The sequence below is a fragment of the Empidonax traillii genome, unplaced genomic scaffold (genome assembly GCF_003031625.1).
Source record: "Empidonax traillii isolate 1590-97213 ecotype Southwest subspecies unplaced genomic scaffold, ASM303162v1 scaffold52:size1600334, whole genome shotgun sequence".
NCBI classification, from domain to species: Eukaryota; Metazoa; Chordata; class Aves; order Passeriformes; family Tyrannidae; genus Empidonax; species Empidonax traillii.
In genome coordinates, this window is record NW_020955245.1 from 369,312 (window position 1) to 647,009 (window position 277,698).

Here is a 277,698-nt window from a genome sequence, read left to right on the forward strand (position 1 = left end):
TCCAAATGCACCTCCAAGAGGATTTGCAAATGTACACGGGAGAGGGGGAGAGACAAGACATGCCAACAGGTCTTGAACTGATAAGGAAGGATTAAGAGAACAGGAGCTAATTGATCCAGCTTGCAGCCCATAGAGAAAGGTAAGGTAAATGTTAATATGACTAAAAGCCAATTGATTTAGTTTGCATTATAACCAGACTCATTTAAATGGAGGTATTTCAAATGCAGAGCCGAATCCACGGTTTGCTGGGATGCCTGTGCACCTCCCTGAGGGCGAACAGCTTTAATTAAAGCCCAGCACAGTTCCAGGGCATCAGCTCCCCTCGCTGAGGTTTCCCTGCCGAGGTTTCCCTGCCGGCAGCGCAGCCACGCGTGCACCCCCTCAGAAATGTGCTACAGACCTTGTCCAAATATTTAACAGCAAATTTCTCTGGAAAGCCGGCTGGCTGGGGAGGGCAGGGCTGCTCTGAGCATCTGGAGAGACATGGATGGGACTTGTGGTGCTGAGTGGGTTGGAGATGTCTCAAGAAAGAGCATCCCAAGGGTGGCTGGGAGCATCCCCAGCGTGGCCAGGCATCGGTGCAAGCACCAGCAGCTTGCTAGAGCATGGGTACTTTCATCAAAATGGCTTTTTCTGCGTTTCTGTTTTCCTCTCCAAAAAAAGAGAACACCCTCCCCACCTTTTACCCTTCCCTGCTTTGCAGAAGTCCCATCTCACAGGACTTGGGTGAGCTGGGGAAGGAGAAGAGCCAAGGCAGAGCCCCAGCCTTTCCCCACCACCCTGAGCCCAGCTCACCCAGGTCCCTCCTTGTCTTCTTTCCCCCCTCCCCATTACTTTTGTCAATTCAGCTGCACTCAAAATCCCCTCGGATGCTTGCTCTAGGAAAAAGCAATGCAGAGCCATTGCCAAGGATTTCACACATAGCAACCATTGAGGCAGCGAGTGTTGTGGCAACTGGATCAACACCCCGAGCATGCAACAGCCTTTCTATCCTGGAAAGCTTTTTCCCCCCTTTTCTTCTCCCTGGCTTTCAGGCAGATGTTAGTGTTTAGTCACTTTTAAGTATTTTTCACCGCTCTCCGTCCCCGTGTCCAATGAGTCACCCCGTGCATGCGCAGGGCCCTGGTTCAGGGATAACATGTCATCCCAAGATGCTTTGGCTCACACTTGACCCAGACCAAGCTCCTCCAGGGGGAAGCAGGGACCCCCATCCCCACAGAGGCCGGGGGATCCCGGGCTGCCCAGCCCCGTACCTTGGGGTCCATGCGGAGGAAGTTGTGCGGTCCCCGACTGCTCAGCGTCGAGCGCTTAAACGTCCTGCTGTGGTGAAAGTGGTAGTAGTTTTCCAAGCTTCCAATCTGAAAAACAAAAAAAACAAAAAAAAAAAAACAAAAAACAGAGTTGTTTGGGTTTGTTTTGTGGTTTTTTTTAAAGTGTGTTTTCCCCCCATTTTGGTACTGGCAGCGTCCCTCTGTGCAGCCGTGCCCTGCACCCCAAATCGTTCACTCACACAGAGCTCCCGGGGTTCAGGGCAGCATTCAGGATGCTGGCACAAACCCCGGTGCTACCGTGCCCTGCACCCCAAGTCCCTCACTCTCACACAGAGCCCCTGGGGTGCAGGGGGCATTCAGGATGCTGGCACGAACCCCGGGGCCACCGCTGTGGCAAACAGCGTTGGTGGTCGGACGCTGCACCGGCACAACAGAGCCCGGAAAACATTTTTATGAATTTTCACCCATTAAATGCATCTTTGCAAACTGCCTTTCATCAGCTCCCAAGCAGAAATAATGAGCTAAAAATGAGCTCAGCAGCTGTGGCGGAGCCAGGGGAGCTGTGCCTCATCCTCCTGCCTTCCCCACCCGAGACACTCCACTCCGGCTTCGCCCCGGCTTCGCCCCGGCAGCAGGAACAGCCCATAAGGAGAGGTGATGGGATCCCTGATAGCCCTGGGATGCTCCTGGGAAGTGTGGGATGTAAATGTGCTCAGTCTGGAGTCAGGGACAGCAGCAGTTGAAGGAAAACACAGTGCCAGCCACACCACCCTGCCAAGCCCCGGGGTGGCTGTGCTGCCTCGGGCCCTCTCATCCTGGCATCTGGAGACACCACAACTGCTCTTTTTTCATCCCAACAGCACGGATAAAGTCCCGGGGCTATGCAATGAGTGGAGGGATCTCAGCCAGGCACCGCATGTGAAACATCCCGTGGGGATTCACAGCCAGAGGGATGGGAATGACCCAAAAGCTTCATTTACTGGTATGCGGCTCCCAGATCACACAATTTGGGTACGATTTGGGACACTGCTATAAATTCCCTTTTGCCTGAGGTTGGTTTTCTTTTTTTTTTCTTCCAAAAATAAGAAAAAAGTGCCCAAAACTCGCACAAAAAAATCTCAAACCACATCCCATGTCAGGAGCTGGATGCTGGGATCCAGTGACATTCCTTGTGTCTGGCTGGCAGGACCAGGAAGAGCCATGCTACAAAAACACATCTGTGACCCAGAAGCTGAGGTGACATCTTTAAGGCCATGTGTGACCCAGGGGCCAGGGTGACATTCCTGAGGCCAGACCAGGACTGGCTGCAACAGGGCAGGGGGGGGAGCAAACAGGTTTATCCGGATCAGACACTAAAGCAGATGACAACTACTTACATCTTTATCACACTTGATACCTTGGGATGTGCCAGTGCCTCTTACAGGCAATAAATATTTAATTAGTCTTGCTCTGCCTTTTATGCCAGATTGTCATTTCACCAACTTTACTGCTGTTAGTGTGATTTTTGTAATTTATTTCCACTCGAGTTCATTTAAACCCTCGCTGTTCCCTCTTCCCCCTTCCTCCTGTATTCTTTGCATTACAGCATAGCTGGGCACTTTCTTTAACATCCACATAAAGCAGCTGCTCATCACAATCTGCTTTCACCTTTTAAAACCCATTCATCAAACCCACTCACACTTAGGAAAGGGAAGGAGAGTGCTTCAGTCTCTCCATGTTTTGAGGAAACCTTGAGCAAGGCCACCTTGCCTGGAAATGAGGGCACAGGGCTCTCCAGAGAATCCTGGAATGGCTTGGGATGGAAGACACCTGAAAGATCACCTCCTTCCAACCCCCTGCCATGGGCAGGGACACCTTCCATTAGCCCAGATTGTTCCAAGCCCCGTCCAACCTGGCCTTGGACACTTCCAGGGATGGGGCAGCTTCTCTGGGCAACCTGTGCCAGGGCCTCCCCATGCCCAGAGTAACCAATTCCTTTCTAAGTGAAAGATTTCTTCCTTCCTTTTTGCAAATAAACACAAAATTACTATGTGATGCAAATCAGCAAGAGGACAGGGAGGGCAGTGACCCCATCACAGGCTCTGGGGATACATGGACAGAGCAGCAGGAAGAACGCCCTGTGCCTCAGGTTCTTTAACCTCCTGGGATTTACAGAGGGGAAAAAATAAGAAAAACCTTCTCATGCTGGGTCTAACTTGAAAGACTGAGCAAGAGGTTGGCCCTGGTGGCCTCCAGAGGCCCCGTTCCACCCAAGGTATTCTAAGGAGAAGAATTTATAAATGCCTTTTTTTTTAATGGAAAAGTATTTGTTCTCCTCATGGTGAGTCAGCTCAGTGAGGGCTCTGCAATGCAAGCCCTTCAGCAGTTCTTCCAAACCATCCCATCTTTGTGAAGTGCAGCTGCACTGGTGTCTTCCAGGAGGATGTTTTCAGTTGGGAAGGCTTCGAGCACTCCCCTCCTGGGGACACCACCCATTCCCATCACGGACAAGGGCTGAACTTCAGGAATTCTCAGATGGTCACGGATGTATTCAGCCCATAAAGATCAAGCCTAGAGCTGCAAGTTCCAGCATCTCCCAGACAACAGGAATCCAGGAAAGCTCCAAATCCAGCCCAGAATGAATCCCGTCCACCTCCTGCACCAAAGGTGAGACTGCTGAAGATGTGCCAGCCCTCCTAAAACTTAGCATTGGAGGCCACACGGGGAAAAATCTGCATAAACCCTGCACCCAGGATGGGAACAGGCTCTTACCCTCCCCGGGCAGCGGCTGCCCAGGGCCCTGGCCCCGCTCAGCCCTCGCAGCGCCCTCGGCCAGGCCTGTCCCGGCTCGCCCGGCACAGCCGCCAACAAAGCCCGACGGGGAGGAGTGAGCAGCGTTAGTTTGGGGCTGCAAGAGCTGCTTCTTTTGTTGGGTTGTTTGCTTCACTTAAATAGAAGTTGACGCAAGTGATCCCCCAAGGGAAATGTCACTCTATCATGACCCAGAAGGGTTTGGAGTGTCTCGGTTCGTGGTTTGGGCACAGGAACAGCTCAAACCTGTGTGTGCCAACCCCAGTGATGCCTTTCCCAGGCAGTACCACGTCAGGAGTGCCCAGAACTGCATCTCAGAGGAAAAAAGGTCACCAGCCATCATCACAGGGCTGAGCCTCCTTGCACCCAGCTGGGTCTTCCAGAGACCATCATCTCTCCTCCTCCCCCACCACACTGGACTCCACCCAAACATCTCCCCAGGGCAGGGTGATACACCCTTGGCAGAGTTTTCCTGCAGGTTTTGTGCAGGATCAGGCCCCCCAGGAGGGTGCATCTCACTGGGGACTGTGCCATCCCCAGCAGCTCCACAAGCAGATGATGCAGCAGGAGAAGCTGGGGACACCCAGGCCCCCACAGCACAAACCCCAAGCACGTCACACACAAGTGTATGAGTGCAGGGGAAGTGGCTCTTCCAGGTTTGGCCCTGGACAAGATTCAGTGGGGAAAGCCAAAGGGGCTTGGGAAGCCAGAGGGCTGAAGGCAGGGCGTTGAGAGCAGCTGGGGAAGCCCCAGCTGTGCACGAGCTCCCAGTATCCACGGGAAAGGCGGGAGCCAGGAACACCCTGATGCAAGCACAGAAATATTTCCCCTGCTCTCCAGCCTGCACGGGGCTGCCCCGGGAAAGGGCTCAGAGGGGAGGGATGGATGCTCCAGTGGAGACACATTGTGCCCGTAGGCCAAATGCCTCCAGCGTCACAAGGATGAGCTCAGAAAACCAGGATGCTGGGGAAGGAGGGAGAGGGGCAGATGCTCCGGCAGGGAAGGGACACAGCAAAACCCCAAACCAGGAGCTGACGTTAGGCTGATGCAAATCGGGAGAGTGGGAAGTTCAATCAAGATATTCTCTGGCTGAAGAGAGATAAACACTGAAAAGCCCTTTGGGTTGCACAACCATCTTTGCCCAGCCCTGTGACAGAAGCGTTTGAATAATACAAGAGATTTTCTCCTTGGTGGGACTAGAGCCGACTGAAGCAGGTAGGAGAGCGAGAGTGGGACGTGAGGGGTTATCCCCCCACGGGAGGTCACGGACACGAGGGCAGGAGACAATGTCCCCAATCCAGCCTCCCCCCAAAAAAAGATTGTTTACGCAGCACCCTGCGACTTTAATTATGGTTAAAAGCAGGGTTGCAATACAAAGCAAGGTTATAATTTGCAGTCCAGGAGACACCTTGGGCAGGAGGACAACCTGAAGTGCCACTCAGCCAAAAAAGCACCATGGCAATAAACTCCGGAGGAAACTCCGAGGACACCAGCCCGCATCTGGGATTGCAGAGGATGAAGAAATAGAGAAGAAAACGAGCTGCTGTGCTGAAAGTCGCCTTTAAGCCACCCGTGTGCTGAGTGGACTTGAAAGCAAAAGTTCTCCGTGTTCCCAAGATCTCAGATAAACCCAGGCCAGAGAGTCCAAAGTTTGTTAAACCCACAAATGCAACTTGCCGGGGGTGGGAGGAACTTGTGCAACCCCCCCCGCCGGCGGTGCCGGGCGAGGGCACCCCGAGAAGGGGCACCCACCCGGGGCGGGAGAGCGGGGTCAGGGCTGCCCTCGGCCAAAGCGTCTCCGCATCGTCCTCATCCTCATCCCCACCGTTCCGGGGGTCTCCCGGGGCTTATCTCCCGGTCCCGGGACCCCCGGCACCGCCTTGGTCCCAGGAGACCAGGCAGCTCGGAGGGACCCTCAGCAGCTCGGAGATCCCAGGATCCGTCTCCCGACATCACCCCGGTCCCGGGAGCGCCAACAGCTCCGCGGGACCCCCCGCCGCCTCTCCGCTCCCGGGACCCTCGGCAGCTTCCCGGTGCCGAGACCCACAGTGCGAGACCGCGGGCAGCTCTCCGGCACCGAGAGCCCCAGCAGCTCCCTGCTCCTTCTGCCGCAGGCTCCCGGTCCCGGAACCCCCGGCAGTTTCCCGGGACGCCGCCTCCTCTCCGGTGCCGAGACCCCCGGTAGCTTCCCGGAACCCCCGGCTCCCCTCCGGTCCCGGGACTCCCAGCGCCTTCCCGGTCCCGGGACTGGCGGTGTGAGATCCCGGGCAGCTCCCTGCTCCCAGGCTCCCCGCAAACCCCTGGCAGCTCGCCGATCTCTCCCGCCGGCACCCAGCGCGACCCCCCCACCCCGCATCCCGCTGCCGGTGCCCCCGCATCTGCCCGCTGCCCGGAGCCCCCCGGTGTCCCCCGCCGCCCCTTACCTGCCCCAGGCTGATGTACCCGTAGGCGGCAGCGAGGCGGGCGGCCTCGGCGGGGCCCCCCCGCACCCGCACGGCCCAGTGGTTGGTGTAGACGGTGCGGGCGGGCTCGGCGGCGGCCCCGCGCCCGGGCAGCGCCAGCGGCAGCGCCAGGGCCAGCAGGCAGAGGCGGGCGGGCGGCGGGGCGGCCGCGCTCCCCGCGCCGGGGCCGGCGGCGGGCATGGTGCGGGGCCGGGCCGGGCTGGGCGGAGCGGGGCGCTGCGCCTTTTAACCGGCCCCGCAGCCCGCGGGGGCGGGGGGATGCTCGGGGGGGGGGCGGGGGGGGCCCGGGAGAGCGGGCGGACGGGGCGGCCCCCGGCACGGCCCCCCCCGCGCCCCCCCCGCCCGCCGCCGGGCAGTCCCGCTGCGTGCCCGGCGCTGCTCCCCGGAAACCCCCCCTGCGCACCTCTGCAGCCCCCCTGCCCGCCTCCGGGAGCGCCCCGGACCTCTCCTGGCATGGCCCCACGTCCCCCCGCTGCGTATCTCCGGACAACACCCTGTAACGCTCTGCATCCCCCCTGTGCGTATCCCGGTGCTGCTCCCCGGACAGCCTGCTGCGTTCCCCTCGCATGTCGCGGTGCTGCTCCCCAGAACCCCCCCTGGCTCCCCCTGCATGTCCCCGAACAACCCCTTGTATGCCCTGCGTCCTCCCTGCTCGCCCCGGTGCTGTTCTCCGGACAGCCTGCTGCATCCCTCCGCCTCTGCCCGCATCCCTCTGATTGCCCCAACTCTGCCCTTCGGGTTTCCCCCTGCACCCCACTTCATCGTCCTTGGTGCCCCAACTTCCCCCAGGCATCTCCCCTGCATCCCCCTGGGCACCCACCCTGCATCACTCTAATCAGCCCCCCATGCATCCTCCCAGCTCTATTCTCCAGGTACTGCCTGCACCCCCTAGAGACACTCCCGGCATTCCCTCTCAGCCATCCCATCATGCATCCCCTGACTCCACTCCCCAGGTAGCCCCCTGCATCCCCTGGGTAGCCATCCTGACCCCCCACTTTCCCCCTTGCCTCCCTGCAACCCACTGGCACTGCCCTCCCCAGCATGCTGTCTGCATCTCCCCCACCCCCATCCCTTGGCATCCCCACAGCATCTCCCCCACCCCCATTACCCCATCCCCCTGGCACCCTCCTACACCCCCAGGCGACCCCCAGCCAGCTCCTCATGGGCTCAGGAAAAAGGCCAGGAGGGGCAGCCTGGTGGGGAGGATTTGGGGGCAGGAATCTGGGGGCAAGCCTGGCCAAGGTGGGCCTGAGGGGCACATCTGGAAGCCATGGACATGGGCAGAAGACCTGGAGTGCTGACTCTGCCTCCCAAGGAGGCCATTCCGGGAACAGCAGAGACCTCGTGGGGATTTAGAAAATGGGCTTTGTTTGGAGAAGGTGGCGGCTCATACAAAGGCCGGGCTCGGGAGCGGGTGGATGATGCTCTGCTCCACAAAGCAGAGCCTGGCAGCAAAGTGACAACTGCCCAAAATGAAGGGATGTTTCACTGGCATTACATCAGAGCTTCACTCTCATCACACCAGAGCTGCACCTGAATCAAGCCAGAGCTGGGGGACACGGGCTGGGTGAAGGGGGGGCACTGAGCACATCCTATGTCCCAACGCTGGAGCTGGAGGGGAAAATCATAGTCTTGTTGATGTGGGTTTGTAGCAGCCCTGACACTGGGCAGGTGAGGTGGTGGCAGCCTGAGGGAATAGGGAATTGCTCCCAGCTCAGCGGTGAGATTAATCCAAGGGAAATTTATAGGGAGCCTGTTCTGCATCAGACAGGGTCAAAATCCTGCAGCAGCTCCACGCTGGGTTGGATTGGGGCCTGTTTGCAGGCAGCAAGTCCATGGAGAGAGGCAGATGGAGGTGAGCCCCTGTGCCACGGGCAGGCATGTCATGGGAAATTAAAAAAAAGCAGGAAATGGGGATTTGGAGGGCTTCTGTGTGCAAACAGAGTGTGTTGTGCTTGCACTAAGGATGGGACAATTTGCTGCCCCAGGAAAAGGGGAGTCTGGGGACTCTGTGCCTGCCATAAGCTGTTGTCGGAAATCACTGTATCAGTGATGGCACATGGGGACACTGGAGCCTCCAGGGCTCATCATCCCTCATGCCCTTGCAGGGCTGCCCCGTGTGCTACCTGGACAGAGGCGATGGGCTGTGCGTGCCCATTCCTTCTGATTACGAGGTGAAGGATGGTTTCCATTAGTACCAGCACATTGCAAATCCAATCCTCACTTGCCATCTGGTTTATGGGCTTTTCCTCAAGTTTTCCATTGATTAAGGTGTGTGAGATGGATGAGCAGGGCTGGCGGGTGCCGGGTGTGCTACGTGTGCAATGCACATGCAGAGAGATGCAGCGGGGCAGAGCCACTGGAGAGGTGAGAGCAGATGAAAGAAATTCCTTTGGTTTCACAACATCCACCTAGTTCTGCTGGGTAAGATCTGTGGGGGACCCCCTGCTGTCAGCAGGGGGTGCAAAGGAGGGTCGAAGTATCTCCACAGGGAGCAGAGAAGGAGGGATGGGCTCTGGGGGCAGCAGGGAGGATTTAGCATCTGATGGTGGGAAAAGCTTTCTGAAGCAAAAGGAGTGAGGATGGGAAAGGAGTTGCCTTGAGGAGATTCAAAACCTCATCACCTCTGCGTTAGGTGGTGAAAAATGGGCAAATCCCAGGAGAATCAGGCTGAATCCATGCCCAGGAGCACTCCCCATCCCACTACAATGTCCCCACTGAAAACAAAACCCATCCACATCCTGCATCCCAAACCTTCCACCCCAAGGCCATTGACCACAACTCCCAATGTATCAGCCCAGGAAATAGTTACTGGTACCACTAAAATCTTGTGCCCCGTTGTGGGCCTGGCAGTGCCCAGCTCAGCCTGCAACAGCAAGTGAGGGGGCTGAGAGCCTTGCCCAAGCACCGATTGCCACAGTTTTGGTGCTCTCCAGTCCCTGCATGGCTCCTGCCCCCTCTCCCACTGACATAATTTTGAAATTCAGAGTGGCAACTTTCCCAGGTGAACCCACGGGATTTTTACCAGGGGTGTCAGGAAAAACAGACTTTGGCCCCACATGCTTTGCAATGGATGTAGACTAAGGCAGAGGCTCCGGTTTAACTCTTCCTGGGATTATTTGAAAACCTGGAGAATTACAGTGAGACACCAACGATGCAATAAATTTTGCGAGCCTGGAGGTTAAACAGAAGCTGCTGCAAAGGCAGAACGGGAAGAGGCACTGCTGAACCAGTAACGTTTAAATTCTCCTGAATAAAATTCATAATAATCCTGGCAGTTTTATATCTGCCCATGAATTACAGTTAAAATCCCACCACGTCCCACTCACGCTCGTTGCTCCGTACGGCAATAAGATTATAGCTGAGAGCTGGACGGGCAGGGAAGAACGTCATTTAAATGCAGTTCCTTTGAAAACCGAGCCCTTCTTTTTAAGGCAGGTTCAGAAAAGGAAAGTACAAATAAGGCTCCCAAAAGGCGCTATTTTTTCCAGGGGTGGGATGGCAGGGCTGGCGCTGCCCGGGGCAGCGGGACTGCCACCCTGTCCCTGCCTGTGGAGGAGGGACGGGGCAGTGGGAGCTGCGTCTCCGCCTGCTCCAGCGCAAGGAGTTAAGCAAACAAAAGCCATTTTGCAAACACACACGGTCCAGAGGCAACCCCGGGATGCCGGGACAGGGCGGCCACTTGGCTCGGGGACATCGAGCAGCCGGACCCCCAGCGTGGCTGGCGGGAGCTGCCCGGTGAAACCCCGCAGCCACAGAAGATGGGGTTTTATCCTGTGCGTGCTGAGAGCCTGTCGACATGGAGATTACAGCAAAAATCAGGTTAAACCCCATTTATCTGGCCCAAGCGGAGCCCGTGTGCGTGTCCCAGGGACGTGCAGAGGCGTGAGCGGGGCCATCACCCTGCTGATGGCTGCGAATGTGTCCCGGTGCGCCTGGAGAGCCCGGCAAACCCCGGCCCTGCGGCTGCGAGAGGTGGGCAATCCAGGGCATGCGGTAATTAAACCAGCACACCTGGAAACAGCTCTTTCTGTAGCTCCCAGGCTTAACCAAATGAGCGAAATTTGCGCTGGCATAATTAAAGCAGTGTGGTTCGGGATCTTGCCTGCACTGGGGAGTTACTGCCGCTTGACTCTTCGCTCCCTGGTGACAGCCCCCGTGGAAGAATCCTCCAGCTCCAAGCCCTTCACGGCTCCAGCGCTTACTTCTTGCCGTCAGGGTGCCCATTAACACCAGCCCATTAACACCAGTTCATTAACACCAGCTTTCAAACCTGTCTAGCAGCACAATGGCTCCAACATCCTCCCGTAGCTCCTTTTGGCACACTGCGATGGCGAAGCACGGGGCTCTGGACCGCTGTCCCCGCTCCCCTCCAGGGAATTGTAAATCTGAAGGAGAAATCAGTATTTTTCCATTTATATTCACTCATCTCAAACAATACTTCCCCCCCACCTCCTTGTCCTTTTAGGTGTTAAAATAACCCCAGACTCACTAGTGGCCAGATGGTTTTGGGGGGTATTAATGGTAAAATCCTGCACACGAGCGAGCTGATGGTGAAACTTGCCAGTGGAAAATAAGATTTGGAGCTGTCATGAAGCATCATCCCCACAGCTGATGTGTCACACAGCACACGGGCCCTGGCAAAGCCACCGCTGTCACCACACAGCCGCCACCAGCTTTGTGGCTGGGAAACCCCTGCCTGGGTGAATTCCCAGGAGATTTGTGCCTACTGGAAAAATCCTATCCCTGCCTTTTTCCTTTCTGTCTGGAACTTGGATTAAACTGCTTTCAAACTGAAGAGGTGACATCAAATATGATGGGGAGGAAGGAGGGGATGCGGCGGAGGAAGGTCAGGGAGGTGGAGATGAGCGACAACTCTGTGCTGGTGCCCAGCCCTGGTCACAACACCCCAGGCACAGAGAAATTAATCTCCAAGCGCTTGAAACACCCATTTTATAAATCTCTGATCCCTGGCAGCTCTCAGTGAGAAATGGGGAGTATTACAGGAAAAAAAAAAAAGGGCTCCTGCCAGGCTGGAAGATCTCAGAACCACAGGGATGACCAAGAAGGATGTGACAATGGTTTCCTACCATCCAGCACCTCTTCCAAGCACTGGGGGCAGCAGCCAGAGGGATTTAAATTGGGGATTAGAGAGGCTGGCCGGCTGTGATGATACACTCGGGGTACAGGAAGCGGAGCATCCCCAGCTCCCAGAGGTTTTAGCTGCAATTAGACCAACATCTGTCCAGCCACGGTCAGGGCTTGCGCAGTCACTGCCCTGCTCCAGGCTGGGCTGGAGATTTCCCGCAGGCTCCTCCTGCTCTGCTTTCCTGCAATTTCACAGATATCTGGATTTTTATTTTTTTTTTTTTTCCATCTGACGCGTTCTTCCTCTCTGAAAGATTAAATCTTGATTGCCAGGTACTGATGTAGCAGGCAAGTAGATTTCCCTGCCTAGTCCAAATGTCATCCCGGTAAAAATGCTAGTAATAAAAAATAAAAGAGAAAGGCCCTGCTATGCACTCAGGCCTGTAAAAATATCCAAAAGATAGATCTGGAATTTTAGAGACAATTGAAGCTCAGTGGCTGAAGGGCGCTCTGGGGACTGCCAGGCCCAGCACAGACATTCACAGGATGGGAAAATCAATAAGTTAAAATAATTGCCTGTGTGATTGGTCTTGAATTAAAAGGGAACAAACCCAGACCTTCTCACCCATCTCAAATAGTGTTTGAGTTTGTTATTATTTTGGAAATTAGGGCAAGGAAGGAAATGCCCAGGTGAGGTGTGGTGGGATCCAGCTCCTGCTGCATCCCTATGGAGCTGCACTTGAGCTGTCCTGGCTCCCACCCCCTGTATTTTGGAATACTTGGGGTGCAAAAGGGCTTACCCTCAAGGAGAGGGTGCTGGGACAGGGACGGCGCCCCCAGGATGTGTCCTGGTGGCACCCACCCAACATGACATGTTCACATGTGGTGTAGGAATCCTTCCTTCTCCTCTCCTGGTTGCTGCCACCGTCCCATTTCATCCAAGAGCACCATACCAGGGAAAAGCATTGGAGCCAAGAGGGAGCTGGTAATGAACTGTGGCCAACCCAACCCCACCCCTGGAATAGCAGGTCTTGGAAAAGCCGGTTACGCCGGTGCCGCGTGGGGGGTGTGTTGTCACCATGCAGGGGGAAGCTATTTCGGGTCCCCCCAGAGGAAGCACAGCCATTGCTGTTGGAATGGTGATTCCAGGGCTGGACTTGGGATCAAAAACTGGACTTCAGGAAGAGCTGGCAGTCACCAGACAGGGACAATCACATTCTGCTTGCTGTGGTGGCTTTGTCAGATCAAACTCAACTCTTCTATTTCACAGATTTCACGTCCCCAGGTCGGGTGACGTTCCCAAAGATCCAGCTGTGACTGGCACAGGATGAGCCCCCCCACTGCATTTTCACTTCCCAGCAAACCCTGTTGCACCAGAGCAAGCACTGGGAGCAGAAACACAGGGAGAGAGACGAGTCTGGGGGTGGAGAGATGCAAAGATCAAACCAGCAGTGATTTCAAAATAAAATCCAACAGCCCAGAGAAAACACGGCGTGCCCTTGCCGAGGCTATCATTTATGCCAATTAAAAAAAAAAAAAAAATTGGCATGGCACGAAGGAGAGCTGCGTGGTATTTCCTGAAAAGGGTGTGGGGAGCATCCTTGGAAAGCCTGCCCTGCACAATGTACTTGCTGTTTCCAGAAAAATAAAGTTTGCTGTGACCCACCTGTCCCTGAAAAGCAGCTATTTAGGGCTGGAACATGGTCAGCTCGGAGTCAGTGGCCGGGTCTGTCCTGACTGCAGAGTAGCTGGCACCTTCAGCAGGCTCTGGGGTTTGGCATTTACCTGCAGTTCTTTAATTGCTGCAAAATGCCTTGGAAAAAAATGCAGGAGAGCTCTCCAAGCACCAAGCGCTCCTGACTAAAGGTCTTTCCCCCACAGCTTTTGGCTGGTGGCCATTAACCCCCTTGCCAGCCCCCAGAGCCGTGCCTGGCAGTGCCAGGACAGGACAGGAGGGGTTTTCTCCTTTGTCACCTTTAGGTTTTGGGAACACTTTGTCCCAGCTGGGAATCTGGGGGGTTCAGAGCCTGGTAAGCAGCAGCTCTGCCAGAGAGACAACTGTGGGAGTGATGGGTGGGATCACCCTGTTGGGAAAGGACAGGAGAGATCCCCTTGGGAAGGGACAACTTTTGGCAGAGAAGGGAGTGTCCTGTGGGTTAGTGTCCCCACATCCCCCAACAAGCCAGGACTCACTCCCCATCCCAGTGGCAGTGCGTGCTTGGGGCTCACCAAGGGCGTTCCTGGAGGTTTCAGCAGCGTAGCAAGACCTGCCAAAGCCTAATCACCAAGCAAGCTCACCTTTGGCATGGAATTTCAACGGGGGAGAGTGGAAAACAAACACAAACCCACAGTTTGGGTGGGTTTTCTTTTGCCTGAGCCCTGCTCAGAAGCTGCAGGCAGGAGGCATTTGGGCAACCAGACAGGATCCAGGGTTTTCTGGGCGGCTGCGATGCTGAAGAGAAGCAGCTCCACCTAGGGCAGGCTCTGCTCGAGCAGGGCCGACCTCGACACCGGTTCAACCATCAGCCATCATCTGTGCCAGGGAATGGCAGCATCTGCTTCAGCCTGCAGCCAGGCTGCAAGCCAACACCAAGGTCCCAAGTCTTGGGGTCAGTTTGGGGCTTAAGAATTCAAAGTTTCCCCTTGTCACGTTGAAAAAACCTCCACCTCCAATGTTTACTTTCTTTCCTCGTGAGGATAGAAGATGGGGGGTAAAAAAAAGTCTGTTTTCACCAAATTGCCCTTTGCATCCAGCAGAAGCACCCCAAGACCCGTGGGCGGGGGGGAAATACTGCAAGGAGCAAAACTCCACAGCAATAAAACCCCATCCCGTATGGAAAAAGACCCTTAAAAAGAAAATCAAAGGCAAAGCAGAGTTTTGTGGAGCCCTGGATGTGTCTGTACTAGCCCCACAAAAATCAGCTGTTGGGGAATATCGGCTTCCCTGCAGGAGACAGCGGGAGAGATGCTAACCTGGTCTCGTTTTGAAAGCTGCTTAGTAGTCCTCATCAAGCATAATTATACTTCAAAGCCAAATGAGATGTCCAATCGAATTCTGAACACACGTTAATGTTTTTAAATGTGAAAAAACCCAACCAAAACCCATTTATTGAATCCCAGCCAGGCTCCAAATGTTAAAATAGATGCTGCTAATGGCCCTGGGAAGGAGGGGGCTGCAGCTTCGTTGCAGCTTTGCCAATTAAATGGTTATTACTGACCAATTAGGCAGAAATCAACCCGGTTTTCAGTGATATCTGATTAAGCGGATCCTGCAGATCAGCCTTGATTGGTAACCAGGGGAAAGAAACACCTCCCCACCAGCCCCCCCCCAGGATACTTGGACCAGGCAGGGTTTGTGTCCACCCTGCCCATGAAAAATCCCCTTTTCTTCCAGCACTACCCCTCTCCTGGGGGAAACATCTCAAGGACCCGCCCAGGCGCGGCAAAAACCTTTCAGAGCCGGGAAGGAAATGGGAAGGAAATGAGGGAAAAGGGGAAAATTAACCACACACAGAGGGTGGCTTCTCCCCCTGCAGATTGCAGGTTGCTGCTGCCCGGCACATGCTGGGCCATGCCCATTCACAGGCTTCTCCAAATATTATCCCAATATTTTCTTTCAGTTCCCAGATAAATGGGCCTCTTCAGCAGGCTTTAAGCCTGCTCTGTTCCAACATTTCCTTTAAAGCAGCAGAGGAAATGTCTGAGTTATGCCGAGCTGCTGAATCCTGCTTTCAGGGCTGAGCTTCAAGGGGTTTTCCAAGGCAAAATAGGGGCAGTGTTGGGCTTTTCCCTTGTTTCATCGGGAAATATGAAGGAGGCCACATCGCCCCTTAATCTTCCTTTCTTCCTGCCTCCTCTCCCACCCTGCAGTCCATCTTTCCCGTGCTTTTCTGTGGTCTTCACAAATTTCTGAGCATGTTCCCAGCTTTCCATAGCACCCTGTGGGCAAGTGGGAGCATCCCCCTGGAAGAGCATCCCCCCCACCTCTGAGTACCCCTGAGCCAGGGGAAACTCCAGGACACCCTGATATCTCCCATGGGGCTGGAACATCAAGGCCCCAGCATCCAAGGGAGCTGAGGAAAGTGCCTGTGCAACTGCCTGGGGGTGGTAGAGCCAGACAAAAGATAGGAAAGCACAAAAAGAAGAGCAAAAATTATGGAAAATTTCAGTGCAAAGAGCCATTTCCTCCTGAGGACCGAATACAACAACATGTAGAGGCTCCATCCAACCAAAATTATACTGGGTGGAGGATGCTGCAATCCCAGCGAGGCTGCTGTGGTTGAGCAGGAGATGCCTCTGGATGCCCTAGATGGCTTGGACAGCCCAAGGGAGGTGAGGTTTGGGCAGTGCCTGGCAAAACAGCCCTTGGCTACAGGGATGGGGCAGGTATGAAGCTGGAGAGCCACAGAGAGAAGGAAAATTAAAAGACATCACGGCTCCAGGAGTCCCTGATGGGTTGGAGAGGGGCAAGGGAAGTTTTGGTACAGGAGGGCATTGCTGAAGGCTTTTACTGGCCTCACATTCACCCCTGGACATTACCAGCTGGGTGCAAAGACAGGGGGTTCATGCAGACTCATCCTTGGGAAATGCCACTGATAAGGACACCAAACCTGTGATGTGCAGGAGCATCCCCAGAGCAATGCCCGAGGGAGTCCAGCCTCGGTGATGGGATCCATGCCTGGCACCAGTGACAGGGGTTGGGACATGGCCCTGCTCCTTGTCCCCTTGCCCCGGGCTCCCGGAGCTGGAAAGGGTAACATCCCCTTTTCCAAAGCTGGGGCGTGGAGAGATAAAAAGCCCCAGAGTCCGTGGTGGCTTCTGCCTTTACCCATCCTCCGGAGCAGCGCAGAGGATGCATCAGCGCGTTTCCTCCCCCTCTTCCCTTACCCCGGAGCATCCCTCGGGCCCGGGGGAGGAAAATTCCCCGCGAGGCCGTGCCACGGGTGTCTGGGTGCAGCCGAGAGCGTGGGGGATGTGTCACGGCCCCCCGAGCCCGGGGAGCTCCATCTCATCCCTGCCTTCGCCCCGAGCCGCGGCCGGTGCGCCGGGCCGGCACTAGGTGGGGATGGCACCACGCGGGGAGGAGGAAGGGCAGGAGGAAGAGCAGCGGCTGCTGCCGGAGCTGCCCGGGGAGCAGCGGGGGCTCGGAGTGCTGGGGAAAGACAGGATGAGGCTGAAGGGAAAGGCTGAAGGGAGGAATGGGGAAGGGATGCTGGGGACTGAGCGGTGGGGATGATGGAGGCGGTGTGTCAGAGATGCGGGCAGTGGCACGGCAGGGATGCTGCAGGCAGCAAGTGACCCACTAGCACATCAGGCTGTTGAGATGGGCGCTATAGCAAAGGCTGTGGCTGTCAGAAAGTCTGAGCCCCTCTCAGACTCACAATGGTTATTAATTACATATTGCAGTTTTAGAAAGGAAATATTTCCCATGTGTTCTTCTCCGTCTGACCTTATCCTGGGTCCCACAGCTTATTTCATCCATGAGTCTGTGCTGGATCACCACTAAGGTGGGACACTGGCACAGCTGTGACCTGGGCAGCTGGTCACCAAATCTTGGCCTCACTGGGAAGGCTGGGAGGCGGCCACAGTGCTGGGAGAGGGGTGCAAAGTGCTCATGGTCCCAGTACCACTTCACCGCTGGGTTAAAGAGGGATGAACCCATGGCAGGAGGAAAAACCATCACGGGGGAGTGTTTTACAGTCCCTGCTTCACCAGGGAGTGTGAAACTGCTGCTCAGACATGAGCAATGGCTCCAGAACCTGTTGGACACAAGAGGCCAACACGATAAGCCCTGCATGTGAAAGGGTTTACTTGCTGTAAATTCTCCAGAATTCACTTGATCCAATCCTACCTCCTGAGTCACCACCAAATCCAGGGCATGGCCATAAATCTCACTTCCCCCTCCCTGCTCACTCCAAGGCTCAGCTCGTGCCTGCAGCTGCTGTACAAGGCACTTCAGGAAAAGCATCACCCTGAAACCCTGATCCAGGAGACAGGATTTTCCCGGCCTCCTCATGCAGGGACCCAAACACTGGCAGCAGGGACCAAGGATGCTCTTGTTCATGGGCATACACAGGGGACCCCAAAGGTGAGAAACAACTGCTGATATTCCTTTTCCCACACAATTTTGGGGAGCTGGTCTCACCAGCTTGCTTGGTGCACAGACCGCAGCCATGGTCAGGTTTTTCCTTCATTTCTGCTTCATGTCTACCCCCAAAAAATCGACAAACCAGACGAAATCTTGCAGCTTGTGTGTCAAAATCCATGTTCACAACATAAACATTGGCTCAGAATCAGCCGCTGAGGTCTGTGCCCTCAAACCAGGGCACAAAGGAAGGCAGCATCACTGTGACAGGAGCATAAATCAGATTATTGATTTAAATGTGACTACTGATTTAACCCCTCCTGTTACTTCCCTGTGCTCCCCATGTGCTCATCCAAATGACAGAGAACATCATTTTAGCCAAACCCCTTGACCACTCCTTGTGCAAATCATCAGCTCCCCTGCCAGCCTCAGAGGTGGCACTGGGCATAACCAGGAGAAGGATTTGTCCCCAGGAATAAGGCAGGGATGTCAGAATGGACATGGTCATGGTGGGCCCTGGGAGCAAGAGCACACAAAACAGTATCACATTACCTGGTGTCATCAGTACCTCGGGTGCCAGATAACACTTTTCTCATGGTTTTCTTCCTACCATAGTAAAAATAAGGTTCTGAGGGTATTATCACACACACATATATATATATATAATATAGATATATATATATCTCCCAGCAGCTCTAGAAGGACCCCAGTGCTGCATTTCTCAGAGGAAAGCTTGTGGCTGCAATGCACCCAGAGATGTTGCCTTACCTCAACCTCATCCAGAAAAGCCCCTCCAGCACTTCCAGGGCTGCAGCCTCACCTTCTTGAAGTGGCATGCACTGAGCAGAGGTGTCTGGGGGAGCTCCCCAGCCTGGACAGAGTAGGGGAGGCAGTGGGAGGTCAGCACTGTGGTGCAGGAAGCGATCCCCCCAAGCTCGGCCCGGCTTGAAAGCCCAGCAAGCACTAACACTAACAAACAGTCAGTGTGTTTATATCCCACCTTCCTGCCAGAGAGCAGGGGTTATTTTTGGCATATTTTGTCATTGTTGGAAACGTCAGTGAAGGGCAGGAACAGCATAGAGCTGTTGGGAAAGCCCAGAGGCAACTGCCCCAGGCACAGAGTGATGAGATGAGGGATGTGGGAAGCTGCTCTGAGCCATTTACACAGGGATTGGGCTTTGCCCACAGTATGTGGGACAGCTCCCTGGCTTCAAAAGACCTGGGGATTAAAAGCAGAATGGGCAATCCAAGCCACCTCCTATTCCAGCCCCACACTGCTCCCACTCACCCCATGCAGCAGTGGAGCAGGACAGTTATCCTGAGCTCTCCCCCACCAGGTTCTTCACCTCTTCCCACTTGTTCCACCCTTGCACGGACTGTGGACATCACCTGGACACCAGCAGAGATGTTCTGGCATCACTGGGCACCTCTTCCAGCCTGCACCCACTGCCTTTTGGCAGGTCTGGCTGCTTACACTGAGTTAAAACAGAAAGGAAGAAGAGAGAACAAAATAGCATCGCTCACAGCCCACTTGCCTTCGTGCCACAAGGCTTGGCCACATTCCTTCAACTCACTGATGATTTTAAGATCACTTAAATCACTCACCTCCCCCATTTTCCCCCAGCAAATGACCTCTTTATCCACACTTTTGGATCTGCTTTGTCCCTCCTGTGAGCACCAGATGTCCTCTGCAGGACTGCTTTTCCTTACAAAACCAGCAAGATCAGCACGGAGAGCACTCGAATTCCTGCAGGCACTTGCAGGCTGATGGCTGTGGTAGATAGCTGGGTCTTCTCTTTCAAATGTGTAACTAAACCAGGGAGCACAAGTGGCTGGAAAGCCCGGGTTTGATTTGGGCAGAACCTTGGACTGGTATCAGCCAGGAGGAGAACAGGTAAAACCAGGACTTTGGCAGGTCAGGAGCTACTGGCCAAACCCCAAACCAGGCAGGCTAACTCCTATTGCCCCACTGCAGTAGAGATTGTGGCTGGAAACACCCTCCTTTCAGATGGTTTGTCCATAAAACACAACATTTAAATCCAGAAAGCAGACAGGTAGGTGGGGAGAGCCTTTCTTTCGTGCTAGCTCCATATCTGTGGTCTCCCATCTCCTTCAGCCTCTGCAGCTGTTAATTCTCTGTGCATCACCCAAGGATGTGGCCACCTTCACAGTTCTTGTCTAGCACATGTAGTTTAGAGGACTGTGCTCCACCTAAGAAATGGTTTATCCCCACAAACACACTGCAGCTGAGAGGAGAAGGTGCCATGGGCTCTACCTGGCATAAAGAGCCTGAATTCAGCCTTGAGCATCCATTCAGACTCAGCACTTTCTCTGGGTCTCTTTATTTTAGCCCCTACCAAATAGGTGAAATTAAGAGCATCTGCATTAATTTGCCGTGCATGTGAAGGGGTTGAGGATTTCTCCTCCAGCCCTGTGGCCACCGTGAGTCCAGCACTGGCTTCCAGCCTCACCAGCATGTCCATCTCCTCCTCCCCAAAGTTGAGCAGACAACAGGGCAATTTCCATAATGAGTCTCTGTCCTTCCAGCCCTGCTGAAAGCAATTAACGAAGGCAGACACTAATGAACTTGGCTTCACAGCACCCTGGAGATGGGTTATTGCCATTTGAGGCGCAGGAAAACCAAGGCGAGGGCAGGTGGAGTGGCTGACCCTGGTCACGAGGTACCTCGAGTTGGATGCAGGAGCCAGAGCTCCCTGCCTGGAGCAGGGAAAGGGTGGCAGGTAGACTCGAGGGCAACCACAGCTTTCTCATGTGGTGTCTGTGGCTGGAGAGACTGGTTTGCCCACGTTTGGGACGGCAGGAGGGCCTCCCCACCCATCCCGGTCCCGTCTCAGCCCTGAGTGGCTTTGGGGAAGCTGTGTCTCTGCAGCCAGAGCTCCTGACACCCGGCACCCCCATCCTCCTCTGCATCCTGCTCCCCAAGTTTTGCCAGACCCCAAATGCTGACAGTGAGGTATGGAACAGGAGGACTTATGGGTCCTCTTGCATAGAAACTTCCTCAGTTTGTGACTCACCAGCCCACCCTCCCTGGTGTCACTCGTGACTCTGTTCCACTTTGCTGCGGCAGCATTCCACCATCTCTTATCAGTGAAGAAGATAACAGGGCAGCCCGACCCAGCTGCAGACAGATGCCCAAAGCCTCTCCCTGCAGAATTTTTGGACCAACCTCCATGTTCTTCTGCACTGAGTATCCTCTTACAGACGACAGGTCCCCCTGCAGCAGCTGCTCCTGCGTTCCTGCTGGTGGGATCACAGTGGTCTCTGATCTCTCCAGGTCTGCCTGCAAGTGTGAGGATAGCTGATAAATCACAGGGATGTGGCCTCTGCATCACATGCTCTTACAGCACACATGTCCTCACATGCACGCTGATGGCACGCTAAAAATATTCTCCACTTTTTGACCGATTAAAATTTTCCAGGAGAGTTGGAACCACAGCCCACACCCTATCTGTGCAGCCAGAGGTTTCCCCTCACCTCCCCTAGCCCTGCCAGGAAAACAGAGATTACTGAACGACATTTCTGGTACTTTGGGTCTTTTTTTGGTTATTTTAAAAGCCTGGCTAAATTATTACCTTTTTTTTCAGTTGCTCATTTTGTGATGTCTGGCACCACCCTGGAGCCAAACTCGGCACTGTGACACCCTGCCTTGCTCTTACACTCCCACTGAGAAGGCTGTAGGTGAGCTGGGATCTTCCCACCCCCACTCAAACCCCCATTTTGATGGCTTGGAAAATCAAACGAAGAAAACATGTTTTTAAACCAGGTCTCAGGCAGCAGAGAGCTAACCCTGGCTCGGTGACAGCTCTGAACGATGATGGCCAGCCATGATTTTCTTGTCACATCTTTCAGAGGTGCCCACTGTGCTGGGTAAAGCAGGAATCCGAAGGATGCTCACAATCCTCCTGGCCACTGGCCAGGCCCCTCAGTGCCATCACTGACGTTCATGGCAGCATTTCCTTTGCCCGGTTTGGCTCTTGACCATGGAGGAGAAGCAGGGGAGGCCACAGAAGGTGTTTACACAACAAGAGGACGTCTTGGCGAGACCAGAGCCTTTGCCAAACCTGGAGCTAAGCTGATAGGAAGGAGATGTCATCAGTGTGCTTTTGCTAATTATCACTAATAATTATTTGTGTGTAGTTTCTCTTAGGAGCTCCAGTTCTGGCTCTGCCCCTGCTGCTCCTGCAGCCCTGTGCATGTAAAGCAAAGTGGGGGGTCCTGCCCCCAAATCCTGCAGGTGAGAGGAGAGGGAGGGTGAGTACAGCGTGTGGACAATGCCTCGACCACGGTGGTCGGCATGATGGATTCCCCCTCTTGATGTTCTCTCCCCACTCACACCAGTGACAGCCAGTTAGACCCTGTCTGTCCTCTGTTTGCTTTTCTGAGTGTGTTTGGTGCCTCAGCCTCTTGTCAAAACCCAGCACAGCTATTAGCTGCTCCCTCCCATGTGGGATGTCTTTCTGCTGACATGGCAATCATTTTCCTGTCAACGCGCCTTGATAGCACCAGGATTTCTCATTTCGAGTCCTGGTGTGTCCCAGGGTGATTCCTGGCTCCTCCATTAACCCCTGACCCTGCAGGATGGGGGTAGCCAGCCCTGATGGATGCTCTGGTATCCCTCCCACCTCTGGTTAGCAGAAGCTGCCTCCTGTTTTTCCTGCCATACTTATGCAGAAGAGGGTTTAACCTGGAGGTAGAGGGTGTCAGACTTTTCTTTTCCTTTCCCTCTTATTTTCTCTGCTGAGAACAATGGAGGCAAGGTTTGCAGAGGGAGGTAATGTCTTTTTTTAGACTGACTGAAATAATTAGAAGAAAAACCAGGCAGGCTGTTGGGTACATGAGCCCTCCAGCAGGCCTGAAATAGCTGCAGAAGTCTGCAAAGCTGAATACCAGTGAAGAACAATAGCTCTGAGCATGACTAGTTGTGTTAACCAGTTCTGCCACTGAAGACCATTCCCTATCTGTTTTCCTTGAATGAACGGAATGGCATCACCCCTCTGCCAAAATCCACTGTCCAGGGAGCACCCCATGGCCAGGAGCCATCCCTGTGGCTGAGGGAGCCACATGGCTACAGGGACCTGAGTCCTGGGCATTGCTCCACACCAGCTTTGTGGAGCATCTCTTGCCTCTCTGCATCCTGTTCCTTGTCCTGCTGCTCCTGGGACCTGACCTGACCTTGGCCCCAGGGACACTGTCCCACCCTGGACCCTGTCTGACCCCCAGGACCCTGCCTGACCCTGAGGAGTCTCTGATTTCAGGGGTGCTGTCCTGCTACAGAGGTCTGGCCCGATTTCTGGGGATCCTATCTGATCTCAGGAGACCCTATATGATCCCTGGGAACCATTTCAGACCTCACCGACCCTGCCTGACCTTTGGGACCTGCTTTCTGGGACTGCCCTACAAAGGGGCTCTCGTCTGATCCCTGGGGACCCTGCCTGACCCCAGGGACCTTATCTGACCCCAGGGACCCTGATGGACCCTGGGTATCCTATTGGACCCTGGGGACCCTGATGGACACCAGGGACCCTGCCTGATCCTGGGGACCTCCCAGTTTCAGGGACCCTTTGATTTCAGATTCACTGTCCTACCACGGGGGTCTGGCCTGATGCCTGGTGACCCTATGTGACCCTGGGGACCTCTCCCACCCCAGCTCCATGTCCCGCCCCGGGTATCCTGTTATGCTCGGGTATCCTGTCCTATCCCACAGTCCATGTCCCCCCTCACTGTCCATGTCCCACCCCGCAGCCGCCGTCTGAGCGCAGGGACCTCGTTCATCCCCCTTCCTCGGGCACAGTCCCAGCCTGTCCCGGGGGCTCCCAGCCCCACGCCCGCGGCGGGGGGGGGGGCCGGGGCCGGGCCAGGCGGGGGGGCCGGGCCAGGCGGCGGCGGCGGGGCCGGGGCCGGCGGCGGGGGCATCCCCGCCTCCTCGCTGGCAGCGCCGGAGCCGCCGGAAACCCGGCGGTGCTGCTGCTGCTGCCGCGGCTCCGGCTCCCCGAGAAGTTGTTGCGGAGGCGAGAGCGGCGGGGCCCGGCCCGGCACCCCCCGGCATGACCGTCCGCCCGGAGCCCAGAGGGGCAGCGGGGCGGCGGCCGAGCCCCTGAGCGGGCGGCGAGGAGCCATGGAGCAAGTGAGTCCGGCCGGGAGTGGGACGGGCGGGGAGTGTCCCCGGGACTGGGCTGGGGGACCCCGGGGCCGTTCGGGCATGGGGGACCCCCGGGGCGGGCGGGAGAAGCGCCCGCCGGGGCGGAGGGACCGCTCCGGCCACTTCGGAATGATTTTGGGTGTCCGCTGGCGCTGGGACATCCCGGCCCCGCTCCGCCCGGGGGACAGCGATAGAGACCGCGGGGAAGGGGGGTCCCCATGCCCAGCAGCCCCCGGAGCGGCTCGGACAGAGCCTCGGCAGCGCATCCCCGCAGCCCTCGGGATGTTGGACCGGGCCGGCCGGGGAGGGGCTGCCGGGCTCGGCCGGCTCTGGTTCCACGCGTGCTCGGGCCGTCCCGTGTGACTGCCGCTGGGGTGTTGTCCTGCCCTGCTGGAGCCGGGCCTGGGTCAGACAGCCGGCTTGGACATGTCCACGCACCTCCAGCCTTCCCCACTTCTGTTCTCCTCCTCTCTGTTTGGGACGGGGTTAACTCGGAGAAGGGCAGCGGTGCTTCTCCTGCACACGTAGTTTTTCACGTCCATGGGATGACGCCCCAATAATCCATCCCTGTATGGATTGATTAAGATGCCACAAATTTGTAAGCCAGTTAAACAGGTCGTTTTCTCCCCTCGTCTGGCCACGCAATTATTCCTGCTTCCTTTCCCTGAGTGAGGATTTGCTGCTCGTGCACAAAGCTCGCTCACTGCCTGCCTGAGGACTTCAGGCTCTGGCACATGCGATCCCGGTAGCTGTGGGTTGTCTCTCCCCCCTCACACGCCCTTAACTTCGGCTCCAGACATTCTGTGGCAAGAATGAAAGCTCTTTTAAAACAGCAGGGAGACGGCAAAGCAGCCCAGGTTGGTAGTGGCTGAGAGCTGTTATTATCCGCTGGCATCCATGAAATTAATCCACAGCAGAGAAACTGCTTCCAGCTGGTGGCCACCGGCCAAAGGGGCTTCACACCCACCCCAGCATCGACCGAGGGTCTCACCGGCCGCTCTGCGTTAGCGATCCGTGGATCCTCCGGGGAGCAGTTGCGGAAGGGGGTGTCAGATGCAGTTCCCCAAGTTCCACGTGGATCTGAGCAGTTCATTTCTAGTGAGACAGTTTTGCTCCTCCGAGAAGTGGAAGCGCTAACAGCCAGGTTTGGAAGATAAAATGGAAAGGGAGGAAAAGAGTTGGAGGTGTGGGGACGCGGGTTGTCTCCTGGGGGATGTTCATTTGCTCCTTGCTAGAGAGGAGTGTGCGATAAGCGAGCTGCTTGCTTTAGTGAAGTTGCTGTAGACTGGCCATTACTTACTCTACTCTAAAAGTGCCACCACGGTTCAACTCTTGGGTTTGTTTTTTTTTTTCTGTTGGAAGACATGAAGGGTATGTGGGTTTGTGGGCCTGTAAAATACAGGGCAGGGAGGGGAGAAAGAACTGCCTGATTGTTAAATAAAAAGCCATCCTGTCCCCCTGATTTGGGATCTCTGCTGAGCTGTGAAATGTGAGGCTAAACCAAAACTAGAAGAATGGAACTTGTGTTTCACTTCTAATGCCACTGTGATATAAGATGCAAAAATGGCTTGGTTATGGATTGGTTTTGGGAGCGATGCCTTTGGCGTGATCCAACATCAGGATAACTCAGTTCTTCCTTCATTTACCCTGGCTTGCTTGGCTGATGTCAGTGGGGTTCTTCTCATGGATTAACCGCAGCGTCAGGAATGAATCCAGGCCAAGACCATCCCAGGAAGGATATGTTACTGTTTCTTGCAGAACACTCACTTATAACTGAGTTAACAACAGCGACTGATGTCTTTGTGCCATGCTCCTGTTTTAGTTGTGGAATTGCAAGCAGAGAGGGTAGGATGGACACAATGCCCTGCTCCTGGTGGAGCCAACTTCCCCTTGCTGATTCAGGATAGGGGTGGCATAAAAATAATCTGCAAAAAATGTCAGGCAACCATCTCCAGGACTCTTCTTGCTTTCACGGGAACAAATAGCCAAGTTGCATCCACGATTTTTTTACATCCTTAAGCTGCAGGTGAGGGATTACAGCACCTGCCCCCCCCTCTGGGGATGTGCTGGGTGTGTGAAGGGAAAGCTGCTGACCCAGAGCCTGGCAGTGCAGGATCACACCCCTTACTTCTGCCTGATCGTGGGGACTGGAGGAGGCAGCTCGGGCTCTGGTGACTCCTGTGCAGTGACAGGGGCAGAGCCCTTCACTTCTCAGCAGATGCCCTGTCACTGCAGTTTTTCTGCCATGTGAGGAAAAAGAACAGCAAAAATTTATCTGCCAACGAAGAAAAGCCTTGAAGAGTAAAAGCATTTTGGTGATTGTTGGTCCGGACTCACACAAATAAACTCTTCATACAGCCACATCCATTCAAAACTGCTACACGGGAGGTTAAAGTCCATGCCCGATTATCTAAAAATGACATCAAAAGGGTGCTTGATCAGGAAACCAGCAGGTCTATATTTGTGCAGGAATTGATGTTTGCTGAAGTCGCAGATCTCAACTGAATACAACTTCCTGGCAACCTAAAAAGTCAAGTTAAAAAAAAAAAAAACAAACCCACGCCACACAGTCCCCCCTCGTTTCCCGGAAAACTTTTTGGTGCTCAGTCATCCTGTATCGTGGCCGTTTCAGACACGGCTCTGTACGACTGAAATAACTTCTGCAAAAGGCAGAACAAGGATGTTACAGGTCTTGGCCTGATTTTCTTTTTAGGTGAAACAGGGTTTATTTGAGTTTCTTGCTCCCAGTCTACCACCTGAGCCTACCTGCAAAGCCCAGCCTCTTCCTGACCTTAGCAGGGATCAGAAGAAAATGCGGGTGCGTGGCGTATTTAAGCTGGTTTTCCTCTTTTTGTGGGTGCGATCTCCCTCTTTGGAATAACAGCTCACCCTGATGGCAGCTGCTGTCCAAGGGCGTGTTCACTGGGAGTCTGGTGCAGGGAAACAGATTCATCAGCAAGGCTCTCCTCCTTATTTTTGGAGCTCATCCATCTGTACTCTCTCTGTCCTGGCCATGGGGGTGTGCAGCTTCAACTCCTTTCCATGCACGTGGGATTTCCTCCTGTTATGAAACATGATGTCTGAGCTCCAGCCAGTCCAGCTTGTGCAGCGAGGGCCATTTTGGCATGTCTGGGGCTCTCCTTTGTCGCTCATCCACTTTTTGTGTGCCGGCTTTCTGCAGCAGGATTGCTGCTATTAGACATGAAGACATGGAGGAAACCGAGTCTGGGGGACAGTGGGGTTTCTGGGAGGGGGCTGGAGGATTTGGGCTTGGCCTCTCCTGACAAGTCACAAGGTTGGCAAGGTGTTTGTGTAAAGGGATTTGGCTCAGTGAGGGATTCCCCTCACCTTGCTCCAGGGAAAGAGGCTTATTGAGAGGTCCATGGGATGTTGGGAGAAGCAGGAGGCTCCAAGGGAGGGGATATGGGGATCCTGCCTCTGCAAAGGCTCTTCCAGCACACTGGAGAGGAGGAAAGTCTCATCTTCAACTAGTCTGGTGGTGAAGGCATCAGCTAATAAACCCAACTGCACCTGCTCCCTGTCTTAGGTTTCCCGTCTCTGTTTGATGAGAATAGTGACATTGGATTTTTCTGATGGTTTCTTCAATGCAGGGAAGTTCTGCATCCCCTGCTTTTCACCAGGCCTGCAGAGCCAGCAGCATCCCAGTGCAGGACACTGGAGCTCTCCGTGCTGCTGCAGGCAGGAGAGAGCAGGCTGTGACAAACAGCAAGGAGCTAAAGGGAGGACAAAAAAAACACCCCCACTCTTGGTGCTGCCTTCTCTGCCAGTCCTTCCCACGCAGGAGCCTGCAGGGAACATTTTAGTGCAGACGGGATGAAGTCCTGGCCCTCGTGGGATTTGGCCAGGGGAGTTGTTTTGGGCACGATGACCAAATGTAGACCCAGAGGAGAGGCTCGCAGAAGTGGCCTTGAGCTAAAATATGAGTGTTGCTACTGATGCCAGCAGGATCCATGCTGCTGGCATTCATCAGAGAGCTGGAGCAGCAGAGAGGAGAGGAGGGTGCTAATTTTCAAGGTGCACTTGGTGCACAAGTTAGCAGTGAGTACCTGCACAGAGGAGGTAGTCCAGGGTGGACTTGTACTTGCTGCCATCCCAACAGTGTCCCCAGGGGTGACCGGGGTCTGTGCCCACTCCCCAGTCCTGTGGGAGCTGGTTGAGTTTTCCTCTGGAAGATGCCAGTCTCTTCCCTTGTGATGTGGTAGGGAGGGATCATGTTTGGTGGGTGCTGAGATCTTCTCTGGGAAGGCTTTTTCATCATGGAAAGTGCTCTGAATATAATTCCTTCTCCCTTTCCTCCTTGCAGGATACAAAGGAGGAGGTGTCAGAGAAACCAAAGTCTGCTCCAACTGCAGAGAAATATGGCTGGATTAAGAAAAGCAGTGGGGGTCTCCTGGGATTGTGGAAGGATCGTTACATCCAGCTACGGAAAACACAGCTCGTGGTCTACGAGGACGAGGTATGATTCCAGCTAACAGCCTTCAGTGAGGGGCAGGATCAGGCCCTTGGGGACACATGTATGTCCCTTTGTTTTTCACTCTTCCCTGCAGCCCATTCCTTTCAAAAGACCTTCTCCAGTTTACTCCAGGAAGGGTAAACGCTGTAAAGAAGAGGCAGCAGCTGTGTTTTTGAGTATATTATATATCATAAATATTTTAGCCAGTAAATATTTTGACAGTGCCATTGCCAAATAAGAAAAAAAAAGAGGGGGGCAGGACATCCTGTGAGAAGGTGAATGGAGTAAAGCTTCGGGCGGAAGCAGGATATGTGCAATGTGGTTTTGGCTCTTGAAGGATAAAAGTGGATTGTAGCAGGCTGACTTCCCACCTGCTGCTTGAGGGGATGGCAGGCAACCCTGCAGCTGTTTGGCACCCCTCAAGCCGCTCAGATTGTTGCTAACCAGACTCTTCAGGGTTTCCTTTAGCCACTGATGGATGCAGGGTGAGCTTTTTGTGTTTGTTGTCCTCTTTAAGCAGGGACGCAGTCTGGATTTGGCTCATCTTTTCCCTTTACTTGAGCCAGTTCTGAGCGAAGGACCCCTGGGAGCCTTGTCCTGGACTTCCCCAGATAAACTGCATGCCTTGAGTTCATGGCTGCGATTAGAGCTGTTTCCAGACAAATGAGAAACAAGAGCCAAGTGAAATCTGTGCTGCGTTTTCAGGCAAGAAGAATGAGAAGTGCAGGGCTGGTCCTGCTGGGTTGCAGAGGTGGCTCTTTTTCTGAGCCAGGCCCTCGGTTCCTGGGCTGGAAGCAGCTTCTGCAAGAGCAGATTTTGCCCCAAAAATCAGAAATTCCAGTGCAGAGCACAGGCTTCAACCGAGAGAGGTTGGAGGTGAGGGGTGGATAAGTCTGAGCCCTGCTGGTATGTGGTGGCTTGAGGTCTGTGTGTGCAGCAGGATGGGGGAGCGTGGTCTGCACGAGGACCACGTGCCTGTGCGGTGTCTGACCCAAGGGGGTCTGGGTCACGTGTGGGCATCAGGATGATATAAAAGCAAAATCATGTAGTGCATCATATGCAGCGTGTCGAGGGAAGAAGAATGGGGAAATGTCTCAGCAGCTGCACTGCTGCGATGATTTCAGGAACAACGGGACCAACAGCGAGTTCGGTTCTCTTTTTTTAAAAACATACCATTGCCTAATAAAGAAGATTTTGTTATAAACAGATTAGGTGAAAGGGTATTACCTCCTCCCTTTCGCTGAACCCTCCTGCTCTTCCCAAATCCCAAGGCTTTCCGCAGGCATTTGTTCTCAGCTGTGAAATGTCACGGAGAGCACAAGAATAATGACAGGAGAAGTCGATGTCAGGTGATGAGCAGCTCAGAAGGCAGGAAAAGCAGAGGGGGGGTTCTCATACACAGGGAGATGCAGCCTGGTCCTGCAAACTGTTGATTCTCTGCAGACCATTTCCCAGGGCTCTGGACACTTGTTGACTCCAGGAACTTGCAGATTCAAAATCTATGAACGTGACGTAGGTTTTTTCGAAAAGGCCATGCCTTTAAAAACAAGATACATGGGGGCTCTCATTACCACAAGGGAAAAGGAGGCTTTTAAAGTAAGATTAATTTTCACAGACAATCACAAGAAGGAAAAATCCCAATCATTTAAAGGTTTATTTTATTATCTCAACAAGGAAAATGGCATTTGTAGCAACCAGGCATAATGTTTTCTGGTAGCCTGCGGATTGTGGTAACATCCTGTAATAAATTGCATCTGTAAGCTACAGTAGCTGCAAGGTCCCATTATTGTAAATAAGGGATCATGTTAATATCTATAGGCTATTAAACTGGCTTACAGTGAAGTCAGATGTCTTGGGAGAGGAAATTGCAGCAAAATTATCTGGTAGCACAATAGGATAGCATGTGATTGTGCAGACTTACTACAGGGGAACCAGAGGAAATGGCAATTTTCTGCACTCAGGAGGGGTCTTGTTGCCACAGAATTGAGACAGTTCATGTTTATTACTGTATTTATCTTCCTTTATCGTGAGTCAGGCAGGTTTGGTTGTCTCCATCTTACAATTGGGGAACTAAGCTTTTGAGATGGGAAGGGCCAGTGTGTAAGGAGAGCCTGCGATGCAGCGTGCTGTGGTGGGTTGTATTTCTGGAGCTCAAGGTGCCATTCCACCCCCGCCCCCGAATCTTCTCCAAATACCTGCTTTGTGTGACCCTGGAGAAGGACACAGCATCCCAGACCATCCTCAGGCTGAAACATTTTAAAACGTGGTTGTTCGGTGCTTCCTCGATTGGAGCCCTGGAAGAAGAGAGGAGATAAAACCTCAGGCAACAGAAATACAGGGATATTTCCACATGAATCCTAAAGTAGACCTAGATGGGCTAAATGGGAGGGAGGTCAGCTTCCATGTGGGCAGGCAGGTTTAGAGGCTGAGTATTTCAGCTGCTCTGAGCCCATCAGATTTCCAGGAACTGTTCATGCCTCGGACTCGCTGTGCTTTTATCAGCCCCTCCCGTGTCCAGCCCTTCACCAAGAGGTGCTGATGTTGCCTTTAGCAGTTGTTGGCTGTGCAGGCCGCCCAGTTGGTGCAGTTGCATGAGACTGGCTGCACTTGGAGCTGAGGTTTAGGTGCAAAACAAGAGCAGAGGGGACGGGCAGCACAAGATACAGGCAGGAATGTTGTACCGTGTCACCGGAAAGCACAGTCTGAGCAGCACACAAATACTGTATTTATCATCATCAACAGCAATCTCCTGGAATGAGCTCCTGACCTGCCCTGGGAGCGTGTTCCCCATGTTGCATCTGTTAGTTAGGCTTTGGGTTTGGTTTAAAGCAGTGCCACCTCCTGAAGGCAAATGGCCAGTGGTTATTGTGTTCCCTGGAGCAGATGGGGTGAAAGTCATCCCGCCCGGCTTCGGGTTTCTTTCAGCGGGTGGGAAATGAAGGGAAATGGATTTCTTGTTATCTGCTGTGCCTCCATCTACAGCACCCTACATCTGTACCCTCACCTAAATGAAGACTCATTTAAGCAAGACATTTGTATAATAATTACATATCCAAATCTCAGGAAAGGAGGCACTGATGCAAATACTGGGATCCTGAGAAACTGCTGTGCAGGTCCACACAGAACCAAGCAGGTTATTTTCTAATAGGATTTCATGTCTTCTTGTCTCTACATATTCTTGCCAGAATAAAAAAAACTCCAGAGAGCATCTGAAGACCAGGCAATGCTATGCAGAGAGACTAAACAGATCAATATCATCACTCCATGGATTAGAAAGCATCAGTCTTGGGTTTGAAATTTTTCCCCAAACAGTACAGCTAGTGCTTGGAGTTGTTTTCTTACTAGTTTAGAGGGGTTTTTTAAGTGTATTATTTGACAGGAAAAAATCCTACTAGACAAAGTCTTTTAGAGGTCAAAGGGTCCTCTTGGCATTCAACAGTCAGGCAGTTGCTGTCTGTATTTTGCCCCTGGTAAAGTGATAGCAAGGTATACCCAAAAGTGATTTATTAAAACACTTTGAGAGCCTCAGGTAGAGAAATAAATTATTATTTCAGATCTAGACATTTTACACTGAATGGAGGGTCCCAGCTCGTGAGTGTGTGTCAGTGAGGAGGTCTTTGCTGAGAATTATGCCTTCACACAAATAAAATTTCAGGGAGTCTTTTTCCGCCCTTTTTATCAACTTTTCATTAAGGAGCTTTGCCAAGTGTGATTCTTTGGTTAAGCACATGCATTAATATGTCCAGGTGTTCAGTAGTTTTCTTCTTAAGGGCCAAGTCAACAGACACAGACATGTTTAAGTCACAGGATCTGCTCCATGAATAGCTAATGGAATAGTCTTTCTGCATTAAATCAGGAATGTAGGGGTTCCTGTACCAGGACTGAGCTTGTCCAGAACCTGTGTCTGACACCTGTGTGTTGGGGCAGGGCTCTGGAAGTGACCTTGTCTCTGGGTGATGCTGAGTGTCCTGCACATCCCAGGAGGTTGAAGGGACCCAGAGACCTGTGACAGGGTTGGGTATTTCATTCTTCATTCTTCACCTTAGTGGTGCAGGACACACATAAAGGATCTCTTTGTGACCCAGGTAGGCTCACAGAGAGGGGGTGGCTGCTTGCCAAGGGTAAAACAGAGACAAAAGCCCCATTCTGGTGCTCCCTGAACTCAGATGCTTTGCCTTTGCCTCAGACATGGAGTTTTTATATTTCTCTGTCTGCTTTCTTCCCCACCCTCCCTGAAGAGGATAATTCACTGGAGAAGTTCAGGTCCCTGAGAGGAAGGAGCCATTGCTTGCACACTCAAGCCAGTGTCCCTGGGAGAGAGGGTCCTGCATGTCCCCGTCCTCTCTGCCCTTGTTCCCTGGCCAGGCCACAGTCCCCAAGGCCTCCCCAGGGCGGAGAGGGGCAGCTGGAAGGCAAGAGGCAATTTCACAGTGAAACCACAGCTCTCCACCCTGCCAAGTCCTCCTTGTTCCCCAGCTCGGTGCTCCACAGTCCTAAGGAAGCGGAGGACGGCTCGCACGGGATCCGAGGAAAAGTTCCCGCCCAAGAGGCAGGAAGGATGGGGTGGACAAGGAGGGTGACAGGGAGCCACTGGGCTCTGCTGGGGACAGAGCTGCTCTTGAGAGCAGGGAGGGTGGGCAGGAGCCGTGGTGCTGGTCTCCGGTCGGAGCGCTGCCAAGCCCTCCACATCCTGAGCCCAGCGAAGGAGCTGGAGCTGCACCGGCCGCGCGGCAGGGCTGGAACGTGGGCGGTCATCCACCCAAGGCCAGGATGAGATCACCCATCCCCGAGGCATGTATTCCTGACCTCACCCTCCTCTGTCATTTGTGGGCCGCTGAGGGGTTATTATTTCCATCCCCGTCCTTTTGCAGTGACATTGCGATACCAGGATTGCAGCAGGAGCCTTCGAAGGGCTCGGTAGCGTCAGCAGGATTTTATCGGCCGGGTTTTAGGTTTGGGCAGGATTAATCTCCTCCTCCTAGTATGCATTTTCCCAGTTCACATTCACCTACTCAGTGTTAAATGACATAAACAGTAATGTCATTAAAATAATAAACCTAAATTAGATCCAGACGTCCCTCGGTGGCTCAGACCTTGCTCTGTGTATCGGCATCGGCTCTGCCGGGCCCCCATCCCCAGGTAGGAGGGTTAAGAAAACTGAAACACAGCCTGGGCTCTGCACAGCAACTTAAATGTCAAGTGGCAAAGGGAGGAAATTCCCCGCAGCCCACTTCCCTCTGAACTCTCCATTCCCTGCCTCCAGCCACGCAGCAGCTTCCTGGCTGCGACATGTTTCCTCATCCCACACCCCCTCTCCGCTATGGGAATTGCTAAATACAAACTCATACGGGCACAAGGAGCTGCCTTGGGAGCGGAGGCTGAGCTGGGGCTGGTTATGGCCAGCGGTTTTAATTCGGGATGATAGTGGAGAGGCTCATGGGCTACGCTGACTGTAGCACTTCCTCAGTAAGAGCTGCTCTGAGATTCTCACTGCTCATTTGTGCTTAGCTAAAGGGCGCTCTGGTCTCTGCTGGGCTACTGAGACATGAAGAATATTCTCTGCCCAGCGTTACACTGCGATTCCTATTAGGGCTGGTGCTCCGCAGCTGAACTGAGCCACGCACCACGTGTGGAATCTTAGTTATGTTACTGGGAAAAATGAGCCAAGATCGTGGCCGGCAGTCATCAGTGGAGATACTCCAGAGATAAATATTCCCTGCTGAGACAGTGGCCCAGACAGTTCTGCTGCCTGGATGGGACCGTATTTCCAATCCTAAGCGTTTTGACAGCTCGGAGTGTGGCTGTGAGAGGACTCTGTCTGTCACACGTGGCTCCCACTGACCTCTTCGACGTGAGGAGCAGCCACCCCAGCTGAGCCTGGCATCAGGGCTCCCCTCTTATCCCTGCTCTGCCTCGGGCTTCCTGGGGGGCTGCTTGGACCATCGGGATGCTTGTGTCATCTTCCCTGTGAGGAAGCAGGATCACGTCTCCTGCTTTCATTGTTGAGAGGAAGTAGTGTCACTTCTGGCTGCAGATCCCTGGATGAGGCCAATAGCTATGGCAGGAGCTGGTGTTACTCTCCATAACCTGTTATTTGCTCAGCCACTGTGGACCACTAAGACTGTGGCTTAAAGACCAGGGTGTTTTCTTAGTGAGGTGCCAGCCCGATTTATGGGGCTTGCTGTCTGCATGCGGGTTATTTTTAAGGCAGAAGAGCTTTTAGACAGATGCAAGATGGTAAATGATTGATCTCAGTGCCTCCTATTCATAATACTGTTTCATTCCCTCTCTGCAGGATGAACAGAAGTGCATAGAAACAGTGGAACTGGAGAGTTATGACAAGTGCCAGGAGCTGCGTGCGCTACTAAAAAGGAAAAACCGTTTCATTCTAATCCGCTCCCCGGGTAAGAAGGTAGGATTGCCTTTCTCATCACCCTCCAGCCTGCTAACTCCGAAATGAGCTCCCAGGCAGCTGTGCCCAGAGCAGATGAAAGGCTCTGAGGTTTAGGTCCTGGGCAGCTGGGAGTGTGTAAGGAGGAACAACACTGACATGCAGACTTTCTTCCTGTCATGGGGAAAGGGGTCTCGCCGTGGCTCAACTTTTTCCTCTTGGTATTTTTCCTGCCTTGTCACTTTCTTTCTTCCAGTACTCCCTGTGCAGTGGAGAATGACCATTCCCTGTGGTTCTCCCATGTGCTCTGGGTGAGGATGTGTTGCTGTCCCAGCTGTAGGTGCTGCAGTTTTGCCCAGTTTCCAGTGAAATCAATAATCCCAATTCATGTAGTGAGACAGTTCCTGCATTTGGAACTGTTGATCTGAGAAACTCCAGTGCAAAGTTACTTGCAGCCAAACAGTTCGTAGGAGAGAAGATTTATTTTGCAGAATTTTTGAAACTCCACCTCTGTAGCTTCCTGCACAGCATCTGGTTACATCCAGAACCTAAAACCAAGGCTGGTGTTGCAAAGAGACTGTACATCCACGTGAGCACTGGCTCATGCAAGGACACCCTGCCTTACTTCCTATCCAGGTTCATCATCACTACACATCTTTGGAAGTTCTCCTTAGCTCCTACTTACGTGCTATCCCTTTCAGCATTGTTGTGGGCTTCATTGTTGCTTTGGGACATCACACTCTGACTTATTTCTAATTTCACTGTGATTTTATTAGCCTAAGATTCTCACTAAGTCTCCCCCAGCAAATCCGAGAGGTTGTGAGGGACAAAGCACATTCATTTCCATAAGAACATGAGCAGGCAAAAATACCAACTTGCTGCATTCCCCCATCTCCATTTTGTTTAAATAAATGGAGATTGTTTAGTCCTTAGTTGTCATTGTTGCTTATTCTTTCACTCCAGTCACTTAGTGTTTATTCACATAATAAGACCCCAGCTGAGTTCAGGGCATCATTGTGCTCAACTTCATTCAAAACAACAAAACAAGGACTGTCCTGCCCCAAAACACTCCCATGGACCAGGGTGGGGGTGGAGAGAGAAGGTGAACGATGTTTGTTTTGCAAGTAGCCACAGTCTGGATCAGGGAGAGAAGTGATGTTAATCACCATGCACCAAAGTGATGGGGGGTTGGAAATCCACACCCTGGGCTGGGGAGCTCCAGTGCAGAACCAGAGCCCAGAGCACATTAAGGAAAAATTCTTCCCTGTGAGGGTGATGAGGCCCTGGCACAGGTTGCCCAGAGAAGCTGTGGCTGCCCCATCCCTGGAGGTGTCCAAGGCCAGGTTGGACAGGGCAGGTGGAAGGTATCCTTACCTACGGAAGAAGGGCTGGAACTGGATGCCTTCCAGGTCCCTTCCAACCCAAATCATTCTAGGATTCTGTAATTCCAAGTGCACACCTATTCTTAGGGAGCCCAATAAACCCCTGTGTGTTCAGAGATGGGCATCATGGTAGGAATTAGTATTATCTGCAAGTATGTTACTGAGACAGAAGTGTGTAATAGCTGCATATGTCTCTGTACTGCTCCAACACAGGGTGTGAGACTGTTCCTAAACCTTTGATTTCTTACTATGGGAAAAATATGCCCAAATTGTGCCCAAAAGGGTAACTTCATCCCTTTGGCATGCTGGCAAGTTTACAGCTCCCCTGGTTTTCGTGCCACTGATTCAATGGAGACCTAGATAGAGGCTACTTTTTATAAGGCTCTTTCGGTGAAAGGAAGGGCTTTTATAAATGAAAAGTTCCCTGTTTGTAGCTCCCCTCCCACCCTCCTTTTGGCTGGGAATCTGGTGAGGGTGTTGACACACAACATACTTTGGCAGATGTTAGCACAGGCTTCAATTAGGAGGCCAACGTACACAACTGTCCTTCTTCTGTTTTGAAATCGCAGCTGTGGCGATATATATCAGCTAAACATTTTCCATTTGGGAGGCTTGCTGCCATCCACAGTTTAAAATCACCCCGAGAGCCAGCCTGCCAAGCCCTGACACATCTTGCTAGGGTTAGGTTTGTTTTTTTATTTTGCTCCCTCTCCTCAGTCTAATGCTGAGGAATGTAGAAATCCAGTTTTTGGGACTTAGGAACAAGCTAGGAAAGGCCATTTCTGTTTCAGTGCACAATAGGAGTTTCCTTCTTGAATACAGGGAGCCCACTTTAAATCTTGGGTGGGATATTCTTGAAGAGCAGAGATGAATGTCAGTTAAAACAACTCAGCAGCTCAAGTTTCACCCAAATAAATAAACTGTCCTGCTAAACACTGGCCTCTGATGGATGTACCCCAGATTCTGCCTGCCCTGTTCACAAGGAGGACATTTTTGTCAAGCTGTGACAACATGAGCATGTCAAATGCCTGCACTGGTATGGAACTGAAAGAAAGCACTGCCCCCTGAGCTTTGATTCTTCAGGGAGGGGAGCTGGCAGTGTGCAAAAACCCTGTTCTGCTTAGAAATCTCAAATGCCATTAGATGAAAACTGTTGGATGCAGAGAGCTGGCCTTCTAAGAAAGGGCACCAACCTTGGCCTGAGGACTTTAGAAATGATCATGCAAAAAGCAGTGTGAGTGATGCTTGTTGTAAACTGCCTGGAGACTTCATAAGAGATAGGCACAAGTCTGGCATTCAGTGGATCTGGAAGCCTTCAGCTTCAGGGAAGTCTTAACATGGGGAAGAGGGTGATAGTAAGGGAGAGTCCACCAGCAAGCCCTGCAGCTCCTCCCTAGCGTGGCCAGGCACCTGCAGTCAGGGGTGCAAACTTCCATCCCTTGCTTTTTCCCTTTGTCAGGTACCTGGAACTGCCTTCAGCAGGGGCCCAGCCTGGAAGCTGCAGTAGGATGCAGAGAGGCATGGAGGAGTCTGCTCCTGGGGTCTGCCAGTCTGGCAGAGACGCTGTGTTATTCCCAGGGATGAGGTAGCTCTTGGTTCAGCTGCAGAAAACCACCAGAATACTCTGACAATCATCTCACAGAATCATGGAATGGTTTGGGTTGGAAGGGACCTTAAAGATCACTTAGTTCCAACTCCCCTGCCACAGACAGGGAGTCCCTTGGCTTCCACTTTTCCCTCCATGATCTAACCAGATGACTTCATGCAGAAGGAGGCAGGAAATGACCTCGCATTTGGGAGAGAGTCTCTGCTGCACTCTTGGTGGTTTAAGTCATTACTGACCCAGCTCTGGTCAGCTTCTGATGGAGGTGACCACCCCGGAGCAAAAGTCAGCAGTCAGCATCCCCACAGCAGTTCACAAGCAGTTCACGGTCCAGCTTAGCCCAGCTTTGCACTGAAACAGGTGAGGAGCAAGCACAGGTTTCTGTCACCCACCTCTGCTGCAGATCAGCAGAATTGCTCAGCAAAGAGCAAGTGCTGGTAAAGGTCTTAAACTGCAGCTACACAGTTCTCCAGAGCTCGCCTGTTAAATCATTCAGTGCAAGTACAACAGCCTGACCCCGGGAACACTTCTCTTTCCTGGAAAGCAGGCTCAGCACAGCCATCAGACTGTCAGTGCTCGAGGAGACTGATGTCTCGGGGAAGACAAGGAGCAGTCAGGGAGCCTGTGCCCGCTGCCGTCACGGACGGTGATCTGTGTGGGAGCTCTTGTTTCATGACATCTCGGCAGTGATTCAGCAGGAGCTGACTGGCCGTGCTGTGCTCTGAGTAACTGACAGTAAATTGCGTAGCCTGTATTCAGGGCTTACAATGGTCACTAGGTTTGGCCAGGACAGCTTTTCCTGGCACCCCAGCCTGTTGTTTATGGCATGACTCAGTCTCAGCTGGCTTAGCAAGAAGGAGTGTAAATGTGTTACCCTGCCTGCTGCCCTCTTATATTGGTGTCCCTGACTTAAATTCCTGCTGGAGAACAGACCCTGCTTACCGCTTTGTGGGAAATATTCATCTTCAGGTGCATCCTCTGATATTTGTAAATATTCAAAAGAGAAAAGTACAGACAAGATAAATTCGTTTATTCCTTGTTTGTAAAGAACTTGTGGGGTCTCAGAGTACTGCACAGAGCCCCAGTTACAGGCAGGACTGAGAGCAGCTCCCCCAGCTCCTTCCTGCCTTGTCTCACTATCCATTGGATTTGCATTTGATGGCAAAGGGTTGCATGCCAGAGGGACATCTCAGCTTCTCATTAACGAAGAGCCACCCCCTCCCGAGGTCCTCTCTGCCCTGCCACAGAGTTGCTGACACCAGCGCTTAGTCACAGTCTGGGAGGCTTTATTTGGAACGAGGCACAGAAAGTGGCACTGGAAGAGGAAGCTTGAAGAGAGGCAGGAATCCTTCCCTTGAACAACATGTACGGAGATTTGTAAACCCCGGTGCAGGCTGCCAGGTCTTTGCCAGGCAGTGCAGCAGCTCAGCTGCTCACAAGTAGAGCTTTCTCATAAGCTTTTATAATCACAAAGCTTTGGGGCAAAATCGTTTCCAAACAAAAAAAGTTTTTAAGCACACGCAAATCCAGGCCAGCTCAGACTAAAACAAAATCTGGCCGTCGCTCCATTTTGGAGCCTTGCCTTCCCTTAAGTTCCCTGGTTAGAGTGGCCCTTCTGCACCCCAGACAAAGGGCTCTTTTTCCAGGGGGCTGTGGGTCAGGCCCTGTCCTCTCCTCTGAACTCTCAGGAAGGGATGTGATCCTGTTACCTTCTGTGCAAACTGATCAAATAAATAATCTTTCCTCAAATTGCTCCTTAACTCCCTGCTTGTTGTGGTGGTGAGGGTCTGCCACTTCGTGGCTGTGCAGATGTAAATCCACGGCATTGACAGGAGGAATAAATACATGAGGAAGAACAGTTGGTTTCCAACAGCAGGAGTGGGTGTAAGGAGATCAGGCTTTAGTTCTGCAGAATTTCTGATGGTCCCTTCAGAAGTTGCTGAGACCCAGAACAGTTGGTGCTTTGTTGTGCCATGAACAGGGAGCTGCTAAGAGCCTTCGACTGTCAGTCACCATTAGCTTTGCCCCCCTCATTTAATATAGTCCCTGTTTTATATAGACACTGCCATGACTGCAGAATGTGGGGCCTCACTGACAAAAAGGCTGAGACTACAACTGCTGTAGAAGGCAGTGGGAAGGTTAAGAATATCTGCTGGATGTTAAATACCTGTAAAAAACCTGTTCCAAACAAGACCCCTCGAGTTCGTTTTGAATGAGCCTCTCTGTATCTCACTTCCACATCTGTAAGAGGTGGATAATTTCAGTTGCCCTGAAAAGGAGCTTGTGAAGCCCTCAGATATTTTAGTGATAAGCAGGAAAGGAAAAAGACTGACAGGGGAATCAGTAATCCTGTTCTCAGGGCAGGGCCGGAGCAGAGTGCAATCAATAAGACATATTGACCCATGAGGATAAAACACCCAATGGGATAACTCAGGAAGAAGTGCCATCCTGTTGTTAGGGAGGAACACACACAGAGCAGGCTGACAATCCCTGCAGCCCCAGGAACACTGGGAGTGTCTCATTTTTAAGGGCTTGATTTTGCAACGCTGCTGATGTTCTTTAGTCCAGGATTATTCCTGTGTGCCTGTGCAGTGTGGATTAGGGTACCACATGGAGCTGTTTGCATTCCAGCTGGTCTGCCATGGAGCCACCTGTAATGTGAAGATGATATTTCCCTCACCTGAAGTGTACTCTGGGGCAAAGCTGTACAATGCTGCTGAGGTGCTCAGAGAAAACAGCAGTGAAGTAAATAACACCCTACCTATTGTCCCTGCTGTGGTCAAGAAGAGATTGTAAGCACTGAGCAAAGCCATGGGGCTGCCCTGGAGGAAAGGAAGGGAAGAGCTGGCTGGCTGGAGGACAGGCCATGCCATCATCCATCCTCCCTCCTTATTTGTGACCCATGCTTGTTGCCAGCTCCCTCTTGTATGGCCAGCTCTTCCCTTCTCCCCAGGACAGCTCTTCAGCGCCCAGAGAGCTCATTTCTGTAGCGTTCACTGCTGGATTTCATTTGCAAACAGAAAAAGATACAGTGAATTTTGTCACTTACGTCCCCCTGGTGCCTCATGGTGTCCGTGCTCAGCTGAGCCAGGGTTGGTGCAGCCAAGGGCAGTGCCCTGGATTCCTGTATCATTTCTGTTCTGCAGAGCCACAGGAACAGGGAAGCAGTCAGAGCCCACTGCATGTAACCTTTCTTTCTGTTCCTTGCAGCCTGGGGGAAGTGGGAGATAAAGTATTTTATTCCATCTGAACCAGCCCGGGATGACTTGGACTTTCAGTCTGACTCTGGGCACAGTGTAACCATTTGCTGCACCACTCGCTGCTGCTCTAAGAGCTATTCCCGGTGTTTTGCAGAAGGAAGAAATTTACTTTCTTACTACTTTAGTTACTAGTTACCTAAATAAAACTACAGCAACAGGCTGTTCAGCATAACAAAATCCTGTTCATGGGAGCTATGCCAAAGCACAAAGGAATCTGTAGTTTAAACACAGGCTGGAACTGGGAGTTATTAGAAACTGAAGTGATTCAGAGCTACCTCTGGTCCTGACAAGGAACGCTCAGGCAAAAATTATCTCTCTGCTCTTGCAGGTTCATGATATCAAATTTCAAGCTCCAACTTTGGAAGAAAAGGAATCATGGATAAAAGCTCTTAATGAGGGGATCAACAGAGGCAAAAACAAAATATTTGATGAGGTAAGAGAAATAGTTTTCAAACTCCTGTGTTTCTGTGTCAGTTCTCATGCACAGCTCCTTTAGCTAAAAGCAGAACTTGCCTGAATCTTCTTTCTCCCTGTCCTTCCTGCATTCTAGCCATGGTCCAAGGGAAGAGAAAGACAGTGTGCAAAGCAAGGCAAGTTCCTTCCCTTCAGGCTGGGAGCTTTAAGCCTCTTCACTTCCCAGCTCAAGGAGGCAGAACATGTGAAGAGCCATCTGTACTCTCCTATACTTTGCTGCCTTTCCCTCTGTCCTGACAGGGTTAGATGCAGGGAGGCAGGAGCAGCTGGATGAGTAGATGGTGTGTCAGAGGGAGGGACTGTGCTGCTACGAGCTGGCATCAAGAGGCCCATGGGACACAAGAGCTCACTAAAGTTGGTGGGAGGTAGTTTGGTGGCTTCAGTGGGGCTCTGGATCAGAGAATTCATGGGGAGTTTTCCCTCTCCCAATGGAAGCAGCTGGTGCAGAGAAGCAGCTGCAGGGCTGAGTTGTGTAGAGCTGGGATGCAGCCTGGAGAGACACATCTTCCCAGTGCTGCCATGATCCTCAGCACCAAGCAGCCTGCAAATGGAGGTATTTGGTTAGGACACAGCCCAGTCTTCAAGACTGGAAAAATCTGAAGTGACTCAGTCCCCCAGCTATTCCGCCTGCAGTCTAGAGACAAGTCTGGTGGAAAGTTACTCCATGGCCCCAGCCAAACCTGCCTGTCTCTCAGCTGGCCTCAGCACACCTGCACTCCTTAATTCTCCTCCCATCCTTCTGCACAGAGGGAAGGATGAAGATTGCACATCCTAGAGCCTGTTCAACCTTGCCCTGCTCCCTGTTAGCTTGTGAATCAGCCCTGAGCTAAACCAGAGGGGCAGCATCTCTTCTGCAGTTGTTTCAGCAACTGAAAGGAAGTGCACAAAAACCAAAACCACGGGAATGACACAAGAATAAAACGAGCAGGGTAAGGAGGGGCGAAGCAATCAGCAGCATCTGTTTAGCAAGGGAAACCAAAGCAATGAGTAAAAGTTTTGAGAAAAGAGTTAAGTGCTGTACATACAGTGCTGGAGGTGTGAACTCTGAGAGCTTGGGCTTTGCTTTTGTTCAGCAGAGGGTAAAAGCAGGTGGGTACAGGTGGCAGTGAACTTTGCACTCCCCTCAGCAGCACAGCAAGGTGGGATCTCAGGTCCCCTCCCTGCCCAGTGACCTGGGGTTATCCTCCTTACAGAGGGAGCCAACCTCTAATAATCATTCATTCCAGTAAGGATCAAACCTCAGATTTAAAGTGTTTCCACACAGGCCAGGCACAGGCTAGTGGGTCAAGCCCTCAGATGGCTTGGATTAGCAGTTCTGCACCAAAAGAGCTGTAAAACCACTCATCAATATCAGCCAGAGGTTGGGAACCATTTTTCCCTTTAAATTCCTATTTCACCCTTGCCACCTTTCCTATTGTACAAACGTGTGGTGCCAAGAACATGCAGACGTTTCACCATCTCCAGTCACTGCAGTCCCTCTGCATAGACTGAATTCCAGCCCTCGGGCCATCACAGGGTGGGTGGGTAGTCACAGAGAAATACCTGTCAGGGCACTGGGACGTCCCTCCCTACACGTGTGAGGCAGTGGATTTCTCATCTGATTCCAGATGAGAAAGGAAATAAGTTCGTTAATTCAGCTGGAGTTGCAATTAATCCAGGTCACTGCTCACACCTTCTCCTCAGCATCCTGCAGTCATTAGAGCTGTGGAAGGGAAGGGCTGTAACAAAGCGCTGCTGATACAGTTCACCGTCAGGTCATGGTTATTAATGAGCTTTCACCTCTAAGATGGCAACAGCAGTTTTGGTGCTGTGCTCTGCCACATGCAGGACCCACTCCAAGCACGGGGTGCAGCGAGGACAACAAAGCTCCTTGTGTCCTTCCTTCCCTGCCCCTTAGGTGGAGGAGAGCTTAGCCATGCAAACCTCTGAGACCTTGGATATCCATCATGTACATGCAGGGCTTTGCAGGCAGGCTGTAACTGAGCTCTGAGGCAGAGGCTGGTGGTGAAATATTCACCCCCATCCCTTCACGTGTGACAGTAAGTATAGACATGTCTTGAGAAATTAATGACCCTCTTGTTTTTTTTCTTTCCCTGGTAAAGGTGAAAGTAGACGAGAGCCTTTCCTTGGACCACGTAACTCGGGACAGGGTGAAGGTGTCCCACGGGCGCAGACCACCCACAAGAAGTCACCTGAAGGAGGTAAGTGCAGCCTCCTGGAGTGAGCCATCCCACCAGCTGGGATCACCAAGAGCTGCTTCTTCCACTGAGGTAGAAAACCCCAGGGAAAACCCCAGGTAGAGCCCAGAGAAAGGTGATGAGGGAAACAACTTCCTCTGGGAAAGATTGTGCCAGCAGCCCTCTAACGAAGCTCCAGGTTCCCATAGATCTGTAACTGCTGCGACAAGTTACCATATATTTAGCTTTCCATAACTCATAAGCTGCTTCACCATCTGCTGAGAGCCATTATAGTTTCATTTTCATCAGAAGAGACTGGAGCTCCTATATTTATTTTCTGAGACGTGATGGTTTCGTAGCCACAGTGGTCTAAAGGTAGAAGAACTGCACAGTCTGTGGGGAGACGTTGTATTTTTATTAAGCTAACTGGAGAAAGCAGATGAGCTTTCAAGCTCACAAGCCCTTCCTGAGGTCTGAAACACAATACATTATCCTCCCAGGCAGTTTTATGGACTAGCCTGTCTACTCTTAACTGATTTTCTGGATCTGTCACTTAAAACAAAAAAAAAAGGCAAACCCACAAAGTAAACCTGCAGTTCATTTCCATGGGAGAGGTTCTTACTAATGTTTGATTCCTGTGATTTATGAAAGTTTCCACAGACAGATAGATAATTTAGCAGAGCATTAATCTTAACCAAGGAAGGTTTTTAAATCAAACCTTCTTTCTTCAAACTTCCAAGACTCTGACTTATGTGCCTGCACAGCACCCAGATGACCCTTGTGCAGAAAATGAGATGCCTTGAGACTTTTTACTTTGCATAGAAATGGAGGGAGAGCATCTCTTCCAGAGAGATGCATGGGAATGAATCATAGATTCTCATCCACTCCTCCATAAAACCGCAGAAGAAAACATGACAAAAGTCACAGCAACAGTGAAATGTGGATTCTCTGTTGCCTAATATGGGTTAGGTAAGGTGGGAAGCCCTTCCCTAGGCACTAAAGGCATCTCTCTCCTCTGTTCAGATCACTATTTTCACAAGGTATCTCCGAGGTTAATACCTGTAAGACCTCTCACCTTCAGCCAAAATCAAGGGAAACTGGCTTACAAATTCAGAAGCAGGAATGAGGGGAAAGGGAGGGAACAGAGCCTGCAGAAAGATGTGTATCACAACTGCTGGCTGCAGATCCGTGAAGGAAGTGGGATGAAAGATGATTTTCAGTGCCGAAGCAGGCCAGGTGAGGACGGGTCAGGGCCAGGATGCAGCTTGTCTCTGTCTCTCTGGTGGGCTGGAAATGCAAAGAGAGACTTTAACTAAACTCCCTGCACTGCAGGAGCCTGGCCCTAGCTGCAGCTACATCTTTGTGTGGTTTTGGGTTCCCTCACACAGGAACTGTCACCGCATTTCTCCCTCTGGGGCGCTGAGCTTACACACTGCAATGTCTTTGCTAAGTCCATCCTTTTTAGGAAAACCTCCCTACTAGAGCGATTTACACACAGCCTGTGGTCTGAAGGAGGTTTAACCAGCTGAGGCTTGGCCCTGGTAAGATGGGGATGACATCAGGTTGGAGGAAGCCAGCAGAAGGCACCAGGATTACAATAGTATCCCTGGCCATGCGATCTAAAGATCAACTTGGGTTTATCTGTTCAAGTGAAAGTACGACAGTCTCAAAAGCAGACAGCAGGTGAGCCTTTGGGTAGGCACGTTGTAAATGAAGGGGGCAGAGGGATACTGCCACCCCAGGACAAGGGATGAAAATATGGCAGATCTCAACGTTAGCACCCTCGGGAAAACCAAGGGACACGGTTATGGTGGAACAGGCTTTGAGATGTTGTTCTCAAAGGAAGTAGTAAGATAACTTCTGTGCTTTTCATAGAATCAAGGGCTGGTCTGTGTGGGAAGGGGCCTTAAAGGTCATCTCATTCCCCTGCCACGGCAGGGAACCTTCCACTAGACCAGGTTACTCAGAGCCCCATCCAGCCTGACCTTGAGCACTTCTTGGGATGGGGAGGCCACAGCCTCTTTGGGCAACCTGTGCCAGAGCCTCACTACCCTTATAGTAAAGAATTTCTTCCTGACATCTAACCCTAATAAGCTTAAAGCCGTTCCCCTTTGTCCTATCACTACGTGCCCTTGTGAAAAATCCTCTCCAGCTCTCTTGGAAGCCCCCCTTAGGCACTGGAAGGGGCTCCAAGGTCTCCCCAAAGCCTTCTCTTCTCAACTCTCTCAGCTTGAAGCAGCAACGCCTCACTTGCCATGCTGGTTGTGAGGGTTTTGCACTTTGACTTGAAGTTAAAGGGTGGAGCGCAGGACTGATGATGGGGTAGATACTGAAAGCTTTCTCTCTCGCGTTTCAGGCTGCCAAGTGTACATCCGATGGTATCCTGCGACTGGATCTGGATATAGTAGACAATGGACCGCCGACCTTTGATTCCACCATCAGCGGAAGTGACAATGAGCCACCTCAAAAAGAAACTCCAAAGCCACCCATGCCACCTATAAAACCCACTGGCACAAGAGAAAATCAGGATGCAGACAACAATGTTCCTGACCAGGAACATAAAAAACCTCTGTCTCCTCCACTGCCTCCAGATAAGAAGCTTAAAGAAGGCATCACATCAAAGGACAGTGTAAATGTCAAGGATGAGGACTCTGCAAGCCCAGAGAAGGGTGTAGAAGGATCCCAAGCACCAAGTGAGGAGAACAAGGAGAACCTCATTGAGGCCAGCAACAGGGTTATAGCAAAACCTCCAGTTCCACTTCCTAAGAATGTGTCAGACAAGCTAAAAGTAGCTTGGGACCAACCAGCCACTGAACCTAAAAAGGCAGAAGGCTTGGAATTGTCAGGAGATGACAGCAAAGACAACCTGGATGAGATTGATGCTGCAGATGTTGCAAAGCCTCCTGTTCCTCCTAAGGTTCTGTCAGAGAAAATGCTTGGCACAGTGAACTCCAGCCATGGTGACCTGGAAGCTGGGGAAGAGCTGGAATCTGGCAGCTCCAAGGCCCCGGTGAACGGGATCGCAGCCAATGAGGTAGCAGAGTTCACATCCCCAGCAACTGAAACAGAAGAAGGAAATGGGGGAACTGCTGCTGAGAAGGAACAGCAAACTTCAGCAGAAGAGACAGAGACTTCCTCAGCTACAGAAACAAACCACGAAAGTGTAAAAGCAACTATTGAGAAAAAAGATTCTACAGAATGCACTTCAGCTCTCAAGCTTCGCAGTTCTTCTCTGGGAGACTTGCTGTCTGACTCCAAAAATAAACAGAGAGCAGTTGCAGGCCAAGGTTTCCTGAAGGATTCCCATCAGTGCTTAGCTAAAATGGAGGAGAAAGTTGCCAGTGAAAGGGAAAAGGCAGAAAAACTTCTGCAGAAGGTTTTACGTGAAGGGTTGGAACAGGCGCAGGAGGGGAACGGACCCCCCGTGATGGCAGAGACGTTGCTCAATGAGGCAGTCGAACAACTTCGTCAAGCTACACAAGTTTTGCAAGAAATTAAAGATCTTGGAGAACTGAAAAAAGAAGCAACACAGAAACAGAAAGAAAAGCAAAAGGATCTAGTGACTCTTTATAGGAGAAGTGCTCCTTGACATCCTCTGCAGAGACTTCTTTCTCAAAATCGAAGCTAAACATTTGCCATTTATGATTTATACCATTGCTAGGCCAGTGTTTAAAGGTGGTCTTTTGCTGTGCACACACCATGTTTGTGGGGCAGAATTGAGCTTTCAGTTATAGCATCTTTCTTTCTTCCTGTTGTACATACCAGTCTGGTTCTAATCCTCTTAGCACAGCAGAAGGTTACAGGACAGTGAACAGTTTCAAAAATGTGAATGCTCTTTAAGGACTCTGTCCAAAGTCCTTTCAATGGATCAGGCCTTAAAAATTACTGGTAATCAGACCAAGCCAGACTTTTTGAAAGAAGCAGAAAGGCTATTCTAGCAAAAGCCCCTGTCTCTGTATTTACAGACAAGCAGATACGAGATTACACTGGCACCTATCTGGTTTTCCCAGTTAAATCATGTAAGGATAAATGGAGACAGTGTTTGTTCACTTGCTGGCAAGGTTTCCCAGACCACCTGACCCAGTGACATCTTGGAATGTAAAGATAAACGGTTTAATCTTCTCCAAAGGCACTCTCAAAAACCACATCCACAGTTAAAAAGTGACCTCACACAGAGGCAAACCAAACTGGCCAATTCCTGACTCCAAGCAGTGTCCCTGATCTGGAGCAGCTGTATGAAGGCGCTCTGAGTCTGGCCCTGCAGAGTTTTAGGTGTGCTAAGCACTGCCTGAGTGAACACAAGTCTCAAGGCATCATTGCCAGGCAAGTATTGATTGTTCCTCTGTGATTAATAGGGAAATTGAGGTTACACTTGGCCTGTGAAGGTGTCTTCTAGCAGCACAACACATTTATTATTGAGGACCGTACCCACCTGGTAACTCTGAATCCCCTCAGCATTGTTGGGAAAAACGAGCCAGGCGTTTGGAGAGCTTGGCTCTGGGAGATCCCCAGGAGAGCTGTCACCAGGAAGCTTTGGGGATGTGCATTCCCTTAGAGTTGTCTTGGGATGTAAGTGAAGGAGCAGGCACATCAGGCAGCGGGTCTGAGTGAGATCCCTCTTCCCATGGAACGTGTCTGTACCTGCAGAGTCCTGGCCAGCCTGAGAGCCAGGGTTTGGCCCAGACCTCTGTAATTGGCAGTCATGGAGGGAAAGGCATTTTGCACGCACAACTTTGGGGCTGCTCCCAGTTCCTGAAGTACCTTAAAATAAAAATGCATCGCTACAGAAGGGTCTGGGGAAGGAATTGCAGAAGGCTCCAGCACAATTCCCACAGCTTCCCTGTCCACCTGCTGAAAGCAACCACAATTCCCGTGGTCTTTATTGATTACAGCAGTGACAAAATCGTGTCTTTGCACTACTGCTGTAGAGCCCTGTACCTGAGCTGGGTCCCCTCCCCTGTTCTCTAGAGTTGCTCTGAGGAGAATGTGACAGCCCAAAGGGCTTCTCCTTTGCTCGAGCCAGACTCTGAAAGCAAAGAAAAGGTTGACCTTCCCAGTCTGGTTCCAAGGAGTGACACGCTACCTAAACTCTTTTCTCTCATTTGCCAGCGCTTCCCTCTTAGTTCACCCATTTATTCTTCCTCTAATTTCCCAGGTCCCACAAGGCTGCAGTGGGCTGCAAACACCCCCCACAGCAGCTGTAAAGCTTCAGCTGAGTCTCCTCTTAGGCTGGGCCGTGGGCACTTCAGGTCTGAGCACAGAAATGTTGGCTTTGGGCTTCCAAACATCCTACTTTTCACCACCTGGAGCCAGCAAGACAGGTAGTGACTACAAGTGATGCTTCTGCCTCTTTTGATCAAAACAGCCTTGCTTTTGGTGGTCTGTCCCCCTCTCAAGACAGGCAGAGATGTCACATGGGAATTCACTTGTTATTCTGTCTGGTGGAAAATTCTACATAGTCAAACACTCAGGGCTCAGGTGCCAAAAAGCTTTGCTTTGAGACAAAAAAGTTTCCTATGTCCTAAGCCCACCCCCAGGCACACAGCCTGGAGCAAGCTCTTGGATCTGTGTCATTTGCTGCTGTAGAGTCAATGTGAACCGTGGGTCATATTTACCTTTCCAGACACACTTAGGGCAAGGGCTAAGAACACAGACAATAATTCAGTGCCTATCTGCTATCTCAATGTATTTTTCTGCATGTGCACTTTCGTTTACCGAACACTGTGTGGTGTGAATGTGAGCTGTCAGAACCTGGTGTGCACTGGAAGTCAGGGGACATCAGCTCCAGAGAGCGGGAAGGCTTTTGCAAGATGCAGTTCTATAACAAGAAATAAATTAGATGGGGGGAAAAAACCCAGTTCACACTAACAGGAATATAAACAACCCGGGGCAAACTCTGGGTACAGGTTCGTATCCCAAAGCTGAAGCCAGTCCTGAACTCCAGGGGTGGCAAATCAAAGGTTGGAACTGAAATCCAAGAGAATGCCAACAGCTTATGGGGTAGCTCAGTCCCCTAATTTATATACAGAAGCTTTTTGCTCTCACAACTGTTTTCTTGTGGCAGTGTGTACTGTGGATACTTGTCTGGCAAAAGTGCTGATGAAAATATCCAGACATCCCTATCTGTTACAACCAAACCTAGAGGATGTGCTTATATTTACTGTATATTTTTATATTATACTGAATATTCTAATGAATAAGTGTCTGACATTTTACAGTAGGAATCCTAACAGATAAATACCCTGTATCTGTTAGGAAATGGGCAAGTTAAATCATTTTACAAGCTACAGCTAATTACTGTATATGCTGTACTAACAGAACGTACTAGATTTGTATTATGTCTTGTAAATAGGTATAACTTAAGTGGAATCTCTGTAGCACCCAGTAACGCTCCTTCTGAGACTCTTGGTTTTAACTATATTTTCTAATAGGTTTAGCAGTTTCATCCTAAAACATCCAGTCTTTTATGGCAACTCCCATCTTAGGCGAACATCCTGCCACCGTGCACTTTTTTTTTTTTTTAATCTTCCTTTAAACTTACACTTAAACTTGCATCTAATTCCTGACTTCACTAAGCCTGGTTTGTTTTCGGGTTTTTTTTGTGCCTGAAAGCCCCCTGGGCATGGAGTGCTGGGGTGTGAGTGTGTTTCGGGCTGTGCCACCAGGGTACAGGTCTGTGACAGGAAGGAAGTGAGTTTGCAAGCGAGCAAGTGTGGATGACGATCTGAAAAGCAGCTGCTGCAGCCCGTGGAAAGGCAGCACTTTGTCTCCTGCTTGTAAAGAGCTTCGAGATTTGGCAATAAAACCTCCTTTTAAAAATCTGCTGTTTCAGAGCTGTTTGTCCCAAAGAAGATCAAGGAAGAGCCACCAGGAGCAGCAGGTTAAGGCTTTGCTGTGGAGGAGGGAACGTTGCACAGGCTGTGGTCAGGCTGGGGTGATGCTGTGCTAACCACAGCATGGGAGGAAGGAGAAGCGCTGGGGGCTGCGGCTGGCACAGAGCTGGAGCTGCTGCTGCACACAGAGCAGTTCCTGACTCATCCCTGCCTGCCAGCTTGCCTGCCCCGGCCAGAAAGCACAGCCAAGGCCAGGATCTCCCTCTGGAAAGCAGTGGGAAGCATCACCTCACCAAGTGCAGTCTCCAGCAGTGCTGGCTGGGCCGCCCTTTACATCTTCATGTGGACTCTGAGGTGTCTACAGAATATGGAGCTCACTCAGCAGTGACAGTGAGCAACACCAGAGCCTTGTTCCTCTGCTGGGATGCCAGGAAGCTGCAGGAGGAGGAGCTGCTATCACAGTGACTGCTTCCCTTCTGTGAAAACTGGTCACAGACTGGTCAGTAGGTTCAAAAGTTACAAGGAAGCAGGGAAAGAGTGCAAGTATGCAATCTTATTGCATAATAAGAATGTTCACTTGGGTAAAAAAGTGTGGTTAGCAAACACTTTGCTGGGAAGGGGGGCTGTTCCTCATAGGAATCTCCAAGGCATGGGGATGATTTCTACAGACAGCCTGTAGAGGAAGGGCACTCTCTTCTCACACTAAGAAGACACAACATATCCTTCTGGGCCTTAAATTAATGTTGGTAAGGAAGGGAAGTGTCCAGCACTATGTGAAACAATGTAAGTTGCTAAAGAAAATATTCACAGTGTTGGCATATCAAACATTTGCCTGATTTGCTTTTAATTCAATGGATAGTTGTGGGTCAGTTGTTTGAAGACTGTCTTGTGTAATCTGAAATAGAAAATGCAGGTCCTGAATTCCTTACAGTGATCCTCCAGAACTCAATAATTTGCAACTGAAAAGGAGCAGAAAGAGCTCTTCCAGTCCCAGGGGGCCAAAACATTTACTACAGCCTTGGCTAGCCTACACTGATGACTAATTATTCTTGCTATTAAAAAACGCGTGTTTTATCTGAAATATGAGTCATCAGCAGTGAAGTTCTCCAAGATTTCCCCTTTCCAGTTTAAGAGTCAGAAAATCTGTAGACACAGAAGGTCCCCGCTGTGTTCAGAGAACAGAGATCCCTGTTTTGTTGTGCTTTGAAAATTTACACGCTTCGAGAGGCCAGTGCTTAATTTATTCCAGGCACCTTAGTCCCTGTGTTCTCCCAGCCCTTCCCTCACGCCTAAGCAACCCACAATATTCCTGTGGCAACCACTGGTAGGTGATGCTACAAAACATTAACGGTTTCATTCTCAGCAGCAATCCTGATGTCTGGAATATTGCAAAATGGCATTTGTAAGAAGTTACAAACTTCTTAAGAGAAATGGCTGTTGACAGCTTATCACAGCGACCAGGTAAAGGAAAAAAAAACAAAGCTGGCTTAATTTGCTGCAAAAAAAGGTTGGAGACTTCTAACTAGAACAGCCTTCCAGGCACCGTGTGGATGTATTCCAGAATGGGATCCACAGAGGGACCTCCATCACTGGGATTTCTTAGGAGCACATGTGCAGGGAAGGAGGATAAATCTCACCTTCTTTCACGTAGAATGAAACTGTTGCCTGAGGTCCTTCTCAGCCATAGGGTTTCCACAGAACACTGGAAGAAGCCTCAGCAACCAGACTCAGGGAATGATAAACCTCACAGGCTATTCAGGTCTTTAACCCTGGTTTTCCTCTCACTGAGGAACTGTGAGATGATAAATGTGCCTTTTAGAAATCCCCTGCAGATCATGCTCATACCTCTGCAGCCTGGACTGCTCTCCTCAAATTTATCCTCTTCTCCCACTCCAGATTTCAGTTCTCATCTCTACCCACCTTCTCATCTCATGCCCCTTGCCTGCCAGAACAACTGATCTTTAGAAAGCTCAGCTCTGTGTTGACAGAAACTTTCCATAAGTTTTAGTTGTGCTGCTGCCAAGAAAACCCTTACTCCTCGCCCTCATCTCATTCATGAGCCATTTTTTACACCCCCAACAATCCCCATTTTTACATTTTCCACATCCTCCCCTTCATGAGAGGTAAGTTTATGCTTTAGAACATGGGCATTTTTCACAGGTTGGAAATTAATTTTAAAATTATTAACCCAAAATAAATAAATGAAAGGAGTCAAAATGCAGGGAACCCCAGCTAGAACTACCTCCATTTTTTTTTTACTAACTTTTATTTTTAATTGGTGAACTAGTGACATTTTCCAGTAAACACTGGATAACCAGAACATTAGATGACCACATGAAGTGCTCCAAAAAAACAGACAAAAAAACCCCCAAACAAATAAACAAACAAAAAGCCAATTCTGAGAATTTGTCCTTTGATGACTTTTCTAACCCTTAGCAGGGATGGGAATGGACCTCCAAATCTCCCTTTTTTTGGGCAATATGAAAGTAACCCATAAGTGGATAAGACAAACTATGAAAATACTATATAGCTCCGTTATATCTGCCATATTGTTAATTTAAAATAATAAATAAGAACTCGAAATATTTTGGAGATGTTTTTGGGGAAAAAAAAAGCGCCATCTGGAGCAGAGGCTGTAAGGAGAAGAGGTCAGAGACAGGAAGAGGGCAAGACATGGGAATGCAGTGCCAAGACCTGGCTCCCATTCTCGTGTAAGGATATGACATTTATGAAATGCAAACAGATCCAAAGTCTCCTTCCCCTCAGAACTGCACAGCAGGGCCATATCCAGAAATCAGGATATTTGAAAGCTGGTTACTGGTTTTCCTTTACCCTTTACTAAAACGTTTAATTCCCTCTTGGTCTCTAAATAGTTTCAGATGCTTGGTGAGGGTTTTAACTATATTAATATTTTTCCCTCCCTTCCACAAAAACTCGAGTAGTTTTGGAGGAGAGTTATTTTTTTTTCCTTCCAGAAAAACATACCTTGCACAGAAAAAAAACCCTGCTTCTTCCAGGAGAAATGCTTATCTGTTTAAGACACAAGTTATCTAGTACAAGACCCTACACTGGGATATTTGACACTGAAATTTATAAAACGTGCAAAGATCTCCAAAAGCCCAGCAGATGTGCAAAGCCAGCATGACTAACTGGGCAAGGATCCGTGCAAAACAAAACTGCAAGTTCCTCTGCTATTTCATCCTCCAGGAGAAGTGAGTTTTGAAACACTGGCAAAACGCTCCGGGTTTGTTGACACCACCTCACCATGACAGCAAAGCACTGCCCGGCTCTTCTTGCACTGTGGGGCTTTGCAAGAATCTGTGGTGAAGGGGAAATGAAGCTCAAAGGGAAAAAACACGGCCAGATGTCGCATGGGAGATTGCAGGAGATAGAGATTCGCACCCACCTTCTCCGGTGCCAGTCCCCATCCCAGGGATAACCTTCCTGCCCAGCCACAGAGCCTCTCTCTGGTCAGCTCTTTCTCTGGAGCAACACTGAATTTTCAACAGCATGGGTTGAATTTCCTGAGCGAGGCAAATAAATTCCACTCGTTTCCAACTGCCAAGAACTAATGAATTTCTGAAAGGTCATCAATGCAAACAACAGTTATGTTTTCCAACAAGAGCAGGGTTGCTGTCTCTTCTGCTGTTCCATCCAGGTGGGTTCAAAACCTCCTACCTCAAAGGGTGGAATCAGGGCCTCACAGGAGGCTGGTGAAAAAATTTTCTGGCAAAACATTTTCAGGTCAAAACAGCAACACAAAGCTGTTAACAGAGGGCTGCTGATGTGGAAAAGTGCGATGGTTAAAAGAAATGCCCAAAAAATAGTTTTGGAAAGTTGACATTTCAAAAGGGGACAGTTTTGCTCTGCAGCCCAAAAACACAATTTCAACACTTTAGTTAATTTATAATTCTTTAAGTATTTAACCCAAGGAGTTTTTAAAAGTATGAAATTACATATTTTGATGGAGCTCATGTGATTGCTTTCCTGTTTGCTCACGGTAGTTTTAAAGTTTTATATTTTTTCCCTTGCTCTAGATAAAGGGAAGAGAACTTAAATCCTTGGGAAGGCTGAGAAGATGTGAGAGCTCTTTCAGCCTGACCTAGGCAGACAAAGTAGGATTCCTGTGCATTTAATTCGAAATATGGCACAGGGTTCCAGGCTGGCTCCTCTGCTCCTCCAAGGAGCAGTTTCATTCTCAGACGATCCAGTCAGGCCATGAGCTGTGGTCCATTTATTTTGGCTCAAGTTGCTGCACAGGTACAGGGTTCTTTTTTTAAATGAGAGAAAATGCTATTTTCTCACACAATCCCGGTAAATTTGCAGGCATCAAAAGAAGGAGTCCCTAGAAAGTCTGTAAGGAATCAGGTCTCATTCCTGCAACAAGTTTGAATTCAAGACTGTCATGTTCTTCTGGTAAGCTGCTTGTTTGGAAGTAAAGTATTTTCAGCATTAAACATAAGAGATGTAAATTTGGGGGCTTGGAGCCAAGGCCACCATTCCTATAGAATAGAAAGATCACAGGCTGTTCTCTCCAGCTCCTGTTGTGCTCACTGTGGCAGAGGCAGAGGGCAACCTCCACAACAGCCCCATCCTGGTTAGACATCGTTCCTGTGGACATGAGACATGTCAGCAGAATAGAAGGAATTTTTCAGGGCCCTTGGAGGACCCTCCCCATTCACCACAGTGAATACAACACATTGAAATGCAGCCCCTGCCTACCCCAGTTTCCTGGCATTTTGCAGACACTTCCACTGGCTAATTGTCACCAGGCCTGTCCTACCTAGAGCTCCCAAATACTGCAGCAAACTGCTTTAGGGAAGAACACGCACATAGGGGTCTGCACACGCCATAAGTACCGTGGGAATAGCATCTGGGTTTGAAGATGTAATGTCCACAGATTGGTTCTGCACAAATGCACTGATGAGGAGAGCCAGCCACTGGGTTTTGACCCCATTTTCTAGATTCAGCAAACAACGGAGGCCAACGGAGTTTAATTATTATTTTTTTTCTAAGCGGTTGGGCACTCGACTGAGTTCCTGTGGCTGTAACTCAGCTGTGTTACAAGCCATCTCCAGCAAGAAGGCACTGGAGCAGGAGGTAATTGAGGGTTGGCTCCCAGAGGGAATTTTCCCTTAAAAGGATAACTACATTGTCATGATGAAACCAGCTCGCTTCCACTGCCCGCAGAGCTTTTCGCAAGCACGGCTGCCAGAGCTGGGGGCGGTGTTGGGTATTAACAGCAGCCCGGCAGGAGCAGCAGGGCAGTGCCTGCTCCTTAAATGCTACAGAACCACTCCAGCCTCTCTCAGCCAAGCTCGGCCGTGAAGGGCAGCAGGACACGCAGGCAGCCCCAGGAGGTCACTTCAGTGCCACGTAACGAGAGGCCAACTCCAACCATCTGCTCAAGGTGAAAAGAAACCCAAGTGAGGGATCACAACCAAAGAAATCAGACTCACAAAGAAGTGTTTGCAGTCAAAATCAGCAGTATTTTCAGACAGGAGCAGGCAGCATGCCAGCTGAAAGCATGCCAAGGCCATGCAGGAATTTTTCCAATTAAATATTTTTCCACCAGAAAATAACCAAAACCCCAGCTCTTCGTTCGAGAGTCAGTGGAACAATTCTTATCAAAGCCCTTTAGATGAGATCAAGAGGGCAGAACCCTAGGGTGGCCTCTCACCCAGCAGCAGGCTGCTGAGAAGGCAGAGCCAGGTTTAAGGCCAAGCTCCCCTTTAGAAGACTCAGCCCCGTGACTTGAACCTCAGCTTCCCACAGCCAAGAGGAAACTCAGCTTTAACACAGCCCTGCTCCAGACTCAAGATACCTCCTTGTCCTCTGACAGCCCACCCACCTGGAGTTTTGCACTGTGCTCTCCTGTGCAGTGCAGGAAGGGCTGCACTGTGGTTTTGACATGGAATGAGGCTGAAATGGGAAAGGCTGGGCCTGGCCCAGCTGTGGTGGCAGGCACTGGTTCCCACCTCACAGCTAAAGCCTCCCTATCCCAATCTTGAGTGAGGTTTTCAACTCTGACTCATGTTCCTGCAGTCTCTAGCACAGAGTAAGCCACCCATCATGCTGCAAGAGAAGGAGCCAGGGCCTGGTGCTTCCCTGAACCCTGATGAGCAGACAAAATATGTGCAAATGAGCAACAGCCAGGTCTGAAGGGGGCAGAGACTCCTGAGCTGGCAGTGCAACAAAGGCTTACACAAAGTACACCACCATCCCTTCCTCGGAGGACTGGCAACCCACAGAAGCCCAAACAGTTCAGGTCCTATTCCAGTGGGAAGACAGTTGGTGAGACAGATTTCTGGTCATCAATAAGCAGAATCTCTTAGCACTGAGCACCTTTAAGAGACAGACCACCAGCAACCTCCTCCAGACCACACAGGTCAGCTCAGGAGCTGCAGAGGCTCTGAAAAGCCATTCCCAGTTCTACCTGGTGGTTGCTCCATCTGGTCCCAGCCCGGTGCTACCCCTGTGAAGTGTCTGCTTGAAAGAGTCCCATTTGAGGAACTCCACAAGCAGCCATGGAGATTCAGCACACCTCCTCCTAGCTTTAGGGGTAGAAAACTTTATTTTCTAATCAGTCTTTCTCTGTAGAGAGAAGAATTAAAAGTTTCAGCAGGATAAGTGTGTTAGTGCCAACAAACTCATCCAAAGATTAACAGCAGAAAGCTGCAGAATTACAGGTGGCTACAGGCACAGACTGGTTACCATTTGGCTTTCCTTTTCTATGAGTAACAGCAAGAAAATGAGTCAGACTCTACAGCTGAGTCACAGTGAGTGAATATAAACCTGCTCTTCAGACCAGGAGAACCTGGGCAGGTGGAGGAAGAGCGCTGTATATTCTTCTGCCCCTGCCAAACAGAGCGTGGTGTGTCCGTGGAGCTGTGCAAGTCCTGCTCCGGGGCCTGGGATCTGCGAGCCTCTCCCAAAGGAAGACCCCACAGTGGAAATATATGACAAACATATGACAACATCTGCCTTCTGTTTCCTGTGCTGTGTACAGATTATCTCTCCCCACAGATAACTGTGCTTCTCCAAGAGAAAGCTGGGGTTGTGCTTTTAAAACGCTGCCTAGACCAGCTACAATCTGAATAAGCTCATTCTGTACCTGTTCACAGACCACGTGCACCCCCACATTTCAGCACCATCTGCTCGACACTCGAGTGGTGTGATTACACATCTGCCTGGGGTTGTTTGTTCTCTCATCCCTCCTGAGCACTGAAGGCAGGGGCGGGACAGGCAAAGTGCTTTCTGCACTCACGTGTGCTCCCTCTGCACACAGAGCAGAGCTGACGCCCAGCTGAGCTCCCCCACCTCCCCTCTCCACTGATGTCATTATTTTCCCTGTTGCTTGTTGTGCCCAGCAGTGAGGAAGCCCCTGGAATGCAGCAGCCTGTGTTGGAGCTGTTCCTGCACTGATCACCAGCAACTCTAGGAGCGGACTTTAAAGGGAAGCCTGGTGGGCTGCAATAAAATAAAAGTCATCAGGCTGTGATTTGACATCAGCAGAACTCCTTACAGAGCACATGACTCCGTCTGCTGTCCCAGCCCCCTCTCCCTCTCTCCAATTCCAAGACCATAAAATTACTCATTAGGCTTGGAACAAAATGCTCTCGGTGCACTTGCATGTGGCTGGAGGAGAGACAGATGTTTTGAGCTCTGGAAGAAAACTGCTGAGAGAGAGAAATGAAACACTTCCAAAGCTGCACTGCTGCCTCCTAACAGTGTGCTTGCCTGCTCCCGTTGCACTCCACAGTTTTCCATGGGGTCAGAGAAGAAAGCAGTGACGGCATCACAGCTGAGCAACCCTTTGCTTCCTCTTTGCTTTTATTAAATCCTCAAACACAATTTTCTGTTTTGCTTCAGGTTTTGCATCGAGTCCTGCAGTGCAGCATAAGAGCAGCCCAGGGCTATGCCTCTGGCAGTAGGTATCAGCACTTTGGGTTTATGATTATAAGATCCTACATTTCAGCCGCACTTTTGTCCCGTAAAGAGCAGGGAAGAGACTGCCTTTAGGAGCCAGACAGTCCTCAGAGGCCCAGGAAGCAGAGGATCCTCCCTCTTTTTACACATGCAGGAAAGTGAGAATAAAAACATTGCCTGCAGGCATGTCAGTGAGGGGATTAGGATTCAGTGTCTGATTATTGCTTGGTTTATACAAGGCAGCCGTTCCCACCTCCCATAACCAAACACTTGCTCAGTTAACCATCACATCCAAACCAGGGAGGGCCAGGACCCCGGCTCCATCTCACCACTTCTCTTCTTAAACTCGAGAAGGAATATTTTGCCCTTTAGATCTTTCCCTGATCCATTTACTTTTGGTCACATAGTAGATTTTTAAGAGCATACTGGTGGTGCATTCCCAGCTTTGAAAGACCAGCCTCCATGATTCCAGTAAAGCAAACGGTTCAAAACACTGAATGACCACTGTGAACTGATCAGCACCGTGAGACAGAGGCTGTCACATCAGTAATCTCCCAACTACTGGTCAGACCTGGGACTCAGGCATTAAGAGGGTTTGAACACAATGGGCTAATATTGATGTCCTTCAGCAAAGCATCACAGATATAACAAATATCCCCCTCCCTACAGTGTTTTCTAAGATATCATTCAGGCACACATGGTACTGGGCAGGTATTTTTTTGCTTCTCATGTGTTCCTGCAGGACAGATGTGAGCCCAGTTCTCTGCAGATGGAAGGATATACCAGGTTGGAAGATATAGTGCACTCGTGTCAGTAAGCTCTGTGTGGAGGTCAGGGATCAACAGGAGTGACCTGACAGCCAGGAACAACCCCGGCCACAGTGCTAATTACATGTAAGCTTCACTTTCAGAGCTACATAGACGCTTAAGCCCATTTATCTTTTCAAGGGATTTAAAGGCCTATCGGCTTTGGGAAGTGAGAGTGACTGGAGTGGGAAGTGCAAAATCACCAGCTGAAACCTCCAGTTACATGGACTGAATTATCTGTGTCAACACCATGCAGCAGAATCTCCCAGGGCAAGGCTCACTCACCAACCCTCTCTGACATCTCTGGCTTCCTTCAGACTTTTTCTCACAAACAAACAAACAAACAAACAAACCCTCCCGTTTCTCCAATGTGATTTCCTCCCAATCCCATAATACTGGATTACTCCTAAGCCTAAAGCAGAGAACATCACTTTGTGATTCAGGCTGCTTTCTGGGCTAGGAGCGGCAGCTCTGCTGAAATACCCCATTCTGTGCAGTCTGAAACACTACACAGGATGAGCAGAGTCTGGGAAGACAGGAAAAATGGAATTATAGGCTCATGAAATGGACACTGACAAAAACCTGAAGTGTTGAGCTCACTCAGATGCAGTCTGTGTTTAATCCAGTCATCAGACAGTCTCTGTTTAGCTAAATATTTGACTTCAAAATTGGGCCTGAATTATTACTGGCAGAGCTTCCAAGCTCCACAGGTCCCTCTAACAAGCTGTTCCTCTGTGGAAGCCTTGCAAGGAAATGAATGCAGCCTTTGAGGAAAGTGCTGGATGGCTTCTCAAGCTTCCAGAGTGGGTTTGTGGAGTCCCGTTAGGTATCCAGGCCTTCTGAAAGCTCCGTATGTTGACAGTTAGAAGCTACAGGGCTGATGTTTGTGTGCATTGCTGGTATGTTCCCAGAGGAGTTCTGGCTCCACAGCATGTCACAGGAACCGAGTTATCAAAGAAAGCACCAAAAATAACCTAGTCTACAGAACAACTAAAAGCCTAGGCCAGACAAAAATAAATAAACTGGAGCCACACATGAAGCCATGTAGCCAGAGCTGTAACGTGTATTCCATTCTAATGGGACACATCTGAAAGCACAGTTTGCAAGCCACAACTCAGAACTGGTATGGTTAGTCCCTTTCACAGCCACAGCAGGGACATAGAGCAGCACAAACATACAGTTCCTCACGGCATCAATGGCAGCTGTGTACCACAGAGCCCAGAGATCTGGTTTGGGTGCTGCCAGGCAGAGCCTGTGGCTGCTACCTCAGCACATCGGGCTGTTTGACAGCCTGTCGTGTGAAAACAGACCATCAGCAGTGAAAGAGGAACGTGGTCATTCCCTCTCCCATGCAATATTCAACTCCCTGGCTGTGGCAGCATATGCCAGAAAAGACAATCCTCCAGGGATGGAGGAGGCTGTTCCTCAGTCAGGCTCCCCTGCTGTGGGCAGCTCCAGGGAAGCAGAGGATTGGCTTCCCAAACTACAGGCAGCTGCAGGCAGGAGGAGTCACCTTCCAGTTTTGCTTCCAAAGGGAGGTTATAAATTAAAGTCCAATTTGCTAAACCTTTAGGTAAGCAACTGTTTCTGCATAAACACATACTGGTTTGTGGGCTGCATTACATGGCTAACTGCAAATCTAACTGACTTTAAAATCACAGTGTATACAACTAAACCGGAGAGCTAACAGAGGCACATTTTAAAATGACACGGATTTAAGCAGCCTGGCTGGTGATTTTTGAATGTGATTGAAAATAATGATTATACTAAACTAGTACATAAAAATTGGAGAACTTCACTTCTAAGTGAGAAAGAGCACGTAGCTGACTCACCTAAAATTATCCTTCAAGTGAAATAAAGTCAAAGACTTTAACACCATTCTGAAGATGGGGTCAATGTCGGAAAAATATTGCAAAAAGAGCTCAAATTACCACCTCCCCCTGTCACTGGTTATGCCACAGCCTTAATGGAAAAATCCAGAAGCTCTTTTAGGTCTGTTAGCTAATAAACGGATTGCCAGGTAAGTGTTCAGTGTCGTTAATAAATCGTCGCAGCATTCTGTACTCGGTATCAGCAGAAAGGCTTGGTCCCTTCCACCCCTGAACACATACCTCTTTGGGAAGGACAGAAGGAACTGCCTACACTGCTTTTTTTCCTGCCTGCTGGAAACATCCAAGCTCACAAACAGATGCGAACTTTCAGTACATCTGCACTACTTCTCTTCCAAGGTCAGCATCAAGCAGCAGAAGAGCTGTGGGTGATCAGTCCTGGCTGATTCAGGCTCTGGAAGACAATGACAGTGACATTAGCAGTGGCAGGTTAAATCCAGACAGCTTTCCATCCAAGGATGCCTCACAGCATAACAAAAGACTAGCAACAGCCAGAGGTCCCACCTAAGGCTGGGATGCGTCCACAGTCGGTACAAGCAGGGATTATTCTTATTCCCTGCCCTATTCAGGGCTGTTTCCCCAGCCCCCAGGCACTAGGATACCCAGTGGGAAGGGCTCAGCCCTTCTCAGCCATTCCTGCTGGCACCGTTCCAGTTTGTCTGAAGACACTTAAATATTCATCGAGAAAGGGCAAGGCTGCGTCTTGCCGGGTGCACAGACTGCTCTCCAGGGAGACAGGACACCTGCCTTCCTCACTCCCTGATCCATCAAATCATTAATTATTTAAAATAACAGGAAGGAGCAAGGAAAACTCTCCACACCAGACATGCTCACAGCCTGCTGTTTACGGTGCTCTCTGGGGTCTCGCGTGGCCCAGGGTTTGTATCTCCCCTCTGGCAGAAGGAAGGATCAACCCCAGCTTTCCCCCTTCCTCGGGGAGGATGCCCTTCCCGCTGAGCTATTGTACAAAAGAAGGGCTTCCCTTTTATCCAGACAGACCTTATGTTCGCTTTTCCTACCAGAGGGAGGGTCTTTTTTTTTTTTTTTTTAAATTCAATTTGAATAAAAGGCAAACAAAACTCAAATCCAAAGCTCTGAGAGCTACCCATAAACCCCCACACATTCTGTGTTTGCTCAAGAGCTTTGGTTCCACCTCTCCATTTCACAATCAGGCAGGCTCCTGGTCCCACTGCATCAGCGAACGCTTTGGTTACCAAAACACTCAGTGCTGGGCTTTGGTGAGTTGGAAAACACCATCTCCCTGCCCTGCAGACTGCTCTGGTGTAACTGTGCCCACAGAGAGACATGTCTGGAGCAGCAGAGGGTCTCTGCATCCCTCCAGGACATCGCTTGCCTCCCCACATATCCCACTGCACCAAACACCCCATGTTTTCTTGCAGGAGCATCACAGACCCTCACAAGGGTCATTAGGACAGGGGTGTCTCCCAAAACTGGCCTTAGCCCACAGAACAGCCCCACCTGCACCCTGGAGTTCACTGCTCGAGTAGCAAATCATGGCAGGTGAACAGCACTGGCACCCTCATGTGGTGGCCGGCATCAGCATGTGCTCCCAGACAAAATCAGCAGTACAGAGAGGAGGGAGGGCTGGGGAAGACTCCTCCAAGGAGCCCTGATAAGGACCTGGTCTGTGGGCCACAATGGTACAGGGAGGGAATAAAAACCTGATGTCATCTCTCCTATCCTGAGGCCAGAAGCAAAGAATCATAGACTGGGTTGGAAAGGACCTTAATGCTCATCTCGTTCCGCCCCACTGCCACGGGCAGGAACACCTTCCACCAGATGAAATTGCTCCAAGCCCCGACCAACATGGCCTTGAGCAGTTCCAGGGATGGGGCAGCCACAGCTGCTCTGGGCAACCTGTGCCAGGGCCTCCCCACCCTCACAGGGAAGAATTCCTTCCCAAGATCTCATCTAACCCTGTCAGTTTGAAGCCATTCCCTCCTGTCCCATCACTCCAGGCCCGTGTCAAGTCTCTCTCCAGCTCTCTTGGAGCCTCTTTAGGTACTGGAAGGTCTACAATAAGGTCTCCCTGGAGCCTTCTCTTCTCCAGACGGAACAATGCCAACTCCCTCAGCCTGTCTCCATGGCAGAGGTGCTCCAGACCTTGGAACATCTCCATGGCCTCCTCTGAGTTCACTCCACAAGTCCCAAATCCCTCTTATGTTGGGGAGCTCCAGAGCCAGATGCAGTATTCCAGGGGGGATTAGTCTGGGGGACCCACAGAAACAGATTCTCCCCCCAGCCTCAGCTCAGCCTGGTTCCTTCCTCATCATACTACTAAAATGGAGAAGAAAATAAAATACGAAAGTACCCACAGCGCTGAAAATGGAGAATTCACTAAAACTCTGAGGGAAAAGCCCTTTTGCCCACTCTTGCACTCGCTATTGGATCTGAGGTAACGAGAGCACCTCATTTACTGAGAACACCAAACCCTGACCCCTGCTTTCAGGGCAGAAAAGCAACAACCCACTCCATATTTCCCAGAGAACAGAAATCCCTCTCCTCCTAAATTGCTTCGGAAAGAGAGTTAGATTAAATTTTTAATTAAACCACCTCCAAGCAGCAGCACCCAGCAGAGCCGCGCTGAGGTGAGGGGCGGCACCTGGCCGAAATGGCGGCGGCTCCGCGTCCCCCCTCCAACCGCGTCAAAACGGCCCGAGAAGGCCGCGTTTGTGGGAAAGAGGGCTTATTTTCTGCTATTTTTGCTTTAAAGAGAAGCTAAAGAGGCGCTCTGCGGCTGCGGGCCGGCCCGTGAGGAGGCGGGGACGCGCCTGCCAGCCCGCTCTGAGGCGGCGGGGACGCGCCTCGTCAGCCCGCCCTGAGGCGGCCGCGGCGGGGCCGCTGTGTCGCGACATGGGCGACGACTTGGCGTCGGAGGGCGACACCCGTGAGTGGGGCCGAGGCGGGGGGTGCCGGGCCGTGACGGGAGGATTCGTGCCGCGGGGCCGGGGTGGCTCAGGGGGCAGAGCGGGGATGCTCCGAGGAATAACCAGATGCACGAAAATGCGTTCGGAAACAAAGCAGGTGTATAAACCTACGCGTGGTTTTGCCCCAAAGCATCCTGTCCTGCTCAGATGCTGGATATAACTCCAGTACCTTCCCCCCTTGGGGGTTGTGGCCCCCTTTATCCCCTGGTCCCCATCCTGGGTTGTCTTTGTGTCCTGCAGCTCCAGGTAGAGCCCTGTGGATGGTTTTATCACATTTCTTTGCATGTCTTTTGTCTCCTTTGCGGCTTTTTTACATCTCTTGCATAATAAATTTCCCATGAGTTAGTGCATTGGACTGAGGACAAATAATTTAAAATGTGTTCCACGCTGTTTGGGATAACTGAATTCATATTCAGTAACACAAACTATGAAACACCCTGGAATCTGAGCTTGGAAGAGGAGGAAAACTGCCAAATATCCACCAAAATGCTGCTGTTGGCTGGGTTTATGCCATGATGAGGAGTGCATTTACATTTACAGAGCTAGCAGAGCTGTGTGGATCCTAAATAGGAAACTCAGACCATCAAATTGTTTTCCATGTGTTGCTGAAAACAGATAAATTGTGGCTTCTACAGCCTCGGTGATGCCGGGTTTGTTACTGCATCTTCACAGGTAGAGGAGAGAATAAATAAGGCAAGGGGTTGTTTGGCATCTCTTGGCGATGATGCTTTGTGCAACCATAAAATGTAACAACACAATTCTGTCACTTGGAGAGCAGGGGCAGCAGCATTTTCTTAACTAAAACATAGGATTTACTCCACTGAACAGAGTAGTGTTTACAAGGAGGTGTATGTGTGTTGCCCTTGGTGTTGATAATTAACAAAAACTCCACGTGTTTTTCACAAGTTCTCCTGATATTGCCTCTCAAATCAAGGGTCCACGTGGTATGGAAATGCAATCCTGTTAACACCCCTGACCAGATGATAACAGAGCCTTAATATATAGTACAGGAAATCCTGTTTCTGCAGAAATCAGTGTCCAAATGCTACTGCCTTAATTGTAGCAGCAGGTCCAACACTGAGGAATACACAGTCTCAGGTGATCATGTCTGGTGTTAAGTGGATAAACACACTATTGAATGATCCTGTTGTATTATTTGTGGTTTTCTTGAGCTCCTTTTTATTTGGAGGTAAGGGGAATGGAAATTGGAGGATGAGCTTATACCTCTATAGCTCTTAGGGTCCACAGTAGGGTTGCCTTTCTTCTGTGCCCTCCAAAGAGAAAAATGGGGTAGTGCTATTTCGGCAGCAGATCTCCTATTTGTCTCCTCAATGTGTTGGAATGGGAACAACAATATGTTTTGACACCTCTTCTATATCATGTGGTTAGTGTCTAGTGATGTGTTGAAACCAGCTGAAGTTGCATTGAGCCCCTGAATTTGCATTGAGCCCCACAAACTGCAGCCTGAGCTCTGCAGAAGTGTGGAAGAGAGCAAAGCCTCTGGGCCAGCTCTCCGGTGGGATACTGCAGGCCGAGGGTCTGAGTCCAGCACTTCTTGAAAGAATTTCCCAAAAGCAGTGGGGCAGAGGCTGAGTCCAACAAAGACTGACACCAGCCTTGCCAAAAACCTTCAGAGCCTCCCTGTGGGGCTGTGGCAACCCCAGAGTCACAGCTTTACTCTTATTTCTTGGCAGGAAGGTTTGTTCGATCAAGGAGAAGATTGCTGGGGCAAGGCCCAGCATGGAGAGTAAACACTCTTAAATCATGCCTAACTGTGCAGGACAAATACTGCCAGTTGTGGTAAATTATGTGCAGAACTGCCACGGTTTATTAAGTGATGCAACACTAATCACGGGCCAGGCTGGCAGTTCTGTGTTGCTTGGCTGGTTCAGGTTGCCCAGAGCGGGACAGCAGGACCATGTGTAAAGGCTTCCCTGTTGAGCGGTGGGATGTAGGTGGGAGGATGGAGGAAAGGGGGATCTGTCAGAGCCTTTACACTGGCTCTGGACATGGACCTCATGGATCAAAAGGTTTTGCAGCTGGAGCAAATCCATGCAGAGAAAGACACTGAATCAGAAGAGAAGCGAGTAGGACTGGAAGAGCACCGATGTAGCACAGGGATACTCAGGGAAGGAGAGACGGTGTGAGAGGACAAATCCAGCAAACATCTGTAAGACTGGGATTCTTGCTGGGAGAATATTCTTGCAGTCACCCTTCCCCGAAGCCACGGGGGCCGGTGAGATGAAGGGGAGGTTTGTTGGGGCACGCTGCCCTGTGCTCCTTGCCAGCACCATTTTAATGCTCACTCTTCTGCTCTACTGCAGTGCTTCAGTCAGAGAAGGAGTTCCATGATGCAGCCAAGCGGAATGACACCGCCAGGATGGAGGAGCTCATCAGGAGAGGGGTTGACATCAAAGCCAAAAACAATGTAAGTCCCGGGTTTTTCCACCTCTAAGCTGTAGGAAGTGCTGAGGGCATGTTTAAGAACTGCAGCTCCTTAATGCTACTCTTCTCATTAGCTGCTTAATTGGTCAAAGCTTTAAAATATACCACCCTGTGCCAAATAGAGCTTATGGCCACCAAGCAGTTCCTCAACACACTGAGACCCCCACTGTCATCCTGAGCACACTGGAAAGCTGCAGGTACTGAGGGAGGGTGATCATTTATGGCTCCCCTCGTAACCTCTGTGCCAGATGCACACAGTAGCCACGAAAGGCTTTGATTTTGCTATCTCTGCATGCCAAGGCTGTGGGACAAACTCAGTGCCTGGTGCAGGTCTCTTCTTGTTGACCAATATCTTCATGGAAATATGGGATTACACACATCCCTACTGTTTCAGTCTGCCCCTTGATAGGCAGCAGTGTTCTCCACTCCTGTGCTGTTGTTATAGCCCTGCAGTTCCTGAGTGGAAGGTGACTAACACCTGTCTGCCTGACAGCAGAGGAGAGAGGCAGAGGGTTGTGTCCAAAGAAGACCCTGCACAGTGTGAGAAATTCCAGTTGCATGGATGGCCAAGGAGGTTTTGGCCTTCAGGAGGGCTGGTGGATACACACACACAGTCTGCATCCATGAGCCTTCCCCCTCTGTCCTTCCCTTCCAGACAGACCGGAGTGCCCTGCACTGGGCCGCGGGAGCAGGGAATGCGGATGCCGTGCGGCTGCTCCTGGATCACGACGTTCCCGTGGATGATGAAGACAGTGTACAAAGGCGACTCTCCCTTGCATGTCCTGCAAATGTGTTCGGTGTTGGGGGAGTGCCAGGGACGGGGTACTGGGCCAGCAGTGACAGACATCACCTTATCCCTGGGTGGGTGGCACAGGATGGCTTATGGCACCTGCTGAGCAAGGGGCTGGAGAGAGACTTGTTTTGTGCTCTGTCTTTTGGCCTTTTCCTTGCATGCACAGTGACTGGGAAGGAATCTGTGCTGGTGGAATCTGTGAGCTGTGAATATCTGGCAGGAATAGTAATAACTGGACAAAGTGAGGCTAGAAAAAATAACAGCGAGAAACAAATAGATTTGGGAAACTGCATGAAGCTAGGGGGACGGCTTTCCTCCATGGTGGGGATGGTGGTGGCTGCAGTTTAACTGTGAGTATCTCTCTTCTGCCCAGTTTGGAATGAATCCTCTTCTCCTGTCTGCCTGGTTTGGCCACCTCCGTGTCCTGCAGATCCTCATCAGCGCCGGGGCCAAGATTAACCGTGTCAACAAGGTGAGAGTCTCCCTGTGTGGCTCCATCACACGGCTCTAGACAGTGCTGGAGGACAGAGAGAGACTCACCTGTGGTTGGGTAGTCATGTGTGACAGCACCTGCTCTGGGAACTGCCCTCTGCACTCTGCCTTATCCCTAAAACAGGTGTAGTCCAATCATTGTAGCTACAGAGATGCACACAGCATCCTCAGCTCGTGTTTGGGCAGCGCTGATGTGGAAGGTGTTACAGAAGTGGGAGATGGGTTTAGTGAATCAGCAGTCAGTGGATTCTAAGACAGACCTTGGTTGGGAAAAGGAGCATTAATACTGCAATCATAACCTGCTGTCTGCAGCATGAGTGTAGCCCTAGAGGTGCAGGGAGGCACGAAATGGGTTTTTGCTAACAGGAGCAGGTTGTCAAAAGAGACTGACCCACAGAGCTGGACTCGTTAAATGAGCAGTCCTTTATCTCCTCTCCAGAATGGCAGGAACTTGCTCCACTGTGCTGCTCAGAGGGGACACGTCCAGGTCATAGAGTTCATCGTGGAGGTCCTGGAGGATGTGTGTGTGGATGAGACAGACAAGGTAGGAAAGCTCATCACTGCTTTGTTTCTTGAGGTCTGATACTGCTCTGCTGAGTTTAGCAGGGATGTCGCCCTTGGTCTCGGGAAGAGACCTGGAGTCAAATGCTATTCCCAGAAGTTTTCCTGCAGAGTGGGCTTGGGGATCAAAGGGATTCTGGCTCTGGTCAAACTTCTAGCAGCCAGGACTTCTCAATTCTGCCTTTTGCAGAATAAATTCAGGAATTTCAGTGTCATACTGTCTTGCTGACGATGCTCCTGAGTGTGTTGTAGGTAAGTAATAACCAAGGGTGACCCTCTTCCAGCATGTTCCAGCACTGATGATCTGTTCCTGGAGATGGCATAAGAATAGGAGTTAGTGCACATTCTTTTCTGCTCCATGGCCTTCATGTTCCCAAGAATGATCCCCACTCTGATGCTTGGAAGTTAAATGAATCAACAAGAGATTTGCCTTTCCCCAAAAGGGGTTTAGATATGAAGTCAATTTTTTAATCCTTAGTTGCTTTTAGTAAATTATTTATTATCCTCTACTTATAGGAAATAACCACTGAAAAGACCTCTTTTCCAATGTTTGGTGAGACCAACATGCCTGTTAGCCCCAGTGGGTAGTTCTGTTCACCTTGTTTTATTAGGGTCATCCCAAATGTAACGCAGAATAAAATCAGCAGAATAAAAAATAACTGCAGCACTTCTGCCCTTTGTGGGATAGTTTATTACCCAAGGCATTATTGTCTTTCTTGCAGCAGATGAACTGATCTTTTGCCTCCTGAGCCTTTTTGGACTGTGTTTCCATGTTTCCTTTCCCAGATGGACAGGACAGCATTCCACCTGGCTGCAGAGTATGGGAAGGTGGAGGTGGTGGAGTTCCTCATTCGACTGGGTTGTTCTCACAGTGCCAAAGACAAGGTATGGGCATAAAATGACACACAAGGGAAGTGAAGTCCAATGATATGGATGTGAAAATCATGGAACAGGATACCAGAAGGCTCATGGATGTGAGTTTCCACAGTTTTAACTATAGTTATGGTATGTCAGGGCTTTTCTCCCCTATCCACTTGCAAGCCATTTACACTTCAGTCCATGCTGGATTTTTCTCCAGGGCTTTTCAGACAGGACATGCAGCAAGCCTGGTGTACCATGCTCCAGTTTAAGGTAGCTGGGTTTCTTCCCTCCCTGCTGCAACTACTAGAAGATTGCTTTAGTCTCGTGCTGCTGGTTACAACCTCCTCAGACACACTGCATATACTCTGTGCAAGGCTGTGGTGTATGAACACACCAGTCCTGTGATACATATATTTATGAAGTAATGTTTACTTTCAGGAAGAAAACACAGCATTGCATTTAGCTGCTAAAAATGGACACCTCTCCGTGCTGCAGAAGATTATAGACATTGGAGTGGACCTTGATGGAAAGAACTCAGTAAGTACATTTAAATGAAATAGTAACCACATCACTTTCACCCTTTTCCTCCTTAGAAATACATTCCTGCCACAGTCACCAGGCTGAATAGTCAGTATTGACAGCAGAGGTCTAGAAAATAGCTGACTTTATCTGAAGCCTACGTGCGTAAATCCAGGTGCCACTTGAAGAGTACCAGTGAAAGGCAACATCCGTCTTGGACCAATTTCCAGCTCAAAAGTATTGCCTTCTCTTCCTGCTGTATCTGCTGACCTACCTTATCACTCCATTTAATCTCCCTTTCTCTCCCTGACCCTTGGACATTCAAGTGCCTAAATGGTTATTGAATGTGTTTTAAACTAAACTTCTCCATGCTTTATAGTATTGACTTAGTCACTGAACATATGGACCTTCTGTTTGAGATCTCCCTTTTGACAGATCTGCTCTGGAAAATTACGTGGCTGGAACACAGTTAATGATTTAGATGGCAAATATTGGCTTAGTATTGCTGTTATTTATGCCAGGGCACACTCCCAATTAAGTTTATCAGTTTGGTTTTTTTTTTTTTTTAGTCTTGTTTGATTACTGTCTTTGGAAAGAGTATTTGATTAAGATCTGAAACAAAGGGGAAGCCACCTTCTGTGGTAACTGGTAGCATTTGTCTCCCCCCAGATGAGCTGCCCTTTGTTCTAAGAGCAGTAATAAAACCAGATTAAATCACTAAGGAATTCTGCTTGTTTCTGTTCTCTTGTAAAGAAATGAGCTACAACCCTCAGAAGGGATAATATGGTTGAGGGTCACGGGTTTCCAATTCCTGATCCCTGACCCTCAGAACTGGTACCTTAACATGTCATGGCTTCAGAAGGCGGGGTAGAGTCTTGCTCATTCTGCTGCTCTGTCTCGGCCTTGCCTACAGAAATGCTGCCTGTGTCCTTTTCTGCCTTGTCCAGGAAGGCCTTACAGCTCTGCACTTGGCTGCTGAGGGGGGTCACAGGGACTGTGTGAAGCTGCTGGTGGATGCAGGAGCTGATGTCAATGCCCAGACCCAGGTTAGCTCCGTGGAGGTGATTCCATTTCCAAGCACTACTTGGTGGGTTTATGCCTGGCTTCCCAGGGAGGGCCTTGTGGAGCCCAGCACTCAGGAACAGCGCAGGGAGTCCCGAGAAAGGTAGGCGTGGTTTTGTACAAAAAGGCAGGTGAAGCCCCCTGGTACTGGTTTCCATGTGGAGACAATCTCCATAATTTGTCAGTGTGGGGCCATGGGGCTCTTGCAGGAGGGAAGCAGGGAGCTTCCTGTGGATAGTCTGTACCAACTGCATCCTCTAAAAAGAAGCCCTGACTAACACCCCTCTCTTTTGAGGTGCCTCTCAGAAGAAGATGAACTGCCTTCATTACGCAGCACTGCATGGGTACGAGGAGATAGCCAGGATCCTCATGGATGCAGGAATCCACACTGATGCTGTTAATCATGTAAGTCCTTCTCAATGCTCCCACCGCTTAAAAAGGGCAAAGTCTGTTTGTGGAGCTGCTCAAGAGCACCAAGCAACTCTGCAAGGACCAGAGGTGCAGTGTCCCCAGTCAGCTGTGATAGAATAAGACATGCTGGGCACAGCATGGTCCTTTCAGTGCCATGAGCTGAGCTCTCCCTAAGCACAGGGTCTTCTTTCGACAGCAAAATGCATCAGCGACGCACATCGCGGTGCTGCAGAACTTCCCGGCCATGGTGAAGCTCTTCATCGAGGCAGGCTGTGACCTTGACGTTCCAGACAATGTAAGGCTGCAGCTCCTGTTCTTTGTCTTTGAAATGTCAACCAGTTGCATGGGGGGGGGGGTGTTGATTACCTTGGGGACAGGGTTAAAGAGGAATGCTTTAAAATGTGGAAAACCTGGAAGCGCAACTTAGGAAACGTGGAGCCCGTGAAATGATTCTGAGTGTTGTGGTGAGGTAATTGTTGGATGGCATTCAACACGTGGGCTGTGCCACATCCCTGGGACCTGTGCACAGCAGCGCTGCAGTCAGGCCCTCTCCTCCTCGTTGGAAGCAAGTGGGAGAAACTTCAAGCTGGAAGATATTCTGCAAAACATTTGGAGGGCTGAGAACGGGAGGCAAGCCTGGGGGTAGCTGGTTGTCTCACTACATTGTAATTTTCTGAATGAAGGGCTTTGTGTAGCTTGTTTCAGTTAATGTTCATTCTTGTAGCAATGTTCCCTCCCGATGACAGCATAAAATTGCCACATTTTTTGTTTGATTTTACTTGTTTCCATTAAACAATCCCAAGCGGGGACAATAACCCAGCCCTGTGTCCCAGGAACAAAGAACTGGCACAGGTCCTTCCCTCCCGAGGCCAAACTACCTGCCCACAGAAATTGTTGAAATAATAGGAAATAATATAATCCTGTAAGTGACCCTAGAGAGCCTTATCTAGACTGAACTGTTATCAGGGAGGCTTCTTAATGCTGGTGCTGGGGCAGGGACAGACCAGTTCTGCTCAGCCAGAGGAACCCAACTCTGGCTGGACATAGGAGGGTGTTTGACCCTCAGCTTGAAAAGGGGTAAAGGGGAAAGGAGGGCAGAGTTGACAGCATTCTTACAGCATTTCCTCCTGGTGATGTTCTGTCTTGCCTTTCCAGCCTCACACTTGTCCTTCTCTGAACTGTAGTCCTTTCTCCCTCCCTGTGCAGAGGCAGCAGAGCTCGCTCCACATCGCCGCAGAGCACGGCAGGCAGGACGTCGCCGAGATGATTCTCATTGCCGGAGTTAACCTGAAGCTGACGGACAAGGTAAAGTCTCTGTGGGTTGAGTAGGTCCCCTGGGAGTATGGAGGGAAAAATATAGATAGGTGGTCTTTGCCACTGTCTTTCATAATTTTCAAGAAAGGCTAGTAATATTAAAATCTGGATGCTTCCAGGGATGAGGCTTTAAAACACTGCTGAGTAGGTTATTTTGATGTGTTTTCCGGGAAAGAAGTGGCTGTTTTTTAGGCAGGTGGACAACAGTTCACACAGTGAGCAACCTTTTCCTTCTCAAAGTTGTTCTAGTTTCTTCTGCTTCTACTTGTGCTATCACATACATTAATATCAAAGATTTCAAATAATGATAAGCAATATATCCCAAGAATCATATACATATTTTATGTATATACATAATATTTTAATACACATCTTTTAATAGGATAAAATATCTGATATAGATCTGGCATAGTTTCCAGGGCTTTTGCCCTCTAATTAAATCAACAGAATTCCAGAAAAATCAGGTAAATTGCATGTGGCCTGAAAGTGTGGTATGTGCCCAGAAAATGCTGAAGAGGCTTGGGCAGAGAACAAAGCACTGTCTGCCATCCTCAGTGGGTTAGAGCACATGCAGACCTGAAGTCACCTGGCTGAACTTGCCACCTTCCAGCACTCTGTGGAACTACAGTGACACCCAGCTCAGGGAACACACTCAAACTTCTCGGGGTGAAATTTGGTTTCTACTCACATCTGAGGCAAGACCCATTCTCCCTGGCATGCCTGGTGGCTGGGCTGGCTTGCTTCATGAAATTTTCATGTCTCGTTCTTTCTGCTCCATGAGTTTAGATAGAAATACGAATCCCCTCCCTGCCCAATCCAAAATCACGTTCAGATAAGGAGCATGGTTACATTTTCATAGTCCCATCAGCCTGTGCTTTTCCCAGGAGACGGTTTCTAATCATGGGTATGTGGAGCCTATAAAATGACTGAAGTTGTGTAAATCACTTCAATTTCATGTGTCAGCAAACCTGCAGTGCAAAAGGCTGTAAAATGCCTTGGATTGCAGTGCTGAGCTGCTCTCCTGGCTGCACTCTTGTGGTTGGGAGCCTGAAAGCAGCCTGTGACGCACTGGGAAGCTTTTCCACCTGCTCCTGCCAAATGGGCAGATCCTTTATGGCAACAGAGGAGATGCTGCAGAGCCTAGAAAACCACTCCCCACGCCCTGCACGCAGTAGATCAAAGCCAGCTCACACATGAAGTGTTTATAGGTGGAGAATGGGTCCTGTCTGGATGCATTACTCAGTAGCCCTGCTGCTGCAAAGGAGATTGTGCCTCCTAAGGTGCAAGGCCTTTTCCAGCTCATTTTCCCCTTTTTAATTTCAGCAGGGGAAAACGTCTCTGGATGTCGCTGCCCGAGGCAATCACATCAACCTGGTGGACATGATTATCAAAGCTGACAGGTTTTACAAATGGGAAAAGGTGAGCAGCTGACACACCATCCCCTGCCCTTTCCAGGGCAGGTAGAGCTTCATCCGCTCCATTGAGATTCCTTATACCAACTGTCAAAGGAAAAGAAATAGAGGGCATCCTGTGACAGCCTGACCTCGACTTTCATCCCCTTACTTAAGAAAAACAGAAGTCCTCACAGTGCCAACAGCATCTACTTAAGGCTTTCCTTATTTAAAAAGATGTCAGAAATCCCAGGCTGTGCTGCCAGGAACAGAGGTTTTCAAAGTTTCTTTGACAGCTCTTCCCAAAGCCCTGTAGAAGGGGGTGGGATAGCATTTGTCCCCTTTTCTGGGAAAAATTGAAGGACTGAGCAGGAAAATGCTTGGCCTGATGTCACCAAATGGGACGTGGTGAGTTTTCCAGCAGTGGAAGGGAACTCCTGCTGTGAGCAGTGGAGTCATAGAACCAACTTCCCTCTCAAACTGCAGCTGCTCAGCCCGTCTGCCATCTGAAACCCTGCTTTCCCCAGGCCTGTGCCCAAACCAAGCTGAGCAGAGCATGCTGAAATTACAGCCAAATGCCACATCCCTCGTGTCTTCTTAAGATTTTGGGCATCTTCCCATACCAGGGCACTAGAGGGGGAAGAAAAGGAGGGCACATGCCTGTGGCCCAGGCGCAGGAATAATGCTGTGTAGATCAGGCCCTCCATGGGCTTCCCATGCAGCCCTAGGGAATGTCATCCAGCCTCTTTGCAGCAGGGCATGTAAAGGCTGGGAACACGAGCCTGTGTTGCAGGGAAGCAGGAGATTTAATTAAATGATTCTGCCCAGATAAAAGGCAGTATGGAAATGGAAATCCTGATCCACACGGGCTTCTCCGGCTTTTAACAGTTTTTGTTAAAGGGCCTGGTTAGCACAGAGTGAAAGGGGAATAAAGAGAGTAAAAAAAAAAGTGTGAAGTGCCAGAATGAACTTGCAGCGACCTGCAGAGCTGAGGGTGTGGGAGGCTGCAGAATGTCAGGCACCCTCTCAGCACCCCCTGTTCTGCCTTTGCAGGACAACCTGAACAGCGACTCCAACAACGCATGGGTGGCAAAGCACTTGACCTTTAAGCAAGACCACAGGCTGGAAACGCAGCACATTCGCTCTGTCATGTGGAGATTAGCCACTAAGTACCTCAAACCTGGGGAATGGAAGAAGCTGGCACACTACTGGAAATTCACAGATGCTCACATCAGGGCCATTGAACAACAATGGACAGGTACAAAAAGCTTCCCAGGTATTTTCCTTCCTTCGTTTGATGTTTAAAGGAGATTCAGCTGCAGTAAGAGCAAAGCATGAAGGAAACCTGTTGGTTTATTTGAAACAATCCAAAGATTAGGTTAAAAATCCTGCTTTTAATGAACGTGGAGTTACCTATACACTGGAATTTGTCTAGGAGTAAAGCACATAAGCAGAGGAATTAGTGGTTCATTGCTTATTCCTTATGAGGTACTTACCAGGCTGATGGGTTCTTGCTACAATTCTTGTTCTATAGGATGGGAGAAACTTGCTAGTTTTATTTTTTCTTTGAAGGATATGAACCAAGAAGGCAGTGAAGTTCCATTTGGAGTTTAAGTGACACATTAGCAGAAGCAGGGCCTGAGGCTCTGGTTTGGCTCCTGTCAGGACTGTGTAGTTTGGATAACTTGAGAAAGGGGCCAAGCTGTGCTCTGAAGGCAGAAACTCTGTATTGCCCTGAAACGCTGGCCAGCAAGCCCAAGCTCATCCAGGGCCACTCCGTTAAGTTTCACATGAATCCAGCAATCCACCAAAATCAGGAAATTAGCTAAACCATACTCTGGAGCCTCCTAGTAAAATCCAGAGGCAGGGGTGGCCAGACCCACCAGTTCAGAAATCTGCTCTGGTCAGGGCCGTGCACTCCGAGGGTGGGATTTCATCTGTGGTTTGATCTTGCCAGGCACTAAAAGCTACAGGGAACACGGCCACAGGATGTTGCTGATCTGGCTCCACGGTGTGAATACTGCAGGAGAAAATCCAATCAAGGGGCTGTACGAAGGCCTGGTGGGGATTGGAAGAAGAGATTTAGCAGGTGAGACTTTTCCTTCACTCAGCATTATTTACATCAATTTATCTGAACTCTGTGGTTACACAACACACACAGAGGAAAACTTCAGTGAAGCCAGCTCATACAAGCTGAAAGCACCTGCCCTGCCCCCTTGCTTCCATTACGTGTCACTTCTTTCCTCTTCGTTTTGATAAGTGAGCACATCCTGCCGTGGCTCCAAACTTCCTGCAGCAGAACATTCTCTCTTTCAGAAAGTATCCGGAAAAAAGCCAACGCAGACTCCACCTCTCCACGGAAGTGCACGGCGATGTGACAGCGCCAGCAGCCTCTGCTGGTCTCTCAGCTACAGGAGAAACACTTCTCTGCTGCTGCTCAAAGGCAGCTGCAACTCAAGGGCTTCTTGTGAGAAACAGCTGGCACTGCTGCACCCTTCTGGCTCTGGAATGACAAGGGTAAAACAAATGCTCCTGGTCAGAAATGGCTCTTTACACAGAAGGGAGATTTTTATCAGCAGTTTCCTATGGTCTGGGTACTGTAAAGGGAGCTCAGTGAGCAAGCCTCACTTGTCACACTGCATCAGGAAATGTTACACTGTTTTACTGTACCTTGTTTACAGCACCTGTTTGTATATACATTTTTCATTGTCAGTTTTTTTAAGTTAATGAGGGTAAAGCCTTTGTTTTCAGGAGTGTTCTTTACTTACCATAGTGGGGGGTGTCTGTCACTTGTGTCTTAGACTCGTCTGTAACTTCCCTCTTATGGTGGGAATTGAAGAAGCAAAATCAAAGATACCATTTGGTCCTTTTGGAACTTTAGGGGCTGAGATTTTGAATGCTTTGCCTCTTCGCAAAAAAAGTTTCTGAGAAGAACATTAACATATATAGTGTTTATAAATTCACATTAACATACACATACTGTTTTTAAATCAATTTGGTGATTAATGACCCCCCTTCTCTTTTCAGACTGTATCTTTCATGGGATTAGTTATTTACACAACCTCTGGCAAGGACAGATAGTTTCCTTGAATACCAATTTGTCAAGTAATGCTTCATGCTTCTTTTTTTACAGCATTTCAAGGGGAAAATAAAGTATGCATTTCAATAAATCTAGATTGTACCTTCAAATTAGAAAGTTATATCTTGTCATCTTTATTTCAAAAACACTCAAACATTCTTACTTAGAGCTAAACAAGTACAACCTTATAATTAAAGCTTCAGGGGAATTCAATCAGAAGGTGCTGGTTTTCTTCATTTCCAGAGGTGGCTCTAGAGGCAAAGCAGGACTGTAGTGAACTCCACTGTTGTTCTCTTGGAGTCAAAACAAGAGACACTTGCTGAAAGTGAAGTCTTATTGAAAACCATTTTTAAGCTGCAAGAAAGTTAAAAAGTCAAATGCTTTATTTCAAATAGAAACAAACTAAGTTACAGCACAATGTAAGAAGCAAATAAGTGATGGGAATATGGTCACTTAAACATCTTTTAAATCAAACATTCAACAAAAATATATGTCAGCTTATAAGTACACAATCTGCATGTGGTAATATATACAGCCAAGTGAAAAATATAAAAAGAAATATACTGTTCTGCTTAAGAACATGAGAGTGAAGACTTTGGTAGAAAAAAATGTCTTTATTGTTTAAAAGTGTAGTCTTCAAAGATGCTTCCTTGAATCCAAAGACTAAAAATTAAAGAGATCTATCCCATTACACTGCTGGAGGTTTCTGTCCGTGGGTAGTTCACTGACTGCTGATCCTGTAGGAATCACACAGTGATAATCGGCTAACACAAGGGAAAAGGCAGAGTGGGAACAGTTGATTGTACACAGGAAGACCACCAAAGCGATGCCTCCATCTCACTGGCACTCCCAAGCCTACTGCTGCTCTTCTTGCTCGTTGCTGGTGTGAAGACTGATCTTCTGGACTTCCAGCTCCTCTGCGCTGACCATGGAGGGGTCGATGGCTGCGTACCGGGTACCGTGGAACTGCAGCAAGTGGATCTGTGGGACACGGGAAGTGACACGGAAACAGCTGTAGAAACACACTGGTTCGGTAAAAGAGAAACAGTCCTCCCAAGTAATTTTTGTGAGGATGAAACCATGGCTCTGGAGCACAACAGAAAACCCCCAAAAGCTGTCCCTCCATGCATGTGGCTGCTCCAGCCCTGCCCTTTGCTATCAGAGATCTCCGAGCACACAGAGCTCGGGGAAGTCAAGAAACAAAAGCAAGCACAGAGCAGGAGTTTCCTGCTGCTCTTGTGGCTAAACATGTTTGTAGATTGAGTTTGACTTTAGAGACTCACCTGAATATACAGGTTGACCTCGGCACTCCTGCACAGATAGGGGAAGTTGCCTCCTGTTTTGAGGTGAGCTCTCCTGGCGTTGGGGTAAAGTTTATACATTTCTTCTTTCGCTTCCGTCGAAAGCGCGCTTTGGTCGAACACCTACGGAACAAGTCCCAGCAGTCAGCTCTGAATCTCAGCTCTTGTTAACATCAGACTGGCTCTGTGCTGCTGCTAGAAGTGACTCTCAGCTTCTTTGTGGAACAGTGGAATGAAATGAAAACAAGCAAACTTGCTGGGCACTGACATCTAGAAAGCCAAGGCTGTGATACTGGAACCTATGGCCAAGTTACTGCAGGGAACATCCAACTCGGTGTAGCGCAGAAGAGTCACAGTGTTGCCCAGTCAGCACAAGGCTTCCCTAAATACAAAGTTACGTGCTGCAAATGCTTACTAAGTTGCTAATGGAATATCAAGCCCATCTGCCAAGGGGAAGAAACGCTGCTTAGGAAAAGAACTAAGTCGAGCTGAACTTACATCCATAATGGTTACAGGGATGTCTCGGATTTTGTGAGGTTCTACGTAGGAGTTCTGGCAGTTGAGGGTGAGTCTTGAGGCAAGCTCGCTCTGCCCCAGGCTCTCCAGCTTGCAGGAGAGAGAAACACTGATTTAATAACATATTTCACTGCAGGAAGTGAAAGTAATATGAACAATAAAGCCAGAGAGAAGATAGTTTTAAAGGGATGAAGGTAATAATTCCAACTCAGTATTACTCTGCATGAGACAAACATTTAGAGCACGTTCCATTAGTTGCTCCTACCCCCAGGGAATGGCCTACAGATATATCCCAGTACTTTCTCCTCTTCCATCTTAGTTCCTTAACTTCCTCTCTCTTGATCTACATAAATAAACAGAACTAAGGTAAAGTCACCACACCAGTTAAACTGCTGGGGCTGTGACAGTCAGCACCTGCTAAAGATCCATTCCTCCCTCCTGGACCAGGGAAAGAAGAAAGCACAGAAATCCCTTCACCCTCCTGCTCAGTCAATCTACAGGGAGTGACATCACAGCCATTAGAGCACAGGGATACCTACCCTGTCCACCATGAAATCAATCCCATCTGCCATCTCGGGATCTAGAGGACCAGATGCAAAGTTCCCAAGGACAATTTTTTTCAGCATAAAAGCAGGCATCAGCCAAAAGCTAGAACAGAAACAAGATGTAACAATCTTCAGTCACCGAGGACTCCAGCAGTGAGATGTTTGCTATAAACACTCCCTTTCCTTGCACAGACTTTGTGCCTCAACTTCAAATGAAATCCTGAAAAAGCTTTAAGAGCAGAAAGATGGAAAACATGGCAGCTTGGTGCTTGAAATGTTCTGGGAAGCTTTTAATCTTACATGGCAAGAGAGTATTTTAAACATGCTGAGCAACACTTGTCTTGCTCTAAATTTCTTTTGTTAGAAAACAGGCAGAGTTTTTAAATCTGACCACACATCCACAGAGGATCACAGAACAACTTGTCTAATTCCACAATCTCAGCTGTCAAAATTTCCACTCCCCTTGTGGTATGCCTTTAAAAGTCATGAGTATTCCATCCTATACCTCCCTTACCCAGGATGAATCAGGTTAGACACATGTCCAACCCAATCAGTGGGACATTTCATTGCAAAACAATGCCATAAGTCTGCTTGCTTGTCCCAGTCTTCCTTACCTGTTTGCTGTCCATGTCTGATTGAAGATAGAAGTGTCACTAAAGGCATTACACAAGATCAGAGACTGAACTCTGGGAGATTTGTGTGTGTATTCAGCAAATTTTTGAGCCAGAAAGCCTCCCAGAGAAGCTCCAAAAAGGTGAACCTAATTCAAGGAAAAAAACCAAACAGATGACGTTACACTTGTGAAATGTGACCTCTGAGCCACAATGTTTGATTACAAAAGTAGGTCGTTCAAGTTTACCCTGTCCCCATAACCCATTTTTCTGAAAGAATCACTATTCCATTAATCTTCTGTTTTTAAGAGTGACATAAATGTGATAAATACTGACAGAAGGAAATGTTCCACACGGAATCACAGTGCAGATTTCTTTGTGTTCATCAAGCTTAAGAAAAACCCCCGAACATTTATTTCACTTTGTTCTCCACAGCTATTCCAGTCCAAGGAACTTGATTGTGCTGTTCTGTACTATGTGAGTCAGGAATGATAACTTCCATGGGATCTCATGAAAAACTGAAGTCAACCCATACAATTTAATAAGCATAGAGTAGCAGCTGAATTAAGGCCAAGTGTTACAATTTCCAAGAGTATTCACCTTCAAAAATAAACTAGTTTCAAATGTGAAATGGCAATACAAAGCACCCTCTTTGTTTATAGCCTGCATTTTTGTGTCCTATTTTACACACTGGCTATTAAACAAGACTTTCACATATCAGTTTTATTACTGCAAGGATCCATCCACTTTCCCATCTCCAGGCACTCACTTTATCCAGCTGAAGGTGATCTAACAGTTTCCTGAATCCATCACAGAACTCGAGGTGATCCCAGTACACTGGATACTGCAACTAAAATAACACAAAGTTAGGAAAAGCTGCTCTCAGATCAACCTGCTTCCAAGTCATACCAGTTCTCACATTAAAGGTTTCAGGACATCAACCTGCCTCTCTCGCAGGGTGAGGCTCCTCAGCAAGGTCCCCACAGCCCAAGGGTGCAAACACCTCCCCCTCTCTTACACAAAAACACACACAGTGCTGCAGAGCAACTTTGCTGGGGAAAGTGCAGCATTGCCACATCCCGTAGTCAGTGGGAGGGGAGGCTGTAACTGTTCTTCAATAATTTTGTAGCGTTTAACAGCTACAGAAATCATTAACTGCTGCGAGAGACACAGCAGGGCTCCTAAAACCAGGTTGTTTAATGTGGTGCGAATCAACCATTTCAGTTCAGCTCAGGAGCTGAGAAGCCACAGAAAAGCAGGCTGGGTTTGAAGGAGTGACATTGCATTTGCAGGTATTATATGGGCTAAGAACCTCATTATCCACCATCCTCAAGGAAAACATGGAAACCCTCAACTCCTGTGTTTGCCTCAGGGCTAACAAAGATTCAGCTGGAGGCAAAAATGACTCGTGTCCAGGACACACAGGGGGGAAAAAACGCCGAGAAGTTAATTGTGTGCATGCACAAGGTTTTGGGTAAATGCTGCTGTGAACACACAGCAGATTCCAGCCTGGATCCACACCCTACCTACTCCAGAGCGCAACTTAGCAGCAAGTTTTTGGTGGATTCCCTTAGTCAAAACTAGGAGTTCATTATCCAAGTTCTGATCAGAGCAACAAGCACGAGCACACCAACTCCAACACAGGACTGAGGATACTCACAGCAATAACTCTGTAGCCCCATCCAGTCAGTGCCAAAATTTGCTGGAAAAACACATCTGCAGTTCCACTTACAGGAGGGAGAAATATGAGTGGGCAGCGAATGCTCCTCGGTCCTGCATCATACAGTGACCAGACTTTACTGTCATCATCATCTACTATTATCTGGAAAGAGAGGCACAGGAGGGACAAGGAACACGAGACAAGTGAGGTTCTTCAGCCAGCTCCCAGGATTACTTCTAGAAATTTCCATCATCTAGTAAATGTTATCATACTCATGACCATCTTTTACTATTCTTCACAATTGCTTTCCTCTCTAAGGTTGCTTTCTAATTGGAATGACAATGTTTGTGTGGACACACCCGGAACAGAACTGTGGCCATGCACCAAATGCTCTGTGCAGCCTGAGATAAGCTGGACAAGGAACTGCACCTCAGGAAAGGAACTCTCGTGCTCAGGAGAGACCCAGGAGGTCAGTTCAGGGTACCAAGAGCAGCAGCTGGAGGCTGGAAGAGCCAGCACTGCCCCAGGGACAGGTTTTTAAACAGCCATCAAGGTTTGCATCCACGGACAGAAGATGTTACAGGTCTGGATCCATGCAGGCCTGCTGAATCAAGCAGCTACCACCACGAGTTATTGATCTGAAACTCTTAGAGCTGCCTGCCAGAGACACACACAACTCCCAGGACAGCGCTGCAAAGCAGAGCTGGGAGGAAAAACACTTCCATCATCTGGTATTATCTCAGGAGCATCTGGAGCGCCCAGGACACACGGCTGGCTGAGGCAGATTATTCACACATGAGGTGCTACCATTAATAAGCAGCTCCTCGTACTCATCAGTATCTTCAAAAGTATAAGAATTGGGGCTTTTTTTCTAGCACTGCTGGAGCCTGACTTGTTTTGACAGGGCCTGTTCTACCAGCAAACTGTTTTGCTTATTAAAATGTCCTTTCAACTCCACAACCCAGCAGAGATAGGCATGTGGTTCGTACCAGATCTACAAGCACAAACCTCTGGGGAAAGCCCGTGTCACACAGTGGGAATTCATCTCCTCTCTATCAAGATTTTACAGCTTTTTGAACAGTTATATACAAGCACAATTTACTTTTCCAACCCAGCAGTTAAGCTTCTCAGCAATCAGAGAACAGTGTATCACAAATCAGATTTGCTTGACTAACAAATCTGCTCCTAATAAAGCCAGTATTTCAGGCTCTGGGGGCATGTGAGGAATCACATGATACTGTTGTTTTCTAAAGTCTCTATAAAAAAAAAAAAAGGAAGATTGCATACCAGAGCTTCCAGACCATTGAAACCATTTAAACATAAACTTTCTACAAAAGCTCTCCCAACCCCCTCCAAAAACTACCCTTTGAACACAACTCCTGGGCCACCAGGCCTTGCCATCCTCAGCTCTCCCATCATAAATGCAGGACCTGTTCAGGGTGGCTCCCTTGAGCTTTGCAGGGCCAGGGTGTCCCTTGCTGAAGACTTTTAGGAGTGACTTATCTAAGACAGGGAGCAGGGTATGTCAATGGAGGCTCTCAGGTAAAGCCAGAGATTCAGTTAAGAAATGTTATTTTCTGTGCTGTACTTCCTCTATTTGACCAGGGTAGGAAGGGTGATGGAGCCATGCATTTCCTCAGCCTGTCAGGAGAAACATCTCAGCCCATTCTCCAACAAACTGCTCTGGCTCTGCTTCCTTAAGTTGATCTGACAGCAGTAACCAAGGATTGTCATCCCTTCCTGCACTTCTGGGGGGGACAATGCAGGCAAATGTATTCCCAAAGACAGCTTCAGATACCAATTACATCTTCAAATTGGGCTTTTTTTTTTTCCTTCTCTCTCCAGTAACCAGGACTAGTTTGTTTATTTTTATCTTCTTCACACCCCACATTCACAACTGGCATCTCTTGATTTTGAGCAGCCACTCAGGAGGGTGAGGCATTCCCTGGTCTGAAGGTCACCAGGTCACCATCAGCTTCAGTTTACACCCGTCCCCAGTTATGAAACCCTGAGCTCTCCCAGCAGCTGGAGGCAGTGGCTGCTGGCACTGAGCTGCGGTGTCACAACGTCCCCACGGCAGCAGCACCGCTGTAACCGTGACCTCCAGCTCACCATACGGCATCCCACGGAACAGGGACTCGGAGCACCCACACCTCTTTCCACTGAAACACTTTCTCCCGGCCTTGCTGACCTAGTGAGGCACTGCCTGAAGGCAACAGCACGGCAAATGAGAGGAGAAACTTGTTGGACAGTGATTAAGCGAAAGACATCTAAAGGGCACGCAGCAGAAGAAACCATTTGGGGTTTTCCACCATGGTTAAGGATCTTCCCCCTCTCAGTAACTGTGTGGGAAGTCCAACTGCTGAGAAGTTGCCTTTAGGTGCTGCTTTGGCCTGAGGATGATGGGTAGGGACAGTGGAGGTGGCTCTGGCAGCACAGGGGCAGTGCCCTGGCTCGGTGCAGTGCACACAGGCAGCTCTGAGGCCACACGTGATCCCCAGCCCACGCTATTTCCTTGGAGTCTCCTCTTCGGGCATGGCTGGGATCAGCACAGCAGGTACTGCTGCTGTGGGCCACAGCTGGGAGTCTCTGCTCCCCACCACCTGCACAAGTGACCTTTGAGAAACACGTGGAAATGAAGGGTGTGCTTTCCTGCACTCATGTGACACGTGGGGCAACAGTTCAGCAGATAAAGCAGGTCAGTAGCACAGCCACACCTACCCTGCATTAACCACACAGTTCGGTTTCCCTCCCCACTACAAAACAAGAGGAGACAACTCCAGCTGTACATACCTTTTTAAGAGGAACCGTGCTTCTGAACCAGTTATAGTCAGGAGAGACTTTAATCTCTCCCATGATGTTTAGAAAAACCTCAGTCTGGGTCAGCCTGCAAAAGAGAAAGTGAGAAATCAATACAACAGCTTTCCCCTGGGCAGCACTGGAAAGCTGTGCCATGGACATAAAGCATTGCAGGGTGATCTGCTCCTATCAGTTGACGGCACTACCTCTGACTCACACCAAGTTTACTTTTGCTCAGTTTTCATCACAAACCATGTAATTACTCCCTCAAGAGGCAGTCACCTGACTGCCTTACTGCACCAGCCTAACTGTGAAATGATGATGGTTTTGTAACAGCCTTCCCCTGGGACAGCTGCAGAGAAAGTCAATTGTGTTGCAGGCTCTAAGTGGCTTAAAGCCTGTTTTTGATTTGTTTTAAATTGATAAAGCACTCCAGATTTTAGCTAATAAATATTCACACAATTCTCTCAGCAGCTCAGACCACAGACATCACTTCATGTCTCAGTATTCAGACCTCATCCTTCCCTCCGAGTATAACTGACCCAGAGAAGTCCCAGAGCACATCAGGAACATCATCTGACCCGAGGCTTAATTTACAGAAGAATCCTGAAATTTCAATTCTATCCACGCAGAAGCAGACTCTTGTCAGGAGTTACCAGTGAAGAGACCTTTGAAACACGACAATTAATGCATTTTGAACAAACTGATTCAGAGTCGGGGGCCGCACAGGAATGCCACTAATTCACTCCCCAGTCAGAATGTCCAAGCACACATAATGAGCATCTTATAATACTCCATTAATTAGTAATAAACACTGAGGTAACTCCAAGATTTAACTCTTTTTTTTTTTTTTAAAAGCAGCTTAAAAGAGACCATTAGCTTCCATTTATACAACAAATGGCATCAAACAGTTTTGAAGCTTGGAGACTCAATAGCTTCACCCTGAAAGCCAACTGCCTCAGGAGATTATTTTCATGCATTCACGACACAGCACTGAGCACAACAAAAAACAAAGAAACTTTTGCTCTTGTTACTTAACAGTTGCCAAGCCTAAATCAATAGGGTTTGTTTCTTAATTCTTCATAAAATAAGACCTCGTTGTGTTCTGTGAGTCACTGCAATTCATTTCTCCCTGCAGGAGAGCTGCCGGTGGGCAGCTTAACCAGCTTACAGGGTTACAGCTGGATTAACAGTTAGTTACAATTTCCTCATCTCTCAGTCCTCATTTGCAACGTTCCAGGTGCAGAAAACATGAATTCTAAAAGAGGAAGTACTTTCTGAATTGCAGGACAACACACACCTTCCACAGAGCACAAGCTACACCTCTCGTGTCCAAGGGTTTCAGGTGAGGAGCTCACCTGTGGGGCTGCTGTTTTGAATTTGTAGTTTCATTTTGGTGCTTGCACCAATTCTTTTGCTCTCTGTCACAGTCTGGCAGCAGGTGAAAACACAGCAAAAGCGAAAACCATCTAACTCCAAAGCAAAGCAGGTGCAAGGATGTGTTTCTGGACTGGGGGACCACTGGAGAAAGGAAGCAGTGGTTCAGACTAATCCCGCTCTATAACCACACACCAGAGGCTTTCTAAAAGCTGTTCAGCAAACAACAGCGTGACAAAGCTGTGGCAGACACAAATTACAGGAAATGTCCTTAAAAACACACATTATCTCGGAGTGTTATATTGGCAGGGCCAAGAAGCAAAAGTCACAGCCAGGGACCGCACGGACACGGAGGCGCCGGAGAGGGAGACTTTCTGCTGACAATTCCGGATGCCAGAGAGGGTTGGCAGATCTTTCCTCATCCTGATCACCTCCCTGCTTCTGCCCCCTCAGGCTTTCAGCACCGTTAGGCTGATTTTTGCGGGCTGTGTCATGACACTGGGTAAGGAAAGGGTCCCATGCAGGTGAAGTTTGTCCTGCACCCGCACCTTGTCTCACAGCACAGTGAGTTTGGAGTCCACCTAAGATCTAAATTTTGAGCTCTCACCTGTTATCACTTGGAAGTGAAGCACTGGCCTGTAACACCTGGGCTGATTTCCCCCAGCTTCCTTCGAAATCTATGCCCATCCCTCCTAAGGGCTGCCTCTCTTTCCAGGAAAGAGGAAACAGCTTCTCTTTGATTAAAGAAGCTTTTGCTGAAGTCGATGTCCTGTTACTGAAATGCCTTTTTTTTCCCCCTTTGGCACAGAAATGCAGCATTAAATTGGCACACACAAACGCTCATGTCAACAACAACAACAACACGTGCTTTCCAGCTGCGGAAAAGCTGAACCACGAACTCAAAACAGGAGCTCAGCCACTAAAGGTAACTCAGACCACAAAGAACCTGACCGGGCTCTGAAGACCCGATTTTCATTTTTAAGAAAACCAAACAACCCGAAGAACTCCTATCTCCTAAACCCAATTCCTCTACAGGAAGAATCACCTACGGATGACGAGCACCCTCCTTGTGAGTTACGCTGCAACACCAGCGACATGTTCCCATCATTACTGATTTAGAAAGGCAAAAGGAAAGGTTTAGGGGTAACGGGGCACGGCGGCAGCACCTTCCCCTCTCCCCCAGCAACATTCCCCCCCTCCCTGCCCCCAGCCCCTGCTCCATCCCTCTCCTCAGCCACAGTCAGCCCCCCCGGCTTTGCAAGGGGAAGGAGACAAACCCCCCCTCAGCCTGAGTTCCTCCTCCCACCCCGCAGAACCGGCTGAGGCGACCGCTTCCCTGAGAGACCCCCGGGGAAATGAACCCCAGGGCGGGGCTTCGTGGCCGAGTCCCAGTCCCCTCCCTCAGGGGTCCCTCCAGATCTTAAAACACCCCCCCCGCCCCCGCAGAGCCCCGAGACCCCCCGGCACAGCCCCTCCAGCGGTAACACCGTCCCAAACAACGAGAGACCCCCGCGGCCCCTCAGAGACCCCCGAGAAACGGAGGCAGAAGGGGTCGTCCCCACAGCGACGGCGGCGGACCCCTACCTTGCCCGGTCGGTGCTGGGCGCTCACGGGCCGGTAGGGCCCGGTGGAGGATGCCGGACGAGGATGAGGAGCAGGACGAGGATGAAGATGAAGATGAGGACAAGGATAAGGATCGGGATCCCCCGCCTTTCCCCCCCCCGCCCCGCGCGCCCGGCCGGGGGCACGCGCCGGCCGCCGCTTCCGGGTGCTGCGCCCGCGCCGCCCACGTGACTCCCGATGGGCGGGACGAGGTGGGCGGGGCCCGTGGCGCTCGCGCCGCCATGGCGGCCAGGGCGGCAGTCACGTGCCCTCCTTAATTAACAGTTCGGAGGGGGAGGGACTGTAAAACTTAATCATTCCCTCCCCCCCGCTTCTCCAGGGACGCCTGACACCGTCCCAGGTTGCTCCGACCTGGCCTTGGACGCTCCCAGGTCAGCCATGGCTTCTCTGGGCAACCTGTTCTCTGACAGGTGGTAGTGAGTCATTCCTCTTGATCATCAAGAGGGTGGGGGTCAATTAGCTCCATTTAATTGGTACGTGATAAACAGGTGAGCTGAAACAGAGCTACAGTGACCTGCCGGTTAAAGGTGCGTTCTTCGTGGGACGTGCCCAAAGGATACGCTTCGTTAGACAACATGTATTTATATATATTTATATGCTCTGCTTGAAGATCACCCCACGACGCGGGGCATCGTTGTGTATCCGCTCCTAAACTCGTTTTGCCTGAAGTTTTCCACCCTCCGTCTCAGTGTGATAATTTCCACAAAAGGCTTTTTTTTTTTTTTTTTTAAATTACTTCTGCCATCCAAGGGAAATACCCCTCTCACGCAGCGTACAGGAAGAAGAATGAAAGGCAGGAATCACCTGAGATAATGTTTTTTTGGGGGGACGATAGAGGGAACCGCGGGCAGACCGAGGCAGTCTGTCACAGACTACACCTCCCATGATGCCTCGCGGCGCCCTCTCGCCCACTCACCGCGCGGACTACACCTCCCATGACGCCCCGCGCGGCGAGCCTGATGCCTGCGTTCCCCCACGGCGCGCGGTGGCCGCCGGGAGCTGCAGTCCCGGCGGTGACGCGCGGGGCCGTGTCACGGGGGCGGGCGGGGTGGTGGAGGGGGCGTTACCGGGGAGGCGGGGGCGGCTCCGCCAGCTCCGAGGCCTTGTCGGCGGCGGGGGGAGCGCGGCCGCTCGCCATGTCCTGCCACAGCTGCGCCGCCCGCCTGCTCGGCTCCACGCTGCCCTCCGCCCGCAGAGGTAACCACCACCCACCGCCCCCACCCGCCCGGCCCGGGCCCGCGGCCCTGAGGGGCAGCCCCGGCCCCGCCGCTGCCCTCACCGCGCCCTGGCGGCCCCGCCGCTCGGTGTCCCTCCTGCTGATCGTTCGCTGGGGCGAATATCCGCGTTGGGCGGTATGAAGGTCCCCGGGGGGGTTTGCCCTCGCGTTTTGGGATAGAGTTCGTGTCGGCAGGAGGGATGCTCGGCAGCTGTCGGGGTTGGAGTGCCTTACCCCCGCCGTGCGAGTCAAGGAGTTTAATTAGCTTAAAAATCGCTTAATTAGCTTAATTGGTTAAAAGCTTACCTTTTCTGCAGCCTGAACGTGAGATGTTTCTCGTAAAGACTTGGTTTCGATGAGCAGAAAGTAATTGTTTATTTCCAACTTTGTAGAAGAGAGACTGTGCAAGCCACTCTCTGGAAGCTGAAGTGGTGGGAGGGTGTTGCTTTTTTACTGTTTTTGTCCTTTTCCTGGTGTTCTTGTGGGTCCTGAGAGTTGACAAACCGTGTGGTGCTTTGGTGAAAGGCAGACACCCCCTCTCCCCCCAAAAAACTGTGCTAGAAACCTCTCTGTGGCCACATTTGCGTCAATATTTTGAATTATTGGACCCTTGGCAATATCCTGGGTGAGTCAGAGATGATTTATTGCCTTTAAGAGGTGGGTTAACTCGTTGCAGTTGACTTTACATCTCAAAACATCACCTGTGCTGGGAGGTTTAAATCAGTGTTTTCAACCCCAGCCTGTCCTTAGGTAAACCCACCAAAAAATAAACTTTAAAGCAAGTAACGTTCTGGTTTTGCTCCAGAATTATATTTTTTTAATTTGCTTTTTTTTTTGGTCAGAACTAAGACTTAACAGGGTTATGCAAAAATACAGATGAGACTAAAACACAGATACAGAGGAATACAATTATTTATGTGTCAGCTTTCCGTGGAAGTTGTCTAAAAATAAGTTTTATTTTGGTCCATTTCTTGTAACAAATTATGTCTTCTGCCAGGTGCTTTATTTGCTGTTGCTGGTTGGTACAAACTTGAGAGTGCTCAGAGTGTGTGGGACAGATGAGGCTTCACTTCTGTCACAGTCTCCCCCTGGCTTTCTTGAGCATTGGATTCTTCCAAGATATCTGAAGGCTGGCCCCAGAAGTCAGTATTTATTTCATCAAGTATCAATTAAAGGTTAATAATTGTCAAGGAAGTTCCCATCACTTCTTAAGGCACTAATCCGAACACGTTGGACTGATTCCAGCTTTGGGGACACATCCCTTAAATTTACTGCTCCAAAAAAACCACCTGAGCCACTGCCAGGTGTGTGAGTGAATGTTGGCAGCTGTTACACATCGGAATATTTACCAGTATCTGGATCACTCAGTGGAAGCTGCTAGACTGGGATGTTGATGTCTGCTGAAAATCTGCCTCTGGGCTTATTTATGCAAGAAAGGAGTTGTGATGATTTTTTTCCTGCTTCATTCTGTAATTACACAATGATATTTTGTCAAAAAAAAAACCAAACAAACCCACCACTCAGACCACACAATAAGCACAGGGATAGGGCTTTTCAGCCACAAGCTGATGTAGCAGTAATATGAGTTTTTTTTTTTTCCCCCTGGTTTAGCCTTCCCAGCTCAGCACTTGATGCTGGGCATGGTTTCACAGTTCATCCCATGCAGCTGTCAGTGCATTTTCTGTCTCACAGGAGCTCTCTGAATTAAAATCAGGGCTCTTTAAGCTGTTTGAGCTTCTGTGTTGGTGCTTCAGCCCTTTCTCCCCAGGCCAGATCTCCCCGCGTTGCAGGAAGGTTGGATGACTTCAGATTTTGTTCAGGGGGAGGTGAGGTGGTGGTTGTTTCATTTTAAGGCATCTTTTCTCAGTTTCTAAACCAACTCTCACTAAAGGAACCATCTATGAGGGATAAACCTCCAGGACAGAACAGCTCTTGCCTTGTAAACACTCTCCAAAGCTTATTCTTTACTGACAAGTGCACTTGGCACAGGGAGCCTTCGGAGTTCTCTGCAGACTCAGTTGAAAGACACAGCTGCCTGTGGGAGAGAGCCAATATTTTTAAGTTTCTGTGATGTTTTCATGCTTTACGCTGTGTAATCTGGGACGTGTTGCAGTGGCACTCAGCGGGGGGAATTCAGAAGGGGAAAGCACATTGATTGTTGTTCCTCCCTTATGTTTACAGTAATGCTATCAGACATCTTTAAAAAGACTCATTTTTAGTCACGTTAAAAATAGCTGCAAGTCCTCCTCAGGTTCAGGAATCGTAAGCAGCATCTAAGTTAATAAACAAGCTTCAAATCTCATTTTGTTTTGGTTGTGACTTTTCAGAGGCCCGTGAGAGTTTTTCTGGCAACTTTAGCTGTGTCTTCTCTATTTTCCTCTTTACAGTATGTGAATTTTCTTCCAGCTAAGTTTCCACCTCTTTGCTGTCATTGTTACCTCTCTCAGAGCAAATTAACTGCCCTCTTCTTGCCGTTCTTTTTATTATTTTTTTTTTAGAAAAGTTTTGGAGTTTTCTCTGGGATTCTCTCATCTCTGTAACAGTAAAAGCACATAGGATCAGCAGGCCTGTGCTTATCGTTGTCGCTGTACAGCTCTGCTGTCGGCACGGCACAGAGTCCTTATCAAAGCCAGAGAGCGAGTGAAAATTTGCCTCTTTAAATGAGAGAGAGCTGAGATATGGATTCCAGGCTGTTGTTGGTGTTGAAATCACAAGCACAACATATGTTGGTTCACGTCACAGCCGTGAAATGCAATCCCGCCCGTGTTGCAAGAGGAGGAAAAGGCTGTTCGGTTTCTCAATGAGGTTTGGTGTGGGTTTTTTCCGTGTTGGCAATAAGGTATTTCAGCAAAGTTAAGGTTACTCTGGATTTACCTGTGCCAAGTAGGACACGGCCTCTCAGTTTTCAAACTCGGGACCAGTTTGTTGCTAAGCGGTGCCTCAGATTCCTGGAAACGAGTTTTTAGGAGAGTTCCCAAGCGAAAGCCAAATCCAGACGTGCAGTCACTGAGTCCGAGACGCCCCTTTGGCAATTTTTGCATAATAAAGAGACGCTTCAAAGGTCTCTGTCTGAGTTCAGGCGTTGAATTATTTCACAATAAATGCTGTGAGTTGATTGTGTTTATCATTCTGAGGATCAGTTTCAGAACTGGGGTGTTCCCTATTTCATGCCACAACGGGACTCTCCACTGTCTGACGTTAAGAGGACCTGGGAATTACTTTTAGGTCATGTTTGGACAATCCAGGCAGCTTTTAATGAGATGAACATTAAGGTGGTGAAGAGAATTTATTTTGGATAATCGAAACGTGAATGTCATGTTACCAAAACCTTTGAGCTGCATTTAATGTGAATACATTCTGGGATTGGGTGGCTTTGGGATTAGAACTGGAGGGTTTTTAATGTTTCATTTCCGTGGTTTTTTTTTTTCCAGGTATTACGTGTGGTCGTACTCGCATCCCTGTTTTGGGAAAACTTGGGGCTTTTGAAACTTGTTCCCTGAAACGAATTCCTCTTAGGAACTTTTCAGAAACACCAGCGTATTTTGCTTCCAAGGATGGTGTGAGCAAAGATGGTTCTGGAGATGGAAACAAGGTAATCTCCACAAATTGAGTTTTTCAATAGTTTATATAAAATGTTCCTTACGGGTTTTTTTAATTGATTTTTTTACTTAGAATTATCATGAAATTTTTGCCAGCTCTTGACATTTCCAGTCCTTCAAATTGCTGCAACTGGCAGTGAAGAAGAAATAAATTGTATTGTGAATTTTTTAGCAGAAAAACCTCATAAACGCCCCACAATGCTTTTCCCAGTTTTATAAATCTTTTTTGCCCAGTGTAAAGAGACACTTGAAAACTTTATAGGATGTTATAAATCCACAACAGGTTTCAGGATCTCAGGAAAGAGTAGCCATCAGAATTATTCTCCTTCAAAAACCTGCTACTCCCAAGTAGGCTTTTTAAAGTAAGTACTTTTTAAAATGTTTGTGTTTTTTTAGCACTGATTTGGGAGTTGTGTTAAGCAAGACAAGTCTGTGAGGACATGAGATCTCTTCTAATTCTATTCAGTTTGTCAATTGTAGTCTTATTTTCATCCTGGTTGCTCTCTATAATTATAGTTAATAAATAGCTGCTTCAGATGAATGATTACCTGAGAATAAAACTCCTCTTTAGTCAGCAAATAACATTTTGAGAGTTCACAGGCAGTAACTTTGCCTCAGTGTGGTGTGTCGTGGTACCTGAGGAATTGTCCAGGTGGCACAGGTGTGTTCTGAATGTTCCCATTAAAAAAATAAATAAAGAAGATTAAAAAAAAATTTAATAGTATTTTTCTCTTGCAAAGGCTTGTGAGGAGAAATGAGTAGGCAAGCAAGGTTTAAACAATGGGGAACTGCCTTAGAAAAGGGAAGAGAGATCTTTGCTGTTTCCTAAAATATAATAAGTTTTAAGAATCAAAGTATGAAGGCATAGAACAGATATAGATTTTAAGTAATTGTAACCTTTAACACCACTGAACAGGGTAACATGCAGAAAGACAAGGAGGATTCTGCCTTAGAAGTAAAAAATATAATATTTCCAAGCACTTTGAGGTGCTTGTTTTAGCACAGATGTAGCATAGGTACATCCTATCAAGGGTGTGAGAAGAGCTGTGGCTTCAGAAACCCTTAGAATCAACACAGTTGAGGTAATAAAATTACTCTCTAAATAAGATTTATTCTCTGGCATTAAAACACTGAAATACACTATTAAAACATTCTTGGCACAGTTTACCTTGTTACTGTTCTAGTGCCAGTCATGCAGTTCTGATGTAGGTATGGGATACCTTTTCCATGGGCATCCAAAACCTAGCAGGTGTGTGCACACCTCAAAGTGTTTTATGTCATGTTCCTCTGAGTCTTCAAAGCCTTTAAACCATCCTGACAACAGTTATTTCGTCATTCAGCAATCTCAATGTTCAGATTATTTGATTCCATCAGCAATGGAAATGCCTGCTGTACCAGCTCCATTGTTTTGGGGGCTAAAATTGTCTGGAAATCTCTTTTAGAAATCTGTTGGAGAGGGGGGGAGTAAAAAGTCAAGCTCTGGAAACTCTGGGAAAGGAGGGAACCAGCTGCGCTGCCCGAAATGTGGTGACTTGTGCACACACGTGGAGACCTTTGTGTGTAAGTCTTAAGTTTTATCCTACCTAATTCTATGATGTCAGAAATCTTGCCATGCTTAGTTTGGCCCTGTTGGTGTAATCATTTGCTGTCTCTGTGGGTACATCTGTGTTATTCCCATGATGTGTGGGAATATGGTGGTGGAATTCAGATTGTAACTGTGAATGTGCAGTTTTAAAACAGTTTGCTGCATTTTGTGCACAAACAATACCATTTTAACCCCTGGTACTTGCTTCTGTCTATTATAGAAATATACACTTGCATGTGTGTACATTTGTGATGTCTGTCCTTTCTTTCCTAAGTAATAAAACTTTAATCCTGCATGTGCTATAACCAAAGTGCTTATCCAGCAGAGGAATTAGTGTCTGACAGATGGCTTACCAGAACAGTCTTCTATGGCAAATCATGCATTCCAAACAGAAGTCCAACTAGAAAATCCAAAATGCCTCTTCTCCAGCAGCCAAGGCTACTCTTTTTTTGGCAGTATAATCTAAATTAATGCCAGTTATGCTTTAGGTTCTATCAGGCTTGAAGAACACCTTATTTCAGCACTGCTGAGACCAGCTTAGAAAAACAGTTGTCAGAAAGCAAACACCCATTGTTAGCTGGTGGGGCTCAAGGAGGAAGTACCAAGTCATAATCAGACTTGTGCACTAAGAAGCTTAAGGCAAGGTCAGCACAAACGTGTTCAGCAGTTGTTCGTCTCACAGCTGGTGAAAACAATGAGGGGATGTGCTGTTATTTGCTGCTACTCATTTAAAATACTATTTAAAATGATCAAAAGTCCTGAATCCCGAGGCAATTCTGTAATAACAGCGATGTATTTATTTATGTTAAAGGATCAGGCCTCAGGTACTTTTTTTTTTTTTTTCTTCTTCCCTCCAGAACCAAGGTTGTTTTTCTAGTTTGTTTGAAACTATAGGCAACAATGTGCTCTGCAAAGTCTGGCCCCAGTCCATGGAACTGGAAATACAATCCTGTCTGCCGTTCAATATGCTGGTCTCTCCCTGGACTAGGTGTGGTTGGAAACAGTGGAAGGATTTTTAACTCATTTACCTTCTTATGATTCATGAGTAGGCAGAGTCGTTTTGAGACTCTCTCACTTCACTGGTGTGTTGCCCTTGGTGCTGGAGTTTGTGCCTTTATCTGGAAATACCATTCAGGCATTGCCCTGGAACGATCACTGTATCCCTGGAAAGCAGAGATCTGGGTTATTATATTACCAGTGTTGCTGGGAATATTTAAGCATGCTTAAAACTTTCTTAGGAAGAGGATTTATTCATACTAACATTATGGGAGAAAATTATATACGTACAATCTAAGCTTTTAAGTTCTAATTATCTTAAAAATTATTTGGAAAAAAAATTAAAAAGAGAAAAAAAAATCTGCCCAAAATGAATGGGTTGCAGGATGTACTAAACCTACTGTAACTTGATTTTTTTGGGTAAGCTTCTGATGTTGCTTCGTCAGGAACAAATGATGAAAAAATGAGTTCTGGTTTGAATTACCAACCTGCAGAGGCTTAAGTAAATATCTAAAGCCAAAGGAAAACATGCAATTAGCATTTGTTTCAGTTTTAAGTATTGGATTTCCAGTCACTTTGAGAGAATTAGGGAGACAAAATATTGAATAAAAGCCACATTCATTAGTAAATTAATTGCCGTTGAGTGGCAATGTGACAGGCTGGTTGTCCAGTGGAGTTTGTTTTTGGTGGGGCTTCACTTTATATCTGCAAATCTTGCCCAAGGATTTGCTTGGCAATGGTTTTCCAGTAATAACAATGAAAGGAGAATGTGATGCAAACAACAAAATCATTTTGCCATGACAGCAGTCCCTGTGTTGTTTTGGGTTGTGAAAGTCTGTAAGGAGTTTGTGATCAGTGAAATAAGACGTGAGCTCAGATGTTGAGTGAAATCCAATAGCAGAAAAGCTGATTGGCATAAGAAGCTTTATTCAGATGCTGCTTTTACTGTCTCCACCTGATGCCAAAGGGACTCCATCCTCCAAAGCAACACTTCCCTGCTGCTGTCCATCAGTAGGCAATAAATTCCCCTGCTTTCATCTTCCTGATGATGTTTTTTTTTTTTTTTTTTTTTTTTTACCTTACAGCAGTTTGATAGTGGCTGATTATCTCAGCCCTACGAGTGTGTTTTAAGATTAATCCTCCAATTGTTTTGGTTTGCTGTGCTGTACAAACCCAGCCTTTCCCTTCAGCAAGGTCAGCTCACGCAGACTTTGGAAATCCCTCTGCAAATGCAGCCTCTGGGGTAACGTTGCCTGATTCGAAAACAACACTTGACTTGCATTTTGGCACATTGTGTATATTTGCAGACATCTTAATGACTAGGAGGTCGTTTTATGTGAAGGTTCTTTGCTGTGCTTTTAAGTGTTTGGTAAAAGAACATATGAAAACGTGCCAGTATTTAAGATTAGCAAAGTTGCCTGCAATTTTGGATGCTCAGATTTAGGGAGATAACAGTGCTTAAACTTGGTGTCCTTCCATTTCAGAGCAAATTTCTCTATTTTTTTTTTTTTCCAATTAAAGCACTTATTGATGCTTTTCCCCCAGACTGCTGTGTAGGTGATAGAAACTGCTCAGTCTCATGTGTTTGATAACAGAATCTCCTCCCCAAGGCACCCCAGACATCAGTTTCTCTACAGACCCTATTGGTCTTGCTGAAAATTAGGAAGTTTATAATAGCCTTCCGTTGTGCTGCTTGAAACAGTTGATAAGTGTACTCAGTTTTTTTTAGTCAGTGATGTTTTAAAGATGCACAGCAGTGCTGTGATAGCCTGCTCTTTGTCTTCTATCTTTTTAACAATTCCTGTGGATCTGAAAAAGGGAGCAACTGTTCTTCTGGCTATTCCACCCTAAATAAAGCATCAGGAATATCAGAGGTGTTTCGGGTGAGCCCTGAGAGAAAGGTTGGGTTGTTTGTTGTTTTTTGTTTTTTTTTCCCCTACAGTATTGTTGCTAAATAATAGTTACATCAGAGGGGTGGCTGCACGCAAGTGGTTCTCCATCCAGGCAGATAAATCACTTGGAAGGTTGCCAGGAGAACTTTCAGGCTGCTACACAAATTTTCTTTGGACTAGAGTTGATAAAGCTGTGATGGTTTTACAGTATTAGGTGCTCCATTCTTAAAATAATCCACTGTCCCTGCTTATCCAGGTATAAGGTGGGATTAATAGTAAGAAAAACCCCACCCACTCCTCTTTTGCTGATGCCAGCTCAGTGGAGGCAACAACAAGTTATAAATAAGCAGCTTGTTTATTGCTAGAGGGTGTTATTACGATCAGCTGGTGCTACAGTGTTCAGGCCCTTTTCTAAAAGCCTTTTATGATTTCAGAAGTTTAGACATCGAAGTTTTTCACGTGGTTGTTTTGCTGCCTTTACTTTGCTTTTCATTGAATGCATTTACAAATGTATTTACTTTAAACCAGTCCCATTGCACGTGATTTGCGTTTAGTAGCACAGTAATATGGTTAGAAAGGATCTAATCTGAATTACAAATATATTATTCTTCTCTGCTCTCTATTTTTATTACTTTCCAAAGTAAAAAAGAAGCAGTGCAGGTTCTAGTTTTCAGGCTTTTGAAACCACTCCTTGCAGGTAACATGATTTCTTGAGACCCAGCTCACCAAGTCAGCAGTTAGGAGGGCTTAGCTTTTGGAATTTGAAAGAAATTTGTTCTACTGTTGACAGTAAAAATAAATAAGCAGAAGATCTTCCAAAACATCCAGGTCCTGAGGGTCTGTTGCATACCACAGCTGCCTCTGGGTTAGAAACAATTCCTGTATAAAACCCTCATTAATTTTGCCTCTCTGAGGTACAAAGTTTCCTCTCAAGTGTAGTGCTGCTGGAGAAGTATCAAACAGATTTTGGCTTTTTAATCCCTTGTTGGGTTGCTGTCTGTGTTGTGACTTTTGGTGGCAAACTGTAATCCCTCTGTGTCAAACTTCATAGGCCAGTAATTGCTTTTAAATCTTCTAAGGTGAAGGAAGGGGAAGTGTGTGTGAACACAGAGTAGCTGTGCTGTCTTACAGGTGCTTGTCCTGTGTGATGAACAGGCAGTTCAGTGAATGCTGTCAAAGCAGTTCCTCTCACCATTTTCCTTCCATTTTTCTGCAGCTTCCACCCGTTTTGTGAAGTGTGAGAAGTGTCACCACTTTTTTGTTGTACTGTCAGAGGCAGACACAAAAAAGAGCATCATCAAAGAGCCCGAGTCAGCAGCAGAAGCTGTAAAATTGGCATTCCAGCAGAAGCCACCACCCCCACCGAAAAAGGTACCTTCTTAATTCCTTCTTAATTCTTGTCCCCTTGTCTTCCAGCAGGGTGAAATGCTTCCCTTAACCCTCATCAGGTGTGCAAAGGGCTGCTATGACACAGCAACAAACAATAAAGGTGATTAGCTCCAGGTTAACCCTGTGAGAGCTGTGTGACCCAGCAGAGCACTGATAGGGGGAACAAGTAGATCCAATAAAAGTATTTGGGCTTGTTTCCCTCTACCTTTATCTTATGGTTGAAGCCCAGTACCTTTATTTTCTCCTGCGACCCTGAGGGTAACCTCATCCCTCACCAACCAGAGTATCTTTGACTTCCTGCTGCGGCCTCACGTTCTGCACCCTTATTTTAGCAGGCAGAACATTTTATTTGACCTGCTTTGGGGTGAGAGCTGTGGCTGCTTAGCTTGTGGCCATGACCCATCTGAAGTCCTTTGGTTTCCCTCTCCTGATCAGTGAGGGAACTTTTTTGGTTTCTCAGCTCCTGGTGGACCCTCATGGTCTCTGGAGCTCCTTGATAGGCCTCTTTTAGGAAACGAAGTATTCTTGAAATTTCTGTTCCTCTTATAAATTCTGGTGAAAATGACTGTGTTTACATATGAGTAGGGCAGAACTGACAGACACAACGTGATTGTGTAAGAGCCATGTTTTTAAAGTAAACTTGTCAACAGGAATATATTTTGGTTTTTTTAGATACTGGGTTTCTCTTTCTCAGTTCTGTAATGGTTGGTTTAGATCAAAGTCCCTCTTTGGCACAATATACTATTTTTTTTCTTTTCTCTGCAAGATGATTTAGAAGTGTTGCTAAGACTGAGTTATTTTTCAGATTTACAACTACCTCGACAAATACGTTGTTGGTCAGTGTTTTGCCAAGAAGGTGCTTTCAGTTGCTGTGTATAATCATTACAAGAGGATCTACAATAATATCCCAGCTAACCTGAGGCAGCAAGCAGAAGTTGAAAAGCAGACTTCTTTAACTCCAAGAGGTTTGTATATGATGTTTGGTGTTTTTCTGGTCAAATAAAACTTATCTATTAAGGACCCTAACGTAATAAGTCTGAGAAAGGTTTTACCTTGACACCAGATGTTCTGTAAGTGAAATGATCAAAAAGAATTTCTATTAAATTTAATTTTCACTGTGAACCTCTGTGGTGTATTTAAATGGTAATCCAGAAGGTTTATGGTGCCTGGGGTATTGCCTACTACATTAAATGTTTAGCTCTTTTCTTTGATACATATTTTCAGGTATTCTCCTTTAACTTTCTAAAGTGAACCTCCTAAATTTTTCTTTCTAATCTCATTTACTGCTTAACAGTAAATCTGCTGCTTAAGCTGCAAGCAACAATGCAGGTCAGGAAGGTGATATTTTGCATAGGTAGATGGATGAGCATTTAGATTTCTAACCTCAGCTGCTGGTGCTGGCAGCATCCATTGGTCACCAAAGTATTGTTCCATATCTAGCAGGTATAGATGGAGTTACTCTTGGCAGTACTTTTCCTACTGAGTAAGTGTGTAGCTATGTTGATCTAATTTATTTTTAGAAGTAGGATTAAGTTACCATCTCTGACTCAAAGTGTGCCTTGGTGTTTGGGGTTTTTTTTTAAGGTGTTTTGTTCTGTCTTGCAAAAAAATACCGTGTTAGGCGAACAGAAATCTTTATTTTTTTTAAATTTACATAAATAAGGCTTTAAACTGAGGAGGGAATATTAGTAGGACTGTTCAGGTGATTTTAGGAGAGCAGTTGTGTACCTGGCACCAGGAAGTTGCTGACCCTCCACAAGGAGATAACATGGTGCATACCCAGAGAGACTGATAGTGAATGTTTATAACAAATAGTACTTTGAAATATGTAAATACTTACACTGTAACACTCAGATATAAATGGGAGAGTTTAAGGAAGCCTTTTCAAACAAAATTATATTATTGCGTTTTTTTCCCTTCTATAGGTGATTTTAAAGTGAAAATCTAATCAGAGGTAACAACAGATCATTATTGTTTTAAGAAGTAGAAAGCTTGCTGTCATTTTAAAAACATGCAAATTGGGGCTTGGGTTAATTTTGACAGCAGTAAAAACTAGCTCATGTGGGGATTTCTTGCTAGAAATACACTCATAGGCAGTGATGAGATGTATTCAGAAGAGGGCAAGAGGTGGAGAATTTTTAAGCCTTTATAAACTTATTTTTTTATTACTGTTTTCATCCTCTCTCTTAGAATTAGAAATCAGAAGACGGGAGGATGAGTACAGATTTACAAGTAAGTGAACTCTCTCCTCATGTCCTCCTCTGCAATACCTACTCTTGATGTTACTGTAGAATAGTCTCTAGTGACTAGTTTGAAATGCTGGGAAAAATCCAATTCTTGTCCTTTTTCATCATAGAGATCAACAATTTGGGCTTATTTCTTCTCATATGTTAAAAAAAACCCATAAAAATTACAGTTAAAATGAGTTCATTTGTAAGGACTGAAAATGTTTGTCCTGTCTTTAAATATAGAGGAGTATTTTTAGGTAACCCACTGTACCATTAGAAATTCTTTTCATACATGCCTGTGCAAAAACATGATTGGAACTCATGTTTTTTGTAATAACCGTGCCACATTTCTGTTGCAGCCCTATCTGTAAACTTCTGTACCTAGAGAATTATAGATTTGCAGAACACACCAAGCTGTTCCTGTGCATTTAAAGTCACCACATACCTTGTCGGTGCTCAAACAGTGCTGTGATTGTTCTCTTCAGAACTGCTGCAGATTGCTGGAATCAGTCCACATGGCAATGCTTTGGGAGCATCAATGCAGCAACAAATGAACCAGCAGATACCTCAGGAAAAGCGGGGAGGAGAAGTTCTAGATTCACCCAACGACGACATAAAACTTGAAAAAAGTAATATTTTGCTGCTTGGACCAACTGGATCAGGTACACAGCTGCATGTTTCTATAGGTGTCATGTTTTTCGTGGTGTTTGCTGTTAACGAGCGGTTTTCCTCTTCTGTGATTATTCCAACTTGGTGTTGAAAAAAACTAAACCGTGAATTTCAAACTGGTTTTGTGCCACATTAACACACTGAGCTAAGTGGCCTTAAAAAGGAAGGAGCTGTAGTTGTGTGGTTTTCTTTTTTTTTCTGTTTTTAATGCCTATATTTACTGACTGAATAAAAGATGCCACTTTGACTGAGCTGGAATAAAATGCATTTATAGTTTCTCTGCTTAAGCTGGCAAGCTGAGATGCTGCAGTTAGAAAGAGTTGTTTCACCTCTGAGACAGATCAGCTGCAGGGGGTTGTAAAGAGAAATTATATAGTGTGTTCATAAGAAGTGGGAGTGTTTGTGCTGAAGTTGATGGCATTTTGCAGACTGTTTGGGAGAACATTGACTAAATAATATTTTAATTCTGTTTCTTCCCAACTTCAAAGCAGGAGCAATTGGACTTTGCACTGCACCCTGAGTGTCTGCAAAGGACTACTGATTTATTTAATCTTTAAACTCTGCAAGTACATGTGTTCTGGTTTTTATATTGTGTGGCGTTTTTTTTGTGATACTGTATGCATTTCAAGCTGCCTTAAATGTGCACTATTCAACTAAAATCAGAAATACAGCTTGCCGATGTGAAAAACACTGGTTGTGAAAACTATCTCCCTTGGAAAATTATCCTTATGTGAATATATGAACGTGCTGGAATTGTCCACAATGTCTGATAAACTGTGGTAAATCCTAGAGTGGTTTGGGTTGGAAGGGACCCTAAAAGCCATCTCATTCCACCCCCTGCCATGGGCAGGGACACCTTCCAAGAGATGAAATGGCTCCAGCCTGCCCTTGAGCACTTCCAAGGATGGGGCAGCCACAGCTTCTCTGGGCAACCTGTGCCAGGGCCTCCCCACCCTCCCAGGGAAGAATTTCTTCCTAATATCTCATCTAAACCCACCCTCTGTCAATTTAAAGCCATTCCCCCTTATCCTATCACTACACGCCCTTGTTAAAGTCCCTCTCCAAATACTTGGGTTTGTGTGCTCTGGAAAAAAATAAATGGCAGTTGTAACATGCAGTTTTTAATTTTACCAGGTAAAACCTTGCTGGCTCAGACTCTGGCTAAATGCCTGGATGTACCCTTTGCTATCTGTGATTGTACTACCTTGACCCAGGCTGGCTACGTTGGGGAAGACATTGAATCTGTCATCGCAAAACTCCTGCAAGATGCCAACTACAACGTAGAAAAAGCCCAGCAAGGTACATTTGTACTGTGTGTCAATTTTGCCTAAGTGCTCAAAGCTTTTAGGACTACCAGTATTTCAGTAATTTATATTCCTCTTGCGTGTACCTAAGTTTTAACACTTCAAATCAGACAGACTTAAAGATCTTTCCAGGTTTATTCCGTCTTTTACTTTTGTCCTTGTCCATGGTTGGACAAAATGCCCGTGTTTTCACAATTTACAGTAGGGAAGTAGAACAGTCTACTGCTGTTATTCCTTGGAAATTCTTGCTTCTCTTAAAAAGTGGGGTCTTCCTTAAATCCATTTTCTGTAACTGCAGGAATTGTCTTTCTGGATGAAGTAGATAAGATTGGCAGCGTCCCTGGTATTCATCAGTTACGGGATGTTGGAGGAGAAGGTGTTCAACAGGTAAATGCTTCCCTGGAGTGACTTTTACTTCGTAAGTGAACAGCCCATGGAGTGGACATATCCTGTCAAATGTCAAACAGCATGGGAACGTGTAGTCATAGTTCTTCAGTTCCTTAGTTATTTACCTTTGAAACCCCCATCTTTCCTCTTGACTCTGTTCCTTAAAGAAAATAAAAGCAATCTGAGAGTGGCTTCATTGAAATGCTTTAATTGAAAAACATCTTTGCAGCATTCAGACAGCAAGTTGCTTAATGTAGGCAAGAACAGATAACATTTCTCATTTTAACAAAACTCTTAGAGCAACTCATCACTACGTGCAGCTCATAATGTCACAATGGGAGTCACATTAAAGAAGGATTTTTGTCCTTGACTGGGATTCTCATGTGGAAAACCCATTTCTTTAGACAGTTACTGTTACTATAAAGGCATAAGGGAGCAAAAAATGTAAATACATCCAGGAAAGTAAGCACAGCATTGTGTGCCCTCTTACATGATGCTACACAGTGGAATTTTTTTATTGCTTATTTCTTCTCTACTTCTTAGGGCTTGTTAAAATTACTCGAAGGCACAATAGTAAATGTTCCAGAAAAGAATTCTCGCAAACTCCGCGGAGAAACGGTGCAGGTCGACACAACCAACATCCTCTTTGTAGCTTCTGGTGCTTTTAATGGGCTTGACAGAATTATCAGCAGGAGGAAAAATGAAAAAGTGAGTGCGTCAAGCTGTACCTGAGCTGAAAGATCATCATTTTAATTACTGTTCACAGTACTGACTTCTGAAGATTTTGCTATATTTGTAAACACACTGAATTTGTTTGTTTGAGCAAATGGTGCTAAAAACTGTCATCACCTTAAAATACCTGGTTATGCAGTTCACTCTTTTGTATACTGGTGTCTTGGGATAGAGTTCTGGCTGCAGCTTTCTGGAAAAATGTGCACCCTGTTTCTAATTTGACTGAAATTCAAATTCTTGTTCACATTAGTTCATGTAGATTTTCACATAAACATATTTGCCTGCATTGGCTTCACTTATGAAGTGTCACTGGTATTTGTAAGCTGACCAGGACACATCACTAACCTTCTTTATTTCATGAAAAACTTGCTCTTAGGCTCGTGTGGTGATCCTTTGCTGAGGGTCAGTGTGCAAGGAGCTGATTTTACTATAAGTAATTTCTTGAGCTTGAATTAATACATAATGGCATCAGTCATTGCGGATTTTTTAGTACACGTGGAAAGTGATTTATTTACATCAAGAAAGCTCGCTACTGCAGTTCTGTAAGCAGACCATGCTTGTTTTGCAGTATCTAGGATTTGGGACACCATCTAACATGGGCAAGGGCAGAAGGGCTGCAGCAGCAGCTGATCTTGCCAACATAAGCGGGGAGTCGGATCCGCAGGAAGATATTGAGGAGAAGGATCGCCTGCTGCGCCACGTGGAAGCCAGAGACCTGATAGAGTTTGGCATGATTCCTGAATTTGTGGGACGTTTGCCTGTGGTGGTTCCCCTGCACAGCCTGGATGAGAAAACCCTCGTACGGATTCTCACCGAGCCCCGGAACGCCGTGATCCCTCAGTACCAGGCTCTGTTCAGCATGGATAAGGTTGGAATCTTTATGTGATGACTCTTCAGTATTCGTGTTTATAAATACAGTGGTGTTTGCAGTAATGCTTGCACTCAACGTACTGAGTTATAAATGAAATAATTAACTGAATTTACCGTTTTTTCTCTGTGTAGTGTGAATTAAATGTAACTGAGGATGCACTGAAGGCTATAGCCAGACTGGCCCTGGACAGAAAAACTGGTGCCAGAGGTCTTCGATCTATAATGGTGAGTAAATTAAGGCTTACATAGAGTAAATGAAGCTCCCTGGATTTGTGTGTAATTTTCAGTCAAAACTTCATTTAGCTCCAACTCTTACATGGATACAATAAGTCTTTCTAAAACTGGATATTCAGACTTCTACCAAAGAGAGTCCCTACCTCTGAAAATCACATGCTGACCATATTGCTATGTAGAGGAGGGTGTACAGAAACATTTTTCCCTCTATTTTCTTTGTAGGAAAAGCTGCTGCTGGAGCCCATGTTTGAAGTGCCCAATTCTGACATCGTATGTGTGGAAGTTGACAAAGATGTTGTAGAAGGCAAAAAAGAGCCAGGATACATTAGGTAAAACCATGACAGAAGTAGCAGAACAGACCAGTAATACAACTAGGCAGGTATTTTGATGGGATAACACAAATCCATGCACACAACTTAAAAAGACCCAATGCTCTGTATATTGTACACAGCTGAATTAGTGCCCATTCTGTCCTAGAGACCTTGGGTTTGTAATGGTTTAGTTTTTAAACAGATATTTAAAAATAACATATATGAAGTTACTTTAAGGCTTTTATGTGTGTATACCTGTAGAAATAAACTATAAGCTAACAGTCAAAATGTCAAATTTGTGACTATACTGAAATTTCTGAAATGGAACTGTTTCTTTCCCCCTGCTTTTTACCACTGGGGTGGGTTTTTGATACAAGCTCCAGGCTAATGCAGTTTTCTGCATTACTCTTGCATCAGTGAAGAGTCCAAAGGCATGTCTATTGATTTGCTGAACTCTTGTTGAAATAATCAATTTTATGTTGTAAAGATCACGTTATGGTGATGATGTGGAATGCTGAAAGCACTGGACAAATCTGGATTAAAAGGAAACAGTTTTTGTGAACAGCGGATAGAGTTGAGAGAGAATGGGTCAGGTTAAAAACAGGTTAAAAAATTAGTTCCTAAATTTCAGGTCTCAAATTTAGTATTTCTGTCTTGCTTTCTATGTTTTTTGGGTGACTTTCTCCCCTGAGGTACATGTACTCATCTGTCTGGGCTGAAGCTTGGCTCAGCACACCTGGTGTCTCAGAGGATGGTGAGAGTGGAAAGTATGACACTGATGCCTTAAGTGATTTTTGTAGAGCACCAGAAGTATTAAATTTATTGGTTAAATCAAACAGCCTACTGAAAATCAGAAGGTTAACTGAATTCAGTCAATGAGACTGTGTACTGGTGGTACTGTAAACGTGCACAGCATCATTTCCAGATCAAAACGTCAGAACTTTTGCCAGAACTTCTGGAAAATGCTTTTTCCCCTCAATTTCCAAAGTATCTGATAATTTCTTTTAATTCCAGGGCTCCCACTAAAGATTCATCCGAGGAGGAATACGACTCCGGCGTGGAGGAGGAAGGCTGGCCCCGACAAGCAGATGCTGCAAACCATTAAACACTGTCAGAATACTCACCTGCATATAAAGCTCACTGGGTTCTTTCCTTATGATTGCCCCTGGATTCAGGCTGATCCTAAAGGATTGGATCCGTCTCGGAGACGATACGTGATGAGGAACTTGATCAGCTAAATCAGATCGTGTATTTTACTGCAGCATCACCTTGATTTGATGGACAGCGTGGACTGGGATGGCCATAATGCTCAAATATGAATTGTATATTACACTTGTTCGATTAAAATGTATAGCAAATACAGCAGCACCTGCACTGCTCTTGGCAGAAACTAAACCAGCGGTGCCGGTGCTGCCAACACTTAGATTTTACAATAATGTTACTCTACAAATGGGAAATCGAAATTAATTAATTAGTAGAGGGTGAGTAAACTATCTTAGCTCCTCGTACGGCTCACAGGGGGTTTGTTCAGGTCAGTGTTAGATTCCTGCTGGTGTTTGAAACCCAGCGGGTGCTGGAGTGACTTGTTACATTGGTGGGGGAGGAAGCCCTTTTGGAATAACTGGGACACACTTTATGACACTGCTGGGAGATTCTGCTAAAATGTGACACTGGTTTGTTACAGTAATTTGAATATCCAATAATACCCTTCACATCTCCATTGGGAGTTAAGCTTTAGTCACCTTGGATACTGTGAGAGAAGGTGAAGTCAGTAATTTGCTGGTTCTCCAGAGGGGTCAGCGAGGTTCCTCGAGGAAGAAGCAGTAAAAACCATCTGAACTTGGACGAGAAGTCGCCATAAATTTTTAAATATTAATGTTCTAATATAGTACATTTTGTTTAACGTATTGGAACTATCATGCATCAATTTTTTGGTGCCAGCTATTTGCCCAACCTATCTTATAATGTTAAGAGATGAAAGAAGTAAATGTATAATATTTTTGCTGTAATCAGTAGTGATTGTTCACAGGATACAGTGCTTTTTAAGTTATATTCTCAAATGCTAGTATTGCATCTTGTGGGTTTGTCTTCGATTTTTAGTCTCACAGCAAAGCGATTCTCCCTCTTCTGTTCTCCACCAAAACGAATTCAATCCTTTAGGAAAGTCTTTGTAAAAACACTAAAGGACCTGTATGTTTTTGATTTGTTTCAGGAATTAAAATTGTCGCTTACAACTTTGTTTTGTCCTTTGGTGATAACGTGGACTTGAGTTTCCCTAAAATTTTCACTCACGCTATTTAAATAAAACTTTCATCCTTCTTTTCAGTCTAGTGTATGGTTTAGGACAGGAAAGGATACCGAAAATCCACTGTGACCCTATTTTTGTTGTTAATTTTTGTCATGTAAATTTTATGTATTGCTCGTGTTCTTCCCTAGCAGCAGTAGGACAAGCAGCTGTAGCCAGGTCCAACAGATACTTCCCTTAGGATTTCAGGGGTTTTTTTAGGTTAAATGACCCACTAATGGTTCAGAAAAAGCTGCATTTGGGTTTGAAGGTATTTCTAGAAGCTTAGTCTCCCCCGAAATGATAATCTCTGGTGAAACTATCTGTAAGTGCATCCTCACTTTCCTTTTTGTAGAGTGAAAAAATATAACAGCTTTTAATTCTGAATCCTTTAACTCAAATCCTTTTTTAAACAGATTAAAAAAAAAAAAGAAAAAAAACACAAACCAACCCACGACATTTTAGGTGAAACTGTTCAACAACTTAGTTTTGAAAGTTGTTTGGAATTCTGTAACCCAAGAACTGTTTTTAAGGAAAACAAAAAATGCCGTGTAACTACAGTTTGTACTTCACCTCTGGCGTTTGAATAAAAGCGAATATTCAAGCAGCGAGAGAGTTGTCATCCCTCACGCCATCCCCGGATATTCGAAATTTTAGGGGTAGTTTTTGAAGGTTAATTATTTAATTTTTTTTTTTTTTTTTAAATTCAGCGGAGCGAGAGGCGGGTGGCGGCGGGTCCTCCGGGCCGCCAGGCGGCGCTGCGGCGCCGGGTCGAGGGGGGGGCGCTGAGGCGGCATCATGGCGGCGCGCTGAGCTGAGCGCTGAGGGGCGATCATGGCGCAGCCCCCGCCGTTCCCCGCTCGCCTCCCGCCGCCCTTCCGCGCCTTCCCGCCGCCCTTCCCCGGCCCCGCCGCCCGCCCCGCGCCCTTCCCGGTGGGGCCGGCCGCTCCCCCGCCCTTCCTCCTGCCGCCGCCCGCCGGCCCCGCGGTTGAGGCCGGGCCGCGCTTCCCGCCGGGCGGCCCCTACTTGGCGGCGGCCCCGCCGCGGGTCGGAGCGGAGGAGGAGGCGGCGGCGCAGCGGCAGCAGGACGAGCTGTGGCTGTCGCAGTTCCTGGGCCGCCGCCGCGCCGCTCCCCCGCCGCCGCCGCCGCCTCCCGCCGCCGCCACCCCCAGCAGCGCCCGGGCCGTGGCGGTGGCGGCGCTGGGCCGGGTGGCCCGGCTGGCCGCGCTGTGCCGGGCCCTGCGGCGGAGCGAGGCCGAGGACGACGGGCCGGGCTGGGCCCGGGCGCGGGAGGAGGCGGAGGCGGCGCTGCGGGAGCTGCGGGAGGTCGTGCGGCCCCTGCGGGATCCCGGGTACGGCGAGGCGCTGCGCAGGAAGGCGGAGAGGGCGAGGAAGAGGAGGCTGCGCCTGCAGCGGAGGAAGCTCGAGGCCAGGGCGGCCAAGGAGGAGGCGGCGGCCCGGGCCGCCGAGCGGGAGGCCAAGATCGACCAGTGGCGGGCCAAGTGCATCCAGGAGGTGGAGGAGAAGAACCGGGTACGGCCCCGAGTGCCTGGTCCTGCCTTCCCCGGGGGCTCCTGAGTGTCCCTTCGTTAGCAGGGCGGGGTGAACAGCCAGTAATGGGGTCACAGTGGTCTGTGCCTGCCCCACACGCGGCTTTGGGCCCCGTGGGTCAGTGGGTGCCACCGGGGTGCTGCATGACTTCAGCTTCCTTGCAGTCATGCCCTTCCCAAGGCCTGCAGCCCTGCTTCTTCCCTGAAAACCTTGGTGGGCATCTCAGCTTTGCCATGCTCATGTCCTAGCCCTTGACAGTTGGGGTTTAAGTTGTTTCTGAACTGCTAGAAGTTCTCCTCTCTGTTCCCAAGTGTCAGCCAGCTCACGCATCTCACAGCTACCCTATGGTGCGCAGCACCATTTCAGTATCCATCAGCCTTGCCTGCTGCTTTTGTCCTTCTACAGCTTGTTGTTTGCAAGCTTTTTGGTCTCATCCATAAGTAAAATGTCCCCAAAGCAAAAAAAAACACCTCGAATTAGCCTTGCTGGGAAGTGCTGTAGGCACTTTCCTTGGTTTTTATGTTGGTTTTTGGCCAAAGAGCTCCCATTCTGCTGGTCTGCTGTTGGGATGGTCCAGAGCAGCTGCTGTGGAGGGGTTTGTGGTCAGACTGTGGCAGGTTAATGGTCTTTAATTGCAGAGCTGTGGAATTGGGATTGTTGCTGTTGATTGTTAAATGTTTTCCCTAAATTCCTGTGGTTAAAGGCTGTCAGGCTTTATGAGTTCATCAGCCATCCTGGAAGTGTTCAAAAACGTGGATGTGGCACTTGAGGACGTGGTTTAGTGGTGAGCGTGGTGGTGGTGCCGATTTGACAGTTGGACTCACTGATCTCAAAGGTCTTTCCCAACCTTAAAGATTACATGATCCCGTGATTTGGTCCAAATTTATGAGTCCCACAGCGCTCTTTTTTAGTTTTCTGAAGTCTGTGGCGTTTAACCTTTTTTTTTTTTTTTTTTTTCATAAAAAGGCAAGGCTGGATGGTTGACTTCACTTGTGGCTGTTGCTGTGAAGTAACTGATCTCCAGTGCTTCTCTCATCTCTTGGAAAATGCCGCTTGATTCCTGTCCTCGAGGGATATTTCACACATCATGTCTGGTTTTTTTTTTTCTCTCCCAGGAACGAGAGCTTAAGGCTGCTGCTGACAGTGTCTTGTCTGAAGTACGGAAGAAACAAGCAGACACCAAGAGGATGGTGGATATCCTACGTGGGCTGGAGAAGCTTCGGAAACTGAGGAAAGAGGCCGTTGCCAGGAAAGGTTAATTACAAGATTTTCACTCAACTTTTTTTATTGCACACCCAGGAAATAAGATGATGAGGGTGCCCTGTGCTGAGTAACAAGGTGCAGCTTCAAAAAGCTGTGTCTTTGTGATGGATTTGAGTTACAAGAATAGCTGTAAAATGCTGAATTCCCAAGTGGTTGTGTTCCTGTTTTTCCAAGCTCGTTCTTGATAGAACAATTATTCCAGTAAGAATTCCAGCTGTTATAAGGTTAAGCTCATGTTTCCCTGAGATTTTGCCAGCTCTGCTCTCAAGTCTGATAACAAACCCCCTTCTGAATCTGAAAACTTAAAATCACTTCTCTTTCTCCTCAGGTGTTTGTCCACCCCCCTCAGCAGACGAAGCGTTTGAAACTCAGGTGGAGAGTCTGAAAACGTTGCTCAAAACTCGCACGGAGCTGTACGAGGCTGAGGAGAGAGCACTGAGGGTTATGCTGGAAGGAGAACAGGAGGAGGAAAGGAAGAGGGAAATGGAAAAGAAACAGAAGAAGGAAAGGGAAAAACTCCTACAGCAGAAACTGGAAATGGACTCCAAGCTGTTTGGGGATCCAGGTAAATTCTGCGTGCCATACTTAACAGTGTTTTTCTACACCACAGCCCCATCTCACAGACAGTGAGTTTGAAATGTGGGCACAGAACTAGTTGAGAAAGAAATCATCCACTGGAGTAATTTATGGTCTGAGAAAAAGGTGGGATAAACGTAGTATGCTCTTACACCTGTGGGGTAAGAGGAACTGCTCAGCTGATCAGTGTAGACTGCAGCACATCTCAAGCTGATTTCATAATGTTTTGCAAGAGGAGTTCGTAAATTAAGCCGAAGTGAGACTAAACAGAATAGATCGAAGACTTCCAGCACCCAACAGATGCTTTAGTCTGGTGGTTTGGTGTGACTCAGGTAATCTGTGCAGATTCAGTGTCCATGTGTTCCCTTGGTTTAGATGGTAGAGGCAGGAAAGTTTTGCTAGTCCTTAATATATTACATAGGGACCTGATTTCAAGTTACAGCTGGGCAGTAGCAAATGAGTTGTCAAATTTAGGTCTTCTAAGACTCACTAAAATCAAAGGCTTTTCTGGATTATTGAATAATTTCTGTTTTTTTTACAGCTGAATTCCCACTTGCCCATCTATTGCAGCCCTTCAGAGACTACTACTTACAAGCTGAGCATTCTGTAGCAGCTCTAATCCAGATCAGGTAAAGCCAAACAAAGTCTTTATTTTGTTCTCAAAGATGACAAATACTGTTTGTTGAGATTATAAAATCAGTATCCCTTTTGGTTTGTCAACTTCCAAATTTGGTTATGCAATAGATTGTGCTGTTTTTTCCAAGCTTTTTGCTTGAGTCATATCCAACAGATGCCCGTGTGAGGCAGAGTGCACTTCATGCATAACTGTTCCATTTAACAGCAGTACATTTGATTTTTACATTTGTCTTTTGACAGACAAGTTTCAGAGTGCAATTTACAGTGGTTTGTGTCTCGATCAGTGTGTTCTGTGGCTGTATAATAAATCTTACCAGCTGTTCTCTCAACACTCTCTCTGTTAAAGGCATGAGTGGGATCAGTACTTGGTGCCAGCTGACCACCCCGAAGGAAGCTGCATCCCTCCAGGATGGGTTCTCCCCAGTCTCCCCACCAGTGACACTTGGGCCACTGCTGTCAGATAATTCAGTAATTAATTATGTTAACGTTGGAGGATTGTTTCATTATAATTCCATGTGTAAATAGGAGAGGGCCTGAAGAGGACGTCTCATCCTCTCTTTTGGCAGCCAGGTACTGGAATGTCCTTACTGGAATGTCTTGAAGAAAAGTTTTAAGAACTGTTTTTGTTGTTTTAACTCTGCATGGAGATCTCTGAGCAGGCCCAGAGCTGCCAGGCCTCTCATGATGTGGAATTACAATCCCGCTGCGAGTTTTTGTTAAATCTCAGTCTTAATAAAGGAACATTGCTGACAGTGGTAGTTGTGCCAGTATTAACATCCTATTTTTAGTGGCTTTTATCTTTATAAAAGATGATGAAATCTCCAGAAATAAAGAGATATTTCTATATATATATATACACCATTAGTAAACATCTTATTCTTCTTAAATGAAGCATGTCAAGTATCACTGTCAAAATAGTTCCTGTATTTTTGGGTGTAGAAACGAACCTATTACAAGTTTAAACAAATTCTGAAGTACAAACAAGACAGGGTTTTTCAAGGTTGATTAAAGCAGCTGTTGACATTTTACTTCTGTGGGCTAAAACTGGTACCATAACATGGAAAAAATTCCCAGCTGTGGTGAAATAGGTCAGACAGCCGTGTGAATAGACACAAATTTGATGAATAAGGCTGCTGGAAAAAAAAATTCAATAAAATCTGAAGTCTGTCCTACTGTAATTGTTTTGCCTATATAGCTATTTTTGTATAAGGACACATCATGTCTGTAATATTTGGTTACAAAACGCAACTTAATTTTGTAAGTTGGTTTTTTTTGTACAGAATGAATAGAGAAAAATGGATTTTTATTTTTTTTTTTTCGTTTGAAGCATTTTTACTCCGAGGGAGAGATTTGTTTGAATACTTGGCATCAAATACGACTCCAACATGGAGAGGATTGCTGGGAAAAGGTTTGTGTGAAGGAACTTCTCCCTCCTCCAAGGTGACAGAGGCATCTGATGTCAAAGCCGTCCGTGTTCTGGACAGTTTGCTTGTGGCACTGATGGGCCATATGGACTGGGGGCTTTTCTGGGCAACGCAGATGGTCATGGCACCTTTCCAGACTGCAGACCTGATTCTTGCTTAGCCCCAGTGAGTGGGAATCGAGTTAATCTCTCCAGTGCTTTTCCTCCCGGCGTCACAACAGCGCGTCATCCATGGAGGAGGCGACGTCATGGCCTAAATTCCACACCTGGGCCTTATGTGATGTGTTAATAGTTTATTGGCTGAAGCTTTGCACTGGTTTCTGTTTGTAAGAGCACACAAAATTAGTGGTTTTTAACAGAATTAATGGGAGTGCAGAAGTTTGCAGTTCTTGCTCATCTGCAGCACCGCAAAGTACAGATCACCAGGAAGCCCTCTGGAGGTGGGGTTCTGATTCCCCCTGTCGCTTCCAGCCTCTCGGTGCTCCAGACCCAAGGCTGAGTCAGATCCTTGGGAGTCTTGCCTGATGGAAATGCCCAAGTTCAAATGTAAAAATAAAAACAATTGCATAAAAACAATACAGCCCCAGCACTTCCAGCTGAGGAAGCTTAGTGACCGGAGGATGCTCTGCTTAAACAATTAGGCTCCTTATCCCGTCAGTGCGTCCGAGGGACAAGCCAACCACTTAAGCTATGATTATCTTAAAACTGTCCAAGTCAGCTGCTTGTCTGACACTGCAGGAATTTAAAGAGCTGAGCAGTAGATAAGCAGGCAGTGGAGCAGCAGCCCTGTTCTCCCTGCCTTGCGAGGAGAGCTCCATGAGTTCATCTGACGGTAAGGATAACTTCATCTTGTTAATAAATAAACACAGGGCTCGAAAACGCCAGGGGACGATCCACCTATAGTTGTATTTCCATCCCTCAAACTTTCTGTGGTTGGTTTTGTGTATTTGTTCTTGTCTAGCAATGTCTGCGTTAGAATGTTTTATATCTCCAGTGGGGAACAGAGGAATGTTTAAAATCTCAACTCATAAAATACATGAAAACAGAGTATTCTTAAAACTTTTTGCCTTCAGATTGAAAAGTCAGATTTGTCTGAGTACAGTATTTCCTATTATCTCTAAGTTTTAAAAAATTACTGTAGTCCAGAAGAAGATAAGGGTTGGCTATGTGTTTCCGAGGCTCCTTTGCATCCTGCTCCTCTGCCCATCCCGGTGCAGTTCATGTTGTTAAGGGGCATCCTCTTCCTGATGTGAGCTGGTTCCTGCACTGGCCAATGTCTGTGGTGTGCAAGCAGGCAGGGCTGGTGTGGGGCACAAGCTCAGAGCCCTTCTAGGAGTTGCCTTGTGGTGTGAGTTGGTGTTTAGAACTGGCCATCTTTTATTCTTACCTAGTAGCGGTTTTCTTGTCATCACACCCACCCCAAAGGATTTCTTGTTTTCTAAGCTGTGGCTTTGGGAATTAACACTTGTGGGAGCCTGTCTTAAAACACAGTATTTCTGCAGGGAAATACAGCAGGTACCGTCACCTCTTCACATTTTCTTCATCCCCGTCCCTTAAAGTGGCATTTGAACCCAAGTGAAGCCATTCTGGGTGGCAGATGCCGAGACACAACTTTCCTTTGCACCTTGTACAGAGGGAAGAGCCAGTTTACAGCATAAGCTGTAGAGAGGGTCCATCCCCCTTGCACAGAGGGGCTGTGCTTGGAGCCGCAGAAAGCTGGGGGAAGGTACAGGTCACTTCACGTGTTGCCTTTGTCCCTGCTGACGTGGATTGTCCCTTAGGCTGAGCCCTCTTAGGCTGGAGCAGATGGTCTGGCTCTGTGAGGGCTCCCCACACGTTGCCTGTGTGGTGTGTCAGTGGCAGGACATGTGCAGGAGCACAAAGCTCGTTAGGGGCTCTGCTTGGGCAGAGGTATTAAAGACTCCTGGCGTAAGCAGGCAAGGGACAACCCTGGTGTCATCCTGTAATGACCAGCTGAGTTGCAATGAGTGATTGTGTGTGTCACTTGTGTCTGTTTGTAGTCTGGAAACGATTTGTTAGTCCTCTGCCAATGTAAGAAACTACTTTAAATCCTATTTCCCATTATAGACTCTTATTGTTGCATTAAACACGCAGTTTTTTCATCCTTGTGTGCATTCATCTGCATGTTTCCTTTTTGTGGGGTGTTTATCCTCATTGTCAAAGAAGCTGTTTGTTTTTAAAGGAAAAAATAATCGGGAGAAGCACTTAGGGATGTCACACACATACTTGCAGTGTGTCTTGAGCAGGGGATGTCACACAAGTATTTATTGTGTGCCCTGAAGATGACTGCTGAGGACTTTGGGAGGAGCAGACACAGGCTGTGGGTACAGAACTCATGGGGAGAGTGGCCACCAACTCTTAACAGTTGATAATCTGTAAAAGAAGTAATTTTGCATGCTGTCATCACTGGGAAGCTCGAGGCTTCATGCATCAGTAGAGGGTTTTTACTAAATTGAGACATCCATAGAGAGCTGATGGTGATGTTATTGCAGTAATATTTTCTGTGCCATCATTCCCGATTCATCAGAAGTTTTTCTCTCCCCTGCAGTCCTGCTCTAAAACCATCACCACACTTAAAATGAACAGATGGTTCCTAAAAGCTAATCTGGCCTTCAGATGGCTTGTTTGACATGCCCCTAACTGAAGTTTGCCTGATGCACCAGCCTGCTGGCCTGGCTTCTGCTAAGCTGCTGTGGTGCCAGAGGGGATGTCCTCACCCAGCCCCCTCAGGGTGCTCCGTGGGATGGCTTAGCAGCACATGGCTGTGTGCATGAGCTCTGTCACCACAGCTTACACAGGGAGAGGAGACCTGCAAGGTGTCCTTCCTGGCTGTGGTTTCTCCTTGTGTAACTGGAAAAAGTGCTCAGTGTGTCCCCAGCTTGGGGAAGGGATCATGCAAAGGGCAGCAGAGGGAGGGATGGGAAGCAGCAGGGCATGCATGGAGGCGGAATTGGAGGGGAAAAACGCTCAGGATCTCTGCCAAAGAAAGCTGTAAGCTTGGTCAGGTCCTGCTGGCTCAAGATGAGAATAGCAAAGGTTAGTTCAGACAAATCTTCCCAGTGTCAGTAAATAAGATTTTGTCCGTCTGGGCATTGCACACAGTGGTTTTTACTTGGCTGGCTCTTGAAAAAGCTCATCTTCCTCTCCTTCCACCCAACTTAAGAAGTGCTAATCCTGCTTTTTAAAGTTCTGTTTCCTCCTTCCTCCAACAGCAAGAAATCAAGCGGCAGTGATGAACTACCTGGATGAAATTCCCTTCCGGATGGCCCTGAGCCTCGATGGGGACTCGGAGGGAGAAATCCCCTTAATCAGCGCCCCGGACATCGAGGTCCCCGACTGCACCGACATCCTCATGAGCACCCTGGTGAGTCCACACCCAGAGCACTGCTGGGGGATGCTCAGAGTGCTCTCTTTTTCTTAGGGGAGAAGGGGCACATCCTAATTGATCTCCTCTTACTTGGCTGGTTTGCAGCGGTATTGGGAGGAGAGGATGATTTGTGATGGGGTGGGAGTGAGGAAGGAGTTGCTTTTTAAAAATCCTGTCCCAAGCAGGAGGCTTGGGTCTTCCCGGGATAGAAGGACAAACTTCTGCTCTACTTTGGAACTATCACTGTCTCATTTATTAATAATATTTATTAAATATCAATAAATTTAACAGATATAAGCAGGCAACATTACCTGTGCTGACAGCATATGCACCATTTATATATGTATGTAAATTTTTATATACATACACATATTTATATATACATAAAAAATTTTATATATATGTATATAAAGTATCCTGTATTTCTCCCTAGTTGGGGTGCACTGATGCTTCCCGCCAAGGCCAAGCAAGATCGTGCTGCTACTTCAGGCTGATCCTTCTGGAGGGATGTGGGGATGTTTTCCTCAGGGAGGCTGATTTGGGTCCACAGATGACCCAAGTGGCAGGAGCAGTAAAAACAGCATTCCTGGGCTGTGAATGTACTTGCCTGCCTGTCCAGAGGAGACCTTGTTTGGAGAGCTCTGGGACGGGCAAGGCTTGTTTGTTCCAGGAAAATCCTCAGATTTCAGTCACAAACAAGCTTATATTTTAAGACAGGCTATGTGGAAATGACAACTCTGTTTGGGGACCAGCCGAGGCCCTGGCGCCACCAGAGACTCCCTTGGCTGGTCCTGCTGCTGCCCGAGGTGGCATCTCCCTCCTTGGTGGCTCCAGAGCCCCCGTGCCTGAAGTGGCTCTGCCAAGTGCCACTGACGAGAGCCACAAACAAACTCTGCCACCACCCTGGGGGCAGCCTGTGGCTGGAGGCAGTGCCTCCCTGCAGCTGCCTAAAATTGGGATGCCCATCTCCCCTGTCTGCACCCTCCCACCTTCCACAGCAGCCAAAGTGACACAAAACCACCTCTGAGCATAAAACACTTCTCGAAAGAATTATAGGTACAACTCACAATAGTAATAACTTCATAGGGGGACTTTTATCAAGTGTAAATTTGGGAATTCCCTACAAGGATGAGGCTGGCACGGCCCAATCCTACAGCCAGCCCTGATGATCAGGGAAGCAGGAGCTGGCTGATATGGGAAGGCTGCAGCCCTTAAGTGCGTGGTTTGCTCGGTGCCATGTGGGCTGGTCCCAGGTGTCCTCACCAGCTGCCTCTCGCTCTTCCACAGCACGACTTCTCCCTGGAAAGGAAAGTGCTCTACTGGGTCGAGGTGGCCTCTCAGCAGCAAACCTGCCGGCACCGGGTCACCTCCGAGGTGGTCCCCACGGCCCCGCCGTGCTGGCTGCTGCTGGTGGACCCCGCCGACAGCTACGGGGGCCGGGCGCGGGACACGGCGGTGCGGCGCTCCATCAGCATGAGCGCCGCCGACACCTCCCACTGCCACGACAACGAGAGCGACACCTGGCACTCGGAGGAGGGCGACTGCTCGGACGACGAGTACTCCTCGACCTCCCTGGAGGAGAGCGACAGGGATGAAAAGCTCCTCTCCAGGAGGAGAAGCTCTGGCAGAAGTGTGGCCTCACGTCTCAGCTTTTACCAGACCCGGCCGAAGACGTCGCCTGGCTTGCTGGAGCCCTCACCGGAGAACAACGTCAACAGCCTGGCCAGCCCGGACCCCAGCAGGCAGAGAAGGTCCATGGTGATATTTAACAACATGAAGAATGAGCTGGAGGCAGCCAGGAGGAAGCTGGCTGCTCTGGTGCATCCTCTGAACAGAGCTGCCTCGGGGGGCAAGGGGAACCCGGTGCCACGGCTGCTCCCACAGTGCCCCGGCACCAACCGCGGTGTCAAGTACGGACCAGCCCAGGACGTGTCCCAGCTGGCACCCACTTTGGTGCCAACTCCTCCTTCCACGATCCCCCCCATCAAGCGGCACAAACCCACAATGCCGGTGAGCTGCTGCCTTTGCTTGGTGCTGAGAGAGGAGGGAGGTGGAGGGTGTTGAGTTGGTCTCATTTGCCAGAGACTGGGCAGCAAAATGGATTCGAAATGGGATTTCAGGAACACTTGACCCATCAGAAATTACTGATGGGTTTTCATAAGAAGTGAAGGCAGGGTTTCTTTTTTCCTCTGGGTTTCTGCATGTTTACTTGCTCTGTCCTAATCAAAACACCCCTGCTTTTCCCAACAAGCAAGGTCTTACTTGATTATCAACTGAAACACTTAAAAAAAAAAAAAGAATGAAATAACAGGATTTTTTCCCTCTTTTTTCTCTATTACCCCCCTTTTACAGATATAGTTGGGGTTTATAGGGGAAATGCTCCTTTACAGCCATCGTGTCTTTTCTAGGAAACTTTGGACTTCATAGTCCTACTAAAAATACAAATCATTGGTGAAAGAGGGATGTGACATGCTGGAGTAAATATCACTCTGTCACCTTGAATCTGAATTGCACCTTTTTTTTTTAAGAAATCACATCTCATCCAGCTACTTGAGAGATTTTAGGAGATGAATTACTGAAAGCCTGCAATTAAAACCATGGGACACATCAATGACCAGGTTATTTATAGGCAGTTGTATTAGACGTGGGGTAATTAAGGAAAGATTAAATGCCCATGTGTATTTGTACATCACCCAGCCTGAGTACTCTTTGATCTGATCTGTATCTATAGCTGAGCCTGGATTTAATTAAATCCAGTCTCCTTTGATGCCCATTGGATGTTCCATGTATGGGAATTTTCCTCTTCTGGAGAGAGCAAGGTAACTGCCGGTGTCCAAAAGCGTTGCTTCAGCCTGGCTGTTTGACATCATCCCGTGAGCTGGAGCAATAAGACCCTCTTCTGTTTTTCCCTTGCAGTCCCTCAGCCCCTACACCTGCCTCCCTCCTACCTGCACGCCCGGGAGACCCCTCAGCTCCGTCAGATCCCAGCCGGATTCCTCGGCTGACCTGCTCTCGGCGCTGAGCCAAGAGGAGCGAGACCTCATCGAGCCCGTCGTGGCCCTGGGCTACGCCCCGCACAAAGCCATCCTCACCCTCCAGAAGACGGGAAGGCAAAGCTTAAGTCAGGTTGGTGGAGCTGGGGAAACCTTTGGTAAAGGAGACCTTGATTCTCCTGGAGAAAGGGATGGCTTTCTTGTTCGGGGTGGATTTCTGATGGCCTTGGCTCTCCCACTTGGGTGTCAGACTGCAGCTGACAGGCTTTTCCATGAGATCACACTTTTGCTGGAGTAAAATAGCAGTGAGTCGCCCTCGGCTTTTCAGCGCGTAATCACGGCTGGTTTCGTTATCTGCTCAATCTGTTGTGTGGAGCTTCATGTCCTTCTGAGGTACAAATTCTGCCCCCATATATGGAAGCTTTTTGCACATCATTTTTTTCCCAGCTGCTGGATTTGTGTAATGATTACCGTGGCTTATCCTGTCAGAGTGGGACTGTACGTGTACCTCAAAGATTTGGTTGGGCTCTCTCCAAAACACAACTTCCCTGCCTTACAACAAGCAGGGAATCTGTGCAAGCATTGCAACAGGGTACATCCTTGAGTACATCCTTGCCTGCAGTGCTGCATCCACATTCCTGAGATCTCTGCTTGTGCAGATGAATCCCACAATGGTCTAATGGGGTCTTGGAGCATCCATGACATGAGGGATGCTGATGCTTCTGGTTCCTTTGACAAGCTTGGGGCTGAACCTACCCATCCCAGCAGAGGATTTTAGGGCTAAATTACCCAAGCAGCTCTTGCAGAGAGAGAAGGGGCTTAAATGAAACTCGGCAAGAGGGATGTCCATGAAGCTGCTGTGCCAGGGAGCGGGAGCAGACCCCGGCAGAGGCATGAGCAGGAGCAGTGCCAAGCAGCCTGTGCCAGGTGCCAGTCTCCTTCCCATTCCCCTGGGAGCTGCCTGTGCTGCGTGGGCCAGCTCCCACCCGTGGAGCTGCTCTGGGGCTGAGTCATCCTGCAGCTCCCGGCTCTCTCCTGAGTCACCCCCGCTGGACCAGCCCCCCAGACCTCACTGGTGTTGCAGGAGAGCCGAGGTGGGAAGGGAAGCTTTGTGTCTTCAGTTCATGGAGGTTTCATCCAGATGGACAGAGGGCAGCCCCCATCCCCTTGGAGAAGAGATTCCTGCACCAAAATACAAGGTCTACCTTATATCCTGTGCCTGCTTCACCAGCAGATTCCATCTTTCCCATTTATGCCCAATGCAGCCAAGATAAAATGTAAGGCCTGACCTTTTGTGCATCACTTACAAGTACAAAACTACCAAATTAGGCTAAACCTTCCTGCAAAATATGTTCCAACTGAAGTTAAAAAGAAGAGCTGTGGGTGCTCTTCACTGCTTGCTGTGTCACGCAGGGTTTCAGTGTGTGATGACAACAGCTTCAGCTCTGAGGATTGATTGTAGTACCAGATGGTGGGCAAAAATTGCTCAGCTTCTTTGCACTGTCAACTCAAAACTGGCAAAGCCCACCTTGGTAGGGAAGGCAAGTTTGTGGCCTTAAAGAGGCAATGCCTTCTCAGTTGTGGTGGGAGAACCTCTCTGAAAGGCTCAGGCAGGGTTAGTTGCCCCAGCGTGCCAGAGGTTCATCATGTAGGATGTCATGGCCAAGGGGTAAACCAGAATCAGGTTAGCAATGCCAATGACCACTGACTGTCTCCTTCCTGAGTTACTGAGCTGCTCCTTAAGGCTGACATTTCTAAAAATCTGCTGTTCAGCCAAACAAGATCAGCTCAACATCTGAGGGACTTTTTTGCCTTTTTCATGTGTTTTGTGGTCTTTTACTCAGTCCTTCTCCTTGGCTACGACGGTGCTGGGGAGGGTGGAGGTCTGTGCACTGGTGGATCTGGGGAAGATATGAATCAGTTTCTCCTTGGATGAAGATGGCACAGCTCTGGGGAGACCCGTGGGATGCTTTTATTCCCCCTGCTATTGTATAGCTCATTTATTATTGTCTGTCCCATATGTTTTTGGACAGTGAGTGATTCTTGCAGTATTTAAAAGATGCTGCTGGGAATTGTGCTGTCAGCACTCCAAGAACAACGAGGAAAGCCAAAAATAACTGTTTACTTTCAGTAATGGCAGCACACGGGTCTCCCCTGGGGTGGGTTTTGCGCTCGGACCCTGGAGCAAACCCAGGGGTGCCTGAACCCTGGAGCATCAAAGGGATGTGGGGTCAGCTGAGGGTGGACATCCCACTGGGACAGGCTCTGCCTCACCCACAGCCTGGAGGCCATTGCTCTGGATCTCAGAGGTTCAGATGTTTGGTTTGCTCCTCATCCCCCCCTCTGCCTCGTTCCCATTCCCACCCTGGGAGGGTGAGGGGGACTGAAATGTCATCTCCCTCTGGGAATCCTGTGGACAGACAGACCACCATGGCTGAGCATCAGATGGGAACCAGCAGGATGGTGGTTGCTGATGTCCTCCCTGTGGTGTGTTTGCCCTCGCTCCCTGTGCCTGTGAGGCTGGATTAACCTGGTTGTCTTCCTCTGCAGTTCGTGAGCTACCTGGGTGCCTGTGACCGGCTGCTGAAGCAGGGCTACGAGGAAGGGCAGGTGGAGGAGGCCATGGAAATGTTCCAGTACTCGGAGAAAAAGGTCAGAGTGGGATGGCACAGCCCAGCCCTTTGTGCTGTGTCCTCCGGGCTCGCTTTTCCAGCGGGCTGCACCCTTCCCTCCACTTCCACTGCCTCTCATGAGGATCAGACCCACTGCCCTGCCACCAGCAGGACCCCTGTGAGGACCCTCTGGGGAAGGACACCTGCTCCATCCCCTTTTCCATCCATCCTCTCACCCCGTTGTGCAGCATGATGCTCGTTCAGTCACTGTGCAGGGAATCCCATCCCAAGCCCACCAACACCTGCTCTTGTTCCCTCTCTCCCAGCTCCCCTCCAGGGAGAAAAACTGGTGGCACACTGGCCATTAGTCTCCATCATCAGGCTCCTCCTGGGTAGTGAAGAGCCTGGGGAAGTGGAACTGCTTGAAGTCTGGGCTGGCAGTGTTTGCTGGAATGCCAACAGCCCGTAGGATTGTCGTGTCACCGCTTGTTAGGGCAGTGACAGCGGGGGGTGCCCAGGTCTCGGTGTCAGGGAAGGTTTATTTATTGAGGACACGGCTCTGGGTGATGTCATGGCACTGGGGCCCAGCCTGAGCAAGGGGGGAAGCAGGACAGATGAATTCCAGCTTGTGCTCACTGCCTCTCCCTGCTCTCTTTATAATGCAGACAAACACTGCATGGAATCGTTACAAACTTTATAAGGAGTAAGCGAAGCTGGAGGCTGACTTTATTAAATATTTCTTATTTAAGAAGTTTAAATGCTACCAGGGGTATGTGTGTCCTCAGGCTGCTGTTGTGGTGCCCTTTGGCTGTGACACAACCCAGCCAGGGCGTTTGGCTGCAGCCTTTTCCCGCAGCACTGCTTCTGCTGCAACCCCACGATGGATCCATCCATGATAACATCATCCCCCTGTCTTCCTTCTTCCTCCAGGCAGCTGAATTCTTGCATCTGTTGGCCCAGTTTAACGATATGGGTTTCCAGCAAAATGAGATCAAAGAAGTTCTTTTGCTTTGTGGGAATCAGAGGGAGAGGGCGCTGGAAGAGCTTGTGATGAAAACCCACTGAGCAGCACCCTGGACCCATCACAGCTTCCCCTCTCCAGACTGGACCAAAAGCCCTCGGGTGGTTCTGCTGCTCCATCCCCACTCCTGGAAGCAACCAGACCTTCACAGCTCTGCCTTGGTGTCTCAACTCATTTTATGGACATCCATCATAAGAGTGTTTATCATTCAGGCACCGACTTCATAGGAGGAATATTTATCTCCTCACCCACACGTCCCCACCCTGATCATCTCAGCTGTTCAGATTTAGATGAAATAAGATCCAGACCGCCTTCGGCTTAGATTTTTGCAAAACCCAGACCACAGTGTTCTCCCTCCACCTGGGGTGATGGGGTGTCGTGTTTTCAGCTACAGTCAAATGTGGATTCTTAAGAGATTATATAAATCATCAGAAGAAATTGTTTTCTTAAAATCTGAAGGTTTCTGCAGGAACATGTGTTGGTCCTGGCTTGGTAAGAGTCTCAGCTGACTCAGTCATGGTTGAATATTGTAATTGAAATCCAGTTTGATCACATTAGCTTCTCCTTTTAAACCAGAAATGTGAGAAAACACACAATTCCATGAGGGTAAGGAAAGAAAACAGGCTGTCCTTTCTCTGAAGTACATGAGGTTGAATGAAAAATGGTGGTGTTAAGGGTTTGTCTTCAGGGAACTTCCTGAAATCAGAACAGAGAGACATGGAATTGCTCACTGCCCTCATGCTCTGCCCAAATCAGGAAAATTCAGGGGATGCTTCCCTAAACTGTGACACCAGTGGCTCCAAATGAAGTTAAGCATGAAAGTCAGCATCAGGAACATCTGGATGCTCAGGGGAATTTCTGTATCTAACTGAAGGACAGAGGATGGGATGTGTGTCTTGCCTTGGCAATGGAACAGTGGACAGTGTTTTCACATAAAGTATGTTATTTTCCTGTGAATTAGATACAGATGTAACTTCTTTGAGTAAAGATGCTTGGAGGGGGGTGGTTCTTCTGCAATGTGTTTGTGTCTTTTCCTGTCAGGATGCCAACTGGCACAACCCAGCAGAGAAAATCCTTCGTTAGTTGCATTAGTACCATTTTTCCATTGTATCCTTCCAAATAATCTCCCAGTCCAGCATACTGCCACTGAGGTAAAACACTGTGTCCCTTCTCCCTGGATCTCGAGGTGGGTGCCAGACACCAACAGGAAGGTACAGCTCTCCATAGCTGTCCTCATTCTTGCCTGGATGCACTAGGAAACTTGGCATCCAAGTTTTGGGGGACTTGACCCATCCCATTCCCAAGGAAGCTTTATTCCTGCCCTTCATTAATGGCACTGAAACAGAAAGTGTGGTACCTTGTGTGACCAAGGGAGATATTCCTGAGGAGCTCACGGGCTCTTCCTGGAGCTCCCAGCCCTGTTTTTGCTCCAGCTTTCCCTTGGTTATACAAGCTTTTATTTTTGATGCGGCCCTTATAAGGCAAGTCCGTTCCACAGACAGCTTTTCCTTACGTCCCCCTCTTGCCAAGATGATGTCACCTTAAAAAAAGAAACTTGAAAAAGGTTAAACTGTGATCAGGACGAGCGTGTCGCCTGGAACTGTGATCTTTGGCGGAACAAACCCCCGAGGATGGAGAGGGGAAGATGAAGGTGCTGAGGTCGAGAGCTGAATTCTGGTGGAGGGAAGCACGTTGGCAGCATTGTGCCCACAAAGCCTGAGCAGCCTCTCACCCTCCTTAGAGGAGCCTCCTTGATCCTGGCTCATCGTTTCTTGCAGAGGTAAGAGCTGTATCTTTTGTGCTCCCTTTGCACCTAAAATTACTCTCTGTGTCGTGGTCTGGATTGATGGATGCAACAAATGACTCCTCTCTTGGGTTATCCATACCATACTCAACAACCTGCCAAGACCTGCGCGTTCCCCCAAGTGCTGCACTTAAAATCTTTTGCATTTTCTCAACAAATATCTTTGTAAACACCTGAACTGTCAAAAAAAACCCCCCCGTGGAGGTGGGGAGGAGGTTGTATCACTTGGTGCTGGAGCTGGAGGGAAGGGGAGAGCCTGCCAAGTTCAGCAGTCCAGGGTTGGCCACAGGAGCCCAACACAAATATTTTACTAACAGAATTATTTTAACTTTATTTTAACGGAGGTTTAAGCTGTTTGTTCAACCTGAAATGGTTTTAAAGCAGCATGTTTCCATATGCTGCTCTCAGTTAGGAGAAGACAACTTGAAATGTTTATTGGCTTTATCTGGGAGGGGGATGAGGATTTGACACGATGGGTTCCTGTAACGTCCTCCCGGGGACACCAACACAATTCATCTCATGCTGCCCATGGTGCAGAGGTGGGGGAGGTCCCTTGGTGACCTCTGCCTCCCCTGCACCTCCACAGGCTGCAGTCCCATCACAGGTGACAGCAGAGTGGTGGCCTGGCCCAGTGGCAGGGGACAAATGAGGACAAGGCCCATCCATCTGGCCATGGGTGCGAGTTGGGGTTTTCTGGTTTGTTTTGGTTTGTGGTTGCATTGAGTGGGTTTATTCTCAAATGAGGGAACTGTTTTGAAAGTGCTGAGAACTTGGCGAGGGTCAGCACGGAGGTATTTGAGGCATCCTGGCTGGTATTCCCTTCCGCTCCATCCCGGCTGGGACGGCACAGGCAGCCCAAAGCCTGGCCCACGGGTGGGAGACCAGCTGACCACAGTCTGGGTTTGCTGCTGCCCTGTCCCCCAGCGATGTGGTCACACAGGGGAGTTCTGTGCTCTCCAGCCATCCCCAGAGCTGGTGCTCAGGGTCAGCAACCTTCCACTCCAGGCAGTGGGATCTCTTGGGAACAGCTCCTCTGGCTTTGGAGCTCTGCAGGCCTGGCATCACCATGCAATGGTGCTGCTCCTTCCCTTTTTGTACCCTCTGTGCTTCCAAGCTCTGCCATGTCCTCAAAAGACCCTGACAAGAGCCAGCACTTGCCACCCCTTTGGGTCTCGGGGGGATGATGAATGGTTCCCAGGTCCCAGAAAACCCTCAGTGCATTAAGCACCTGATGCCCAGGAGCTGCTTTCCTTGACCCCTCATCTCCCCTCCTCCTCCCAGGACCCTGCTGTGGCCACAGAGATATCCCAGGGGAGCAGAGGGCTGTGTGGGAACCACACTCCTACGTACAGCTCTGAAACGGAACCGCAGCTGAAAAAGCATTCAGGGGCAGCAGTGAGTCCTGACGTGAATCTCTGCTAGGAGGTATTATCCTTCAGAAGGGGGAGGTGGGGGGAAACCAAACCCAAGGGTAATGAAAACTCAGTAATGAGAAGCTTTTCTATAGCTTTCCTTTTAATTCTGGGATATAATAAATATCCCATCAGGGCAGAGAGGAGGTGGGGTCCTGCATGCCCTCAGAGTGTAGTCAGAATAAATACCCCCCCTGTTTGTACCTCTCTGGTACCTGTCCTCTGCAGAAGCCACAAAGCCCCGGACACATTTGGCTCATGAGCCCACATCTGGCAGGACTTTGCACCCATGCAGGGCAGGCAGGGGCAGCAGCAACTGCCTGCAGTCCCTTCCCCTCAGGCAGGTCTAGTGTCACCTCCAGGGTCCAACATGAGGCATCCCTGGACCTGAGCCCAGCTCCACGGAGGAGGAGAGGAGCCCAGGGGAGCAACAAGTGCAGAGCCACATGCAAGGAGAGCACCCTGACATGGGATGGGGGACCACCTACGTCGCAATCTCATGGTCACGTCTCGGCAGCCGCAGGAGGAAGGTCTGCAGGGAGCCACTGCGTGGGAAACCTGCCCGCTCCTTCTTCTTCTTCCAGGTCTCCTCTTCCACGGAGTAGAGGAGCGTCAGCATCTTGTTGACGGTGTAGATGGTGTCCCCCCTGACAACAGCAGTGAACAGGGCTCCCTTGCTGTTCAAGAACTGCCCGGGCAGGGCCGTCCACTGCCGCGACGTCAGGTTGAAGCAGTCGATGACACAGCGCAAGAAGTCGTCGTAGGGGCCGTTGCGCATGACGTAGAGGTTGTCACGGTGGGCCACCATGCAGTGCCCGTAGCTCTGGTGCCGCTTGAGCTCGGTGACGGGGAGCCACTCGTCCCGCTGCGTCTCATACTCGTAGATGACGGTGGTGTCCAGTGGCTGCCACAGGCAAACGAAGATCTGCCCCAGGGCTTGGGCACAGGGCGCCGCCGTGCTGGGCTGTGGCAGGTCAGAGACGAACGTCCAAGTGCTGGAGGCCACGTCGTACCTCTCCACGGACTTGAGTGAGATCTTCTCGTACTCCCCCCCGATGGCGTAGAGGAAGCCCTCGTGGCCCACCAGCCTGACATCGTAGCGTAGCTGGTGAGGGCTGGGGAACTCGCTCCAGGCGTTGGCGTCAGCGTCGTAGCAGAAGCTACTCTCCACCACCTGCTTGTTGGCCCCGTAGACGCCACCCACGATGTAGATCTTGTTATCCATGGTTGCCATTCCGGCTAGGAACGTGCTGGCGCTCAGTGGCAGGCAGGAGAGGGTCCTCCACGTGTTGGTCTCCTCGTCCAGGTAGCAGATGGTCCTGGACAGGTCCTCCAAGAACTCGAAGGTGGGTGTGTGGGCTCCCACTGCCACAAAGGTGCTGGGCAGGAGGGCTTCCACGTAGGCCAGCAGGTCATCAGAGAGGCAGTCCAGGTACTCCTCCAGCTCGGCGTAGCTGTCCCTGATATAGAGAGCGGCGCAGTGGAAGAGATCCAGGAGACCGAATATGGCAGCAGCTTGGTACAGCAGGATGCAGTTGTCGGAGTTGATGGAGTGGATCAAGTACTTAGCCAAGGGCTTCACCTGCAGGAAGGCAGCACACTCCACTGCCTGGAGGGTCTCCTCACTGCCAAGGATGGGCCTCTCGCCCTCCAGCACCCGCAGCATGGCGAGGAACCCGGCCGCACTCAGCTCCCCCAGCCCGATCTCCTCCTGCGTGCTCTCCCTCATGCCCGAGCGGAAGAGGGCACGGAAGTACTCACTGCTCTCCACCAGCAGGGTCTTCTCCACACAGAACGACTGCTCCTCCACCCGGATACGCACCCGCTGTGGGGGCCCTGCCCCAGAGCCTTCCTCCTCTGGGGTCATCCTCTCCCAGGGGTCAGCAGCTCTCAAGGGTGGGGGAGCAGCCGATGCCCCTCTGTGCCGTGTCCCAGCACAGCCCCCTCCTGCCTCCTCCACCCTTTGATGCCTTTGCTGCGCTGCCCGGTGGCCTTGTAACATAAATACCTTGGGCTAAAGATAGCCGAGCTCGTGACCGGGGCCCTTCAAAGGCATCCGCCGGGCTCAGCTGCCCACCCAAACTCAGGCAGGGCTCCGGCGCCACCGGCCAGGCTGGGCACGGCAGAGGTACCCGGATCATCCCATGGAGTGGGCCTGGCTGCTCCTGGGAAACTAGTTTTGTTCTCCCCACTCTTGGGCACCCTCATTGCAATGCCCTAAAGAGATGGTTTCCATCCCGGGGGGTTGCGGGGGGGGCAACAGATCTGCACAGCTGGGAAGAGCACGTTATCTCAGTATTTTATTTTATTGTCCCTTAAAAAGTGGAGTTTATGGCCACAGGGAGGTAAAAAACATCAGCAAACCTTGGTGCCATCCAGCCTGGCTGTGGGAGGAAAGGGACTTGGCTGCCACAGGAGGGAGAGACCTTCCTTAGTGACCCTCCCCAGGGAAGAGGCATCAGCAACCCAGGCAGCATCCAGCCCAGGGACAAGGAGCCATAAGCCAGGCTGTGCTTCACCTGGGGATCTCATGGTGAGGAAAAGGAAGTGCAGTGACCCTTTTTCAGCAAAAAACTCCCCTCTGGCCTCAGGGCTCACCTGCTCTCTGTGACGCTCAGCTGTGGGCAGAGATAAACCCCTGTGACTGACACAGAGGTTGGCAGTGAAGAAAAGTGTCATTTGTGGCACGTTGCTCCTTTGTGTGCCATTCACAGCTTTTCCTGGCTAGAAATCCCATTTCACCTGTGCCATGGGGTGCCGAGGAGAGGGCCAACAACAGGGCTCACCTGAGGGGCTACTTCCCAGGTCTCCCCATCACCAGTCTTTAGTTTTGATGAATAATTTAAACCTGAGCAGCCCACCCTATTGAAGGTCTATTCTTTCCTCCATCCTTAGTCCCTCATCCCAGCACCCAGGAACTCTCAGGGCAGCACAGGATGGCAAAGCCACTGCCCCAGGGTCGTGGCACCAGCAGGTTCCCCAAAAATCCCAGTTTAGGGGAGAAGGGAAGAGCTTTGCACTTGTGCTGCTGTCATTGATCCTCGTGGATACCCAGCTCAAAATACCACATTTAGCTCCGATTGCTTTTAAGCCTCTTTGACCTGTGTCCAAAGCGGGTCTGGGATCCGGGTGTCCCCAGTGGGGCTCTGCTTCCCGCAGGGGAGTGATCCCCATGATCCCCATCCTCCCCATCCCTGGGTCTTGCAGGGACTTCTACGCTCCCAGACTATTTTGGGAGGGTTTAAAAATATCCTGCCTGCATTAATGGGCAATATTCCCAATGGCGCAGCAGCCCCGCGTGGACACGGAGCAGCCCTGGCCCTCCAGCCTCGGATATGGCCCCCCCAGAAGCCTCTCGGGGCCGGCCCAGGGGCTGTATCCTGCAGTCCCGGGCACTGAGCCCCATCCCAAATGGCTCTGATCGCCATGACAACGCTGACTTCAGCCTCTGCCACCTACTCAGGCTCAGAGACACTGGGTGCTGGCTGATGGATTGGTGCGGGCACTGGTGAGTGCTCCCCGGGCTCCGTTTTCCCCTTGGGATCGAGTCTTTTGGGTGGGAAAAGGGTATTTTTTTCTAGCCCCGCAAAACCTCTGCTGGCAGCAGAAGGTGTCTGTGCTTTAACGCATCCGACGGAGCCGGGCAGGTTGTGGGCAGGGCGGCTGGACGGGCAGCACCGCTCCGGAGTGCTGGTCCTGCCTGCCGGAGGTGTGATGAGTGCACCGGCCTCGGCCAGGGCTGCGGGACCAGGCTTGCTCGTCCTGGGGACACATCGAGGAGCTGGGGACACGGCGAAGTGTTGGGGGCTTAGGAAGATGCCGGGACACGGCGCGGTGGCCCGGGGGTCCCTGCGCGAAGCCCCGGCAGCGCTGGGGGCCGGAGTGCCCTGCCGGGGGGACCGTCCTCGGGGTGGCCGGGGCAGCGTGTCCAGCCCCGCGGCGGGGCCGCTTTCCTTACAAGGAGTTTGGCCGGAGCCCGAGCAGGGGAGCCGCGCTCGCCTCCTCCCGCCTCATTCATCGCAGCCCCGGCCGTGCAGGGGCCGCTGCTCCTCCGGCCCCGCCATCGCCCCCGGCCAGCCCCGCGTCCCCTCCGGCCCTGGATTTTAAGGTGGGAGGCTGCGTTTCTCTTCTCTTTCTGAGATGTGAAGGGTGGGCTGAGGGCTGGGGGATGGTCCCTATATTTCCGTGGGGTGCTGGCAGCCAGTGTAGGATGGGAACGCCGGCCACCCTGGCTCCAGGATGCGGGTGGAGGAGAGGGGGTTTTCCTCCCCCACGCTGCTGAGCCCCCCTTTTGCCCAGGCTGGGGCACCCCACGAGCCAGGCAGTGAGAAGGTCCTCAACCGGCACGGTCCCCCCACTCTCTCCCGCAGGACCGAGGATGTCCTCGATGTTCGGCAAACCCCGAGCCAGCGGCGAGCGGCCGCCCCAGAGCCCCCTCCCCGAGTGCAACGTGGCCATCCTGGGGTGCAGAGGGGCCGGCAAGTCAGGTGAGACAGGCGCCCACCACCACGGGGATGGCCGGGCACGGGGGTGGCTGCCAGGGTGGCAGTGCCATGGGGGGGACACCTTTCTCACCTGCCTCTTTCACCCCCTGCAGCCCTGACCGTGAAGTTTCTAACCAAGAGGTTCATCAGCGAATATGATCCCAACTTGGGTAAGGGTCTTTGTCATCCCATGGAGTACCCTTCCCATCTCCCATGTTTCCCACAAGTACGGCATTTAGCAGGGAAAAAACCCCAACCCACTTGAAATGATACAAAAAACAAGGAGGGCTGGATTTGACCCAAAGCCACTTGTAAAAACAGAGGTGAAAGCAGCGCCCTCTCTCTCTCTGTGGGCAGGTCCCACGAGGGAACGTCAGCTCCTCGCATTGCCCCCAAGAAACCAAAAGCTGAATTCTTGGGGCTCCTTGGGGAGCTTCTGGTGCCTCCTGCTCACCCCAGGGGTGTCAGGCAAGGGAAGGGCTGGGGGAATGAGGGGGGCGCAGAGTGAGCGACCCTGGGGGCTGAGTTTTGCAGCAAGCGGTTCTGGGCATTTTTTTTTCCACTCATTTGAGTAATTAATAACTATTTTTCTGGGCCTGACTCCAGGGCACAGGGAAGAACCATAAATGATTTATTGGGGACATTAGGGAGATATGGACCTTGTCCAGGAACCGACTACAGTCCCTAATAATTCAGTGACTCTTAGGAAAGAGGGATAAATCCTTTCCTCCTCAGATATTTTTGGGAATGTGGTTTCATCTTCCCACGTCAAAACCTTTCCGAAACACATCCATTAGGAGCTGGCCCAGAGAAAGCATCTTTCTCCCAGGGGAATGGCTCAATGGCTCTCCCTGCCTGCCCTGCTTCCAAAAGAAAGGGCCCTTCCTCTTGCCTGATTTATTGGGAAACAGCCCCATGTCAAGCCCCCAGCTCGCTTTATCTCTTCAGGCTGAGGCTTTTAGATAAGGGCTGAACCTCAGGCGCCTGTTGTGCCGGGCTCCTTCTTTTCCCTCCTTCTCCCTGCTGGAGCCCACGCTTGTGGCATGCAGGGGGAAATGAGCACTCCTAGCTGGGCTTGCCCAGCAGCATCACCACCAGTCTCCCAAAATCACATTGTCTCAGGAAGGAGCAAAGTACGAGGTGTCGATGGAGGACGCTCCCCATCAGGGCTGAAATTGTTCCACAGCGTCCCAAGTATCCGGAGCTTTGCCTGGCTTTGGAGAAGATGGGGCTCATCCCAGCTCATCCTCACAACCACCCTTCTCCTTGCAGAGGACACCTACACCTCGGAGGAGCTGGTGGACCAGCAACCTGTGCTGCTGAAGGTGATGGACACCGCTGACCAGGTGAGGCACCGGCGCATCGCTGGCGTGATCCATCTGGATCGTGGCTGGACCAGGTCTGGATCATGGCTGGACCAGGTCTGGATCATGGCTGGACCACGGCTCAGCCACTCCTCTCACCCCCAGGATGGTCCTGGGAACTGTGAGCGCTACCTGTGCTGGGCCAGCGCCTTCCTGGTCGTCTACAGCATCGACGACAGGAGAAGTTTCGAGGGCTGCCAGCGCTACCTCGAGGTGCTCACCCTGCACGCGCGGGGCTGCCAGCGCCGCTGCCCCGTGCTCCTGCTGGGAAACAAGCTGGACATGGACCAGTACAGGTATGGGGCCGTTCCCGGTGGGACAGACCTCACAAATCCTCCCATCCCTCCGGCTGGGATGCAAAACCCAAATCTGATTTTTTTTCAAGGGTGTTTCCACACCCATTAGTGTTTGCCACGTCCTCCCACATCTCCGAGGTTCCTGCTCTCCTGCCCAGGGGATGATGTTTATTTTGAGCCCGTTGGTATTTTTCAGCAGGATGTTTTTTGGCCACGTGGTGAGGCAGCGTCAGCACCCCTGGCAGGGCTGGAGCCAGAGGAACCCCTCTGGACATGCCCTTCCTTTCTCTGGAGTTCTTTGTTTCCGGCCCCACTGCCAGGACTGGTTGTGCCTGATGTGTTTTTCTGGCCTTTTGTGCCGCTCTGTGGTCCCTCAGGTCCCTGAGTCACACGTGTTGCTGAACCCCTTGTGTTCCCAGCACGGAGGTGTCTCCCCACAGAGGGGTCTCCTCCACATTTCCCAGTATACTGCCATCACACCCACCCCTGGGTCCCTGGCACACATCCCCAGCAGTGTGATTCCCCAGGGACCCACACAGCTCATTACTATGGGATTTCAGGAAAGGCAAAACTCTTTTGGACTCACATACCCTGCTTGTCTCAGAGGGTGACGAGTGGGTGCTTCCCTGGCGCCCAGGGCAAGCAGGCACAGGATGCAGGGTTCGCTGCCTGCAGCCTTTTTGGGAGGCCCCAGTGCCCCAAGGGGTCCTGCAGCTGTCCCCTCCACTCTCGCCAGGCAGGTGCCCTCAGCCGAAGGGATGTCCCTGGCCAGCAGGTTCGGGTGTCTGTTCCACGAGGTGTCGGCGTGCCAGGACTTCGCGGGGGTGCAGCACGTCTTCCACGAGGCCGTGCGGGCCGTGCGGCGCCGGGCCGAGGGGAACCCACCCGCCCGGCCGCTCCTCATCACCGAGGAGAGGCCCTGCCCACCCGTGGCCACAGCCCTGGCCCTGCCCACCCACCACGGCCTGGCCACCTGCACCCTCAACACCCTCTCCACCATCAACTACAAGGAGATGCCCTCGGTGGCCCAGGCCAAGCTGGTCACCGTCAAGTCCTCGCGGGCCCAGAGCAAGAGGAAGGCTCCCACGCTCACCTTGCTGAAAGGCTTCAAGATATTTTAGGACGCGTCCCTGCGGGCTGTGGAGAGGGAGGAGAGAGACACTCACCCATCCCCCTGACTCTGCAAGGGCTGAGACCTTCTGTGATGGACTCACGGGCACAGCAGCAGCTGCTGGCAGGTGGTGGCCCTGGTCTCTGTGCCGGTGCAGAGCCAGCAGTGGCCGCGTGGCGAGCAGGAGGGTGCTGAGAGCCCAACACGTGGCGTCGCTCTGCCTGCTCCTGCCCAGCGCTGCTGTGGTGTTTGCACCCTGTCCTGCCACTGGCACCGGGGCCAGCTCGGTTTTCCATGAGGATCCAGCAGCTCCTGGAGGAGCCGGAGCCACGGGCACCACTGGGAGGGCAAGGGTCGTCCCCAGGGCCCCCAGCCAGCTTGGGCACCTGGCACACAGCGACAGGAGTCCAGGAGGGAGGCAATTAATCATTAATCCAGCGTGGAGGAACCCATCTCGTTCATCCCACGGGGCCCCGACTGAGCAATAAGTAGGAGGAATTTTTATTTTCTTTCAAATCCAAATAAAAAAGGTGCAGATGCTGTTTCAGCTGACTAAAGGCCTCAGGTGGCCTGAAACCGATTCCCACACAGCGAACTAAGTCACACCAAAAACTGCTGCTTTTTTAATCAGCTTTTTACACTGTAGTGTCCCTTTCCAAAGGCTTTGCAAGGAGACGCTTCAATGACGAGGACATGGTCTGAAGAGCCTTTGTTGAAAAGAGTGATATATTTCCAAAAATGTCATAAATTATTTCACGGCTTCTACATGTGCCCAGTGAAGGGCATGAAGGGAATCCTGGAGCACACCAGGCTCTGCCTGTGCCCGAGCCAGGGCCAAGGGCTGGGTGTTTGGTTTCAGGTGCTCTATCAGGTTAAATGTTCTGCTTCTCCCTGGAGTTGCAGTTACTCTGCAGAGTAAAATATCCACGTGTATATTTGTACATATATCCATGTATATATATATATATATATATGACCTTACTGACAGAGAGAGATTCAATATGGGATTTCGATCAACCTCTTTGGAAAGTATTTTAATAAAGATGATTTCTGAAAGGAACAAAAGTGCCTCAGCTTCAGTGTGGCTGTTTTCCTGACGGGAAGTGGATGACTGCAGGACAAGCCTCCCACCTCCTGCCCTGGCCCAGCTCCCAGCTGTTTGCAGCACCTGAGGGAAGGGGTGAAGCTGGTGCCAGAGGGAAGGCTGGAAGCAGCCAAGACCTGCAGGGGAACATCAGCCAGGCAAGAGCTGAGCTGGGGAGGCAGGGGTTGCCTCGAGCCCAGGGCCTCTCCTCTGGGTGCAACTCTGCTGCTTTCTTCTCTTTGTTTTTTCTTTCCCCAGGCTGAACTGCATTTTTAAACTTCCATCCCTACAAAATGAGATATTCCAATACCTTCCTTAGGGCCTGTATGGTCTGACTTCAGCTGCTGCTATAGGGCCTCTTCAGACGAATCCGTATACAGGGAGGTGACGGTCCCATCCTTCCACTGAACCACCACGTCTCCAGGTCTCTGGTCCTGGGGCACTGGCTCCTGTTTCTGTGGCTCATCTGGCCTGTATTCCTGCGCAGGTATCAGGGCTTTCTTGGCATCCAGCTCAGCCTGCAGCGGGGTTTGCCCTGCATCTCTGCTCATGAGGATTTTCCTTTTCCTACAGGGAAGGCACAACAAGGCCATGTGGAGGAAGCAGCAAGCATAGCCCATTTCTGGGGGCAAGTACCCCGGTGTTTGTCACAGCCCTCATTTTGCACCGTGTCCCTGGAACACACCAGGGCAAACCCCACCAGCTGCACCCTGTCAGGTAAGTGCTCTGAAGTGCTGGAGCACACACAGCTGTGGGATTCCCACTTAGAGAGCACAGAGCTCGCCATGCCAGGAGCAGCACCCAGCCAGCACTAGAGGGAGAGCTTGGCAGGCTCAGAGCATTAGCTCTCCTCTCCTCTGAAGATGACAGCTCTGACCCAGAGGTAAGTTTTCATGCTGTAGCAAACAGTGAGTTGCTCCTCAGCTGCAGAGTTGTTGTGCAGCAACAGGGGAACAGCGTGGAATGCTGATGGGGAAAGGCTGGGAGTCCTGTCCAGAGCCTCTGCACATATGGGAGGGCACCTCACACCACACAGTTGGGGTCACTTCCCTCCCAGCAGCCCTGCTGGGCTGAGCAGAGCTGTGCAGACCCTTCACTGCTGGGGATCCAGGGCTTGGAGAAGGGAAGTGGCTTGTTCCAAGTGACACGTCAGGAGAGCAGGGATCAGGCAAGATTTTCTAAGAAAATACCCTTCAAAGGGAGTTTGTCTTTGCTTTTCTCCCCATCAATCGGGGCTTGTCCTGCCCTGCCAAACCCCTCTGTCTGTCTGCCTGAGAGGGGGCGGTCAGCACACCACCACACACCAAAAGATCCCCAGATTTTCCCACCTCACCTGTTTCGCACAATGTTAATGGTCAGGAGAACAAGACCCAAAATGAAGGTTGCGAGGGACAGCGCGAGGACAGAGTAATTCCATGTTGAGGCTGGGGAAAGCAGAGAGGCAGCATTAGCAGGCATAGCACAGAGTGACCCACATAGCACAGCCAGGCGTTTCCTGAGGACACCCAGGATGCTCCACCCTGGACTCCGTCCTTGATTTTTGGGGCTTTGAAGTTGATCCTCGAGGCACTGACCCCCTCATATCAATCTGCTCCCTCCACCCTGCCAAAATCACTGGTCACCCCAGACCTTTGCTCTCTTGGCAGGCTCTGCCTGCAGAGAGGCCGAATCCTGCTTTGGGAGGAGACATTATCTCAGCAAATCCTCCTGCCTGTCTTCAGCCATGGCCTGCTTCTTCTCACCGGAGGTGAGACTGAGGCTTTGTGTGTCTGGGGTAAATCCCCTCCTCAGGTAATTCCCTTGGGCATCTCTTTTAGGCAGGAGAGTCAACAGCCAAGGGCTGTGTCTCAACACAGGAACACCAACAGCACTTACGGTCTTCTCTGCGGAAGAACCAGAGCAGCTCCTCCAGCTGTTGCTGGTCCATGCCTGGTAGAAGGCTGGCATTGCCTGCTGTGTGCTCATGCATCTGTGGGCTGGTCAGGGCAGCTGGGAAGTACCTGGGATGCCCTGCCTTGGCTGGGGAGGAAAGAGCAGAAAGATGCAATGGTCACTCACAGGAGCCCGTCAGATTGGAGATGACCCTCCTCTTCACTCCCAGAGCTGCCCAGCACGTCTCTCCAAGCAGGCAGAACCCAGCCCTGAGGGCACAGCCTGACCTCATCACACACAGAGAAGTGGAGAGCATTTTTGGCTGCAGACCCCATCCCGGTGGAGCACCAGGGTTGGAAAGGCCCCAGGATGCTGGCAGGGCCTGTTCACGTTCCCCAACAGTGCAGGTGTCCCCACCACTGGTCCTTGGGCAAGCAGCACTCACCGGTTTTCTCCTCGCACACGCTCCTGTCCGCAGCATCCTGCCACTGGGCCTTGAGGCCTCTCACATCACCGAGAGCAACTCCTTTCCTGCTTGCCACCAGGTAGCTCTGGCTGGTACCCAGAGGTGAGAGCAGAGAGTTGGAGCAGTCCCAGCTCGTGTAGGCTGTGCTGGCACAGAGACTTGTCTGCACTCTGTCGGCCCCCGACACGGAGAGGCAGCTCTGCGTGCCGTGATTCACCAAAGAGTCGCCTTGCCAAGACCAGTCCTGGAAATCTGACTCTGGATTACAGTTCTCCAGCAATAAATTCCTATTTATCGGGCTGGCTTGTAAACACAGGTTGAATTTAGCATTTTTTATCAGAAAAGCTTCAGTGCCTGCAAAGAAAACAACATATGAGTGCGGCCAACCCCGAAGCACAGGACACACAGACACACACACAGAGTGCAAATGGGGATGACTCCCAGTTCTGGAACTGGGGGGGCAGCTTTTCCCACGGCTGAGCCAGGCTGTTGCTGGTGTACATGGAGGAAAATGGGCCCAGAGAGAGGAAGAAACCATATTTCCAGGAAGTTAAGGTCTTTGCACATGTCACCTACTTCACCCACACCATTATCCCCCAAGCCAAGACTCTACCTTGCAGCAGGAAAAACGGGATTATCCAGAAGATCTTCATATTTGTATATGCAGCTGGAACGGATCGCATCTTCCCCAGTGTTTCTTCAGTGTGCAGATGCCTGGGAAAGACAGAAAGAAACTAAGGAGCTGAGGGATAACCTGATTCCCCTCTCTGCTCCAGCTCTGTGTTCAGAGAGGGGACCTCATGCACCCCTGCAGCTGTGGCGTGCTTTCTCCTGTGAATGTGAGTCTGAGCTGCCAGGACAGGGTGCAGAAATCTGGGAGCCACTGAGGTGACAGACAGTGGGTGTGGCACAGGGTCTGCTGCCTGGGGTTGGGCCCCTTGCCCAGGTGACCCCACGAGCTGTGAGCTCAGCTGCTGTGAGCCAGCCCCTCAACAAACTGTCTAAGCTTCCCTCCTTGCTCCCCTGACACGATCCACAGAGAGCACATGCTTTGGACAGTGCCTACCTGCTGCCAATCCATGGATGGCAGAATAAGGGCGTGGAGACGAGGAAGTGGAGGGCTGAGCTCCAAGAAGAGGCAAGGCCAGCTTGCCATCAAGGTTAGGGTGTCTCCCATCCCTCAGGGAAGCAGAAAGCTCCTCCTTGACCTTTAGTCCCTCATTTGCCAACGGCATCAATCCAGCTTTTATGGCTTCTTGTCCGAATTATTTCTTAAGCCTCCTTTGGAGGGACCTGCCCTGAGCAGGTGTTCCTGTCTGTCCACTGTGAACTGGTGAGATGTTTAGCTGGCTCTCCCCAGCCCACAGCTCGCTGGCCTCACCTGAACCATCACGCACTGGCAGGTCAACGACACCACAACACACGTGCACTCTGGCCCCACGGGCCATTAATTATTACATGAACGCTTTTACGACAGCCCCATACTCTCAACTTTCACCTGCCTTTGCTGTGTGGCCTGGAGCTGTCTGAAACTGTTCCCTGGAGATTGCTCATGGCCATGTTCCACCCCGCCAGGCGTGTCAGCAACGCTGCTGCTGACTCCTCGGGGAAGCATTTGTCCCCTCGGTTATAGACCTAATGATTGCTACTATTTAGCCCCCATTCTCAATGTCTTCACAATTCAAAGTTCACATTTTACAGCCAACCAGGCATGCAGGCTTGCTCCCTACTGCCAGAAAAAAACCACCTGCTAGCAATTCTTTGAGGAGGGGACTCTCAAGTACTTACGTGGTCGGCTTTGTATTTCAGAAAATGTGGGTAAAGCTGCTCCCTGCAGTGAGATGTGCCAATTGCCTTCCCGTCCAGGTAACCTTTACCTTGTTCACATGCATCACCCCTCACGAAGGAGGAAATAAAGTCTTGGTGCCAATGAAAATAAGTTACAACTCGCCTACGCCGTAATAAGAAGTGGCACTTGAACGTGTTCAATCTTGCTGTGCAAGGCTTCTGACCAATCATTTGCATGAACAGAAATATTTGACAAGCATGGTGCTGATTTTCTCCTGAGGTGTTTCATAACTTGTGGGCCACCTCCCGGTGTCCATGCACAGCAGGGATGCTGGAAAGCTGCTGGAAGTACTTCACTGCTTCTTAGTGACCAACTGCCAAGTCTCCCCAGAGGTGGGAGGCCAGAACTTCTCAGGTACAACACAGCAGCAGAACGGATATTTATGGTGCCTTAACAGGAAATTTCGGTAAAGTACTTTAAAGGAAACTCCTCTTATTTTACAGATCTTTTACCCCTACATCACACTAACCAAACTAGTTTCATTGGTCAAAGCTCCAAAACAGTGTTCTCAGGCCAGCCCAGAGGAGAGCCTGAGCAGGATCCAGAACTCTGCCTGCACCACCAGCTTCACAGTAAGGAAACAGCAAGCCCCAAAATTCTGGTGAGTTTGGATCTTCCAGCCTGAAAGAGAGATTTTCAGAGACATCTCCTCCAGCCTCCCCCACACAGCTGCTCTGTCCTGCTGCCCACACCCCGGTGTGGGTGAGCACTGCTCCACCAGAGGAGCTGGGAGAGCGTGGGGGATGTTCCTCTCCATCGCTGCCTGCACATCTCAGCAGTGACTCTGGCTGCTGAGGGATGGGGATGAGCCCTTGGATCCTGCAACTCCAAGCTGCATATTTTGGTCTCCTATCCCCAAGACCCTTCTGAGGTTGCTTCCCAACTCAGGTACAACACAGGAAGCTCAAATGAGAGAGAGCTGATGCATTTATGCTTGTGTGGAAGGAAGCAGAAAGAACAGAGACCAAGACCTCTCAAGGAAACATTTTACCCGTGTTATTTTGAGTTTATATTTACACCTGGACGTTTCTGTTATTTTCTTTCTTTTGCAAATGGTATTTTCACATCAAAAGCTGCAAAGTCTGTAATGCTGTGTGTATTTTAGGAACGGAGAGTTATTCACCATATCTGTCCTAAATCCTCCTATGGATCTGTGGACTTTGGTAGCGTTCAATGAAATCTCAAGAAATCACAGAAAAATGGCAAGTGACTGCTTTTTTTTGCTCTGTGCATTGATCCCAGCACTTAAATGCTAAAATCCTCTCTCATAATGGAAGCCCTTGGAGATCTGAGAGCCACCACATGCAGAAGGCAGAGCTGAGGGACTGGGGCTCTAAAGTTTGGCAAAACCCAGCGAGGGGCCCTTGCCATGTGGGAACATGGGAACACACACACGTCCCCAGCTGCACGTGGACTCCTTCCAGCCAGGGCACAGCACGTGGCGCTGTGAAACCACCCTGTGCTTTTGATGGTGGTTTTTGCCAGGTCTGATATTCTGGAAAAACCATCAGTGATAATATCCCTCTGGACTCTCTGCTCAATACTCACTACACAATGTGGGACAATGCATTTAGAACATACCAGTCTTTCTAAAAACAGTCTCCTCTTGTCATCCAGACTCTCTCTGGTGATTATCTTATCTTAACTGGTGGCATTAAAATGCGGCAGTTGTTCCAAATACAGTATAAAAGTGGGATGCTCTGTCTTTGGGATTCGTAGGGGATATACAATGGCACACCAGAGAGATGGAAATGGATGGGCTGGTTTATAGAAGTACATTAAGCACTGAGTTCCATTAAAGAACACAAGAAAAAATACTTAATATTCAAAATATTAAAGCAAGAAGGCAGTCTCTGCTCTTTGTTCACCATTGTAAAGTCAAAAGTTAAAGAGCAAATCTGAGTTATATTATAAATTTTCCTTTGACTGCTTCCCAGGCTTTTATAGGCAGGAGTTATCCCAGCCTGCTTCTCACTTGCTATTCAGACAGTCTCCCCTTAAGCAGCCTTCACTTAAAATTTCCAAGGATTTCAGCTTTCTAGCTGGAATAAATAAATAAGCCTTTCTTTACAGATAGCTGTAAATTAACCCAGCCGCTGGAGCAGCAGGAATGCCCGTTGATCTCCTCTAACTCACCAGAAACAGGCAGTTCCCAGCAGGGAGGAAGCTACATCTCTTCTGTCAGCCCTGCCATCCCAAGACGTCTCCTCCGAGCTCCCGTCAGTGGCAGTGTCACCGTGGCAATGCGGTGCCAGGGTTTCCTGTCCTCCTGCTCGGGATGTGCTGCGAGCTGTGATTCACTCTGCCCCTGAGTCATGTGTGAAGGCCAGTCCAAGAGGTGAGGTACACTCCGGCCCCCGAAGAAAACACACCTCTTTAGTGGGACCATTTACAGCGCGAGGTGAACGACCTTTTCCCAAAGAATGAACCGTAGGAACTTCCAGTCTATTTGCTCAAGCTATTGGCACAATCAGTATTAAAAGAGCACACTGAGTAGAATGACACTCAGTAATAAGTTACCCCGGAGTTAAAGATAATGTTCGCTCCGCCTGCCTCGGTCCCTCATTGCACACAGGAAGCACGTCCTGATAAAGCAGATATTATCCCTTTATTTATTTATTTTTTTTTTTAAGTGGATGGTTATTCTAAGGCTCTCAGAGTATCTTACCAGAGCAACAAACTTTGCAGGCGAAGTACAAAGCTTTTCACCTATCAGAGATTCTGCCATCCCTGTTTCACAGGCACTGGCAACACCTGGCTAAGTCAATAGTCTGCTAAGAGGCTCTGCAGGCTGATGAGCTGCTTTTTTGTGCCAGCCACCTTGGGAAAGGAGGATTCCTCCTCCCTGAACTACCTGGTTCGTGGATGGAACTGCAAACCACACGGGATGCCTCTCAGTGATGGGTTTGGAGCACACAGCTAGCACTGGTTAGCTCCAGCTTAACTGGAGATGGGCACAGTGCCCTTATATTTGTCCTGTTCTCAGTGTTTTCCTTGAAATAAAGTGTTCAAGGCCAGGTCAGATGGGGCTTGGAGCAATCTCATCTAGTGGAAAGTGTCCCTGCCCCTGGCAAGAGTTTGGAATGAGATGATCTTTAAGGTCCCTTCCAACCCAAACCATTTAATGATTCTGTGATCTTTGGCACTGAAGCTTTGCTCCGGTGCAATTAATCCTTCGAATCCTATCTCACATCCCCATCAGAGCTTCCCTGGCTGCCCCTGTGGAATCTCATCCAGCAGACCTGGACTCCCCAAACAGATGTTTCACTGCTCAGCCTCAGCCTGGCAGCGATCAGATGGGAGCTCAGAAATGCATCCTCCAGGAAACAAGAGCTGCTCTCTGCTGGGGGAGGCAGCTCCAGCTGGGACATCCCACCATACTGTGAATTGCTCTGTCTTTCCTCTGCATTTCAAGCAGGATCATTTAAAAAGTGCCATCACGGTAGGGAAGGCTTTCCCAGTGCCCCTACGACCTTTGCAGTGCCAGGGAAGACGTACAGGGAAAGGTCTCACAAGCTGCACAACCAAATCTTCTGGCTTTGGGTCAGGGCCAAGCCTTGGTGCATCAGCACAGCAGCTCCTCTTCCACCCATGATAACCCCCCCAAAAATAGCAGCAGGATGCAGGGAAGCGGCTGAGCTGGACTCAGCATGATGTACACAGAAATAAAACCAGTTTCCCACTGGTTGCAGTTGGCTCTTGTGCCCAGAAATCCCCTCCTTTTCCAGAGAACCGTGAATGCTTTCAGGAGAAACCTCTTCAGCAAGGCTGTGAGTGCTTGATTTTGTGTCTCCCCTGTTTGATTTTGTGTCTCCCCTGACAACACTGGCACTGGTTAATGGGAGATATCTTTTTACTTCTTGGAGACACTTCCAGTGTCTTGGCCAGCAAGTAAAGTGGAGATAAGATGTTGATTTGTGTTCTGCTTCCTCCTCGGATTTGTCTTCACTGTTCTTGGGAAGAGCTTGTCTGACCTTGGTGTTTTAATTTTGCTTATCTGTTTCGACCTCTTCAGTGTCTTTGACCTGAAATGCCTGGTTACAGAATAACTAAACCTTCAGAGTTGGTTTGTTGTGTTTTTTTTTTCTTTCCATGTACAAAAGCAGAGTTCAAATGCAGCAGAAAAGCCAGAATTTTTTTAATTTTTTTTTTTTTGTGAAACAAACAGATAATTGCTTTCATTCTGAAAAAAAATTTATTATCAAGATAAATCTTCAGTTAAAATGCATGTACACTGTGTCCAAGGTATAAAACAGGCATAATCTGTTTGAACTGTGCAGTAGTATCAGAGCCAAGGATGAATCACTTGGGAGAAAGTGTACTGGGGGGAATTTAAGTCCACCTCATAAACTCACTACAAATGAAACTTTAATTACTTCATGTATAAATCTGGCAAAAGTTCAGCACAGAGTTACAGTATTTCCAGGAGCCTTAACCACAGCCAGAGGTGAGATTCCATCTCCAGGGTTTAAGTCCTGGAGGAGCAGCAAGTGAAGCTCCACACATTGGTGCTGATACCTGGAAATGAACACCCAGCAGCAGCTGGATTCTGGGTTCAGACTCCCAGATTTTGGGTGGCATTTGGGCCATCCAGACACACATGTCCCTCACTGGCCTTTCTGAAGTGCTGGTAATAAATCCAGGCCTTCACCCAACACCTCAGAGAACTGGTATTTGCTGTCACCACACAGGACTTTTCCTTCCAGCCTTCCAGCCAGTGACTGCTCAGCATGGCCCTGGAAGCCAGGAGTACTTTCCAGCATCTGAGGTATTATGTGGTCAAATTTTTCAGCTACCCTCTTGTTTCTATGTTTATTTATTTTTTACTGTATCCTTTCATCTGTGCACTGAGATGAGGCAGCTGGAACTGTGGAATTGAAGAGTGTCCTGCACACAACCGAGCTGAGGATTTTTATGGGATTTACAAAGTAATAGAAAATTATAAGTTCTTTTGAGCAACTGATTTTTACATACTGGTTAGGAAATTACATCTCTATTTGGTGGCATATCCTCCTTTTTTCAGTGTGCAGGAATGGAAGCATCTCAGTTAGAATGACCTGGCTCAATTTTTTTTTTAACATGTAACAGCCCTTTCTCATTAGTTTTCTTGTGTTTTTACCACTGAAAATAGTGGCATCCTCAGTGTCTGAGAGAAGAAAACCATAATGAAAAAGGGAATGAATTGTTTAGAGTGGCACAAAATTTTACTTTCCTTTTTGATCCTTCCCTCGTGTATCCAACATAAAATTCTACTATTCATTTTCCAATTAATTTGCATGTTTTCACTGGCATATAGGAAATGTTTCCAGATTCTCACACTCCCTGCTGCAGAAATTGCTAGTTGCAAAGACTGTAGGATAAACTGTGATTTAGATGCACAAGGGAATCTGTGTATGTGATTTACATTAAAAGCTACACAAATAAACCATCTTCCCATGCGGGGAAAGAATGTTCTTAGCAGAATGATAAAATATTTTCATACTTATGTTATGGGAGAAGACAGTTCTTCAAGTGGCGATTCTGACCCCATGGTTTACAAGAAAACATTCTTTGAGTTATTGTCACTCTTAAAACGGAGCTGTCCATGGAGGCAGACAATTAAATCAGCTTTTCAAACGCTGTCAGAGCAGTGGCTGCGGGGTCAACACCCCTTTCTGCCCACAGTGTTTTTCCACGTTATCTTTGCACTGAGGCAGCACAGACAATTCATGGTCAAGGTTACAGGGCTGTGGCCACGGTGACGCCGCTTGGGAGCACCGACACCCCCAGCACTTGGGAGCACTCGGGGCTGGAGCTGTCAGAGCAATGCAGGCACTGAGGGCTGCCCTGACAGCCCCACCACCCCACACCATGATCACAGAATCACAGAGATGTCAGGGTTGGAAGGGACCTCTGGAGATCATCCAGTTCAACCTCCCTACCAAGGCAGGGTCACCTGGAGCAGGCAAGGCAGGAACATGTCCAGGTGGGTTCAGGATGTCTCCAGAGGGAGACTCCATACCCTTGCCTGGGCAGCCCGTTCCAGTGCTCTGCCACCTTCAGCGTAAAGAAGTTCTTCCTCGTGTTGAGGTGGAACTTGTTGTGATGTTGTTTATGGCCATTGCTCCTTGTCCTGTCACTGGGAACTACCGAAAAGAAGTCTGAGACAGCTGGCGCCCACCTTTGAGATATTTATATGCACTAATGAGATCCATTCCAACCCCTTAATATTCTATGATTCTACAGTTCTACAGTATGAGGTTTAACAAGGGCAAGTGTCAGATTCTGCACCTGAGACAGGGCAGTCCTGACTGTGTGTATAGACTGGGGAATGAGAGGCTGGAGAGAAGCTGCAGGAAGAGACCTGGGGGTCTTGGTCGGTGGCCAGTTGGAGGGCACACCGTGTCCTGGGGGGCATCAGGCAGAGCATCACTGGGGCAGTGAGGTGATTGTCTCGCTCTGCTCTGCACTGGCACGGCCTCACCTTGAGCCCTGGGGGCAGTTTTGGGCACCAAAATACAGAAAAGACATTAAACTATTGGAGAGCATCCAAAGGAGAGCCACAGGGATGGTGAAGGGTGTGGAGGGGAAGCCTCATGAGGAGCGGCTGAGGCCACTTGGCTTTTTCAGCCTGGAGGAGACCGAGGGGCGACCTCATGGGGGTCTCCAACATCCTCAGGAGGGGCAGTGCAGGGGCAGGGACCGATCTGTTCAGTGACAGGACCCGAGGGAACGGCATGAAGCTGAGTCGGGGCGGGAGGTGTTCAGGCTGGATATCAGGAGGAGTGTTTTCACCGAGAGGGCGGGCGGGCACCGAAACAGGCTCCCCGGGGCAGTGCTCACAGCACCGAGCCCGAGCTCAGGAACCGCTTGGACAACATGTCGGGGTGTCCTGCGCGGGGCCAGGAGCGGGACCCCACGATCCCGGCGTGTCCCTCGCGGCTCGGGATATCCCAATCCCGCAGGATCCACCGCCGCTGCAGAACAAGCCCTCAGCGCTGAGGGGCGGCCCCGCCCCGGGGCGGGTCCCGGCTCGTCATCGCCGCGCGCGGGGAGCCCCGCGATGCGGGCCCGGCTGTTGCGCGCCTGGGCCGGGAGCCCGCCATGGCGGATCCTGTTCTTCGGCACCGACCGCTTCGCCGTCACCGCCCTGCGAGCGCTGCGGGCCGCCGGGTACCGCCGCCGGAGCGGGGACACGGGCCTGAGGGGGGAGTCGGGGTCTGAGGGGCGCGGAGCCTGAGGGGCTGTGGAGGGTGAGGGAGGGCTGAACGCTGAGGGATGGCACACGAGGCCGGTGACAGGACTCAGGGGTCACTCAGGGGGGATGAGGAGGGGTCGGGACCGTGGGTTGGGCAGAGGGTGGTTGGGAAGAGGAGGAGAAGGAGCCTGAGGGTGGCACACGGACCGCGGCGGCGTTAGTCGGTCCATGGGCCAGCATCACAGAGCCCGTGGGGGCTGGTGAGGGGGCTGAGGGCAGGGTCAGGGAAGGGGCACCAAGGAGGGGGTGAGAGGTGGAGGGGCAGGTGCTGTGGAACGGCACTGGGGCACAGCGAGGGCTGGAGTGACCCAGCCCTCGCCTCTCCTTTGCACTGCATTTACAAGGCCTTCAACTCCTTTTCCCCCCACCCAGGGAGCCCAGCGAGGACCCGCTCGTGTCCCGGCTGGAGGTGGTGACCCTGCCGTCCCGCCTGCCCCGGGACCTGCCCGTGAGGAGCTGTGCCCGGGAGCTCCAGCTGCCCCTGCACGAGTGGCCGCACACGGGGCCCGCGGGGCAGTTCGATGTGGGCGTGGTGGCATCGTTCGGGCGCCTCCTGAGCGAGGACCTGATTCTGCAGTTCCCATAGTAAGTGAGGGGACAGGACATCTGTCACTGTGCTCTGCTTTTGAGTCAGCACCTGTGACTTTTAGCCTGGGATGGGAGGTTCGTTGTCCTTTAACACACTGATGTAAATTTGTGCAAACATTCAGCAGAATGTCTTTGCGTTTATTCCTCTCATCTCTCTGTCTGTGTTTGCTGAGAAGCTGAAGCTTATAGAGTGTGAATTTTCCTCTAGGTGTATATTTAAGCCAGTAACACTTCAGGTGGTCTGAGCAGATAATTGTTTAAGTAGTTGCACTCTAATATTCCCTGCACACCCACTAATGTATGCTTCAAATATACATAAAGATATATATACTTGTTCCTATTCTAACTTTGAATTATTTCATTTCAGTGGTGTACTGAACGTCCATCCCAGCTGTCTCCCACGATGGCGTGGTCCTGCACCCATAGTCCACACGGTGCTCCATGGTGATAAGGTGACTGGGGTGACAATTATGGAAATAAGACCAAAAAGGTAGGTCTGACGTGCTTTCCAAGCAACTCACTGCTGTTGTTGCCTCTCAGGACTTGAAAACATCACCACTGAAGTAATAATTTAAATCGGTCTATATAATGACTATTATTTAATGTGTGTGTAAAATTAGAAACACTTAGAAATGTTCATCTGACCATATGAGATTTGTCACAAATGCAGTATTTTAGTGAGTTGTGTAATTTGCACGCCAGGCCTGTTCTCTAATTCTTAGCATTATTACAGGGAGCAGACAGAACAGTCACACAATAGACTTGGTATGACAGGACATAAAAGGTCTGGTTCTCAGACTTCAGAGTCACCTGCAACTATCTGTAAGTGAACAGAGGACAAATAATTTCCTGTCTAGGCATGAGACCGTTTATATGGTTTAGTTTCAGCCCAAACTCTGGCTTAAAAGGCTTGTGAAAACACATTATCCTAGTTATCCTCTCTTTCTCACGTGCTTGTCTGATTATAGATCTTAGGAAAGTGCAAAAAAAATTTCATCTGAGTGCTTCAGGCTGTTTCTTCTGAGATCTCATGCTCTGAACTGTAAATTGTGTGTTCATATCAGCCTCAGCCTGCTGAGGTGAATCTTGTTGCTGAGACAGATCTGGTACTCTCTTCCCTGTGTTGCCTTGTGAACCAAACGTTATCTGATAATGTGAAATGACGTGTGGAAAATACTTTCAGAGGGGGGAAAAAGGGTAATTAGTCACTGAGTTAATGCACTGAGTGTAGGGTTTTGAACTAACTGAGTTTCAGCTCCTCCAGTGGACTCACGGGTTTTCTTCCCCGCAGGTTTGATGTAGGTCCAATTATTAAGCAGGAAGAGGTGGCTGTTCCTCCCCGCTGTACAGCACAGGAGCTGGAGGGGATGTTGGCAAAGCTGGGTGCAGACATGGTAAAGTCCTGCCAGCACTGGCACTTCTGATTGGTACCTTGCTTTGAACACGTGCAAACAGAATTCTTAGCAGTCTTGTTCTGAGTTAACTGCCCCTTTAAAAGGAGAATGATCTGAAACCTGGTGTTTGTGAGCACTTTGCCTTGCTGAGAGCTGAGTGGTCTGTGATCACCTGTTGCTGTTGGTCCTGGGTGTTGCTGTTTTGCTTCTATTCAGTGAAGAACACAAGTGTTGTGTATGGAAACAGTGCAGGTTCTTCTTTCATTGAAGTGAATATCTACTTTTTCAATCTTAATAATTAGCCTCTATCCTGTTCTGGAATAAATATCTGAGAGGATATAATCCATTTCAGTTGTAATTCAGTGGGAAGGATGCCTTTAGTGTATCTGTGTGTATGATACAAGTCTTATATACTTACTCAGTTTTCTAAAAGCTCACAAGAAAGTTTCACTATCGAGAAATTGAGTTTTACTTTGTTTATTATTGCTTAAACTTAGCTTGGCTAATAACCCTGTTCAAAATTTGATTTTGCAGCTGTTGGCAGTTTTGAAAAACTTGCCTGAAAGCTTAAAAAACAAGAAGGAGCAGCCAAAAGAAGGAGTAACATTTGGTAGGTACACATCCTATTTAATGGGACTTGTTCATTTTTTTTCTTTTATCAGCTGGAAAACTAAGTTTCCTGCTGTGCTGGGTTGTATTTTTTTTTTAAATTCCTTTCTCAGTATGGTCTCTTCACTGCCTTCTCTGGCTTAAAAATGCTTCAGAGTTCTCCAGGCTTACTGTGTTAAGTTTATTTTTTTTGAGTGGCTTGTACAATATCAAAATCAGTGGTGATGTCGCAAAATCTGAGTTTGTTATTCTTCGTGCTTGTAATGCAGACAAAAGGGTTACAGCTGTGTTTGTAAACATGTTGTCAGTTTGCAGTTCAATGGATAAATAAGAGAACAACTGAGAATAAAATATAAATAATCCAAATTGAGGTTTTTACAAAACCTTTTCTCCAGTTGTTGTCTGAGGTACCTGTGGCTGTTTGTTTTTGCAAAAAGATGCAAAGCAAACTATTAAATCTCCTAAATTTGTTTTCTCCCCCCCTTAGCTCCTAAAATCTCTATAGCAAAGAGTTGTATAAAATGGGAGGAGCAAACAGCTACACAAATAATTCAACTGCATCGTGCAATAGGAAGTATGGTAAGACAGTGGATTTTTTTGAACCCTTTTCTGACCTCTAGCATGGCTGAGATTGGTGTAGATATTTTAACTGATGACTAAACCTCAAGTTTAGTTATTCTAGCCTCCGTAACTCAGCATGTGTTTTAAAATCCTGGTAGTTGTTTAGCATTGGAGGTGGAATGAATGAACTTGATGCCAAGTGTGAAATCAGCTCAGTAATTTTATATTGTTCCCTTAGCTCTGAGATTTCTCCTGGTGTGTTTGGGAGTGTTTAAAGCACTGCAGTGACATCTCTGCATGAGAGCAAACAGTGCAAACAGCTGCAATGAAAGGGCTGTTTTAGCTAATTGCTTAACTCAGTTCTGCATGTGCTGATGGTTAGAGACAAGGATGAACAAGGAAAGTCTTCTATTTAGACATATATATAAATTTTCCCCTAATGTTATTATCACAGATATTTTGCTTGAGAAAAAAAAAAAACAAACAACTAGACAGCTGCCTGGAAATTGTGAATATATTCTCACTGTGTCATCTGCTTCTGTTTCCAGTTTCCTTTGCAGACACTCTGGAAGGACACTACTGTTAAACTTCTGGATTTTGTGGAAGTGGATGATATCCCTGGTTTTGCTGGTATTTACTTTTAAATTAATCTGTTAAGTTACATTTTGTAACCGTTTTCTGCAGGAATGTGAGCGCCATGTGGGCTGAGGGGTGTGCCAGAGCAAACAGAGTTAGTGAATGTTCATGGATCAGATGCAGTGCCAGAGAGTGACTGTTCTGATTCTTCCTGCTCATTTGGTTATAATAAAACACAGAATACAATAAAATATTTTTGAGCAAAATATTGACTCAAGATTGTTATCATGCTTCAAAGAGACGGAATTGTTTCAAACTTTCTCTGTGCTTGTTGGCCTAAAAATGCAAGATGATCTTGTTTTGTTTTTAGATCAAACAGTAAATGACTGTGAAGCTGTTCCTGGTTCACTGCTGTTCCATAAAGTGTCCCAAACACTGATAGTTCGATGCAAGGTAGGCTTTTCCCCTTTGTTTTATATTCACTGTCCCAAAGATGAGGTTTTTAGTATTTGTGTGTTGCATAACTTTTGTTTTAATTGTCCACTGTTATTCTCTCTACTAGTTTAGATTAGCACATGACTTTTCGTTTGTTACCTTAAACTTTTAATTTCCACTAACAGGCTTTGCACTTGCAAGCAAGAATTTGACTTGTAAGCCTGATCACATTAAATAAAATGTATTCTGTAAGCCAGCCAGTGAGAGCTGAAGATGATTTTAAAACATGGAAGAATCTTATGCCATTTTTATTTGGTTTTATTTCTAGGAAGGCTGGGTTGGAATCAAAACAGTCATATTAAAGAAGAAGCTTACAGCAGTTGACTTCTACAACGGATATATGCACTCCTGGTTCCAAGAGAATCCACAGACAGTTCATCAGGAGTGCAGATTTCGAACACTCAAACTTAGCACGGCAAAAAAAGACTCTGAGAGAGAGGGGAATATTGCCACAGGATATAAAACAATAGATGTGTTTTAAAATGTCTGTAAGTTAATAGAAATATAAAATATTTCGAAGCCCACCTATAACTCTCAGCTTAATTCAGGGGTTTCTTCCCAGAGTGTTTGATACCACTGTCATCTGCATATTTACATCGTGGCTTCCTGATGATACTCCTCTTTCCCCGTGAAGGAAGAGAGTCTCTGAATGCTGAAGATGGTGAATAAAATCCCCGTTCCCACTGTTAAGAAATAAATTTATTTTTATACAAAGTTTGCAATTTCTGTTTGGGGACTTTTGGTATAATCTTCCTCAGGGATAAGTTTTGCACGGTTACTTTGGTCTGTAAATATTGAAGTCCAGTGCTTCTCTAATTCAGAGTTTAGTGCTCACTGAGACTTGGACTGTCTAGTTTGATTTTCTTGTGCCTCGACCTTTGGCTAATAATATGTATAAGAGTATTTCATGTGAAGAACCCCAAAACTGGTGACTCTTTTAAAATTTCTTGTCTTAGAAGTAAGGTAGCACCACGAAGATAACGGCAAAATGAAGACTGGCCACATCTTAGGAGCTGGTCTGATGTTATTTGCTCAGCTTTTTCCTGTTTTTTCCTGAGTTCTACTGAAGTAAAAGCAAAAAAATCTAGAAGAATGTGTTACATCACAAGGATTAAAATGTTTCTCAAGAAGCATCTGTTAAAGCAGATGCTGCTGTATTTTTCTTTAATTGCCATTGGTCCGACATTAATCTGCCTCTGACAGGTTTTCCAAAACACGCGGTCCTCCAAGAAATCCAAGGCTATGAATCAGAGTCACAAACTGGAAACAGCAGCAAGGTGGAAGTCAGGCTCCTGGGGAGAACTCCTGTTAGCTCTGGCTGCAGACTCTGGTGCAGTTTGTGCCGCAGAAGATCCAAATCTGGCAAGTTAATTTCCGAGCAAATGATGTATTTTTGTGTTTTGCTCCTGCCCACTCTTTGCAAGTGAAGGTTGTGGAGTTTTTTTGCTTTTACTCTGTTTAGATCTGTCTGACAGGTTTTTTACTGCCTTATGCCAGTGGAAAGGTGGGTGGGTGAGTTTTTTGTGGTTTTGGGGAAAGTGATGGTTTTGGGAGTTTTCTGCGTTTTACTACATCACTGGTCATAACTGCGTGGCTGCTTGCCTTGTGTTTTCCCTGCTGGAGCTTCTGGGAATTTTTCATCAGTTATTTTTAAAGAACATTTGAAGCCATCACTGGAATTCAAATATTCGATGTTTGCTGAGGATAAGAATGTTCTTTTCTAAAGCCCCTTCCCCCCAGACAGGTTTTTGATGCTAATCAGCTGCATGATTAGGCTTTGGCCTCAGACATGGATTGTGTCAGAAGCTGAATTAGCAGAGAAATGAGTCTATCAAAATAAAATCCCACCCAAAAACCCACCGCCACAATTTAGAGATAATTTTAAGCACTAATGATAAAGAATTTTGGATTTATGAGGAGTGTTTCAGTTAACTGGGACTCAACAATTTCAGTGTTTTAGGACCCAACTTTTCTGATGTCCCAGGTCCCCAGGCACTGGAGAATGAATTGTGGTTGATTTGTGACCTGAGCAAAGTGAACAGTGAGGTGTGACTCCCACAGAACGAATACAGTGTCAGAAGTTCAGGCACAAAACTCCAGATTAAAAAGTTTTTAAATAGCCAAACTCCTAAATCAACCACTTTGTTCCTACGAATGACTTGAGGAAAATTCTTTAAAAGTTCTTTAACTTCTGTGTGTATATTTTGTTGTCAGTTTTAGGTGGAGCCTCGTGTGAGACCTGTTGCTGTCAGTCCTTGCTGGCAGGCAGCAATTCCACTTCTCACTAAAGCTCAGAACAACAGGGAGGAGTTTCCCTGCGTTTTTGGGAAGTTCGAGGTGGCATGTGCCCAGGATCCCTGTAGATGGAGCTCTCTGCATCTCTTTTGGGCAAAATCCCAGGTCAGCTGGACCGAAGATGGTGAAAATCTGGTACAGAATGTCTTCAGTGAGTTGTTTAATAGCAAGTAATGTCTAAACCATATTGCAGCCAGGGTACCTGTACTTGTAACTTAATCTTTTGATCTCTGCAGTTCGCTTCAAGGCTTCTCTTGCTTTCTACACAAGAGGCTATAAAAGATTGGACAGTTCTGTGTCGCTTAACAGTTTATATCTTAGCTCTGAATATGCACAACTTCTTCACCCCAGTTGTGCAAAAGAAGGTAAGATTAATTTAGTTTTTTTATGGAGGAAATCTTTGGCTTGCTATTTTTGGCGTGGTGGGGAAAGCTTTAAAGGGAATTGGTGTTCCCCAGGCAGCTGTTAGCCAAAATGTCTCTTTGGAAACTTCGCTTTCACCTGGCTCTGCTGGGATTTGACTCAGTAGGTAATGAAAATCTGATTATTTTTGCAGAACAGACAGAACAAAAATGGGGCTTTCACTGATGAGGTGTGGAATAGCATGTCAGGGTTGACTCTGGAACACAGGACACGGTGATTCAATCCCCAGTGCTGCTGCTGAGGTCGAGTACAGCCACCCTGGCCAGTGGAAGGGGATCCTAGCAAAATAAAACAGCTGTTCTCCTCTCAGGGGACAGAGGGAAAGTAGCAGAGGTATTCATAGGCCCAGCATCCACCATGGCTCAGTTTAACATCACTGAGGCCAAATTACTGGCAGAACTGCAAAATGTTTGGGCACCAAAAGGGCCCTGGTATTGGATAGGGTTGATTTCATCATGGGTTTCAAACAAGTGTTAGAGGGAGTGATATTTCCTAGGATGCTGGTGACTCACAGTTAGATGCATCTGTTTCGTGTTCCGTAACCTTCCCACTCCCCCTGCTTCCTAGGAAACCTTTTTATTCCTGTTCTCTGAATGAATTACAAACAAAAAATGTAAGTGACTAATCAGAGGAATGCTTGAGTCTTTTTGTAAAGTTAAGTGCAAAATCACCAAATAATTTTGAAAGTTGAGGCTAGACAAGAACATCTCGCCTTTTGTTTATCCTAACTGCTGACATCCTGATAGCTTCTGGGAAGCAATGGTTTCCCTTTTTTTTTAGAAACAGGAGGGAAGGATAGGTCACAGGATTTTTCTGAGAGGTTGGAAACTAAGTGACCTTAATGGAAGATGCTTTGCCATCAGCCACAAAACCTGCTGCCGTTTAGGATCCAGGTCTCCTGCTTATCCCTGTTCCTCAAGGTTGGTGGTCCAAAGGCTAAGGCCGAGGGAGGAGCTGAGTCCCAGCCTCCCTGCATTCCTCCAGCTGATCCTCTCCTTTGATATGTGGGAGTGTGGGTTAGGTTTCAGGTTGCAGAAAGGACATTGCCGTACACTGACCATAAACACAGAACTGACATTGAACTGTAGCATAAAACCTGTGTGAGTGGGGGGATGCCAGGACCTGGTGCAGCTTTCCTCCTGTGAAAACTTGCTTAATGTATTTGGAATGATGGTGAAGTGTTAGCAGTGAGTGGTGCTGGTGGGACCAAGGTTGTTTTCTGTTGGTAGTGCTTGAGCACCCGTGTTTGAAACCTCTGTCTTGCTCTGTGTCCAGCACACTCTGCCAGCAGCCTCCAAGAGCTCAGGGACTCGGTGAGTGCACAGATTAGTTTGTTCCTCCAAGTCAGTGCTAAGCTGCAGAGGGGGACAGTCTGGGGAAACTTGGAGAGCTCCTGGCTGTTCCAGGGCTGTGACCATTTCAGTGCTGCTAAACAGACATCTCTCCCCAGGAGGAAGAGCCCTGTACTCTGCTGTGTTTGGCTGGCGAGCCCACATGCGGCACAGGGCTCGTCTCCCCATCCTGCTTTCATCCATTTATCTCCTGGGTTGGTCTGTAGAAGTCATTTTGTGTTACTTCACCCTCAAAGTGATGAAACTAAGTTTGGGATTTGGCTGTCTGTCTGCAGAGGAGGAGGGGAGCAGAGGGAAGAGACGTTTCTCTGTGCAAGCCAAGAGCTCTGTGGGAAGGTCCAAGCTAATGCTCCCCACTGGCTGCCTTGGCTCCGGCTCGAGCCAAGCCCTTGCGGCAGACTAGACACAAAAGAAAACACACAGAGTCTAAATTGACTGGTATGAAGAGGATGTGCCAGAGTATTCCACAGCTCTTCCTTTTCTGCTTCTCTTTGATAACTCTCAATTTGCCTAAAAACCTGGATTGTTATGGATTTTTTTTTTTTTACCTGTTTAAGCATACTTCAGGCTACCCTGTGTCAGACCTGTGAACCTGTTCTGAAGCTTGCTAAATGCTACTGAAAGATTCCCCGTGCCCTTGATGGGCTGTAGGTGTGACAGCATAGACCTTCATATCCATAGGAGGGGATTGGGAGAAGAGGGAAATATGTTTGAATTCCAATTTGCACCCAGTAGCACTGCCTACCTATTTGTAATCTCTCTCAGTGGGAATTTCGGTGTTGGAGGCTTGCTGGCTTGTCTGCACCCCAAAAAAATTATCGCCAGTGTTTGAGAATAAACAAACACAGGATGTCTTCTGTGCTGGTGAGGTCCTTGTTGCTCTAGAAGTAGTGAGGGAAATTTAATAGGTCACTTGGAGAGGGACCACTGCCTGACCCCTGCTGTGGCCAGCTGTTCGTTCAGCTAAGGACAGCTTTTTGCCCAGCAGTGTCCTGCTGCTGAGTGTGAGGGAGGCCTGTCTTCTCCCTGTCTCTTCACCCAGCCCTGCTCCAAATTGCCTGGTTTCCTATAATCCTTAAAGCACAGGTTCCCAGCCCTCTTTTCCCTCCATCTTGTTCCATTCCTTGATTCATTCCTGCCCAGACCTGCTGCTCTGCTCCTCCCAACACTGCTGCTGACCCTGCACGTCTCAAGCTGGGCACAGATTCCCCGACTGCAGCATGCCATGGCCAAACCCTGGACCTGGGGGGGCACCAGGCACCCACCAAACCCCTCACCCATACCCAGGATCAGCCTCACGCTGATAAAGCTGTGACCTGTTTGATAACAGAAAGGTGAAATCCTGCAGGTTATTCCTTGCTCTGCTCTACACGTGGTTTATTTACTTGGGCATTTCAAACACAGAAGTGACACGGCGTTGTCAGAGTTACAAAATTACTTTTTTTATTAACCTACCCTATCGTAGAGCATGGATTTTCTTGTCAAATAATGCAAGAAGCAAGAGAAAACTCTAGCTTTATCCACGTGGAGCCTACAAATCTACATGGCTTCTCTGTCCTATTGAGCATATGAGTTCTTAGAAACGCAGCTGCCGATAGTTTAGCTTGAATACAGTCATTCTAAAACAAGCTAGTAATAAATAAAATACTTACATTTCAAGTACGAAACCTTGCAGTTGAATTCAGTATGAGGAAATCAGTTTATTCCTTTTCATGTTACCTACTACTGTACAGGTACTTGGGCTGGCAAAGTCTGCAGCTGCAGAACAGAAGAATGTTTTATGTACGTGACTTAATTGGATCTTGTGTTTAGTCTTCCCTTTAGGCTATCATGTGAAGCTGTTTAATGTCAGGCAGAAAGAAGATTTTTGTGGATGCATTTAAGAAGACACGAACTCACTACCGCTGCTGGCCCCCAATTTTTGCCTGGTGTCTTTCTGGTGGGGGAAGGAAAAAGAAAAAAAAAAAAAGTGGCACCTTAATTACGTCTCACAAATAACGACACCTACCAGCTTTCAATTAGGTTATTAGCAGGTTGATGTTACTTTCAAATCGTATTTAACTGAGCGTGAGTGACTTTACCAATGCTCCTCTACAGCTCTAGGAGACGGGACGTTGACCTCTCATGGGGATCCTGCCTTGGTTGTTCCGGCGGCTTGCCGGCGGCCTCTGGTACGCGGGTCTCTGCCCTGGCTGAATCACTATGGACTGCTGGCCCGAGTTCCTCTGAGACTGGAAGATGCTTTGCTCCGTTGCGCTCCTCTCCGAACAGGTGAAAGTCAACCCAACGCCCACATCGCTCTTCATGGTTCTGGAGGTGCCGTCAGATGAGCCGTCGAAACACCTGCCCAGAGCGATTTCCTTGGCGATCCTCGGGTCTTGGTCAGTGACGGTGTAGATGCCGTAGTTGTGCCCCAGCGGGTCGAGGGGCGCCAGCATGGTGTACTCGCTGGTGTCGTTGTTGGTGGCCATGGGCAGGTGGTTCACCAGGTACTCGTGGAGCATGCTGTTGACGCTCACTCGGCGGCAGCTGCCCTGCGGCACCACCTTGACGAGCGTGCGGTCCACGCGGTCCTGGTCGAAGAGCATTCCGCTGCACTTGAACTCCACGCAGGCTGCTGAGACGTCCTGCCGCTGGGGGTCACGGATGCTGCGGACGTCCCTGATCCCGTAGAGCCTGCCAATGGTGCGCGGGTGCGTCCCACCCATGTTACGAGATCTCACGTTCACCTCCTGGGGTCCGTTTATTTTCACTTTAATGTAGCAGGCCCTGAATTCCATGGGCTTGGGCCACCACGCCAGGTAGTCGTCGGTCCAGCTCATGAGGTCGTCTTCACTGAAGGGAACGGTGTTGAAGTCGTACCGGTCTCCCTCTATCCTGTAAAACCTGAAGTGCGCAGCGCTGTGAGGAGCTTCCTCGCACTCACTAAGGTTCTCGTAGGCATAAATAGGGCCGTTGTTCTCTTCTGGGGAATTGGGGCTTGGCTTGGCCATGTTAATGCTGAACGCTGTTTTCTTAGTGTTGGAGTCCTCGTGGTCTGTCCTCCTGTAGTTGAGCTTGTTGAGGTACGGCTGTGGGACCCCAATAGCAGCAGGGTTGAGTTTGGGAGCAGAGGGCACAGCTTCAAGCTCTTCGCCCCCCATGCTTGCCAAGATATAAGCTCCATAGGCCTCGGGGTTTTGCTCATCGCAGAAGGCGGGCACGCAAGCACCATTGGGACCAGTGACCACACTGTCAAAACGGCCCCACGCTCTGGGGTTGGAGGAGAACCCTGGTTCTGGCTCCATATTTATAATAGAAATCACAACCCCTTGGATCTGCTCGCTTTGCAGGAATCTCTCACTTCTGTAGGCTCGGACTTTGACGTAGCACCGTCTGCTCTCCGGGACATCCAGGTTAAAAAGCCGCCTTTCTTTGATCTCCATGTTCCCAACCAAAAAAGTTCTCTCCTCCCTTTTGCGCCGTCTGCTCCTCTCGATGTTGAAGTCCCCTTCTTCCTCCCACAACCCTGTCTCCGGGTTCAGGGACCAAAGCTTCATCTCTTGCAGGTGCTCTGGCATCTTGACCTGAGCGGCATCCAAATGAACCTTCACGTCTTCTGCGTTCAGGGACTCGGTGCCCCGCTCATCAGTGAAGTCCACGGAAAACATGCCGTACGTGCGGAGCGGAAACACATCTCCTTCCTCGTCTACGAAGTTCAGGTCGCTTTGTGTTACAGGGGCTGTGGAGATGTTCCTTGGGTCCAGGAACGTCACGCTGGCTTTCACTTTGCCTCTGTAGGCCTCTCCGTTTTTCCTGTAAAATGCATTGGGAGGAATTTCTAATTCAGCAATTGGGTCATCTTCTTCCATTTCTCCCAGAGAGATCACGTTGGTTTCAGTGGATTCCAGTGTAACGGGAGGTTTCTTTCTCAGTAGCTTGATCTCATGGAACACAGCACCTCCATTTTCCTTGAAGGGCAGAACTTTTGTTGTGTTCACAAACTTCTGCAGCCGATCCACAAAAGTTAGAACCAGTCTCTCCATGTCTGCTGGGACGTGGACAGAGAAGGTTCCCTTGTAGCCAGTCATACTCACTCTCTTGTTCCCCATGTAGATGTGGCCAAACCTGAGTGGCTCTCCGTTATCTGCTGCCGTGGCTCTGCCTCGAACCATTATTTTGGTCTCGGTGCATTTTTTGCAGCCACATTCCACGATGACTTTAGTGGGGAGCGTGTACCCGTTGCAGGATATGTCCCTGGTTTCCATTTTGGACACCCCACAGCAGTAGGAGACGTTGTCCTTGCACCGGAGTCCCTTATCCAGCTTCCCCACACAGGTCTTTGCTGGGCACTTGCCCACGTCGTAGTAGAAGGAGTCTGTTGCTTTTTGGAAACAGTCGTGAGGAAGTCGGATGAGGTGGCTTTGGGGCTGGGGGTTGCAGGCTGCCTCTTCTCTTCCTGTTGAATAGGATTTCTTAATGAGCAGCATGAAATAGTTGTACGGACATTGTTATATGATCTGAAACCCTTTGAGCTAAACGGTGCTCCTAATAAGAGTGAGGTTTTTGCAGGATTCTGGTTAGCTGAATTCATCTGGCCTGGTTTCAGTGAAACAGATAGCTCAGCTTTAGCTTTAGGTTCCTGATTAAGAGTTGTTTGCAGGAAGCATCCCAGCTCCTCCTTACCCACCATGGCCCTCCAGCTATCTGCATATTCTGCTACTGCCTGGCTTTTTGACTATGGCCAGAATAAAATGTGTCCTAAGGTTTTAAAAGACCCCTAAACAAACAGAAACATTCCCATATCAGGCAGCAACTACAGTGAGAAACCTGCTGAAAGCAGCAGATTGAGCTTGGCAGGTCACCTGCAATCCAGAGCTCCGGTTTGTAGGGACATCTGGTTCATAACCAGCTCACACAAGCTTATCTGCAAATGGAGGCATGAAACAAACTCAAGTATTTTTCCTGTGACTTTTGTTTCCAAGATGTATCACTGTTTCTGGTTCCTGCACACCGACGCCTCCCCAGCTGCTTGGAGAGAGCATCAGGCACATTTTCTCTTACCTATGACATCCAGCTTGGCAACTTGGGACTTGGCCGACCCCCCGGCACTGCTGGCCTTGCAGAAATACTCTCCTGACTGTTCTCTCTTCAGGTTCTTCAGAATCAGGTTGTTTTTATATTTGTACAAGGCAGGATCCAGCAGTGAGCCATTGTGGTACCTGCCAGGAACAGTTAAGGGGACAGAGTCTGACTGCCTGGCTGGAGCAGAGCGATGACCTAATCCTGCATCCTGCAATGCGGGTTTTTGCCAGACCTTCTGCCTCAGTTTCCCTATTTTTAGGTGGGTTATGTGGCATCACCTAAAAATTATTCTCCTTGCCCTGGCAGTACTGAGATGTGGCTGCTGGGCAGCTGGCAGGCAGGCAGAGCTGCCAATCTTTCTGCTGAGGTTTTTAAACTCTTTTTTTTTTTGTGTGTTTTTCCAGTGATCCCTCAGCAGATGACATTGCTCTGCACATCTTGAGGAAGTCATCTCTTGCAGCAATCAGTTCTCAGCGTATTCAGCTCGTTTGTATCTAAAACCCCACCCTTATGGAGAAGGTAAGGAGACAAAACTGGAATCCATGGGACAGCTAAGATTTTTGGCAGATCAAACTCGAGTTCCTTACCAGAGGTAGCGGTCAGGGGCTGGGCTCCCGCGGGCATCGCAGCAGAACGACACGCTCTGTCCCACTCTCCTGGCTTTGTCCTCAGGGCTCCTGAAAATGTAGGGTTTGCCTGCAGGACAAGGAAAAAGCCATCTTGTTACTCCTCCCCTCCTAAAATCACAGTGTCTTTCTAATTACTGCATAAAGCCTCCTGCATCCCCCCTCTCTGGGGCTACCTGATCGGTGCAGCTGCACTTGGATCGCCAGGTTTTTCCGGGTGCTCTCGGGCACGGTGAAGGTCGCGGTTGCATATTTGGCTTTCTTTATTTTCAGGGTGTTTTTGCCATCAGGACAAATCCCTGGGATCCTAAACATGCCGCTGTTATCGGCCATTGTCAGCAGCTTGAGTTTCTTGGCTTGCAGGTAGACCCGGGCATCGGCAGCGGGCGACCCATCCTCGAGGGACACCTCTCCGTGCAGAGTGGCATCCTCACACATGCAGGAGTCACAGTCGGCGTTGACATGGCCCATGGGACAGGTGATGTTGCAGCCTGGAGGAGAGGCAGGCAGGTCAAAAAACAGCCCCACAACACTCGCAGCACGGTCTCGCGTCTGCTTTTAATTTAGATGCAATAAGGCAGATACTGCGTAAGGAATAAGTTGTATCCAAAACATATTTTTCCTGATTATCCACAGCTGTGCATTAGAAACGCAGGGACGATGTCATTCTGAACCTGACAATTAGTAGAAAGCAGCCACGTGGATATAATTACAGCTAGGAACTGTTATTTACCTTCCCCAAAGGGCTGAATTTCGGAGAAATCTGAATCCAGCTCAGCAGTGTGAGCTCTTAGCTCAACTCTGGCAAAATTACCAATCCAAATGCCTTAAACTTTCTAGGTTTCTGTTACCAACTCATGCCCAAAAGTCGTGACTGTGGTCTGTCCCAAAAGCTGTGTCCCCTTATTCAGTGGTATCCTGGCTTGGGCAGGACACGGGGTAAGTGCCAAGTGAGCATTACCCAATAGGTTTAACAATTGGTCTCCCAGTGATTCTGAAACATATTCACTACCTATAGTGATTAATCCTAAATAATAATCTATCTCCTCCCAAGGCTCAGGTCATTCATTTTATAGTCACAGACCATCCCTGTACAGCAACTACCTGATAATTTCTTTCAAAGCTGGAAATAAATGTAAGAAATCAGGGAAAAACCTGAAACAACTTTCCCGCAGAAAACACCAACTGTTTTCAGAATTATTTGTTAAAAGGGGGTTATAAGAATAATATAATTGATTACAAGCCCCTTCAACAGGGATTGTGGCAATTTGATATTCCCACCACTTCTCCTTCCTGGAGAAGGCATCTGCCTGCAATTGCTGACTCCACCCTGAGAGCTGTTGTTATAATCAGATTAATGGGATTTTTTTCCATATTGCCAAGATCTTTGTGAGTCCCTGATGATTCCCCATATCTGGATCCCCCTGTTATCTTGCTATTTGGCTATAAACTCCCCGCGTTCTGTTCTCCAGCCTCACTTGGGAATCCCAGAATTCTGGCAAAGGACAGAAAGATGGCAAAATGACAGCGAGGGGAGAACAACGCCTTCGTGCCGGTGAGACCAGGACATCCTCCCCTGCCCATAAGTGAGGTTATAGGAGCACCTGAGCAAACATGTCCAATGCAGAGCCGCCCTTCCTCAGTTGCTTCATTACAGTGCACGCCCCAGAAGCGCTCAGCTAGGCAGGATCTGGTACGCTTCTGCACCCCGGTTTGGCCACACTTTGCTGAGCACTCGCTCCATTTCGACCATGGAGACAAAAACCTTTTTGAATCTTGCACCAGTGGACCTTGAATAACATCAGTGGTGTGTTACTGAGAAGCACATTACACGTACAGCTGCCCCAAAAAATGGGCAGTTGCTTTCTTAGCAGCTTCTACATAGCTCAGACGATACATTTGGATACTATGCACCACACGGATTAAACAAACTCAAAGCATTTCAGGGAGCTGGGAAGTAAAGCACAAGAAGGCGTCTGAAGGCTTCTGACTTAATTCCCTGCAGGCTACCGAATTCAGGATGATTAAGATAAACTCGAGGGGAGCAAAGTGCAGGCAGCTCATGCTTAGCGTTGAATAACTTTGGCTTAGAGGAAATCAAACACACATTGTCATTTCGGTGCTGTCTGAAGTGCAGCACTCGCCTGTGTTTCAAATGTGGTTAAACAGAAAAAAAAAAGGGGGGGGGAGGGGATAAAATTCGTGGTATGACCATGTTGAATGTCTCTAACCAAACTTCAACATATGTTTTCTGTAGGGGCAGCCTGTGTCCTATTGCGAGCACCACTGTTACGGTGGGCAAACCAGAAGCCTGAGATGCTACTGAGCAGCCTGAGCACGTCAGGGGCCAGCTGACTGGTAAAGCACAGAGAGAGTTTGCAAAACACATTTGAGAGTTTAAAATGGGGTTAGATTTTTAAAGGGATTTCTTTTACGGGGCTACTAGATGTTATTAATTTAAGCTTCTTTGAATGGATGAGATCCATTCCAAGTCTGTGGTTTGGGCTTGATTTTTAAATGACAATGTTCTAATAATGTTTGTGAGGATGAGCTTGTGACTAAAGTTTCTAAAATTGGGGTTTCTTGGAGATGTGTGCTGTGTCATCTCCAGTACCTACTCTTCCACCCAGTTTGTAACAAAGCAGGTGGGGTTATTTCCTAGAAAGGCAGACAGGCACAGGGCTGGACTTTTTTCCTATAGTGATGGCCAAAACCAAAGCAGGTGGGTGTAAAAGACCCTTTAAATGAGAGTAGCTATGGGAGCAGCATGTCTGGTTTAGAGTGAATGCTTGGCTTAGATGGGCAGGTTTTTAAGTTTGTTGGCACATCAGCATCTCCAGCACCCCGACTAGCACATCCCTGACCTTATTTAGCAATCTGAGGGAGGCAGGATGAGGTGGGCTTGGGAACATGATCCCATCCCGTGGATAAATGCCTGTTTGTGCTTTGCCCTAGCAAAAATTTAACGTGCAGCAGATTAAAGTTGGGTCCCAGCAAGATCCTAAGCTCATTTGGGATCAGCTGCTTTAATCTGCGGGGCTGTCGATAATAGGATATGAAGAGGGGAGTGCAGTGGAGGAAAAGCATTATATGGCTCTGTGTGGCACCTCAACAGCAGAAAAAGCAGAAAGAGGAAGAAGAGGGAGAAGCTGAGGCGCAGAGCTCTGGCAGGGATGAGGGGAGCAGGGACAGGGATACCCCATGGCACCGCCGGCAGGAACCTACTGCGTCTGACGTAGGTGAAGGTCGGGTCTCCCCTGCGAGAGCTGCTCCTCGTACCTGTGGGCAGAGGACATTGGGGGTGGTCTGGGCAGGGTTTGCCAGTCACGGAGCCAGCCTCGGCACCACTGCCCTGTGCCATCCACTGTGAGGGGAAAACAGTTCTCCTGGTAGCTTTCCTAAAAATACCTCTCAGCAAGTAAAGGGGACCTCTGGGAGTCTGGGGTTTGGGTGCTTTGGTTCTTCCCAGTGGCTAAGAGAGCTGCTGGGAGCCAGACAAAAGGCTGGGACATGAATCCTTCAGACATGGCATCAGCATGTCCGACCCTTTCAGTGCCCGCTGGAATTTAAATTGCAAGCACTGGGCAGTAAAGATTGAGTGGTCGAGGCATCTCCCAGGAATTAATGAGCAGAGTGGGCTCTGCAGGTAATTAATGCCCCACAGGCTTTAATTCTAAAGAAGTGGTGTCACAGACTGCCCTGGGCGTGGGGACAGGCTGGGCAGGGGAAAGGCAGGTCAGAGCATGTGCTGGCCCATCCCTGGGCTCTTCTCACCCTCCCAGCCCCGCATGCCTCCCACAGGAGTTGGGGCTGTGGTCACACGTTGACCTTCCCTTTTCCAGGAGAGGAGCCAACAGCAGTGTCAGTGATAGCCAAAACCCTACAGGAGGTCACGGATGATTAACATTTATTCCATTGCTTAAATCATAGAATCATAGAATGATTCTAACCCTAAATGTCCTCGTCTACTCAAATGAGGTTGGTTGGTTGTAAATTGTTGGGAAAATTGTCGCAGCAAGGGAAATCCATCCAAAGTGGGAATTAACTTACTTTCCAAGCTTAGCATTACCAGCGGGCTGAAGGTTTTTTGTCCTATCTGGACCCTGCTGAGGGCTGGTTTCAGAATCCTTTGTCCTAAGGGTCGATAAATGAAAGAATAAATTAGATTATTGGATAGGATAAAATATATTAATTAGATTTAAAGGACTGGGTATCTTTATGCTCAGTATTACTGCTTTCCCTTTGGGTTGTGGCTGGCTAGAGCTCCCATAGGATGCAGTGAAGGAGATGTCAAGTGAGGCATCGCTGCAGCTCAGGTGTGATAAAAACATTCTGTTTCCCTTATCACCCAAGGAAAACTTTTTTGTACTTCCTATGTTGGAACAGCCCAGATCAATTCATCTTTTTATAGCTGGAGTGATAAAATATATCCTGCCTGTCCCTGCATGGGGAGAAACGAACCTGAGGTGGATGAGACTGGATGTCGCGATGGGACATGGACTGGTTTCTGCACTGCCTGAAAGGAGGTGGTGGTTGTGGCTGGTTCCTGGGGTGCTTGCTGGGACCAGTGCAATTTGAACTGTCCTATTTAAAGCAAAGCCCCAGCACCAGTTCTCCCCTGTGCCCAGCTCCCGTGGGTGAGGATTGGACACCGCAGGGTCTCGGGGATGGCAGGCAGGGATGGTCCCAGCATTGCCAGTGGGCTGGTGAGCTCATCCCTGGTCAACCAGAGGCTGGCTGAGCCTGGCTGACTAGCAGATATACTCTGGGGGCTGGATGGGAGCCAGCCCTCGTCTGGAAGTTGTTTGGCCGGGCAAATGCCACGCTGACCCAGAGCAGGACCCTGCATGGATGTCAGGCTGTGTCTGCTGGCTCAGCGGTGCCACAGACACGCCTGCGCTGGCAGGGACAGCGTGGGGACCGCAATAGGAACGTTTAACCTTCACCTAGAACGGATGTGGCTCCCAGGAGGAAGAGGAGGAGGATCCAGCCTTTCACAGTGACCATTGTGGTCTCCAGAGGTGACCAGGGGCTTTTTGGAGTTTCCGCAGCCGTCCCACGCCTTCCCCAGTCCTGCAGAGACAAGTCCAGCCGTGTTGAGGCTCAGCCAGGTCCTGCTGCTTTTGGGGAGCTTCTCCCAAGCTGAACCAGTTCAAAGCATGCCATGAGGCAGCTTATGACCCCTGCCCACCCACCCAACCCCAGCAGCTCCTCATTTTTCCCCCCAGGGAGGAGCAGCAGGGGCTCCACATCTGTGCTCGCATACCCTCTGCTTCTCACTGTCACATCTGAGCCCAAATCTATTCTGCAGAGCACTGCTTTGTAATGACATCTCCTTAACGTGCCTTGGAACAGCTTAAATACTTCTGCAGGGATCTCTCACAGCCCACACGGCACCGCAGGCCCCCTGACACCCCGCTCTGTTCCCTGCAGGAGCAGGGACATCTCCATGTCTCCATCCCTCTGCCTGCAAACTGGGTGTAGCGCGAGGATAGCACCTCATCCCAGTACATCCCAGAGCGTGGGGAAGGGGAAGGCTCCTAAGCACCTCAGAAAGTGGAAAACCCCATGCACAAGCCAAGTCTTTGCTGCAAGTGTGAGCAAGTAGCTCAATATTTTCCTACTCCTGCAGGCAGAGATGTGGGACTAAGGCTTTGTGTCACTCTTCCTCAGCTCAGCCACTTCAGACTTTGTTTTCAGTGAGTCCCTTTGCCCTGTGGCGTAAAGAATTTGTGTATTTAGTTTCCGAAGGTACCCATGGAGCTGGTGTTATCCCAAGTGACACCAGCTTGTGCTTTATTTTCTGCACCCAAAGTTAATGAACCGGAGTGGAGGAAATGTTGCCTCAGCCTTTCAGTGCCTCAGTTTCCCCCATAAAATGTGCCTGGCAAAGGGCAGCTGGCAGTAAGAACACCCTGTTATTCGTAAAGGGTACTAACCATCCCCTCTGAGACTGGGGAATGTGGGACTAGGAAATACTTTGATTATGGCTCAGCAAATCCCAGTCAAGCAAAAATAACAAGCAACACATGAGCGGTGTCTTGTGGGCTTACGGTGGGGCCGTGAACTCATAGCAAGACAATAACCAGGAAAAATTAATCTTGTTTCCCACTCGGCGCCTGTTTTTGAAGCTGACTACGACTCGTTCAGTGCTGGGTTTGGGATGGGATTCATCCCTCTGTCCCCGGGACACGCGATGCTGGGAAAGGGGAGCGGGGGTTCAAGCTGCTGGATCTTGGCGGCAGGGAAGGTTTGGAACTGCCTGTGTCCCCCCTCTGGCACGGAGCTGAGGGAGCCGGTGCGGGACAGAGCCTCGGGAGATCAAAAGCTCTGTGTGAGCAAAGCACCGTCCCAATCCGAATCCCGGCTCCCGCTGTCCCCGTAACCCTGCCCCAAACGCATTAGCTGGGATGGGGAAGGGAGAAGCGGAAAGCAGGAAACCGCATCCCCATCAATGTTTTTCAGCCTCCGTGCTTTCATCTACCCATTAATTAATTTCCACCTCGCCTTCAATCACAGCCACTGTTAATTACGGCGCTTTAATAACACAGCAGAATTATATAACCGCTGTCTGCCACGGAGGGGAAAAACTTAGCAGGGTCGGGTTGCGTTTTTTCTCTTACCTAAAAAACCATAGAAACCCCAATTAAGGAGAGTCCCGTCCTGTCGCCGCCGAGCCGCCAAGTCGAGCCGAGATCCGGGGGTGAGGCGAGGGCTTGTCAGCTGCGGCTTCGGGGATTTGCAGGCGGTTGGGGAGGAGAGAGAAAGTTGCAGCTTACCGAAAGTCCCCTGCGCCGTGCCGAGCCGGGCTGTGTGCGAGCCTCCCTGCCGCCCAGGCGGCGGGGTCGCTTATATAGCCCGGCGTGTAGCTTAGGGGATGGCAGCGAGCCACTGGCCGCCAGCACAAACAGATCGGACGCGCGAGGAAACCGCAGCCTGAATAATCCCTTAATAAGGTGATGGTAAACAAAAACCTGCGGCGAAGCAGCAGCAGCCGCCGCGGCTGGCAGCGGTGCCACGGTGTGGCGGGGCAGGGCACGGAGTGGCTACCGCGTCCCGGTGTGGGCACCGCGTCCCGGCACAGCACCGTCACTGTCAGGGGTTCACCTGGGGTCTGGATCTGAAATAGATGCTGCCGAGCGTCCAAGGTGGAGGTACAGCACACAGGCAGTGGGTTTTGGGGATGCTTTTTTGGCTTTACGTGGTCTGGGACAAACGCGGTGCCCTCCCAGCATTACCCGTGTTGTTCCCCTCTTTCATAGGCATTGGGGTAGGGCTCAGCTGGGCACCATTCCCTACTCTGCCTGCTCACCTCTGCCCCTGCACTGGCTCTGGCAGGGGTCAAGTGAGGTTGCTGTGGGGATGTGAGAAAAGGGGACAAAGCCAGAGGGATTGGGTTGGACACCAGCAGTAGCACAGAGCTGCAGAGGCAGGACCATCCTTACAAATAAATAAATGTGACTGCATCTCCCTCGAGCCATGGCAAGATCCAGCAATGACCCCTAACCAGAGCTGCCTGCTTGCCCCAGGCTGGCTTCGACCCCTCAGGTCTTTCCTCTTTCTGCAGCTCTGTTTTTTCCCGTGTGACTTGTGGCAGCTGGTCTGTGGATTTGGGGCTTCTGGGTGTTGACAAGGCATGTGGCCTGGTGCAAGTGACTGCCACCCACACACGCAGCCCCGGCGCCGTGGGACTGTGCTGCCAACTGCTCCAGGAGTGTGGTGTGAAAGCTTTATGTGTCAGGAGCCATCCCCCAAGGATGGGGATGGGTGTTGGGGCAGCCAGTGGCATGTGGGATGTGCCAGTGGTGTCCTGAGCTGCCTCCTAGTAATCCTTGCCGGCCCCGCTGCCAGAGGGAGTGGTGCAGGAGGGACACGGATCAAGATGTCACGTAAAATAATCGGTGGTGACCTACACCCGCTCCTGTTTATGTTTACGAGGGAAAAGGAAAAAACACCTGAGATGTGCCAAAAAATGGCAGAATGTTTATGCGGTGGGCAAGGAGCACACAGTGAACTGGGAGCTCCAGATCTCCCAGATAAACACGGAGCTCAGCTGCGCTTCCCCGCCGTGATGAGGACAAGAAGTGCGAAAAGTGCTGAGGTGGAGAGCAAGGAATTCATCTTTCCTGGATGGCATCTACCTCCCACCATGGCTGACCCACCCCTAACACAACACCAATGCCTTGGGAAGGCATCTCTGGTCCCACCAGCTACTTGCTCATATCCTGGCATTAATTTCCATTAGTTTACATCACTGCTGGGTGAGGAAAAGTGCTGTTCTGCAAAAGTAATGAAATATTATTCCTTATGTTATGGAAGCAGGTGCAGGCATCTCTGCAGGGGTTTTTACAGCTCCCTGAGCATGGGTGTCTCCTCTCCAGTGCGTCTCCTTCAAGACAAGCTCCGGAGACACGTGTGTGTCTTCAGGAGCAGATCTGGGACACGTGAATTCATGCAAAACCCAAGTCTCTAGAAAAGTCTGTTTGCACAATCTCTCTTGGCTTGGCCATCCCTCTCTGCAGCTCCAACATGTGGTTGATGTTGGATGGAGCAGCACGAGAAGATCCCCAAATGTTCCCGGTGCTGAGCACCACTGGCAGCACTGCGGCTCTGGGAGCTGCTCAGCTGCTTTCCGTCTGCCTGGGGGTGAATGATGCCCTGATCCACGGGGTGGAGGGGACAGGCAGGTGCTGCCCCATGCCCACAGTGGTCACTCTGCAGGGCTGTGGCACCCGTGGCTGGTGGCAAGGATGTATCCCAGACCAAACTGCTCCTGTCTTTCTTCCCACCATCAGTGAGTTCAGCTGCCTAGGGCTGGTGCTTCCCATCGGAAAGCAGCAGAGCCACAGCCTTTTGGACTCATTCCCCTCCTGGATTAACCCTGGGGAGCCTACCCAGATCTCCTGGGTTTTTTCCGTGGTTCCATCACTAATGTGTAATTACAAATCTATAATGTATTTATGTGAACACTGGGGCGGTGTCAGAGGAGCGTGACAGCAGATGGTGCAGCAGCATCTCCCTCCCCACGCTCCTTTGTGGTTGTATCCATAACTTTTCTTGTGTTCATCTAATAAATCTAGGGGGAAACTGGCTAGTGATGCTCATCCTGGCTCTTTGTGCCTCCCACCCTTTCCGATAGAGCGTCGCCTGAGTGACCATCATCAGAAGCCGACTGCACTGTGCCAGGAGGGTGGCAGGGATGGTGGGGCTGCTCTCAGCGCTGCACATTGAATTTACAGGCTGTGGGGTCTGTGAAATGCTCCGTGGGTCCCATGAAATGTGCTTTGGGACCCAAGGCCGTGCTCAGTTCCCGGCCGGCTGCCCTCGTCCTCCCTCCCTGTGCCCTCTCCGCCCCACCGAAGGGAGCTGACGGTTATTTTCCCCTGCTGCATGTTCCTGGGCTTGCTTCTGTTTACGGAGCTGCGAGTTAAAATAACTGATTGATGACTTTGTTCCATCCCAAACACTTTGGGGAAGTTTGCGCGGTTTAGGAGGGAGAGCTGGGAGCTGGGATTTCATTAAGCACTTGGCTCCCGGCACTTCTCCAGCCATGCTCCAGGGGTGGCTAATGTTGTTTTTGAAATCCTGTTTTGCTGTCCCAGGAGCCGGACTTGCGATTTCCATGGTTTGCAGGAGAACTTGGAGATGTGGCGGGTCCCTGGGGCTCGCTCTGAGCTCCGAACCAGGAGCAAACCGTGCAGCCACCACAATATTGTTTCACTTAAGCCCTCCTCCACCGCTTCATCAGCACAAAATCGCACTCCAGTTGCCTAAAAGCTTTGGAAAAGAGCCAAAAAAATGAACTACTGGAGTTTGTTTTCATTGTGCAGATGAGGATTTACAGGCTGTGGCTGGGAGAAAAGGAGTGAGTGGACCTTTCCCCCCTCTGGAAGGCTTCGCTTCGGAGCTAAAGCTGCAACCATGGCTCAGCAGTGCTCCTCTCACGTACACATTTATGGGACAGATACAAAAGGCAGCGCAGAGTGGGGAAGCCAGGAGAGATAGGAGCGAGGGAAAGACTGATTTTTAGCTGTGGAGGTCAGGAAGGCTTTTTCTGGAGTGGGGAAAGAGCCGGGAGTGAAGGGAGAGCAAGTGGATGTGGCTGTGCTGGTCGTGAGGTGTGGCCACAGGGTGAGCCCCCAAATGTCTGCTGGCACAAGCACGACACAACTGACGCCCTGATGTATAAAAGGGGGTGTCCCCTGCTCCATGATTCCATCTGTCAAGGAAAAGGGCTTTTTCCAGTGCTTTTGCAGGGCACATCTGCTACCTGAGTGCCCAGGGACTGTCACCTGCATTGCTGCCTCATACATACAGTCCCATTCCCAGACCCACGTTCCTTGGGGAGAGGAGTCCCACTGGGATTTGCCTCCTGGATGCCATGTCCATATTTGCAGTTTTCCTTCCCCACCACAGCTTGGAAAAGCAGAGACAGGTGACACTATGAGAGCACTGGAAGTGTCTCAGCAACAAATCCCTTTTTAATTACATTGCTGAGCTGGGGAAATTAAGATAAGAATCCTGGTTCATTTAAAAACTCTCTGCAAGATGGAGAAGGCCATTATTTTCAAGCCCTCAGTGAGTTATGCACATCCCAACCTTTCCTTGGAGCATCAGCTGCTCGGGGGCACTTGCAGGGCAGCATCATGGTGCCATGTGCTGGAATGACACCAGCATTTGCTGGGAACATTTTGCTGTCAAATGTGGGCTTGTGGCAGGGCCTGAGCTATTGCACAACCTCAGATCAATGATGGAAAAGTGGTCGCAGGATGGGAACGGGTGTGATGGGAAAGTGACCATGCCCAAGCCAGGGCAGCACCTCAATGAGGACATTTACACCACGAAGGAAGGGCAGGAGCAGAGCTCCAACCCACAGCCTGCTGGCTGTTTGCTTTAGCTCTGGACAGGGTTTGGTGGACAAAGACCATCCTGTGTCAAAGCCCATGTTGAGTTGGGTAATTAGTTGCTCCTGAAGAAATCCTTGATTTATTACTCTTATTTACGGGCATTGGCTTGGGACTGGGATGCATTCCAGGCTGGGCACCCGTGCTGGCACGAAGCACAGCCTCCCACCCATGGGATGATGATCCCTTGTCTCCTCTGTGCCTTTTCCTCCTTGATTTTCTTGCTATAAACCAGGTTGAGGTGGGCAGATTTGCAGTGATTTACACCAGCAAAATTTCAGCCAGTTTTTCCTAAAAACCAGCATCCTCCTGTGTGATCCATGAGTGTGCAGGGGAGGGCTTGGATCTTCCAGTCTGTCTTTCTCCTGCTCTGCAGGGATCAAGGGGGAACACATGGGAGAGGTGTAGGCTTTGTAAGCTGGACCAGAGGCAACAGCAATGAAAGTGGAACTTCAGGTTAAAAGGTGTATTTTTAGTGTGCAGAGGAACCTCTACGTGGAATGGGCAGAAAGTGGAAATGATGGAGCTGAGCGGGTGGTGGGCATTCCTTGTTGAACCATTTGGGAATTTATTTCAGGGTAATTGTTGCACCGAGCAACGTGGAGCTGAGCCTGGGCTGGGGCAGTTGGTGCAGATCCACCCCCAGGTTTCAGCTCCGAAAGAGTTTGCCAACATCCATCTGCACTGGCAAGAGACAGCATGGAAATGCCTCCCCTTCCCAGGGCGCCTGCGGTCACGGGGGCGACCGGAGACGTAAAACATCTCTCGACCTCGTGCGACGTGCCAGGGCCGCGCTTGGAAAAGCCGGAATCTGCCGAGCTAATTCCAGCGCTGCTGGGATTCCCCCTGGAATACGTGGCCATATCAGCTTTCGCCTGAGGGTAAACGCGTGTTCGCCGGGAGCGCACCAGAGGGTTTGGTGGGGGCCAGGCGCTGCTGAAGGAAGGACTGGCAGCTCCCAGCATGAGCACCTTGGCCTGGCTGAGGTGAAACCTGCCAGGAGCAGGTTGGGAAGGCAGGATGGGTGGGAGATGAGCCCTTCCGGAGAGAAACTCACTGCAACACTCCCAGCTTCGGATTGAGCGCTGCCTCCCAGATGGGAGGATATGTCAGCACTGATGCTCATCCCAAGGGATACCTGAGTCTTGCATTCCCAGAGTTTAGCCTTCTGCAAGAAACCTGCTCTGAGCCAAACGCAGGGAGCAGAAATTATATCTCTCTGGCTCATTAAATTCAACATTGATAGCATCTACCCCACCAAGCCACTGATCCTTTCCAAAAAAGCCTAGAAAAGAATCGTGTCCCCGCATAAAGTTCACCCAGGGGGTGGTTTTAAGCCTTGAAAACTGCTCAGAGATGTGAAGTGCATGGGAAAGAGTTGTCAGGGGAAGTGTTCCCTGCTTCTTGCTCCTGCAAGCCCCGGGTAACAGTGCCGAGGGTCCCGCAGGGATGTCGGCTTTCCCCACATCTCACCTCTCCCCCAGTGCAACAAAGGAGACCAGCCCTTGAATCTGGCACATGTTTGGGAAGGAGCATCCAAAGGGAGCACTGAAATACGGCCTGGGGGGGACACAATCCAATCTGGGAGCTTGGAGGGAGGAGGATATTTGGAGCAATGCGACGGTCATGTCCCACAGGGAGTAGAAAAAGAGGAGGATAAAAGAGGGTGCAGAAGGCAAAGGCAAGAAGAGCAACTAAACACGGTCCAAAAACAAGGGCAAAATTGTTCACTTCCATGGTTAGTCACAAGGAAAACATTGGCATTTCATAATTCCTTCCAGCTCAAGAAAAATACCCGGTTAGGGCAGTGGGAGCCGTGGCCAGGTCAGTGTGTGCCCGAGCTGAAGGGGACCCATGGCCCCTCCATCCACCCCGTGGGTGATTTTCTTGCTTTACTGGGGACTGGCCCATCACAGAACTGAGATGCCAGGTGGAAGTTCCTAAAGAATTCTCCCCACAAATAAATTCCAGCTTGGGCAGGGAAGCAAAGCTGCTGTGAGGAGGATGAGCTGTGGGTGTAGCGGCAATGCATGCACGAAACCAGTTTTTATCACTTGGTGGTGAGCAGATGGGACTTGGCACCAAATCCCACCATATTTTCTGGAGCTGGACCACAGGGTTTGGTCTGGGGTGATAAATTCTCTCCTCTCTCTGGCCCAGTTTGAAGATGAGAAAAGGGGATGTTGCTCTGGTCAAGATGTCCTGGTGAAAGATGGAGGAAAGACCACGAGAGCTGCTGCTCCTCGTGGAAAGATGTGAATTTGGGGAACCCCTGGGACTTATGCTTTGGACATCTGGGCTCAGCAGCACCAGAAGCACCAGCCAGGGTCTTAAAAGGTGGGAATTGCAGCGGGTTTCAGCACGTTTTCCTCAGCACCGCTGTCTGACGGTGCGATATCTGCTCGGAGAAGGGCTTTTATCAGCGAGGCTTCAATGTAGGAAGCTCAATCAGAAAGAGCGCATTGTTTCACCAAAGAGACAGTTTACCAAGTAATTGAGCCTGGAGGGTAGGAGAGATCCCTCCCTCTGCTTTAAACAAAGGTTTTTAGGAGGAGGACGGGATGACCCAGATTATCCCCAGGAGGGGCAGCAATTACCATCAGCCCTGGCAGGCTCGGCAGAGCGGCCGGGGCCGGCTGAGCAGGCAGGATGGGGTGCTGGTTTATCCCCGGTGACCACTGAGCCTCTGCCTTTTGCTGCAGAGATTTTAGGGAATTTTGGGTGATGGCCCGCTCGGGACCTGTTTGTAGCATACAGCCAGAGGTGGCATCGTGCTGCTTTTTATGATGCTGTTATTTAATGAGAAGGCAGAAAACTGGGAGCTTCCCAATGCTTGACTTGTGAACTTTGGGTAAGAAGAGAAGCCGTTCCAGAGGTGAGCTCATTTCTAACCCCGGGAAATGACTTCATGGACGCTGGTATTTACTCACAAAAACATTGCATGTCAGATGTCCCTGACTAGACTTTCTGTTTCGAGTCCAGTATGAGACAAAAATTTCCTTGGACGAGACAATTCAAGGTTTGGAGGAGGAGGAGAAGAATTGGAGAGGGAAAAAAAAAATCAGCAGTAAAAACCCACTGAAATGGTGAGATTTTTCTGAGCAAAGGGGAGTTTTGGGGCAGGCAGCCTGGCAGAAGCACCTGCCTGGGGTGAGGGTGCTGGGGGTGAGGGTGCAGGTGATGGGTCCTGCCAAAGAATCACCCTTTGTTACTCCCCCATAATTCCCAGCAGCTGGAGTTTCTCTCAGAGGGGAAAATACAAGTTTTTCTCTCTTTGGGAAGCCAAGACCCCGGCAGTGATTTATCAGGATAAACAGCAGCAGGTTCCCTGCCCCGTGTTTGCACTAGGTTAATGGAAACTGTATCCCACGCTGCTTTCCCTGGATAAGATCCCAGTTTATATGGAATGTCCAATGGAAAAACACAGCACTTGCATTTTTGTTTAAGGTCTGCTCGTGCAGAAATTGCCACTGGGGCTGTGCTACCCAGTGTGGCTTTCTGGTTTCTGTTTTCTCCAGCATCCTGGGATGATCTGTGGGGATCTGGGGAGATAAGTCCTCTTTGGGGACACTGGGGGATGCTCTGTCCCCTCATGACCCAGTGCTGGGGATGTACTGGGGCACCATCCCAAAAGGAGAGGGGTTTTGGGAAGAGCCAAGCTGGGATGTATGGAAACAAACCCTTCCTGCCAGCACTGTTTCCTAATCCTGGAGACCAAACCGCTCTGATCGTTAAACCAGCGTTCAGAGATTGGGCTGAAGGCTGCTGAGCAGACAACATCCAAGCTGACCTTTGAGGAGATGAGCAAAAAAAAAAAAAAAAAAAGAAAAAGAGAGAGAGAGAAAACACAAGGGGGTTACTGTGCAAACGCCGGAGAAAAATAGTCATTTCAATTAGGGACCCCACCCTTAAAATAAGACTTATTGCTAATGCATGCCCAGGACATTTCTGTGTGATGGTATGCTAAAAAAATCCTCTCTGAACAGGGACTAAAGGCTTTGTTGTGTCATGAGCAAGCCTTACAGTTCCCAAGAAAATTCCTGTCCCTCTCTTGCATCATACAGTCGGGGATGAGGAGGACATTTCTAGACAAAAAGGCCACCAGCCAGAAGGAAGGACAAACAGGGAATACATTCCTGACTCGCTATTTAATTGCTTTTGTGCAGGTGCAAAGGCCAAACGAAAGGAAACATAAGGATGAGTGTGTGGGGCCAAATCTTGGCTCTAAGCGGGAGCCCAACACCGGGAGGGGAGGGCTGCTGTAACAAACAGACTTCCACCCAGCTTCTTTGTGGGTTTTGTGCTGTTTTCCCCCCGGGATCAGGCTGGTTCCTGTGGCACTGGGAGGCGATGCCCCTGCCAGGTAAGGAGGTGATGGGGACAGTCCCCTCCCATGTTGCAGGAGTGGTTGGTGCTCACGGGCAGTGCCAATGGTGGGTCTGCTTTTTTCTTTCCCCTCAGATGTAAAGCACTTTGAATGCAGGGATTTCTCTCTGTGGCTTCAAGCAGAGGGTTTCCAGCCTGATCCCTTTTGGCAGTTCCATGCAGAAGTCATGGAGGTTTTAGGGGACTCTGGGGTGAATGTGGTCCAGTGCCTGCAGCATCTCTTGGTCTCGGGAGCTGCTCCCTCTGACACACAGTTTGACTCTTAAACCCACTAAGGGGAAAAAGTCTTTTTCTGCTTGTGCCCAGGAGCACTCCTGCCAGCAGAGCAATTTCAGAAATGGTGCAACCCCACTCAGAGCTCAGGCATTTCCTCCTGAAAATAAGTGGGAATGGGTTTAATGGTGAAAAACCTATTCCAGAAAGTGAATCTGCTCCTCTTGGGGAACAGTGCAGAGCCACCCCTACCAGCCTGGGACCTGCAGGGATCTATAGACCATGCACTCCTTAATTTCATAGCCTGGGAGATGTGAAGGTCTATTTGTATGTCATTAAAGTCCACGTGGTGCCACTGGGAGTATGTTTGCCGGTGCTGGCCCCAGCAGGACTTGGGGCTGGCCCTCTGTCACCCCCACAGCTCTTTTGCCGGCCAGAGGAGCAGGGTGTCCTCAGTTTCCTTCCCTGCCCTTGCCTTGCACATCATATTTTTTAAGCTCTTGTGAGCTCTTTGTCCCTCTCAAGGTCCTTCCCTCTCACTGCCTTATGCTGCAAGAAACACAGAAAGAACAAGATGGGAACTGATAGAGTGCAGGGGGGAAAAAAAATGTGTATTCATTACAGTGGTAAAATGCCCCAAGTTTCCTCTTATTAATCCCCTCCTTGCAGCATTCCCTGTGATGCTCCCACAGACCCGTGTGGTCCAGGAGCATCCCTGAGGGGTGTGTGTGTGTGTGTGTGTGTGTGTCTGTGAGTGTCCCCGTTGTCTGAGCAACGGGACGTTCATCACCAACTCCGGGGATAATTAACTCATTTTCCTGTATTTATAGCAAACCAGTGCCGGGAGTGTTGGCACTTATCCCTCACGGGGCCACGTTTGGCCACAGCATTTTGAATTTTGGCCATTTCTTGCATTACGGCGGCTTTGTCATCATCTCCGCTGCCTGCTCATTAAGAGGGCAGCTCGTTAAGCTGATGAGGGCAGGGGTGGTAGTGGCTGCCTGAGCCAGGCTGCCCGTGGGTGCCCACCTCAGCGTGCCCCGCTGCCGGTGTGCTGGTGCAGGGAACTCTTGCAGCAGCATTCCCATCTCCAGATGCCTGCAGACGCCTGTGCGAACAGCGGCGTCGCTCCCGGCTTGGCCGCTGGCGAGGGGGGGTTTTACTGCTTCAAGGTTTGTTGCAGGGAGGTGATGCAAAGAAACACCGGAGCATCCTGACTCAGCACCGCAGCGCTGGGAGACCCGTGGGAAAGACACGGAGCGTCTTCTCTCGGCGTCAGGGCATGCGTATGGCAGGTATGTTCCCATCGGCCGGGAGAAATCCTGACCTGGACACGGGTTTCTCCTTATTTCTTCCGGACAGCCAGCGAGCAACTTGGTACTTTTGAGCTGCTTTTTATTTTTGCTGTTTGTTTGGTCGTTTTTTTGGGATGGTCTTTGGGGAGGGAGGGGGTGAAGGCGGCGAGGGGATGGGGGCTCGGGCTGCGGGTGGTGGGGCTGGAAGGAGGGTGGTTTGCTGCAAGGTGCTGGCATCTCCATCCTGCAGAGCTGGGGAGATGGATTTGATCTCTGCTGCTCCTGTTATTTATGCAAAGGTGGGGAATGCTTTATTTTGGGATCAGCAAACAGGAAGGTGCTTGAAACAGTAATAGATGTACTGTACCTGCAGCTGGGACTGTTTAGACCTCATGTACCCAAGAGCTGGAAGAATTAGCCCTTGAAATGGGAGGTCTGCTCAAGAAAAAAGGGCAATTAAATCAAGGATGGGGGACCAGCACGCTGCTCATCACCCCCCTGCCACCCCCATTGTGGGGGTGTCTCTATATCTTTTCCTCCTTCTCCTGTTTTGCCTCCCAAAGGGAAAGGTACAGAGGTGTTGAGCTGGTGCTGCCAGGGTCCTGTGAAAGTCCAGGCTTCTAAATTCCACCGTGATCCTCTCCCGAGAGAGCCACTGTCAGTCCCTGGAGAGCATGGAACCCCCATTTTCCCCTCCTGGCCACCCCTGGGTGCTCCCACGCACAGCTCCAATCCAGCACTGGAGATGGATCATAAAGGTTAAACACATTAATGGAAAGGGCCGTGGGGTTTCTGAAAAGCTGATCCCTGCTTGCAAACCCCCTTAGGAAGGACAAGTCCTTGAACCGAGCACGGCTGCCCCGTCACAGGCTCAGCCAGCTCTGGTATGACCCATTCCCAGCAGGATGCTGGCAGACAGCGACTGGTCCCATGGTCCTGGCCACCATTCCTGCTTCCCAGCTGCTCAACCGCCTCGCAAGGAGCTAAAAATATATGTCTGTGTGAGCAGTCACTATGGCTACAGCAGGGGTTAGCCAGGGAGGGCGGCCGGGCCGGGGGGACGTGGTGCCTCGGCAAAGCGGGCAACACTGAGGGGACAGGCAGTGATGGGATGGGACAGGACAGGACTGGCAGGTTGCTGCTGGTGCCTCCAGTGCAGATCCCACCCCGTCCCCATTCCTCCTCACACTGAAGCTGCAGCACACTACACAGCCCCTCAGGAGGGCTTCACTTTGCGTTTCAGCAGGGGATGAGCGAGGAGCAGCTCCCTGCGTCTGCCCACTGCCCCACAACGCGGGAGGACACCAATGTCTCAGCCTCTGCCTACCCCCAGTACTGGGTGGAGCCGCAGTTCACGCGAGCAGCGAAGGTCCGTGTGATCATCACAGCCATCTTCTTCCTGCTGGCGGCGGGCAGCAACGCGGCGGTGCTGGGCAGCCTGCTGAGGAAGAGGAGGAAATCCCACGTGCAGCCGCTGATCCTCAGCCTGGCCCTGGCCGACCTGCTGGTGACGGTGACGGTGATGCCCCTGGACGCGGCATGGAACGTGACGGTGCAGTGGTACGGAGGGGACATCTCCTGCAAGGTCCTCAACTTCCTCAAGCTGTTTGCCATGTACGCGGCCGCCCTGGTGCTGGTGGTCATCAGCCTGGACCGGCACGCGGCTGTGCTCCGTCCCTTCTCCCGCGCCCACCGCCGCAACGGGATGCTGCTCCGCGCCGCCTGGGCTGGCAGCATGCTCCTGGCTTTGCCCCAGGTAGGGCTCGGGGCCTGCCAAACCCAGCCTCGGGTTTGCCCAGGCTGGGGTGGTTTTGGAGAAGGGATTCCCAACCAGTCCATCCCAATCCACGGGCTCCACCACCACGGGATTGGCTCTGCTGAGGGAAGCAGTGTGGTTGTGCGCTGGGTGGTCACGGCTGCTTTGCACCTTTGTCACAGCACCTGTTCAGTGCCACCATCAGGGCTGGGAAAAAACAGTGTCCACTGTTTTAATTCCTTGTGCACATGGTAATCTTCTCCTAAAAATGCACCACTGCAAAACATGTTGGAGCAGACCAAGATGAACCTGAGCAGTTCCTGACCGAAACAACATTTCTTATGGTGAGAAAATGGGATTTCTCGGCTGTCAGGTCCCATCCACCCTGAACAAACCATGAGTTATCTGACCAGAGCCGCTCTCCCAGTCCAACAGTGGCAGGGAGTTGCTCTCCGTGCACAGGGCATAGGGCCCTGTTCCAAATCCTCTCTGAGTTATTCTTTGGTTCTCCATTTCAGCTTTTCCTCTTCCACCTGCACACGATTCCAGGAGGGAACTTCACCCAGTGTGTCACGCATGGGAGCTTCCGAGCTCACTGGGAGGAAACTGTTTACAACATGTTCACCTTCACCACCCTCTACATCACCCCCCTGAGCGTCATGGTTGTTTGCTACATCCGGATCCTTTGGGAGATCAGTAGGCAGCTAAAGATCAATAAAGGTAAGCAGGTCCCAGCCCTTTAGTGTCCACCATGACTCCATGACTGAACCTGCTCCAGCCTGGAGTTGTTGTTGGGTCTGTCACCTTTTGAAGGACAAACCAGTTAAGGGGTCTTACACACACTAACTGACCCCATTCCTTGCTGTCTTCTGCTTCCTGTCGGCCATGGACTGGACCACAAGATGGTCTCCCCTCTCTGATAGAAGCACAATCAAAGATGGTTATGTTCTCCTGGTTTCCCCCCATCTCCAACTATCCCTTTGACTCTCCCTGGCAGGTCTGACAAGAAGTCAAAATGACCACATCTCCAAGGCACGCATGAAGACTCTCAAGATGACCGTAGTGATTGTAGCCACCTTCATCATCTGCTGGACCCCGTACTACCTCCTGGGCTTGTGGTACTGGTTCCAGCCAGCCATGATCCAGAAGATGCCAGAGTACGTCAACCACAGCTTCTTCCTCTTTGGCTTGCTGCACACCTGCACAGACCCTGTCATTTATGGACTCTACACCCCCTCCTTTCGGGAGGACGTGCAGTTGTGTCTCAGGGGCATCGGAACAGCCATCACCAGGCACAAGAGACACAATCCCATCTCAGCCCCGGAGAAGAACATCAAGGATGGTGCTGTAAACGGTGGAGTGGCGTCAGGGGGCTCCAACGGGACAACTGTCAGCGCAGTCTGATGGAGAGACGTACCCACAGGGAGATGGGAGGCACAGCTTTGGGGCTGCTTTGTCCCACAGGATCATTCTGTAGACTGTTCTAAGGAGGTTTGCCACCCAGCTTTGGTGGGTGAGGGTCTCTGGCCAGGAATGGGGAATGCATCTCCTGCCTGTACTCAGGGTGACAAACATTTGGGGGTATTTCTGGTCATTCTGCCGTATTCTGGCAACCCTGTGACAACTAGAAAAACTTCCTTTTCATACCCTACACATGCTTTATCCCTGATTCTGGGATCAAGCTTCTGCACACTTCCAGTATCCACCCCTGGGAGGAGACTCTGTGGTCCAGGGCCACGTCCATGGGGTGTCCAGTCTTCAAGTGCCCCTTGCACCTACACCCCAGTGTGGAGATGCATGGATGGTGTCACCCTGAGGCTGCAAAGGTGTGATCACAGGCTTTTACTCTCTTTTCTCCACCCACTGTAGGAAAAGCTCCCTGGAAATTTCAGATCTCTGGGCTCTCCCATGGCTGTGTGACAAGCCTGGGAGAGATCTAAATATCTGAGGGTTGACTAATGCAAGGGAGTTAGTTCTGTGGGGATGGGTTGGCTTGGGCAAGAGGGGTACAAAGAACCACAATGGGATAGGTATGGGGCGGGGTTTCTTCTGCCTTTTGGAGATAGCCAGAAGGGAAAACAGTCCCTGCTCCGTGTTCTGGTGTGCAGGGGATGGCATGGACACATCCTTACACAGCAGTTTGGGACACAGGGCTGACCACGAGACAGGATGTTTGGGGGTTGCAGGTTGCAGACCACTTGCTGGACACATCTGCTTTGCCCAGTGCCAGCCCCTTGGCTCTGCTCCAGCGGGGCAGGTGCAGACACCCCACAGGTGATTCCAGAGGTGTCCCAACAGGGAAGGTGATGGGAAACAGCTGGTGGGTGGAGGGGCCCGTCACCACTTATTAGTGCCAAGTGGAGGCTGACACTCTTTGGCTGCACTGTGAGGGCAAAGGAGGCTTCTGGAGGGGCAGCTGAGCTGTGGTGAGTAAGATGAGTTTGCTTTCTACCACCGTGCTAAAGGTTTGCTTGAGAATGTTGAGATCTCTTCTCTGGGTATGGGCTGAAGAGATGGTTTTATTCAGTTTTGTTGTCCTTTCCAGGTACTTAGAAATAGTGGATTATTTCTTGTTTTTCATTCTCTGATGATTGTTATTAAATATGTTTTTTCCTTTTTAAGAGAAATTTAGTTTTGAGCCAGGTGTGTTGTTGGGGTTTTTTCAGTTTTGTGAAACTCTGGGCAGTCAGGAGCTCTGGACTTGGCAGGAAGCACTTCCTTGGCTACTTTTGTGGCCACCTCAGCTTTGAACAAGCATCTGGACTTTATCAGGATGAAAGAGCTTTGTTTTAAAAACAACTCTTGGCTCGCTGTGGTTGCATGTATTGGGAGCTGGAAGATGTCTCTGCCCAAGGAAGCAAATTTCCCTTGGGCATTGAGGGGGCTTTTTCTCAATCTGGTCTGCAAGAGGGGATGGCTCCCCATCAGTCAGAAAGGATCTGCACTGGTCTCCCAGTGCCCCAGCTAACAAATTATTAAAGCTGGAGGGGTGGCAAGCAGTCCTTGCAGGCTGGCTGAGGCTGGGCAGTGAGGATATGGGAAGCCAGAGTGCTCAGGGTGAGCTGTCGTCCGGTGTTGGGCACTTCCCTTTCCCCACGCTAACTATCATTTATGCTAAACATGCTGCCCAAGGAGGAAAAACAAAATCAGTTAGAACTGCAGGAGCCCAGACCAAGTGGTGGGGATTAGTGTGAGCCATTTAGGAAGCATCCAAACTCCAACAAGATGAGTAATCGCGGTATGGCTTTGCTGGGCTCGTCCTGCTCAAGGTTAATTACACAATGCAGGGCTGGCAAAAAAAGGCCTTCTTGAAAGGTGGTAGAGATTGCTGGCAGTAAAAGAAGCTAATTTATTCATCAGCACTCTGTTGGTCTCTCTGTTTATGTTGCTTATGATGGCTGATGGGAGGCAGAACTTCAAGGTGTGTGGATGTTTCTGGCAAGCCTTCAATGAGCAGGAAAGTGTCTGTAATCTGCTGAAAACTTTCTTCACCCACTTCTTGCTGAGTGAGAGAGAGCAGGTCTGGCATTGCTCATGCACTTAAGACAGCATGTCCTCTCTTGCCCAGCAGCAGGGGAGCTTGGAGATTTTCTGTGAGGAGCAAGAAGCACTTTTTCCTTTCTGTGAGGGACCCACCACCTTTACACCCCATAGGTACAGTGGGAGGGCTGGAGCAGCTTTGCCTTGAGGTGGACTCGATATTCTCAGAATCATTTAGGTTGGAAGAGACCTCTGTGAAGGGTAGGAAAACTGGGATGCTGCCAAGCATACATAGCTTGGTCCTTAGGGGAAGCACGGCACATCCCTTCGGTTGTTTGTGGGCACTCCAGCGCTGTTCCTTTTGCCCACCTCTCTGATATCTTGCCTCTTGTTGCTGGTGCTCAAGCGGACACTCTGGGAAGCATGGAGTGTGGGCAAGGTGCCCAAAGTGACAGCTTTCACGAGGGAAGGAAAATGTCACTGGAAGAGCGTGCTGCCAAGCCGTGTGCCCACCAAACGTGGGTAGGGGCAGTGAGCAGGTGGGCAGCACCTCCCTGGGGGAGCTGGGATCGACCTGGGTTTGGGTCCTGTCACAGGTGGACCAAAGCACGGCCTGGTTTGAATATTCCTCTGTTTCTGGTTCTGCTTTTCCTAAATTTGCTCATACTGCAGAGAGCACATGATTTTTGCATCACTTACCAGGAGCACGAATCCCAGAGCCTCGCTTCTCCCCACCCCAGGGATGGTCCTGCTTTCTTCAGGGGTTCCCTCTCTCCCCACATTAGCTCAAACCTCTGGTCCCCAACAGCCCTTCTCTTCAGTTGGCTCCTGAGATCTCCATACATATATATAGTGAAAAAAACCCCTTATATTTATGTGTGCATTATGTATTTCCCCTTGTGGGATGAAAATTCTCCCACAAAACCTGCCCGTCCCCACCACAAAGCACCAGCTGCCACACTCCTCCTTGCAGCCCCGGCAGGATCAGGTTTGCCTGATTCAGTAACAGTTCCTTAATATTCACCACAGTAACACAACAAACACATTAATAAGTACAGGTAGCTCTACATTTTACAACTCCTCACCCTGGGCTGCCCATTTCAGACACAGCGGCCCCTTTGTTCGGGAGGGAATTCTGATTCGTTCCCTGCTAGTGTTTTCATAGCACTGTGCGTGTTCAAAGAGCCACGCAAGTGGCTTAAGAGGCTAACACAAACCTTGGGTTAATTCATAATACTGTTAGTTACTCAGCACAATGCCCGCATTAATCCAGCTGACTGCACCTCGCCACGTTGGGAAACACATGCTGAAATCAGCAGGGAGCACAGAAAACAAGCGTGGGAGTAGGATGTTAAGTACTTTGCCAGCCCACTAGGTAGAATGTGAGCACCTTAAACGCGTTTAAAATATCTTGCCGTTGCCTCGCTCCGCAGCTGCGGAGCTAGAGCACGGAGGAGGCTGTGCCCGGCAGGCCTGGGAGCACGAGGGATGGGGGGTTGTGAGCCCTCCAAGGGACACTCCAGACACTTCATCGGGACTCAGCCCCTACCTGCAGCCACTTTTTTCTCTTTTCTTGAGTCTATTCAAACTGAAAAAAAGCAGAAAAGAGCAGGTTTTTTTCCTTTAAAACCTGCTGATCTCATCGCAGAGCAGGACTGTGCGTGTCTGCCATGAGCCCCCACAATGCTTTCTCTCTCCAGGGACGTAGCCTGGAGCTATTATTACTCCTTTTGCTTACTCTCAGAAACTTTCCTATGCAAAGAAACCCTAAGAAAAGAGCTTCGAATCCCTGCTGTGTTCCTTTCATCTGGCTCAGGAGCTCCCAGGTTTGTGCCTTTCCCTGCAGTGCCAGAAGCCATCCCACAACTGATGCTGAACCTCCTCCTTTTCCAAAGGGCCCCAAATAGCCCATCTGTTCCAAAAGATGGGTTTGTTTTTTTTCAGACATATAAGGCTTTTGGCTACCCGGTACCCTTTAGATAGATTCAAATACCTCTAGGTTTTCTGGCTGGCACTTTACCTGCCCTAAACTTGCATATTTATATGGCACAACATTTAATATAATATGCTGAGGTGGACCAAAAATGGGCACCTATTCCCAGGACCCACGTGTCTCAAAACCCAAGTTTCTGCATTGAAATACCAAGGACTAAACTACTATGAAGTAGTTGAATCTGTTGCACAATAAATTATTGAGTTTATGTGTATTTTAGTTGCAAATCACTGCTATAATTAGCATGGACACTTCTTGGGCTGAGGCGCCACAACATGCTTTGACACTGAGCATTATTAACGGGCTGTAAAAGGCAATGGGGAATTGGATTATAATGTTCTTGTTTTGCAAGTTGTATGGTGAATAAATAAATTTGTTCTGGCAGCAAAATTAACTGGGATAAATGTGTCTAGCTCCAGCCACCAAGAAAGAGGGGTTGCTGGAAATCAACTTGTTCTCAGCCTTAAGAAAACCTGATTACTAGGACATTATTTCTGGCAATTAGGTACCAGAACAACATCAGAAGATGGGATTTTCTTTGAAATATTTAATGAGTAAGGGAGCAATCACAGACTCATTTGCTGGAAATGTGATGAGATTTTTTTTTTTTCCTTTTTTTGTGGTTAGGGTTCACTGTGCAATGAAAACCCGTGTTTATCAAAGTCTGCTAAAGGCTGGGCTGCGAGGCTGAACTGTAGCACATACCTGGCTTTTCTTTGCCTGCAATTTCCCTGCTTCTTCATGGGGTTATCCCAGGCCATAATCAGAGGACAGTTCTTTGCTCCTTTCTCTGTGTCAGGTAGTTGTAGTTTGCTGTGTAACAACAGCGAACACAGATGACTCGGTGAGGATGTGGAAGGTGTTGCTCCGTGTCTGTTGTACAAGTAACTTGTGCATGCCTGTGCGGGTGTTCTCTAACAAATCCCGTTTGGTAAGAACAATCCTTATTTAGCTCTGATGATGAACAGCCTGAGTTTGTCTGATCTGCACACTAACCAAGGACAGGACACAGCGTGGCTGAGAGCACAAGCCTTGTAGATGTTTGTGCTGGCTTTGTCCAGGGTAGAGAGAATTTTCCTCCTAGCAGCTAGTGTAGGGACTGTGTTTTGGATTTCTGCTTAGCTGCCAGCTGGGATTAAAACACAACTGTTCTACAGAGGGGTGGAAAAAAAAAAAAAACATACTAGAAATCACTTCACTTCTTCCATTTTGGCAGTTGTTTTATTTCTTGTTGGTTTGTTGGTTTTGTTTTCGTACAATCCTTATGCTCAAATATAAAAGTTCCTGGCCAAAGTTAGTTTTAAAAGTGATCCCATCTGCATGGATACATGCTAAACACTAAATTCAGTTTCTGAAAACATACTGATAAGACTCCTAACAGGTTGCTTTGCCTGACATACAGAAAATTTCTCCTTTCCCACTTGTGCAAACATACATCTCAGATTGACAGAAAATAAGTTACACCTGAGTGTTTCCACACTGTTTTTATTAATCTTAAATACCCTTTTTTCCCCATGGACCCTAAACCATTGGTTCATGCTAAGCTGCACCACTATGATCCTTTTCAGCTGTACCAGGCATCCTCATGAAACACAGAAACACAGAAATAAGAATAAAATGAAGAGATGCCATGAGGATTAATACACTGGTGACAGAACTGGAAGGCTCCAGGCACCTCTATTTCCAGAGCTCTGGAACAGATGCAGTGCGTTGCAGATCAGCTATTCTTAAGGCACGTGGTGAAAACAACAGTTCATTATCTCGGGTGATTCATCTCTCCGAGTCAAACATTCTGTGCCAGTAGTAGATGAAGGTTGGCGAGTTGCTGGCCCCAATCACTATCAACAACAGCAGGTACAGCATCATCATTATGGCAAAACGGTGGGTGTAGAACCAGGAAGATTGACTAGAAGGCCTGAAAAGGGAAAAGTACACGGATTCTGTCAGAGATGCTCGGATACCTTGGCAAAGAGTACCTTAGATTTCATTATCTGTAGTGGTTAAGAGAATGCAATAAAAACAGGAAGCTGTTCCACAATCCCTGTAGCTGGCAAAGCCTGATTTTCACCACATCCCTTTTCCCAAAGTCTCCCTGCACAGTCCTGTCTTTTCTCCCCATGTTCACACCTTTCCCTGTGGTTTGGAGCTGTAGATGCCTGGCCTTCAGGCATGTGTTGATTAGCTGAGTGAATGCTGCCACTCAGGATAGATAAGAGCAGAATTAAAACTGTCTCACTTTTAAGAGCCACACTCATTAGACTTTCATTCTTGGTCTCCTGCCACAAACAGATTATTAGAGCTCTCAAAGATACCAAGTGCTTACAGGTCTGGTGAAAAAGGAAATTTAGCTGAGCCTGAGAATGTCAGAGAAAGAGACAGAGGCAACATGATGCTGTAAGCCTCATTTCCATAGGAAACAGGCTGAAAACAAATTCTGGCAGTGCAGTGTATCTTCTTTGCTGGTTTTGTGTTGTTTTTCAACAATGAGAAGTGTTTATCTGGCTGCTATAGCACACTCATCACTCTAGACAGCTGAACTCTTACCTCCTATGCTGCTTCTGTGAATACACCAGCAAGTATTTAACTCGTAAAAGCTGGTTGTTTGTGACAACAAAGTATTTCTGTGGCACATCCCCCCCTTCGCTGTTCTTCACTCTTGCTCTCTTTCTGTCTATTTCTTCTGAATCTGAATTGGAAAGAGGGTTGGGGGGAACAGGAAAGAAAAAAAAAAAAACTACACAGAACTTCATGCAACTGTAAAAAAGGCAACCAACCAACACACACGTACACACCCGCCAGAAGAATGGGAATGAGATAACCAAAGATCTAGTCTTGGTATTCCCCTGAATCCCTCAGCATCCAAGAATAGACTGAGAAGTTTGCCTGAGGCTATACCACTCCTAGTCATCCTTGGTATGGATGACATTACGGCCCAGAGCAGGGTGACAAGGAGGTGGGTCTCCCACCCAGTGCTCAAGGAGCTGCTAATATCAACAGGGAACGAGAAACCACGTGAAGCACAGATGTAGCTACTACACAGAGTTATCACTGCGGTAGACTCACCTTTCTTTTTCACCTGGCACTTCACATCTGGGTGGTCAATGATCTCACAAACAGCCACACAGCTGAGGACAGAGCCCAGCGCGCTTCGCTGCCAGCCGAGACCGTGAGGGCTGTAGAGCAGAGCCAAGCTCAGGTCACTGGTCAGATAGGTGCCTTCACCAAACAGGGACGTCTGAAACGGAGCACAAATCTGTCCTAAAATCCTCCAGCGCAAACCTCAAACAACATACAAGTGTTCTTTGCTTTCAGACTGACAGTTCTGCTTCTGAAGGTAAATTACGAAAGGCTTTTCTGACCCGCGTTGGGCCTGGTCCATGCACTGTTTTTGTCCTGGCACAGCTTCCTCGGGGTGGGGCTGCTGCCCTCTCCTATCCCTCAAATTATCTGTCTGGCACAGCCCCTGGTGTGGACAGATTCATGCTTTCCCGGATTTGGATTTCGTTTGCCAGCATAAGTACTTTACATCAACATGACTGCCCTGCTGTTAAAAGGCATTTCATTGATTTATTGAGATTGTCATCGTTCAAATAATCCAGCCTCCCCAAACAAGGCAAGGCTTTACTTGGATTAAATCCATGCTTTACTAGAAAAGAGGGAAGCACTTTTCAATTATGAATGCCTTTCAAATAAAAGTGTTTTAATAACTTGGAATCAGAGGATTTGCCATACTGGCTAAAATTGTTAATCCAGTAAGTCCATCGTACCTGGTAAGCCATTACTCATCTAGAATGGAGGGGAAAAGCACAGTCTAGGTTGACTGGGAAGGTCAAGCAGGTGCTGTGCCAAAGCTGCCTTGCAGCTGACACAAAAAGCCAGGAGTTCCAGCTGCCTTTCCACTGAAATCAGAAGAGGTGCAAATCCTAGGGGATGTCTCCCTAAACCAAGCCATTTAAAGAAGGCTCCACTTGTGAGCAGCACCCAAAACTTTGCTGATCTAAACACGAGGGCACACAGAAAGAGAGAATCTCTACATTGCCTGGGCCACTATCCTCCTCCTCCTTTGTGGACAGGCACTGTCCAGCTGCAGGCTGTCAGACAGGCCAGTATTTTCAGAGGAATTACACTTCCTTACACAGAAGCAAAGGACAGTCACAATTTGTCACGCTGGAGAAAAGGCTTTCATGCCACTTCTAGTTTTCACCCTCGGGCTGCACTAGAAAATCCAACACAGCCATCCACTAAGGCCTACACTGGAGTGAAAACAGCAGCACAGGATCATCAGCGCAGTTCACACCCCCAAAAGGAATCTGGGCCTATTTTTAAAAGGTGTCCCTATCTGCAAGTGACCAAGAGAAGGCAGTGCCAATAGCAGGAGCCTCACCCTATTCAGATGGCAGTGCAGGCCGTTGTGCAGGATGGAATGGAAGTTCTCCAGGCGGCTCCCATGGAAGGCATAGATGAGGTCCCGCTCTCCCTTGGTCTCAGCAAACTTGCTATTCATCTGATCGCAATACACAACTTCAAAGAGATAGTCTGGAGCAGGAACTGCAGCCCCAGACATCCCCGTGAGCTCCTGGATCTTCTCGTACTTAAAAACAGGAAGGAATATCAGTGTTGGTTTGTGGGGTCAGTTTACTCAGTGGAAATTCTGCTTCCTGTCCCTTCACATTGCTTGATGTGTTCTGATTATGCTTTTCTGAGTTAGAATTCAACACTGTCACAATTCAGAAGGAATAAGGGGACAGTAAAAATTCTGACAGTTTCTTGCTATCAAAGTTAAACCAAAAAACAAACAAACAAAAAACCCAAACAAACAAAAAAACCTGAACTGTGATTACAAATTATTTGATGATGTAAGGACAATGTCCCATTTCTACTTTGGCTACTAAGAAGATGCATTCATCAGCTGATTTTGGAAGAGGAAAAGAAAGTGAAAAGAGAAGTTGTTTTCATCTTGCTGCTAATCTCTACAACTATTTTGATCCCTGTTACAGAAGTACCTCAGTGGCGCTGAATCTTTCCATTTTTGGGGCAGTAGGCAGAAGACAAGAGTTGTGTTTCTCAGGGACGAGCAGAACCCAACTCAGTGGCACCCAAGTCAAGCTCTCACAATAAACCAATTAATTCTGGCAGGAGGAAATGCTCTCTGAAAGTGTGCAAGTTTGTCCTAAAAAAAAAACAAACTCTAATCTAGACTTCAAGAATTCAAAACTTACCTCATGTTTCTTAGTACTTTGTATCGTGAAGACTTTAGATGATAGAATCCAACTGAATAAATCCCAGGTCCTTTTGTCTGTGTTTGGAACAGATTCCAGAAGTTCTTTCAGGCTTGGTAGAGCATCAATATCTGCAAGCTAACAACAGAGGCATTTAGCACAAGCTCCCTCATTCCACTGTGATTAAACAGGGACCTCTAGTGAAAACAAAACATTATTTCACCCCAACAAACTGAAAACCAGGTTCCGTTCTGAGATATAAACATTTCTATCCAGTTTGTGGGAAAGTTTGTCAATTGCTCTGAAAGCAAATATCAGAAAAGTTATTAATATTTATATTTATCTGTAGGGCATGTTCAGGAACAATCAAACACACTCCTGAGAGAAAACAAGCTGTCACAGGGAAATGTGTAGCAGGACTGACACGGGGGTGTTCGGCCCATATAATATGCCAACTCTTCGATAATAATTTGAGTTTCACATAGCTCTTCTAACAACTTCTTAGAATCACAGAGACACTAAGGCTGGAAACCAACCACTAACCCAGCACTACCAAGCCCACCACTGAACCATGTCCCCAGGCGCCACATGGACAAGTTTTCTGAACACTTCCAGAAACAGTGATTCAACCACTTCCCCGGGCAGCCCTGTTCAAGTGCTGGCCCACCCTTTCAGCGAAGAAATTTCTCCTAATATCCAATTTAAACCTCCCCGAGGCAGCTTGAGGCCGCTTCCCCTCGCCCTCTCGTTACCTGTTCCCCATCGCTCGTTGCCTTCCACACCCCCACACTGGCGCTTCCGAGGGCGGGTTTATCGCTCAGAAACCCTGTCACGCTTTTAAACCTGGACCCTGTGACCAGATAAACCCTTCATCCCCGCTTCATCCCCGCCCCCGAGGCGCCGCTGCCCTCCCCTCAGCGGGCAGCCCGGGCTCGCCCCCGGAGCGGGCGCTCCCCGGCACTCACCAGCCCCTCGAAGTCCTTGGTGTCGCCGCTGGCGTAGCGGCCCGGGAAGGGCCTCAGCGCCGAGTCTCGCTTGTAGCTCTGCAGCGCGGCGGCGAACAGGCTGCACCGCAGGTCGGCGGCCAGCGGGTCCCGCCGCGCCGCCTCCCCGGCGCCCGAGGCCGCCTCGCCGGGCCCGGGGCCGGGCGCTGCCATGCCCGGCGGCGGCGGCGGCTGCCGAGCCCCGGCGGCCGCTCCCACACGGCGGCGGCAGCGCCCGCCCCGCAGGCGTCGCCCCTTCCGCCGCCGGGGCCGCTCCATGGCCCCGCTGCTCCGCCCCGCTCCGCCCCGCTGCCTTCGCCGCCCGCTCCGCGCCGCTCGGCGGCTGCCGGTGCCCGCACGGCCGGGAGGGAGGGAGGGAGGGAGGGCGGGCGGCCGGTGCGGCCGTTCGTGGGGGACGGGGAGGTGCGGGGGGGCATGGCGACTTCGCCTCGGGTAGAGACGGGAGAGGGGCACAGGGGACAGTGGCATCTTCCCCTCGGGCAGAGGCTGGGAGAGGGGCACAGAGGGCAATAGCGCCTTCCCCTCAGGCATGGACCAGGAGAGCAGTACAGGGGGCAAATGGCACTTTTTAGTCCAGGCAGAGATGAGGATAGGAGTAGAGGGGACAATAGCATCTTCCTCTCAGGTAGAGAGCAGGAGGGTGGTACAGAGTGACAGAATGGTGCCTTCGCCTCAGGTAGCGATCTGAAGAGGGGCACGAGGAGGGTGTGGTGCTTTCCCCTCAGGTAGAGACTGTGAGAGGGGTGCAGTGGGAAATTGTGCCATCCCTCAGGTATTGATCAGGAGAAGGGTGTAGATGGAAATGGCACCTTCCCCTCAGGTAGAGTCTCTGAGAGGGGTGCAGTGGGAAAATGGTGCTTTCCCCTCAGGTGGAGACCTGGAGAAGGGCCCCGGGGGGGAAATGGCCCCTTGCCCTCTTAAAAGAGGGGAAATGGCGTCTTCTTCTCAGGTAGAGACTGGGAGGGTTCAGGAGGGATGGTGCCTACCCCTCAGGTAGGAGAGGGGTGAAGGAGGCAATTGCATCGTCCTCTCAGATGGAGGCTGGAAGGGGGGAGAAACATCACCTTCCCCTCAGGTATAGACCAGGATAGGCCCATGGGGCAGGGAGGATGTGGAGGGGAACCCGTATGTCTGTACCTATGACACCAGAGCATCAGGACCCCAAGGCAGGGAACGGCGGGGGGACAATGGCAGTGTCCTGGGGTGTGAGTTGCACCGTGACCATGTCAGATGGCTTGTTCCCCATCCCCTGCCCAGCGTCCCAGGCTGGGGCGTGGCAGAGGCAAACTCACAGCTTGGGCATTGCATTGTTGTGAAACAGCAACGCAGATCAGCCAGAAAGGTCGTCCAGGGAGACTGCTTTTTGGTTTTATGTGGCTCTAATTTTAACAGACTTACTTGTGTCAAAAACACGTAGATGTCATTACCCCTCAACAGCTCCCTTTATCATCCAGACTTGTAGCCTTGAGAATGAATCCAGGTTTGTTTGAGTCATCTCTGCAAGCTGCTGTTGCAGGATTAAGGCACAGGAATGTACTTTTTAGTTGAGCCTCTTACCAGTGGTTTCACCAGGCGGCGTTCACTATGTTGCCTGAAACTGGGGCTCAGTGTTCCTCCCTGAAATACTGATGCAGTGTTAGTGCTGAGAAGCATCTCTCCAGTTCCAAAATGTTTTAGAAATCACCATCATCAGGGTGGAGGTCTCCTCGACCCAAACACTCATGAGTACAGTTTTGGAAATATTTAGCTAAATGGGGTATCTTCTGACACCTTTCTCATTTTCTTCATTCAGGAGGAATAGTGCACATATCCATGGAGTAACTGATGCAGATGACACAGGGACTATTGCAGACACTCAGGGAAATGTTAAGGTCAGTTGTGAATATCTGGGCTCTCGTCTCACAGCTGGATCTCCAGAGATCGGTGGAGGTGCAATTTGCAGCCTTCCTCAGAGTAAACAGGAACACCAGCTGTATTACATCCTGTCTGAGGGCAAACTGGTATCAAAGCAAACAAAATGTGGATTTCATCCAAGTGCGGAGTTCCTGTTCTTACTCACCCACTGAAATGGCTTGGGAGTGTAAGAAGGTTTCAAAATTCTGGATGGGACCAGGTAGGTCATAGGATGTGCACAGTTACATTAAATTGCAAATTATTTTACAATGATGTATATACAAATCATGTTGAGTTATAGGTTTATTTACTTACTTTTTACTAGTTTATCAAAAAAGTGTCTTTCAGTAATAGCTGCATGAACAAGGCTGCAATAGGAAGCCAGCAGTTCTAGAAATACTTACTTAGGTCTCACATCTAGAGGCAATGTGTAGATAAAATGATTTTAAAGGTACCTTTGGTTTAGGTCACCCAATTTACTAGTTGTCTGTATATTGTTTTTTATTTAAAACATCATCCAGCCTGTGAGGTCTGTGCTATTTTTCCCTTGCTTGGTCCAGAGGGCCTCCTCTGGCATGCCAGGAGCATGGATGGGTGACTTTAGAAGAGGTCTAGCACCACACAAAGCTTTTTCTCAGGAGTTATGGAAATTACCCAGACTTGAAATGCAGCTGGAGCGATTCCTTTCCGTATTTCTATATCCTTGAGAGGATGTATTTTACTTTATCTGATGTGGTGCCTTATTCTGCTGTAAATATCTGCTATCTCTGACAGGCTGTTAGCGACATCATTCAGTGATCCAGCTCGGGACATGTTTATTATCTCCCACGATATTAAATTGTTCTGTGCGATCCTTTCAAAAAATCAGTCCTCGGCTGTCTAATTGGCTGATTTCATTCACTAATAAATCACTCAGTGTAACAATTTTTGGTGCCCGTTTAAGAAGATCAGAAAATGGTAGAGGTGTCTCTTTCAATGCATTTGGGTGGGATTTTGCGTTGTCATTTTCAGCTCTTGGACTGATATAATTCCAGTGATCTCATTTAAGATACCCCTCACTGTGGTAGAGGAGAGAGAAAGGGTACTGCTGATATCCCTGGGACAGGGAAAAACACTCCTGTTCAGGAATTTCTGCGCGCTGTGTCTTTTGCCTCCCATCATGCCCAGGGCTGTGATTTTGTAGAGGGCAGGACACACACGGCACTGGCAGCTGGGGCTCTGCTACGGGGGACATCCTGGCATGTGACTAAGGAGTGGGGACAGGCAACAGTCCCTGAGGAGAAGCTGGAAGAGAAAGACAGCATGGTGAATTGGGAATGGAGAGCTGGAGGGAAAAGGGCTTCCTTGGAGCCACGTTGGTTCTGGGGACACTGGGCTTACTGTGCCACCACTTCTTATTTGTTTTAAGAGTGCCGTGAAGACCTTTTGTGGCCAAGAATTTAACCCAAAGAAATGAACCCAAAATATTTCTAAAACATCACTGGCATCGTAATAGTTAACGGAGATTCTGAGAGCATTGATCCAAAACTGATGCCTACCTTTGGGATTCCAAATGGATGGTGCTTCCATTACGGCGAGCTCAGCTGCGTTTGGCAATGACAGATATTGATGAGATAACAAGTTTGCTGTATCGATGCTGCCCGAGAGTGCTGTCTGCTCAAACTCATCTAAACCCTGTTTTACAAAGCTGCCCCCAAGGCAGAGATGAAGCAATGAAAGCTTTTGGGGCTGGTTTTAGGGGCGTCGCTCCTTTTGTGTGCTGCTGATGCTGATCATCAACCGCCGTAGACTCAGGCCTGCAAAATGTGTGAGGATGAAATCATTGTTCCTTTGGAGGGGAAACGCAGTTCCCCCTGGTACTGATAAGATTTCCCGGCCTGTGCCTTGCAGAAGCCCCAAACCCACAAGAATTCTACTCATCCCTCTCCCAACAGCTCCAGGAGGCGCCACGTTGGCCAGGCTTTGGGGTCAGGAGAAATACGGAACAGCTGCTGGTTTAGCTTTGGTGTTGTGGCTTTTTAATTAAGCGCTGTGAGCACATGCCGTGGGCTGGAGGCTGAGATTCAAAAAAGCGTCTTTCCAGTCCTCTTAAAAACAACCTGATGAGGAATCCTTCAGCAGCGTGTCGTGCACCTCAGTATCTCCCGGCGACTGCATCCCGCATCCCAAGCTTTCTCCCGCACCTTTGCACCCCTGCTTGGAGGGCTTGTACCTTTTAATACCAACAGGCAGGCAAGACTGGCTGGGGCACTGGCAAGGAACTCTCTTCTGCTTTTCAGAGAAGTGCCCTTCAAATGTGTTTCCGTTTTCCCATTTTATTTTCCTAGATAGAAAAGCTATCCTTGGTGATTTGCTGTGATTCAGTGCAAAGATGGTTTTGTAAAAGATACTGAAAGGGTCGTTGCCAGTGCAGGAGTTTGAATAACGTGGCTGTACGGCTTCTTATGAAATTGAAGATCTGATTATTAAACGTAGACTGTAATAAAAATAGTTTCTGGTGTTGGCGGATGCATTTCAGCGAAGAAATGTGGCTTAAATGTCTTCATTTAATTCCAGTGTGTTTAAAATTGATCTCATGGACCGGAAAAGAGTTTTTTTTTCCTCTTAACTAGGGTCTGTGAAGGAAATTAATACAGGGAAGAGAAAATAGAAATACAATACCACACTCAGTGAAACAAATGCTTATGTCTGAGGGCTTCGTTCCTTGCTAGCACCACTGGAACAGCCAGCTGTATAAGGTATGTTTTATTATGGAATTAACCTTGACCTAGGGTTCAAAGAGAAAGGTTAGTTTGAAATAAATCAGTAGTATGGTCAGGTCACTTCAAAGAGTCTAAAGCTGAGCTTGAAGATTACATGCTGTTTATGTGTATCCAGTTGGAATAGAACATATGGTAAAGATAATAGAAGTAAACTATTTATCTCTTCCCCTCACACCCCACCCCAGCCCCCCCTTAGGATTTAACGCCTTTTTGTCCTTTGCATGGATCTGCTGCAGGGAATGTGTTTGTCCTGGGATGTTTATTGAAAACAGAAATGTGGAATAAAACAGCCCTCTTAAGTCAGCTGGGTAAAATAGTCTTGCCTTCAACGTTTTTTTCCCGTTGCTCAGATTAAAGTAAACTGTTTTGGAAATAGTCATGAATTCGATGAATCATATTTCTCTGTCATTTGTCTCAGTGAATTCAGACAGCCGTAGGAAAATCTAAACAAAATGTGCTCAGCTCTCAATTATTGTGGTTGTGATCTGAAAGCAGGAGCGTATTTAATTGTTACTTGTGAGTTACATGAGTTAAAGAGCTTTCCAAATACCAGATAATCCTTGCAGCATCCCAGCGAAATGGGCACGAGTATCCCAGCAAGCACAGGGAATGGCAGCTGAGGGTGGGTAAAGCAATTTACCCAAAGCCACTCAAAATCTGTAGACAAACTCATACTAGTCCTCATGGCTACTTTAGATTCCAATCCTTTTTGAGGGAGAGGAGCAGAGCTGCACTTGGAATTTCCTGAATGCCAGTCTGTTGCTTTAACCATAAGACCAACATGCATCTTTTGCTCTCTGTGCAGGAAGGGAGATAACCAGGACTTGAAAGGCAGCCTGTCCACCAGCCATTTGAGTCCGTGTTCAGCTTTGTGTGGGTCACTGTGGAGGGGGAATAAAAGAACTTTTCACTTCTTCCAAACACGTTGGATGGTGTCTGGAGAAACCTGGTCTAGTGGAAGGTGTTCCTGTCCATGGCAGGGGGCTGGAATGAGATGATTTTTAAGGTCCCTTCCGACCCAAACGATTGTGGGATCGGGTGAAGGACGAGGCAGATGCAGTGAGGAGCTGGCAGTCGTTGTCTCTGATGCAGAGAATCGCTGTAGTGTGTGATGTGCAAGGCTGACACTGGAATTGTGCAGTGCTTACAGGGAAGCAGTGGGAAGAGCAGGGCTGGTGGATGCTGGGAAGCAGAGGGGATCCTCTGCTGAAATTAAAACCAGCTGCTGAGCCGAGCCATGGTCACTCTGTAATAGCTTTTCTGCACAGATTGTTTTTTTCCCTAATGTGATACATGCAGTGTGCAGATAGTAGCACGTTTTAAGATTTATGGCTGCCTGATTTTTCCCATTAATAGGGAAATCTGATAATTATCCATTTTAAAGCGGTTGCCGAACAATAGGAAGGAGCACGCTTGTTAAAAGTAAACATAAAAGAGAGCTGGATGTATCTTAGGGTGCTGAGCCTTTGATAGATTTTCTCCTTACAGCGGTCTTTGATCTGCCACACCAGAAAATAAACTCAGTGGGAGACTGGATATGGGATATAGAGCAGTTCACCTCTAGGTCACGGGCTCCAATGCAGGCAGGGTCAGGAGGGATCCTCTGGGTCAGCTTTGGCGGGAGCTGGGAATGGCAGCACCCCAAAATCTGCCCTGCACCTGCCTGGTGGTGCAGGGAGAGTCTGCAGGGACACCCCTGCGGCAAGGAGGGACCTAGTGCTTCTTCCCCACCTCCCAGATGAGAGCTCTACAGCTTTTCCAAGGAGATAAATGATATGGGGATACCCAGAGCAGCACAGGGCCTGCACCAGGATTTGGCTCTATCAGTCCTGTAGGAAGAGACCTGTGGATGTGCACCAGTTGTCCCGCAGGCAGCAACATGTCCTGGCAAATAAAGGGCTGTTATCTCAGAAATATTTGAGCCCTGTGTCTCCTCACCTTTGGAGGGCTGATTTCGAAGGAAAAGTTGTGCAGCTTTGTTTTGGAAGGGGCTGGATGCGAACAACTCCGTGTAGGAAACACAGCACATGTAACAGGTCAGAAAATGTAATACAATGGACCAGTGTAAGGTTTTCTGGCTATGAAATCTGAATTTCTCTCTATGAACCTTGATCTGAGAAAAAACATGGTAGAGAAACAAATTAATCATCAGAACTGAAATCTCAGGGTTTTTTACTGTTGGGGAAGCCACTTAAGTTTCTTTCTGATGGTTCTAGAAAGAGCAGAAATGGACTTTGGAGCACTTCAGCTGTGCTAGATCGGGGGAGATGGTTCTGTTTTATCTCGTGGATGAGACAGCTGCCAAGATTTATCTTTGCAGGCTGTTTTGCAGGAAGGGAAACAGAAGTGAGAAAGGTCTGGAATCTCATGTAGCTCTGGCCAGAATCATGTTATCTTAAATAACTGGTTTTCTGAAGCTTGGCCAAACCTCACTGTGCTCAAGTCTCAACACCACACTAGAGCTGTAGGAGTAAAGAGCCAGACCCAGGCTGTCTGCAGGGGAACTGGACCCTGTCCACACCCTCACTCCATCCTTAAGGATAAAGCAGCACTTAAGGGCAAGTTTTGCCTGGAGAGGTCCAGCCCTCCCCGGTGTCTGAGCATGCCGGCTGCTGGGTTGCTCTTTTTTACGCCCAAAAATGCCTCTCTGGAGTGGAAAGAGCCAGTGGAGGCTTTGGCATAAGTGGTGTGCGTTGTGCCTGGATTAGCGCTCGTCCCAGGGAGGGGATGTGCCCTGCGCTGGTTTCCAGCTGCCGGCTGATGGCAGCAGCGGATCTGCACAGAGGCAGCTCTGCCTCCTCACCTGCCTCTGCCCTTCGCTGCTCTGACCACATTACCCCAAATATTGCAATTTCAGATTAGAACGCAGCTTCCCACTGCCCTGCTGTGAACCAACCACTGCCCCTGGTAAGTAAGCCGTACACAGGAGAGGGTCTGGAGAGTGATGTGGAAATAATCCCGATCCTTCGGAGGGGAAAAGCTGCCAGAAACTTTCCCTATCTGCACACCCACCTGCTGATGTGCCCCTTCACGCACAGCAGAGCTGGTGAATCATCTCCAAATATAAATGTTGGGCATTGAATTGTTCCTCTTCCAAAGACAGGACTGATCTTTTGGACGGGACAATTCCCCCTCCCTTGGAGGGACTGTGGGGTTTGCCTCGCCTGTTATCCTGCTTTTCCCTGGGATGTGTCAGTGCGTGGCGTTACACGGAAAGGAAAAGATTACCCGCCCGCCTGCCTTCTTAAACACAAACAGTGGTTTCAGGGGAAGAAAGAGGACAGTGCACCATTGTTATGTTGTTCCCTACCTCGGTCTCTCACTGAAATATTTAAGGTCCCCCATGAATAATGCAGCCTCAGCCCCAAGCCTGTTTTGCACTTCACACTAACCGGGCCCATAAACCACCGGGATTGCTCCCGGCATACATTATGCCGTATAGAACATCTCCCACCGAGCAAAGCTTTGTCTTCCCTGCCACAAAGGCTGTTGGGATTTTTTTTTCTCCCTGTCTCCAAGAGAGATAATGAGCATGAGAGCTCTTTGCTTTAAAATAGTCGTGGGAACCAGTCACCTGTGGATTTTTACCTGGTGCTAACTAGCTGTGGTCCGCACCGCATCTCCCGCGTGCGCTGATCCAGTGTCATTCCCTTTTCATCCAGCTGCTGTGCCTTATGGCAGGAGGGCTTTACAGCACTCAATCTGTGGAAAAGTACGTCGTGTTTAGCTGGCAGGCAGGAGACAAATGGATGCATTAGGAGTCAGGATTGCTCCATAACCCAAAATAGGGATTATTTCTTTCTCTCGACTAGGAATTATGCACCTAAAATGTGGCGAGGAGCAGGAGCAGCACTTTGTAGCAGCTTGAGGCTCATACACACCCTATCACATGAAGCATGTCCCTTCCCAGGACCTTTTAAAGGTCAAGAGAGATTTTTGTAGCATTTTAATGATGCTTCTGTTGAGAGCAGGACCCCTCTGGTGTCGGGTTCAGTCACTCCCAGCCACGCTGTGCAAAGCTCTCCCCTCCTCCAAGGGAAAATGAGGCAAGAGGGGAAAAAAAATGTGTGGCCCCAACCCCTTCCCATGAAGATACCTTTACACTCACCCTAAACTACAAAGGTGAGGCTCTTGATGAATTTTGGATTAAAAGGAGCAATATGGCTCCCTGGACATCTGGTCTGTCGTCAATAATGACATTAGGATCTGTCACACAGGAATTGCCATCTGTGATCCGGTCGGAGGCCTTTCAAAGGGAAGGAAATGGGAGGGTGGAGATCAAGGAATGGGTTGCTGCAGGGGAGAGTGACTTGGAAGCCCCCAGAGGTGCATGGGCCCTTCCTTCAGCTCTGAAAATCACTCCATTCCTCTGTTTGCTGAAGAAAAAAAGGTATAAAAATCTTGGGTTTTGGAAAAATCTTGAGAAGCCTTTGCTGAAGGGAGGAGATGAAGCAGGGAAGGTGGGTTTATATTTGCTAGATGATTTTTAAAAGGGCCATATTGAGTGCAAAGGGTTCATCCAGAGGTTTTCCAGCTGCTTTCTAACTCTCTCCCAAACCTGTCCTGTTTGGAAAGAGGAGCATCTCTGGAAAACCCACCTGCTGCCACAGCAATAACATTAAAAGCCCCCAGGGACCCAGTGAGGCTATTTCCACATATTTTATTTGTCTCTCTGTTAGTTAGGTATGAACTTGCCCCACAGATACCTAAGATCAGTCTGATCACCAGCCCATCAGCTGTTTATTTAAAGAGGTAAGCCCTCATCTTGTATTTTGGCCATCAATCCCCATTAGTTTCCCTGTATGGTTGATTGAATAGTCCATTGCCTGTACTAATAAGCACCCATTAGTTGTCCCAAAGAGCTTTAGTTTTTATTAGAAACAATTCATTTCAGCCTAGGCCGGATGAAATGCTTTTAGCTGGATTGTTTTGATTGCATTACTTGGGAGGTGGTCTGTGAGCACCTGGAAGGTTAGAGAGGCGCTGCATCCGACTGAGCTGCTTTTGCTGGAGAAATTCAGAGGATATGACTGAGCAAGGTGAGGATTTGCTGCAATGGCACACAAAATACATTTAAATCTGCAGAAATGGCCCTTTGGGTCAGTCTAGAAAGAATCTCCAAGGATTTGAAGCAAGTGTTCCCATCACCTGTCTGGCTTTGGAACGCCAGTGGGTCTCCAGACTTGCCATTAGTGTTTCTCTTCCTTTTTCATTTTCATGCTCCCTCTTCAGTCCTCACACCACCAGCCCAGAAATTTCCCTTTTTGCAGCATTTCAGGCTGCAGTAAGCTGGTTACAAGCAATTTGGCTCGCTGCTCTGCAGAAAAAAAAGTGTGGAAGGCAGGAGGAACTGCTGCAAATCGCTGTTCAGCTGCTCTTCATCACACTGGCTCTGGCTTCCATCTACCCGACAGCCCTGCTAAAAGGATAATAATGCTTTAAAAATTAGAGTCAGCCGAACAACTACTTCATAAATTCATGGCCTTGCCCTGATCCTTTCCAGAAGTTTTTCTTTCAGACTGAGTCCACATCAGACCTTGGATTCCTTCCCTTTGGAAATGCTGCCGCTTTTCTACTTTGGGAGTGCTCTCTGGGTCACCCAGCTATGCAAAGGGGGTTACCAATTATCTGTCATTACCTCCACAGAAACAAGCCTTGTTTCAGGATAATCTTTTGCTTTCTCCTTCAGAGAACACGGAATAATCTTCCCACGATGTTGTCTCATTGTGGGATTTTTGTCCTTGATAGGCAAACCAGCCCTCAAATCCTATGAAGACCTATTCTGCCTCCCCTTAAAAAAAGACAAACTTGCAGATGAAACAAAGTTCTGTGGGACTCAGTAGAGACCCTTGACTTTGCCTACCTGATGGGAAATATCTCTGCTTTGCAGCAGCTGTTCCCATCTGTACCCCTTCTGAAAGAAATTGAAGTTCTGACACAGCCTTGGCTTTTATATGGGAGTGATGGTCCCTCTCAGCTCATCAAATCCACCACGAGCTACCAGCAGGAAACCAGGGCAGATGGACTGGGGGCTTGTTCAGGATGTGGTGGGAAGGCAGCAGTCGGTGCAAAACCTGCTTGGGTGGGTGATGCAGCATCTTTCCAGTCCATGTCATGTCCTGTCTGTGGCAACAGATGAATTGCCCCATTGGCTTTTCCACGTACTCCAAAGGTGTGGAGTGCTGGATGAGCTGGATGGGAGAGCTCCCACCACTTAGTGGGAGTTGAGCTGGTGCTCAGAAATATTGTCTTAGGAGCAGCCTCTCAGATGTCACTGCAATAAATACAAATTCCAACCTTTTAGCAGTCTCTGCTTACTCTTCAAATTTAGGGTCTTTATGTTATTAAGAAGATTCTGACAATAAAAGAAAAACAAATCCATCAGCAGTGAGGGGAGTTTGAAAATGTTTTTTAGAAGAAGAGAAGATTTCATAAAAAAATTGAGTGAGGTGTAAAAAGGAAATCTCTTATTTTGCAAATCTGACAGCTCCAGCAAAGTCAAATTGCTTCTCAAGGGATGCCAGTAGGAAGAGGGAGCCTACTCAAATCTGTGATTCATAAAAAACAGAAAGGAAATAGTCTATGTTGTCTTAAATTTTGGTGGTTTTGTTTGTTTGGTTGGTTTGTTTGTTTATTTGTTTGTTTTTAATTTGCTCAGAGCTGTTCAGCTGTGAAGAACTTGTACCTGCTGTGCATCTGCAGGGTTTGTTGTGTGTGGGATCAGAGTGTCCCTATGGCTGTTTTTGTGTCTGAAAATACTGACAGTGACCTGAATCTGTTGGGCCCTTTCTCTTCTTGGCATTTTGCTTTTGGCCTCCTCTGGGCTTTGGGAGTCAGGGAGTTGCTTCCTCCATGAGCTGAGAAGCACATCTTCTGCTTTTGAGATGTATAAGAAAGACTTTTCAGGCTTCTCCAGTTTTTTGGGAGAAAAGCGTGAATATTTTTTGGGAAAGTATGAATCGGTGAGATATATGAATATATCTCATATAATAAGGACCATTCTCTTCCGGTGGTGTGTTGCCGTGTCCCCCTAGTTCTACACTGCCAACTCTTTCCAGAGCCCATCAGTAGCTTCCCTTGGTGCAACCAGTAAATTTAACCCTGCAGATTAATTCTGGTGGAGCTGCAGCAGGGCCTGGGTCTGGCTCATCTCCTCCTTGTGAAGGGAGGATCTCTCCCTGCTGCAGAAGCTGCTGGGGCTGTAATATATCTCCTGTGCCACATCCTTGCCCAAGGACGGGCAAGCCTGAGCCCAATCTTCAAAAATAAATCCATCACAGGAGCGGATGGAGCCGCTGCAGATATAAAGGTCAAACGATAAAGGCCATGTTAAAATATGCTCATAGGAAATGGCAGCTTATAAGTACTCTGTGATCTAATTACTTATGTCAGGCAGATAAGCCTGGACAGCAATTATTTTTAACCTGAATCACGCAAACAACTTCTGTAGGAGCTTTGCCAGTTCTCAGCGTTTCTTGCAGTTATCATTTTTGGGGCAAAATGTGGAACTTTTGCAGGACAAACAGCTGTCTTAAAGGACTGTTTTTCACTTTCTCTGAAGGTGGGGAACTGCTTTACTTACCTTTAGTTATCTTTCTATTGTCCCCTTCTGAGAAAGGGAAACCATACATGTCGTAGTCCACGGGCAGCCCACGGGGCTGAGCTGTGTTTGCAGCGCACGTGGAGGAGGACTGAGGTTTATTTTCCTGCTGGCATTGCTGGAAGTGGGCGAAGGGAAGACCCGTGGCTGAAGATAGAAATTCCTCACGCAGGAGAACAGCAGCTTTTGGGTCCTGCTGGGTTGGTGAGATGAACAGTGGTTTGGAGAGGGTGAGAGCTGGTCCTTATCCTGTCACAGATCTTAGGGATGGAGTGAGGGGCTGCACCTGAGAGAGGAGCCACATGGGGCTCGTGGTGTCCATGAAGACTGGAGATCACAGTCTCTGATCACAGAGATGCCATGAGGACCCTAATCCCGGAGCAAGAGCAAGGGATGGGGAATCACATTGCCCTTTTGCAGACAGGTGCCACATCCTTCTGCTCCAGCCTTGCACACAAAATCCACATCCTTTTGGGTCCAGCCGTAATCCTCCAGCCTCTGCGTGATCTAAAATCTCCTCTCTTGTTGTTGGAGAAGCTTTCTAGCCAAAAACATTTCTCTGTGCCTTACGGAGACGTCTTGGGACCACGTATCATCTTACAGAGAGCTTCAGTCCTGGCTCTTTGACCTGTGCCTGAGGGAGCTGCCCCTGTTCTCTCAAGGTCATTTGAATATCAGCAGAGACGTTCATCATCCCGGGGCCTCAAGGAAGGTATTGATCACCTATGATGAATCGGCACATGTGTTGTGCAGGAGGAATGATTAGTTAATGGATGAAAGATGTGAGAGCTCTTGCTTTCATCCCAGGTCGCTGCTGCTTCTTCCTCCTTGACATGAGGGTCTTCCTGCCCCGGTGGTGTGGGGGATGCAGAGGAGAGAGAGAGAAGGGTTGTTTTTGTGGGATGGGAGCCAGTGGATGCTGGTGGCACCTTCTCCTGGGCACACAGTCTGGGTCTTCTACATTCTTCTACATTTTTCTACATTCTTCTATCTTTCCAACTTGGCCTGACTGACGTATCCCTGAGCGGTGGGTTTGCAGCAAGGCTCCAGCCACGGGACATGGAGAGGTGCCACGTCTGGTGCCATAGGGACCACGAGGGGCAGGGTGGGTGCTTGAAGCACCAGCGCGTAGTGGGATCGCTGTGGAGCTCCACAGCTTTGGAGACAAAGCGAGGAAGGAGGAGATGCCACTGGCCTGGGTCGTGCTGCTCTCTCAGCCTTCAGGAATTACTGCAGATGGTGATGTATTAAATCTTTGTACACCAGGACAGTATCACACATCCCCTCCGAGAGCTCTTCTGCGCGAGGCGTTATTCCGAAGGGCTGTTTCTGATTGATTCTTTTCACCGCCGATTTTTTTTTTCCCCTGTATGAATGTTTTGGAAGAAAAGCACGTTATTCCAAATGCGATTAAGTCATTTGGAAGAGGATTATGGTGTTTTGGAATAACACCCTCTTATTCCAGAATGAGATCAGTCACACGGGGAGTTAATCGCAAACAGCTCTTCTGCTCCTCTGGGAAGCCTCCACCAGCACGACGAGCAGCCGGAGTCGCTCCCACCTCCTGCGGCCCACTGGTGCCTCTGTCCACCCGTGGGGTCTACAGTCAGATGGTGCCTTATGGCTCAGTAATGCAGAGAGATAGTTTAATTGCTGCTGGGCCTGACCCTGGGCTTCCTGTAACAGTGAAACCTCAGAGCACTGCGTAGAAATCACAACAAACAAACAAACAGGCATTTCGTGGCTGAAAGTGGAGGTGATTCGTAAAGGGGTGTTGCCTTCAAGAGACATTTTCTTCCCCAAAAGCCTCTGCACTTATTTCAGGAAGGGCTGGGTTGAACTGCACCAGAGGCAGCTTTGTTGTCCCGTCAGCATCGCTTTTCCCACCAGCCGTGGCGAGCGGCATCTCTTGGCCGTGGTCGTGAAGGCATCAGCATCATCCGTGGTCTCAAGCACCCTGGCCTAGTGGAAGGTGTCCCTGCCCATGGCAGTGAGGTGGAATCAGATGATCTTTCAGGTCCCTTCCAACCCAAACCATTCAAGGCTTTTTTGTGATCACGCTGCATCCTGTTCCTGAACACACACAACTCTGCTGCCGCAGCCGCCGCGCTTCAGGATGCAGCAACCCAGGAAGTATGGGCTTCCACATGCCACAAATTATGTATTTTTTTTCCTCTTCTGATATGTATTTATTGCTGAAAATTAAAGGGTTTCCTGAATTTTTATTTCTGAGCTGGGCCAAACACAGCTTAGGCAGTAAGCGACGCGTATTTATTTTCAGCTCATGAAGGAAAAATATAACTTCTTTCCTTGTGTTTCTATAATTTCTTTTCTGTGCATATGCAAATTGCCGGTTTATTTGTGCAAGATTTATGCAACTAAATGATGGGGAATTATAGAGGCAATTCAGCACTTAGAAAGAAGAGAGACAATTGCCGCAATTTGCTTGTGCCTTGCGCTAATTCCTTCGGAAAATGGTTTTTGCTCATTTATTTGCACTGAGCACCGATTTCTGCACCCCTAAGCAAGCTTGGGAAACGTTCTCTGGGGTCAATAGACTGCAAATGGTTTATATTTCTTTCTGCCTGTGCCATTGCCTCCCCATAATACTTTATAGCAATTAGTAACAATAATGAAATATAGCTGTGATTTCTCAGCGCCAGAGAAAACGCAGCCAGCGCTTGTGAATCAAGCACATTTTCTGGTCAAATTGGCCATTTAAACACCCTGCTCAGGAAGCTTTAAATCCACCTCGATGGAACACTCCGAGCTAAGCTCCATGGTGGGGGGGAACACCATTGGAAGCAGATTTTTTTTCCCTGACAAGGCTGAGCCTGCTCTGTGAGGTGGTGCTGGTGGGTTTGGGGGAGCCTCTCACCCTGGCATGAAGCGATGTGTGGTGCTTGCTCACAAGAGCATCCTCACTGATGCAGCGAGACCTTGGCTTGCAAAACAAGTGGCAGCAAGAGCTGAGGCAGCTCCCAGATTTTCCTCCACATGCTTCCTGTGTGAGGCCAAACAGGGAAATCCCATGGGGCTGGGATTATAGAATCATGGAATCATTGGGGTTGGAAAAAAGCCTATAAGATCATTGAGTCCAACTGTTAACCCAGCTCTGCCAAGTTCCATCACTAAACCATTTCCCCAGGTGTCACATTTACGTGTCTTTTAAATCCCTCCAGGGGTGGTGACTGCCCTGGACAGCTGTGCCAGGGCTGGACAACTCTTTTGGTGAATAAGTTGTTCCCAATATGCAATCTAAACCTCCCCTGGTGCAGCTTGAGGCTGTTTCCTCTGGTCCTGTTGCTTGTTACTTGGAAAAAGACACCAATCCCCTACTTTGCTACAACCTCCTGTCAGGGAGTTGTAGGGAGTGATAAGATCCCCCTTGAGCCTCCTTTTCTCCAGGCTGAGCCCCTCCAGCTCCCTCAGCTGCTCCTGGTGCTCAAAGACCCTTCCCCAGCTCTGGACAGACTCCAGCACCTCAATATCTTTCTTGTCACGAGGGGCCCAAAACTGACCCCAGGATTGGAGGAGCCTCACCAGTGTTCCCCTCACAGGGGGACGGGCACTGCCCTGCTCCTGCTGGCCACGTTATTGCTGACACAAGCCAGGTGGCACTGGCCTTCTTGGGCACCTGGGCACACTCCAGCTCCTTTTTCACTGGGCAGCTTTCCAGCCACTCTTCCCCCAGCCTGTAGCATCGCATGGGGTTGTTGTGACCGAAGCCAGGACCCGCCACTTCACTTAATGCCTTAGTTCCGATGCCCGGATGCAGGATGGAGACAGGACACAGGGACAGGAGGGCCAGGGCCCCAGGAACTAACCTGGGGGTCCTGCAAAAGGACTTGTTGTAGTTAAATGTCACAAGACAGCTGGTGCCCAGCACTTGGGAGAAAGGGAAGTGATTTAGGTTTGGTCATTATCAGAAAAACATGTGCGGAGGACAGGCAATGAGAAGAGCAGCCGTTTTCTATTAGGATAAGAGTAGGTCAGGTGTAGTTAAAACTGGGTAAATGGAGCAGGAAATGTGGCTGTATATTACTCACCCAAGATATATTGCACACATTAGCCTTGTTTGATCGGGTTATTCGGAGATTCGGAGCTCTGAGTGGTGTTTTAGGGTGGTCAAATCCAGGCTTTGGACTCTATTAAAATAAATATATTGCTCATGTTTAATAAAGTCTCTGAGTTTCCACGTAACCAAAAGTCTGCGAGCGGCCTTTGCTGGGAGTCTGGGGTCTTAATGAGCCCCTGCCTGCGACGGGCTTTTGAAGGTGGAAGGTGTGACATTAATATTGTTTGTGTAGCAAAATAATTTATGAATATTCATTTAATGACGTTGGCGGCTTCCACCGTGTTTCTGCTCCTGGGAGCTCTAATGGGTTTTCTCTCCTGGCAAAGAGCTGCCTCATGGAAGCGCTGGAGGCTTTGCTGAGAGGGCTCGTGGGCTGCCCTGTGCCGTGGAAATGCATCAGGGCCTGTGGGACAAGGATGGTCAGAACACCTCGAGGCTGGTCTGAAATTTGGCTGTGGGGACTGCCCTGTTTTTGCAGAAGGATTAAGGAAAAGATGCATTTCTCTGTTAAAAAGCCCCATGCAGTGCAGATGACATTGCTGGGCAAGTGAAAATGTGTTCGGCTTCTTTTTGGTGCATGAAGCTTTTGAGTCTTAATGAACAATTGTGTGTCCTCTCGAAGAAAGTGGAGAAGGAGGAACTGAGGTGGATGGTCATTATATGCTAAAATTAACTTTGTTAGGTGATCTTCTAAAAACTAATAGCTTTTATCTCAACCTTTGTGTCCTATGCAGCATCTTTATCTGCAATTACCTTTGATGGTCTTTGACCACCCCTTTGTGCATGTACAGGCCCTTTATCATGTCCCTATGGCTCCTTCCTAATCTCCTGGATAAATATGATGGATAAATGCGTGGCAACATCCCGTTTTCCTTTCAGGGATGGAGGACTGAGTTCCAGATCCCTCTGAAACGCTTGGATCCACACGGCCAGGCTCATCACAAGGCCAGGTGATGTGTGAAGCAGAGCAAACCTCCCCAGGGCCAAACCCTGCTCCGGGGCTCAGCTCAACGAGATCCAGATTTAGTCATCCCACTAGGAAAAGTGAGGCATCCCAAAAGAATTGGTCCCTTCCCAAATCCTGGTCTCTGCAGAGCAGCTAAAGATGCTGCCGTGGCGCTGTGCTCGGTGCCTCACCCGCAGCCCCCGTCCCGTCTGCGGGCAGTAAATCCCGCGGCAGCGGTCGAGGCTGGCCGCGAATTCGCTCCCTCTTTGCCTCCGACAAAGCTTTATTGTTTCGGCGTGACCTGCTTTTAGGAGCCCCCCGAGGTCCAGCCGTATATCTGTCCTTGCCAGATCCCGGGGGGTGGCCAGGACCCCGGCGGGGTCAGCGAGAGGGTACGTCACGGCTGGACGGCAATTATCCCCCGGGCTGGGAACAGCCAAGGCCCAGGCTGGGCCGTGACCTGGGGTCTCTTAATAAAACCCTTTGAAGGGTCCTAGGCTAGCAAAGGTTGGGTTGCTCTGCATCCTCCCCACGGGCATCCTCTGCTAAAAAATTTCACTCCTTCTGCTTAATTGTTACTTTCTTTGGACGTGGCGTAGCAAACACACCTCGCTTTGCCCTGGCACTCCTGCTCTGGGGGTGGAGGGGAAATATCCTTTGACTCTTTCTGATCCTGCAGAATTCCTGGGTGCTTTCTGATGAAATCCAGCAGGACTGAAGTGCCGTGCTTCAAATCTTTAGTTCATTAGTTGCCCGTTCCCCGGCTCTGGGCACTTTCTGCCTGGCAGAGCCATTAAATGGGGTTAAATCCGAAAGAAACAGCAAATTGTGACTGTGCAAAGTGCTCAGCTTGTGTTAAAAGGGAGAGAGAAGCAGAGGCTGGATGGAAACAGGCAAATTTAAACCAGGAGATCGGTATCTGGGACAGCTCAGGAGGTGTCACTGTCCCTTACCTCATGGGCTGGAGGGGAGGAAGCTGCTCCAGAGGGAAATCCCATGTGCCACCTCCCGATGCTCAACATCACTTTATTTAATCTCCTCCAAGAAAAAGCAGCCTAATTTCCTCTCTCTTCAGGAGTCACTGGCAGAGCCTGGCCAGCCCCTTCCCTCGGCTCTGTCAAACCATCAATCCACTAAAATATAAAAAGCCATGGGCAGAAGGTTTTGGTTTTGGGGGAAGGATCCTGTCGCCCCGGGGAGATGCCAGTGTGTCCTGTACGCATTAATGAAACACTTTCTTTCCAGTTAGGACTTGAAGGATGCTCATTGAAAATCAGGCTGCCATGGAAACCAAAGGTGTTTAGTCTTTTGGGAATGCTGTTGGACAGAGGCAGGGAGAGGTGTGGGAGGGGGGGAGAACAGCCTCTGCAGAGGAGGCGTTTTAGCAAAACCCTTGATTCACCATCACTCCATCCCTGTCTGTTGCTTGCAGCTGTTAATTGCGGAAGAGGAAGGTTTATCTCTTCACTGGATGCTCTCCATGGCTCCAGGGGCCTCCTTGCCCTCAGTGTGTCCCTGCGTGGATGTGGCACGTGGACTGTCATGGTTGGGGAGGCAGGATTTGCTGTAGCAGTGGCGTGGGGTGTGCAGGGGAGCAGGAGCCGCAGAGCCTCGAGTGTCTTTGTTGCTGTGGCACCAGGTCCCTGACAGGAGGCAGCAGGTCAGGGACCTTTGGCTGCTCAGGGACCCCAGGTCCTGGCACCACGGTCCCCTGCCCCGCTCTTCGAGGATGAAGCACAGGGAGGTGCAAGCATGGAGAAATAATGGAATTATTGCTCTGTCATGTACCATTCGTTTTAATTAACGCAGCACGTCGGCGCTGTGACAGCGGCATTAACGAAGGTTGGGAGGTTACTGCAAAACAATGTCATCTCCCCACACCTTGTCACTTCCCAGCGCTGTCCCCAGACCAAACCCCCTCTCCTTCGGCTGCTCATTCTCTTCTTCATCCTCAGGCTCTTGCTGGGAGCCCATGGCCTCAGGCAGGAGCTGGGGGCTGATCTCCCCGTCGGCCCCACGCAGCCCCTCGCCAGCAGAAGTACCTACTAACGCGTGTTTTAATTAGAATAATTAATGAGTTGTGCTAGGAAGAGGACCAGAGCAGGTCCCTGTTGCACGCACGGCGCAGCTCTTCCTGGTGGCTCGTATGACACCCTGCACTGATGCGGCTGGAGGTTGTCATTAAGACTAATTAATTGCCAGGACATCCAGCGCTTTTGTTTGGGCACCTTTGGATCAGGGGCTGCCACGGCGTGGGCAAAGCTGTGCAGTGACAGCCTGGGCTTGAAGGCAGAATGCAAAGAAATGGATTAAAAGAGCTCACGGCCACCCTCCCTCCCATCAAATATTCCTGAAATCAGCACGTTCCCGCAGAAAACCTCAGCGCAATGGAAAACCCTCAGCGCTGGGGCCGGGGCTGTCAGTGCCGGCTGCCCGAGGATCGATTCGCCCCCGAGTTGGATTTCTCCTCTCGCAGCAGTTAATGCTCTGCCAGTGTTTTGCCACCATATCCCGCTCCGTAATTACAGTGACTGCTCGGATCAATTAGCGCCGCTTAAAGCCATTAGCAGCCCAGCCCCTGCAGCCCGGAGCTCACGGCCGCAGCCCTGTGCTCGGAGGGGCCCATCCTCACGGTAGCTGCAGCGGGCAGCTCCTCACTTGCCTTAAATTCCACTTAAATCTGGTTTTCCTCGTTGTAAAAATCTGGTGATGTCCTCAGCAGGGACTCTGGGACACGCTCTGTCTGTCTGTGAATGTTTCATTTCGCTGCGGTTTCCATGTTTCCTCTCGGGGTTGGCAAATCTGTTTGGTGATGGGGTTTCTTATCAGAAATTTGTCCCTTGTTTAATGCCAAATCCAAAGTTCGTGAAGGTCTGGCACTGCCTTGAAACATCCATTTGCAAAGGAAAAGCCAAAATCCTTTCCTGAGGTCTCATCCAGAGGGGTGAGGGAAGCGGGGTGAGAAGCAGAGGGAGGATGAGAACAAACACATTTTCATATCTGAAGGGGGAGAGAGAAATATTTTCTCTGTGCCTCAGTATCTCTGTTGGAAATGGGAGTATTGCCTCCACTGCCCATGCCGCCTGCAGATTCAGAACTCAGTGCTTTGGGTTAAATAGATAATAAACAGCTCTGGCAAGGTGGCTCATTTCAAGGGTGGAGATGAAGCTCCAGGCTCTTCACAAACTCATCCCAATGTATTGGTGAGCACAAACACCTCAAACACCAGGTTTCCATTCCAAATACAACCATTTCCATTTACTTTTTGTCTTATACCAAAAGCGAATTGGCGTCCAAAATATTCCCCAAAGAAGGCATCTCTTACAAGGTCTGCCCAAAAAGCGCAGGTTAAAAAAGTCCCGGGAGAAGCCAGAGGCTGATAACCAAACCTTGTAATATTAATATCTCCCATGCAGGGGCTTTTCCCCTCTTTTCCTTCCTGTGATGAAAGGATTGACCAGGTTTAATGGTGGCACATCCTGATCTGTGTGGCCCTGGCTGTCCCTGGACAGAGCCCCGTGTCCCCAGCAGGGAGGAGCCCTCTGCATTGAAAAAATGTAAATAGCTCAAAGTTGCCTTTTTTTTTTTTTTTTTTTTTAAATTTTTCTCATTATTTTAATATGATAGGAAAAAAATAAAATATTAAGCTGGTGTAAAACCCACAATATGTTCAATTGGGCTGAGGTATCCTGTGTGCTGAAGATTCCACTGGGGATGTGCTGATCCACAGGGCAGCTTGGGGGTTCCTGGGAGAAGCTGAGGGGGAGTGGAGGGGGGGGCTCATTTGCCATCCCCAAATCATAAATCCCATATATAAAAAGTCACTCAGGGCACTGCCTAACCCAGTGCGGGGCAAATGCAGACATTTCTGATCTGAGGGATTATTTTCTCTTTGGGCAGTGGCTCGCTCTGTGTGTGACATCTCATTCCTAGATCGATGTTTTATAGGCACGTGGGCCCCTGTATCTGCTCGTGGTTAGTCGATAACGCCAAAACATATGGGCTGTCGTGTCCTTCTCCGTGTATCCCTGTTATATGGGCTCCGAAAATAACTTGAGGGTTAAAAAATAAATAAATCTCGGGGATGGTATTGTTCGTGCTAGATAAAAATCCCGTGAACAAAGCAATTGGCATCATTTCACTTGCAAATTGAGCAGCGGAGCAAAATACCATTTATGAAACTGTAATTTATTCTTGGAAAATCAAGCACTTACAATGTCGGCTTGTCGCAGGTTAAGTTGCAGAAAGGGGAAAAAAATAGATTAATGATGAACGTGACAACATTTCAGGGTAAATCATCACAGCGAAAGCCTTTGAAAAGCCTCTTTGCTCCCTGCACAAACGGGATTTGTGTTGGTTTTTTTTTTTTTTTCCTCCAAAGAACATTAAACCAGTGATTGCTTCGGGGCTCGGTGGTGCTGAGCAGGCAGTGGCAAGGTCTGGGGAGGTCCTGGCACCCCTTTGCCCGTGCTGGGGAGCCCTGGGTGCCTTTGGAAGCCGAAGAGCAAAGTCTGGCTCGTTATTTTTTCCCTGCCTGCAATTAGTCCATCCCTTAACGATCCTCTTTCCTTCAGATGTGCTTATTATATTTATGGAGTCACAGACTGGTTTGGGTGGGAAGGGACCTTAACAATCATCCAGTTCCACCCCCTGCTGTGGGCAGGGACACCTCCCACTATCCCAGGTTGCTCCAAGCCCTGTCCAACATGGCCCTGGACACTTCCAGGGAGGGAATATTCTTATCTTTTGGTTCTGTACAATTAAAACGGGGCAAAAAGCAACTCTCCAGTGGGAACATCACCACTGCCACCACTGGAGCACCGAATCCCATCATCAGCCCCTCCAAAGGATCCACAGCAGACACTCCTGGTTCCTTCAGGAAGGTCTCCCAAGGTCTCCTCTCTGCCTTGGCCTTTATTCCCCATCCCTTTTAGCCCTTTCTCTTCTGACCAGGAGACCATTCCCCAGGGCATGGACGTCCTTTAGAGCTGGCAGACATCGTGGGGTCTCCCCCATCATGGGGATGGGAAGAAAATTAATATAATTTGCACAAGATGAAGACAGAGCTCATCAAAGCAAATGAGCAGGTGATGAGGAGGTCTGGCCTTACTTCCTGGCATGGGGGAATTTCTGGACCAGTAGGAGCTGTGAATCCAACTGGACTCCAGCTTGGAGCCGCATTCTGGATGTGCATCTTATATCTTCATTAAGGGAAATATCAGCAAATAATCTTAATCCCCACGATTTCTGCACCAGCATCTTTTAAGGTCTGGCTCCAAACTCTGCCTTGGGGATGTTTCTTGGCAGGGAGAGAGGGAATCCCTGATCTTTCAAGTGAAGTTTCAGATAAAGAAATTAATTAAATGGCCTCAAACACGCATGGATGGTGGTGACCATGTTATGACCAGTACCCAAACCCCCCAGAGGGCTGACTGGGGAGCAGTTGGGGCTCATGGGACAAGTCCCTAAATGAGAGTTTCAAGCAACTAAGATTTAATTCTGCCACTTAGGCTTTGGGTGGTCAGATAAAGTGGAGTGCAGTGGGCCAGAGCAAGCACAGGTGCCTTCTTGTCACGCTGTTAAACCACAATGAGGAGATTTTTGGGGCAGGAAGGGGTGTTTCCATGACTCCATCCGAGGCATCGCTGGTTCCCGAGTTCACGACCCGGGGAGCGATTGCCGGCTGTAATAGTGTGTCACGTATTAAGGGAGCATGTTTGAAACCACGTTAGATTATTAAAATTCATGGGAGTGATTTATAGGGGTTTTTAAAAACAGCAGCTTGCCAATATAAATTGGCTTAGGAAAGTCAACTGTAATCCACCCAGGTCCAAATAATGACATTTCCTCCAATACATCCAAAAAGCTGAAAAGCAGAAAATAATATCCAGGCTCCAGAGATAAGGCGAGCACCCAAGGGAAAGAGGACTCTGAAATATTCATGCAGCCGTAGATTGGATGGTGGAAATGGCCGTTCCCAACGGCTGCATTTAGGGGCTGATGAATTTAGTTACTGTACCTTTATATTTATCGCTCAATAAACAAGACAAGCTCCGTTACGACGCCGAGCAAGACTAATTTAGCTATTTTAGCACTAAGGAAATGGCTTTCTGGGCAAGGCGACGGGTGGATGATTTTGTATGAAATTAGGAGACTTTTTAAATTTAGTGCTGGTGGGGTCTGGAGGTGCTGGGAATAACAGGATAAAATCACTCCCCGGGGCAGTGTTGGGGTGCTCACCCTGGGTTTTGGGAGACCCCACACCGAGAGCGAGCGGAGCCTTTCGGAGCCGCCTGCACCTGCTGATGGAGATGTTCCAGCTGCTGATTTTTAAGATGATTTTTGGAGGCTGAGGATGTTGCTGTAAAGGTTTTACAGCTGCCCTGCTGGAATCAAGCGTGGCTCTGTAAAAGTGTCAGCAAATGAAGCGGCGATGCCCGAGTGGTATTAACGCCAAAATGACCTTTCCATAGTTAGGGCTTTATGGGATATTATAAATTCTCCCTGTGTTGGCAGGGTTATAACTGGGACATTAACAGTAACATCTTCTCCAGCGATATCCGAGGCAGGGATGCAGCGTTCAGAGCTGAAAATGCCCAACCTAATTTTTTTTTTTAATATTTCTGGAGCTGAAGAGTCGATTTGAGATGTTTCCAACAGAAATTTGAATGCACGTGGTCAAAGGGAGATTTTTTCCTCTTCAAGATGAGTTTCGAGCACTCAGGGGTTTTTTTTTTTGAGCCTCCTAATATTTCCAACAGCCAAAAATCAAAGCCATTTAAACCTATTGCTTGGGGATTTTTTTATTTCTTTAGTTTCTAAGACTTTAGATTAATATTGTCAAACCTTTTTTTTTATTGCCATGAAGGCAGGGAAAGTCCTTTTTAATGAAAGCCACAAGCTCTATGCAATACCTTGACTCTGCAGTGCTATCTGAAGCACCAGATTCCACTGAACTTACATGGAAATCCCCAGAGTGAGCCCACTCTGATCTTTTTTTTCACCTCTTGCGTTGCCACTGGGAAATAAAATCAGTTTATATGCTGGTATTTATTATGAAGTATATATTTGGACGATCCATGCTGCAACTTAGTAGTTCCAAGAGCTTCAGGGAGTTGTATGAAGCGGCTTTTCACTCACCTGCTTATTGAAACCCTCTTTACAGAGTGCTGGGCTCGGTCTCACTCATTTATTCCCCGTGGCCTTCACTGTGACTGTCCTTTGGCATCGGGGGCAGCAGCAGGAGGAGGGGATGGGGCTGTTCATGCAGCGCTGCAGCACAGGGGACAGTGGCAGGAGGGTGGCCCGTGGTTCACAGCCCCTGTTTTGGGGCAAGGACACACCATAGAATCCCAGAATGGTTTGGGTTGGAAGAGGCCTTAATGATTATCCAATTCCACCCCCTGCCATGGGCAGGGACACCTTCCACTAGCTCAGGTTGCTCCAAGCCCTGTCCAACCTGGCCTTGGACACTTCCAGGGGTGGAGCAGCCACAACTTCTCTGTGCCAGGGCCTGCCCACCCTCACAGGTGCTGCCCTATCAGTGCCTGAGGCAGCGGGAAAAGCAGACACAGCGATAACTGAGCAGGAGCCAGGATTAACTGGAATCTGATTTGCACTTCCCAGCACAGGTGTCATTCTGTGACCCTGAAGGTCTCATCTCACCCACCTGCCAAAGAGCCCCCCTTCTCCAGGAGGTTTCTGCTGATGGCTTGGCTGGAGTTTTATGAGCAAAACATCAAAATAAAAACCCACCCAACCCTTAAATGCTGCATTTTGGAAGCTGCTCTTTGAGAGGACACAAAGCAGCCGTGCCAATGAAGTGGTGATGCCCCAAGGTGCCCCGCACAACCCCCACACCACAGCCCTGCATGTGAAAAGAAAAGCCCCACTCAGACTCATTTACTCTAGCTTTATTTTCCTTGTACAAGTAGCCACAGGCTAAAATCTAAACAGAGCAAACTACAAAAAACCTGGGTTTTATTTTATTATTTTTTTTTTAATACAGAGCTAACAATCGTGGGATCAGTGGGATTTCAATATCAAGACAGTTCAAAGTAAGAAAGGTAGAAAATAAACAGTAGAAAAGTGCTTTGCAATTTGGGTTTTTAGTACTACTCCTAACAGTTGATTCCCAAAAAGGACTGGAACAAAGGTTTAGCGTCGGTTTTGTTATGACTTTCTTACAAAAGTAAAGATACTGCAAGTTTAAATGATGGAAATACGATCAAAGTACAAATCCCTCTTTGCTTTTTAAGTCAGACCCGGATCCAAAGCCCTGTGAAATCAGGCTTGTCCCCGACTCTCTGGGCTTCACACCGGCCCTGTCCCTTCTTCCTACGTGATGCAAAGCCCAGGCTTTGCCCGTGGAGTAAACCTGGAGCTGTTTCCCTGATTCCCAGCGGGTTTCAGTGCCCTGGGTGTGCTGGTGCTTCCCTCATTCCCAACTCCCTGCCCGCAGCTCCAGCCCAGGCACCTTCCCTTTCACAGAATCACAGCTGAGTACAGGGGCAGAATCCCTGCCCTGCTCCTGCTGCCACTGTTCCTGATCCAGGCCAGGATCCATTGGCCTTCTTGGCCACCTGGGCTCACTCTGGCCCATGTTCAGCTCCCTGTCCATCCAAACTCCCAGCTCCCTTCCTGCCTGGCTGCTCTGCAGCCACTCTGCCCCGCCTGGAGCTGCAGGGGTTGTTGTGACCAAAGTGCTTGGCCTTGTGGAACCTCATCCTGTTGGAATCAGACCACGGATCCAGCTTGTCCAGGTCCCTCCGCAGAGCCCTCCTGCCTTCCCCCAAACTCAGTGTCATCTGCAAATGTGCTGATGGTACACTCGATCCTCTCATCCAGATCACCAGTAAGGATATTAAACAGGACAGGGTCTGACATTGATCCCTGGGGGACACCAATTGGGAACTGGCCATCAACTTTTCTTTCCCTTTTTTTTAATTTGGTGGGGAGGGAAATAAACGAGCCGGCATCAAGTTGCTAGATGGGATCTGAAACCTGCCCGCTCCGGCGCACATGGGGAGGGATAGATTTCCACACACTGTTTGCACAGATGAAGTGAGTAAGTAGCTCCCCCCTGTTTGTTTTCATAAGCTTTTAATTTCCTTTTTTTAAACTGATCTTTTCAGACTTAAGTGCTGTCACTCAGCTTCCCTTCACCATCCAGAAGCAGCAAGGCTTTGTAGCTTCTCTCCTCTTTTACTGCCAACTTAAAATTCTACAGTCCCTTGTTATAATTGGGGGGTGGAAGCTTTAAAATTCCCAAACTGGACCAGCACTTAAATATATCAGCACCTTTACTAAACAAGAAAGAAGAAAGATAATGGTAGACAAATAAATACCTGAATCCAACAGCGTGAAAATACCCTGTCACAGCATAAAACTATTCCCTGTTCAACTAAAGACAACGTGGATACTATCCCTGAGGTAGCAGCCATCTCTGGTCAACTTGAGAGCTCCAAGAATAGGTTGTGCCCATTATGGGTTACCAAAAACAAAACAAAACAAAACAAAAAAAAAAATCAGCTTTTGGATATTTATTCCTTCCTGTAATTTCATCTCACCACAGCCAGAAAATAGGAGGGTTTTTGGGATCAGCTGAGAGGGTTGAATTAGAGGAACTATTTACTTGGATAAATAATAAAGGATGAGATTCCTACCCCAAACGTGGGTGGTTGCCAGCAGTTTGCACCGGATCCACCACCTGCCCCCCGCCCAGCGGGCTCACCTCTGGGCAGCAGTTTGGATGAACCGAGGACAGGTTGTCCCCCGGGCTGAAACCAAACACAAGCTCTTTTTTTTTTTTGTTCTTTTTTCCTTCTTGTTTCACAGATTCAAGGCCAGCCATGCTCTAGGTGAAGTTTTCCCAAGTTTTTGGTTGGCACAGCTTTGTGTCCAGCCCGGCTCAGGCACTGCTGTACAGCAGGAGTGACTGTTCTGTGTCGCTTCTCCAAGCTGACAGGCACAAAGCCAGAACGTGCCATTTTGAGTGTTTTTTTTTTTTTTGCCCATGGATAATTGGATAATTAAGGGAAGACCATGTCCTCCTGATGGATCACCAGACTTCAGCCCCATCCCTTCGTGGGCTGAGTTGCCGCAACCATCTACGTTACGTCCCAACGGTACGGATTGAAAAGAGCGGAAAAGAAACCCCAAAAAAGAGGAAAAGCTAAACTTCTAAAAAATAGGCTTTAAAGATTTACATCCATCTTCAACCGTCTCAAACCAACACAGAATCTGCATTGGTTTAAGCCACCACATTTCTGCATAATTAAAAAACAAAACAAAACAAAACAAAAAACCACAAAAGAAAAAGCTCTACTCTTGACATACTATCATATTCCAACTAGTCAAATGGCACAGCATTTCCCTTTAATAAAAGGAAGTAGTGACAAATACTTGTTACTATTACAATATCACAATAATATGATATTAAATTAATAGCATGTTCACAGCTTCAGGAAGTCTGAGCTGAGCGCTACTCTAGGTTTTGTGTTCACTTTGGCAACGGTACTTATTCAATGTGAACGGTGAAGTTACACACACCAAAAAAAAAAAACAATAGCAGGAAAAGCTGGGCTGGGGCAGCAGTGGGATGGCAGGAGAGGATCGGGTTGTCTTTGATATGAGGTTATAACTTGAGCTGTTTGGTGTCTCCTCCTCCCTCCTGCCCTTTCCATCCTCCAGCTCCCGCAATGGGGTGGGCTGTGCTGTCGGACTCACAGGCACTGTCCCCCCAGGGTCCCTTCCCAGGATAGGTCTGATGGCCCATTTAGCCTCTTTGGTGGGGTGGGGAGAGGCTCTTTGGGGGGGGTTAATGCCAAAGTTTAACCCTTCCCATCTCTTTTGTCCTGCCTGATGTCAACAGGAAGAGGAATTATAATGGCAGAGGGCTGGGAACACCGAGCCTGAAGAGCTCCTTGCTCTCGAGGCTGATGTCATTACATCTGCTTGGGCCAAGGTGGATGATGTGGAAGGACAGATTCCTGCTTCCAGCTAACCCGGCCCAGCACCAGGACACAGCACAGGGAAGAGGAGTTTGCTCATCCTCACGTGTGTGGAATTATTTACACAGCCACAGGCAGCATTCCACTGCCAGCTGGGCAGGTGATGGGGGATGTTTCTCACATGAGGGACTCTCCCACTGGTACCATTTAAAAAAATACAATTAATACTTTTTTTTTTTAAACTTAAAACTCATTTCCTTTCCTGATTCCTTTCACTGTCCTTGCAGATACGGCAACGTTTGATTTACCACCACTTACACAAAGAGTTCAAACCTTCACAATCTCCCGGATTTAACCAACCCACGTGGCAGGGAAGGGGCACCGATCCTGCCCCCACCTCACCCCACGGACGATGCCGGTCACACACCGACCCACGAGGCTGCACCCCGCCAGGACAACCCAACCCCACCAGCAGCAGTTTGGTGGTTGATCCCTGGGGGGGAAAAACCCTCTCTTTGGTGTCAGGAGCTCCTCTGCCCACCCTGGGCACTGGGAAGGGGCGGCCGCTGGCAGCCCCCAGCATCCTCCTCGCCGTGTCCCTCCCAGGGAACTGAGCCCTTTTTGGCTCCACTCATCCTTCGGATGTTCTCCTGTGGTTGGAAATGCACTGGAGGAGCTGGGAGCAGCTCAGTAGCATCTCAGGGGGTTCTGGAAGTGCTGTCTCAGGGTTTGCCCGTGGGCGCTCCTAAATGGCAGGGTGGGCTTTGGGACAAGACGTTGACATCCAGGTTGCCACCCCCCAGGGCTGTGTTATGCTGCTTTTGCTGGCACGTGCCATAAACCATCTGCTGGGAATCAGCCTTGGGTGGCAGCACAGTGACAGGGCAGGAAGGTGCCCTGGCTCCAGTACCGGCAACTGAGCACCCCATCTCCACACACCCAGGATGGGCTGAGGCAGCCACCACCAGCACCCAAATCAGCCCTGGGAGGGCAGCGATACCAGGGAAAACCAGAGAGCACCACACTGCTTGTCTGTGACAGCCTCAACAATCTTTAAAGTAAAAAAAAAAAAAAAAAAAAAAAAAAAAAAAAAAAAAAAAAAAAAAAAAAAAAAAAAAAAAAAGACAGGAATCTCCAAAATCACACCGGAGCCCCGAAAAGTAAAGCTCATAACACTAGTGAAGCACCTCGCTTCGTGAGGGGCTGGGTGGGAGAGGCAGGAATTGGGGGAGAGGAGAGGACACACACACACACACACACACACACTCACTCACAGACTCTCACACACTCACTTCTCTCGTGCTTGAGGTAGAACATTGCTTTCAAAGGTTTGGAAGTGCTTTACATGGGAACAACGACACCGAAGCCGCCGGGGCGGCGGGTACAGAGCGTGACTGCTGAGGTAGGACCATGCTTGTACTGACCAAGTGCTATGCTACTTGCTTTTTGAACACGAAGGAAGACGCAGGTATTTCTGCTTCCCAGAAGACATTCATTCCGGTTGAGGTAGGTTCTGAGTTCACTCGGGTTGTCTGTCCAAGTCTTTCAGTAGCCCTCAGGCATCCTTTGACACACACACACTCTTTTTTCTTTTTTTTTTTCTGCCTTTTTTTTTTTCATATTATTTAGAGTCAATCAGCAAAAAAAGTATCCTGAGAAATAGCGAAAGTGTACAAAGTCATCAAATCCACGGAGAGACAGCCTTCCTGGGCCTCGATTTTTGGAGTCAAGTTAGAAGGATTTCTCCAAATCCAGTCTTCTGGAAATAAAAAATAGATCCAAAAAGTAGTCCTAAAGCTGCTGATCAGGAAAAAGTCTGGGATGCCAGGAGGTGGAGGTTCCACCATATTCCCAGTCTGTCAGAGATGGGAAGAGTTTGCCAAACTCTGCCAAGGAGTCTGTTACTTAGCAGCTGAGGGGAAAATTCATCGTGACCAGTCTCCACGAAACACACCGAGAGGCTCGAGGGAGAGGTCAGAAAGATAAAACTTCACAGAGTTTCCAAAAGGCTGTATACATATATATATATATTTATATATATATATAAAAAAATAAAGCAAAACAAAAAAATAACAATCAGACCGTAGAAATCTTCAATTGACCTGAGATTGACAACTCGTAAAGACATCACCAGCCGCGGGTTTGGTTTCTGGTAACTCCTACAGGAGGCTTCGAGTCTTGGCAGTTTTATCCTTCATTGGCGGGACCGTGGTCAGGGGCCGGAGCAGGGGGGCTGCCGCCACGGGGGGCTTTTGGGAGGGGGTCTGGCTGCTCCTCGATGATGCTGAACTCGTCCAGAGGGAGTGTGGAGATCTGGGTGTTGTCGTGGGGGGCCGGCGGGCTGTGAGCCGACTGGGGAGAGAGAAGGGGACAGTGCAGTGACAGCGTCTGATGCGCTCAGACACGCAGCCAGGTGAGCTCCCGTCCCGCTGGACTTACCGTCATTCCCTTATCCTGCTGCTCCTGGGACGGGGATGCTGGGAATAACCTCTCCAGCTCGTTCATATCCAGCTGCTTTCCGTTCAAGTCCCGGTCGTCCCTGTCCCTGCGAGCGGTCCCGTTGAGGACGAGGCCCGCGGCGCTCCGCTGGCTCCTGGGGATCTGTGGGGTTGAGAGCTGCTCCTGCACGTTTTTGCACATCAGCAGCCTGCAAAATAAAGAGGTGGAGGCTGAGGGTGAGAAAGATGGTTCCTCCCTCACTCCCCCCGCCCCAAGTCTGAGTCTGCCTTATCCCTGTGCTACGTTCCTTCATCCTTCAATCCATCCTATAAAGTCCAGCATCGCACTGGGGGTGCCAGACTCAGGTGGGGATACCCACACACGTCATTAGGGTCCATCACCCCCTGTGAGCAGTGACATGAGCATCCCTACCTTCCTCGGTACCCGAACATGAGGAAGAGGATGCAGAATATGATGCAGGTGACGCCGATGTGGATCCCGATGATGATGCCGGTCGTGGAGGTTTTATTGTTCTGCTCGTCCTTCATGCAGTCGCAGGGGGGATTCAGCACTGCCAGAAAAAAGGGGGGATTGGGGAGTCAGTGGTGCTTCTCTCCTACTGTTCCTCCAGCTTTTGGGGAGCCCAGAGCCAAAGGTGGAGCCTGGGCTGTGTATGGGAAGAGGAGATAAAGATGCAGAGCTGATGGGGGGGGTCAATGCCTGCTGAAGCAGCTTCCCTGCTCCTGGCACTCCAAGAAGGCACTCAGAGCAAGCAGAGGACTGGAATTCCATAGTGAGCCAGCCCCATTACCTGGCACCTGTCATTAGACACAATTAATGAGAAGAAAAGACTCTGATAATAATTTCTGCCATCCCCTGTGCCCAAGGGGGAGGTGAGAGGTGGCCACCATGCCAGAGCAGGCATGATGGAAAGCACCGAGCAGGCAGATGCCAGTGAGATTAGTATTTACTCCAACGCAGACAGAGGAGTAATAACTATCTCTTGAAGATATTCCCACTGGAAGGCTTAAAAGGCTTCCAAGAACAGCAGGATGTTTTTTACACATAGATGAATATGAAAGGTGTGATCAGTTAAGAGATTCCCTCTAGAGGTTTCCCCTCTGCTGCTACATAAAGCAGGACTTGTGCTCTGCACCATTTCCCATTCCAAAGCCAAGTGCCCTCCTTTTTGACCAGTGAAGGTCAAAATATACAAAAGAACTCCAGGAGAGTGGAGATGCTCAGTGCACCATATCTCACCTGAGGATGGTAACTCTTAGCTTATGCATGGGGGCTTGTTCATTTTCATGGTCTCATCTCTGGCTCAAGTTTAGGGGACTAATAAACTGGCAATTACAGGAACACTGGGTTAGTTTTATCCCCCAGAGTCGTCAGGTTGGAGTGGCCAAGGGGGATGGTGCAAGCCACGTGGCCAGGGAGCCACCCCTGCCAGCACCAGGTGGTCCCAGCCCCGCAGGGTTTTGCTTCAGCACTTTTTGTGATGCTGAAAATAAACGAGTGGTTAAAGGTGAGAGCCACAGGGGCCTGGGGGATGTGTCCCCAAACCACCACCCAGCCCCATGTCCTGTCTCACCCGTCCTCTCCACAGTCTCCCTCAGGGACACGAAGCGGACAGTGGAGTCTCCGTCCCCGTGCTGGTTGTAGGCGAGGAGCTTGACCTCGTACACCACCGACGCGTCTGCCGGGGGAGACACAAGGACAGTTCAGGCGTCACCACGAGTGAGGCTCGTCTGGGAAATGAACACCTTACCAAACACACACAGGATGCTGCAAAGAACTACCCGTTCCTGGGAAAGCATTCCAAAAAGCTGGGGCAGAGCTCCCGCATTTCTCATTTAGTGCTCGGGCGACACACGCGAGCTCTCGCCTGCTAATCATGACAGGCCCTCCCGGGGCAGGGAGGGGACACGGACCAGGGTGTCACCATACTCACCCAGGTGGGTGATGTTGTAGGCTGTGACGTTGCTGGCCAGGAGCACGGGTCCCGTGTACTGGGCGAGGTGGACCTTGCGGTAGTAGAGCTTGAAGCCTTCGTGCTGGCCCAGTTTGATGGAGGGCTCCCAGGTCGCCTGCACGGCGGTGCTGTTAATGACTTTAATAAAGAGGGATGGCATGGCTGGGACTGAAACAGAGAGAGAAAGACAGTGGGTTGCATCTGCTTTTCAGCCTGCGCAATGAGAAATTCCCCGGCAGCCTTTCCCTGCGGTCACTGCACCAGAGAACGTGCCAGCTGAGACTCAGAAAAATCAGAGCACGCCAGAATCTGGTTTAACAGCTTTGAACTTCTTCAGGGAGCTGAAGGAGTTTCCAAGGGTTTCCTCTGCTCAGACCAGCAAGCAGAGGCTACTTTTACACTTCAGTTGCAATCTGATGCTCAGCCCGGTCGGGTCAAGACAGGAATGCAGCAACTTTGGCAAGGCCTTCTCAAATTCCACTTTTTTGCCCTCACCCTGAGGCAAGGACCTTTCAGAGTGATTAATCCCCCAGGGAGGAAGGAACTAGAAGCGATGGAGCTGGAGATATCCATCTTATAAGTGTGCTAGGTACCTGCACTGGCTTGCAGGGAGCAGGGGGCTTGCTCTCCCCATCGGCTTTAGGAGAGGGGTTTGTGATTGTGTGCTGGGGATTCAAGAGAGAACAGGGGCATCTTCATCAACAGCCCTAAACACCTGAGCAGCCTGAAATCCCTGCACAGCTGGGGATGGCTAGTTTTGGGAGGCAGGCACTTACCTGGCCTTAGGGGTGCACGGGGGGTTAGCTGGGAAGATGTCCCTGCTGCTGCACCTGATTCAAAGTCCACCAGGACACCTCTTGCTCTGATCAAAGCCCCAAAACTCTGCCCTGGTTCTCAGGGTGTGCTGTAGAAAGGGGCAGGCCATTCCTTCCCCAGGTCCCCAGAAATCTGCCCAGCCCCACCCCATCAGCCTGGGCTGAGAGGCAAAGTTTTGCAAGCGAAAGCCCATTTGCTGGTGATGCAAATATATCTGGGTTTTCCAAAGCTGGTTCTGCACCAAGCCCTGCCCCGAGCCCTGAGCAGCACTGGGGCACAGACCCACACTTCCCCCTCCCTCCATTTCTCCTGCACTGATCACAACACCGAGATGTGTCTCAGCAGAACATTTCGGACATTTTACTGTTGATTTTTTTTACCCTCATTTCCACAAAACGCTCCTAGGCCAAACGCTCCCATCAGCTCCCCAGCCACTGGCACCATCCAGAGGGTGCAAAGCACCAACTGCTGCAGGCTCTGCCCTGCCCAGGGCTCTGCGCCAGCACCAGCACCAGGAGGAAAAAGGGTTTTTGGGCACCAGGCAGTGAGCTCGGCTACACCCCACAGCAGAACAACAGCCCTGCTTTTCCAGCAGCCTCCAGGCTTTGAGGCAGAGCTATTCTTCCAATCCCACATGATTACAAGCTCAGCAGTTCCCAACTGTAAGGATTGCTGGGCTTGCACTGGACTGAAGCTGCTTTCTGGCCTGATTTTCCCCAAAGGGTCTCTAAGGACGAGCAAACCCAGCCCTTGGCAGAGAGTTCAGCACAACCATTAGTGAGCGACGGTGAAGAGTGGATGAAACGTGGCCGTGTCAGTCTGAGACTGATGAGAGCTAAAAAGGGCATTTCCTCAATTCACTGGTAAAAGTAAAACTGCACAGCACAACCATTTGCCTTTTCCCAGGCACTGAGAGCTCAAGTCTTTCCATGAGGAGATTTAGAGGAAGGAAGGAAGGGCATCTCTCCGGGTGAGCAGGAGGATCTGGGCAACCCTCTCTCTTCTCAAAGTGATGCCCCACTTCAGGCTGCAGGAGCTTTGCCTGATGCCCTCCAAATGAGCACATGGAGATAAACAAGTCCCTGCTGACTGCTGAGCATCTCCACGTGGATTCTGGAGGAAAGACCCAATATGCCGGGTCAGGTTAATGAGATCCCATCCTGCCTGAGAGCTGCCAGTGGGAAAAAAAATGGGTTGAAGTACCTCTTCTTGCTAGGATTTATTCTGATGTGCATTTCATTGCCGGGAAAGCTGAACTTAGCAATTCCTGGGTGCAAAACACAGAGCAAATTCTATTTATACCAGAACGTACCATTCCTCCTGAGGCTGAGTATTTTTGCAATCCAATTAAATGCTCCTTTTTTCTCATTCTCCCAATTCCCTCTAGGGCAAAATCCCCGCTCTGAGAAGTTGGACTCTCGCTTAAAGCATCATTTTCCAAACCACGGGTGAAAACACCACAGAAAGGGAAATTATCGCATTATCCCACGGACAAAGAAACACTGATGTGGGCCATCCTGATTTGCGAAGAGTTGGCTTTATTTTATGGTTGCAGAGCCTTACATTTAATAAAAACCACAAGAATATCTCTCCTTCAAAGTATGAAATATATTGTATTTATTCAAACTTTGAGTATATATATATATATATGTATAATACTGATTATAGGTAGATGCACTCGCAGAATGCACGTGCTGTTCATAATGGGATTACACAAATAAGTGTATACAATGGAGTATATCTGTGTGTGTGTAAATATAGGTACACACACCAGCAGATAGGTGCTTCACAGAAGTATATATAAGACATAATATGGAGCTACTATAAGTGAGGCATCTCCCTCATGCTAAGGGCTGGGATACTTGTTTTCCTCTTCCGTGCTGTTTGGAATTTTCCCCAGGTCATTTCAACTTTCTTCTTGAAGGCGTCTTTAGCCGAAGATGACTAAAGGAACAGTCTTCATCCTAGAGAAATGTCAAAAAGTCCTGGAGAAAACCCTAAAAAGCATTAAAAGACAAGAACAAGGAGTGTGTGCTGCTTAACGAAGCGGAGAGCGTTTGAGGTTTGAAATACCATGGCATTCGTGAAACGGCGTAAAGGGGAACGACAGGGAGGAGGCAGGAGGACCTTCCCAGTGAGTGAGGTTTCTGGAGGACAAGGTTCACTTGGGTTGTTTCTCTACGGTGTCATCCCTTCTACTTTCCATCCAGAATTAGCACTGGCACACAGGAAGGAGCATCCAGAAAGCATTGGAGGCTTCAGCCAAGCGCGCTCCCAGCGTATTGCTACCCCTGAAAAGCTGATGGCCCCGAGCCAAAAGCAGCCCTGCTCCTCAGTATTTCTCAGGGAGATTTCATGTTCCTACTCCAGACAATACCAGTTGAACACAGTCACTCAAACCAGTCTCCAGCTGGCAGCATCTCTGCTGGCCACTCCAACAAGAGCTATCCTGGCTCCACTGAGCCATCCCTGGCTGCCAGATCCGGCGTGTCTTGGAAAACTCATCCCTTTCTGAGGCTGTCAGCACAGATCCAGGGGCTCCTTGAGCCCAGGGGGCGTCACAGCTCTCCTGTGCACCTTGGGAAGGCACAGGGTGAAACACCTTGGCTGCGAGAAGAGGCAAATTTGCAGCAAAACCTTAACTTGGTGACAAAAGCCACCAGCTCCTGGCTCTCTGACTGACCCTCTCCTCTGTGAGCAGAAGGCAACAGGCACCCAAGTGAAGAAACGTGAACAAATGAAGCCAACTGGGGCTTTTAAATCCCTTTTTACCTTCCTACAAGTCAAACACAGGCTGGGGTTGAGTAATCTGAACCAAACCAGCTTGTCCATCCTGAACAGGGAGCTAATTGCTGAAGCTTCATTACACAGGACAAGCCCTTTTTAAAGGATAGCAGAGCAGGACAGTCATGCCTTGAAAGTTCAGAGAGCCAGGAAATTTATGATCCCATTACCAGATCCCTAACTATTCCCCTTGTGATTGAAGGTAATAATGACAAAAAGCCCTTTCTCCCTTGACCCACACTTCTGCAGAGCCACCAAGTTCTATGGAGCATGGCTGGCTTGAAGCTCCTGTGGCTGAACTCAAAGCACCGGGTCAAGGAGTTTCAAGCTTTGCCTTAGTCCATCCTTCTGCCTTTAAATTGGAAGGAAAAACAAACTCCCAGGGTGACCGATTCCCTGCAGAGTACCAAGGAAAATAAACTTGCAGGGCAACAACCCAGCAGGGCGAGGATTTATTGGTGGTTACTTAAATTCTGTAATAAATATCTGCAAGGGCTGAGAGTGGAATGAGAACTGGATCCCCTACCTGAAAGTCAACACAATCTTCCATTTGAAGCTAAATAACGTCCTCACACCCAAGGCCCTCTGCGCTGCAAAGTCATAATTCCTGAGCGCTCGTGAGAATGATGTTCTTAAGAAATTATTCTCCATATGTGAGACAAGTCAGGATTCAGAGGGGCTGGAGAGGCAGATGAGTCTCTAGGAAAATGTTCTTAAAATGCCAGCTGACAGATCACACTGGGGCAAGGGGCCTGCATTAGAGCACCCACTTTCTTACTGGGGTAAAGCTAACTGGTGGGCAGGTCAGCAAAAAGACCTTGGAGGTCACCCTAATGTCCCAAAAGGCTGGTACAAGGCAGGTGTTTGTGGGCCAGGACAGCTCAGCTCTAGTGTGAATTGTTCAGGGTAGAGCGAAAAATAACCAAACCTTAAAAAGTGTGTCACCTATCCAGTAAGAGCTGTGAGTACCAGAACTGCTGGAAGATGCTGAGGTGCTGCTTGAGCAGGAAATCTGCATTCAGCCAGGAGCTTAGGAACAGCCCAGAGCAGCCGCAATGCACAGAGCGGGCAGGTTTGCACTCACCCCCTGCTACAACATCAGCTGCGAGAGGCGATGCTGCGCTTTAATCAGTCAACCCCCCTGGAACGACACAAGTGAGTTTCACACGATATCCCAGAGCATGAGGAGGAGTGGAAACAAGGAGTTTCTCCACCACAGGCCGCGTGCCAAGGCGCTCCGGGGTGGTGTGGGGGTGCCGCGGTTACGCACAGCGGGTGTCAGCGTCTGATGGTCCCAGCGCAAAGCGTTCCTTACCTTCCCCCAGCGTGCTCACCACCGTGACCTCTGAGGCTTTGCTGGCACCCCGGGAGGTGTAAGCCTTTATGTAAAAGCTGTAGCTGGTCGAGGGCTCCAAATCGGTCACCAGCTGCTGGAAGGTGCTCTTGCTAACAGCCTCCTGGTACTCCATCTCCACGGGATCTGAAAGGCAAAGGGACAGAGAACAGAGCTTTGTCAGACTTTGTCAAAGGTAAAGAGACTAAACAGATCTTGCAAGCGATAATTGTGGGCCCTGGGGGGGACGTGTACCTGCCCACACACTTTTCTGCTTACATTTCAAGTCCAGGTAGGATGGGGCTTGGATCAACCTGGTCTAGGGGAAGGTGTCCCTGCCCATGGCAGGGTGTTGGAACTGGATGATCTTTAAGGTCCCTTCCAAACCATTCTGTGACTCCCTGACTCTGTGATTTCCGTGTGCTTTGCCAGAGACCTACGTGGGCAGCGAGATTTGACTACACGGCTTCACCCTCTCCACCCTTCGGGTATTTACAGCGGTGTTACAGCCTAATCTCCACTCTTCAGAAACAGGGAGGTGATGGAGGACACAGATAGCAGCACGGATTGCCTGGTGGGTAAATGAAGGGAAGGCTGGGGACGCTCTGGGCAGCGGGGGCAGCCCCGTACCTGCAGCTTTGCGGATGTGCAGCACGTAGCCGATGATCTCCTTGGTGTTCTGCAGGGGCTTCTCCCAGGACACCTGGATGGTGGTGGCAGAGACGGTCTCGGCCCTGACGGCCTGCGGGGGACTGGGCAGCCCGTCGGCCCAGAGCACGGTGAGGCGGGCGCTGGCCTGCGTGGAGCCCGCGCTGTTCTCTGCCAGGCACTGGTAGATGGCCTCGTCCGTCTGGTTGATCCCGTAGATGGACAGAGTGCTGTGGAGGGGGACACGAGAGGGACAAGCACCTCGCTGGCTGCTCTGCAGCACAGTCCTGCAGCCACGCCACGGCCTTCACGCTGGCTCCAATGGCAGGGCACCCCTCCACCCCAGCCTCTGCTTCCACGGAAAGCTCCCAGGAAGCTGTGGGCTGGTGCTTTCAGGGAAGGAAAAGCCCAGGATGGGGATGTGTCATTCCCTGGTACCCATGACTGGGCGGGTGATCTCTGTCTCAGCCTGCAGATACTGTGGTTCAACTACAGCCAGATGTGGACATCCCACAGGGTGGGATGGGAACAGCAGGATCTGAAGCCCTGGATTCAGGAGGATCCCAGCCACACTACAGAGATGGCTCTCTGGCAAGTGACCCTGAGATTAGCTCAGTTGGTTACAGCCTGCTGCTAATAATGCCAAGGTTGTGGTCCTGCTTCAATCCCTGGATGGGCCATTCACTTCAGAGCTGGACTTGAAGATCCTCGTAGGTCCCTTCCAGCTCAGAACATTCTGTGATTCTGGGAAGTGCATCCACACACCCAAACCAGCTTTAACTGGCTCAGTTCCAGTACACACCAGTGAGACCCATCCAGGCACCGCACTTGGTTCCTAAGCCAAGTCTAATCAAATGCAGCCAGAAAGCCCTCTGGTGATGCTCTAATTGCATTATAGCACATTAGAGCTGTCTTAGGGTAACACTGGGATTAGCTGATTTATCCAGCAGGGTTACAGACTCAGCTCTGGCTTCTGCAGAAACACCATCACCACGAGCCAAAAACCAAAGCTTACCAGCAAATCACAGGTTTTGTCTGCAAGACCTCTGAGCGTGTTTTTGATGCTGGTGCATCAAAGCTTGCTCCCTCCCAGGGAAACAACCAGAACACTTCTGCCAGCCTGCTTTTGGGGGCCTCCACATCAGGTTTAGATGCTGTTTTCACTGTCCAAGATAACGACAGGCACTGGCTATGCTGGTAGAAAACATCTCTAAAGGAAGGGGGAAAACCTAAAGAAAGGGGGAAAACCAGCCATTTACCAGCCTCCCAAACAAGAGCATTCCTGAGCACAGTGCCCAGCTCTGCACCACCTCCAGGAGAGGGGTTTAGTGGCTTGATGGGCACAGGGACAACCACAGTCCTTGTTGATGTAGCCACATGAGCTGGAGGCCCTTCCTGCACTGTGAGACCCTCTAGCAATGGCTGTGGACAACCAGAGCAAGTTCAGGACCAGCTCAGGGGTTGCACCACCAGCAACTACTGACTCAGAAATAGCTGTGTGACAGATTAGCTCTGTCCTGTCATTCAACGTGCAAAGCAGCTTTTCTTAATAACATCTGTTCACAAACAGGGCCCTATCAGTGAAAGTTCTGCTCAGAACCAAGCCAGGAACAACGTGATCCAGTCCTGCAGGTCTCTTCCAACCCTAATGATTCTATGAGTCTAAGATCTGCAACTGTCTTTCAGACACAAGGCCAACTAAATAAATAAATAAATAAATAAATACCCAGTGTCTCTCCCTTCCAAGACAAGGGGTGGGGAGTATCACATCATGTCCAGCTCCAAGCTGGAATTGGAAAGGCAGTTCAGGTTGTAATAAAATATGCTTACAATGCCCTTAAGTCACCCATATGTGCCCCACTCTGGATTAATCCCTGTTTGTGCATCCTTTGCACTGTGGTTCACTTCTGGCTCCCCACGAACGCTTGGGAGACCACGATGCCTCCAAGCTCCAGCATTATCTTCTTGGCTTAGGCCAAAGCTCACATGAGCTTTTTGCTATTTTTCTGTAAGAAATGACCCAAAACTAACCAAATCCACACCCACTGCTTGCTTCTGGGGAGAAATAAATTACTTTCTTCTCCTGCAGTGAATACCAGGTGGACCTGGGGCTTGACTGCACAGAAGTAAATCCCAAGCATTCCTGCTGATGCAAGGGGCACTTCATGGCTTTTTGGGAATCATAATCAAAGCTGCCTTTTATGTAAATGAAAAATTGAACATTGGAAGTGGAAATGATAAATAACCTGCCACTGCCTGCCTGTATGTCAGAACAAATGCTTCTTCTAATTGCAGCAAAATATTGGCCTTCCTGTATTAAAATTTATTATTGCCGTTGATTTAACATTCCTATTTCTGCCTTGCAAATTATCGGGGGGCCACGGTGAGTGAGCAAATGTTTAACAGTCATCTATTTATGTCCTGTGCCTTTGTTTCCTTGGAAACATTGTAAATGGAATATCAAATGTGATGGTTTCAGCTGATATGGTGATTTTCGAGAATCAGCCCTAAGCTCCTCTCGTAGCCGGGGGCTCAACGTATCTGATTAAATGGAAGGAGAAAGGCAGAGCTGGGAGGGGGGCGCAGGGAGGAGGAAGGACCCGATGTGTGGCTCAGCTGTGTCAACAAGGGCTGACTCCTGCGAGGACAGATGGCAGAAGGCAGGATTACGCCATCCCAGAGCTGCACTCCCAGCCCCGCACAAAGCAGATGTGTGGAAGGAGCAGCAGCACTTCCTTCTGCCCCGTCAGTGCAGGGATTGTTTCCATGTGGCTGCTGCGCATCTGGGCACCCAGGAGTGGCCTGGCCAGGGTGGCACGTGAGCCAAGAGCAGATCTCATCCTCCCAGGCACAAAGCAGCCCTGCAATAGGGAGTATTCAGGCTCTGCTGCCTCCAAGGGTATTTATTTCCTTTACGTGGGGAGAGGAAAAGATGCAGAGGAGGGAGGAGGCTGGAAAGCAGTGCAAGGAGCCTGATGACAATGCTGTGATTCTGGGGCCAAAGATTTCTCTCTCCTGGGAGGACTGGGGGGTGAGCAAAGCTCTTCACACATGACACAGCTGATGTGCAGGATGCCAGTGGTCCTGGGAAGGACGACGCTTGGCCACTGGGACCCAGAGCTGAGCAGAGCCTCTGTCGTGCAGTCAAGTCAGAAGAAATGAATAAAACATTCTATGCAGAGTTGACATGGCAGGTAGCTGGAAACTTGCTTCAGGCTTCAAAAAGTTCATTTTCATTGAGATTTACTCGGCTGTGTTTGGATGAGCTGTGCAACAAAAGTCCTGGCCACCTGGAGCCCACATTAGCTGGAATGATGTGCAGGCAGCGGGGCAGTAACACAGCTGGATTTTTGGCCATGCGAGTGTGGAGAAGCTGGTGAGCAGAACGCCCAGCATCTAAGCACCATCTTTGTAAGAAAAAGGGTTTTCTCTCTCTGTGGGACCCTCTGACACCCACAGGCAGACCTCCAAAGGAGGCTCCCTGCAAGCCCAGGCGTGACCTTGGAAACTCCAGACCCATCCCAGCTGATATCTGTGCATGCATTTCCATCTTCACCCACCGCATCACCTCTCAGGATGTGGAGGATGAGGTGCGGCAGGGTCAGCGCTCAGTCCCAGGTTTTGCTGCTTTTTGTCTTTTTTCCTTCTTTCTTTTTTTTTTTTAAAGGAAGCTCGAACAGAAGGAAAATCTGTAGTTGCCGCGTGAGCGAGGAGGTGCAGAGCGTCTCTGTGCCTCAACCATCTGAAATACGCGGCGCCCTTTTATTTCTTCCCGTCAACGGGGGGGGGAAAAAAAAAAAACAAAAAGATCTGTCACTTCGGGACATCTGCTGCGGGAAAACTTTCCCGCGAGTGCCAGACTGGCAGCGCCGCGAGCACGTCAGACGAGGCGAGATGCCAGAAGGCTTTCTGCTGGTCACCGGAGCCGCTCGGAGAGCCCAGGGCTCCATCACGTCCCCGCACAATGCCCTGACAGGCATTGATGGAAGTGGGGAGAGGAGCCGCCGCAGATTCACACCCGGCTGAGCCGAAACGAGAGGCCTCCGCGGTATTCCCAAGCTGTCTTCCCAAGCTCGCAGGCAAATCAGGATGACTGATCTGGCTCGGGTCAGGGGTCCAGGCCGGTGACCGGAGATCGGCTTTCCAAAGGCTCCTCTGAAAGAAGTCTGCGAACTGAAGGAAGCCCCTCCGTCGATTCAGCGGCACAAAGAGGGGCCCATCTGGAAGGGCATCAGCCTGTGCATGCAGGCACAGAGGAGGGAGCGTGGTGAAATTAATGCAGAGTGCAGGCTGTGGCCAGCAGGGACAGCAGTTTAAGTGCCAGCACCTACAGAGAGCCACCAGTGCCACATTTGGATGCCCCATCCCTGCCTCTATCTGTTATGGACTGTGTTGTGCCACACCGCACCGGATGATCCGCTCCTGGGCTGCCAGCGCTGGAAAGGAGCCTTTGCCCTCAGCAGTGCTGGCTCTTGGCAGCTCTGCAGAAACGACCTGCACGCTGAAGATTCCCTCCTACAGGCTGAGAATAAGGTGCAAAGCTTGAAGAGTGACACTCAGTAGCCCAGAGGGACGCAGGGTATCACCTCCAGTCCTTTAGAAGCATGTCTTTACACATCCAGAAATTAAAAATCATGCAGGGCGTTCCAGGTGGCACTGGGTCAGGTTATGCAGGAGAAGGAACCCTTTCCAACTGGTTTATATTCAGCAGGTACTGCAGCCCCCTGGCCAGGATCCCAGCCTGATTCTGCTGTTACAGACTCACCCCAGCGCAGTTTCTGGAGAGACGTTTGCTGGTCCCAGCCACTCACTCTGTGAGCCAGAGGGTGCAGTCACAGACTTAACTGAATCCTTTCCCAGGGAGGGAGCAGAAAATTCCTCTGCAGAGCCACAGGGAAGCACAAACACCTCAGGATCACACTGATGCCCCACTGCTTAGTGGGGCTTTGGGTGCTCATGCAGAGACCCTCCTTGCAAAGGCCATTTCCACATGTCTTCCAAAGTCAAACCCATAAATTATTCCTAAATCAGGAGCAGCTGGTTCACATCCCAGTCCTCCACATACTTGTTTGTCATGGGAACTGAAATATGATTTGCTATATGGTACTCTCGCCACAACCACAACAGCCTTCAAACCCACAGCATAAAGAACCTGCAGGCTGCTCTGTCCTCCCTTACGGGGTCCAAATCCCTACAAATCCAAGAGTTTGTGGGGTGTGCGCAGCACAAAGGGATGTACAAACCTATCTGCATCTCTCTGCACTCAGCTAAAGTGGGTTTCACAGGAAAAAAAAAAACACTCTGTGAAGGACAGGCTCTGCTTTCCCTGGGTTTGGTACCAAAAAGACTGTCTGGTCCTGAGTGCTTGGATGTTTGTGCTTGAAGGCCCCTCTCTGTATTATTGCTGGGATTAAGCAGCATGACGAGTTCAAGAAGAGCAAAGTTGTCCTTAAGTTCATTTATGAAGGAATATTTTCCCTGATGAACCTTGAACATGCACAGCCCTTGAAGTGAGACATTCCCAGAGCACTAAACCAAGCGCAGAGCAGCGAGGAGGAATTTCAAAAAGGAGGCAGTTCACCAGCAAAGGTCACCAAGGAGAGCAAACACCACCTGAGCCTGGATTCTAACAAAGCCTTTCTTCCGGTGGAACAAATGAAGTCCCTTAATTACCATTTTGTAAATAAAATCTTCTTGGAAAATCAATATTTGGAGCCTGCCTTCTCTGAAGATGTTGGCCTTTGTTCCTTGCTATTATGGCAACATAAACCCCATAGTGTGATATACTTCTGGGCTGAAAATTACCCACCCAAACCTCATTGGGTCAAAGGAAGAAAAGCAATAAACCTTTCAGAGTGATGATTCAGGGACTATTTCATGCTTCCTTGTAAATTTTGAAGTAATAACATAGAAGCATGATTTTTACAGAAGCCCATGGTTAGTTAACCACGGCCAGTGACCACCCTTTCCTCCTGCAGTGATAATCCTGCTTTTGGGATGGGCTGGTGATGCCAGGTGGGAATTCTGCTAGAAATGCCCATTACACCTCTCAGGCATTTGGGCTGTGATCAACCCAAATCACTCCAGGAGCAAATACAAATACAGGCATCTCAGATCATCAGATGAGGATGGATCCCCTGGACAAAGGGATGGCTCCGCCAAAGTCCAAAAAGCTCCATCAGAATCTCCATCGAGAGCTTGGTTCAGTGCAGCATCAGCCCACAGCTATCAGCTCCATCCCCAGCATGGCAAGGCAGCCCCACCGTCAGCTCCTTCAGTCATTTTTATTCACAGCTTTTAATGGAAAACCCCACAATTCCCCACGCCTGAGCCTTCATGCATTTTTCATTAACAATTATCTGCTATCCCAGAACTGCTTTTGATTTTTTGCTAATCATCGATTGGCTATTTTGTTCCCACACAGCTGGCATTTTCAAAACATAACAACCACCTCTGGAGAGGGCACAGCAGAAGGCTGATCTTTAATGCTAATGTGCCCAGAAACCGTCAACACATCAGGTGATGGGAATTCACATCTGAGGGACCACGAGGGAGGAGGTGTTTATCGGAGGCAGCCTGTGAGGCTGATTTTAGTGAGCAGTAAGACTGGAAATCACTTAGCAAGCAACTCTCTGGTGTTGCATCAGCAGCCACATCCAATTTCCAGGGAATCCTGTCCTGAAGCTGGTGTCCTATTCCACCAATGGTTGGTTTCTGGAGTCCCTTCCCATCTTTGGGAAGCAACAGTCCAAGGGATCCATCGGCTGTGGGTTTGTGCAGACACAATGCTGCACACAGGAGTGAGGCCTCAAGGTGAAGAAGCAAAGCAGCATCTCAAATGCACCATCTTCTGTAGGTCTGGACCTCACTTCTGGTTGCGTTAATTCACAAAAATGAAGTTGCTCCCAGTGACACATTTTGCAATCAATTAGCACATGGTATGTTTTGGGATGATTCACTCTTTTTTTTTGCCTAAAGATCCCTTTGGGGGCATTCAGACCTCTATGGCAATATCAAGCAGAGTTTTAATCCAAATGAATTTTCTAGGAAACCATGTAATCTAATTACAAAGCTCATAGTGCAGTTTAGTAGCTTCATTACCAGTAGATTCAAGATCCATCTTCACACAGCCAAATATTTTCCAAGTGCAATAGACTGACAAATCCAAGGCATAACCACAAACTGATTCTGCCTGGAACTAAGTGGGTTACAGCACTTTGTCGTGCCCAGGAGAGCGAAACAAAGGACAACTTGAAAAAGCCCCCAAAAAAACCCCCATCCATCAACGTGTCTCCTCCAATTCACGGAGCTCCCAGACCTGCTGCACCAGCGAGGGCATTTTCCAGACTGACAGCTTTGGAAACACCAGGCACGGCCACTTGCCTGAGGCTGGGGGTCCGAGCAGAGCAAGACTAGTGCGAAAGAAGACAAAAGTTCAACACTGTCGAGTGCAGCGGCCTCAGGGCTCAGCTTTACAATCGTGTTACCATGGCTTGAGAAGATGCCACGTGTCAGCTGAGCCCCAGGAACGGGCTGAGCTCCCTCAGCCTGTGCCAGATGCTGTAATCTGATCATTTAGCTCGCTGTGGAAAAGACTGATGCTAAATTGCTTTAAATGATTCCCATAAGAAATCGGTTCCAGCGACGCTCACCGAGTTGCAGCTCACGTGCACGTGTAGGGCAGCTCTAGGCACGGGGACCTGGCCAGGAGACAGGACCATGACCAAAGACCCGGCTTCTACTTCCCTCAAACAGTGAAAAGGAATGATTTCACAGGCAAGACATCTGGGTGAGACGCAGAGCTGGATTCAGTGTCAGTTTTGTCATGGATTTAATGACCGCTCGGGAATCTTTGGTCACTTCTGACTCTGCTTCCTCATCAATAAAAGGGAATGCACTAATTTCTCTTCCTCCATCTCTGCTCTGTACATATCACAAGGGCAGACATGCCTCAGAAACCCACACAGTGAACTAGAAGACCACGAGCCTCCTGTGAGCAGCATCTGTATGTGCACACACAAAACTCCCTGAAGCTCTAAAAACTCCCAGCTCAGAGAAAACCTCCACTGACAAGAGATTTTATTATAACTCACACCTTATCCTTCTCACAAAGCACATCCTCCCATCCTTCACATAACAAAGCCTTAAAAGCCCCTCAAACCTGAAAACAAAAAGCCATATTATACAGAAACTTAGAAAAATAAACTCAGTCTTCTCCCTGGAGGAACAAGTCATGGTGCCTGCACAGCACTTCCCAACTGTCTAAACTGACCTCCAGCGAGCCTGGGTAGCTGCTTTCATGAGACACATTTGTTAATACAGAGAGCAGCTATATGACACCACAGAGTACAAACCTCTACCAATAATTCAGGTTTACAACACAGGTGCTATTATTTTGTAGTATATTGTTCCATGCTATTTCCATAGAAACTACGTCGTCGACTTGTAATTTTCCCACTAAGTGCATCTCAGCGTATCATTTCCTCAGTACAAACATCCCCATCCCCTCACAGGAAAGTGCAGTTATTTAGTACTCAGAGAAAACACTCTTCCCTGGTGAGATAAAAGGCTGAAGTTTGGTGAAAGTCAGGTTCCGTGCAAATATTATTTCTAATGTATTTGCATTTGCACACCCAGGCAGGTCAATGTTCAGGGGTCAAACACAGTTTCTCCAGTGCAGAGTGACTGTGTGGTTCCTGTCAGCTCCAGGGACAACCATTTAGTCCTTCCACAAACACCCAGACGACGATCAGGAAAAAAGAGTAACTTTTACTGGGTTCCTGTACCAACAGCCAAAATCTAATGTTTGATGTCCTGGCACAAAAAACCACAGAGCACTCAATAAAACCCTGCAAGATGCAGGTAGCAGGAGCAGTGCTTTACTCTATCAAAGCCCAGACTGAATCCACAGATCTGCTTCGGAACTTTTCCTCCTTCAGACCAGCTCTTTGCTGTGCAGAAAGCAACCCCACACCCCTTTGCCCTGCAGTGCCAGCAGGACTTACCTGTTGTTATTCTTCAGCTTGATGTGGTCGCTGGTCTCCAGGATCTGCCCGTTCCTCAGCCAGGTGATCTGGGGAGGGGGTTCCCCTTGGGCCACACACGTGAAGATGGCAGTGGTCCCCACCGGCCTGGAAATGGACTGGGGATGCTGCACAAACTCTGCAGGGGCTGTGAGGAGGAAGGAGGAGGAGGGTGAGAAAAGTCATGATGATCCCTCTTTATCCTGCTACAAAGAACTGATGGAGAGGTGAGGTGAGTCCTGCAGGGTTCAGGCAAAGAGCAGCAAGGTTTAAACCCCCTTACCTCTTCCTAATCTTCCACTGAAAGCAACCTCAGTGATGAAACTGGGAAGATGTGCTGTTTCCTTAATGGCAGAGCGAGATCAATGCCCAGGCTTTGCCCAAAGGACCTGTATGGCATCAGCAAACTGCTCCAAATGGAAAGAAATGTATGGATATGGCACAGTAATCTGGCAGGGAGTTCTCTCCCCAGCAAATATCAGATTTGCTGCAAATTCTCCTGGCACCAAGAGACTGGGAAACCTTTTTTACCCCAGATCTGTAGCCTGGGACTGTTGGGGTCCTGCCAAGCCTGGCAGGAGACTCCACCACTCCTGTAGCTGCTGCTCACCTTGTCTCCAAACGTTCTCACCTTTGACAATAACATTTCTAAACAGAAAGTGATTTCCCCCTTCCAGCAGCTCAAATTAGATTTAAAATCATTTATCAGAATAAACCAGCGTATCAGCCTACAGAAAACAGGGCCTGACAGACACAGTCAAAGAGAGGAGAGATTATTCAAGCAGTTCTGCTTCAAAGGGCAAAGTGATAAATATACTCCACATTGCTGCTGAAACCTAAAATCAGGTGGAACCGGCAGCAGCCACAATGAAGACAAACAGATAGGAGGCACAGGCCCATAATAAATTCACTGACTAATGTCACATGACTGATGGCTGGTGTTACATTTTTTCGACAAAAGCAAGATTATCCAGTGCCACTCACCAGCATTTTCCAAGCATGGGGCTGGTGGGCTCTGCCACCAGCACAGATGTAGGGATGGGAGATGGGGGCAAACTGGTCCAGCAATTGTGTTGAGGAGTGGCCAGGCTGCAGGCAGGATGCAAGAGCTCAGCCTTGTGGTTCATGGCCAAGACAGCCCTCGGGGTTTGCTGTAGTGGTTCAGGGGGATAAAGCTCTTCCCTAGCTGTGTGCAGGCAAGGGAAGAGCATTGCTGCTGCAGCAACACGGCCCAACTGCAGCAAAAGGTGCTTGTGTATGTGAGTGAAGTCATGCATGTTGGAAGTCCTGCAAGCAGGAAGACACAGAAATTCATCACAGAGCCCGTCCCCCTCAATGGAGCCCCCCTCTTCATTTTTAATAATCAGAGGGAAGTGGAGCATGGCAGGTCTGCTTACGTTGGTGTCTGCCAACAGAGTTTATTGTCAGGCCACTGCAGTTGGCACTCTGGTCTGCTAATGGACCTGATCTCAGCAATCCAATGGACACGTATTTCCAGAGCCTCCCACTAAACTTCCCAGGTGCCAATCAACCTCTTGTCCTTTTACTTCCCTCCTATGTTTTTCCTCCTCTAGACCTATAGTTAAAAACAAAATTCAGGACAGGTTCAATAAAAGTTGGGAGCAAGGGTAAGCAGGGGGACAACCCCTCTTCCCTGCAGTGAATGGTCCCTTTGTGGTGTGCAGCAAGAGCATCAGAGCCTTGATTTCCCTCAGCCTCCCACCCCCTGCTTTGTGCTGGCGTGGTTTAGCCGGAGCAATTATTTTGCAAGTGGCTTGTGCACCTCCCTGCTTTCATCTGGGCTCACGAGCTGCACCCGCAGCCCTCGCAGGTGCAAACCCACCAGTGCCAAGGAAGGGCACAGCCACCTTCCACGCTCCTCGCTGCAGCTTCATTAAAGACCCCGCTTGGCTCGCTGCCTCCGCCTCCCCCTCGCTCCATCAAATCCCAAACCCACCGTTTGTTCCGGCAGAAACAAAGTTTAAACATGGAAAGAAGCATCCGGCATAACCCTCCTGGAAGCACCAGCTCTCCTTATCCTCCCTTATTAGCCCGTGTCAAGAGAGTAATTGGAGCGGTGTCGCGTGTGACTCGTGGTAAGGAAGGTGCAGCTGCGGCCGCTGGCTCGGCGCCAGCGGGGTCGTTCAGAGCCACGGCCCCGCGGGTTCCTCGGGGTCCCTGCTCCCCTCCACCGTCCCTCCTCTTTGCTGCCTCGCTAAACACCACCAGAGCAAAACCCCAGCCCCTGTTTAACTTGCTTAAACTCTCTGGGGGAGCAGGTTCCTTGGAATGGCTCCCATCTCCGCTGTTCCTGCTCCTCCTGGTCTTCCCCAGGCATTGCCCTGTCCCTTTCAGGTCTCACCCTGCTCCTTCTCGTGCAGAGGGAACAGAAGAGTGGAGCTGTAGCAGCAAAATGGCCCAGGTTGTTGAAGCAGAAACCCATGGTGTGGAAACCCATGGAGTTAAAAAGAAATGGTCTGAACGCCACCAGGGTCCTAACATGGACATTGCTCCAAGGAGATGCTCCTCTGCTGCCCTGGACCCGGTATCCATACCAGTGTCCTCAGGCCAAGTGCCCTCAGGCAGCTGCTGGACAGAAGAATGTCTGTGCAGCTTTCCTGGACAGAATGTCTGCTCTCCTCTTCCTGGGTCCTCTCCCTACCCTTCCAAACAATTTCAACAGGAACCAAGAATTTGCCATCTCTGTCCCTGGATCAGTGGGGAAGGAGCAGAAGCCAAGCCCTGCCTGCTGCCAGCCCTGCCTTGAGCCAAGCCCTGCCTGCTGCCAGGCCCCCACCCCTCATCATTCATAATTAATAGAGCATCTTGTCAGGGCTCATCCCACCCTGCACGGACATGCAGTGGCCTGAACCCCTCTCCCCCTTCCACACTAAATGCCAGAAGGCCACTGCAGGCAGCCAGAGGAAACGTTTCTCAGCCCTCCAACCAAGATCTTAACAAAGGTACTAACGCAGATCACTGTTAAGAGCAGAGGATTCACACCTGGCAAGGAGGAGCGGGCAGGATCCAGCCCTGGCTTGTGAAGTATGAAGAAAGCAGAGCGTTGATTATTCGAGGCTTAATGGGAGGGAGGGGATCATGCAGTTGTAATGAATATTTAAAGGCATGACATTGGTATCCAAAAGCAATAACGCTTCAAACCACCCCCAGAATTGTTAACGAAGTGATTCAATAGCTTTTACTGTGCTCAGCAAACTGTGATAGCAATGAAGCTGCGCTGCCACAGCGGGTTGTGATGGCAGACCCGGATGGGCTCCAGCTCTCTGGGGACATCTCATGTCAGCAGGGACACCAGTGTGTCCCCCAGGACACCAGGGAGCTTCACTCCCCTTGCCATGAGGTTGTGGTGTGAAGGACCTGAGGATGAGGGAGCACTGACAGGTCACTGCAAAGAGCCCAAGGATTAGGGAGCACTGACAGCCAATGCTCCAGTACCAAACAAATCCATACTGCACCTCAGTACGAAGGGTCAATAATTCTCAAGTAGCCTGTGGCAGGGGGAGGGAGAGAGGGAGGCTGGGGTGAGGAGAAAAAAGAATAACATGGAAACAACAAAACCTCATAAATTAGGCTACTGGTACCTACAATAAGGGCATAAAGCAGAAGGCAGGTCAACAGGGAAGTCAGTCAAGCACAGCAACCGGTGACAGGAGATTTAAGACAACTGCTGCTCACTAGGCTTCTCTCTGTTGACTAGAGAGGATGCCCAGATGCTCATGTGAGTGATGTCAATAGCAGTGATGGGGACTGCAAGGGCCAAAGATGAAACCTGTGCCCATGTTCCCTGGAAAACAGGCAGAGACCACTCAAGGAGGCTGTCGTTGGAGGCTTGTCCTTCAGCCCATATGACATTCTTGTCCCAGCAAGGTGCAGGTTGGAGCTCCACAGCAGTGGGATATGTTCCAACATCACCTACTGGTGTGGTCCTGGGAGAATGCTCCAGAGGGCTCACACATCCCAGCTCACTCCAGCGTCCTGTCCCTGTGTGGTAGCTCTCCTTGAGACGGAAAATGTGGACAGGAAGGGGAACTGGGGGAACTGCCCATGGGGGACACTGACTCAAGCAGCACACACTGAAACGGGTTTGCAGCTCGAATTTAGGGCTAAACTCAAAGAACAAACCAAGTACCACAGAGCCAAGACTAAGCCACAGCAACTGCAATATATCTGCTTCTGAATTCCACCCCGCAGCCACGGCCTGTGATGCCAGCAAGCGAGAACCATGGAAGAAACATCAGGAAGCGCAGTGGTGGCCGGATCTGCTGGACCAAGGAGCGCTGCCTGGTCCTGCCAGCAGAAAGCAAGGCAAACAAGGCAGTCATTGTCAGCAGAGCCTTCAAACCCGTGTCCTTAAGATGGGCCCTCATTTATGAGATGGGATCTCATTTTTCTGCATAGCTTTCAGGAGGAAATGAAGCGTGGAGTGGAGAACACTGGTGACCATCTGGCCATTCACAGCCCATCAGTTTGTTATGACACCAAACACATAATAAAGCACAAAAGATTGCACAGGAGGTAGAGGGAGAGCGCTTTGATATTTTTTTTTTTTTCCTCTGCACCGAAGCCTGCTCTTCCCTCGCCCCACATGCACACACACCCTCTGCTTCAGCCGGCACCGCATTCGGCCCTTCCCCAACTCCCCCCGTGAGACTTTCACTGGCAGCCCCGGCACAAAGCAATATTCAAATGGCTGCGCTGGGATCTGAAGGGAAAATGGAAACTTTCTTGTGTGAGAACCTTACAAAAGAGATCAAAGGAGCCTAAATGGCCAGGGGAGGGCAGGGAGGGAGGGCGGGAGCGGGGGATTGACGCCTTCCCCTCTGGAAGGAGGAGGAATTCCCAGGAAGATAATAAGATGGTGTTAGATGATCTGAAGGAAAGCCTGCTCTGGGAAAGGACATAACTGCAGCAGGAAGAGCAGAGCCCTGCGCTGGGACACCTCTGCCCGTGCACCTGCTGCGATGGGACAAGGATCACTGCCGGCAGCAGGAGGGAGGACGTGGTCCCAGCCCCAGCCTCCCGCCAACTCCCTGCCTTACAACAGGAAACATCGCCCTTTCTCCCCGAGTTTCCCACCTATAAAACGGTGCCTCCTTCAAAAGACGAGGGGCAAGTTAATTTGTGCCTCCGGGCACTTCAAGGGCCCCTGAATAAAGGCAGCAAGTACCTGGCCTGGCGTGCTTTGAGGACGCTGTATTGTCCTAGCCCTGTGCTAACTTCCTCTCCAACCAGGCTTTTGATAGCCCCGCTCTTTGCTTTTCTTCTCTTTACGGATGTAATTTGCATCGCTGACATCTTGACAAAGATAAAACCCACGGTCTCCCATGTCAGTCATTATCGCTGTGTTTTCTTCCCAGACAAACCTGAACAGCAATCATTTGTACCTCTCAGCTGGAAAATTCAGGCAAAATGAGATGCAGAGGAAGGAAAAAGCTGCTGCCAGAGGGAGGGTGAGCAAACCTGGGATGAGCTCAGCTGCCTGGCCAGGGTCTGCCATTGCCGTCCTGCCCAGGCAACAACAGTCCCCCCAAAAATGTGAGGCATTTTAAGGATGGGCAACACAGGCTGGGGTCCTGGACACTGCAGCTCGTGGGACACACTGGCCACACTGCTCCACACCACTGCCAACTTCTCTGCAGATGCCGAACGCAAGAGCTTCCCTCCCCCACAGCGAGGCTGGGCTCCAACAGCCTGTGATCAACATTTTAGGGACAAATTCTCATCTTGGTTCCCTGGGCAAAAATACATAGGAATTCTGCCCCAGCTGAACTCCAGCACCAGGGAGTGATGTTCAACTCTCCAAAAAGCTACTGATGTGTAGCAATGAGAGGCTGTGCCACCTTTCACTCTCTCATCCAGTTGCTAACAGGAGCAGTCAACAGAATTCAACAGCTGTATTTTTAGAGTTTCATTTTCCAAGTAACTTCTCTTGGCTCTGCCTCCCTTCCTCCTGGACATCAGCTTGGCATTTGGGCTTAGGAAGCCTCTGCTACATGTACCATGTGCAAAGCTGTCCTGTAGCAGCCCCAAAGGGTTTTTACCTACAGCCTGGATTGGTGTTTATTAATAAGGGGGCTCATAGCTGTGCCAGCTATGAGGAGAGGCCCTCTGGTTGCAGTGCTCACCCAGAAATCCAAGAGCAAAAGAAACAGAGTTTTCACCTCCTCTCATGTCTGATCAGCACCTGGGGCTCAGGGGGCATGAGCAGCCCTGTCCAAGCACCCTTTCCTCATTGCTCCTCCATGGCTGGTTAGATCACCACCAGCTCCTGGGATCTGTCAGGTGAGCCTCAGGCCTGGGAGCAGGGCACTTTGCCCATCACCAGCATGAAAGGTTCAATTAGCAGCTCCAGCAGGAGGTGTGTAATTTTAGATTCAGGATATCATCAGTCAATAGTTAATGAGTGAACTGATGAGAGCACGAGATGCTTTAAGTGGACGAGCTTGAAGAGGAGGTGAGTGCCTGTAATCAGGGGCGGATTGCTGCCATTCAGAGCACGCTGCCAGCTGGGTTTGCCTTCTCAAATGCTTGCCAGGCTCCCCTCACCATGGAGACTGGTTGCATGGAGCATGTGGAGGGGATCTGTGTGGTTTCTTCAGGGCTGATCTGTACTCTGGGCTGAACTGCCCTTTACAAATAGCATTTCAGGACAGTTGCTGTAGGAAGAGGAGAAACCTGCATCCCATGGGCATGGCCCTCAAAGGGTGCTTCACTCAGGTCACAGCAACGGGCTCAGACACAGTACCTACTGCTGAAGAAAACAGTCTTGCAGATGTTTTGGAAATGATTTAGACTTATGGGTGCCATTTCAGTTGGAGAGCAATACTCCATGAGTGGTACCCACTGCTGGATATCGCTGCAGGACTGACATCTGTCACTCAGAGGTGTCCACTATGAGAACACTGACCATGTCCTTGTAATCGCTGAGGACCACGAGACAAATTTGGCTGACTAATTCAGCCCAGGCTTTCTGCTGAGATGTAAAAGTATAATAACAACAAAGAACTGATGTCTGCTAAGCCAAATAGATGCCTGTGACGGGGTGGGAAACCATTCCAACTCTTACAGCTGAGGCCACAGTCGAATGACACCCAGTTGCCACTCACCTGTGTGGGACACAGACTCACCCCCTTGGGAAACCACGTGCCTGGTGCAGTCATCAGCTGTCCAACCCACCCCATGACAGTGCCCAGGGGCTGCGTGGAGGATCTGCTCACCTTGCACCACGAGGCTGCCCTGGGCTGTCCTGCGCACGCGGGTGCCGGGTTTGTTGGCAGCGCACACGTAGATCCCGGAGTGCTGCACGGTGAGGTCTGAGATCATGAGGTTTCCTGTGCCCAGCACCTGGATCCCCTCCACACCAATAGGGCGGCCATCTGAAGGAAGAGGAGAAGGACAAGAGTCACACGCTGGACCTTTGTGTGAGGCTGCCCAGGACACAGCCCTCAGTGAGGTCCAGTCCACGCGCTTACGGAGCGGTGCCGTGTTCTGTTGCTGGGATTTGCCAAGTAAGGTCAATGGGATTCAGCTGAAGCTCTTTGCAGGACACAGTTCAGTAAAGAGGCTAAACCAAGGTAAATCATCTTGGCTTCTCCAAGCCTGGGTTCTTATATGAGACTGGCAAGGATCCAACCAGCTCAACTGCCTGTTTCCAGTGGAAAGGCTCTGGGAAGAAGAATTCCAGTGAGCCTGCAGCAGTGCTTCCCTGATGGTCTCTCCCAGTCACCAGCAATTCACGACCTGGGGACTTCCCAACCCAGAAGTGACACTTTTTTGCCTGCTGACCCTCGACAGATTTTTTGTGGCTTTGAAAAATACATGAAGACTGGATTTTCAACTCCTTAGCTCTTCAACAGACGCAGCTCAGGGCCAAGGAGCCAGACTCTCAGCTGCTGCTTACATCTCTTCAGGTGCTCTGGCTTGGAAGGGAAACCAGAAAGGGCTTCCTCCATCCTGAGTGATGGATCTGAGGCATGTGAAATAGTTCAGTCTCACGGAATTCACTTTTTTTCCCAACAAAGCCTGTTTTCTCTGGAAAATTCCCAGCCAGCTCTAATTACAACGTGTTTCATTAGTATCAGGCTATTGCTTTTTATTGTTTCATTGATTTGTGTTTTAAGGCACTGTCTGACAAAGGCAGCTCTAAATCAGGCCTAGCACGTGTCAGGGTGTCTGATCAGAGGGGCAAGGAAGGGGAGGAATTTCACTGGAGGAGAAGCTTAAGGGAGCACACTTTCCTCAGATGGGAAATGGGAATTCAGTCCTTCTCTCAAGTTTGCTCGTGGAGAACCTACAGAAACGGGAGAAGCAAGAACCAGCCCTGGTGATGTCCCCACCTGACTATCCCAAGAGCCCTCCATGCTTGTGTGCTCTGCTACAGCAGAAAAATCTGTGTCTTCTGCTTCAAAGCTGTGGATAGTAGAAGGAAAAATTAATCTGAAAAATTCCTCCTGGAAGCTCTATTGGAATGTGCCGTAATCTTGCCATGAGCTTCGTGCTCCGCCACAGACAGCTTGCAGGGCTAGTTAAAAGTTGTCCTGCAATCACATGTTTTAGATGTAACATCGTGCTTTGCATAATAAAGAGTATTATGAGGACTCGGGGCATTGATAACCAACAGGTTCTGGAATAGACTGGGAAAACATGAAGGCAAAGCAGCGCTTAAGGAGAGGGACAAACCAATCATCAACCAAGAAATGCCACTTTGCAACCTGCCAGTGCTTGGGTCCTCATGGAAAGGTAGGAAATTTTGAAACCTGAAGGTTTCCTTACTTCATTAGGCAGGCAATGCCAGACCCTTTCATTATTTGCATTGCAAAGAAAAAAGCTCAGGTCTTTTAGAGAGAGAAAAACAATGTCGTTAAATGATTAAATGATCACATAACTGGCCAAGCCACTGCTGCAGTAAATGGCTCAGTCGTTAAAAGGACAGTAAAACATGACCTGTCCCACACTGAATGAGCAGTAACAAGGAACCATTCCCTCCAAACAGCACTTGAACTGAAGTGTAGAGAGGTCTGAATTAAATTCAAATTGAACTTGATTTCATCTTTTAAATTAGACCTTTTGGAAGTCTGTATTTAACAATAGGCATAAAAATCCAATCTCTCTCTTGAGGGAGGGATGACACCAGCGAAAGATGCAAAGTGGCCATACCTGGATCCTTTATCACATCATTGCCTTGACAAATACCACAGAAATGTGACTTGAATGTCAGTAGTTCTACTGTATTATTTATAGCATGCTCCATAAATTAAGCATGCAAAGACCCAGACTGCAGCAGGTACTCCCCACAGTCCAAATACCAAGCATCGATACATCCTCAGTTCTCTCTCTAGCTCCACCTATTAACTAGAGGTGTGGTGGTCCGAAGAAACATCTGTAAACCAAGAATCTTTCATTTCCCTGGAGAACAAGGCTCTCCAAGCTCAGAAATCTCAGGGATCTGCCATTTGGGTCAGAGAGTGTGGCCACCTCTAACAGCCAGCAAAGATCACTGTGCCAGATCATCCCAGACACCTCTCACTCAACTCCTCCCTTCCCAAGAGCGCTGACAAGGCCTTCTCCAGAAACACCTCTACTTTCCCAGCCTGCTCCATCCTTCTCACTCTACTGTGCCTCACTCAGCTTGAGCTGTCCCACAGTCAGTCAGAAGATCTTCAGCTAATATCTAGTCCAACTCAGTAACACTGACAACACATATAAATAATACAGAGTGTTTACCCAAGAAATTCCTCGCATCCTGAAAGCTCAGCACTTTGCAGAACTGCTGTGCTGAGGGACTTACATCTCACACCTGCTTTGCAAAGGTTGTTATTTATTTTAACCCTGTTTTCTTTCTGCAGAGGCCTGAAGAGTGGCTTGGATCAACCAATCCAAACCCCGTGGACCCCAGCATCACTTGCCATCACCAAGTCATGTCTCCATGGAGGAGAGCTGAAAGACTGCAAAAGCTAACACTTGCTCAGTTCCCAAAGCTCTCGGGGCCCACGCAGGCCTGAAACCACTGCTCATTTAACATGACCTTCTACTTCTTTTTATGAAGTCAAAAGCAGAAAATTTGAGGGCAGAAAACAAGGCAGTCTGTGTGGAAATGTCAGACAGATTCTCTCTGTCGACGCTCAGTTGATGAGGACAGAAGGGGGAGGTTCAGCTGTTGGGAAGAGCAGACAGATCCAAATCAAGGAGACCGTTCTCCAAATGGGAGATGCTCCCAAAACATGCTCCTGTTACAGCCTAGTAGAGACTTCACAGAATCATCAAATAGTTTGGACTGGAAGGGACCTTAAAGACCATCCAGTTCCAACCCCTGACATAGGCAGGGACACCTTCCATTACCTCAGGTTGCTCCAAGCCCCATCCATCCTGGTCTTGGACACTTCCAGGGATGGGGCAGCCACAGCTTCTCTGGACAACCTGTGCCAGGGCCTCTCCACCCTCACAGGGAAGAATTCCTTCCCGATATCCAAAATAAATCCTCTCTCTTTCAGCTTAAAGCCATTCTCCTTGACCTATCACCGCCCGGCCTTGCAAAAACTCCCCCTCCAGCCCTTCCTTTAGGCCTCCTTTAGGTACTTCCATGCTCCCTGTTGGGATGGAGCCCGGATGAAAGGCGCCTGTGGTTTGGGAGCCGCATTATTTATTTTCCCAAGGTGTATGGGATGCTTTCTGGAGCCCATTCTCCGCCCGCTTAGCCGGGTGATTGGCACACCGGCACCAATTATGGAGCCCCCTTAAAACGTGCCAGGCGAGATGAATATGCAACAACACCGACGCCTTTCTTTGATAAGTAGCAAGTAGAAAGAAAGTAACAACTTTCTAAATGTTGATCATTTAGGTCTTTTGTGAATTCTTTGTATTGTGTCATAGTAGCCTTCCACTTTTTAGACGCATGGGTCTCCTGCTCGGGCGGGCACTGGGCACTGTGGATTAGCATATTTAGAGTACATTGCAACAGTTGACTATTCAGTATGTGAAGTGGTGAAATTTACTCTATTATTTCTAAACACTTACGGGAACGGTGCTCCTGTCAACCAGTCAGCCATCTATTGCAAGCTTCTGTGTCCAATAAGTTACCAATTAATTGGCTCCTACAATTGTTGTATAGTTTACTTCTTGAATGGCTCCCTCTTTAGTAATTTCCTTCCCATTGTGGGGCCCTTTCTGACAACTTCTGTATAACGCTATCAGATAATCACTGATCCTTTCTTTCTCGCCTCACTTTTCTGTATCTCTCTAAATAGTTTATTATTCTGCCTTGGTACCTTTTATGGAGGCCAGCTCAGTGGCCTGTCAGTTAAAGGGTAAAGATACATTAAAATCGTCGTTCATTCAAAAGGCTTTGCTGTAAGTGCCCAGGATATTCATTTGTGCACACATACAGGTCCAAGCCTGAAGTGCGTAGCTCTGAAAGGAAAAGCCCTATCTTCCCTGAACAAACCCTTAATGATTTTACATCTGTCTCAGAGCCTGCTCTCTAATGAATGTTGACATTTCATGCACGGCAAGACGCAGGAATTCTGTTTGTGGTCAGGGGGCTACAACATATTCCCAAGGAAATTAAATTCAAAATTGATCGTGTGACACTCAAAAACTGGCCCAGAATTTGAATGATTCCCTTCGAGCAAAATATAGCTGCCTTTCCCACTGACAACCGGCCAGGTTTTAGCAAAGGCAAAGCAGAAAGTGCAAATGGTGTTTATGGCTTGCTTTCCCCTGCACCAGAAAGCTGTGAAAGCAAAATTGTTCTTTTGCTCCTTTTTTGACAGAAGAAATGCCACAGTGTCAAAACTGTGAGCAGAGGGGATCAGAGGGAGGCTCCAAAACAGCAGCACGCCCTGTGCAAAGCCCAGCACAATGGCAGTGCCACAGCTCTTCTTCACCTCGACCAGGCAAGAGAGGTGTTCACATGGAATTGACTTTTTTTGTTTAAATTAAGTCAGGTCTATTGCTAAATCAGCTCTAAGACTTCATGGCCATGGATTTTTTTTATTCCTGGGAATGGATTAAAAGCGGGTTTTTTCCCTTAGTTAAGTATATTCCTGCCTTGGCAGGGGGCTTGGATTAGGTGATCTCCAGAGGTCCCTTCCAACCCTAACGATTCTGTGAAATTAACTGGTTATCTAAGCTAAACCAGCTCTGTAGGAGGAACTTCAGGAAGACCTCCCCATGGGAGGAAGCCAGAGATGACAGATACTCTGAGAACCTCCCTGTCCAGCATAAACCCTCTCCCTCCTCTTGATCACACAGACACAGAGACATGAAAGGGCTTCCGAAATGGCTACAAAAGAGACGACAAACCCACCGAGTCATCAGAGAGCCTGTGCATGTGCCACATCACTGTCATATAAACAAGACCTTGTGATGCTTTGGACAGCAACCATTCCTGCTGAGGGGGAGGGAAAATAACAGGATCTGTTTCCCATTCAGTAGCTCTCATTCTGCCCCAGTGCTGCGTGGAGTGGGTATTTATTTTTGGTGGAAGGCAATGCTGAGCTCAGACCTTCCAGACAAACACTGCACGGTGCTATTACATCTTCATTATTGCACTGCTCTATGGAGACAAGTGTTTTGAGGAAGGTAATAAGCACTTACAATTAAGGCAATTATAAAGCAGTTTATTATAGTTGAGCGCTAACGTAGAGCTGCCTTGTGTCCAGGAGAACCAAACCAGTGATACAGCGTGTCTGGGGAATCTTTAAAACAGCATCAATCTGATGGTTATGGCTCCAGAGGCAAAAAAAAAAGCAGCTAGTGGTAGAGACAGGCTGATTTTACAAGCCACCAGAGGATGCAAGCAGGAGGGCAAACATGGAAAAATCATCCAGTTGATGCTGGATACATGTCCTCATTCCCTGTCAGGCAGTTCTGGAGTGGGAAGTCACCCTGCCCATGAGCTGGACCCTGGCCCTTGGAGAGCCACGGGGGTGAAGTCCCACAGCCAGCACAGCAGCACGAGACAGAACTACCCCTGTTTGTGCTTCACAGCCACCTTGGGGAACGTGGGGAGATGAGCATCCCAAAAACAACATCACTTGTGGACCACAAGGGCTTGGGAAACACTAAGTGAACCCAACCCAACCCCACGGGCACACAGGCAGTTACAGGCTCTGGAAGATAAAATCCGTCAGCCCTTTGCTCAGCACAGGTTTCTGTAGGGCAATGGAAGTGCTGCTCTGAGCAAAATAGTTTCCAAGCCATTATCACAAAGTTAGAACCTAAAATAACCCTTGGAGAAACACAGCCCTTTGCTCTTCATCTCTTGTATGATGCCATCTGACACTACCTCTGGTTTCCATGCTGATTTAAAAACACATCACGGACCCCAGCAGCAAGCATTTGTTTTTCCAGAGCTTCAGATGCACTACTTTAAACACTCTCTTTCCCTCAAAATAGTTTTAAAACTCCCTGAACAGGCAGCAAGTTTCTTTCAAGTCTGTTTTTACGGGAAAGATGTGTTTGTGTATGATTTTGTTTCTCTAGGCCAACAGTGGTGATGTTTTTGATGCAGCAGCAGAAGATGCTGTCACTTGAGAAAAGATAAAATTATCACCTTTCAAGAAACATCTACAGGTTTAACCAACCCACTTCTCTAACAGCTGAAAACAGGATCTTGGCAGAGAGAAAAAACCAGTGTAGACATGAGGATAAAAAGCACTTCAAGCCTACAATTAGCTTTAGCGGGAAGGGAGAGGGTGAATCGCTTGTTGCATAAAATAGTCAGTGGCATCTACCTATTTCCCACATGGTGGCTACAGGGAGGAGGAGCAGGGGGAAACCCCAGTGACCCCAGGGCTTACCGAGGCGGCTCCAGGAGACGATGGGCCGGGGGTTGCCTGTGGCGATGCACTCCAGAACAGCCGTCTGGTGCACGGTCAGCGTGAGGTTCTCCGGCCCCACGAGGATCATGGGGTCCTTGTAAACAGTAGAGTGGGAGCCTGCAAGGACAGAATCGTTGTTAAAAGGCATCTGGTTGTCTCTTGTTTAAAGGAAACATTGAGGACTTCATGCTAAGTACATCCCTTCTAAGTGCACGTCCTCTTCCATCAGGAAATGTAGTGAAAGGACAAGGAGTAATGAGATCAAACTGAAAGAGGGGAAAATTAGGTTAGACACACGTGAAAATTCTTTACTGTGAAGGTGGTGAGGCCCTGGCACAGGTTGTCCAGAGAAGCTGTGGCTGCCCCATCCCTGGAAGTGTCCAAGGCCAGGTTGGACAGGGCTTGGAGCAACCTGGGACAGTGGAAGGTGTCCCTGCCCACGGCAGGGGGGGTGGCACAAGATGATCTTTAAGGTCCCTTCCAACCCAAACCACTCTAGGACTCTAAATCCTAGATGTGGCTGGTGTAATCCTCAATAAATCTGAGATGCACCTGAAACAAAAGGAGCACCTGTTTGCATGACAGTCACACTGAACATGTTTTAAGTGTGCACTGATACTCCTGGGGAAAACCCCTGAGCCAACTGACCAGCCACAAACAGCCCTGTTAACACACGGATATCAGGAGAGTAAAAAAGGACCCGCACTGTGAACAGCAGAGAGCAAATGTCCAGGAAAACCATGGTATATAGGGAGGACACAAGATGCAGGACAGCAGGAATACAAATAAATGAAGGAATTGCTTCATCTTTCAGCATCTCAAGCCATAAAGTAATTCATGCAGTCCACAACGCCTAAATCTGTCTCGGTGAGCAGCCTTTCTTCCTGCTGGGTGTCATTTGCTCCAAAAGCCCTGTCCTGGGACACAGAGCAATGGAGGTGCCAGTCCCTGGCTCCTGCTGAGGATCTTTTTGAGAGGTGATGCTCCTCTCATGACTGCAGCCCACGGGGTTGTCATTTCCCTGCCATTTTCCTGCAGGGAGAGGATGCATCCCACTCCTCTAACTGTGACACATTCACCGCTCACAACACAATCACTGATCATTTATTTGCATTACAGTAGCACCAAGCGGCAGCAACCAAGAATGAAACCCATCACACAAGATGATGAACAGATTTATAATAAAATAAAATCCAGGCAGAGGACAAGCAAAAGAAAACACTTTTCACTAGACAGGACAAGAGTACGGGACAAAACCACCATCCTGCACCAGGAATAGCACAGCTGAACCCAAATCTTCTGAGTCCCTAAGAAGTCCCTTATTCCTAGGCCAAATGTCCCTAAGAAGTCCCTTATCCCTGGCCAAATGTCCCTGCAGCCTTTACTCCCCTTTGTTTGGAGCACGAGAGGAGGAAACCCAAGAGATACTCTCAGTTCTCCCTCAGCAAACAGGAACACTGAAAACCTCTGCATTAGTCTTTCTCCCCAGCTCCGATTAGAGCTGGGTTACACTCCAGAAACGCTGAGGTCAAGCAGTGTTTTAAGGAATTCCATCAATCTGACAGCTGCTGCTGGCAAGAAAGCTCTGTACACCTGCAGAGAGAAATACTTGTGCTGGTCGTGTGCCCCCGAGCAGGAGAGGGGCACAGGGAGGGCTGGGGAGCACAGTCCTTGGTTGGGCTCTGCCCTAGGGACCATCCCACACTGACTCCTCTCCATGGACTTTCCAATGTCCAAAAAGCTTGTTCAAGACAAGTGACCCACCGAAAACTATCTGCAGGGGCTTTTCTCCAAGAATAACATTCTTTTCTTCCTGCATTTCCGAGTGTTACCATTTCTCAGCAGCTCAGGGGCTGGAGTCAGGGTGTAGCAGGGGGATTTCACAGCGGTCCAAGGGCAAAAACAGATCAGAGCACCTCGTCTGTTAATTGTTCCTACAGGAGCTAAACGGGGAGTGATAAAGAGACTCCGTGCTCGTGTGTAAATGGGCAAAATCCAAGAAAAATCACCGTGTCAGTGTGACTTAAGAGCTGACTTTCTCACTAAATGCATTTCACTGCAAGCCATAAAATGCAGATTTTTTGATGAGAACCAGAATGCACAATAAATTCATATGACCGGCTGGTTAACCCCAAGAGATCTGAAAAACAATACCTTCCCCTCAGTACCTCGGAGTGCCTTTAAAACCCGTGTAGATTTATTGTTCTAAATCACAATACTAAATGTTCAAGCTTAGAATAATACGGTATTATCAGCGTATAATACAGCGATTTCAATATTTCAAAACACGGAGAAATGAAATGAATTGTCCAAGGTCACCCAGGAATATCAGCAAACGGGAGCTGAGATCAAAGCAGAATTTATAAAACGCACTATGCTGAGAATAAAATATTGTAATAGTCTCACTCTGATTTATACTCTGAGTCCTAAGCAGACATTCAGGTTTTGGGGTGTGGGCTCATCTCCCTGAGTCTGGGCAAACCCTGCCCGGCTCTGGAAGTGCCACTGCTGCTCACCTTCTCCTGCAAATGGAATGATTCTGTAGCTTTGCTGCTGATCCCGATGCCCATGACAGTGCCAGCTCCAGGGGCAGATGAGACAGTGATCCAGCAGGGATGCTGCAGTCACACATCAGCACCACGCAAAGGGGCTGACCATGCCCCACCATCAAGGAAGAGGTTTCCTTCTACAACTACAACAGCCCTTTGATGCAGGGCTGGGGAGGAAGGAGTGACAAAACGAGGGACTCATGGCAGGGGAGCGCTGCTGGAGCTCAACAGGGGTCAGGGCAGCACAGGGGAAATTTATTCTGAAAGGGAAAAAGGCTCTAATGATTCCTGTGGTCCCCAGGGACTCCACCAGCAGCAGTCGAGGTGAGGATGGGGAGTTCCCCGGCACCGGCAGCAGTGACAGGCACTCCAGCAGGGACGGGAGCGTCGCCTGCCAGATCTTGATCAAAAGGACAGCAGCAGAGAGAGATGCAGCTCACACTGGGAAGGTGTCAGTGCAGAGAGGCAGGCAGCCCCTCGGGAGCAGCTCTGCTAAGCAGGCACTTGAAAATAATCAATCAGCAGGACTGGAAGACATCCCCGCGCCGCTCGCTGCCGGCAGCCCTGCAGCCGGGGAGAGGAGGAAAGCACTGCGAGCAGGGTCCCTCACCCCCCCAAGGCAGCCACTCTCCCCTTCTTCTCCAGCCAGGGTGTGGCAGTGCCCTTCCAGAGCCCATCTTCATCCTCTCCCTCCTCTCTCCCCAGTCAGGGCTTGGTTGGAAACCCCAGGCAGGCAGACTTAGTGCTTCTCTCTGGGTGAAGCAATGGGTGGAGCTGCTGCCCTGTTAGGAAAAGAGGGAGCCCCTCCTGCCCTGATGAAGAGCTGAGAGAACATTTCCCTTCAGCCCGTGACACAAGTGGGAGGTGACACAAAGATTTGCAAGAGTACTGGTTACCCCATCATGCCAAACTCCATGTGCACAGCAGCCCTCAAATTAGCTCAGTATTTACTGACACAACACCCACACCAGTGAAGCAACGTCTCTGTGCCAGCTCTGCGGTTCACCACAGCCTCTGCTGCTGTGCCAAAGCCTGGGGTTCACATGCTAACACATACCTGCAGCCCTGGTCTAACAGATATTTGCGTGCTCTTAGCAAACACCACAGAGCACAAACCTTTTCCGTGGAGGTTTAACCCAGTGCAATGGGTTTTCCATGCAAATGTCCCGTTACAGCAGCTCTGCTGACATGCAGGCATTGAAGCATGGTCCAAACCCTTCAACAGGCACTTAGACACGGTGCCTGTATCCATCACCCAACTGCTTTAAGGAAGAGAAAAAAACCACAAATGTTTCACAGACAGGAAACCTGGAAAATATCCATCTGAAATGAGGGATGGTCAGATGAGAACAACTGGTGCTTTCTGCCCTGCGAGAAATAATAACTCAGGCCAGTAAACTGACACAAAGAACTTCACCACGTCGATAATTTACTGTTCTTTTTTTCCTCCACGTGGCTACTGTTCAAATAGATCAAGAAAACAGATAAGTAACAGGCACCAAAAGCTCCCAGGTCTTTCAGAACCAGTTAACCTGCTTTCTTTCCCTGTCAGAGTTGATACACACAGCATCACTCTTCCCTCGGCTTCACCCCATTTCACACGTGCTGCTTTTTCACTGCTGGCAGAGGCTCAGCTGACACTCAGCACAGGTGTTAAGTCTCTGCTCCAGAACCACTGGCCAGTGTTTTGGAGGGCGATGGGAAGCTGTGAGATGTGACTGTGGCTGACGAGCCTCCAGATACTGGGTACCTGCAATTATGTGTATCTGATGGACGGGAGGATTGCAGCTCAAGGGAAAGACCTTTTGCTGTATATAAAAAAAAAGCTCAAAGAGAAGCACACACCCAATCGGCCCTGTGCAGACTTCCCTTGCCTCTTATCTCCAAAGATGTAATCTCCATTTCCAAAGGGGATGCAGAATGAGATGCCTCACCATTGTTGTCACAGGGTGGCACAGAGGGTACCCAGAATCTTAGGGGGGTTCTGACTTGGAGTCCTGGATCTCAGAGCCCACCCTGCCAGCAGGACACAGCCACAATTTGCAGTGACTACTCCTTTGGTACTTTTACCCTCCCTGAAGGTAACCCCCAAGTGCCCTGACATCCAGGAGAACGAAGTTGTCCTGTTTTCATAGAAGGACGTTGAACAAATGAAAGGCATTTCTAAACGGGCACAAAGGTGTCGTTCACTCCTGGCTGCTTGATCCTCACACCCCACCTTGGGCAGCAAGAAGCCACACTGCAAGTATGTGATTTGGGCCTTCTTTGTGGGGAGGAGACCATAAGGCTCCAGTATTTCTTCAGCTGGAGCTTTCTGAGGTGAAAACCTACTTCATTCACTGGCTTCAAATGTGGATAAAGAACCAAGTCAAAACTCAGCCTGGGTTGCTCAGGGCTTCTCCTTCTCATCTTCCAAAGGAAGGTTAGCCTGCTTCAGTCCATGCAACGCTAATAGCCTACAATTCCCTCATTAGATAAAGAATTGATCACCCTGTGTGCTGCAATTACTTTCAGAGTGGGCAGGCCTCATAAGGAAATGATGAATCTTCCACATTTCCAAAAGAATTTATTTAATGTAAAGCTGCTGTAACTCAATTTTCTCACTGCCCTCCCTCTATCCAGAAACTGGCACTAATTTACAGGGAAAGAGACAGATTTATCTGCTATCAAATGGACTGATCTGGCAGGAACTAATAACAATCCAGAACACAGGAGGTGTTACGGCTGGACAGAGGAACACCTTTCAGTGCTGTCAGCCTGAAGCTCTCCCAAACTACCCTGACCAGAACAGCAGTGGGAAGAAGACAGAGAGGCAGCCAGGGCAGTGTAGCTGGTACTAACCTGACACGGTGAGTCGGGCCTCACGGCTGAACTTCACATTAGCAATATTGGTGGCAACACAGTGAAATATCCCACTGTCTTCTGCTCTGAGTCCCGTTATCTGGAGAACCCCCTTGGGCAGCAGCGTGTACCTGTGGGAGGAGACAAGCAGAAACAAAAGCTTGCAAAGCAGGACACGATGTGACAGCAGGCTGCACACCCACCCAGGTGAGGCAGGCTGGTGCCAACACACCCAGGGATGCGGCCCCTGCAGGCTGAGCCCACGCTTAGCACTGCATCAGCGCTTTCATGGGTACATGAGCCTCTGGTCTTCTTGAACAGAGGGGCATGTTCCCTTTCCTTATCTCCTGCTGCATCCTTGAGAAATGATGACTTCTGCTGGAAGGTTACAAAGTAAATGCTTCCTATTTAACCTGTGGAAAAGCTCCGGCAGTGCATTTTCACGTGAACACAGCTGACATGGGAGTTATCATGACATGGGAGTTATCACTCATCAGCTGCAGCACAGCGACCATGGACAAGCATCAGGAGAAGCCTGTGCTCCACACTCCTGGCTCCAGGTCCAGCTCTCAAATCCACGCAAAACCTCACAGGCACGAAAAGGCGTGTTTAAAATAAATATTGAGCGGGCAAACGTAAACACCAATAAATATTTCCTATCTTTAAAGCACGGGCACATTTAAACCACGCGTGCATGCACACATACATGTACACATACATTACAGGTTGCTTGGCAACCCCGTGTTTAAATTGGCTGGTAGTAAGCCATTACACCGTGATGAGTTAATAATCCATTTCCTCCTGGAAGATGCAGAGTATCTTTTCCATATCAGCATATGGTTAAGTGCCTATAACCTGCTCCCCGCGCCGGGCTCCGAACGTGCGGCTCCGTGGCGGTGGCGGTGTGACAGCAATCAGTTTTGCACGGCCCGAAGTTGATTGCAATCTCTCTGGGACTTTAAAATGCCCATTGTTTTGGATGAATTATACCACAAGAAGCCCTCGTTTTTGTTAACAATCTGCCCACAGCATTAGAAGATTCAATTCCAAAGCTATTATCCTGCCTTCAAAGCCTGCGAGTGCAAGACTCGGCATACAAATTTATATACACTTTATACGCAGAAATGCACCAGGCGTGATTAATGCAGAAATCCAATTCAGTTAGAGAAGCAACTCTCATCACCCAGGCTCTGGTGTCAGAGATTAATCTACTGAGCTGACAATAAAAAAGCTCCCCAGTAACTTTACTCCTACAAAAAGCCAAACCTGTTCAAAATCAGGACACGAATGTAGTGAAACTGCTCCTGGCCCATGTGCCCCAGGGCTTGGGCAAGGTCCCTGTCCTGGGGGAGAAGCAGCAGGGATGAGCTCAGCTTGGAGCTCTCTGGGCTGGAGAAAAGTCTTGACTTCTTGGTCTTGGAGCTCCTCAGCCTTGGAGATAAGAAGTCCTAGTCACATTGAAGTCCCTGCCACATCTCTGACCATCCCCACACCTCTGTCCCTGGCATCAAATGCAAAGGATCAAGGATGCATGGAGGATTTCATCTGTCCTGCTTCATCTCATCGAGATGCCACAAGGCATCAGGGCCTGTTCTCTGACCCTTACTTCTGCTGATGCCACCTCGGATCAGCCACCCTGCTCCACCACATCCCCAGCTCAGCACCTGTACGAACAGGAATCCTTCAGAGGAGATCAAGCTTAACAAATCAGCCCTGTGCTGGGCTAAAAAAAATCTCAGATGAAAAACGCAAGGAAAAACAAAACCTGACAGTTGCAGTTTTCCACAGCAGATTTGGGCCTCTTGGGTCCTTCTACTGTAAGTTCACCGCCACGCTGAAAAGGTCAGGCATTGTTCCAGCCCTCGTGTTTTCTCCTGCCTCCAAAGAACCCAACCACGCTCTGCCGCAGAACTGACATTTTTTAAGAATAGGGGCTTTCAGGAAAGTATTTACAGCTTCCTGGTTTCGCCTGTTCCCAAGGCACGGCCGTCAATCCGCGATCGAGGTGTGCGGTGAGCGATTGTCTCCCGCCGGCGGGTGCGCGGCTCCCGAGCTCCGGTTGGGATTCCTGGAGGCTGCCGGCACCGAGCACGCGTTTCCTGCCACCTGTCCCGCGCCGCTCCGAGGATCAAACCCCGATGAGGGACGTTTCCGACGCGAAGGGAGCAGCCTGTCAAACACAGGAAGCGGCGACGTGCCGCTCCGGGCCTAGGCGGGGAAGGGGGGGGCAGCTGGAGCTGCTCTTTAGGAGAGCTGCCTGGGAAATGGCAGCCCAGGGTGCCGTGGGATGCTCTCTGCGGTTGCCACACACAAGGTAGTCCACATGGGAAGGAAAGTCTGACAGCCACGGTGTAATTCGGCACTCGCGAGGGTTCAGGACGCACACGGAATATCCTAAGTCATGGATCTGGCTCAGGGTGAGTTACACAAAATGGAGCCATGGAGGGACGATGGATGCCGAAGCTACTCAGCTCTTTGAGGATTGCTGGGCAGGTTCTTCAAGCTGGAAAACAAACCTGGAGGAGGGTTGATCACGGAGGATCAGTGCAAGACCTTCAAAATCAGCTAATGGGCTTTTATCTACCTCTCCTGGGAGCTGCCAGCCCTTCTGCACGGTGTTTGGTCAGAAGGAGCCCAGAAAAGCCACAACATTAATGGAAAGAGTCTTCCACAGCAGAAACACTGGCCGAGACCCCCAGCCCAGGTTAGTTGTCTCCGAGCACAACTGTGAAAGCAATAGCAAGCCTGGTCACTTTCTTCCACCTGGTGAAAGGCAGCAGCACACGGCCTGGACATGTCCTACCTTTCGTTGTCTGTGTTGACCGGCATGCTGTTCTTGTGCCATAGGATGACCGGCTCGGGCAAGCCATGGATCTGGCACTGGAATCTCGCTACGCCACCTTCCTCCACCACTGCGTTCTGAGGGTGGATGTGGAAGTCGGACATCGCTGGAAGGCAAAAAGAGACGAAATTATTCACGTGTGAAGAGAGAGATCTGCAACTGGAAGACGTCGACAACTTCCCATGACCTAGAAGCACCCTGATTTCCCAGAGCCAGCAAACGGGATTGTAACGCAAGAGCAGAAGGCTAGTTTGCAGCTCAACCTTCTGCATGGACAAACAAGACTAGTGGCGAGTTCTTGACATGTGCCTGCCTCTGCACATTGAACTGACTGACACAACCAGAACAGGAGACAGTGCTCCACGACCCACATGGTCCTCAGTGAGGTCTACAGGAGCAGCAAGACACACAACCACTGCACTGGCACGTATCCGAGGTCACTCTCGACAGCTTGAGCAGGTTTTGGATCTACATCAGAAAAGAGATGTAGATTCTTTATGCTGCTTCCAGTGTCTTAGGTACACCGTAAATATCCTTCTGATGTGCACAGCTTGATTCCTGAACTCACTTTGTTTAAATACCTTTAGCAGGAGAGCTCCCCAACACCCTGGTATAAAACCTACAAGCCCCTTGATTTCCATCCCTGTTTGCTGGTGCTCCCGTTCCTTGCACGCTCTGCCTTCCAGCACTGCAGAAGGAACAGCCACATCTCCTGGCTGTGGAGCATGAGGGTTCAGCTGACAGAAAGAGCAGCTGCCAAGAGCTCAGCAAAGCGAGGCTTCTGGGGTTGGGACCACCCAACAGCAAATGACACACCCCACCACGCAGGGTGAATACAGACCAGCCTGCTCCAGCATAGCCACAGCTGTAACCATCCTGTGGAAAGACTCTGGCACGCTATTAGAGCCACATAAATAATACCGTAATTATTACTATTAATTAATTGGAAGGTGCTGCCTGTTGACTCCACAATAAGCATATTCGAAGCTAATAAACATCCCAGTGGTTCTTTAGCTCACGATTCATTTAAAGTGCTGCATCCACGGGGAGATCCCTCACGTTATCCTAGAAAATAAAGTCCAAGGGAGGCCCTGCTTCGCCGCCCCAGCCCGATGACACCCCTCTCCCCAGCAAGCAAGCCTCGTCCCCTCTTACATGCATCAAGTGTAATGACTGTAGCTCTGCTAAGGTACAAGCTGCCTGTGTGTCAGGGCAGCTTAATCATTCATCTGCAAACTGCAGTTGGGCTCAGGCAGATGGGAGATGGCCATTAGCAATCATACATTAAATATGTGTTGCATTAACCTGCGCTGCTCCCGCAACCACCGCGCTCGACCCGCTGACGGCAGATTTGTTAAGCTGATGGAGCAACACGGAGCAAAGCCCTGGTCTCGCACGGCCGGAGGGTTGGGGTAGGTTTGTAGCCACGAGGGTGGGATGGGCAGCCAGCCCCATGTTGGGAGGCACCGATGGGAGCAGTGCCGGGGGTGGCTGCGCGATGCTCCGGCCAGATGGGAATGCACCAGCACAAGGCGAAAAGATCACAGAAAATTGTATTTCCCTTTCCCAAGATGAAAGCTAATGCAATTATCCTCTCTGGTAAAGGATGGAGCCCAATGGTGCAATGGCAATTTACCCAATTCACATAAATTTAGCCTTGAAATGAGACTGATCATGGCCCAGAGCACTCAGCCATGTGGGAAGGAGCCCAAAGGCTGCTGGGGGGTCTCCCCCACCAGATGATCCCTTTTCCAAGGTGGCAAAAGATGCTTCAAAACATGGGGGATATCCAGGGGTGCTTGCAGCAGGAGAGCTCAAGGAAGCCTGCAGGGAGACCCAGGCCAGGCTGAGCATTTTACAGCCAAAGCATATGAACCCTCACCAAGAAATGAATCCAAGAATTAATGGGAATGGCACAAAGTTCTTCAATAAAGAAAAAAAAAAAAAAAAAAAAGGGATTCAGATGCCTGCAGGAAAATTCCTTTCAAATGTACAGATGCTCAGTGCTGAGGTTTTTCGGTGGCTGACAGGGTTGATAAGAAGAGGGAGGTGTGAATGAGAACAGCCCCGGCACAGACTTCGCTCTGCTGGCTACAGAATTCACCGCCGTTCCCGTATTTCAATAATATCACCTCTTATAGGTAAAACTGCAGCAATAACCTCTACTCTTAAAGACACCAGTATTAATATTTATCATGAATAAAACATGGCAAGTTATAAATAATTCAGTTATGAGGATGTTAAGTAAAATATTACTCTTCAACGACCCTATAATGTGGCTTTGAAGCACAGTTTTATGTTAAATGCCTAGGAAACACTGTGACCCTTGCCAAGACCAGCTGGTTTGCAGAAGATGCATTAAAAATTCATGCACTGAGCTACAAAATGCTATTTTTAAAACAGGCTTACGAGTTTATTTACAGTTGCAGAGACAAAAGACTTTTGGAGCATCCCTTGCGAAACAGCAACAAAACTTCCACGTAAGTGATTAGCTGGTGTTTTCAGCCTGGGAATAAATCACTGGGTGGAAGGAGAGGAGAGGGGCAGGAGCTCAACTGCTTTACAGGGCATTGCTGGGAGGGGCTCAGTCTCTGCTGACCCAGGTGAGGTTTTTATGTGCCTCCCAGCTGACTGTAACAAACTCAGGGAGCAGAGTGCTTTGCTCCTGTTTGTCACTTGTCTTTCCTCAGCGAGAGCCAGGACCTCCGTTATCCGCCGGGCGCTATTGCTGCAGCTGCCACGGAGAAGAGCTGCGCCAGCCCGGGTGGGGTTGGCCAGCAGCCAGGGAGCTGCAGCTCATTTCTATGCTAATGGCCGTAATAATTTTAAAAATAAATACATGCAATCACAATATTCACCCGCGAGCTCCTAAGAGGGGAGGCTCTTTCTAATCCATCTGCCCACGGTCTCCGCCATCCGGCAAGGCAGCATCCGTGTGCCGAGGAGGGACTGGTGCTGCCCCAGGCCATTTTTATCATCAGCAGAGGGGGTGAATGCCACCCCTGTTCCCATTAAACTTCCCTCTGCCATCTCCAGGTGTCATCAAGCCATAAAACCAACGTAAATCATAAGCACGCTCACTGCTCCACACCGACGCTCCGAGCCGTGGTGTCTTGGTGCCTCTGCTCCCACCTCACCTGGATACGGCCACGGTACATGGAGAGTGGCACAGGGCAGGGAAAGACAAAACAAGGGCTCACAGAAGATGAGGAATGGTCCTGGCAGCCTTCCCACACTGCAGGCATGGGAGAGCCTCCTCCTAAAAGATGCTGGCCAAGGCTAGGTTCAGATTGAGCTGTCTACAGCCACACTGACACAGGAGGTAGAGGAGTTACTCTTCATCCCTTCTTCCCTCATGTTATAGGATCCTCAACTAGGATGAGACTGGATCAGAGGTGAGGGTCCTCCCTAAAGAGAACCCCATGCCTGGGATCATTCACCACCTAACCCCCACTGGGAGGCAGTCCCTGATGACACATCCCATGGATGCAGTGCAGGTGAGCTCTTATGCTCATCCATATTCACAGAGGTTTTATTCCAGGGTCTGCTTTAATCAAAGCACAAACACTCTCTCCATCCCAACAGACCCCATGGAAAGGCCAACTGAATAAAAATGAAAATAGGTATTGAGTGAAATTTTCTCTACTCCATAAAAAACTAAATTGAAACCATTAGTGGCCAATCCTTTTTTGCTCAGTACAGCATTAGTGTTAAGCCAGAGATTGACCTAGATTTGATATAGAAAAAGAAAACATTAACTTGGTATGTCAAAGCAAATCCCAGGCCTTCAGAATCATTAAAACGCAAACATTGTGCAGGCCCAAGGAGAGGAGGAAGACTTGAAAGGCTCAGTGCTAAACATGGTGTTGGGAGAGCTTTTGGGAAGCCCAGCTAGTTCTGCAATCACACTGCCTTTTGATTTTAAACTCATGGGGAGACAGAGAGCCAGGTTGGTTCTGACACAGAAGGGTGCTGGGGACAGCTGACCATCCTCACCACCACGGATACCACACAGTCCACAAACAGCAGCCCTCAAGTGAAGACTCCTCCTCCACATTTCTGCCACCAACCTGTTCAATTCAAACCTTAAAATGCCTCAAAGTTAACAAAGCATAAGGAAGAAGAGCTTTATGAGATATGTCTCCAGTACCTGGGCCTCCAGATTCCCCTGGCAAGGGCAGGCTTCATTAGCTCTGTTACAGCTGAGGAAAGTGGAGGCAATCTGGGAAGTAAATTATTTGCCCAGTGCAAGAGAACAAGCCAAGGGCAAACAGAACCCTTCCAAGATTGGCTTCATCCTGATGATGGTGACAGCTGCTAATTTTCATACTGAGTTTCCCCTATTTACTAAAAAAATTGAATTTCCCCTCAGGTCACCGGAAGTCAGGGTTGTTTCTAAAACACAACCACCATGTCAATTAAACCCAAACTTGAACCACTCTCAGTACAGGCTGAGAGCTCCAGCAGAACCACCCTTCACAATCTGTGAGATTTACTGAGCACCCAACTCCTTCCCAAATGTTTTCCTGGGAGCCACCAGTGCCAAGGCAAGCAGAGGGATTAAATTTTCCATTCCCTCATGGGGGAATGGGAAGAGAGTGGCTTAGGAGACCTTCACCATTAAGTTAGTAACCAACCAGAGAATATTTTCAAAGAAGTCAGCAGGTGAAGCCTCTGCAGCCACAGGTCCCTCATTTGTCCCCTGCACACTCTGGAAATGGAGGATTCTCCTGCAAGAAAGAGCCAGCACAAAAGATGGGGGGCGTATGGACACCACAAATCCCACCCTCTCCTCTCCCCCCACTGCCTCCCAAGAGCGGCGCTCTCCCAAGTCTCTCAGAGAAAGGCACCGCCTCGTGTTTCTCCACTTTTTTTTTTCCGGCAAATTTTAAAAAAAACCTGCATTTTTATAAAGCTAAAAATAAAAGCCCACGTCGCGCCAGCCCGGTGGCTGCTCCAGCTGCAGAGCAGCCTCTGCGCCTGCGAGCCGGCCCTGCGTGTCTAATGACGCTTTTGTGCGAGGTTGTCGCTGAACCGCCGTGAGCCCAATTTCGAATGCAAGTTGCTTTGTGCATAGTGAAGCGTGAACAACAGCGCCGCCCATTTATCTATTTAATTCTCCAGGAGTTAGCAGGAGCGAGGCCCTCCGCTCGCATCTAAAGGGAAGAAAAATCGCCTCTCTCTCTCTCTCTCTCGGCTCTGGAAAAGGAGGGAAAAATATTAAAGAGCAGCCGTGGCCTCTCCCAGCACAGAAGAAAATCCTCTCTGCCCCTGCCCACTAATCATAGCAGGGGAAAATCCCAAATCTCCATTGTCCGTGCTGGGCCTCAGATCTCAAAAGAAAACGGGCTGCAAGACTCAGGAGAGTGTGAAGCAAGGAAAACCTTTTGGAGGAATGTAGCTCATTTGAGAGGAACCAAAATGCAGGGTGAGATGAGAGAGGGAGGAACGACCCAACCTCACTCTGGGCAGATGAACAGGGGAAGAAGGTCAGTCCTGCACACTTTGTATTTGGAATATTTGCAAACAAATGCTCGTTCCTCTTTTGCTTTGGCTGTTGTTTTCTCCCCCTGGAGCTGACAGGATCACTCAGAGCAGGGATGGAGGATGGCCCAGGCTCTCTGCCCTCCCTGCATTTTGTGTCCTCATGTTTTCACGTGCAAAGTTGAGTGGAATAATTTAAACAAGGCTGAGAAGACATCACATCAGATGGACTTCTCTGGTTGAGGAACAAACTCTCCACCTGGCCTGTTATTTTCCCTTGTCCTACGCCCCTGGGACAGGGATGAAAGAGAGACAACTAAGATAATGCCCCCCAGTGGGACACAGCAGCTGCCCACAGAAGGGAACATGCAACAGATATTTTACAAGAGGAGGGAGGGAAAAATTCTACTACCTCATGACTCAAGTCCACCAGGAGGCAAATTGCTGCCTGATCTGGGACTATGGCTTCTCAATTTTTTGCATACAATATGAGATGTCTGTGAGCCAAATCCAGCCCAGGTCACCTCCCCATCACATGGCAATGAACAGCCCCGATGGACGCTGCTGACCCACGATTTATGGTTGGTTTTGCTGCTTTGAGAAGCAGAAAAAAGCACAGAGCCCTGTGGAGGTCACTTCTGTGTGAGGATGATAAATATCCTGTGGAAGTAATGAACACATCTCCACTGCACCCAGAGCAGGGGTGGGAGAAAACATCCTCAGGAGTCCCTGGTTGCTCTACCCACCCTGCACAAGCAAAGGACCAGGGCTGGGAGGAGGACAAGGGGTTCTCCCCGAAAAAGTCCCTGCAGGGACTTCTTGTGGCACCTGGAAAATCTTTGAATGCCTGTGCTGCAGCTCCACTCCTCTTCCTGAGTCTCCACTGAATGTGCTCCCCATCACCAGCACACCCAGCCTCTCCTGCACAATCACACGCCTCCAAGTCCATCTCCTGGTCCTAAAGAACATTTAGTATATTCATAGTATTGATTATAGCTCACTTATTGGAAAAATAACTACAGCACCATCAGTTGTTGATGGAGGGGTAGTCTCCCATGAGTGGGAAAGATTTTTGTCTGGATAAATGCAGCCTCTGCACCATGCATGGAAAAGAACAGGAGTCATACACCCCAAAGGCTGTTTTATGCTGAAAAATCTCACAGTTTCCGTAAAACTCACAAAAAGTTGCTCTTCTGGAGGGAGATGGCGCCCACACTGTCCCAGTACAGCATGCCAGGGAGTGTCCCCAACATCTGACACCCCACCACAGTTGTTGTCATGACTTGAGGGGATAGAGCTGGCAATGGCAGAACAAACACCTGAGAGCAAGTGACCTTCACCACGCCCTCCCTCCTGCAGCAGCACTGCCCAAATACCGCCTGCTCAGACCCAAGACCTCCCATGCAATGTGGCTGGGCTCAGATATCACCCCAGCCTGGAAGTAAGAGCAGTGAGTTCCAGTGCCTTGGCGCAAACACCCTCGATGGGAGCCACCAGGACACCCTCAGACATTTCCAATAAATCTATTGGTCATTTCAGAGACAGGCACAAAGTGACACCCATGGTCACAGCCCAAATCCGACATCATCCCTGGAGCACGTTGGCGCCCTTTACCCATGAGGCAATGCTGCTCCTTATAAATCACTTTGAAAGACGAATCTTGGCAATTCCTTGGATCAAATTTCCCACTTCCCCCCACGCTCAGAGCAGGCAGCAGCATCCCACCGTCACCTGTAACGCAGAGCAGCATGACAGGCAGCCCAGGGTGGTTATTCATCTTCCAGCACCCTCTTGTTTTGCAGGGGAATTGACTAATAAACAGCCCCTTTAGCGCTCTCAAATTGGTTTCGGGGAGAGAAGAAGTTTCTGGTGAAGAGGGAGGCATTGCTGGGAGAGACCTTTATCAGGGAGCTCTATTGCAGTAATTTTTCAAGGCGAAATTGCTCTCTGGCTCGTGACAGCATTTAGTGTATCCTGAGGCGACCATTTGTGAAGGCAAACCTGTGGTCCTGCCGCCCCGCTGCTGGAGGGAAGGGGGAGTATTAAATGTCATAAACAACTCTTAATTTGCCTGGGCGGGCTGCACATGGGGCTGGTGATTCTGCAGTGCAGGAGGAGGTTATCTGTCAACAGCACAGTGCCCCAGCACCAAGGGTGATGCTGGCTGGGCAACACGGGCTGAGGTGACACCTGCCCAGAGGAGCAAGTCACCACAATGGGCTCCTTTGGTTTTGTGGGGTGACTTTTTAGGAAACCCCAGCATCACACGAGGCTCCCTCACCCCAAAGCAGGGCACCCTCCAGCATCACAACAAGATGCTCCCTCCTGTTGCATCCACAGCAACGGCTTCTTCAGGACTTTCCTCCGAAGCACACGTTCAACTCTTTGCAAAGTGCCAGTGATTTATCCCACTCAAGTGCCCCTGCAGACCCCTGAAATAATGAGAAAATGAAGGGCAAGCTGTCCGCAAGCCTCTGGGAGAGGCTGGCTCAGCGAGGGCAGAGCAAAGCGTGCAGTACACTGCCAGCAGGCAGGTCTCTCCTGCCAGATTCCCATCCGGACCTCCTCGTGTTTTTCCTACTCTGACACACACAATTAAGACAAATTACATAGTTACCACTTTGATTTGTTGCACAATAACGATGTTTTCCATCTCTCTCCCAAATATTGATGGAGGCGGCACAAGAGGAAGCTCCCACACAGCTGGTTTTGGCCCTGGACCACTTTGTTTGCAGCCAACTCCTTCCGATATCAAGCCCGGACGAGCAATCCCGCTTTTTATCAGCTCGGAGAGGCAGCGAGCCAACCAAGCACGAGGCGTTATCCTGCTCCACCGCAGCCCTCGCAACACCTCTGGGTAGAACCATCCCCGCTCAGACCTCCCTGGGCAGAGCCAGCGGCTTCCCTGCTGTTTTGCGCTCGCCAACGAGCGCGCACTTTGTTTCGGCATCTCCGGAGGCACCGGTGGAATCCGGAGAGAAGGTGAAGGCAAGGAAGCTTTTCATCACGACTGCCCACGGAAATGCCATCAGCCTCGCTCTCAGACAGGGAGCTGTCCTGATTTACAGGCTAATGAATTTTAAATGAGATGCATTTTTTAATTTTTTGTTGTCAGCCCCCATTTTTCTGCCAGCAATCATTCCAGTAATAGCTTTAAATTTTCAGCATCTGTTTTTACCAGCTCTCTTGTAATTAGTTTACTAATGTATTTCACTGCGCCTTTGTTATTTTCAGAGAATTACTTCATTCCCAGCTATCACAGATAGTGCACTTCAGTCTATAAGGAGTTTGGCCTTTGTTCCCTCGTGGTTATTCACATGGGGGAAGATGGCTCAGTGAATGACAAGCCTTTCTATCACTACACATTCTCCATTTAATGTCTTTATACTGGCTCATTAATTACCACAGAAAACTCCTTTCCGAATGGAACCTGTGATTTATAGAAGACTTGGGCAAGGTGCCATTTTTATCGGGCCGACAGCAAACAGCCCCGGTGCCAGTAATTCACTCTTCATTTTCCCTTCTGCTGCAGCAGGGTCAGCCCTGCCACGGTCAGAGCTTTGCCTGGGCAAGGGAGCTCAGTGAGTGCTCAGTGCTGCTGAGCCACGGTCACCACGCTGCTCCTGCACGGCTGGGATGGCCAAGTCCATGGAAAATGGAGCTACAGCCCGTTGGGCAGCAGATGGGGAGTGCCTGCAAGAGGTGAAACAGCCTCCAAGATGATCTCTTTCTCAAATCTCCTCGTGAGGGGAAGGAGAGGGACAGACACTGATCTCTTCTCTGTGGTGACCAGAGACAGGACCCGAGAGAACGGCCTGCAGTTGCATCAGGGGAGGTTTTGGTCGGATATTAGAAAGGTTTTTCCCACAGAGGGTGGTTGGGCACCGAACAGGCTCCCTAGAGAAGTGGTCACAGCACTAAGGCTGACAGAGCTCAAGAGATGCTTGAACGATACTCTCAGGCACAAGGTGTGACCCTTGGGGATGGGCCTGTGCAGGGCTAAGGATTGGACTCAGTGATCCTTGTGGGTCCCTTCCAACTCAGAATATTCTGTGAAATCTGATGGCCCAACGTGTGGCACGAAGTATCTTGGCAGAAACCCAAGCACAGCACACAGAGAGACACTCTGGCCTTTGAGACAGAGCAGGCAGAGATGGTGGACTCTGTGGTGTCAAGACACACCCCTCCATCATGTCCCATCACACAGCAGCTCTGAGTCCCAGCTGTATCCCTCAGACTCTAAAACATCACTGACTTGCAGAGCTCCCAGCACAAACAGTCCAGATAGGGGGAAGAGCTGCCCAAAGACACAAAGCAAAGGCTCCCTGTGGACCCACGGCAGCCAGAGCACAGGGAAAGGCGGCTGTGGGAGAACCCCAAACAACGGTCTCTCTGTCCCACGGAAATTAACTTCAAATCCTTCAGAACAGTCTGCCTTTCACCACATCCATACTCTGCTCTGAGCATGATAAACTGCTCCCCTTCTTTATTAAGGAATGAAATAAGAGGTGGGAATGGTGCACACGCTGACTAAAGAAGTTACACAAATAGAAAAATAATCACAAAAAGATGGATTTCCATTGCTTTGACGCAGAGCAGCCGCCTCACCGCTGCAAGGGAAAAACACAGCCTCTCCTGTGCACAGGGGAAGGAGAGAGTAGAGACCAAAGGATGCCAGCACAGACCCATAACAAGTGGGGCATGGAGTTAGCATCACAAAAGAGTGCTTTAAAGCTCCTTTCTGTCCATTTAAACTCTGATTTTCACTCAAATCCAGGTGGATTTCCCAAAATGCTGAAAGCTCCTCTGCTTCTATCCCTCGGTGTTGAGCACAGACATTGTGTTCTGATGTTGTCCAATCCAGATTGGAGGTGTCGCTATCAAAGAGGGAGGAATGACTGAACCACCGTGATCCTGAGAAAATCCCGGTTCCTGCCAGGTCTGCTTTCCCTCCGAGCAGCAGCTAAGCCGTTAGCTGTCAGCCCGTCCCTGTGGCTGAGTTACATACATAAACTCCTGTTCGCTCCTTGGCAAAAGCAACAGCTTCCTATTCTGCTGGCAGCAATCCAGGGGGAAACTCAAGCTGAATTACAGCCATTCTTCAGAAAATAGGCCAAATCCACGAAAGCAGGACACATGACCGCAGACGTAGAGCCCGTCCCTTTTTTTTTTTTTTTTCTATTTATTTCGCGGAGAGAAGCCCCGTTGGCTGAAAATAGCTTATCTCTGGAAATTCCCCCCTTTCCGTTGGCGGCTGCCGCTGCTGGCTGGCAGCCAAGCCATTACCACCTCAAAGAGAAAGTCCAGAGCTCCGGCGGATCGGCCCCACGGTACAGGACGCGCGGTTTGATGTTTTCACCGATTTCTCTCCGGGAGCTCAGAGGAGACGGGGGGGATTGTGTTTCTGTGCACGAGCCAGCGAGTGTTAACTCCTTTCCTGCGCCTCCACTGGGATGGTTCCACTTGGGGTTGTACCCCAGCATCGCTTGTGAGTGTACACACAGTGTATGATAGGAAGAAACTCTTCCCTGGGAGGGTGGGGAGGCCCTGGTATGGGTTGCTCAGAGAAGCTGTGGCTGCCCCATCCCTGGAAGAGCTCAAAGCCAGGTTGGATGGTGCTTGGAGCAACCTGGGCTAGTAGAAGGTGTCCCTGCCCATGGCAAGGACACCAACCAAAGCCATTCTAGGACTCTATGATACAGCACAGGTGGTAACACAGGCTGGATTCTATGAGCCAAGGTCCCTTCAGACACCCACTCCCACAGCAAGGTGAGAGCTTACATTCCATGCCAGGTCCATGTGAAGCAGCCACTCTATCCAAAAGCATCTCTGCACCCACAGCGAGTCCTCCCTCCTCCCTGCACACCTCCCTGCATCCTAAATACACCTGGGAGACACATCACCATCCTGACAGACACACACAAGTGAGGACACAGGAGAACGGTTAAAGATAAGAAGGACGTGGAGGATGGTCACACAGAGGAAGGAAGCAATACCACAGTTACCACCAATCTCACCATCTTTATCTTCCTCACTATCACCAGACCATCACTGAACCCAAGGAGCAGGGACACATTCCAGAAAACACAGCTCTCCAGGGAGCACTGGCTTCTTGTTGATAAGAAGCGGAGAGGCTTATCTTCCAAACCCACCGTGACACCTCACCCCGGGCCTGGTTTATCAAATTAAACTCATTACCTCTGAGGATTTGCTGAAAAGAGGTGGCAGGAGAAGAGTGGTGGGTCAAGGAGACAACGCTCCCGTCACCCTGTGGTGCTGCTCCCGGCTCAGCACATCCTCACAGGCACATGCTGGGAGGTGGTGGCCGGAGGGACAACACTGCCTATGCAACCACCACCAGCACTAACCCATCCCAGAGCATCACATCAGGGAAGCAAACTGTCAGGAAGAGGAGACACACAGCTCTTGGGAGGTCGTCACGCGGCTCTGCACTTTATTGCACCTACAGCCACACCGCATCAGGCTGCACTGGTGTCATTTCTGTATGCTGAGATGGTTCACAAGAGCAGGTTTTTGTGTGGTAGAAAGACAACCTCACCACGCCCATGAATTGTGACCTGCCATCATCCAACCTCTGTCCTGCGCCACAACCAAATACAGAACTTTGCACACGCATCTCTTACTGGCAAGGAGAAACAACCAAGTCCTTTCTGTGGGGAATTTTTACAACAACCAGTCAAGAAAAATAAAATTTCAGCTTGGAGCACCTTGCTAAGGCATTCACATATATGTTTCAGGTATTTATATATTTTTTTGCTTTTTTATCATGGCTTAGATAAACACCAGTCACCTCAGGTGGTGTCTGTCCCCTCTTTGCAAAGACCTTTGGTACTGTTTATGGGAACAGGATATGAGGAGAAGCCCTGGGTAACATGAGGCGAGGCCAGCGAGGCTCAGGAAGCCTTTGAAGAGCGTAATTCCTGAGGGATGCTCCTGGACGGGATAACTATCAGCTTGCAGGGCTACAAGGAGGGGCTCTATCGATTTGTCGGGAGGACAAGAGGTGGGAAGAGCCTGTGCTATTTCCCACTGAGGAATTTGAAAATATTTTACCCAAATGTTTGTGTTTCTGCCCGTGTTTGTGTGTCCTGAAACGCACTTGGGCGGGTCAGGTGGGCAGGTTGCCAGACTCCCAGAATCTGTTCCCTGATGAGGAGACACGGATTCTCCTGGGACTCCCACCACCTAAGCCCTCTGCAAATGCATCAAGCCCCTGCGCCCTCCATCTATCTCCACCCATCCTACCAAACAACCCCCAGCAGCAAAATTCAGCATCATGGACAAAAGGCAAGAGAAATGCTGAAAAGAAACACAGCACCTGATGCCCAACCTGGAGAAGGGCTCAGCACTGCAGCTCCTGCTGAAGAAGGAAGAGTTAGAGGGCAGGCTGGACTCTCAAGCAGCCACACAATCCAAATTTAAATATCACTATTTGCCTTCAAAGACTTGGTGATAGGACAGCCAGACAAACCTGCAACTACCTGGGACTCCTCTGTCCCCATCCCTGCTCATGCACTTGTTGTTCTCATTTTTTTCCCAGATGCATTTCCCCATCCAGATGCCAGGGTTAACAACATTTAGCCACCTAAGATCCCCATCAGCATTGAAATTCATTTTAATTCCAGTCTGTTAAGTGTTTGAGATGCACACAAGAGTGTGGAAATCTGCCTGGGCTGGAGTGATGCTAAATATTAAGGAGTGGTGGCACTGCAAAAGTAATGTGGGTTTTAGGGAGCAGGCAGAGGTCAAATGTTGCACCTGAATGGAGGAGTTGCAGGGAGGCATTTTTAGTGACTTTGAGCTCTGAACTCAAGCTCTGCCCTGGTGTTCCCAGCACACTGGGGAAATCAGAGCCAAAGCCTTCTAAGGCTGATCTTCAGGGGGCCCCCACAGGGATGCTCAGCCCATCCTGGACCAAGTCTGGGGCATCAGTCCTCTCCCTCCTCCTAAAACGGGCATCTTCACCAGAAAAAACACTTCCACCCCAAAACAGGCACCTTTCCGGCATTAACAAGAGAGATGAAAACTTGGTAACAAACAAGTGATCATAGCCTAGACTGTTAGAGACTCAAAACACTGCTGGGACACCTGAAATATTCAGGATGGTGATTAAATCTATCTTAACAAAGCCTTGTGGCACATAATGGTCCCCCAGGAGACCCACTGCGATACCCTAACAACTTGTTTATGTGACCAGATCATCCAAGAGGATACTCCATGTGGGTGTGTGTGCACGTGGGACTGTGTACCCCATGTGCACATTCAGGCACAGAATAAAAGACAGGAGACAGCAAAGTCTGTGAGATACGGCACCAGGCAGGAGCATCCTCATGGAAAACATCCTGAGCAACTTCACAGCCCTCCCCACCACGAAACAAACCAAATAAATAAATAAAGAGAGCCGCAGGAATTAGCTGTGAGGGCGACAGCACCGAAGGAAAAGGAAAGCAGAAAAGGGGGTAAGAAAAAAAAACATCCAGCCCAGCTTTCTGGCTTTTGTGTTCCCACACAATGGGGCCCGTCAGCTCCGGAGCCTCCGCAAGCCATCACCCGCCATCTGGCACCGGGGCTGGGCCGCTAATGGGAGGCCCCGGCGCCCCAGCTGACTCCCAGAGCCACGGGGGAAATCAAGCTGATGAGCTCCCCACATTAAGCCATCTAAATTAATGCAGATGCGTGGCCTGCCCGCGAGAGGCTCGGCGGGTGAAGGGCGGCCCGGGGAGCCACAACCCGGAGCCACGGCCCAGCCTCGTGTCCAGCGGGGCTGGAGAGGCCAGAGCCGCCCTCGGGCATCTGCAGGAGGAATTGCTGGCCAGGGGATGTGGTAGCGCTGCCCTTTAACTGGGCTGCGAGATGCACAACCCCGGCCAGATGCAGATTTTGGGGACGGCGAGCTCAGAACAAGCCTCGTTAACTAACGTGTCCCTGCGATGCCCCAGTGAAGCAGATCAGCTGGGAAATTGTTGTGCATGGGGAACGGGCAGAGGAGAGGATGGAGATGTCGATAGGAGCGCTCAGGGCCGGGTTTGACAGCAGCACCTCTGCCCATGAGCAGCCCCGCTGGCTTTGGCAGGGCGAGGCCCAGAGGACTCCCGTCCCAGAGGAAAATTCACTGCCATGAATGTCTCATTTCCATAAGCAGCAGGTAGTGAATAAGGATGCAGAGCCTGGCACTGGATCACAAGGGAAAATTCAGTGCTGTCCTGGTGCAGCAAAGGGCTGGCTGAGCACCTTGTCAAGGACATGAGGTTCAGCTCCAGCCCTTCCCTCGCCAGCTGCTGGATCGAGAACAAACCACAAGGGATGAGGGATGCACGCTGCTCCCAAGGCATGGAAATGTGTGTTGGAGAGCCCATCTCCAGCCCAAGGGGATGTGCAATCCCTCCTTCTCCCCTGCTCTAACACAGCTGTGCCTCCAAAAGCTTCCGGGTGCTACCCTGGGGATGGCTGGATGCTGATCCATGTCTGGTGCAGGTCTGATCTCCCTGAAGGGACTCAGCTCTGGCTTGCAGCATGCACAAAGATCTGCCCCCTCCATCTGGGTGCAAACAGAAAAGTCAGCCTTCAGGAAAGGATTTTGTTCCTCCTCTCTGTCACCAGCTTCAGAGAACTGATGGGAACCCAGTTCCTGTAAGGACCGCCACTTGTCACCAGTGCCAAAAAATAGCCACAAACCTCCCCCAGGGTGAACTCAACCAGCAAGAGACCTCCAGGAAATCCTTAAAACAAACCTCAGACCAAGCAAAACCCAAACCTTTAACAACTGAGGCACATTTCAGCATCCCCAGGTCCAGCTGCTGTTGCACAGCCCAGGGAAGCTCCGGGGGTGGCAGCGATGCCTTGCAACAAGCAGGTATTTGGGGGATCCATCACTGCCAGTGACAGCTGAGCTCCCGCTTACAGCACCGAGGGTAAACCCAGACCCTTTCTAATGACTTTGGATTCATAACCTATTCCCACAGATGGAAAATTTTACTCCCAAATGCACCGAGACCCACACGGCGGCAGCTTGAGTGATTACGGTCTCTGCTATCATTTGCAGGGAGGCAGAAACACCCCCCATTTACCTAAAGGGGAGGGTGGCAGCATATGGTGAGCGTGGGTTACACTCAGCCCCAGGAGCAAAGCTGCAGCCCTTGCACAGCTCACACTGCCTCTGAATCGTGTTTGAGGTCCCTGATATCCCACTAGAAGGGAAGCAGAATTTTTGCTGGGGTGGGAGAAGGGCAGAAAACGTCTCCACGCAATTAATTTGCTTCCCCGTTCAAGCTAGTTGAAATAATCTGTTGGTAAACACAAAGCACCACTGGGATAACAGCTGAGTAGAGGCTTATATTAAACAAGCATCTTCAGATGAAAATATCACTCATCTAAAAGGCATCACCATTCATTCATGCTCAATAAAACACAAAATGGTTACAGATAGAGCTGATGGAAAATGAGGGAGAGAAGTGGAAGCAAAGGTAAAGCTGCCAGGCAGGAAACAGCACAAGAAGAAGAAGGGGAAAAAAAAAAAAAAAAAGAATTATCACTGTGAAGAGGTTGATTTAGCATTCTGCTCTAGGAGAAATTTCAAAAGCAGGTTTTAATATCTGATAAAACTTCAGTGCTGGTTGCCATGCTGCCTGATGGAAGCACAGAAGGGGACTAATAGCCCTGGCATACGACATGATAAAACATTTTAAGTCACATAACTTCACTCGGACTTGCCACTTTTAAGGCCGTTTTACGGTTCAGTGCTCTCCCTCAGTGCCCTACCAACAACCCCGAGCATGTACAAGCTCTAATCTACCCACCAGGCAGGTAGTCTCCCCCAAGGATGAGTTTTCCAGCCTTCAGATTGCCACAGATGCATATTAGCACTCGGCTGCATTGCTGCAAGAAACTGCAAGGGCTGAGTGCGGGACGCCCAGGCTGGTAGCTGTGGTCTTCTCACCACACATCTGACTCCTTTGGGGCTCTCATCCCACTGAAACAGGACCCCTTCAAAGTCCCACACCATCCAAACCCTCCATCTACCCAGCTGGATGCTGCTGACTTGGCATTAACAAGAGACGCGGGGACTCAGTTTGAAATACACCTCTGCTTTATGGATGATTTCCCAATCTAATAAAGTGACAAAACATTATGTGTCTTTTCTTCTCTTATTTCCCAAGGAACAATAAGGCTGGAAACATCTTTCTGCCTCACCAATAAAACTTTTATAACCCACTTCCCTGCTGGCCTCTGAGCAAGGGCCCTTTTCCCGGTGAGAAGCCTGGGGTAAGGAGGGGAAGCAGGGGTGTGATCTGCATTCACAGCCCGTCCTAGCGTGAAACGTCTGAGTCACGCCTGGATGCAGGCTGCAAAAATACTCCCATTTCCAGGCTGCCCAGGGATCGTTTTTGCCAGTCAATCCACGCAGAAGGCTTTGCTGGACACAGCACATCGAAAGTCCCACTGGCAAGAGTTAAGAGCTACCTGGACACTCCAGGGAGAAAAATAAATGCAGCTAAAAAAATTAAGGCAACTAATTATTATCATAGAATCATAGAATGGGTTGGTTTGGAAGGGACCTTAAAAATCGTTGACTTCCACTCCTCTGCCAAGGGCAGGGACACCTTCTACTAGACCAGGTTGTTCCAAGCACCATCCAACCTGGCTTTGAGCTCTTCCAGGGATGGGGCAGCCACAGCTCCTCTGGGCAACCTGTGCCAGGGCCCCACCACCCCCACAGGGAAGAATTTCTGCCTGATATCCAATCTAAACCTGCCTTCCTTCATCCTAAAATCCCTCCCCACATGGGAGATAGGCACAGCAGGAAGAACAAGAAGAGGCACAAACCCACTGACTCACATCACAGTGCTGGGTTTATTTAACTGGGAAAGGACAGGGTTGGTCAAGGCAGGTAATTACAACAAAGCCCTAATTAGGAGGAGGGAGAGGAAGAACAAGGAGAGGAAAAAAATATCCAAAGCTACATGGCTTAACCATCCCAGAGGAGCCTTTCCCGACTGCCTCCACCCATACATGGGTAACTTTTAAGGTTGTTTGTAAATCCAGAAAACTTCCCCTGGCCACGAGCATGGGGTCAGGAGAGGGAAGAAAGGGGGAAGAAAGCTACTAAGGAGGAGAGCAGGAAACTTTTTTTTTTTTTTTTTTAAATCACATAAATCAAGTCAGTGAAAAGACTTCATGCCCCAGAAACCCAAGGCCAGGTTACTCATACATTCAATCATAAACTCCAGGAAGGAGAGGTCTTTCCTTTCTTTCTGCAAGATGCTTTTCTTTATGTCAGGAATGGTTTTAATTAGCGTGCCCGAAGCTTGGGAGCAGCTCTGGGAGCTGAGAAGCCTGTCCTGCTCATGGCCTCAGAGAAAGCCAAGCACCCCAGCAGGATTTGTCCCAGCTCAACCCTTTGGCTCCAAGTATCTGCTTTGGAGATACCATTACCATTTCCCTACACTTTAGCCAAGCTGATGATGGCAACTGCTCATTAAAGCAGCATCTTATTTAGAAGAGCCCACACCTCCTCCCTCTACATTAAAACAGCAACCTGACCTCAATAAAGTATAAAACAATTAACTTACTAATTAGTCAACAAATAACTGTTTCACCCAAGTAGATAGCAAGTTGTTAGGAAATCTATTAGCATTTCCACTGTAATTTCATGCTTTGCTGATGATGAATAAAACAAGGTTGAAAGGGACCTATTCACGTCCAGAGCACAATGCCCCGTGGCTGTAAGATCACTGGTGGAAAACTTCCTGAGAGGAGCCAAATGCCGGGACCAGAACCACCAGTTCTGCCGTCCAACCCTCCCTGCCTTCTTGCCTGCCCTGGGTGTGCAGTCCATGGGATGGGACAAGGATACAGCCAGCTCAAAAGTTAAGTCTGTGCAGCCTTGGATGAGCACACACTGTCCAAGGACGTACAGACAGTCATACAACACCTAAATTTGAAAGAAGGGGCAAAGCACATACGCTGCTGTTTACCAAGATGGGCCAGAAGTTCCTCAGGTCCGCAGTCTCTTTCCTACCTATGGAAGAAAACTACTCAGAAAATTGACGTGAAATTTGGATCCAATACAGTGATTCAACCAGTGCCCTGGACTGTCAGTCTTTTGCCAGGGGTGCATT

At 49.4% G+C, this 277,698-nt stretch overlaps 15 protein-coding genes and 2 long non-coding RNA genes across 26 annotated transcripts in view; 9 read left to right on the forward strand and 8 right to left on the reverse strand.

The window, feature by feature from the left end:
- The window catches only part of PCSK6 (proprotein convertase subtilisin/kexin type 6), a 34,520-nt gene extending 27,905 nt beyond the window's left edge, over nucleotides 1-6,615 (reverse strand). The window contains exons 1-2 of the mRNA XM_027879191.1: nucleotides 6,485-6,615; nucleotides 1,254-1,358 (exon numbers count right to left, since the gene is read on the reverse strand). Coding sequence (XP_027734992.1) covers nucleotides 1,254-1,265 — 12 coding nt within the window. The 5' untranslated portion in view covers nucleotides 1,266-1,358; nucleotides 6,485-6,615. The remainder of the gene's footprint in view (nucleotides 1-1,253; nucleotides 1,359-6,484) is intronic.
- A 17,080-nt stretch (nucleotides 6,616-23,695) lies between these two features.
- Nucleotides 23,696-50,438, forward strand: PLEKHO2 (pleckstrin homology domain containing O2). Its single transcript, XM_027879189.1, has 6 exons — nucleotides 23,696-23,841; nucleotides 28,181-28,333; nucleotides 34,626-34,742; nucleotides 41,295-41,399; nucleotides 43,543-43,641; nucleotides 45,974-50,438. The coding sequence occupies exons 1-6, from the start codon at nucleotides 23,833-23,835 to the stop codon at nucleotides 47,204-47,206; spliced, it is 1,716 nt and encodes a 571-aa protein (XP_027734990.1). The 5' UTR covers nucleotides 23,696-23,832; the 3' UTR covers nucleotides 47,207-50,438.
- Nucleotides 29,446-63,857, reverse strand: LOC114055256. The gene is made up of 4 exons (XR_003570688.1): nucleotides 63,566-63,857; nucleotides 61,297-61,468; nucleotides 30,526-30,624; nucleotides 29,446-29,867 (listed from the first exon to the last, which is right to left on the reverse strand). It is a non-coding gene; the product is annotated as an uncharacterized LOC114055256 (long non-coding RNA).
- Nucleotides 63,858-63,887: 30 nt separating this feature from the next.
- On the forward strand, nucleotides 63,888-77,114 carry ANKDD1A (ankyrin repeat and death domain containing 1A). Of its 4 annotated transcripts, none has more exons than XM_027879192.1 (15): nucleotides 63,888-63,982; nucleotides 66,347-66,450; nucleotides 67,123-67,242; nucleotides 67,634-67,732; nucleotides 68,192-68,296; nucleotides 69,100-69,198; nucleotides 69,613-69,711; nucleotides 70,641-70,739; nucleotides 71,062-71,160; nucleotides 71,363-71,461; nucleotides 72,373-72,471; nucleotides 73,804-73,899; nucleotides 74,925-75,129; nucleotides 75,829-75,960; nucleotides 76,188-77,114. In XM_027879192.1, the coding sequence occupies exons 1-15, from the start codon at nucleotides 63,949-63,951 to the stop codon at nucleotides 76,247-76,249; spliced, it is 1,551 nt and encodes a 516-aa protein (XP_027734993.1). In that variant the 5' UTR covers nucleotides 63,888-63,948; the 3' UTR covers nucleotides 76,250-77,114. The 4 variants fall into 4 exon arrangements, with proteins under 4 accessions (XP_027734993.1, XP_027734994.1, XP_027734995.1 ...); XM_027879193.1 differs by having other exon boundaries at nucleotides 67,123-67,221; XM_027879194.1 differs by lacking the exon at nucleotides 63,888-63,982 and having other exon boundaries at nucleotides 66,363-66,450; nucleotides 67,127-67,221.
- Nucleotides 77,115-77,270: 156 nt separating this feature from the next.
- SPG21 (SPG21, maspardin) lies at nucleotides 77,271-87,520 on the reverse strand. 3 transcript variants are annotated; one of them, XM_027879198.1, is made up of 10 exons: nucleotides 87,344-87,520; nucleotides 85,683-85,740; nucleotides 84,377-84,470; nucleotides 81,584-81,745; nucleotides 80,693-80,773; nucleotides 79,927-80,072; nucleotides 79,307-79,415; nucleotides 78,750-78,857; nucleotides 78,234-78,374; nucleotides 77,312-77,931 (listed from the first exon to the last, which is right to left on the reverse strand). In XM_027879198.1, exons 3-10 carry the CDS (start codon nucleotides 84,437-84,439, stop codon nucleotides 77,806-77,808), a joined length of 936 nt encoding a protein of 311 aa, XP_027734999.1. In that variant the 5' UTR covers nucleotides 84,440-84,470; nucleotides 85,683-85,740; nucleotides 87,344-87,520; the 3' UTR covers nucleotides 77,312-77,805. The 3 variants fall into 3 exon arrangements, with proteins under 3 accessions (XP_027734997.1, XP_027734999.1, XP_027734998.1); XM_027879196.1 differs by lacking the exon at nucleotides 87,344-87,520 and having other exon boundaries at nucleotides 77,271-77,931; nucleotides 85,584-85,683; XM_027879197.1 differs by lacking the exon at nucleotides 85,683-85,740.
- Nucleotides 87,521-88,468: 948 nt separating this feature from the next.
- Nucleotides 88,469-107,685, forward strand: CLPX (caseinolytic mitochondrial matrix peptidase chaperone subunit). Of its 2 annotated transcripts, XM_027879199.1 has the most exons (14): nucleotides 88,469-88,579; nucleotides 92,030-92,190; nucleotides 93,640-93,757; nucleotides 97,887-98,041; nucleotides 98,865-99,024; nucleotides 100,250-100,291; nucleotides 100,773-100,949; nucleotides 102,091-102,255; nucleotides 102,559-102,647; nucleotides 103,191-103,355; nucleotides 103,948-104,247; nucleotides 104,382-104,474; nucleotides 104,706-104,812; nucleotides 105,809-107,685. In XM_027879199.1, the coding sequence occupies exons 1-14, from the start codon at nucleotides 88,519-88,521 to the stop codon at nucleotides 105,897-105,899; spliced, it is 1,884 nt and encodes a 627-aa protein (XP_027735000.1). In that variant the 5' UTR covers nucleotides 88,469-88,518; the 3' UTR covers nucleotides 105,900-107,685. The 2 variants fall into 2 exon arrangements, with proteins under 2 accessions (XP_027735000.1, XP_027735001.1); XM_027879200.1 differs by lacking the exon at nucleotides 100,250-100,291.
- A 202-nt stretch (nucleotides 107,686-107,887) lies between these two features.
- PDCD7 (programmed cell death 7) lies at nucleotides 107,888-112,282 on the forward strand. The gene is made up of 5 exons (XM_027879205.1): nucleotides 107,888-108,611; nucleotides 109,745-109,883; nucleotides 110,221-110,457; nucleotides 111,010-111,097; nucleotides 111,451-112,282. Exons 1-5 carry the CDS (start codon nucleotides 107,913-107,915, stop codon nucleotides 111,566-111,568), a joined length of 1,281 nt encoding a protein of 426 aa, XP_027735006.1. The 5' UTR covers nucleotides 107,888-107,912; the 3' UTR covers nucleotides 111,569-112,282.
- Nucleotides 112,283-112,409: 127 nt separating this feature from the next.
- UBAP1L (ubiquitin associated protein 1 like) lies at nucleotides 112,410-124,778 on the forward strand. Of its 2 annotated transcripts, none has more exons than XM_027879203.1 (6): nucleotides 112,410-113,359; nucleotides 115,758-115,912; nucleotides 117,203-117,925; nucleotides 118,832-119,041; nucleotides 121,459-121,560; nucleotides 122,451-124,778. In XM_027879203.1, exons 1-6 carry the CDS (start codon nucleotides 113,344-113,346, stop codon nucleotides 122,583-122,585), a joined length of 1,341 nt encoding a protein of 446 aa, XP_027735004.1. In that variant the 5' UTR covers nucleotides 112,410-113,343; the 3' UTR covers nucleotides 122,586-124,778. The 2 variants fall into 2 exon arrangements, with proteins under 2 accessions (XP_027735004.1, XP_027735005.1); XM_027879204.1 differs by having other exon boundaries at nucleotides 112,468-113,359; nucleotides 115,761-115,912.
- A 1,039-nt stretch (nucleotides 124,779-125,817) lies between these two features.
- On the reverse strand, nucleotides 125,818-127,647 carry KBTBD13 (kelch repeat and BTB domain containing 13). The gene has a single exon (XM_027879201.1). The coding sequence runs from the start codon at nucleotides 127,622-127,624 to the stop codon at nucleotides 126,242-126,244; it is 1,383 nt and encodes a 460-aa protein (XP_027735002.1). The 5' UTR covers nucleotides 127,625-127,647; the 3' UTR covers nucleotides 125,818-126,241.
- Nucleotides 127,648-128,511: 864 nt separating this feature from the next.
- Nucleotides 128,512-134,068, forward strand: RASL12 (RAS like family 12). Of its 2 annotated transcripts, none has more exons than XM_027879208.1 (6): nucleotides 128,512-129,265; nucleotides 130,128-130,244; nucleotides 130,355-130,411; nucleotides 131,514-131,587; nucleotides 131,711-131,901; nucleotides 132,642-134,068. In XM_027879208.1, the coding sequence occupies exons 2-6, from the start codon at nucleotides 130,136-130,138 to the stop codon at nucleotides 133,000-133,002; spliced, it is 792 nt and encodes a 263-aa protein (XP_027735009.1). In that variant the 5' UTR covers nucleotides 128,512-129,265; nucleotides 130,128-130,135; the 3' UTR covers nucleotides 133,003-134,068. The 2 variants fall into 2 exon arrangements, with proteins under 2 accessions (XP_027735009.1, XP_027735008.1); XM_027879207.1 differs by having other exon boundaries at nucleotides 128,513-129,265; nucleotides 132,638-134,068.
- On the reverse strand, nucleotides 133,494-140,904 carry SLC51B (solute carrier family 51 beta subunit). Its single transcript, XM_027879206.1, has 6 exons — nucleotides 140,420-140,904; nucleotides 137,048-137,148; nucleotides 136,414-136,788; nucleotides 135,972-136,115; nucleotides 135,430-135,520; nucleotides 133,494-134,663 (listed from the first exon to the last, which is right to left on the reverse strand). The coding sequence occupies exons 2-6, from the start codon at nucleotides 137,115-137,117 to the stop codon at nucleotides 134,444-134,446; spliced, it is 900 nt and encodes a 299-aa protein (XP_027735007.1). The 5' UTR covers nucleotides 137,118-137,148; nucleotides 140,420-140,904; the 3' UTR covers nucleotides 133,494-134,443.
- Nucleotides 140,905-145,325: 4,421 nt separating this feature from the next.
- On the forward strand, nucleotides 145,326-150,461 carry MTFMT (mitochondrial methionyl-tRNA formyltransferase). The gene is given in 10 exon segments (XM_027879209.1): nucleotides 145,326-145,435; nucleotides 145,893-146,105; nucleotides 146,476-146,598; nucleotides 147,400-147,502; nucleotides 148,037-148,112; nucleotides 148,599-148,690; nucleotides 149,221-149,302; nucleotides 149,619-149,701; nucleotides 150,012-150,161; nucleotides 150,163-150,461. Coding segments are annotated over 10 exon segments (1,083 nt in total). The 3' UTR covers nucleotides 150,214-150,461.
- A 4,704-nt stretch (nucleotides 150,462-155,165) lies between these two features.
- CILP (cartilage intermediate layer protein) lies at nucleotides 155,166-166,450 on the reverse strand. The gene is made up of 9 exons (XM_027879211.1): nucleotides 166,127-166,450; nucleotides 164,450-164,576; nucleotides 163,554-163,637; nucleotides 162,729-162,782; nucleotides 161,108-161,293; nucleotides 159,680-159,994; nucleotides 159,465-159,573; nucleotides 158,857-159,014; nucleotides 155,166-158,251 (listed from the first exon to the last, which is right to left on the reverse strand). Exons 2-9 carry the CDS (start codon nucleotides 164,508-164,510, stop codon nucleotides 155,913-155,915), a joined length of 3,306 nt encoding a protein of 1,101 aa, XP_027735012.1. The 5' UTR covers nucleotides 164,511-164,576; nucleotides 166,127-166,450; the 3' UTR covers nucleotides 155,166-155,912.
- Nucleotides 161,783-180,230, forward strand: LOC114055269 (gonadotropin-releasing hormone II receptor-like). Of its 2 annotated transcripts, XM_027879213.1 has the most exons (6): nucleotides 161,783-161,861; nucleotides 174,574-174,770; nucleotides 176,190-176,301; nucleotides 177,548-178,057; nucleotides 178,576-178,777; nucleotides 179,055-180,230. In XM_027879213.1, the coding sequence occupies exons 4-6, from the start codon at nucleotides 177,551-177,553 to the stop codon at nucleotides 179,459-179,461; spliced, it is 1,116 nt and encodes a 371-aa protein (XP_027735014.1). In that variant the 5' UTR covers nucleotides 161,783-161,861; nucleotides 174,574-174,770; nucleotides 176,190-176,301; nucleotides 177,548-177,550; the 3' UTR covers nucleotides 179,462-180,230. The 2 variants fall into 2 exon arrangements, with proteins under 2 accessions (XP_027735014.1, XP_027735013.1); XM_027879212.1 differs by lacking the exon at nucleotides 161,783-161,861 and having other exon boundaries at nucleotides 173,692-174,770.
- A 4,497-nt stretch (nucleotides 180,231-184,727) lies between these two features.
- On the reverse strand, nucleotides 184,728-189,950 carry PARP16 (poly(ADP-ribose) polymerase family member 16). The gene is made up of 6 exons (XM_027879214.1): nucleotides 189,715-189,950; nucleotides 188,750-188,887; nucleotides 187,915-188,121; nucleotides 186,594-186,765; nucleotides 186,075-186,216; nucleotides 184,728-185,445 (listed from the first exon to the last, which is right to left on the reverse strand). The coding sequence occupies exons 1-6, from the start codon at nucleotides 189,904-189,906 to the stop codon at nucleotides 185,301-185,303; spliced, it is 996 nt and encodes a 331-aa protein (XP_027735015.1). The 5' UTR covers nucleotides 189,907-189,950; the 3' UTR covers nucleotides 184,728-185,300.
- A 255-nt stretch (nucleotides 189,951-190,205) lies between these two features.
- On the forward strand, nucleotides 190,206-219,045 carry LOC114055271. The gene is made up of 3 exons (XR_003570689.1): nucleotides 190,206-190,429; nucleotides 191,546-191,624; nucleotides 218,272-219,045. It is a non-coding gene; the product is annotated as an uncharacterized LOC114055271 (long non-coding RNA).
- Nucleotides 219,046-219,811: 766 nt separating this feature from the next.
- The window catches only part of IGDCC3 (immunoglobulin superfamily DCC subclass member 3), a gene marked incomplete at its 5' end in the record, with an annotated part of 95,368 nt that continues 37,481 nt past the window's right edge, over nucleotides 219,812-277,698 (reverse strand). The window contains 12 exons of the mRNA XM_027879264.1: nucleotides 219,812-220,336; nucleotides 220,424-220,631; nucleotides 220,856-220,994; nucleotides 222,018-222,122; nucleotides 222,378-222,566; nucleotides 227,314-227,478; nucleotides 227,962-228,209; nucleotides 236,985-237,150; nucleotides 244,241-244,399; nucleotides 250,823-250,960; nucleotides 256,234-256,364; nucleotides 259,037-259,181. Coding sequence (XP_027735065.1) covers nucleotides 220,172-220,336; nucleotides 220,424-220,631; nucleotides 220,856-220,994; nucleotides 222,018-222,122; nucleotides 222,378-222,566; nucleotides 227,314-227,478; nucleotides 227,962-228,209; nucleotides 236,985-237,150; nucleotides 244,241-244,399; nucleotides 250,823-250,960; nucleotides 256,234-256,364; nucleotides 259,037-259,181 — 1,958 coding nt within the window. The remainder of the gene's footprint in view (nucleotides 220,337-220,423; nucleotides 220,632-220,855; nucleotides 220,995-222,017; nucleotides 222,123-222,377; nucleotides 222,567-227,313; nucleotides 227,479-227,961; nucleotides 228,210-236,984; nucleotides 237,151-244,240; nucleotides 244,400-250,822; nucleotides 250,961-256,233; nucleotides 256,365-259,036; nucleotides 259,182-277,698) is intronic.

Bases quoted from the DNA above. Each gene is read 5' to 3' on its own strand.
- PARP16 (XM_027879214.1), bottom strand. From the start codon at position 189,906: ATGGCAGCGCCCGGCCCCGGGCCCGGCGAGGCGGCCTCGGGCGCCGGG. The intron at 188,122-188,749 runs GTAAGTTTTGAA...CCTGTTTTTAAG, and splicing joins AAAGTACTAAGAAACATGAG to TACGAGAAGATCCAGGAGCT. The intron at 186,217-186,593 runs GTGAGTCTACCG...TTTCCAATTCAG, and splicing joins GTGCCAGGTGAAAAAGAAAG to ATTCAGAAGAAATAGACAGA.
- LOC114055269 (XM_027879213.1), top strand. From the start codon at position 177,551: ATGAGCGAGGAGCAGCTCCCTGCGTCTGCCCACTGCCCCACAACGCGG. The intron at 178,058-178,575 runs GTAGGGCTCGGG...TCTCCATTTCAG, and splicing joins TGCTCCTGGCTTTGCCCCAG to CTTTTCCTCTTCCACCTGCA. The intron at 178,778-179,054 runs GTAAGCAGGTCC...TCTCCCTGGCAG, and splicing joins GCAGCTAAAGATCAATAAAG to GTCTGACAAGAAGTCAAAAT.
- CLPX (XM_027879199.1), top strand. From the start codon at position 88,519: ATGTCCTGCCACAGCTGCGCCGCCCGCCTGCTCGGCTCCACGCTGCCC. The intron at 93,758-97,886 runs GTAAGTCTTAAG...ATTTTTCTGCAG, and splicing joins ACACGTGGAGACCTTTGTGT to CTTCCACCCGTTTTGTGAAG. The intron at 103,356-103,947 runs GTGAGTGCGTCA...CTTGTTTTGCAG, and splicing joins GCAGGAGGAAAAATGAAAAA to TATCTAGGATTTGGGACACC.
- CILP (XM_027879211.1), bottom strand. From the start codon at position 164,510: ATGGTCACTGTGAAAGGCTGGATCCTCCTCCTCTTCCTCCTGGGAGCC. The intron at 163,638-164,449 runs GTGAAGGTTAAA...ATCGACCCTTAG, and splicing joins GGGAGCCACATCCGTTCTAG to GACAAAGGATTCTGAAACCA. The intron at 161,294-162,728 runs GTAGGTTCCTGC...ATGTTATTCAAG, and splicing joins CTTCACCTACGTCAGACGCA to GTCCACTGGTGCAAGATTCA.
- UBAP1L (XM_027879203.1), top strand. The intron at 115,913-117,202 runs GTGAGTCCACAC...GCTCTTCCACAG, and splicing joins ACATCCTCATGAGCACCCTG to CACGACTTCTCCCTGGAAAG. The intron at 119,042-121,458 runs GTTGGTGGAGCT...CTTCCTCTGCAG, and splicing joins GAAGGCAAAGCTTAAGTCAG to TTCGTGAGCTACCTGGGTGC.
- PDCD7 (XM_027879205.1), top strand. From the start codon at position 107,913: ATGGCGCAGCCCCCGCCGTTCCCCGCTCGCCTCCCGCCGCCCTTCCGC. The intron at 108,612-109,744 runs GTACGGCCCCGA...TTTCTCTCCCAG, and splicing joins AGGTGGAGGAGAAGAACCGG to GAACGAGAGCTTAAGGCTGC. The intron at 109,884-110,220 runs GTTAATTACAAG...CTTTCTCCTCAG, and splicing joins AGAGGCCGTTGCCAGGAAAG to GTGTTTGTCCACCCCCCTCA.
- SLC51B (XM_027879206.1), bottom strand. From the start codon at position 137,117: ATGCGATCCGTTCCAGCTGCATATACAAATATGAAGATCTTCTGGATA. The intron at 135,521-135,971 runs GTAAGTGCTGTT...TGCTTTCCCCAG, and splicing joins GTTCTTCCGCAGAGAAGACC to CCTCAACATGGAATTACTCT. The intron at 134,664-135,429 runs GTGAGGTGGGAA...CCTTCCCTGTAG, and splicing joins ATTAACATTGTGCGAAACAG to GAAAAGGAAAATCCTCATGA.
- PLEKHO2 (XM_027879189.1), top strand. The intron at 34,743-41,294 runs GTAGGATTGCCT...CTGCTCTTGCAG, and splicing joins TCCGCTCCCCGGGTAAGAAG to GTTCATGATATCAAATTTCA. The intron at 43,642-45,973 runs GTAAGTGCAGCC...CTCGCGTTTCAG, and splicing joins CAAGAAGTCACCTGAAGGAG to GCTGCCAAGTGTACATCCGA.
- SPG21 (XM_027879196.1), bottom strand. The intron at 80,774-81,583 runs GTGAGTATCCTC...GTGTTATTTTAG, and splicing joins GGGGCTACAGAGTTATTGCT to TTGCAGTATCCAGTGTACTG. The intron at 77,932-78,233 runs GTGAGTCTCTAA...CGTGTCCCACAG, and splicing joins AGGTCAACCTGTATATTCAG to ATCCACTTGCTGCAGTTCCA.
- KBTBD13 (XM_027879201.1), bottom strand. From the start codon at position 127,624: ATGACCCCAGAGGAGGAAGGCTCTGGGGCAGGGCCCCCACAGCGGGTG.
- ANKDD1A (XM_027879192.1), top strand. From the start codon at position 63,949: ATGGGCGACGACTTGGCGTCGGAGGGCGACACCC. The intron at 69,199-69,612 runs GTATGGGCATAA...GTTTACTTTCAG, and splicing joins CTCACAGTGCCAAAGACAAG to GAAGAAAACACAGCATTGCA. The intron at 73,900-74,924 runs GTGAGCAGCTGA...CTGCCTTTGCAG, and splicing joins GGTTTTACAAATGGGAAAAG to GACAACCTGAACAGCGACTC.
- RASL12 (XM_027879207.1), top strand. From the start codon at position 130,136: ATGTCCTCGATGTTCGGCAAACCCCGAGCCAGCGGCGAGCGGCCGCCC. The intron at 130,245-130,354 runs GTGAGACAGGCG...CACCCCCTGCAG, and splicing joins CAGAGGGGCCGGCAAGTCAG to CCCTGACCGTGAAGTTTCTA. The intron at 131,588-131,710 runs GTGAGGCACCGG...TCTCACCCCCAG, and splicing joins TGATGGACACCGCTGACCAG to GATGGTCCTGGGAACTGTGA.